This window comes from Macaca thibetana, chromosome 5, assembly GCF_024542745.1.
Source record: "Macaca thibetana thibetana isolate TM-01 chromosome 5, ASM2454274v1, whole genome shotgun sequence".
NCBI lineage: Eukaryota > Metazoa > Chordata > Mammalia > Primates > Cercopithecidae > Macaca > Macaca thibetana.
The window spans coordinates 74,964,583-75,208,375 of record NC_065582.1 but is presented as its reverse complement, the minus strand read 5'-3'; the positions used below and the strand labels follow the sequence as shown (position 1 = coordinate 75,208,375).

General features: G+C 36.5%; 1 protein-coding gene and 1 long non-coding RNA gene across 3 annotated transcripts; one reads left to right on the top strand and one right to left on the bottom strand.

Annotated features, from left to right (window-relative positions):
- The first annotated feature begins 1,991 nt into the window (after positions 1 to 1,991).
- LOC126955637 (uncharacterized) lies at positions 1,992 to 92,520 on the top strand. The gene is made up of 4 exons (XR_007726007.1): positions 1,992 to 2,424; positions 5,087 to 5,323; positions 66,293 to 66,520; positions 88,241 to 92,520. It is a non-coding gene; the product is annotated as an uncharacterized LOC126955637 (long non-coding RNA).
- ARSJ (arylsulfatase family member J) lies at positions 48,350 to 125,747 on the bottom strand. 2 transcript variants are annotated; one of them, XM_050792464.1, is made up of 3 exons: positions 125,556 to 125,747; positions 124,523 to 125,178; positions 48,350 to 50,888 (listed from the first exon to the last, which is right to left on the bottom strand). In XM_050792464.1, the coding sequence occupies exons 2-3, from the start codon at positions 124,918 to 124,920 to the stop codon at positions 49,487 to 49,489; spliced, it is 1,800 nt and encodes a 599-aa protein (XP_050648421.1). In that variant the 5' UTR covers positions 124,921 to 125,178; positions 125,556 to 125,747; the 3' UTR covers positions 48,350 to 49,486. The 2 variants fall into 2 exon arrangements, with proteins under 2 accessions (XP_050648421.1, XP_050648422.1); XM_050792465.1 differs by having other exon boundaries at positions 48,350 to 49,425; positions 49,522 to 50,888; positions 124,523 to 125,604.
- Between the last annotated feature and the right edge of the window lie 118,046 nt (positions 125,748 to 243,793).

Sequence of the window (243,793 nt, the reverse complement as noted above, 5' to 3'; positions counted from 1 at the left end):
CATGTGAAACTGTGAGTCCATTGAAACTTGGATATTTATTTATAGCATTGTGAAAACAGACTAATATAGGCTGGTTGTGTTTTGACTAGTAGACTGTGTTGAAGTGATATTGGTTGACGCCTGGACCTAGATCTTAAGACACTCTGCAACTTCTGTTTGTCACTCTCTTAGAAGCCACCCATCATGTAAAGAATTCCAGCTACTGGCTAGAAAAAAATCCATGGGGACAGAGACAAAAATCTTGGAGGAAGAAAAATCATAAAAAAAAAAAAATCATAAGGAGAGGTCCAGCCAACTCCCAGTCACTCTAGCCATCCCAGTTGAATGCCAGCTTTATAGATGAAGCCATCTTAGATCCTCTGGCCTTTCCTAGTGAAATGTATGCAAATGGAAGAATTGTCTGCTATTTTCTTGTTTTATAAAGATATTGATGATGAAATAAAACTAAATTCTGCCAAGATAGGTGTCAAGAGGCTTATTCTGAGCCAGTATAAGTGACCATGGTCTGGGGTTATACAACCTCAAGAGGTCCTGGGAAAGTGTATCTGAGATAGTCAGGTTATAGTTTGGGTTTATATGTGGAAGATTCTGCAGGGTGAGGTGGGACATCTCAATGTGGAGTTGGGGGTTGTGTAGTGGGGAACTTGTAAGTCATAGGTGGGTTTTAGGGATTCTTTAGTTGACAATTAATTGAGAGAGTTAAACTATTATCCAAAGACTTGGATTCAGTAGAAAGGAATGCTTGAGTTAAGGTTTTTGTTATGTAGATAAAGCTCTCAGGTAGCAGCCCTGGGTGAGAATAGATGGTAAATATCTCTTTTCAAGCCTTAAACGTGTAAGACTCACAGTTAACTTCTCCTAGATCCAGGAAAGGCCTAGAAAGGATAGACCTGTCGCATTAATGGAGATTCTCTACAGATGCAAATTTCTCCCACAAAATATGACTTTGCAGGGCCATTTCAACTTGTTGGCCCTGTGGTAGCTATTTCTAAATACATCAAATAAAAGTACTTTGGGGTGAAATGTTTTGATTTCCTTCAGGATTTGCTATCTATCATGTGATACTACACCAGAGTCAGGTTGGAAAGTAAGCCACATTATACTTGGTTAATAAACATCTAATGAGATTTTACGGTTTGTAGGGCAATACCTTCCAGGCCCCTTAGATGGGAATTTTGGCAAAAGAAGAAAAGGTCAGATTTTAGTCCTCACCATTAAGTATTGTGGTGTGTTGTTATAGAATAGGAGGTAACTGAAATGTTGTATGAACCAGATCTGGCTAATGAGGAGAGGAGCTTCTGAGGCACAGAGCTGATGGGCATGTACTTTTATTTTCTTTTTGCTCCTTTATTTCTCTCCTTCCTGAAACAGGATTGTTGCAAATGCAGCACAAGGATGAAGACCTATATGTTAAGGATAGCAGAGAAGAGAGAGAGAGAGCCAGAGCCATTGCTAGTGACATCCCTGAACTACTATGCTTTCCTCACTTCTCTCTATCCCTAGAATTCCTGTAGTTGAATAAGCACTTAAATGTTTACATGTTAAGTTTTTCTATTAGGGTTACTGTTCCTTGCCCTTGAATGTAATTTAAATGGACTCAGCAGATTTTAAAATTTTCATTCAAATTTTAAGACTTTACAAAATTTATGATATAAATTACATATAGCAGATTCAAGTTTCAAATTTAATGGTACTGAGGAAAGAGAGAGACCCTCTTATATTGTTTTACATTGTTTTGTACTCAGTACCTGTTTTAAGAAAAAACAATGAAGTAAAACCAAAAACAGGCAGCCTAGCGCCAGGCCCGGAACCAGGCCTGGGTCTCCCTGGCCTAAACCCAGTAGTTAAAAATCAACTCATGACTTAGAAACCGATGTTTCTGACATTGTATAGAACATTGTGAAACTCCCTGCCCTGTTCTGTTTCACTCTGACCACCGGTACATGCAGCCCCTGTCACATACCTGCTGCTTGCTCAAATCAAACACGACCCTTTCATGTGAAATCTTTAGTGTTGTGAGCCCTTAAAAGGGACAGAAACTGTGCACTCAGGGAGCTTGGATTTTAAGGCAGTAGCTTGCCGATGTTCCCAGCTGAATAAAAGCCCTTCCTTCTACAACTCGGTGTCTGAGAGGTTTTGTCTGCAGCTTGTCCTGCTGCATTTCTTGGTTCCCTGACCGGGAAGCAAGAACTGAGGGATGGCTGAGGCAGCCCTTTAGGCGGCTTAGGCCTGCCCTGTGGAGCATCCCCGTGGGGGGACTCTGACCAGCCTGAGTGATGTGATCCAAAGAGCACTCCTGGGTAGGCAGTTGTCCCGGTGGAACGCCTCACCAGAGCAGCGCCTAGCAGTCCCCCATGGAGGATTAACACAGTGGCTGAACACAGAGAAGGAACTGGCACCTGGAGTCCAGACATCTGAAACTTGGTAAGACTAGTCTTTGGAACTTGCCCCACTCCATCTGAGTGGAAGCGTGGCCTGATCACCCATGGTGTGCCTGTATTGGCACTTTTGTTCTGGTTTTGACTTGACTGGACTTGGTAAGGCTAGTCTTTGGAACTTGCCCCATTCCATCTGAGTGGAAGCGTGGCCTGATCACCCACCGTGTGCCTGTATCGGCACTTTTGTTCTGGTTTTGACTTGACTTGACTTGATGAGACTAGACTTTGGAACTTGTCCCACTCCATTTGAGTGGAAGCGTGGCCTGATCAACCACGGTGTGCCTGTATTGGCACTTTTGTTCTGGTTTTGACTTGACTTCAATTGCTGGATACTTTAGTTTTGGTTTTTGACTTGGCTTAAATTTCTCAGTACTTGAATTTTGGATTTCGTGGTATTCTGATTTTGGTTTGGTATAAATGACAAAAGTGTGTGTGTGCACTCTTTTTCTGTTCTTTGTTTTGCGGTGAGTGTATGTGGTGTGAGTGTTTTATTTTGTCTTGAGAAAACATGAGTCAGGTGCTAAATAAACCCACCCCACTAGGAACTATGTTGGAAAATTTCAAGAAAGGAAAAAAAGGGGAGAGGCAGAATTTATATTTAAAAAGTTATATGATAAATTCTTGTCCTGAAATAAATTAACTAGTTATTTTTTTAAAAAGTTTATAATAAGTCAAAAAGTTGAAACATGTCAAAAAATTGTCTGTGAAAGTCATAAAAAAGTTATAAAAAAATTTTTATGCAAAAAGTGTTATATAATTTAAAAGTAATAAGGCCTCCTGAGTAGTATTGAAAAAACAGTTTATGTGCAAGGTGTATAAAAAAAGTAAAATACACCTTTAGTAAAAAGATTATAAGGAGGCATAAGAATGTGGATTTTTACCTACATGAAAATGTTAAAAAATTATTGTTTTAAAAGTTTAAGCAAGTTTTAAAACGTTAATTGTAAAAAAATTTCTGTGTGTTAACATATTAGCTAAAGTTAGAAAGGTATCATCCAGTTTTTCTGTAAACTGGACATTAAAGTAAAAATGCAACATGTTTTTCTTAAAGCATCAACCTGCTCTTTAACAAAAATTATAAAAGGTTAAAAAGAGTCTATAAAATCTTACCTGATGGTGAAACATAAAAAATTGCATAAATATGTCTACGAGGTTTTTTTGAAATTAAGATTAACATTAATAACACACTAATATAAAGGTAAAATTTAACTTATCTGGTATAAAAATCATACAAAAAGCATGCTTAAATATAAAATGGTGTTTAGCTTTTTTTGGTCTAAAAACTAATAAAAATAGGTGCTAAAGGAAACATTCATTTTACTAGAGGATCATAGAAGTTAAAGACTTAAAACAAACTTTGCCAATTAAGACAGCATACCAAGATGCAAATGCCTGGTTGAAATGGATCAAATATTCCATCTGCACGTTAAACAAAAGCAATTGTTATGCTTGTGCACATGGCAGGCCAGAAGCCCTGATTGTCCCCCTTCCACAAAGGTGGTCCTCCAGTCGACCAGGCATGGGCTGCATGGTAGCTCTTTTCCAGGATTCTACAGCCTGGAGTAATAAGTCATGCCAAGCTCTCTCTGCTATATCCCAGAGTCCCTGTGGGTCAGCCCCCGAAGGCCATCCGGCTTCCGTCTCCCAACACTAAGTTCACTTCATGTCTCTCACGGCAAGGAGGAGACTTAGTATTCCTTGGAGACCTGAAGGGATGCAGTGAGCTTAAGAATTTTCAAGAGCTTATCAATCAGTCAGCCCTTGTTCATCCCCGAGCGGATGTGTGGTGGTATTGTCGTGGACCTTTACTGGGCACTCTGCCAAATAACTAGAGAGGCACTTGTGCTTTAGTCAATTTGGCTATCCCTTTCACCCTGGCATTTCATCAATCAGAAATAATAATAATAATAATAATAATAAGACATCATAAAGCGAGAGAAGCCCCTTATAGATCTTTCTACTCTCACATCTATTTAGATGCAATTAGAGCCCCACAAGAAATACCAGATCAATTTAAAGCTTGAAATCAAATAGTTACAAGATTTAAGTTAATATTTTGGTAGATGACAGTCAATAAAAATGTACATTAAATAAACTACATCTATTACAACCAACAGCAATGAGCTTTTCATGAGTTTAAAAGAAAAACTCATGTTGGCCCCAGCCTTGAGGCTACCTGACCTGACAAAACTCTTTACACTCTATGTGTCAAAAAAAAAAAAAAGGCAGTTGGAGTTTTAACCCAGACTGTAGGGCCCTGGCCAAGGCCAGTGGCCTATCTCTCAAAACAACTAGATGGGGTTTCCAAAGGCTGGCCCCCATGTCCAAGGGCCCTGGCAGCAATGGCCCTGTTAGCACAAGAAGCAGATAAGCTAACTCTTAGACAAAACCTAATCATAAAGTCCCCCCATGCTGTGGTGATTTCAATAAATACCAAAGGACACCATTAGCTAATAAATGCTAGACTAACTAGATACCAAAGCATGCTCTATAAAATTCTCCGCATAACCATTGAAGTTTGCAACACCCTAAACCTTCCCCCTTGCTCCTGGTATCAAAGAGCCCAGTTAAACATAACTGTGTAAAAGTATTGCACTCAGTTTATTCTAGTGGGCCTAACCTCTGAGACCATCCTTAAACATCTGTAGACTGGGAGCTGTACGTGGATGGGAGCAGCTTCACTAACCCCTGCAAAGTGACTCTGAAAAAGACGACAAGCCCTGCTCCAGTCACACCCGGAAGCTGACTGGTCCACGCATGGCCGAAGCATGAGGAAACTCATCACAGGACTCATTTTCCTTAAAATTTGGACTTGTGCAGTAAAGACTTCAACTGACCTTACTCAGACTGAGGGCTGCTCCCAGTGTATACATCAAGTCACTGAGGTAGGACAAAAGATTGCTACAGTCCTATTATTTTATGGTTATTATAAGTGTACCAGAACTCTAAAAAGAAACTTGTTTGTATAATGCTATTCTATCCAAGTTATATAGCCCAGGAAATAACCAACCTGATGCATGTTATGACCCATTTTAAGCCTCCCATGATCACAGTTTTTAAAATAAAATTAAGGACTGGTCCTTTTCTAAGTGACACAAGTAGGGTAATAGCTAAAACAGAAGAAAGAGGGGTCTGCAAAAATGTAACCTTAAAATCTGACACCTGTGCCGCTATTAATAGTAAGCAGCATGAGACGGAATGCGGTTCTCTAGATTGAGAAAAAAGTTACAAAGCAGAAAATAAGTATATCTGTCAAGAACCATATTTATGTGAAATGTGTCAATACTGGTCTTACATCATTTGGGCTACTTGAAAAAAACTAAAAAATAAAAAAGATCCTGTTTGGCTCCAAAAAGGAAAAGTCAGCCCCTCCTGCACAAGTGGGAGCTGCAACCCTTTAGAACTGGTTATCACAAGCCCCTCAGACCCAAAGTGGACTAAAAAAATATGTAACATTAGGCATTGATGGAAAATGACTAGATCCTAGCTTAAGCATCCTAATAAAAGGCAAGGTTCAAAGACACTCTCTAGAACCAGTATTTCAGACTTTCTATGATGAACTAAATGTGCCAGTGCCTGAGATTCCAGGAAAAACTAAAAATTTGTTTTTGCAATTAGCCGAACATGTAACCCAGTCTCTAAAAGTCACTTTGTGTTATGTTTGTGGAGGAACTGTAACAGGAGATCAATGGCCATGGGAAGCCCAAGAATTAGTTCCTACAGGCCCAGTTCCTGATGCATTCCTGGCCCAAAAGAACCACCCTGACAATTTTGGGGTTCTAAACGTCTCAATTATTAGACAGTATTGCATAGCTAAACAGTTCCACCCAGAATTCCACCAGGACTAGACTGCCCCCACCGGATTATACTGGATATGTAGACATAGAGCCTATGCTAAGCTGCCTGACCAGTAGACAGGCGGTTGTGTTGTTGGCACTATTAAACCATCTTTCTTCTTACTGCCCATGAAGACAGGTGAACTTCTGGGCTTCCCTGTCTATGCTTCCCACAGAAAACAAAGCATAGCCACAAGTAATTAAAAAGATAATAAATAACCTCCTAAAAATTTGTACAATACTATAGGCCTGCCACTTAGACACAAGATGGCTCATGGGAATACTGGACCCCCATTTACATGCTCAACTGTATCATACGGTTGCAAGCTGTTTTAAAAATCATCACTAATAAAACCAGTCAAGCCTTGACTATTCTGGCCCAGCAAGAAACTCAGATAAGAAATGCTATCTATCAAAATAGATTGGCTCTTGACTACTTGCTAGCTGCTGAAAGAGAGGTCTATAAGAAATTTAACCTTACTAATTACTGTCTACACGTAGATAATCAAAAGCAAGTAGTTAAAGACATAGTCACATGTGCCTGTACAAGTGTAGCATGAATTCAACCCTGAAGCCATGTTTAAAAATTAGTTCCCAGCACTAGGAGGATTTAAAACTCTTATAATAAAAGTTATAATGGTAATAAAAATCTGCTTACTGCTCCTATGTTTGCTACCTGTACTTCTTCAAATGATAAAAAAGCTTCATCGGTATCTTAGTTCACCAAAATGCTTCAGCACAAGTGTACTATATGAATCACTATCAATCTATTGCACAAAAAGACATAAGTAGCAAAAATAAGAATGAGAACGCCTACTAATAAAAAGTGAGAGTCTCAAAAGGGGGGAAATGAGGAAAGAGAGAGACCCTCTCATATTGTTTTATATTGTTTTATACTCAGTACCTGTTTTAAGAAAAAACAATGAAGTAAAACCAAAGACAGGCAGCCCAGCGCCAGGCCTGAAACCAGGCCTGGGTCTGCCTGGCTTAAACCCAGTAGTTAAAAATCAACTCATGACTTAGAAACCAATGTTCCTGACATTGTATAGAAGAACATTGTGAAACTCCCTGCCCTGTTCTGTTTGACTCTGACCACCGGTGCATGCAGCCCCTGTCACATACCTGCTGCTTGCTCAAATCAATCACAACCCTTTCATGTGAAATCTTTAGTGTTGTGGGCCCTTAAAAGGGACAGAAATTGTGCACTTGGGGAGTTCGGATTTTAAGACAGTAGGTTGCTGATGCTCCCAGCTGAATAAAGCCCTTCCTTCTACAATTTGGTGTCTGAGAGGTTTTGTCTGTGGCTCGTCCTGCTATAGTACTAACAGTAAGAAAAGTATCTCTGTCTATCTGTTTTAAAATCTATTGGAGATAGAATAGGATGGGATACTACTCATTCTTCATGTAGTTTTTTTTTTTTTTTCCTCTTCTCTTCAGAAAATCTGTACCCCTCCCTCACTGATGCTATCCCAATAACCCCAGGCTTTAGTCACACATAGGAAATAGTTGCCATTCTGTGCTTTCATAATGGTTAACCATGCCTTTCACTTAAAGAATTCCAGAAATTGACTTTAGGAGAACTAAACATTGAACGAATCTTGTGAAGTGTTCCACCTTGGGAAGGAATGCTAAACAATTGATTTACAGCCTTATTGCTACTGGCCAGACCACCAGGTGGCCCATTACTCAATATAACCATAGCAACAAGATGCACTGACCTGCATACCCTACGTCTCATGTGCTTTGCCCAGCTCGGCCTGCATACCTTACCCCTGATGTCAATTCCTGTGTTTTGCTTAACAAAAATAATAATAAAAAAAACCTGCTGCAGATTTTGGCTTTTTCAGAGAGCCAGCCAGAGGATCCTTACACCTCAGCTCTGCTGTCTCCCTTGTGCTCAAGCACAAGTCCCAAAATAAAAGCCTTGTCTGGGAAATCTTGTTGGCCCTTTGTTAACTTCTGTTACATGGGAGCCAAAGAGCCTGTGGTCTGTAACATGTTCTCTGGCAACCATGAAGTGATTATGGGATGTGGAGAGCATTTTTCTCCAAGGAGGAGGCTTGTGAGCCAGCAGGATGGTGGGGTGTGTGTGCCCCCTTCATGGGTGACAGGTGGTCACCTGAATCTTTGACTCAGCATTGCCACAACTGGTGAGTTTTCCTCCTGCCTCCCCGAGACTGCCAGACAATGCTTTCTCTCTCCGCCTGTCCCCTATTTGTTGTGTCTTTCTTTTTCCTTCTTCTTTCTTCCTACTTTTCATTAACTTCATCGGTTCAAATTGAATAGACACCTGTGCAGGACAGAGTGCAATGGCTGATTGGTTCAGCTGGTAGGACTGTCATCTTTAAGTCTGCTAAGTACTTTTCCTCCCTTTCCCACACCTGTGGGGAAGGGAAGCCTGTGGACTTTTCTGTTGTCTATCTTTTCGGGCATGTTATCCAATGGACTCTGGGTGCTGCCTTTTGAGGAGAGAATTGACAGCACATGGTTCCAGAGTTTCAGCTGCTCACGTCCTAATCCATTTTTCCATTTTGTGTGTTTGATGTGACAACATATTCCCCTATGCCTCCTATTGGGTAGCATCTTGTAAAAAATGAGAGACTTTTGCCTATGATTCCATAAAACAGAAAAAGATGTGTTTTTTGTGTTTGTTTTTTTGTAGCATGGCTTGTCCCCCACAGCTATGGCATAGTGAGCGGGGTCATCAAAAGCCACTCTGCTCTTCCAGAAGCTGCAGAGAGAGGAAATCCTAAAACCTGACATGCTGGAAAAAGGGTAAAAATTTCTTACCAGCCAAACTCCTGGCCTCTCTCTGTGTAAACCAGTTGATGAAATGGTAAAAATCACTGTTTGTCTCCCCTGCAAGGCTTTGATTAAAGGGAAAAGGGATTTGTGAGACTAGCCTTCATCTGTAGCAAATCTGGTGTACTTTGAGCTATATAAATTTGTCTTTCTGTGTTGTTCTGTCATAAAGTGTGGCCCCGCAGGATAAAATACGAGCCTAGGCCCTCTGTAAGCCTTCTTTTGCAAGCAAGCCTTGCAGACTGCTCAGCTACAAACTTTGCTGTGGGTCCCTGAAACAAAAGCCAGATGAGGTTTCCCTCTCATCTTGTTTTATGTCCTTGGGAGCTTGACCATGTGACCATGTGGAGGTACCTCTCTTGGTCTCTACCATCTGGAGGGCTGGAAATTTCAGGTTCGTGTCAGGCAGCTAGCCTGAAAGGACCTGGAGTCTGAGCTGCATCAGCACACTCTTTACCCTGAATATGTCATGCTCTTGAGTGAGTTTTGTCTTGAAAGATCCCATCTCTATTTGGCTTTAGTTGTCTTTTGCTATCTTAGGTCATTTCTGAGAATGAATTATTGGGGACCATGGAGATGCCTCCTCTACTCCCTCTAGATAATACCTTTTGCTTATATAGTAAAAACCTCTAAAATTACTATGTGAACTTCAAAAGGCTTTTGGATTCACTCACTGTTGGAACTAAGTACACCATCAAAAGAAAAGGACTTTAGAGATCTCTTATTCTCAACAATTAAAGAAAAAATGGTTTAAAATAAAAGAAGGATGCATAATAATGTCATAGCTAGCCTTTAAAATGATCTTGAGCATCCTGGTCAACAGAGTAAAATGCAAAATTTTTAAAAAATTAAGAAGTTATATTGAGCAGTTAAAAATATTTTACAACCTAAAACATGACTGCGCTAGGCTCCTTCTGGGAAGAGCAGTGGCAACTGCCATGTGTTGTAGCTCAGTAGCTATAGACCTCGCCCTTTCATGATGTGTGTGGCCTCCGTTCAATTCTCAGCTTAAGGAATAGGTTCTTTCTGGTTTGTGACCTTTAATACTTGTTGATTCTTTTCCCCTCCATGAACAACTTCTGAGCCTGTCTCTTGAATTTTTCTTTCTTTGAGTTATCTTTGGGGCAATTTGAGCTCTTGTAAAAACCACTTGCCGTCTTTTTGGAGACAACTTGTGATTCTGTGGTTAAATCATAACCTTACTTAAGGCTTATTGGTTTCAATCAGGAAAATACCTTTGGGAAAACAAAAGGCTTAAAAGCTAGAGGTGTCAGCTATTTGTCCCAGCTAGAGTCTGGTAATAAAAGATTTAAAAGAATTTTTAAATAAAAGAGCTCTATGCTTAGAAGTGAACTTAATTAAAAGGGGATATCCAAGATATACCTGTACTTAAAAGGCCATTATGTTTTTTTCTCTTCTTGGATCTTGTTTTTTGAAAAAAAATATATATATATTTATTTTTATATATAAAATATATATATTATATATTATAAAATGTATCATATATTTAATATACATAATATATAAGTATATATAATATATAAATATATACAATATTACATATTTTATATATTTATAAATATATACAATATTATATAATTTATTATACAAATTTTATAACATATAATTTATTAATTATATATTATATGTAATATATTAGATATAAAATATATATTATAAAATATATATATGTATTTTTTTCTTCTTAGTTGACTGAATTGTTTCTCCATTTATTTTTGTCTGTCCTCTTGCTACCCTCAAGTTCACGTAAGAGGACCTCAGGTAATTTGTGACAGCCTTGGGAAAAACAGAGGAGGTTCCGCAGGCCTCATTTTGGGAGAAAGCTCTGCTTTCCTCATGGAACCCAAATAATTGTAAGTGGGCAGATCCCTCTCAACTAAGGCTCTGCTCTGTTTTGCATTGTGTTACCTGACCTCTTTGACTTTTGTGGGCATCAGAAATTACTTTGCATTATTAAAAAACACCCTTAATTTGTAATAGCTAAATAAGAGATACACTTTTAAAAATGTCTAATGGCAATTGTTTATAGTGAGTGGCTACTACTACAAGCCGGTACTCCTTTCTTTGTGCATTTAGATAAGAAAAACATGCTCTTGAGCCCCTAGAAGGTATAGAATGGGGGATGGGCTGATTACAGAGTGGGCTGATTGGAGTCGGGTTGCCCACCAGCCTTGGAGAAATGTCCTTGCAATGAACTACACTGTGAAAGTGTTGCACTGTCCCATCCCATAGTATTTCTCTGTTTTTTGGGACCCAAGATTCAGTGTAAAAATGGGATTCTTGAAAACTCTCCATGCGCCAGAGTATCCGCTTTTCCTAGCTATCTCACCTGAACTTTTACTCAAACCATATTTTCTTGGTTTGATTAAAATAGAAATTCTCAATCTTATTTCACCTAAGAGTTGTCCCTTTAGAAATACAAATTAGAGTTGCCTTACTGACAATTGTTTAGGACCGGGAACAGGTACTTAAGAGACTAATCGTCTACAACGGAAAACAAAAGGTTTTTCTTTGCCTTTTAAATAACTACAGAAAAAAGAGGGAGGAGAAAATAGATTCAATTGGCCTCATGCTGTCTTTTTGTTTGGAAAGTGGAGTCTCCCCTCTATCAATGAGTAAAGGTTTTTGGCTTAAAAAGTCTTTAGAGGCCGGGCGCGGTGGCTCAAGCCTGTAATCCCAGCACTTTAGGAGGCCGAGACGTGCACGAGGTCAGGAGATCGAGACCATCCTGGCTAACCCGGTGAAACCCCGTCTCTACTAAAAAAATACAAAAAAAAAAAAAAAAATAGCCCTGTAGTCCCAGGTACTCCGGAGGCTGAGGCAGGAGAATGGCGTGAACCCGGGAGGCGGAGCTTGCAGTGAGCCGAGATCCGGCCACTGCACTCCAGCCTGGGCGACAGAGCAAGACTCCGTCTCAAAAAAAAAGAAGCTTTTAGAGTTATCACTTTGGCTAAACAAATGGCTTATAGTAGCCTGGGATTCTATTTTGCTTTATCAATCAAGTGTTTTAGACTTTTTGATATCTGACAAACTTTTCAAGATCGAATTAAGCATTAGGTCCTTTTAGGTCCAAAAGAGATATATTTGGCTCATTTGATATATTAAACCCATACAAGAAACATTGTTAAATTAAAAATGTTGTTTAGCCTTCATTAGATTATATTCCTATAAATGTGTTAATATGTATTTGAAAATTATATGAGATTCCTATAATTCTGATATTCCTCAGTATGTTATCAATAATTGTAATTGTTATGTTAAATTATTGTGTTCCACGGAGATTACCAGATTTCTTTTTTTTTTTTTTTTTTTTTTTTTTTTCTGAGATGGAGTTTTGCTCTTGTCACCCAAGCTGGAGTGCAATAGCAAAATCTCGGCTCACTGCAACCTCTGTCTCCTGGGTTCAAGTGATTCTCATGCCTCAGCCTCCCAAGTAGCTGGGGTTACGGGCATGCACCACCATGCCCCACTAAGTTTTGTATTTTTAGTAGAGATAGGGTTTCACCATGTTGGCCAGGCTGGTCTCGAACTCCTAACCTCAGGTGATCCACTTGCCTCGGCATTCCACAGTGCTGGGATTACAGGCGTGAGCCACCACACCCGGCCTGATTACCAGATTTTCTTGTTGATTGTGTCATTAGTTAGTCATGGCTATCCTAAGACTTTTCTCATGCACAGACAATCGTTATCTTGTTTTGATTCTTTTCTTTTTAAATTTTTATTATATTTTTATTATACTTAAAGTTCTAGGGTACATGTGCACAACGTGCAGGTTTGTTACATACGTATACATGTGCCATGTTGGTGTGCTGCACCCATTACCTCGACATTTACATTAGGTATATCTCCTAATGCTAGCCCTCACCACTCCCCCCACCCCACGACACGCCCTGGTGTGTGATGTTCCCCTTTCTGTGTCCAAGTGTTCTCATTGTTCAGTTCCCACCTATGAGTGAGAACATGCAGTGGTTGATTTTTTTGTCCTTGCAATAGTTTACTGAGAATGATGGCTTCCAGCTTCATCCATGTCCCTACAAAGGACATGAACTCATCCTTTTTTATGGCTGCATAATATTCCATGGTGTATATGTGCCACATTTTCTTAATCCAGTCTACCATTGATGGACATTTGGGTTGGTTCCAAGTCTTTGCTATTGTGAATAGTGCTGCAGTAAACATACTTGTGCATGTGTCTTTGTAGCAGCATGATTTATAATCCTTCGGGTATATACCCAGTAAGGGGATAGCTGGGTCAAATGGTATTTCTAGTTCTAGATCCTTGAGGAATCGCCACACTGTCTTCCACAACGGTTGAACTAGTTTACAGTCCTACCAACAGTGTAAAGGTGTTCCTATTTCTCCACATCCTCTCTAGCACCTGTTGTTTCCTGACTTTTTAATGATTGCCATTCTAACTGGTGTGAGATGGTATCTCATTGTGGTTTTGATTTGCATTTCTCTGATGGCCAGCAATGATGAGCATTTTTTCATGTGTCTGTTGGCTGCATAAATGTCTTCTTTGGGAATTGTCTGTTCATATACTTTGCCCACTTTTTGATGGGGTTGTTTGTTTTTTTCTTGTAAGTTTGTTTGAGTTATTTGTAGATTCTGGAAATTAGCCTTTTGTCAGATAGATAGGTTGCAAAAATTTTCTCCCATTCTGTAGGTTGCCTGTTCACTCCGATGGTAGTTTCTTTTACTAATGGTAGTTTCTTTTAGTTTAATTAGATCCCATTTGTCAATTTTGGCTTTTGTTGCCATTGCTTTTGGTATTTTAGACATGAAGTCCTTGCCCATGCCTATGTCCTGAATGGTATTGCCTAGGTTTTCTTCTAGGGTTTTTATGGTTTTAGGTCTAACATTTAAGTCTTTAAACCATCTTGAATTAATTTTTGTATAAGGTGTAAGGAAGGATCCAGTTTCAGCTTTCTACATATGGCTAGTCAGTTTTTCTAGCACCATTTATTAAATAGGGAATCCTTTCCCCATTTCTTGTTTTTGTCAGGTTTGACAAAGATCAGATGGTTGTAGGTGTGTGGTATTATTTCTGAGGGCTCTGTTCTGTTCCATTGGTCTATATCTCTGTTTTGGTACCAGTACCATGCTGTTTTGGTTACTGTAGCCCTGTAGGATAGTTTGAAGTCAGGTAGTGTGATGCCTCCAGCTTTATTCTTTTGGCTTAGGACTGACTTGGCAATGCAGGCTCTTTTTTGGTTCCATATGAACTTTAAAGTAGTTTTTTCCAATTCTGTGAAGAATGTCATTGGTAGCTTGATGGGGATGGCATTGAATCTATACATTACCTTGGGCAGTATGGCCATTTTCATGATACTGATTCTTCCTATCCATGAGCATGGAATATTCTTCCATTTGTTTGTTTCCTCTTTTATTTTGTTGAGCAGTGGTTTGTAGTTCTCCTTGAAGGGCTCCTTCACATCCCTTATAAGTTAGATTCCTAGGTATTTTATTCTATTTGAAGCAATTGTGAATGGGATTTCACTCATGGTTTGGGTCTCTGTCTGTTATTGGTGTATAAGAATGCTTGTGATTTCTGCACATTGATTTTGTATCCTGAGACTTTGCTGAAGTTGCTTATCAGCTTAAGGAGATTTTGGGCTGAGACTATGGGGTTTTGTAGATATACAATCATGTCATCTGCAAACAGGCACAATTTGACTTCCTCTTTTCCTAATTGAATACCCTTTATTTCTTTCTCCTGCCTGATTGCCCTGGCCAGAACTTCCAACACTATGTTGAATAGGAGTGGTGAGAGAGGGCATACTTGTCTTGTGTCAGTTTTCAAAGGGGACGCTTCCAGTTTTTGCCCATTCAGTATGGTATTGGCTGTAGGTTTGTCATAAATAGCTCTTATTATTTTGAGATACATCCCATCAATACCTAATTTATTGAGAGTTTTTACCATGAAGGGCTGTTGAATTTTGTCAAAGGCCTTTTCTGCATCTATTGAGATAATCATATGGTTTTTGTCTTTGGTTCTGTTTATATGATGGATTACATTTATTGATTTGCATATGTTGATCCAGCAATGCATCCCAGGGATGAAGCCCACTTGATCATGGTGGGTAAGCTTTTTGATGTGCTGCTGGATTCGGTTTGCCAGTATTTTACTGAGGATTTTTGCATCGATGTTAATCAGGGATATTGGTCTAAAATTCTCTTTTTTTGTTGTGTCTCTGCCAGGCTTTGGTATCAGGATGTTGCTGGCCTCATAAAATGAGTTAGGGAGGATTCCCTCTTTTTCTATTGATTGGAATAGTTTCAGAAGGAATGGTACCAGCTCCTCCTTGTACCTCTGGTAGAATTTGGCTGTGAATCCATCTGTTCCTGGATTTTTTTTGATTGGTAGGCTATTAATTATTGCCTCAATTTCAGAGCCTGTTATTCATCTATTCAGAGATTCAACTCCGTCCTGGATTGGTCTTGGGAGGGTGTATGTGTCCAGGAATGTATCTATTTCTTCCAGATTTTCTAGTTTATTTGCATAGAGGTGTATATAGTATTCTCTGATGGTAGTTTGTATTTCTGTGGGATCGGTGGTGATATCCCCTTTATCAATTTTTTTTTTTGCATCTATTTTATTCTTCTCTCTTTTCTTCTTTATTAGCCTTGCTGTAGTCTATCTATTTTGTTGATCTTTTGAAAAAACCAGCTCCTGGATTCACTGATTTTTTTTGTATTTTCTTTGTGTCCCTATCTTTTCAGTCTGCTCTGATCTTAGTCATTTCTTGCCTTCTGCTAGCTTTTGAATGTGTTTGCTCTTGCTTCTCTAGTTCTTTTAATTGTGATGTTAGGGTGTCACTTTTAGATCTTTCCTTCTTTCTCTTGTAGGCATTTAGTGCTATAAATTTCACTCTACACACTGCTTTAAATGTGTCCCAGAGATCCTTGTATGTTGTGCCTTTGTTCTCATTGGTTTCAAAGAACATCTTTATTTCTGCCTTCATTTTGTTATTTACCCAGCAGTCATTCAGGAGAAAGTTGTTCTGTTTCCAGGTAGTCGAGTGGTTTTGAGTGAGTTTCTTAATCCTGAGTTCTAGTTTGATTGAACTGTGGTCTGAGAGACAGTTTTTTATAATTTCTGTTCCTTTACATTTGCTGAGAAGTGCTTTACTTCCAACTATGTGGTCAATTTTGGAATAAGTGCGATGTGGTGCTGAGAAGAATGTATATTCTGTTGATTTGAGGTGGAGAGTTCTGTAGATGTCTATTAGGTCTGCTTGGTGCAGACTTGAGTTCAATTCCTGGATATCCTTGTTAACTCTCTGTCTCATTGATCTGTCTAATGTTGACAGTGGGGTGTTAAAGTCTCCCATGATTATTGTGTGGGAGTCTAAGTCTCTTTGTAGGTCTCTAAGGACTTGCTTTATGAATCTGGGTGCTCCTGTATTGGGTGCATATATATTTAGGATAGTTAGCTCTTCTTGTTGAATTGAGCCCTTTACCATTATGTAATGGCTTTCTTTGTCTCTTTTGATCTTTGTTGGTTTAAAGTCTGTTTTATCAGACACTAGGATTGCTACCCCTGTCTTTTTTTGTTTTCTATTTGCTTGGTAGATCTTCCTCCATCCCTTTATTTTGAGCCTATGTGTGTCTCTGCACGTGAGAAGGGTCTCCTGAGTACAGCACACTGATGGGTCTTGACTCTATCCAATTTGGCAGTCTGTGTCTTTCAATTGTGGCATTTAGCCCATTTACATTTAAGGTTAATATTGTTATGTGTGAATTTGATCCTGACATTATGATGTTAGCTGGTTATTTTGCCTGTTAGTTGATGCAGTTTCTTCCTAGCATCGATGGTCTTTACAATTTGGCCTGTTTTTTCAGTGGCTGGTACCAGTTGTTCCTTTCCATGTTTAGTGCTTCCTTTAGGAGCACTTGTAGGGCAGGCCTGGTGGTGACAAAATCTCTCAGCATTTTCTTGTCTGTAAAGGATTTTATTTCTCCTTTACTTATGAAGCTTAGTTTGACTGGACATGAAATTCCAGGTTGAAAATTCTTGTCTTTAAGAATGTTGAATATTGGCCCCCACTTGCTTCTGGCTTATAAAGTTTCTGCTGAGAGATCTGCTGTTAGTCTGAAGGGCTTCCCTTTGTGGGTAACCGACCTTTTTCTCTGGCTGCCCTTAACATTTTTCCTTTATTTCAACTTTGGTGAATCTGACAATTATGTGTCTCTTGGAGCTGCTCTTCTCAAGGAGTATCTCTGTGGTGTTCTCTGTATTTCCTGAATTTGAATGTTGGCCTGCCTCGTTAGGTTGGGAAAGTTCTCCTGGATAATATCCTGCAGAGTGTTTTCCAGCTGGGTTCCATTCTCCCCATCACTTTCAGGTACACCAATCAGATGTAGATGTGGTCTTTTCACATAGTCCCTTATTTCTTGGAGGCTTTATTCATTTCTCTTTACTCTTTTTTCTCTAAACTTCTCTTTCTCGCTTCATTTCATTCATTTGTTCTTCAATCACTGATACCCTTTCTTCCAGTTGATCAAATCGGCTGCTGAAGCTTGTGCATTCATCACGTAGTTCTTGTGCCATGGTTCTCAGCTCCATCAGGCCATTTAAGGACTTCTCTACATTGGTTATTCTAGTTAACCATTCGTATACTCTTTTTTCAAGGTTTTTAGCTTCTTTGTGATGGGTTTGAACTTCCTCCTTAAGCTCAGAAAAGTTGGATCGTCTGAAGCCTTCTTCTCTCAACTCGTCAAAGTCATTCTCCATCCAGCTTTGTCCCATTGCTTGCTAGGAGTTGCATTCCTTTGGAGGGGGAGAGGCACTCTGATTTTTAGAATTTTCCGCTTTTCTGCTTTATTTTTTCCCTATCTTTCTGGTTTTATCTACCTTTGATCTTTGGTGATGGTGACGTACAGATTGGGTTTTGGTGTGGATGTCCTTTCTGATTGTTAGTTTTCCTTCTAACACTCAGGACCCTCAGCTGCAGGTATGTTGGAGTTTACTGGAGGTCCACTCCAGGCCCTATTTTCCTGGGTATCATCAGTGGAGGCTACAGAACAGTGAATATTGCTGAACAGCAAATATTGCTGCCTGATCATTCCTCTGGAAGCTTCGTCTTAGAGGGGTACCCGGCCATGTGAGGTGTCAGTCTGCCCCTACTGGGGGGTGCCTCTCAGTTAGGCTACCTGGGGGTCAGGGACCCACTTGAGGTGGCAGTCTGTCTGTTCTCAGATCTCAAACTCTGTGCTGGGAGAACCACTACTCTCTTCAAAGCTGTCAGACAGGGACATGTATGTCTACAGAAGTTTCTACTGCCTTTTGTTTGGCTATGCCCTGCCCCCAGAGGTGGAGTCTACAGAGGCAGGCAGGCTTCCTTGAGCTTCGGTGGGCTCCACCCAGTTTGAGCTTCCTGGCTGCTTTGTTTACCTTCTCAAGCCTCAGCAATGGGAGGTGCCCCTCCCCCAGCCTCACTGCCACCTTGCAGTTCAATCTCAGACTGCTGTGCTAGCAATGAGCGAGGCTCCACGGGCATAGGACCCTCCAAGTCAGGCTCAGGATATAATTTCCTGGTGTGCTCTTTGCTAAGACCATTGGAAAAGTGCAGTATTAGGGTGGGAGTGACCCGATTTTCCAGGTGCCATCTCTCACAGCTTTCCTTGGCTAGGAAAGGGAATTCCCTGACCCTTTGCGCTTCCCAGGTGAGGCGATGCCTCACACTGCTTCGGCTCATGCTTGGTGGGCTGCACCCACTGTCCTGCACCCACTGTCTAGTAAGCCCCATTGAGATGAACCCAGTACCTCAGCTGGAAATGCAGAAACCCCCATCTTTTGCGTCACTCCTGCTGGGAGCTGTAGACTGGAGTTGTTCCTATTCAGCCATCTTGGAACCACCCCGATTATTTTCAAAAGGCACTTTATAACCAGCTATAGAACTCTGACAGGTGCTCTTGAAAGCAGGTCTCTGATAACTTTGGAGTTTGGACTATTAGAATAGAGGAAAAAACTTCTAAGACTTCCCTGGAGATGTTATGTGTTAATAAATATTGAGTGCAACAAGAGTTAATTGAATGGACTAAACTAATAGAAAATTGAAATAGTCTTTTTATAAATTTCTTGAAATTCTGCTGATCCTTTTTGTTTTGTTTTGCAGAGTCAAGAAAACTTTTTTCCTGTTGAACTAATTATAGCTTTTAACAATTGAATACAATATATTCCTATAAGCAAATTTGGAGCATTTTTCTTTTTACCTGATTTCTTCAGAATTTGGAAACTATTTGTGTCTATTCTTAACTTATGGTAATATAGTTATTTCCATAAGTTCAATAAGAATCTGTTTTCTTTTGTAACAGAACACAATTGGGGACACTGGGTATTTTACCAGGGGTTTGACTGAAATGGCATGCCACCAACTGCTTTTAAAATTTGAGGTTGACTTACAAAGCTGATAAAAAGCCCCTTGGAGAAACTTGCCTCATACCTTGTCTATGCAGTCCCTGTATAGAGTAAAAATGTCACCCTCTAACAGGTTCTGGAACTCCAAGTTATGTTGGGACCTTAAGAGGGGAGGAATTCACACAATTCATACAAGTATTTGTAGGGACAGATATATCAGTGGTTAGGTTCAAGGCTTTAAAAAGTCTAGGCTAAGATTCCTTATAGAACAAAGTTCTAGCACAATAAAAACAAATAAGACTCTATGTGACAAATAATTATTCTTGCTGTACTTTATGCAAAAAAATCAGGCCAAGTATAAGACTAAAACTTATTTGCAAACAAATCAGTACTACCGTGATTTGTCTTTGATTAAATGAAACTGGAGATAAAAAGACTGTAATATACATGTTGTTAGATTCTAGTCTTGTCCATTGTTATTGAGTTTTTAAATATTATTTTCCATGCAATGAGTATCCAAACTAACATTTTCAAAATTTTCTTCAATTTTTCTGACTTAAATGCAATAAAATTGCTAGTATCTCTTTTCTAAGGCCCTACAGACTAAAGCTTATTTCTTATAACACAGGCAAGAAAAATATGTCAGATTGTCAGCATCTTCCTCCTCTGTAACTAAAGATGCTTTGAGTCTAATGTCTGGGTAGATTATGCCCATGATTAATGTTTGTTTTTCTTCTCTTTCCATGTAAATGCCTCTTATTAAAAGTCTGTCTTATAGTTTGACAACAGGAGGTTGGTTCTCCAGCCTATTCACTTACATTTCAAATGGCATCTGATCTCTTGTTATAAGCATTGTTAAACTGGGCTTAAGAATTTTATTAATCCCTGGGTGCTATTTGATTTTTAAAATAATTATTTGTTATATTCAACAGCAGTACAGATAATTAAAGTTTATGTCTTCAGCCTTCAGCCATTCCAACTCATGCTACCGATGGCCCAAGGAGTCCAACCCTTACCATCACAGGAGGATCCTAGTTCCTACTAATCTTTAGAACAGTCAGTGAAAAATTTCCATGCCTTCCAAGGTTAGGCAGGGGTGACAATCCTATTCAGTAGGAAGTAGCTTCAGAAGATGAGATCTTTGACCCTCTCTAAGAATAAGGAGAATATAATCTCTCAGGGGGGAATTGAAATAGAATAGGAGTGGGATATGGCTCCCACTTCACGTATTTTTTCTTCTTTATTCTCTTCACAAAATCCACAGCACTATCTTGCTGATGCTATACCCACTAATCCTGAGGCTTTAGTCACACATAGAATACAGCCATTCTTCTGTGCTCTCATAATGTTTAACCACACCTTTTATTTACAATATTCTAAAAGTTGGCCTTAGGAAATCTTAACACTGAACCACAGTTGCAGAGTGTCCCACCTCGGGAAAGAATACTGAACAATTGATTTACAGCCTTGTTGTTGCTGGCCAGACCACCAGGTGGCCCATTACTCAAGATAACCATAGCAACAAGATGCACTGACCTGCACACCCTAGCCATCATGTGCTTTGCCCAGCTCAGCCTGCATACTTTACCCCTGATGTCAATTCCTGTGCTTTGCCTAATCAAGCAAACAAAAACCCTACTGGATATTTTCAAGGAGCCAGCCAGAGGATTTTTACACCTCACTTCTGCTGTCTCTCTTGGACTTCAGCACAAGCCCCAAAATAAAAGCTTTGTCTGGGAAATCTGCTAGACCTCATGTTAATTTCCATTACAGGGGAAGCCAAAGACCCTGTGATCTATAACTCTCTCTCTCTTTCTATCATAAATGAATAAATAAAAACTGAAATGCACCCAATGCCACTGAGAACTTTTATTAGTGATCATTTCACTTAATCATTTAATTAGTCTCACCACACCTTATTTCTTCAGCCATAAAATAGGGTTACATAATGTATCTACTTTGTAGGGCTGCTGGGAGGCAGAGAAAATATGTATAAGATGCCTAAATTTGTGCTCACACGCAGTAAATGCCTAATAAATGTTGGCATTAAACATTTATATGAAGAATGTTTTGATTTTTATTTTCTTTTTAAATACTTTTTACTTCTTCATTTTCTACAATGAGAAGAATTACTTTATAATCAGAAAGCAAAACAAAGCATGAAGGGCTTTAGAAAAATCTCTGGATGATATTAATACAATATTGAGCTCCAAATATAAAGTTCTATAGAGCAAGGTTGAGTTTTAAAATTTGTGGCTTATAAATAGCGCCTGTCAGGCCAGGCACAGGGGCTCATGCCTGTAATCTCAGCACTCTGGGAGGCCGAGGCAGGGGGATCACCTGACGTCAGGAGTTCGCGACTAGGCTGGCCAACATGGTGAAACCCCATCTCTCTCTATTAAAAATACAAAAAATTAGCTGGGTGTGGTGGCACGTGCCTGTGATCCCAGCTACTCAGGAGGCTGAGGCAGGAGAATCGCTTGAATCTGGGAGGTGGAGGTTGCAGTGAGCAGAGATTGTGCCACTGCCCTCCAGCCTGGGTGACAGAGTGAAACTCCATCTCAAATAAACAAACAAACAAACAAAAAAGAAATAAGGCCCATCAGAATAACTTTATATACAACTTGAAATATTTTATCAATATTATTTAAATATTTTAATATTAAATATTAATAGCAATAATGGATCTTCATGGTAAAATGTATCTTTGTGTTATGCTCATCTACATACACTTGACTAAATTTGTGTACCTTAAAGTTGCCACAAAACCCCACCTCCTAAAGGCTACAGTGTTTCTGGATGGGTGGTTCACAAAATATCCAGTTGAACTTGTCTAAGATTTTTCTGAGCATATGGTGAAGAGGTGGGAGATAATGCTTTCAGTTACTTATACTCACTGGCTTTGCCTGGGCTGATATATTTCTGGAACTTTAATATTATTCAAAATAAAGTAGAGAATTCAACACAATGTATTTGATTATTTCTGACTGTTGTTTTGTCTCCAGTGTTGATAGGAGTCTGGCAATAATAACAGAGCAATACAGTCTAATGACTTTGGATTCTTGAGTTTTAAGTCATTTTGTAACTCAAAGATGGATGTTCCAATTTTAGTTTCACTACTGACTGGCTGCCTATTATTATCACACTGTCCTGTTTTTCTTAAGCATAAAATGGGGTTATAATGCTGACCTTTGTTTCTCTTTCAGAGTATTTGTTTCAAAATTCTTTAACGTGTAGTATAACAATGCATATAATATGCCCCGATAAATTAAAAATATATAACTAGGAAAATATCTTGAAATGAGAAAAATAAAATAAACCTCGAAGTGAGTAGTAAATTGCTTGCCAAGAGATACTGTGTGCTTATTGGACATGGGCCATGATTTCAACTCAATGTGCTTTAGTAGCCAATTGAAAAGGAAAAAAAAATGGGTTATACAACTCAGAGAGTCAATAAGATAAAGTTTATCATGTCAATAAGCACAAAATCAAAACAAAGTAGTTGCTCCTGAGAAACTATGTTACTGGTAATTTCTCCACAGTAAATATATAGGCACTTTTCATAGGGCAATTTCTTATATGATTCTTTAAATTAGACCGGTAAATGAACACTAAAACATAATTTTATATAATTAATCTATGTGGGGTCAGAACACTATATATTCATGTACAAGCTTTTTGATAATCTGGCTTAACCTACGCACTCACGTTGAAGCTCCTAGAGAGACTTAGAAGGATTGCCTATCTTTTAGGCAGTTCTCAATTATGCATCTTTAAAGTGTACCTTTGTTAATAAATAGATTGCAGTTGTAACATGCTGCCAGTTAGATTTCAAGTTAATTCACAGTTAAGTTTCAACGGACTGAAAAGGAGAATTGACTTCTTGTGAAAATTGAGTTTAAGAAGAACAGAAAGCTAACCAACCTCTTCATTCAGATGGGTGTAGAAGTCATTGGTGGGCAGGGCCGGGCCAGGATTCTTGCCTTGAATATGAGTCATGGAATCAGGTTGTTCAACAGAAGAGCAAACTAAACATAATCATCTGGACACAGTGGCTCATGACTATAATCCCAGCACTATGGGAGGCCACAGTGGGAAGATAGCTTGAGGCCAGAAGCTCAAGACCAGCCTAGGAAACATAGTGAGATCCCTGTCTCCACAAAAAACAAAAAAGAAAAAAAAAAGAAAAAAGTTAGCTGGGTGTAGTTACTTTTGGGAGGCTGAGGTAGGAGGATCACTTGAGTTTGAGAAGTCAAGGGTAATAGAGCAAGAAACTGTCAAAAAATAATAATAGAACCAAACAGAAACTAAAAATAACAAATTGAAAACAGACAATTAAAGAGATTAGTCTAAACAAACAAAAAACAGAAATAAAATATAATTTTAAGGTAAAATTTATTCTAAAAATAAAATATTAATTTTAAAATATGGAAAAAGCGATTAAGTTTAAAACAATTAAGCTTGAAAATGAATATGTGCAATATAAAAAGCCAGATCTAAAAAGTAGAGTTAAGAATGAGATTATTAAGACTAAAAGTAGTTTCTAAGAATGTACAAATAAAGTCAAATTCTTTTTATTAAAAATGCAGTAGTCACCATTTAATTTAAAGAAAAATAAGAGAGAGGCAGAAAATCCAAAATATAAGAATAATGAAATTAGAATAAAACTTAGGAATAAATGTTATACACATTAATAATACATTTTAAGTCAATTTTGAGGTGCTGAACCATAGAAGTCAATGTTTAGTAAAGTCAGAAAACTCAACCACAGTGTAGGAAGGCTACTGGGAGTCCTTAGTAAGGAAAGGTTTTGCTTTGAGGTGGCTTGAAGGTGCATTCTTCCTTAAAGGAGCAGAACTATGCCAATTCTTTAGCCCATGTCTTTAGTAAAGGCCCTCACTCTTGTCAAAATTTTCACAATTATATGTAAAATTGTGATAAACATGTATATACCTACATCTTTGCACTTTTTTAAAGAAAAAAGTTCTGAAAGTTTAGTTGGCTAAAGTGTATATATATATATATAAGATTTTTGATGCTATGTAATGCCAATTCATCCTCCTATGACTGACAGTAGTTTATATTTAAACCAATAGTTCATGAAACATCTATTTCACTTCCCCCTTGTCTAAGGTTATTATGATACCATTTTCATTACTACTGATAATTGAAAAATATCTTATTTCAAATTGTGTTTCATTTTGATTGGTATTGAGATTGAACCAACACTCATTAAAGAAATGTTTGTTTATTCTGAGCTCTTCCTCTTTTCTCTGTTTGTCTTCATATAAACAGATGAGAATAATTCTCACAAGGCAGATAACTTAACTGGCAAATGACTTTGGTGTAGTCATTACATACAAAACATGTTTGTCCATATCTCTTTTGTTATGCAGGCCTTTACCAAGCTTCCTGATTACCAGCTAGCTCTCAAACCTGACTTGATTCCTAAGACAATAGAAATATGATGAATTAATGGTAGTTATTTAAATTCCCAAGTTTATTTGGTGACATAAAACATGCTAAGATGACTCATAAACTTCCAGTTTAACTAAAATTAAAATGAAACAATAAGTCAGACTCAAACTGATCTACTGAATAATCCAAAATAGATGTCAGCTGGGTGCAGTGGCTCACACCTGTAATTCCAGCACTTAGAGAGGCCAAGGTGGGAGGATTGCTTGAGCCCAGGAGTTTGAGACCAGTCTGGGCAACATAGAGAGACATTGTCTCTACAAAAAAAATTTTTAAAAATTAGCTAGACATGGTGGTGCGTGTCTGTGGTCCCAGGTACTCGGGACCCTGAGGTGGGAGGATTGCTTGAGCTTAGAAGGTTGAGGCTGCAGTGACCCATGATTGTACCACCCTGCATGGGTGACAAAGTAAGACTGTATTAAAAAAAAAAAAAAAAAAAAAAAAAAAAAAAAAAAGGCTACATATCAATGGTTGGTTTAGGATTATTGAATTATCTAATTATTTTGTTTCTCTTTGTGTATCAGATCTCAAAAATGAAAGCAAAGTGATATAAAATTAATATATTTTAATTGTAACATTCTATCCAATTCAAATTTTATTTTCTGATACAATTTATGGACTACACATTTATGTTCTTGTCTAATGCATAGTTAAGTCTTCTTTGGTTGGCCTTTAAAATGTTTTAGTACTGTCCATTTAGAGGATATTGCATATTCTGAAGATAGGGTCAATGGCTTCTATGCTCTAAATCAATGAACTAGAAAATAACATTTGTACATTAAGAAATATTCACATCCTTACAAAAATAGTTTAAATGGCAAAAAGGGAAGACTGACATTGTCACATTATAAAATTAGATTTCAGAGTGTAACAGGAAAGGTTTAAAATTTCTTAGAAAACATAAAAATTACAAAGTATTTAGTCAAAAATCTTAAGTAACTTTTACTTTAATGGCAATTATTCAAAATGTAGGAAACTGTCTGAAAGATAGAAAATCCAAGATTGACATTTCATTAGATACTATTTTAGGATTGTTTTTCTTGCTTTTAATAGAGTTCATTGTGAATAATTTTTTAACAAGCAAAGAGACATTAAACATGTAAATGTAAGACTTTTATTTTAGGAAAATGGTTGAGAAGCTGAGTAGATAAACCCGTCCCAGTATAGAATGTCTGCAGTAATAGATTAAAAGTGAAAATCTTTTCAAAAGTCATGGTAAAGATGATAAATTCAGAAAAACCATCAGAGGGCAGAACTGACAAGAAAACACAAATCCAAAATAGATGAGGTTGAAGTCAGTGTGTGCTGTTTACCTGGACGGCATCTGCCAGTAGTTGGTAACTTTGAGTCTGAATTTTAAGGTTGCCTGCATCCATGGAGGCTGGAAAGAAAGCACCAATAGTATGAACCTGAGCTTCATAGAAGGCTGGATCAGAGACAACCTCAATAATCTGAGACTGCTTTTCCCAGACAGCAACACCCTCAGTGACTGAACTTGAGGGAAAACCCCCTTGCAGAGGAAATGTTAATACTTGTCTGTCTTCTTGCAATATTAATTTTGCATTTATATATTTTATCATGCTTTGACATCTTGGGGTCTTGCTGATCTTAGAGAGACTGTCTCTTCCAAGGATAGCTAATTGCTAGAGATAGCAAACAACTTGCCTATGAGCATACCTTTCATATGCAAGCCAAACAATCCCGTCTCTACCTTCAGCCACCTCCTTTATTAACTCTCACACACCATATTGATGTTCTCCCTGCTCTAAATCACGAACCAGGTACTAGGTAACTAGAGACCACCACCACCTGCTCATTTCTGCTGTGGAAGGGGCATTCTATTACTTCGTGTTGAGAATTTTCTCTTCTAGTAGCTCTCTTGAGGTGAATTAATGTATCTTACTGATAAATTAATTTTTTTCTTTTCTTTTCTTTTCTTTTTTTTAAGACAGAGTCTTGTTCTGTCACCCAGGCTGGAGTGCAGTGCAGTGACATGATCTCGGCTCACTGCAACCTCCGCCTCCCAGGTTCAAGCAATTCTCTGCCTCAGCCTCCTGAGTAGCTGGGATTACAGGCACCTGCCACCATGCCCGGCTAAATTTTTTTTTGTATCTTTAGTAGAGATGAGGGTTCACCATCTTGGCCAGGCTGGTCTTGAACTCCTGACCTTGTGATCCAGCTGCCTCAGTCCACAAAAGTGCTGGAATTACATGCGTGAGCCACTGTGCCCGGCCTGATAAATTAATTTCTAACCAACACCTAAGGTGATTGTCAGAAATATCTGTATCCTTGCCATACAACAGAGCAGGCATATAGGTTACCTCCCCACCTTCTCCTTGCTGATTTCTCTTCTCATCATCTTTCTTGACTATCTTTTCTCTCATCAGCAGCTGTAAGTATAGGACACCAGATATCCTGCCGGCTCAGTAGTTAGGACATTTCACACAAGGGATGATCAGCAGTCACAACTTAGTGAAAGGGGTAGTGTTTTTGGCATCCTCCATCTTGTAGGATGAGAGAGAATATATTGGATGCTTCTCACCAATGGGAGGAGTAAGAGAAGCTGCTCCACAAATTCTCATTCCCATCAATAATGACTTCTAGTCTGCCTTCATTTTATGTAGTCCAGAGGAAGTAAGCAAGTAAAGGGTTGGAACGATGAAGAGCTCCAACTGTGCTGAAATAGTGCCCTGTAGCAAGCCTCTCTTGAATGTGATTGAGCCCACAGGTGGTAGTTTTTTGACTTTAGAATTTGATATTACTTGACTTTAGACTGTGGATTCTTTCATCAATTCTGGGAAAATAAGAAAATGCATTTGCATTATTTGACTTTAGACTGTAGATTCTAGGCTTTAATTCTGGGACAATAAGAAGTTTTTCTACCGGTATTCTACAACAGTGCAATAGTGACATAACTTATCATCAAAGAACAAAAATTTTCATTTGCATAAATATTAGCATATAACTAACATCACTGAATTCTCTGTATCATATTAAAACTAACGTTTGCAATGAAACAATTTAAGTTTTAAAAAATGGAAAACTGGTTGTTGGAGATAGTATAAAAATATAAATAATATTAGAAATAAACCATAAAGGTAAGGCTTGTGAAGTTAAATATAGGTGTATTAGTCTGTTCTCATTCTGCTAATAAAGACATACCCAAGACTGGATAATTTATGAAGGAAAGAGGTTTAATTGGCTCACAGTTTCCACATGGCTGAGGAAGCCTCATAATCATGGCAAAAGGAAAACAAGATACATCTTACATGGCAGCAGGCAAGGGAGCTTGTGCAGGGAAACTCTCCATTAAAAAACCATCAAATCTCATGAGACTTATTCACTACCACGAGAACAGAATGGAGGATACTGCCCTCATGATTCAATTATATCCACCTGGCCCTGCCCTTAACACATGAAAATTATTACAATTCAAGGTGAGATTTGGGTGGGGACACAGCCAAATCATATCAATGGGCAAGATCATTATTCTAGTTGCACAATTGTTCTGAATGAGTAGTGAAGAGAGCCATTCAAACTGAGAGATTCTGGGTTGTTAATTTCCTTTATAAATTCAATTTTGTGTTTCTGAGATGTATCCTATTCTACACTTCATTGAATTTAGAGGGAAAATTCTTTTTACATTTTCATTTCTAGTCTCTCTATTTCTTAACTAGATTAGTATAATGATAATATAAATTTTGGGTAGCTATGCAAAGTATTGTAATCCAGTCTTTCTATATGTTAGTATAAGAAAATGGCAAGTTACTTCCCCATAGAATATTGATCCAAAAGTATAATTAAGTAAAAAATCAATTTAAGTTCTTGTCTTCTCATCTGATGGCCAAAGTTTAATAAGATTTGTTTTTACTTAATGTTTATTTATTTATGAGTTCTTACTGATTTCATACTAATAGTTAATTTCAGACTTTTGTCTTTTAAGATTGATGTGTAGATGAACTACTAACATTAATGTCAAGTCCAGTATCTTTCAAAACCATTATATTTCTTTAGAAAAGAGAAAGAAATGGAGAAATTCCAATTTAAAATTATGACAACAGCCTTATCCATTGACAAAATTCTCAATTATTGGAAAGCAAACAGTAGTTAGAACAAAGTGAAGATTGACTTTGATGTAATGCTCAGTATATATCTATGGATGAATTTATTAAGCCTGTAGTTGCTGTAATTGGGAGAAACAATAGCTCTTGAAAACACAGCTAAAGTTTATGAATGACTCTTGCCTGGTGCAACAACTTAACGAGCTCTCTGGGGAGGGTTTATCACAAATATCTAAATCATATAAATTGCTTCCAGCTGGATTAGCAATAGTTGGTCTGTTCCTGAAGTTTCCAGATGAAGTTAAAACAAAAGGCAATACTTTTCACAATTCCGCAAAACCACACCCTGAAAAAGAGAAATCATTTTTAAAAGTTTTATTTTATGGAAGAAATGTGTCTTCAAGATACATTCCCAGAGCTTTGTTTTGAAATTACCTGTTACCTTGTGTATTATTCAGAAGCAAACATTTGTGAAACTCTTTTCAAATTACTTCGACTTTTTACTTTTCCACTGGCTATTTGGCCAGATAACTGATGTGACAGAGGCTTAGATTTTAACCATTGTGTGGTGATAAAAACACAAGGGTTGATTTATCTTTGTGGTGGGGTATTACTTATGACCACAGAATTTTAGATTGTCACCTGAGATTTTGGTTCCCTCAATTATTAATTTTGCATTTTTTTCTAAAGTAATTAATGATTAAAATGCATAGGACCTCTTTCCCAACCCACCTATTTAAAAACCCTATCATTCATGGAAAGAAACAAATCTTAATTTAAGTTCCTCAAGTTGCATTCTTCGGGTTTTAATATATAAAGGAAGAATGAAGAATTCTTTTTTGGCAAGCACTATTGTTAACTGATTTCCTATTCTTCTTTTCCAGAAAACTCTAGTGGATGTATATAATTTATTTCAATAGGCTAAAAAACATTACTGTCATAAAAGTTTACTTTTGTTCATTTTTTATGGTTTTGGAAAAGCTAAAATACTGTACATCATTATGTTATTTGTGAACATGCTTTCCTATTCCAATGTTCAACATGCTTTAATGATTCAAGCAGACACTCCTTGGGTCATCTGGTGTCCCTCTTCCTGCCACCTATAGTCTTGGAAGAGTTTAAAGTATGAGCCAATGTCAATATCATGGTTTCTCATACTCTTTATTCCTAAACACCAGGGCTTTTTGAAGTATAGCTGACTCAATGTTTTAAGATCAGATAAATAAGAATGGGCTTGAAATATCTTGATGTTATCAAAATCAAGAATACTTTCAGCAATATCAGAGGTGATATGGAAAAGGGCAAGGCTGGGGAGGAGGCCCTGGTCTGTGAGAAGGCTTCTCAGGACCCAGTGTATAAGGTAACATCAGAAAAGAAAATAAAAATGATCAAATTAAATTCAAAGAAGTTGTCTGTTAAAGCAGACATGATTCCATTGTAAAACTGTATCAGGCGGGGCACCAGGGCTCACACCTGTAATCCCAGCACTTTGGGAGGCTGAGGTGGGTGGATCACCTGAGGTCAGGAGTTTGAGACCAGCCTGGTCAACATGGTGAAACCCTGTCTCTACCAAAAATATAAAAATTAGCTGGGCATGGTGGTGGGTGCCTGCAATTCCAGCTACTTGGGAGACTGAGTCAGGAGAATCACTTAAACCTGGGAGGCAGAGGTTGCAGTGGCTGAGATTGTATCATTGCACTCTAGCCTGGGCAACAAAAGTGAAACTCTGTTAAAAAAAAAAGAAAAAAGAAAAAAAAAGAAAAACAACCCAAAAAACAGAAACTGTATTAGTTCATTCTTACACTCCTATGAAGAAATACCCTAAACTGGACAATTTATAAAGGATAGAGGTTTAATTGAGTCACAGTTCTGCAGGGCTGGGGAAGCCTCAGGAAACTTACAATCATGGCAGAAGGGGAAGCAAACATGTCCTTCTCCACATGGCAGCAGCAAGGAGAAGTACAGAGTAAAGTTGGGGGGAAAGACTTTTATAAAGCCATCAGATCTCATGAGAATTCACTCACTATCAGGAGAACAGCATGGTGGTAACTGCTCCCATGATTCAATTACCTCCCACCTGATCCCTTCCATGACACATGGGGATTATGGGAACTACAATTCAAGTTGAGATTTGGGTGGAGACACAGCCAAACCACATAAAAAACTGAAAAAGCTCAAATTAAAAAGTGGTTGGGGTTTCCAATATGGTCAAATAGGAACACCTCCAGTCTGCAGCTCCCAGCGAGATCCATGTACAAGATGGGTGATTTATGCATTTTCAACTGAGGTACCAGGTTCATCTCACTGAGACTGGTTGGACAGTGGGGGCAGCCCAGGGAGGGTGAGCTGAAGCAGGGCGGTGCATCGCGTCACCTGGGAAATGCAAGGGGTCAGGTGATTTCCCTTTCATAGCCAAGGGAAGAAATGAGTGACTGTACCTGCAACAACGGTACACTCCCATACTCCCACTGTACTTTTCCCAAGGTCTTAGCAACCAGCAGATCAGGAGTTTCCCTCCTGTACCCGGCTCAAAGGGTCCCATGCCCATGGAGCCTTGCTCACTGCTAGTGCAGCAGTCTGAGATCGACCTGCTAGGCTGCAGCCTGGTGGGGGGAGGGGCGTCCACCATTGCTGAGGCTTGAGTAGGTAAACAAAGGGGCCCAGAAGTTCAAACTGGGCAGAGCCCACCTCTCCGCATGGCCTACTGCCTCTACAGACTCCATCTCTGCGGGCAGGGCATAGCTGAACAAAAGGCAGCAGACAACTTCTGCAGACTTAAATGTCCTTGTCTGACAGCTCTAAAGAGAGCAGTGGTCCTCTCGGCACAACGTTCAAGCTCTGAGAATGGACAGACTGCCTCCTCAAGTGGGTCCCTGACCCCTGTGTAGCCTGACTGGGAGACACCTCCCAGTAGCAGCCGATAGGCACTTCATACATGTGGGTGCCCCTCTGGGACGAAGCTTCCAGAGGAAGGATCAGGCAGCAATATTTGCTGTTCTGCAATATTTGCTGTTCTGCGGCCTCTGCTGGTAATACCCAGGCAAACAGGGTCTGGAGTGGAACTCCAGCAAACTCCAACAGATCTGCAGTTGAGGGTCCTGACTGTTAGAAGGAAAACTAACAAACAGAAAGGAATAGCATCAACATCAACAAAAAAGACATCCACACCAAAATCCCATCTGTAGGTCACCAACATCAAAGACTAAAGGTAGATAAAACCATAAATACAGGGAGAAACAAGAGCAGAAAAGCTGAAAATTCCAAAATTCAGAGCACCTCTTTTCCAAAGGATAGCAGCTCCTCACTAGCAACCAAACAAAACTGGATGGAGAATGACTTTGACAAGTTGACAGAAGTAGGCTTCAGAAGGTCGGTAATAATAAACTTCTTCGAGCTAAAAGAATATGTTCTAACCCATTGCAAAGAAGCTAAAAACCTTGAAAAAAGGTTAGATGAATGACTAACTGGAATCAACAGCATAGAGAAGACCTTAAATGACCTGACGGAGCCAAAAACCACAGCATAAGAACTTTGTGACACATGCACAAACTTCAATAGCTGATTTGATCAAATGGAAGAAAAGATATCAGTGATTGAAGATCAAATTAATGAAATAAAGGGAGAAGACAAGATTAGAGAAAAAAGACTAAAAAGAAATGAACAAAGCCCTAAGAAATATGGGACTATGTGAAAAGATGAAATCTACGTTTGATTGGTGTACCTGAAAGTGATGGGGAGAATGGAACCCAGTTGGAAAACACTCTGCAGGATATTATCCAGGAGAACTTGCCCAACCTAACAAGGCAGGCCGACATTCAAATTCAGGAAATACAGAGAACACCACAAAGATACTCCTCGAGAAGAGCAACCCCAAACACATAATTGTCAGATTCACCAAAGTTGAAATGAAGGAAAAAATGTTAAAGGCAGTCAGAGAGAAATGTCAGGTTTCCCACAAAGGGAAGCCCATGAGACTAACAGCGGATCTCTTGGCAGACACCCTACAAGCCAGAAGAGAGTAGGGGACTAATATTCAACATTCTTAAAGAAAAGAATTTTCAACCCAGAATTTCATATCAAGCCAAACCAAGCTTCATAAGTGAAGGAGAAATAAAATCCTTCACAGACAAGCAAATGCTGAGAGATTTTGTCACCACCAGGCCTGCCTTACAAGAGGTCCTGAAGGAAGCACTAAATATGGAAAGGAAAAACCAGTACCAGCCACTGCAAAACATGCCAAATTGTAAAGATCGTTGATGCTAGGAAGAAACTGCATCAACTAACAGGCAAAATAACCAGTTAACATCATAATGATAGGATCAAATTCACACATAACAATATTCACCTTAAATATAAATAGGCTAAACACCAGAATTAAAACGCACAGACTGGCAAATTGGATAAAGAGTCAAGACCCGACAGTGTGCTATATTCAGGAGACCCAACTCACATGCAGAGACACAGATATGCTCAAAATAATCTCATGGGAGACTTTAACAACCCACTGTCAATATCAGACAGATCAACAAGACAGAAAGTTAACAAGGATATCTAGGACTTGAACTTAGCTCTGGCCCAAGCCGACCTAATAGACATCTACAGAACTCTCCGTCCCAAGTTAACAGAATATACACTCTTCTCAGCATCACATCACACTTACTCTAAAATTGACCATGTAATTGGAAGTAAAGCACTCCTCAGCAAAGGTAAAAGAACAGATATCACAACAAACTGTCTCTCAGACCACAGTGCAATCAAATTAGAACTCAGGATTAAGAAATTCACTCAAAACCACACACCTACATGGAAATTAACAACCTGCTCCTGAACGACTATTGGGTAAATAACAAAATGAAGGCAGAAATAAAGATGTTCTTTGAAACCAATGAAAACAAAGACACAATTTGTGAATTTGATTCACAGCCAAATTCTACGACAGGTAGAAAGAGGAGCTGGTACCTTTTTTTTCTGAAACAATTCCAATCAATAGAAAAAGAGGGAATCCTCCCTAACTCATTTTATAAGGCCAGCAACATCCTGATACCAAAGCCTGGCAGAGACACATACAAAAAAGAGGATTTTAGACCAATATCCCTGATGAACATCAATGCGAAAATCCTCAATAAAATACTGGTAAAACGAATCCAGCAGCACATTAAAAAGCTTATCCACCACGATCAAGTCTGTTTCATCCCTGGGATGCAAGGCTGGTTCAACATACACAAATCAATAAATATAATCCATCACATAAACAGAATCAATGACAAAAACCACATGATTATCTCAATAGATGCAGAAAAGGCCTTTGACAAAATCCAACAGCCCTACATGCTAAATAGTCTCAAAAAACTAGTTATTGATGGAATGTATCTCAAAATAATAAGAGCTATTTATGACAAACCCACAGCCAATATCATACTGAATGGGCAAAAACTGGAAGCATTCCCTTTGAAAACTGAAACAAGACAAGAACAGATGCAGAAGATGGGTGATTTCTGCATTTCCAACTGAGGTACCTGGTTCATCTAGTTGGGATTGGTTGGACAGTGGGTGCAGCCCATGGAAGGTGAGCCAAAACAGGCTGGGGTATCACCTCACCCAGGAAGCGCAAGGGGTCAGGGGATTTCCCTTTCAAGACAAGACAAGGATGCCCTCTATCAACACACCTATTCAACATAGAGTTGGAAGTTTTGGCCTGGGCAATCAGGCAAGATAAAGAAATAAAGAGTATTCAGTTAGGAAAAGAGGACGTCAAATTGTCCCTGTTTGAAGATGACATGATTGTATATTTAGAAAACCCCATAGTCTCAGCCCCAAATCTCCTTAAGCTGGTAAGCAACTTCAGCAAAGTCTCAGGATACAAAATCAATGTGCAGAAATCACAAGCATTCCTATACATCAATAACAGACAAACGGCCAAATCATGAGTGAACACCCATTCACAATTGCTACAAAGAGAATAAAATACCTAGGAATCCAACTTACAAGGGATTTGAAAGACCTCTTCAGAGAGAACTACAAACCACCGCTCAACGAAATAAAAGAGGACACAAACAAATGGAAGAACATTCCATGCTCATGGATAGGAAGAATCAATATCGTGAAAATGGCCATAATGCCTAAGGTAATTTCTAGATTCAATGCCATCCCCATCAAGCTACCAATGACGTTCTTCACAGAATTGGCAAAAACTACTTTAAAGTTCATACGGAACCAAAAGAGAGCCCACATAGATAAGACAATCCTAAGCAAAAAGAACAAAGCTGGAGGCATCACACTACCTGACTTCAAACTATAGTACAAGCCTACAGTAACCAAAACAGCATGGTACTGGTACCAAAACAGAGATATAGACCAATGGAACAGAACAGAGCCCTCAGAAATAATACCACACATCTACAACTATCTGATCTTTGACAAACCTGACAAAAACAAGAAAAGGGGAAAGGATTCCCTATTTAATAAATGGTGCTGGGAAAACTGGCCAGTTATATCTAGAAAGCTGAAAGTGGATCCCTTCCTTATACTTTATACAAAAATTAACAGATGGATTAAAGACTTAAATGTAAGACCTAAAACCATAAAAATCTAGAAGAAAACCTAGGCAATACCATTCAGGACATAGGCGTGGGCAAAGAAAGACTTCATGACTAAAACACCAAAAGCAATGGCAATAAAAGCCAAATTAGACAAATGGGATCTAATTAAACTAAAGAGCTTCTGCACAGCAAAAGAAACTACCATCAGAGTGAAGAGGCAACCTACAGAATGGGAGAACATTTTTTGCAATCTACCCACCTGACTAAGGGCTAATATTCAGAATCTACAAAGAACTTAAATAAATTTACAAGAAAAAAAAAAAAACCCCATCAAAAGCTGGTGAAGGATATGAACAGACACTTCTCAAAAGAAGACATCTGGCTGGGTGCGGTGGCTCATACCTGTAATCCCAGCACTTTGGGAGGCTGAGGCAGGTGGATCACGAGGTCAGGAGATCGAGACCATCCTGATTAATACTGTGAAACCCCATCTCTACCAAAAATACAAAAAGTTAGCCAGGCATGGTGGTGGGTGCCTATAGTCCCTGCTACTAGGGAGGCTGAGGCAGGAGAATGGTGTGAACTTGGGAGGCGGAGCTTGCAGTGAGCTGCGATCACGCCACTGCACTCCAGCCTGGGCGACAGAGCAAGACTCCATCTCAAAAAAAAAAAAAAAAAAAAAAAAGAAGACATCTATGCAGCCAAGAGACACATGAAAAAATGCTCACCATCACTGGTCATCAGAGAAATGCAAATCAAAACCTCAATGAGATACCATCTCATGCCAGTTAGAATGGCAATCATTAAAAAGTCAGGAAACAACAGATGCTGGAGAGGATGTGGAGAAATAGGAACACTTTTACACTGTTGGTGGGAGTGTAAATTGGTTCAACCATTGTGGAAGACAGTGTGGCAATTCCTCAAGGATCTAGACCTAGAATTACCATTTGACCCAGCAATCCTATTACCGGGCATATACCCAAAGGATTATAAATTATGCTGCCATAAAGACACATGCACACTTATGTTTATTGTGGCATTATTCACAATAGCAAAGACTTGGAACCAACCCAAATGTCCATCAATGATAGATTGGGTTAAGAAAATGTGGCACATATACACCATGGAATACTATGCAGCTATAAAAAATGATGAGTTCATGTCCTTTGCAGGGACATGGATGAAGCTGGAAACCATCATTCTCAGAAACTATTACAAAGACAGAAAACCAAACACCATATGTTGTCACTCATAGGTGGGAACTGAATAATGAGAACACGTGGACACAGGGCGGGGAATATCACACACTGGGTCCTGTCATGGAGTTGGGGGCTGGAGGAGGGATAGCATTAGGAGAAATACCTAATGTAAATGACGAGTTGATGGGTGCAGCAAACCAACATGGCACATGTGTACATATGTAACAAACCTGCACATGGTGCACATGTATCCTAGAACTTAAAGTATAAATAAAAAAAAAAAAAGAAATTCCAAGCAAAAAAAAAAAAAAGAAAAAATTCACACACACACACACACACACACAGACACACACACACACACACACACACACTGGTTAGAATGCTCATGTATGTTTCCAGTGTTTATATAAATATGCAATATATTGAACAATCTAAATTATTTGAGACATACACTAAAGTTTTGATCAATTATAGATACTTTATAGAAGTCAATTTCTCTTTTTTAATGGAGATGATAATTTTGACACAGACATATGTAAACGATGAGAAAAATACCTGACTTTCAAGGTGAGAGTTATATTTGAATTAGTTAAGAAAAATAAAATGTCAGCAAACTGAAGGAAAAGAGGATAGATTTACAACACCTTGTAAAAAATAGGCAAAATAAGATGATGGAAGCTTCAGAATGCTTATATTTTATAAGCACAAAATCTCACAAAAGTGAGATTATCTGAGAATATAGAGTTAATTTGACCAGGTAGAGTTAGGTTTTGAGGAAGTGAATTGTACATTTAGGTTGCCCTGGCAACAGGGGTATCTTCTTATGCTGACATTATAATTGGAAAAACCATTTGAAAATTAAGTAAACTGTAATTAGAGGTGGCCCGATCTCCCTTGGAGGTACAATTGGAAAAGGGTTTGGGGCAGGTTTATGCCATCCACAAAAATGAAGTCATGAGAGAGAACAGTTGAGTTGTGCTTAGAAGAGAGAAATTGGGCCTTATACTCAAGAGTATCTGAGTATGGCACAAATCTTTTGCTTTTTTCCCACTGATTTCAGTTGAAGTTGGGGAAAATAAATAGATTGCATAGATGTATGTTTACATTGTCTCAACTGCTGTATATTAGTTAGAATCACTGCTGGAATGGAACTTTGGACTTGGAAACAGTGGGAACTCATTGTTTTCTGGATGCTTGTGAAAGGCGACTTTTGACTCAAGGTCTCACAGCAGTCTGTGCTCTGGATGCTTCTCTAGCTCTTATTAGCACGTGGAGACTGGATATATTCCAGGCTTACAATGATTCTACTTCTATTACATTTCTTTCAGTATGAGGAAACACATTGTCTTCAGAGGCCACAACATTCCACTAAAAGCTGCACTTTTGCTAGAAAGTTCTTTCTTATTCTGAGGTGAAATTTACCTCCCAGTAACTTTAATTGATTAGAGTCACCTATAGCAGTTTTAAAAACATTTTAATCTACTCTTGAGCTTTAATGACTTTAAGCGAATGCCTCTTATACAGTAATGTGTTTAACATGATATGTTTAAATATGTCTGTTAGCAATTGTGCTTTTATTAACTATTATAAATGAGAATAATATATTCCTATTATTAGCAATAATATTCTATCATTACTTGCACTTATGTATTTATCACTTTATATTTTTATAAACACATAGGTACAGCAATTTCCCTGCCTACGAGTCTCTCCAGGCTGGAGAATAAGTGTGAGGTACTGAGAGGAGAGGAGAAGTAAGGTTGAACTCATCATTTGATTGATTTCAGGCTTTTTATTCTTTGTTGCTCTGTTAACCACCTACAGCCAAAGAATGAGGTTAGTCTCAGATGGTACTCAGATGGGATGCATCAAGCTTGAGGGGATCAGTGACATCTATTTTTAAACATTATGATTTGTGAAAAATCAATTTTGCCTTTTGCTCCCCTGTTTTGATTTAGTCCAATTCTCTCTTTTTGTAGAAAACTAAGCCTCTGTACAAATGGCTGGTCTAAGAGCATCACAGCTTTCCTACAAAGTTGTCGTTTTTCTCATCTTAAAAAAACCCCGAAAAATCTGGTCTGACTAGTAAAACATTGGTGTTTTGTTGTTGTTGTTTTTCTCTGTAGAGGATATACACCAGCAACGTGAAGCCTCTAGCTACCTATTTTGGTTTCTCTTATATATCAAGATTGCCTGTTTGATCCAGAGAAAGGGAGCAAAATAAATGAAATGAAGTCATTGATGTTTTTATGTAATTGGCATTTTCTCTCTTTTCACACACAATTAGATGGAGTTCATTCTGTAATACTGGCTTAATCCCTGCTACTAGAGAATTTCAAAGACAACTCATGCTGTGAATGTGAGGTGAGAGCTAGGTGAATGATTAAAATAGGGCAAATTTGACCCTATTGCTATTATTTCTAAGAGCTATGGTAGAATCGTATCTTGAAGGATACTTCAAAGTTCTCTAAAGAAAAAATAAATAATAATAGGAACACTACTAACAGTACATTTTCTAGGATAAAGGCACGTTAGATCATTTGAGAATAGTTAATTGAAATGACAGACTTTAGAGTCAGGTTTCAGAAATGTATATTTTGCATGCAAATAGTATAGACAATACTTTTTAGCGTAAGAGAAAACACAGCAACTACCGGGTAAATTTTCAAGGATTTATTTGGCAGTATTTCATGAGCATGTACAGCATCCAAATAAGCTAATAAAATGCTTCAACTCAGTAAACAGCTGCTTACAAAAGGATTTTAAAGATAAATATCAAAAGAGAAAGATGCTTTAAAGGTTAAATAAATTATGGAGTAAATTAGCATTAATAACAAGTTATAAGGAAATTAGAATATTTTTCATAATGTTCACTGTTCCATAATGAATTGTTCACAACAAATAAATCTTGATTAAAGCAAGATTTGTTTATGAATTGTAAAGAAAATGAAATAATTTATAGTAGAAATAATGGTCAAAAGGTGGTTAGAGGGAAAAGGAGAAATACAGTATATTAATAACCTGAAGTTTATTAAAATTTTTATTTGTTTTTAGTAAGAATGAGTAGGTGAAATTTACAAGTGAAGTTAGATAACAAAATAGCTATTGTTTCTTCAAATTCAGTTATCTTAAGACAATTGAAAGTAATTCAAAATATATGCCACAAAAATTCTCCCATAACACAGTGTTAATTAGGTAATATGACAAACGCATCAACACCTTAAAATTAATGGAATATGATTTAATAAACTACTTTTTGCTTGAGAGGATTAGTGTAGTTTAATTGAAAACAATGCTACATCTCTTTATTCACAAGTATTCAAATTAAATTTTATATTAATTTTACTTACAAAAATAATCATGTATATAAAATAGGAAAAATGCAGGCAATCAGAAAATGATATTCACTAATGTAACTCACAATTCACAAAGCACAGCCTTGTATATTATTTTATTGTGCAGGGTAGTAACATGAATTCACTTAAACTGACATCCTGTCAGTATTTGTCTTTTTCCACTAGGAAACATAACAAGACAAATGTTTGAGCTGCAAACACATTTTCTCATTTAATAGCCACTAACAGCCATAATTAATTCTTGGAAACTGTAATTCAATCAAGTGTGATTATAATTAAACATATACACACAAAGATGATTATGAGTCTTTCTGGCAATAGTAAATAAAGTTATCTGTTGTTGAAATATGATCACTATTTTTGACTATCGGTAAAAGTATTAATTTCTGGTCAACAGTCATTTTCACTCTTAGATTAGGCTGGAATATAAGTGGCTATGTGGAAATATGCATCCTAGTATAAAAGTTTGCCCAAAGATTTTTTTAAAGATAGGTACACAGACTCTAATTTATTAAATTTCAACATATGAGTTTGGTTAGTTTTTAAAAATATTAAAGAGATTATAATTACAAAGAGGGAGAAGGGAAAATAAAGATGACAAAGAGAAAAGAGCTAGAGAAGGAGGGAGAGATGAATAGGCAGAGGAAATAGTGGTGGGGTGGAGTGGAGCAATGCAGAGAAATACAAGGATAGTCACTACAAAGATAAGAACAATAGAGAAGAATTCAAGGGGAATCATGTTACCTCAGTAGAAGACTCTATAATCAGAAAGCCATAAATATGGGACCCACTATTTTTTAACTTAAATTATTTGATAGGAATTGAGGTTAGACTGTAATATTGGACACGACTCAATTGTGAATTCAACGCATATGTAGATTTTATTGCACTTACCATTCAATATGATTATTCACATCACCTGTTTCATAATTTAATTTTAAAAAACTGGATTTAAACTATTAAAAATTATAAAATTAATTACATTCAGCCTCAACCTGTTGAAACAAACCTGCTAGCATGACCCCTGGTGGTAGTCATCTATAATATGTATTAGGGCTGGATATTTAGGTCCCAGAAATTTCTGCATGCTGGTTAATATGATTAAAAAAAATAGGGTGGGTAAATTAGGCCTTTCTGTTCTGTGTTTCATGTTAATTGAATATTACAGTGTGCAAGACACTCTGCTAGGCATGTATTAGTTTTATTCCTGGATTTGGGCAAATATCTGGGAATGGAATTGCTATGATATATATATATATATATATATCTCATATAAATATATATATATCGTAGACTCCGGTAGTGGTGAGAAGTATAACAAACACAGAGAAGTACATAAACTCTAGTTATATAGATAATGAAGTTTAGAAAACTGAACATATAACCACAAGCAGCACAGAGACAAAAATATTAGCAGAACCCCAGAAGTCCCTCTTGTGCCCCTTCTAGTAACCCCTCAACACGTCCCCCTCAATAGAATAACATTCCATTATATGAGAATATCACAATTTGTTTACTCATTCTCTTGCTGATGAATAATTAAGTGTGCTTTTCAGTGTTAGGATACTATAAATAGTGCTTCTATGAATTATATCTTTACATGATTTTTGGTGAATATCTATACACGCATTTCTCCAGGGTATATTCCTAGGAATAAAATTGCTGAGTTATAGGGATATAAATGTTAAACTTTCATTGATACAGCCAAAACGTTTTCTGATGTGGTTATATTAGTTTACACTCTCACCAACACTTCCACTCAGTTGTTCCACATACTTACCAACACCTGGTACTATCTTTTTCATTTTAGCCTTTCTGATACAAATGTACTGGCATAGCATTATGATTTTAATTTACACTTCTCTAATGCCTAATGATTTTTAGCACATTTTCATATATTGACTGTGCATTTGTGTGTCATCTTTTGTGAGGACTCTTTCCATTATTTTCTCTTATTGATTTGTAGGAGTTCATTATATATTCTGGAGACTTTTTGTTGTTATATTTATTGTGAATAATTATTCTAGCTCCTGGCTTGCATTTAGCAGCTTTTTTGAGGAATAATTTACATGTCATACAGTTGCCCATTGTAACTATACAGTTCAGTGATTTTTTTTTAGTACATCATGCAGATGTACAATCATCCCTACGATTCAGTTTTAAGGTACCTCCTTCACCCTGAAGTTTCCCTCATACCTGTTTTCTGTCAGTCCCTGCTTCAACTTCCATCTGCAACCACTGATCTATGTCAGAAAGTGAATATTCTCATGTTTCTGCATAGTTAGGACTTTCTGACAAATGTTACTGGCACCTGGGTCAAAGGAAAAGCTCGGACGTTGAAGTGTCTTACACGGGGAATTATCTGCTCTTAAAGAGTAATAAAACTTATTTCTGTCAGAGCCAACTGTTTGCATTTTGGGGTACTTTCCCCTCTCTTTTCTTCAGAACATTTATTTACAGTCCAAAGGACTCTAAAAGACCAGGGAGCAAATGTTTCTCTCTCAGGAAGGGAGGAGAGGGGGGGCATTTTATTTATATTTTTATATGTATACACACACACACACATATGTGTGTGTATATATATATATTTCCAGATTCATAATTTTAGGCTTCCTCTCCTATGATGCGACTCCTGTACATGTAGTGCTAAACATGTGGCTTTCCTTGCATCACCTATGTGACACTGCTGCCGTTGCTGTAATGAACAATGATGACTCTGAGTTCCAGAAACTTCATGGTTGCATTCAGGATAACAAGGAATAAATACAGATCATAAAAACTTACCAAGTTTACTGACAAGAATGGGATCCTGTTTGAAACGTGGTTTTCTGAAAGAGATAGAGGATGGCCCCCAGGCTAACTAACAGGATTTGAAAGAAGACAGCAAGAGCCAATAGCAGACAGATTGAAAGGATTGGAAGACAACTGTTGGTTGAAGGCTGGGGGTAGGTTGGAACAAGCAGCCCAAATGGTTTTAGGTTTTAGAGAAGGCTTTTAGTTTTTGCCTTCTCCTAGCAAGAGAAGAAAGGGTCCAGGAATTCCCAACGTTGGGCTTTTGGTGGGTGGGTAGAGAATGTTAGAAATCTATGTTGTTCACTCCTCTATGTAAGAAGAGAAGAAATACCCAAGGTAGGCTTTGGATAGGTTCCAAATAGAAGTTAGAAGTTACCTTATTCACTGCTCTCTCTTCTGGGCAGAAAGAGAAAGCATTAATTAGTTCCCAAAGCTGAAGCGGCTTTGGACATTGCAGCTGCTAAACTGCTTGGACCTGAAGGGAGAGGTCGCTCACTTACTCAGGTGGGAACAATTTGTTGGCTTCCTGATTGCTCACTCCCACTCTGATCTCAGCTCCTTGAAGATTTAGGGGTGGGGCTCAGGTCTTCTCGTCACCAGAAGGCTGAGATAGCTCTACACATTCATCCCTTTATGCTGGGAGAACTTTGGAAGGGAGGAATTCACTTGTTGATACCTCTGTTGTGTTGGACATAGCTATAATGTGCCTAGTTCTGTGGCAGAAACGGATGTGGGACTTGGGTATGGAGAAGGGTGCCAAGAAAGGAAAATGTGGAGTTATGGTTGCATGTGAGTTCAGAAAGAAATAGCCCTAGCACAGCCGGGATGCTGAGAAGTGCAGAGGCAAGGGGCCAAATAAAAAGGTAAGGGGAAAAACCTCTCCACCCACCTCACCTAGTCTCCACTGCCACTGCAGCCGCCATGGCTCCCAGCTGGGAGAGAGCACGATTCCTCAGAAGCTGTTTACCTTAATCTCTGAAACACTATGTTAACTGTTAGGATCTTGAGCAAAACTTGAAGAAAAGAAAAAAAAAGTTTAATAAAACACTGTATTGTTTTGTTGCTATTATGTCTGACTGTATAGTAGAAATAATTGCAGGACTTTTTATGCTTGTAATTCCCCACCTCATAGGTGGTAGAGGGGATTATTTAATCAGGAATAACTAAAAATAGAGAAGTTTTAGTGGGATCTGCCTTAGAGACAGAATAACTCGCTGACTGAGGACTTAACGCTGTTTGCCCAAAGGAAGCCTCTGGAAATTCTGGTGATGATGACATAAAAAATATGATTTCAGATACTAAATTAAATCAAGACTTTTTAAAAACCTTGGTTATAAAAAGTTTTTTTTCTCACAGTTGTTTAGGATTTAGAAGGTCAGCTGAAGGTATTCCCTCTTCATCCTCCATGTTCAACCCTGGAGTTGAAGGACTTTAATTCTTAAAGCATTGTTTCTAGAAAGATTAATATGATGGAAGTGATATTAAAAATTATTTTTGGATTTTTATACTGAAAGACAAATTTTACTTTTGTTTGATTGTGCAATAAGATGCTCTCTATTTACAATTATCAGCTGAATAATTTCTACAAAGAGTGGATGGGTAGACATTTCTAATATGCCTTTGCTATTCTGTTGTTTGTTTTTCAATTATTGGGATTGATTTTACCTGAAATTGCATAAACCAACTGGCAAAAAATGTTACAGGATTGCAGTAAATTTGAATATAAGGAAATTTCAAATCATAGATATGAAATTGAAAGTTAGGTAAATACGTTCAAATCTACCTAATCCCCAAAGGCAACATTCAGGTTCTGTGCTTTAAATAATACCATGTTTAACCAATGAATCAACCAAATTCATAGAGATGCTATGACTAGTAAAATATTTAAGAAAAATATATCTTTAAAAAAGCAGAATTTCTGCTTTGCCATATTGGAGAGGTTTGTAATAGAATACCCAAGGATGTGAGGTATATTCCATTTGGCTTTATAATTCTATGAAGACATAGAGGTTTATTTGCTAATTATATTTTTTTCCTTTCATGATTTGGTACAAAAAGTTATTGACAATTTAAGCCCTCATCTCTTCTTTCTGGGAACTCATTTAAGCTAATGTATTCTGTAATATTCCAAGTAGCGTTAGAATAATCATGTTCTATCCTGTTATGTAATAAAGATGATAGATAAAATTTGCTCTCAATTTTGTATAATTTTTGCTTTGCTTTTGCTGTAACAGCATGTTCCTATAACTATACAATATTAGAGTTAGTTTTTTATAGTGTTAGAAATTTCTGCATTTCATATCATTGCTGCTAAAGGTATTAAGGATGATTAGTTCTATTTTTCAACAATGAAATCCCTGTACCAGAAATAAAAAGTGGAAACTTAGGCAAATGTGGCTGAACATATGGATAAATGTGATTATCTTATTTATTCACTCAAAAACATTGAGTGCTAAGTATGAGTAGGACACCATTTTATATACTGGCCATGCACATGTAAACAGAACTTATAGAAATCACTTTTCTTAAGAAGCTTATATTCTAGGGGAATGAAACAGACAATAAGGAAAACTTGTGAGTAAAATCTGAAGCATATTAAATGCTAACGAGGAAGATCAAGCTGGAAAGTGGGATAGCCATGGTGGGAGGATGGCAGGGATGAGGTGTTTGGTTATTGGGTTCATGGCTGCATCTTCTAGGAGAATGTACACTAAAAAGGCAGGGGCACACCCGAAGGCAAGGACTCTGCCTGATGTCACTTGCCATCACATCCCATGCACACCATTACACGAGGCACTTGACAAATGCTGAATGAATGGATGGATAAACTTGGTGTAGAGTGAATCCTCCCGTTATCCTGATCTACTCTTTTTTCACACTACTTTATATAGTATATAATGTTATAATTAGTTGTGTTTATTATTTATTGTCTGCTTCACTCAGCTGGAAGATAACCTGCCCAAGGGTAAGAATTTTTATTCATTTCATACACTTCTATATCCCAAGATCCTACAACATTGCCTGAGAGAGTAACATTCAGCATGCATTTATTGAATGAGTGAATGGATTCTATGAAGTCATTGCATGAGGAAATAAAGTAGCTATCAGTTTACCATAGAGGAATTGTGCTGCTTTTGGCAAGGAAACTTTTTCCTGCCAACATCACACATTCTGCTACTGACAAATTCACAATTTGTATGTTCAAAAATGGTATGAATAAAATGCTTAGGAAGCTAATCCTGACGCGAAATTCATGTGCCTTAGAAAATCAAGAAACACCTGCACATGAAAATACATAGCATTTTTAGTTATATTAGCCTTAAGCTGGAAACAACCCAAGTGTCCATTAACATGTGAAAGGATAAAAAATGGCATATCTATATAATAAAATACTGTTCAGTAATATAAAGAAATAATGTGGAGACATGCACGCTAATATGGTATATTCTCACAGAGGAATGTTGAAAGTACAAAAAAGTATAATTATTCAACTATCAATGACAGTGATCCTCTGTGCTTAAAAATTTTAAAAGGGGCCTGGTCAAGAAAACAAAACTATCCATTCAATTTTTAGAAAAATGAAGAAAGAGTATGTAAAAACAGATGAAACAAGTTCTTTAGTTAGACCTGACAGTTGACAGACCTGGGGTAGATGTTTTCACTGGCTGAAAGGTACTACAAATATTTTCGTTGTTGATGTTCTCATTGGAAGAAAATGTTTTTATATCCGTTCTCAACCCAGAAACACAGCCATATTCAAAAATTATTTTCTGACAAAGCTAATGAAGTTTCTTTTGAAGCCCTAAGAAAGATCAGAGGTTTGAAAGAGGTGCAGTTTACACTTGAAAGAACCACAGGCAGCCTAGAAACGCATCTTGAAGATCACAGTTTAGGAAACTAACACCTGAGAATGAATTCCCCATATTAACATGGCATCAGTGATTAGGGCACAAAACTCAAGGACACAGTGTTTTCCTTCCTGTCCATCTTGAAATTCCTAGTGATTTGCCAACAGCATTTTTAGAAACATTTTTGTTCATGACTTATATATGACTATTAGAAAGGATTTTAATTTCTTGAGGGCAAGACACTGAGACTTCTCGTAAACCACATCCTGCCTAGAGCCCTGGGCAGGTGGCAGGTACTCTTTAAAACAGCAATCAACATCCATGAAGCCATTTCCAGTAGAACACTGTGGGCTAAATTATTTTCACTGAGAAGATTATAATCATTTATAGAGAACTTAGAATTACACCACAATAGGTGATACCTACTGGTATTTCATAATCCTAATTTGCCTCTTTGCTTCTTTTTTTGTCTTTCTAGGAACTTCTAGAAGATTCTATTTTTACACTGTGTTTCCAATAACAGTATAGTTCCTCAGAATGCTAGTCCTGTGCATTGTGCCACAGAGAACAGTTTTATGGTGAAATTATGAAATACTGTATAACATTTTCCTTCTGTCAGGGTTACAATGCAAGCTAAGATTTTAAAAATTCTAACAAACATCTGCATTAAAGTGACTCCTTTGACTTTCTTTAACCCAACATCTCCCAAACTTACTTTCTTCAGAATTCTTTTTTAGTGTAAAGATGTCTATTTTTTAAAAGTGTATAAGATACTATCTATTTTAAGACATGTTATTTATGTGCCACTGGGAAAGGAAAACATGAACAATATGCCTTTATTTTTAAGACTCATTTAAAGGATACCGTCGACAAAACACAAACTTTAGGAAATACAACTTTATACTATAAAATAAACTGGAGCCATATATTCTAGAAATAAAACATTAAAATTAAAATCCTTTAAATCATCTTATCCAATTTAGTAATTTCAGTGCTAGATTACAGATTCTTTAATACATTTTCAGAAATTGTGAGCTGTGATATAAATGTATTATATCAGTCCTTTGAGCTGTGATATAAATGTGTTTAATGGTATGCTGTCATACCACCACACACATTTTCTTATCACAGTTATAACTTCAAAGATCACAATTCTAGCTATCTGTGACTTTTCAAGTGTATACCGCGAGGCTTCGAGGCCTCTGTATTAGGAGAGGGCACTTCAAAGAACACACCAGGGTCTACAGGAACCACACCAATCTATGCTCATTGGTGACCCATGATAAACTTCGTTACTGATAATACTCCTTTAATTATCCTCATGACGTTTGCATGTGTGGTTTCCAAACAAGATAACTTACTCCAGGCAGGATCCATATATTCCATTTCTCTGTATCTCCCCACAGTGTCCACTTTGTATAAGAGTAAGGTTATTACTCTTAATGGCAAAAACTGCAACTACTTTTGCACCAACCTAATATAAATGTTAGGTTTTTATATTTTATAATAATTAATAATATTATTAATATGGGAACATCTTTCTCCATGTCATAGCCAAGTGGAAGCATCTATCTGTAAAATCATATTACTGTGGTTGTTAGCAAACCATTCCTTCAACTGCCTATTAGTAAAGATCTTTATTTTTTAGGATGAGTGATACAATTTTATCTAGAAGTTAGATTAGAAAAGCCACAGTAAATTTTCTAGTGCCATAAAATAAATCATTTTAATAATTAAGATACATAAATAGTTTATGATAGAAACAATAAAGTTGTCTCAACTCTGCACAAACATTGAATTTCCAAGTAATTTGTAAGGAATATATTCATCTTATTACATTCAAAATCATGGTTGAACAATGATGATTATAATGTTTTCTGAATGACGTTTTTATAGTCTATGAATTCGCACAGTATTACAGTAATTCATAGTATTACAGTGCTTGGTAATTTGAAGAAATGAAATAAAATTCTTCTAATGGTATGCAGGAAATAAAAATAAAATAATTAAAGTCATTTGCATAACTTTTTATGACAACAAAATAGTATTTTTCTGTAAAAATAAATTAGGTTTTTTTATACTGAAATGTTCTTCTATTAAAGTGTTTAGAAAATAGTTACATTCATTGTGGGCAGTGTGCTCAAACATTCTTATTTGCCATTCCCTCATGCATGATAAAATGAGGTGCAAGCTGTTCACATGTGAGAAAAACAGCTTTTCACAGGAAAAGAAACATATATATATATATGAAATAGAATTAATTTAGAAACCCAAGTGTCATACGACAGAGATACAAAAATTCACAAAGAAAATATATTATTCAAGGCCTTTGAGGTGACACATCTTTGACTATAATTTATCAAAGGTAGTTTTAATCATGCTACCCTGTAACTTCCATCAAATTAGCATGCTTGTGGATGGTAGGTTATTGTACTCCTCCTATAATTTAAAGCAGTGTTTGGTCAGTTGACTGAAGCACAGCAGTCGAACTCAGGACTCACCACGTTTTCTAAAGGAGCAAGAGAAACAAACATCTCCACTCTAAGCGTGGTTTGCAAGAGTAGCACCTTTGGCACTGAGCAGAACAGTTTTCGGTGTGGCGGCCAGGTGACAGAAGTCTCTGGAGTGGCACAGCATGAAAACAAGCCTGACGCTTAGGGCAGCGATATTATCGAGCCAAATTTGCTGGTTTACCTAGGAAACAGATGAAAGATAAGAACTGATTAAAGTTTAACCAAACAGGAAATATTTGCGCTTATCCACAAGTAACACCTGAATGGCAAGTTGAACCTGAGACTGTTTTCTGTTGTTTCTTCTTCTTTATTTTGCTTTTCTTTTGCTTTTTCTCAGCCCGATTTTTGTTTGGCTTCTTTTTCTTGGTTTCCTCTTTATACCATGGCCCCCAGACCCCTCCATTGAGCCGAGGGTTACTTCTGGGGTCTTTGGGGGGATACCTGACCGGCACTGCAGTTTTGTTGAACTGTGAGAGCCTCCGTAGGAGCTTCTTCACGATTCCTGGATACCTGTTAGATAGGTCCACCCTCTCATATGGGTCGGCTGTGATGTTGAAAAGCCATACACTTTTGCCAGTTGACAAGGTAATCCGTTCATTGTGCCACCGGTTCGGTCCCAGGTTGCTGAAAGACTGAGGGGGCACCCAGTCGCTGTAGCCAGGATTTCCTGTGAGCAATTTCCAGTGCTGCACTCTGATGGCTGACTGGATTGCAGTGTTCCAGATCCCATAGCCTGCTGCCCAGGAGCCATTTTTTGCCTTGGTGTATATGGGGTCAATGTTATGCAAAATATCTACTCGGGGTGAGCGAAGACCCTCACTTATGGTCTCCCAGATATCATAGCCATCTAGTTGAATATCCTCATCAATCTGTCCTTCAGCCAGTGAAATCAGAGTAGGGTACCAGTCAGTGATGTGCACAAGTTCCTTACACACTGTTCCCTTGTTTTTCAGAAGTGGGCTATGCACAAAGCCTACAGCCCGGATCCCTCCTTCCCAATATGTTCCTTTGCTACCTCTGAGAGGCCAGTTACTCCCTCCTGCTGTAGGCTGGCCACCATTATCTGAAGAGTAAATGATGATGCTGTTGTTATAGAAACCATAAGTCTTTAGAGCCAATGTCACGTTGTTGATTGCTTCATCTAAGCAGGAAAGCATGGCAGCATATCTCCTCCTGTTTATGTTGATAATGGATCGGTAGTGTTCAAAATACCTGCCAGGAGCTTGCAGTGGTGAATGAACAGCTTGATAGGCAATATATAAAAATATAGGCTTTGTGGGGTTATGGGAAGCTAAGATTTGCTGTACTCTCTGAGTGTACATCTGTGTGGAGTATATGCCATTGTCATAGTCCCAGGCAGCATTGTCGTTTTCATACAAGTCATAGCCACACATCCCAGGACTGTCACATTTGTAGTGTGTATAGTAATCCCCACTTCCCAAAAGGGAACCAAAAAAGGTATCAAATCCTCTTTTGGTGGGCATGCATTCTTTTCTGTAAAAACCCAAGTGCCATTTTCCGACCATATGCGTTGAATATCCAACCTCCTTCAGTTTCTGAGGTAGGGTGGCATTGTCCAGAGGTAAACAGTTGGGTTGAGTAGGTCTTATGATAGAATGTTGAAGTCCGGTGTGTATCTGATACCTTAAGAAAAGAGAAAAATTTTATCAGGGCAGGATAAAAGAGATATTGTACATAAAACAGTGATCCCTAAATTAAATAATGTTTCTATGGGGATCATTGTGAAATTATAATTGACCCCAATGATAAATGACCAATTCAGCGTTTCTACTCTTTAGTCACAACTCGTACTCTAATTAACTTCCTATTTAACATTTGAAATACATTTCAATCTAAACCAGTACTTTTGAAACTAAGTTTTTGCCACTTATCTCAGTCTTTTTGAGACGGAATCTTGGTTTTCACCTAGGGTGGAGTGCAGTGGCGTGATCTCGGCTCACTGCAACCTTCACCTCCCAGGTTCAAGCAATTCTCCTGCCTCAGTCTCCCCAGTAGCTGGGATTACAGGCATGCACCGCCACACCCAGGTAACTTTTTTGTGTGTTTAGTAGAGACGGGGTTTTACCATGTTGGCCAGTCTGGTCTCAAACTCCTGACCTCAGGTGATCTACCTGCCTTGGCCTCCCAAAGTGCTGGGATTACAGGCGCAAAGCCACGGTGCCCAGCCTCAAAGTCTTTTAAAGTTCTTATAATGGAATTAATTTGAATAAACTTTAATCTCTTAATTATATGACTGAAAACTGACAAGATAGGAGAAAAGATATATAGAATCAGAGTATTATTATTATTATTGCTTTTAACCTAGGAGCCTTCTAAATCATTAGCTCCTAGTTTCCTGAAATCATTTATTTCAAGCTAACTATGAATTACTAAAAATACATGGAAAAATTGTAGAAAAATCTCCTGTTTGATTGTCAAACAATAGTTCATTCTTAATAGCTAATTTGTTAGATCTGTGAAATGAGAAAGAGGTTTTTGACTACACAATACATTATTGTTTAAAAATCATTTTAGAATAAATGTTTTAGCTAGTGCTACAAATTATATTTTTCAAAAAATAACAGGTAATAAGTCCTTATGTATGTTTCCCACAGTGTCTCTTTTTAAAAAATTATAATCACTTATAGTCTAAGAAAGCGTAACACTTTCTAATATGTTAAAAATTAAGTGAATGTTAATTTCTTGCATTTTTCTCTTTCCAGTGGTATTTTGCAAAGGGGGTTTTCCAAGAAGGGGTTATTATTACACAAGTGTATGAATTTTCACTTGGGCCAAGACATACCAGTTCGTTTCTGACATTTTGAAACTGATTGATTCTATAGTTATAAGTACAAGAACACTTTTAAAATAGAATATATAAAAATGAAAATAAAATTAAGGTTGTAGAAAATTGTCAGGGTAAATATGTAGATATTCTTGGAATCAAATTAAAAAAAAAAATTGAGGTAAAAAGCGACCTTTTTCACAGGTATTTCACCTGAAAGGCCAACATGTTATACATGCCTTGGATGAATAGTTCGATTTATTTTTAATGTTTTAATAATAGCATGATGAAACTATGAGCTTTTTGAAGTGTTAATTGCAACACACACTGATGTTTCTGTGGGTGCCGGAGTGATATCTGATCACTACTGCAAAGCAGCATTCACGTGGACCCTATTTACTCTGCTGATCATTTAGCTGTCAGTTTTGCAATAGTCATGGTCATGGTAATTTAAAATGTAAGAAACTCCCAAAGAAATAGTCATTTCATAAACATCATAAGTACCAAGTTTAGAAGGCATTGTTACTGTTCTTGATTTTTTTTTTTTTTTTTTTTCCCAGACAGAGTCTCGCTCTATCACCCAGGCTGGAGTGCAGTGGCATGGTCTTGGCTCACTGCAACCTCCGCTTCCCGGGTTCAAACGATTCTCCTGCCTCAGCTACTCGAGTAGCTGGGATTACAGGTGTACACCACCACACCTGGCTAATTTTTGTAGTTTTAGTAGAGATACTGTTTCACTATGTTGGCCAGGCTGGTTTCAAACTTCTGACCTCAGGTGATCCACCTGCCCCGGCCTCCCAAAGTACTGCCACTGCACCTGGCCTGTTCTTGAAAATTTTTAGTCCAGTCCAGGATCCAAAACATTCACTTGTGAAAAAACTAATTTTAGACACAAGTGGATGTTTTCTAAAATTAGAAAAGACTAATTTTTCACACAAGTACATGATAAATTAGTAAATACCCATTAATGGAAACTTGGAGAAAATTAAAAAGGAAGACATCTATATGGGTAAAATTTTTGGGAATCATTTATGGGGATGAGTTATTAACAAAATAATTATGTTATGCAGAAAATGGATTTGACTGGGATGGCTATTCAATTCATCAAATGGTAAACCAATTAAGCATTTCTAATTAAATTGGTCATTGTCTCACCTATTCACAAAGGCAACAGGAAAAGAGCTTATGAAAAACATAAAATACAGGAAACGTTTGCAGAAAATAAAAGAGAAGGCAAGAAGAGGTTTGCTGCTTTCAGAAAATGGTGTAGCCTTCGCAGATAAATAGGAGTTCAGAGCTATTAATCAACTATGAGTTTTCTGTCTTCTGTAGAAAGTAGAATGGTTTTTAAATTGGAAAATGTGGAACCAGCAACATAAAAGTTTGACAGCAGCTTATAACAGGGAAGAGGTTTTCAGGGCAGCTCCTGTTTCAATGAGTTCCAGCCTCTATGGTGGAATAGGAGGAAGTTTCACGTTATTTGGGGTGTGAGTTAAGGGTGTAGGTTTTGGAATCAAACAGACCTGGGTTTGAATTTGCTCCATTGCTTATTATCTTTGTGGTTTTGGGAAGTACTTAATCCCTCTGATCCTCAGTTTCCTCATCTGTAAAACAGGGATAATAATACATATTGGGTTGCTGCAAGCATTGGAAGGGAGCAGAGTCTAGTAAGGAGGGTACATTTCATCAGTGATAGCTTTAACAATTATCCCAGAGTGCTGAATTGGGTGTCACTAACATTTGCATAATGCTTTTTTAATTTATAGATGTTTATTCATATGCATTATTGCATTTCAGTTTCATTACAACAGTGAGAAGTCAGATTACTTAAGTTCATTTTATAGATGGGAAAATAGAGATGTAGAGAAGTTGTGGTTTTCTCCCCAACACCCTCAACCTGCCCCACCCAGTTGTGAAACTGATTCTTGATCAGCAGTGGCAAAGTCCGATGTTCTCTCTGTTCTTGTTAAGAGTTAATATCAGTACTTTTTGAAAAATCAAGGAGCAGAGGAAAGATGCCAGGAGTCTTGAGAAGCAAATCTGTTCTAACTTTCCAATTAAAGAAAGGAAGGATTTGTAAACTGGATAGTGAGACTTATGTTGATCCCAGAAAAATTTGAGAATGATTTTTTTTTAAGTACATGATTTGTGAGCACTTCAAAAATAACAAATGAGACAAGCCAAAAAAGAATAGTCCTGCCAAGTTAGCTTCATTGTCTTTTTAAAAAAAGATCAGCATTAGGTAAATAGCTTAGGAATGATTTAGCATTTGAAAGGGCTGCCCATTATTCTTTTTTTAAATAAAATAATGAAAAATCAACGGTATGTTAGCACTTTAGTTGGAGATAAGAATGATAATCTTACACTTTAATGAAAGTCAATGTAATATGAATTTTTTTTACTGATATGCTCTTCTCTGGCCTCCACAACTCTGTGGAGCAGGTAGGAGTGTTTCATTTAACAGAAAAAAAGAAAAGAAAGAAAAACAACTCAGAAAATAAGCCCTCACAGCACTACTCAAAATAGCAAGACTTGAAATCAACCTAAATCCCCATAAATAGGAGATTGGATAAAGAAAATATGGTACTTATAACCGACAGAATACTATGCAGCCATAACAAAGAAAAAAATCATGTCCTTTGCAGTAACATGGATGTAGCTGGAGGCCATTATCCTAAGTGAATTAACACAGGAACATAAAGCTAAATACCACATGTTCTCACTTGTAAGTGAGTACTAAACTTTGATTGCACATGAACACAAAAAAGGGAACAAAAGACACCAGGACTCACTTGACGATGGAGGGTAGGAGACAGGTGAGGATTGGAAAACTACCCATTGGGTACTATGCTCACTACCTGGGTGATGAAATAATCCGTACACCAAACCTCCGTGACATGCAATTTACCCATGTAACAAAACTGCACGTGAACCCCTAGAACCTAAAATAAAAACTGTAAGGAATTAAAAGAATGAGACTAAAGAGACCTGACAATTAAATGCAATATGTGGTTTTGAATTGGAATAGTTTCAATAAAGAACATATTTAGAGAACTGGCAAAACTTAAATGGGGTCTTGGGATTAAAGTGGAATAACAATGTTTTCTGATTTTGATGGTTTTGTGGCTAACATAGGAGAATACTCTTGTTTGTAGGAAATACTAAAGTATTGAAGGTGATAGGACATCATGTTGGCTCTTAACTCTCAATTCAGGAAAAATGCTATTTGTGCTGTACTTGCAATTTTTCTATAAGATTGTCTCAAAATTTAAAACAAGTTGTAAGAAAATCTAACAGGGATAAATAAAAGATATTTTATTTAAAAATCAATTTTTACATGTTAGCTGTGTAAGACTATATCAATGGATCTGAGAAGTTAAATATATCAGACTACAAATTTAATAAAAAGCAAAAGAGAAAAATGAGAGCTATAATTATAATTAATCTTTACATTATATAAAGGCAGTGTGTAAATTCCGATGAGTAATAATCCCATTATGTTAATTAGAACACATCTGAAAAATAGTATTCAATATTTAAGCATGTACCCCAATATATGTACATTTACTTATTTATAAATTACACTCAAGCATATTGTATTAATTTAGGAACATTGTAAAACTTACACAGGATAGAAATTAAAAGGGATGAGATAAAAATAAATGTAAGTAGAATTTCTTATATTTCTTTTTGCATCCTAATGAATCATCTTGCATTACCCTTTGGTGTATGTACTCCAATTTGGAGACCACTGGTATAAAAAGTAGATTTTAGAAAGATGAGAGTTGAAACACAGATGGTTTAGAGAAGAATTTTTCTAAACAATTCTTCTAATTGTTTAGAAGAGATTGTTTAGAGATTGTTTAGATTTGTCTAGATCAAAGATGATGGTGGCTTGGACTACCATCTAGTGGCAGTAAAAATGGAAAGAGGTGGATGGATGAAATGTATATTTGGATTTAGAACTGATAGGACTAAATCAGTGAGAGAAGGATAGAAGGAGTGGAAAAGAAAAGAATTAGGAATGATTTCTAGATTTGTTTTTATAACCTGGAGAGTGGTAGATAGTTCAACTCCTCTCTGTTTTATTTCAAAGTATAGAATTAGGACTAATGGTCAATATTATAAAGAAGCTGATTTCAACTCAATGTGAAAAATAACATTCTAAAAAAGAAAATAAACAAAAAAATTGTAAACAGGCTAGATAAGCATTTGCCAAGGATTCTGTAAAAGAGATTCCTCAATTAGAAATGAAGTCCTAGATGACCTCTGATATGGTTTGGCTGTGCCCCCACCCAAATCTCATTTGAACTGTAGTTCCCATAATCCTCACATGTCGTGAGAGGGACGTGGTGAGAGGTAATTGAATCATGGGAGCAGTTTTCCTCATGCTATTCTCGTGATAGTGCATAACTTCTCAGGAGATCCTATGGTTTCATAAGGAGCTTCCCCCTTCACTTGGATCTCATTTCTGTCTCCTACCGCCATGTGAAGAAGGGTGTGTTTGCTTTCCCTTCTGCCATGTTTGTAAGTTTCCTCAGGCCTCCTCAGCATTGTGAAACTGTGAGTCAATTAAACATCTTTTCTTTATAAATTACCCAGCCTCAGGTATATCCTTATAGCAGCATGAGAACAGAGTACTACACCTCTAAGTTTCTTTCTAACTATAAGAATCCATGAGTCAAAGACTATTGCTCAATGTGTCAATAAAGGGTCTCCATTTAACATCAGAACAGCTTCACAATACCAAGTTTATAATATAATTTACAGATATTTCATAGGGAAGATTCCACAAATATCAATGATATATTTAACATTTATTTGTATAAGATGAAATTAGTTTAAAAATAGAATTTTTATATAATACATTTCAAATGCTTGCATTACCTTTGCTAAAAAATAAAATAATTTTGAAATTTAGTAGATTTTTTTACAGTCTGTCTACCTTGTGAAGAAAATTCCATATGAATAATAGTAAACCTAGAGTTGTTGCCAAATCTGTTAAAAGCAATCGCCATCATTCTAACTTTACTGCCAACTTAAAAGAAAAATGCTAAGTAAACATTTCAGCTTGGCATTAGAATATGTGAAGGTTTATAATTTTTTATATTAATTTGTATTACTGGGTGCTGGATACTATAGTCTATGAATTCTCCTTTGACTGAAAATATTGTCTAAGGTAATGCTATTGTTCTAATTACATATTTAATGTACTCTTGTAAGTGGGATAAAATATGAATACTAATAGTTTTATGCAGACTTTAAAGTCCAGAATGGTTAGCAAGTAAAAAATAGCCCAATAGTGGAGTAGAAATTCGTATTTTGAAGGGAAGGAAATAAGTGCAAGAGACTGTACTTTACAAATCAAATATCATGCAGATATTTATGTAGGAAGAATATAACTAATTTTCCGTATTCTGAAAGGTGTTTGCTTATGACTGCCTTCCAAAAGACTCTCTTGTCTATAAATACATTCTATTTATGGGCCTTAATTTTATCTTTCAGTTAATTATATCATCTGGAAAGGGGTGAAAGAGGGGCAGGCTGTGGCAACAAATCTATGCCTAGTTGTTTAATCTCATGAATGAGTGAATTAATTGCTTGTTTAACACTCCTTCTATACTGTGCTAGCTTTGGGGATTATAACAGGTGAATAGGATGGTCTCTGCTCTCAAGGAACTCAGTGTAATTGGAACAGACAAACCATTAGGGCATTATTATGATAGGACTAAGTGTTACAGTAGAGAACCACAGCATTTTATGGGTGCTCATAGTAGAGTCAGGAAACCTCTCAGAAGAGGCCATGTTTCATTTGAGTTTTAGTGCATTCAGGAGTATTTGGGTGAGTGTGGAATGAAAGCAGGTAGTGCGAGCAGCTGAAACCACTTGGACAAAAGAGCATTCACAAGGGAAGGTAAATCTGATATGATTTTTGCAGGAGGAGCCATCCAGGTGAAGAGTTGAAGGGAAGACAAAGAAAGTGTTTCAGTAAGTGTAGAATGTTTGAATGCAAAAAGTGAGAGAGAATTTGGGTCTCTGTAGATCAACAATTTATAATATTAGAATATAAGGGTAGAGATTCAGACATCTTGATGGGAGACTAGTCTATAGAGGTAAGTAGGTGTTCAATGACAGGGTGCTGCATTAGAGGATAGAGCTGTACTAAGGTTTTCTTACTTAATGTGAAGGTCACAGGAAGTCACAGAATACTTTTGAAATGAGAATGACACAATTGAAGCTTTGCTTTGGAAAAATCAACTCTGGTTGTAGTGTGAAGAATGGATTGGAGTGGAACAAGACCTAGACAGGAAGATATGCCCTGATCTAAGAGATAAAGGGTGACATCCAAGACTGAGATTCGTTACAGTGAGGATGCAGTAAAGGGAAGATTAGATATTATAAAGAGAGACATTTGATAGGGTTACAGACCATATATGGGAAGTGTGGGAGAAGGAAATATTAAAGATGAGTCCAAACTGTCTGGTCTGGGTGGCCGGGTAAAAGGAAATCTTTGCATTGAGTTAAGAAATCCAGAAAAAAGGGACAGGAATAAATAGGAAGACAATGATTCCTGCCCTGCATTTAGCTAGAGGTACCTGTCAGATATCCACTTGGAGATGTATAGGATAAAGTAAAATAAATAATTAATGAATACATTTTAGCTGCTCCTGCCACACACATGCACAAAAGGGTAACTATGTGAGATGATGAATGTGTTAATTTGCTTCGCCATAGTAACTAATTTAGTAGTTATGGATAGCCCATTATATCATACTGTATACATTAAATATACACAATAAAATTTATTTAAAAGAAAATAGTGATATGCTACCCAAATTAGGTACCATAATATTTTTCACCTGCATTAAAGTTAAGATGATATGTATTTCTTAATGGAAAATAGTGGAAAGCAATGTTACAATAAAAATGCAGTTAATTTAATTATGAAATAGAGATCTGAGACTCATTAACTTTTAGGTGGTAGGTGAATTCATGGGAACTCATGTCATCATCTAAAGACAAAATGCAGAAGGCCATACATTGAGCCCAGGCGATACCATCATTTAGAAGAAAAGCAAGGAGCAACATTAAAAGAGTCTGAGGTAAATCAGCTACCCTGTGAGCTAGAGCAGTGGAGAAGAGTTTTAGAGTCAACTGCATCACTTACTATAGAGAAGCCAGGGAAAGTGAGAATTGCACATCATCAACTGGATTTGGCAATAAGCATGCAGACCTTATAAGCTATTCTCTAGTAGAATGGTGTGGGAAGAAACTGGATTATAGTGGATTGAGACATGAATGGAAAGTGAAAACGTATAGATGGTAAGCATACACTATTTCAAGATACGTAGATGAAAAAATAAAAGAATATGGTGAGACGATAAGTGCTGATGTAGAAAAGTGTTTATGATGTATTATTAAGTAAAAGACCATCTGGCTATGGCAGAATATCTATTGTATTATTACATTTTTACAATAATGTATACATTTTTAAAAATGTATAGGTTCCATGAGGGCAGGAAGTTTGTTCACTGGTATATCCATATCACCTGAAACAGTACATGGCTCATAACAACACATCAATTGTTGAATGAATAAATGAGAATGTGTATGTGTGTGTTCATAAAGAGATAAAGATGAAGAAAAATGTAAACATATATAGCAAACTGTTGAACATGATTATTTCTGGGAACATAATAATTGTGGGAGGAGAGAAGCTTTCAACTTGTTATGTAAATTTATAAATAAATAAAATTTAGATGATTAGGTTTCAAAAACAATAGCTTATTATACTCAGATGAATTGTATCAAGGCAACTAATTAATTTGAAATAAAAAAGATTAAATCTAAATGCCAAATGAATGGATACACTCACTCATCTCCTGTTCTGCCTAGCAGGGACATCGGCTCAGGAGATTACCTTCGATCTAGACAAAAAGGGATGGAATGAGCTAAATAAATTCTGTAATTACCCCTGAAATCTAGAAAAAAATGTCTCCTTTCACTACACAAGCAGATGAGGAAACGTGTCAAGTAACTTTTAAAATTTCTGCCTTTGGATAATCTTTCCTAGTCTCTGCTATTTGTCCTTGCAATTGCCTTACTCATCCATTGTCGGTGAACCTTCAGGACACCAAAGCTTTTTCTACATTGATTACAATTTTCCTGGTCTCTTTGGAAACATAGCTACAAATAACACGCTATGTGATTGTTTTCTGGAAATAGTTTTCATCCAAAAATAAGTTTCTTTCCTACTAGATGGTCTTTTCTTTGACTCTTATTATCTCATGTTCTTTTCTCTTTTTTGGAATTATTTATTTGAAGACCCATGCTTCAAAAATTAAGATTTAATATATAAGTTACAGATTACCAAATACCTATTGACATGAATATTCACTTATGTAATTAATGAATCTCTCATTTATAAAATTACTTACAGAATAAAATTTAAGAGTGAACTCCGGCCGGGCGCGGTGGCTCAAGCCTGTAATCCCAGCACTTTGGGAGGCCGAGGCGGGCGGATCACAAGGTCAGGAGATCGAGACCACAGTGAAACCCCGTCTCTACTAAAAATACAAAAAAAATTAGCCGGGCGCGGTGGCGGGCGCCTGTAGTCCCAGCTACTCAGGAGGCTGAGGCAGGAGAATGGCAGGAACCCGGGAGGCGGAGCTTGCAGTGAGCCGAGATCGCGCCACTGCACTCCAGCCTGGGCAACAGCGTGAGACTCCGTCTCAAAAAAAAAAAAAAAAAAAAAAAAAAAAGAGTGAACTCCAGGGGTACATTTTAAAATTATCTAATTTACAGAGACTGTTTCAAGGATACATACACTCCATAAAGCAAGTGGACCCACACTGTCAAAATAATATTTATATTTTTCTTGCTATTTTCAATATGTTCACAGAATAATATAAAATTAATTTTTAAAGAAATGTACTAGTTTTTATCTCCTGTATTGTAAGCAGAAATTGCACTTAGATGAACAGACTGGGGAGTAACTTAAATACAAAACTATTCCTGATACTACTAACTTTGCCCTATAGACAGAATGTGTTAAGGAAGATATCCTTAAGAAATATCATAGTAATATTGGTTAGAATCCTCAATGTAAGGTATAGATTGCTTAAAGATAATTTAAAATCCTTTAATTTTTAAATATTTATTTAGTTTTTGAGATGGAGTCTTGCTCTCTTGCCTAGGCTGGAGTGCAATGGTGTGGTCTCAGCTCACTGCAACCTCCACCTCCCAGGTTCAAGTGATTCTCTTGCCTCAGCCTCCCGAGTAGCTAGGACTACAGGTGCCCGCCACCATGCCTGGCTAATTTTTGTATTTTTAGTAGAGATGGGGTTTCACCATGTTGGCCAGGCTGGTCTCAAACTCCTGACCTCGTAATCCACCAGCCTTAGCCTCCTAAAGTGCTGGGACTACAGGTGTGAGCCACTGCACCCGGCCTAAAACCTTTCAAATATTTTGAAAATATGATCTCTCACTCTGCTTTATATGAATTGGTCCATTAATATTTAGTTATTCTCATATGGGCAGGACTGCCATATTTAAGAAGTTTAACATTTTCTTTGTGCCTTTGACTTTGAAGAAAGAAACATTATCAAAATTTTCGTATTTATGTTCACCAGGTGGCTTTTCCAGAAAACAGCCCAGCAAAAAAGTGATAATGTTCTTCCATTCTTGAGGAGAATTGCTTTCTTTTAGCCATGGTTAGGAAATATCTGGCAAATAACTGAGTGTCTTTGCACCTGCAGTTAGCCACACATAGATGAAAGTATTTAATGTCAAACTCATATGGACATATCAGTGTCTTAGTTGCAAGCCATGTGACAACAAACTGAAATTCAGCATAACTTAGTAGAGAAAATGGGGTAGTCTCCAGAAAAAAAATCACAAATATTATTAAGTACCCACACTATTCCAGGCACTGTATTGTGGAGAAACATAAAGAATAGTGAGAGTTTATGAGAAATAACTCTGTAAGAAACATTGTGACATATTATATATCCAAAGTAGACAATAAATTTTATGATTTAGAGAAAGTTGAGAAGATAATACATTGGCTTATTCTTCAAAACAGTTGAGTTTGTTGTACTGTCCATTGATTATTTATGAAGGACATTTATAATTCTGTGTTATAAAGCAGTTTCAGCTGAAAATAAAGAGAATTATTGAGTAAACACTGCATTAATTTGGTATGACCAGACTCTCAAGGCTAGAGGCATCTGGGTATCATTGTAGGCTACAGTGATACCTGATTAATACTATCAATGTAGGCTACAGGTATCATTAAAAATAGTATATATGCTTAATTAACAGATATTAGATATTTTCCCTAAAATATAAATCTCTGAACTTGTAATCTATCTGTGACTTTGCCCTTTTATTAGCATCTTTTCTAAATTCAATAGTAATGGTTATTGGCTCTGTCTCTAATACAGATATTGAGCTATTTTGAGTAGTTGAGGATTTATTATTATGGCAGTATTATTAAGCAATTAGTCCTGGCAGATCAAGATATGGAATTAACATTTTATATTCTGAAGTGAACTTTATAAGTAGCTTTAAATGAGAGTAAGAAAATTAGCAAATTAAAATGGACTCCTTGCCCTGATATTTATTATAGATCATCTTTCCTCCTCTATTACATGCACAGTAGCATGGTTATAGCTGACTTAATTTTATATAATTCTTTTCATTTAATTTTCTCCTTTATGTAGAAAACTATGCAGAGTTTTTGTTTGAAATATATTGTAGGGATAATAATTTTTAAAACCAGAAATAAAAAGAAAAAATAAATACACCCTGAAGATCTCTAATAAATAAAACTCGTTGCCTCCAGGATGAAATTCTCCCCACTCTACCTCTGGATCAGAACATCTTTATCATAGTTATCCTTCATCTGCTGCAGGTAAAATACTTGCCTCATTCCTGTCATCACTGAATATGAAAAGCAGATGGTCTGCACTCTTTCTACAACAATAGAGATCATATTTTTGTTCCCAGAAAAGACAGCCCAAAGTTACAAGTGAGAAGTGATCACTGCCTAGGCAGACCGTTTTCCTCCAGTGAGGGTTCACTGCTTATAGACTGGAAAGGACACTAATTGGAAAACTCGCAGTTTTAATCTCACATGCCCTCTGGCAACTCTCTTATTTTCTGCCAAAAGTGTGCCCCTCATGGTCAGGGTTGAATCCATAGCCCAATGTCTCCCAGGGTATTTCCTGGGTGGTATGTGAGAAAATGAATATTCTATATTTATTATAAATCTGGTGGGTGGAGAGATTGTTAGAGGGCTCACTTTATCTCTGGACATCTGCTTAATGACTTGACATCATAGGAATTTCTCCAGCATGTATTGTGGAAACAATCCGGCCTACCTTTTCTATTGAGAGAACCCACAATATTAGAAATCAGAATGCCTGGATTTGAATTCTGCCCTACAGGCTGTGTAACCTTGAGCATGTCGTTCAACCTGAACCTCAGTTTTCTCATCTATAAGGGAGATATTAATGACAGCAGCACACCAATGCCACAGGATTTTCTTTTTCTTTTATTTTTGGTTGGTGAGGTATATAATAAAATGAAATAAAATATATTAAACATATTGCAAATTGCAAAATTTTATAAAAATGCTAGTTATAACTAATTGTTACTACATGTTCTCTCTTTTTTTTTTTTTTTTTGTCCTCTGGTCCATCATCTCTTCAACTCCATGTCTTCCTCCCCCTTCTGCTCTATTGTGTGCAAGTGGTGAAACCAAAACTAAACCAAAGCAAAACATGATACCATTGCTTGGGTCTCATGAAATACTATCTTGCCCACTCTCTTTCTTTTTCCTGGTAGTCAGATTGGAATTTCCAATTGTCAAACTGAAGTTCAACGCATGAAGGTGCTTTCTGTTTTTCCTTTTATTTGACTAATGTGTCAGTCCTTTCAATATCTATGGAGGAATGCAAATAAATAATTCACAGTGCTCTAGAGGGAGACACAAGTTAACTTGCCAATTAACTTTATTTTTACAAAATAATAAATATGTGGAACAGAAACATTTTGTAATAAGGAGGATAGGTGCTGAACCTAAAGGAATATTCATGGTATGCTGAGTTGTAATTACTTATACTGAAAAACCAACTGACGGATACATCTCAGCTGGGATACTCCATTCAATTTTTTTCTTATTCTTTACTCATATCGTAACAGATACGTTTCCAAAACATTATCCAAATACTGCATCTATTACCCTGGGAAAGCCTCCCCATTTTTGACCACAGGTTTCTCAGCTAATTGTATTCTGGGAAGCACCCAGAAAGAACCATTAAAATTCACTGCAGTCAAAGCTGTTTTTTACAGTGTTGCTTCTCTTAGTGCCCATTGCCCCCTTTCCTGTACCAGTGAGAGGAATCATGTGTCCTCATGCTCTGCCTTGCCTGCCACCTCCTTTCAAAATTTGTGTTATAACATCCAAAACTATCACCTTCATATTATTGAGCTTTTGCAATCCTGGAAAGCAAAATGTTGTTTTAGCTGTCTTTTTATCAAGATACGAGACACAGATTCTCAAAGTTAATTAAAGGGTATTTTATAATAATATAAGTGAAAATGCATGTAAAAGTGCAATGATTAGCGAAAAATTATGTTCAGAAGCCGTATTAATGAAGTTCTTATATGTCACATTCAGAAAAAAATTGTATTAGAACACAAGCTAAAAATAAATCATTCATCACAATATAGTTAGAGGAATATTAAGAGAATAATAAGTGATTTGACCTACTAAAAGAGAATTACATTATTTCCCTTTGAAATTTACCAGCATATTATTAGAATCTTCAATATGATTCTTATGAATCTTCAGTATGATTCTTCAATATGAATACTTACCAATAACTCTGAAGTTCTATTATGCATCCTTTATATTAGGTTTATTTTACTTTGAATTGTTATCCTGTAAAACAATATAACTGCAAATCAAAATGGCAAAACCATTTCAAAGAATTTCTATGTCTCAGTTTCCTAATTTGCATGAAATGGGATTAATAATAACACTTTTCTCACTGAGTTACCATGAGGATTAAATGAGCTGATAAATGTGAGGTATGCAGAATAATGCCTAACACATAGAAACACAATATTTAAAAAATTACAGAGTTCCATATGGTTATTAGAATTTTATCAACCTTACATTTCCCAACCTATTGGTTATTATCTACTCTCACCTAACCAATGAGTAATAAGAATCTCTAATAAACCACCACTTGTCAACTTTCGGTGCAGTAACAAAGAAGAATATCACAATTATCAGAAAACATGACTCAGACACACCTTCCTTTTCCAACTACATATCTCCACAAGGCTGAATTGTCCTCATATACTTCAACAGAAACAACAAATAGCAATGAGAAATCCAGCTTCTTCTATTAGAGTAGACATTAAAGAGATTTGAAAAAATGACAAATAATGCTACTTTTCAGTACTCATCTTTTATAGAATATCTTTATATTATAAAATATTTATATTATGTATAAAAGACTTGTTATTACTTTTGAATGAATAAATAATTTTCAAAATTTTTCAGTTTTAGTTTATATTATGGTAAAAATCAATAGATGTAACTCAGATAAATGAAAGTTGTTTGGGGTCTTTAGTGATTTGTAAGAATACAAATGGGTCCTAATGCCAAAAAGTTTGAGAACTGCTAACGTCTAAAATTTCTTTAAATTATTTTATGGTTAAAAATTTCTGAATAGATATATTAATGCCAATTTATGTCAAACATTCTTTCTTTAGATTTTAAAAATCTCACATTATAAAACCTAAATAACATGATTTTATGATACAGTGTTTTGCAGTAAAAAGAATTTGAGATTTGGATTTTCAATTCTAATACTGAATCCATTACTAATGCTGTAGTAAGATAAAAAATATTATTATTATTTTGAGACAGGGTCTCATTCTGTCACCCAGGCTGGAGTGCAGTGGCATGATCACAGTTCAGTGCAACCTCAACCTCCCAGGTTTAAGTGATCCTCCCACCTCTGCCTCCTGAGTAGCTGGTACTACAGGCACATGTCACCATGCCTAGAACATTTTTTCTTTAAATTATCTTTAATGTCAAAATATTAGGCTGATCCTGGTATCATTCATGTCAGTGGTGAAATTTTTCCATATTGCTTTCTTCAACTTTTAGAGTATATGGCTCTGGTTTTTACAAAAAGTTAAAAATAAATAACTATATTAATACCATTTTTTTCCTATCTAGGTTGCCCTGAAGCTGAGATATGTGTAGTCCTAGACTAGAAGATGAGATTCAGCTGAGACCAAGGGCTCAGTTGCAGAAATAAGTGATCATGAGGCTGTGAAATCCTAATAACAAACTGAAATCCTTGAAAGACTACTGGACTACTAGAAATAGAAACCAGTCTTACATAGTGAAATCTCAAAGAAAAGGCCAAACCAAGGTGACAGCAAAGTTACACCATAGACTTAGGTAAGTCACTTCTCTATGTATTCACATCTGATTCTGTAAAGTGGATCAATACTATTTATCTCACAGGCTTGTTTTAAAAGATTACATGTGTTAATGTAAATGAAATATCTACATAAATTACAACGTGCTCAACAAACTGTTATTGTTGATATTGTGAAAGTAACCAAAGGAGCCCCGAATGTAGTCAGACCACATGACTTTCAGGTCACGTTCCATCATTTGGCTCTTTCGCTTATCCTTTCTAAACCTAGATTTCTCTATCCATATTAAGTAGAAGGGACATGTGTGATGGTGTGGGCTTTGGGAAGGGGCAGTGTGTGAGGTGGGGAGCCAAAGAGATGGCAGAAGCTTGTTGCTATGCAACACAACCCCATGTTTTTAGAAAAATTAGTAATGCCTTAGAAAAGCACTGCGAATCTTGTGGAGAAAGAAGGAGCTCATGACTCAGCATGACAAGGAGAGGAACCTGAAAGATAGGTAAATGCAGGAGGGCAGCCTGAAAAAGGATAAGAAATGTTGGGTGTTGAAGTAGTTTTGTACCTAGCAGGAACCCTGCTTGTAAAGTGAGTATGGTCAAGTTTTATTAAAGATTTTTTTTTTTTTTTGGCAGGAGCTAGAAACAAGCTGCTTCTATAGAAATAAAGCACTTCCTTCTTGTGTATTGTATACCATGCTGTCTACCCCTTCACATTTTAATGAAAGAGAGGACCAATTAATATTCTTTCATATATTTGTTGGAGTAAGAACTTAGAGCTGACAGTTACAGTTTCTGAGAGTTAAAAAAATTAAAAACACTGTTTTGCCAAAGATCATAATTGTTTTCTAACTCTTATACAAGATGATTTTGGTGAGGATAAAAAGGTTTCCACAGAGTATTCATGTTTGCATGAGTGTTCAGGTGTAAAATATTCTATAGAAAAGCATCAATAGGTAATAGATGCAGATGAGCAGACTCAAAACACACATTCATAAAACACAATAAAAATCATCCAGATCACTTTGCAACATCCCTGTACATTGCGGACAATAATATGTTTTCAGAAACAAGTCCAAATAACTATTGGTGATACCCTAAAGAAGCATCCTAGTCGACATTAAGAAAACTCTTCAAAACACTAACAAAATTTCTTCTATCAAATAAGGAGTCTGAAATTAGGGAGCCTCAAGGGGGTTTCAGTTCTAACATTCTGTAAGTCAATGGCTTTTATTAGCCACTAAAAGCTGAAATATAGACTAAATTCTCCTAAAATTAAACATTTGTTTAAAAAGACAAATCATAAAGAATTCAGAAGGCTGTAAGTCTCTTTGGAGGCTGACAGAAGTGTGGCATGTAGTTATTATCGAAGTCCATGAGGGGACAAGAGTTCTGAGCATTGTCTATTTTGAGTGCCAACTATGAGAAAGTCAATCTGGCAAGCATTTTATATACATCATCCTATTTTAGAGTAAAAATGAAGTTTTAGAAGTTTTAAGTATCAGTGAGGCCCAGGAAACCACAAATGTCACATTCATATTCTCGAACAATTTAATCTGAAGCACTGACAAGCATTAGAAGACATTAAATAAAGAGAAGTGGCATTAATAATAAGAGCCTGGAATATTAAAGCTGAGCTTGCTACATGACCTGAGATAGCTGGACTGTATAGGTGCTGCATGGAGTTGATTTAGATTCATCCAACAAAGAGAGAGTGAAGTATATTGTTTGTAATTCCCTGAAACACACACACACACACACACATACACACACTTCAAATAATTGTAATTGTGAAACCAAAACAAAGAACTAAAAATCATAAGCTCAAACTTAAATAAAACCATGGGCCATAAAAAATTGATTACAAGCCTTGAGAGAAAAGAATCTTGCTGACATATGTGCTTTGTAACTTCCATAAACTGTGCTGAGTATTACTCATTTCAGTAACAGAAGGAAGTGTACAAAGAACAGGTCTGTTAGGACTTTGGGGTGGGATGTGTGTTAGTAAAAGACTTAGTTAAGATTCCTTAGTTAAGATTCTTTTTGCTTATATAAGCTCTTTTTCTTATTATCTTGGATGATAGCTTTTCCGTTTTAACGTTGACTGAGAAGGGGCAAAGGCTCTCAAAGTTATTCACCTGAAACTACAAAATGTATTTAAAAGCATAAGGAATGTAACTTTTAACCAAGGCTCTGGGCTCTAGATATCACAAAGCCAGTTAGATTCAATGGCTTGTTATGGTGAATTTTATCTACCCAGGCTGGAAACAAAGCCACCAGGTTAGTGAATATTAATCCATTACTTTAGGAATAATCTCGCTAGCCTTGTGTTAATTCAACTTGTCACATAGCCTAGTTTCTCTTCTTAGTCAGATTGCTACTGCATTTTGAGGTCAGCTTTTTAAATTTTTATTTATTTTTTTATTTTTTGCAAACTACTGAAATAAAGACTACATCTAGCAGTTTCTCAGCCAAATATGACATACAATTTCATCTTTCACAATAGCCACATGCAGGCAACCTGGGTACAACAACCAAGAATGGAATACCTTGGTGAAAACTTCAGGTGGCCAGTGAGTCTAAATAAATGGGCAAATAGTTTAGACTATATGTAAGGAATTCTCAAATAGTTCTAAGAAGAAATCAAATAATAGCCATCATGCTTGAATGACATGGGCAGGGCAGTTGTTTCTTTCTCTTGTGATCCAGCTTCCCCATACGAATGTGAAAGAAAGCAGTATCAACATCATAGTTTGTGAGGAAGGTGAAGTAATATCTACTACAAGAAAGAACATTTTAAAAATCAAGGAAGTATCTCTGTCTCTAATTCTTTTCCCAAGGGACATTTTCTGATTAAGTAAAATCTCATGCCTTAGTCAAAGATAATATGTTAGAAAAGTACTGTGCTGAAATTCATGGTGTGAAATTACAGACCAGCCCAAATCAAATATTGTTATTCAATTTTAAATAGCTTCAATTACTAAGAGTTTGTAATCAACAAAGAAATATAATTTAACACTTAATTTTCATATTTGATATGTAAATAGGAGGATTACTAACAAATATTCTAATTATTCTTTATGATTTACTATTGGTCCATGTTTAATTATGAAATGTGTAACAAGATATCATCCCATCAGCTCTATTGCTATGCACTATATTTCCTGCAAATATATTAGACATGTTCTATAGTTGATGGACATAATGGTAGATTCAACTCTGATCAATCACTGTTATATTTTCACTACCTGGAAAATGACAATATTTACAGCTGTCTTCATGCTTTTACTTATACATTATAGAAAACAAGAAAGTGCTATTTGATAATAATTAGATAGCATCAAACAGATTTTAGAGTAATATGAAACAGTGTAACAATTTAGAATGCTCTATCTGGTGATTTGTTAAACATGCCAATTTTGCTTGGTTATATGAAAGCAATTTTCTTTAGTATGAGTCAGATTCTTTCCAGGGTACTCCATGGAACAGTGCAATTTGTTGTACTACATACAGAAATGTTAAATGACCTATGTAAAGTTTAATTTTGTATGTCAACTTGGCTAGGATATGGTAACCAGATAGTGTTCTAGATGTTTCTGTAAAAGTATATTTAAAGATGAGATTATAATTTAAGTCAGTTGACTTTGAGTAAAACAGATTACCCTCATAATGTGGATGGGCCTCTCTGAATTAGTGGAAAGCCTTAATAAAAAAAGACTGATGTCTCCTGAAGAAGATGGAATTCTGCCGGCAGGTTGCCTTAGGACTTGAACTGCTGCATTGGGTCTTCCTCCCCTGGGTCTCCAGCCTGCTGGCCTATCCTGTAGATTTTGGGCTTGCTAGTCTCCATGGCTGCATGGGCCAATTCCTTAAAATAAATTTATTTCTGTCTGTTTATATACATCCTACTGTTCTCTTTCTCTATAGAAGGCTAATGCAAACTATTTCTTGGAATAATAAAAGATACCTTTAAAGTGTCTTAGAAATACATTATTCTTGAATGCCTTTGATATTTCTTGAACTTTCAGGGAATAAAAAATAATATAGAAGCAAAATTTTGAGGAAAATAGCTCTTAGATTTCAGCATATGTAGATCAGAGTAAACTGAATTCTACTTGTTCTTCAGAAGAAAATATGAGACAAAAATTAAGAAAGAGGAAAAAAATTTTATTTCACACTGAAAATTGTAAACAAGTTTCTCTAAATTAGCATTAGATTTTCTCTATTGCTCAATAAAATGGTAAACAGGAAAGTTTTTGTTCTTTAGTTTCTTTTAAAATTTTCTTAGTAAACAAATATTGTCAATGGTGTATACATTTCCAGCATCCTTTCCAGCATCCTATTTGCACTGCCATTGTCCATGTTTAAAATTAAGGGAGGTGGTAGAATGCAGTGATTTAGAATTAGGCTGCAGATCTGCACTGTTGAACACGGGAGGCACTACCTACAAGCAGCTATTTACATTAAAAGTAATTTAACTAAATAAAATGAAAATTCAGTTTCTTAGTTATATTAGCCATATTTCAGATGTTCAATAGCCATTTGTGGCTAGTGGGTACTGTATTGAAGAGTGAAAATGTAGAACATTCCTACAAAAATAAAATGATCCTTTAAAATAAAATTTCCATAAAAATAAAATTGCTATAAAATAAAAGTTCTATTGGATCACATTTCTCTAGTGTAAGACTGCATAGGTTCAAGTTTAGTTCTGGAGCTAATTATCAAAGTGAATTTGTCTTCTCTGTGCTTTGTTTTCTCATAGATAATATACTAATAATAGAACCTATTACCTTGGATTATCTTGAGAATTAAATATTATAATGTTTGTAATGCACTTGACATTTTATAAGTGTATTAGAGTTTTCTAGTGGGACAGAGCTAATAGGAGATATATATATATATATATATGTATATGTGTATACATATATACATGTTAAGTATTAACTTACACAATCACAAGGTTCCACAATAGGCTGTCTGCGAGCTGAGGAGCAGGGAGAGCCAGTCAGAGTCCCAAAACTGAAGAACTTGGAGTCCAATGTTCAAGGGCAGGAAGCATCCAGCATGGAAGAAAGATTTAGGCTGGGAGGCTAGGCCAGTCTCTCCTTTTCACGTTTTTCTGCCTGCTTTGTATTCACTGGCAAGTGATTAGATGGTGCCCACCAGATTAAGGGTGGGTCCGTCTTTCCCAGCCCACTGACTGAAATGTTAATCTCTTTAGGCAACACCCTCACAGATACACCCAGGATCAATACTTTGTATCCTTCAATCCAATCAAGTTGACACTCAGTATTAACCATCACAAGTCTACCCCTTGTCAACTTGAACCCATACACATCTCCTGATAATCTTCAAATAAGACAATAATAAGGTCATAATTACACCTAACATAATACAACTATCCTTCATACAACCAGAAGTGCACCAATCCCCACTCAAACACTATTACATAAAGTTTACTTAAAAGTCAATAAATCTTATGAAAATAAAGCTTAAAAAACAATACTTAAAAACTCGTCAAAAAAATAAAAAAACTCTTGTAGTCCCAGCTACTCGGGAGGCTGAGGGGAGAGAATGGCGTGACACATGATAAAGGAAAAGAAAATAAAATGAAGATATTTTCTTAGCATAAGTGTTATACATGCACAAACATGTTCTTAACAAAAGAGGGAGGAAGTACTCATGACAGTTACAGTCCTTGTTTCTGCAGCTGGTCACGTGGTCCTAGCTGATATTGACTACCTTCTTCTACTACACATTCTGTATTACCTTTGCCCTCTGCAAGCACTTCAGCAGGTTGTGTTTTTTTTTTTTTTTTTCTTCTGGTGGACTGACCCAAACCTTCATTCCTGAGGGGTCTGGAACATTTGTAGTTCTGACTGGATTGGGCTGTTATAGTTTCCCATTGACCTTAATCACAGGGCGTGGTAATACTAAGAGACAACCTAATGGACCTCCTGTATCCATGCATACTCTTCCTTACCTCCATTATGGAGTAGTAGACTAATTTCATCTTGATAGTCCGGGTCAATCACCCCAGCCAACACTAACTCCTTTCTTAGCCTGTTGACTTAAAGGTAGGAGGAACCCAAAGTGTCCAGGTGACACTCTTAACTTCCAGTTTAATAGAATCTTTAAGTCTCCTGGTGGCAGTGTTCCTCCCTCTAGAAGTAAGATCTCTAGGCCAGCAGAAGGTAATGTCGCAGGAACAGGGAGCAAAAATTTTGCTAGTGGATCACTAGGGGTGATGGCGAATGGTACCTATTCCACTCCCACCCCTTGATTCCTGGACCCGTGAATCCTGGCTATGGGAGACACAGTACCATATATTGGACACTGATTCAGAGCATACATGGCCTTCTGGAGAACTTTGCCCCAGCCCTGCAAAGTATTGTCACCTAGTTAGCGTTGTAATTGTGATTTCAAAAGGCCATTCCACCATTCTATCAATCTAGCTGCTTCAGGATGATAGGGAACAGGGTGAGACCAATGAATTCCATGAGCGTGAGTCCACTGCCACACTGCTTTAGCTGTAAAGTGAGTGCCTTTGTCAGAGGCAATACTGTATGGAATACCATGATGGTGGATGAGGCATCCCACGAACCCACAGATGGTAGTCTTGGCAGAAGCATTGTGTGCAGGATAGGCAAAGCCATATCTGGAATAAATGTCTATTCCAGTGAGGACAAACCTCTGCCCTTTACATGATGCAAGAGGTCCAATATAATCAACCTGCCACCATGTAGCTGGCTGATCAGCATATCCAGGGCTCAGTGTTGGTCTCTGCTGCTGGCAAATTGGGCACTTAACAGTAGCTGTAGCCAGGTCAGCCTTGGTGCATGGAAGTCCATGTTGCTGAGCCCATGCATAACCTCCATCCCTGCCACCATGGCCACTTTGTTCATGGGCCCATTCGGCAATGACAGGGATGGCTGGGGAAAGAGGCTGAGTGGTGTCTACAGAATGGGTTACCCTATCCACTTGATTATTAAAATCCTCCTCTGCTGAGGTCACCTGTTGGTGAGCACTCACATGGGATACAAATATCTTCACAGTTTTTGACCACTCAGAGAGGTCCATCCGCAAACCTATTCCCCAAATTTCTGTGTCACCAATTTTCCAGTCATGCTTCTTCCAAGTCCCTGACCATCCATCCAAACCATTGGCGACAACCCATGAAACAGTATATAATTACACATCCAGCCATTTCTCCTTCCATGCAAAGTGCACAACCAGGTGCACTCCTCAAATTTCTGCCCACTAGAAGATTTCCCTTCACCTCTGTCCTTTGGGGATGTCCTAGAAAGGAGCTAGAGTGCTGCAGCTGTCCACTTTTGGGTGGTTTCTGCATATTGTGCAGAACTACTATGAACCAGACCCTAGTCTTCTCTTCCTTTATCAACTGATCATAGGGAACTCCCCATAAGGCCATTGGTGCATGCTGGGGAGAGAAGGCAGGGTGGCAGGATTGGAGACCATTGGTATTTGAGCCACTTCCTCATGTAACTTACTTGTGCCTTCAGGACCTACTAGAGCTAGATCATGTACATACCACTTCCATTCGATGATGGAATGCTGCTGTGCACAACCCACTTTATGGGTAGATGGGTCAGAAAGCACCCAGTTCATGACAGGCACTTCAGGTCACATGGTGACTTGATGACCCATAGTCAAATGTTCAGTTTCCACCAAAGCCAAGTAACAGGTCAAGAGCTGTCTCTCAAAACGAGAGTAGTTATCTGCAGAAGATGGCAGGGTCCTGCTCCAAAATCTTAGAGGCTTCTGCTGTGATTCACTTACGGGAGCCTGACAAAGGCTCCAAACAGCATCCCTATCTGCCACTGCCACCTCAAACTCCATTGAATCTGCTGGGTCATATGGTCCAAGTGGCAGAGCAGCTTGCACAGCAGCCTGGACCTGTTGCAGAGAGTTCTCTTGTTCTGGACCCCACTCAAAACTCGTAGCCTTTTGGGTCATTCAATAAAAGGGTCAGAGTAACACACCTAAATGAGGAATGTGTTGCCTCAAAAATCCATTAGCCGTGGTTGTAGGAGGGGCCAAATGCGGCAACTTATCCTTCACCTTAGAAGGAATATCATGACAGACCTCACTCCACTGGCGCCCACACCACTGGACTCATAGAAATTTTACTGAGGTAGAAGGTCCCTGAATTTTAGTTGGATTTATTTCCCATCGTCTGACACACAACTGTCTCACCAATAAGTTTAGTGTGTTTGCTACTTCTTGTTCACTGAATCCAATCAGCATAATGTCATCAATGTAATGGACCAGGGTGATATCTTGCAGAAACAAGAAGTGATCAAGTTCTCTCTGAATAAGATTATCACACAAAGCTGGAGAGTTGATATACCCCTGACATAGGACAGTAAAGATATATTGTTGGCCTTACAAGCTGAAGGAAAATTGCTTCTGGGGGACCTTATGGACAGGAATGGAGAAAAGGGCATTTGGCAAGTCAGTGGTTGCATACCAGGTACCAGGAGATGTATTAATTTTGTCAAGCAATGAAACCACATCTGGTACAGCAGCTACAGTTGGAATCAGCTACCTGCTTATGCTTAGGAGAATCCATTGTCATTCTCCAAGATCCATCTGTCTTCTACACAGGCCAAATGGAAGAGTTCAATGGGGATGTGGTGGGAATCACCACCCCTGCATCTTTCAAGTCCTTGATGGTGACACTAATCTCTGCAATCCATCCAGGGACACAATATTATTTTTGACTCACTATTTTTCTAGGTAGAGGCAGCTTTAATGGATCCCATTTGGCCTTTCCCACCATAATAGCCCTTACCCTACCAGTCAGGAAGCCAATGTGTGGGTTCTGACAGCTGCTAAGTATGTCTATGCCAGTTATGCATTCTGGTACTGGGGAAATGACCACAGAATGAGTCTGGGGACACATTGTACCTGCTGTGAGTCAGACCTGAGCTAAATTCCCATTAATTACCTGACCTTCATAAGCCCCTACTTTAACTGGAGGACCACAGGATGTTTTGGGTTCCCCGGAATTAATGTCAGCTCAGAGCCAGTGTCCAGTAGTCCCAGAAATGTCTGATTATTTCCCTTTCCTCAATGCTCAGTTACCCTTGTAAAAGGCCGGAAGTCTCCTTAGGGAAGGATGGGAGAAAGATTCTGTAATGTAGTGGGGTCCTTGCTCAAGAGGAACCAGCCTCCCCTTCATTCAAGGGGTTTGGGATGTGTAAACTGGATAAAGTCTGGAAATTGATTGAGGAGCTGTGATTCTCTGTTTTTAGAATTCAAAATAGTCTTTTGTCCATTCGACCCAGAAGTTTTCTCATTATATAAATTAAGTAGGAATGCAGTAGGCTTCCTATCAATTTCACTTCTAGGAACACTGTGATTAATTAGCCAGTGCTAGAGGTCTACACGAGTCAGGCCATTCTGATTGCAGCTTTGTCTCTGCTGTCCATTATGGTGGCTACACCCACCTTGCCTTTGATGGTTGAGTGCTGCCAGTTGGCCCCTGCCACCTCAGGATCCAATTATTCCCATTGTGTTTACATTTTGTAGTTGAGTGACTGTGGTTCCCACTGTTAGATCTGACATACAGCGAAGAGAAATTACAGGGCTCTTCAAAGATGCAGGTACTGCCCTCACAAATCTGTTTTGCAAGGCACTGATCAAGGGTATGTCTTCTAGACCCTCCCAGCTGGGATGAATAGGTTTAAAGTGACAGATCCACTCCACCATCCCAATCTCCCTAAGCCTTTGGATCCCTTCCTCTACATTAAACCAGGGGAGATCAGGCATTCCACTTCGCTCACAGTGGACCATCTTTAAATTCATATTTAGCTAACCAAACAAATAAACAATTAAAACCTGTTTTGACTCCTCGAGCTGTAATATTCAAAGCAGAGTCCCTACTTAGTGGGCCCAAATCAAGAAATTTAGCCTGATCCAACTCTGTTTCTTCTACCATTATCCAGTACCCTTAATATCCATTCCCATGCCTCTTCTCCAGATTGCTGTTTATATAAATTAGAGAATTCAAAACATACTTTTCGAGTGTAGCACATCTCCTCATGGGTTACTCTCTGAAACTCACCTCTAGGGGCCCACTGGGACTTTAGTCTAGTTATAGGTCTAGAAAGAAACAGGGGTGTTGGGGTGGCTCTTGAGGAGAATCATTATCTTGCCCGGCAACTGCCTCAGAGGAGAACATCACTGTTGCCTCAGGCAGCACAGGGTTTATCTCCTCAGACAAAGGTGGAAAGGCTGATGGCAGCATGGGTTGGGGCGGGCGGGATGTTGCCACTACTGGGGATGGGGAAGTTGTCCCTTTCGGCAAAAAAGGTTCATCAGAGTTTACAAACTCAGTGTCCCCAGCTTTATCAGGGTCCACACACACGTCCCCATTCCAAGTTGTAGGGTCCCATTCTTTTCCAATCAATGCCCTCACTTTAACAGTAGACACCTGGTGAGGCTCTGCATGCACCTTTTTTGGCATGTCAGCCACTCTCATGATAAGAGTTTGTGTCTGTTTTTCCACAATTTCAGCTCTTTCTCTACAGGAGATAAGACTCTCACTCAGGGCAATCTTAGCAGAGTTGAGGCTCAGTATCAACTTCTGAAGCCATGGGACAGAATCTCTTAGTTCATCATTTTCTTTCATCAGTTTGTCAACTGAACTTAGGAACAACCAACCAGCTTAATTATGTTCCTTGGTTCTCCACATATGGTCAAAGGTATTATGTATAAAGTCACTAAACTCCTTGCCTCTCACAAGTAGTGAGTGAATCAGGAGTGTCAAATGCATTGATTTTGCACAACTGTCTAAACAGTTCATGTCAAGGGCTATCAGTGTTCTCTATGCTATTAGAAGTAGAGTCCTTAGCATTTTGGGGTCTAATCAAATTAAGGAGCCAACTCCAGAAACCCCAAAACCAATGAAAGAACTCTATCCTTAATATTCTATTCCTCTAGAGACATCCCTGGTACACAAATCTGTATTAGTCAGGGTTCTCTAGAGGGACAGAACTAATAGAAATGGGAGTTTAGTAAGTATTAACTTACCCAATCACAAGGTCCCACAATAGGCTGTCTGCAAGCTAAGGAGCAAGGAGAGTCAGTCAGAGTCCCAAAACTGAAGGACTTGGAGTCTGATATTTGAGCACAGGAAGTATGCAGCATGGGAGAATGATGTAGGCTTGGAGGCTAGGCCAGTCTCACCTTTCCATGTTTTTCTGCCTGCTTTATATTCGCTGCCAGCTGATTAGATTGTGCCCACCAGATTAAGGGTGGGTTGCCAGACTCAAATGTTAATCTCCTTTAGCAACGCCCTCACAGACATACTCAGGATTAATATTTTGTATCCTTCAATCCAATCAAATTGACATCCCATATTAACCATCACAATAACCATTCAATAATTGGTAGTTTTTATTATTAGTAAATTATTACAGCCCCCAGTTTGAAAGTGAACTTTTTTTTTTATAACTTAATTCTAAAATTTTGAAGTATAAATAAATGTACATAAAAGGCTATCCTTTTACTTTGGTTGACATTCTACATTTTAAGCAAGAAGAAAAACAAGAATAGAATATTCCTCTTCATTAACAACTTTACTCTCCTCTTGGACCTACTGTGATCCAAGATTAAGTGAAAAGAAGAAGGAAAAGGAATTAATGAGATAACCACAACATAAAGGGTACAGAAGAAGGAGGCTATTTGAGCTATGAAAGGAGCAGCCATTGTTTCCATCTGCTTACAGTAGAGTAATGCCACCCTTAACAAAGAAGATGTAATCTCCCATACTCCATGCCTCATTTTATGTTACTAGTATTTCTATAAAAGTGAATGTCTTCAGTAAACTAATTTTACCAGTTATGATTAAAAATACATTTTAAATTATTTTGGAATCTGGAGAGGTTAAATATGTTTCTTCTCTGAGCAAGCAAGCCTTACATGCAGGCAGGACCTCATGTCAAGGGGCTCAGGGTATTTGCAAGAAAAAGGTAATAATTGCAAGACCAAATAAATAATAGATATAAAAAATAATAATAACAATTAGAATCGAATGGAAACACAAGGATTAGCTCGATCCAGGAGACACTAAAATGTAATTTTAATACCTGAATCAAAATAAACCAAAATGTAAACACAGGTGTCATGAAATAATTAATCCCAATCAGTAGAGAATGATGAGAATTCATAACAAATAAACAAACTATGGCTGGAACTGTATACTTCCATGCTGCTTGCAAGAAACCAAGACTTCAACTATAATGACCCACATAAACTGAAAGCAAAGGAATGGAAAAAGATAGTCCATGCAACTAGAAACTTAAAAAGACCAGGAGTAGCTATACTTTCTACACTTATATCAGATAAAAATAGACTACAAATCAGAGACAGTAAAAACTGACAAAAAAGGTCACCGTGTAATGATAAAGTGGCCAATTTAGCAAGAGACTACAACTGTAAATATCTATGCACTGAACACCAGAGCTCCCATGTATATAAAGCAAATATTAGTAGATCTAAAGGTAGTGATGAACTGTAATGTAATCACAGTAGGGAACTTCAACACCCCGCTCTCAGTAATAGACAAATTATCCAGATAGAAAATCAACAACAACAAAAAAGTTAAACTAGACATTAGACTAAGAGCCCTAATTGACATATACAAAATGTTTAACCCAGAATACATATTATTTTCATCAGCAAATGGAACATTTTCCGGAATAGGCCATATCTTAGGCAACAAAACAAGTCTCGAAAAATCCAATACAGTAGAAATCATATCAAATATCTTTTTTGACCAATATGGAATAAAACCAGAAATCAACTGCAAGGGGAACCTTGGAAACTGCACAAACACATGCTCCTGAATGACCAGTGGGTCAAAGAATAAATTAAGAAGAGAAATTTAAATTTTCTCCAAACAAATTAAAATTGATATATAACATACCCAAATCTATGGAACACAGCAAAAACAGTATGAAGAGGAAAGTTTATAGCAATAAATGCCTATGTAAAAAAAGTAGAAAAACTTCAGATAAACAATCTAATGATGCACCTTAAGAAATAGAAAAGCAAGAGCAAATTAAACTCAACCTTAGTAGAAGAAAAGAAATACTAAAGGTCAGATTGTAAATAAGTAAAATTGAGCTAACAAAACAATACAGAAGATCACTTAAGTGAAAAGTTGGTATTTTGAAGAGATAAACAGAATTGACAAACTTTAAACTAGACTAAAAAGAAAACAGAGAAGACCTAAATAAATAAAATCAGAAACAAAAAAGGAGACATAACAAATGAGACCACAGTAATATAAAGAATCTTTAGAGACTATTACAAACAACTTTATGCCAACAAGTTAGAAAACCTAGAATACATGGATAAATTGGTAGATGCATACAGCCTGCCAAAATAGAACCATGAAGAAACAGAAAATCTCAGCAAACCTATAGGTAATGAGATCGAAACTGTAATAAAATGTCTCTCATCTAAGAAAAACCCTCATGGCTTCACTGGTGAATTTTATCAAACATTTAAAGAGAAACCATTACTAATTCTACTAAAAATCTTCAAAAAAAAAAAAAAAAATAGAAGAAAAGAGAATGCATTAAAGCTCATGCTACCAGGCCAGTGTTGCTCTGATACCAAAACCAGACAGACATACAACAAAAAAGGAAAACTACAGGCCAATATCAGTGATGAACAGGGATGCAAAAATTATCAACAAATCCTGGCAAACTCAATTCAACTCCTCATTAAAAAGGTTTTCACAATCATCAAGTGGGATTTCATCCTAGGGATGCAAGGATGGCTCAAAATAAGTAAATGAATGAATTACTTATATTAACAGAATAATTATCACAATAAATTATATCACATTAACAGAAGCAAGGAAAAAACCCATATTATGATTTTAATAGATGCTGAAAAAACTTCCGATAAAATTCAACATATGACAAACCTTCACTAAACTGGGTATGAAGGAACATACTTTAAAATAATAAAAGCCATATATATGATAAACCCATAGTCAACATCATACTGAACAAGGAAAAATTAAAAGCTTTTCCTCTAAGATCTGAAACAGCACAAGGATTCCTGTTTTTAGCATTTTTGCAGAATTATGTTTATTAAACATAATAGTGGAAGTCCTGGCCAGAGCAATTAGACAAGAGAAAGAAAGAAAATGCATCCAAATTGGCAAAAAAGAAGTCAAATTTACCTTGCATGCAGACAACATGGTCTTGTATTTAGAAATGCCTGAAGACTACCAAAAAACTGTTGGAATTGATAAAGGAATTCAGTAAAGTTGCAGGACACAAAATTAAGATACACCCCAATTAAAATGACTTATATCAAAAAGACATTAAATAACGGATGCTGGCAAGGATGTGGAGAAAGGGAACTTTGTACACTGCTGGTGGAAATATACACTAGTACACCCACTATGGAAAACAGTATGGAGGTTTCCCAAACAACTAAAACTAGAGCTACCATGTAATCCAGCAAATTCCACGGCTGGGTGTATACTCAATATATTGAAGTTACATCTGCACTCCCATGTTTATTGCAGCAATATTTGTAATAATCAAAATATGAAATCAACCTAAATGTTCATTAATAGATAAAAAATGTGGTATATAGGTATACACAAGAGAATTATTCATCAATAAAAAAGAATTAACTCCTGTCATTTCCAGCAACATGGATGGAATTGTAGGTCTTTATATTAAGTAAAAGAGGTCAGGCACAGAAAGATAAATTTTGCATGTTTCCACTCATATATGGGAGCTAAAAAATATCATGTCTTTGAGATTGAAGTAGATTGAGAGTAGATTGGTGATCACCAGTAAAGTCAGTAAGGTGACTATAGTCAATATTAATTAATTGTACATTTCCAAATAGCTAGAAGAGAATAATTTGAATGTTCCTATTATGAAGATGAATATTTAAGATGAATATCCCATTTACCTTGACTGGATTATATGAGTGTATTTTATTGATACCTATTAGATGTGCATATTTTCAGGCTACATGAGATAATTTAATATAAATATAATATAAACATAAATGTGATACTTTAATATAATTTCACATGCACCCTGAAAATATATATGTCTAGTAGGTATCAACAAAAAATTTCTTAATTAATAATTTTAAATTGTGTATTCTAAACCTTGGGATTTATCTTTTACTACACTGGAATATGAATTGACCCAAGAAATAAGAGCAAACTAAGCCACTTTTCCAGTACAAATCTGAATTAGAAATTAATCTATTTTCTTAATTTGATGGATTGGTCAATTATTTCTCTACTTTCCCATTTAGCCTAAGTATATACTATGATTCTCAAACTTTCCCTAAAATGGGAATTAACAATGTCTGGATTTCAAATTACTTTCCTTCTGAAAGTCTGTATAAAACTTTAAAATGTATTTTAAACATTCTTTCAACACTGAGGTAATTAACTAAGGATAGCTAGTCAGGAAATTAAATGTCAAAACCAAATAATTGGAGAAGGTACTGTCTGTTATATCCTCGTGATAATTTGCAATGTAAATAAATGCAAAATATGATGTTTTCACCTACAAAAAGCACTGTGATCATTTGGACAACAGCTCTGACTTAGTTTGATCTTTTCCTCATTCATATAGTAAATATTTATGGAGCAGCTTCGGTGAGTAAGGCACAGTTTTTGCTGCCGTGAGGAATGTCAAGCAAGATATATAAAAAGGAGCTAAATAAGAAGGACAAGACATAGAAATGTACACGAGACAGAAAACCCTTTGGGTGTTCTAAAGAGGAGGAAGCTAGTTCTGGCTGACTAGACAGAAAAATAAGGAAAGGGTTCACGTCATGTGGCTTATAAGCTAGTAAAGAGTAGTATCTGAGTCTTACCATTGTGGCTGTCCCCTTTGTACATACATTCTGAAATAAAATTATCACTTAAAAGGTCATTGAATGAATGAGTAAATAAGTAGATGAATGCATTTTCTGTGTATATATGTCCATGGAACAGGCTGCCATTCAAAAGAAAAAGGATGTATCTGCTATCCCCCCAAAAAAGACATTTGCACGTTGTGGTAACCAGAAGTGGGTCAGATGTATTCCAAGGGAGAATCTGATTTAGCAGTAAAATATGAAATGAAGACTACTTGAAAAACACATGTATGACTTCCATTAGGTAGGTGCTTCCCACACTTCATATATAAACACTTGAATTTGTAATTTCTGGTGTACATAATAGCTATTCAACAAATAAATGTATAAATACATGAAGAAGTGAATGTTGAATGTTAAATAGTATTTACTATCAAATCAGCTTGTTCATTTCCATTTTAGCATATTCTAAAATGATCATACTGTTGTTACTTGCCCCTCATTCACTGCCCACTAGGATGTCAGGCTCCATGCAGCCAGGGCCTTTTCTGGCATCTTTATCACTGTGTTGATGTATTGTACAGTGCCTGATGCACATGTAACCCAAATGGTGCAACATTAGTAAAAGCATTAATGTAGAAGCATGGCAGAGTGGATAAGACAGTAAAATTAACTATTATAAACAAGTAAATTTGCCTTGAAAAATAGACTCATCACTGATAAGTGATATTTGTTGAATTTTTATGTTTTATGTGTCATTGGGCAGGATACTATATGGGATTTAAGTACTAAAAACCAGAAAAATAATACAAAAAATTACAGATTTTGTTTATAATTCATGTTCATAAAATGAAGACAACATAATCTTCTCCACTATAACCCATCAAGACATTAAACATTTTGATTTGACTAGAGAATGTTGCTATGTAAAGAAGACAAACTTTTAACAGCTAGAATGAAAATGAACTAAGTTTAAAAAAAAATTCAGTTCTACTTTTTTACTACACTAAAATAATCTAACCACAAAATTAGTTATTAAAAATATTTTAAAAGGCAGCATGCCTCCCTGTCAAATCAGAATCAGATTCATTGTAGGCTTTCCTTAATCTAAAAATAATTAGAAGGGCACTGTCATTAATCATAAAGGTGATGCTACTTTATTATAGCTCAAATACCAAAGTATTTTTATTTTGGAACTCATAAAAGCAGAATAATAATGAAGCAAAATGTTAAAAAAAATCACCTTTGAGAATACAATAAACATTTCGTTATTTCAGATAAAATATTAATGTGTCTTTAACATCTGTTCATATGTTCACGTCCTTGCTTTTCATTATACTGTACTGAGTCTGAGAACACAAGAACATTACTGCAGCTAAGAGCACGCAATCTTGTAAAATTCAACACATACACAAAACTATTTTCAAAGAAAATTAACCAATATAGAAAAGCATATACTATCATTTATTAATAAATGTGTTCACTCAATAAGTAATATTCACTGATTATGAACATATTCTGGTTATAATTTCAGTGGTACTGGGAAGATTCATTTCCTTCAATATCTGCTCTATGCAAGGGCCAGAGATTCTCAATGTTCACACATTATTTATGTTATACTTTTTCCACCACTTTTGACCACGAATAATTGTTCAAATCATGCTAATGAGCCTGTAGTGACACACAAGAACACGAACCCTTAGGAAGAATTAGATCCTGCTGAATCAAAGCCACAGAAAAGCTCCAGATGCCTAGAAAATATGGATAATAAAGTAGGTATTGATGGAGCATACCTCAAAATAATGAGAGCCATTTATGACAAACCCACAGTCAATATCATACTGAATTAGCAAAAGCTGGAAGCATTCTCCTTAAAATGGCCACAAGAAAAGGATGCCCTTTCTCACCACTCCTATTCAACATAGTATTGGAAGTTCTGACCAGGGCAATCAGGCAAGAGAAAGAAAGAAAGTGTATTCATATAGAAACAGAGGAGGTCAAATTGTCTGTGTTTGCAAATGACATGATCCTATATCTAGAAAATCCCATCATCTCAGCCTAAAAGTTACTTAAGCTGATAAGTAACTTAAGCAAAGTCTCAGGATACAAAATCAATGTGCAAAAATCACAGGCATTCCTATACACCAGCAGCAGAGAAGCAGAGAACCAAATCATGAATGAACTCCCATTCACAATTGCTACAAAGAGAATAAAATATCTAAGGATACAGCTAATAAGGGAAGGGAAAGACCTCTTCAAGGAGAAATACAAACCACTGCTCAAGGAAATCAGAGAGGACAAAAACAAATTGAAAAACATTCCATGCTCATGGATAGGAAGAATCAATATGAACATGGACATATTGACTAAAGTAATTTGCAGATTCAATTGTATTCCCATTAAATTACCATTGACATTCTTCAGAGAATTAGAAAAACTACTTTAAAATTCATATTGAACCAAAGAAGAGCTGGTATACCCAGAATAATCTTAAGTAAAAAGAACAAACCTGGAAGTATCATGCTATGACTTCAAACTATACTGTGAGGATACAGTAACCAAAACAGCATGGTACTAGTACAAAAACAGACACAGACCGATGGAACAGAATAGATAACTCAGAAATAAGATCACACATCTACAACCATCTGATCTTCAAAAAACCTGACAAAAACAAGCAATGGGGAAAGGATTCCCTATGTAATAAATGGTGCTGGGAGAACTGGCTAGCCACATGCAGAAAATTGAAACTGGACCCCTTCCTTAGGACATTTTATACAAAAATTAACTCAAGACCAATTAAAGACTTAAGTGTAAAACCCCAAACCATAAAAACCCTAGAAGAAAATCTAGGCAATACCATTTAGGACATAGGCATGGGCAAAGATTTCATGATGAAAACATCAAAAACAATTGCAGCAAAAGCAAAAATTGACAAATGGAATCTAATTAAACTAAAGAGCTTCTCTACAGCAAAAGAAACTATCATCAGAGTGTACAGGCAACCTACAGAATATGAGAAAATTTTTGCAATCTGTCCATCTGTAATGATGTAATATCCAGAATCTACAAAGGTAGATTACAGAGGTATCCAGAATCTACAAAGAATTTAAACAAATTTACAAGGAAAAAAAAAAAAAAAAAAACTACCCCATTAAAAATGGGGTAAAGTAGATGAACAAACATTCCTCAAAAGAAGACGTTTATGTGGCCAACAAACATATGAAAAGAGCTCAACATCACTGATCATTAGAGAAATGCAAATCAAAACCACAATGAGATACCATCTCATGCCAGTCAGAATGGCAATTATTAAAACATCAAGAAACAAGAGATGCTGGCGAGGCTGTGGAGAAATAAGAACACTTTTACACTGCTGGTGGAAATGTAAATTAGTTCAACCATTGTGGAAGATAGGGTGGTGATTCCTCAAAGACCTCGAACCAAAAATACTACTTGCCCCAGCAATCTCATTGCTGGGCTTATACTCAAAAGAATATAAATCATTCTGTTATAAAGATACATGCATGCATATGTTCATTGCAGCACTATTCACAATAGCAAACACATGGAATCAACCCAAATGACCATCATTGATAGACTGGATAAAGAAAATGTGGTACATATACACCATGGAATACTATGCAGCCTTAAAAAGGAATGAGATCATGTCCTTTGCAGGGACATGGATGGAGCTGGAAACCATTATCCTCAGCAAACTAATGCAGGAACAGAAAACCAAACAGTGCATGTTCTTCCTTACAAGTGGAAGTTGAACAATAGGAACACATGCCTAAGGAGGGGAACAACACACACTGGGGCCTGTAGAGGGTAGGGGTTGTGGGGAGGGAGAGCAACAGGAAAAAATAGCTAATGCATGCTGTGCTTAATATTTAGGTGATGTTTTGACAGGTGCAGCAAACCACCATGGCACACCTTTAACTATGTAACAAATCTGCACATCCTGCACATGTACCCCGGAACTTACAAAAAAAAAATGTGGATAAAGACAGAGTATCCAAAGAAGGAGGTGGAACTACCAAAGTCGGATTTCTCCCACTCTAAAACTATGTGTAGAACTGGCTCTAAGAAGAGTTACATTAAAGAGTAAATTCAAAATGGGTTAAAATTTTAAAATAAGATAATTTTTTTTCATCTTGAATTCAAATTTTTTTTACAGGCAACATGCATACTTGTGGAGTCTGGGCATATGTGTTAAGGCAAATTACTCTTAGAGTAAGGTCTTAGAGGTCCTTTACACAACTGATTTCTTTATTCTCTTCCATTTTCTTCAATGTCCTCTCTGAAGTAAACCTCCAGGTTACAGAGAAAAAGAAGGTGGTCTGGTAGCTAAGTAGCCTTCAAAGAGTTATGACAGAGAGCAAATAGATCTTGTGATTTGGTTCTATATCTAAACTTCTGCACTCCTCACAGACCTGGGAACATTGTAGAAGCTACAAATGTATTTCTACAGAAGGTGAATGAATTATTTCTAGATATAAATGTGATATATGAAGCAACATGAGAATACACTCCATATTCTGAAAATACAATGCACTTTTCAGTTTCTAAAGACATTGCAAAGTTGCAAAACAAAACAAACACTTTGCAGTTACATACTTGAACAATCCAAAGTGTAGTTTTTTTGTACCTCCAGTAATTTTAAAGCATACAAGAGTCACTTCTTTGTGTTCATGTTTTGATTCAGAAAATGTTTATTTGGTTTCTACCACATGGAAGAAAATTTACTAGGAATTTAATAGGATAATGCAAAGACGAGAAGGCATGGCTATATGCCCTCAAACAACTTGTGTCTAGTATCAGTGTATTGCCAAGAAGCCCCCAAAAATCATAATTTAATAACATTGTAGAACATTTAAGAACATTATCAAAATAATAATTTAAGATAGATGTGCTGTTACAAATTAGAAAATGTCATTAAATTCAAAATCAAAACAGGAATTAAATATATAATGTATAAGGCACCAAACTAAACTCTGCAGTAGAAACGAAATAAACACATAATTTCCAATGTTAATTAAATTATGATCTAGATAAATCACTAATTTATATATGCAAATTACTGTCAGCAAGGCAAAATGTTAAATTAATATTGCCAAGTTAAGATGCAACAATTCAAAACAAGAATGCTTAAAAATCTTTTCATTCATTATCTACTTTAGCAGAATTCTGAGGAAGATAACATTAATTATTACAGATTAGAAATTGGAGATTTAGAAAGTGAAAACATGTAAGAAGGACATGTTTCCAGAAAGCAGAGGTTCAGGGGTAGAGGGTGGAGGAGGTAACAGAAGTATCAACAACTTGAAATCCTTGAAGTATGACTAGACTGTTTAGAATGTTAAGATACCTAGGAAGGCAGACTGGATTCCAGTTACAAAGAATCTTCTTAAGTAAATGAGGTGAATTTGAAGAGTGCAAGAACAGCCAAGTTTAACTGGAATGTAAAGAATGAGTAGTGAGTGATAAAGGTTGGAAAAGCAACGGAAGGTCAGATTGTGGCAGAACTTAATAGTCTCTAAATTTATGTTTCCATTCCTACTTCTCATTTCCCATGTACTTCTGCTCAAATTAATTTAACAAACAGCTTCCAGATCAATATTGTATAAGTAAAGCCCAATGATGTAATCCTACTGCTAAATAAAACCAGTTAACCTATAAAGTACTCAAAATATAGATATCTAAGAATACTAGACTCTTGAAATTATGGCTGCAACCTTTTGCAAACCCAAGTCACAAATGCCCATTTCCTCTCTGTTCCAAATAAACCCCAAACAATATAACTCCTAGGACTTTAGTTGGACTAAATCTTTGATCTGGAACCATTTTCACATTTACAGGCCACTTCGAATGCCATCTCTGTCATGGACTTTCGTCTCCCCTTTAAGCACAAGGTAGAATACAATCAACAAGAACTTGGAATGTTCTTCAATTTCAGCATGCAGTGGTTCTGAGTGATCTTTCCAGATTTCCTTTTTAACTTGGCGTATGTACAACAAACAGTGCTGCTAGAATTTCAGAGGTTTTTCTTAAAATGGAAAAGTGATTTTAAAAAATATGAAGAAAATTTACCACGTTTCTTTTAAAATTACTAAATAGGATGCATGATGTATGTTCTATCATAACTAAGATAATTGTTATCCCTTTGGTGCAGCTAATAGATATATGTGAAGAAAATATCTTGCCTTATGAGACAGAAATTTACCTAGCTATTAAAAAAAAGTAACAACGTGCAGTGCAAAACATCTTTCTACTAAGAATTCCAAGATATTAATTCATAAAGGTAGATTTTGAATCTCTTTGGTGGATCCCAATACAGCTCAAACCCAATCAGTGTCAGGGTTTATATGGAAGCCACTAACCTCCTTTTGGCCAAAGTGCATCACTGTGGGCTGAAACTTGCTTAGACAACTTTAAAAGTTAAGAGTAGCCAGCATGTGCCATAGCCTCCAATTTCAACCCTCTTTGCTCTTGTTTTTTCTCTTGGGAATCATATGCTCTTGAATCAGTGCTTCATATCTTAGCTCATATCTTAAGATCTGACTTGTGTCTCCTACTCCTACATTATCTGCCACAGCCCTGTGCAGGAATCCTTGCCACACTTCTTGCTCTCCTGCGACACAGGGCCCTAGGATCATGACTGCCCTGAGTACCATTCTGTGATGTTCCGTCACATGACAGGAAGCAGTTTGGATTCCCCAACTTAGCAGAATTCCTCTGTAAATATCTCAAATACATTTTCCTGGGATTGACCTCTCCTTTCTTTTAAAAACTATTAAGTGAACACTACTTTGTGCCAGGTACTAGTATAGATGAGACAGGGCTTCTCACTTCCCACAGGGGGAGCCAGATGATAAAAAAAATTAAACCACTTTGCAACCAAGAAAATTCAGCTAGTGATAACTGCTATGGGAAAAAGCAAAATAAGCTAATGGCAGAGAGTGACAGAAGGCAGTTATATTAAAAAAGGTGGGAAGGGAGACTTCTTTGAGGGTGTAGCTTTTGAGCTGACACCTGAATAATGAGATGGAGTCAGTCAAGGGCAGATATGGGAAAAGTCATTCAAGCAGAAGGAATGGTAGACATAAGGATCCTGAGCTGGGAATCAGATCAGTATGTTCATGAACAGAGAGAAAGACAGGCTGGAGAACAGAATTAGGGAAGATGGCAGGCAACAAGGCCAGGGAGGTAGGCAGGGATTAGAGTAAGTCATGCCTTGTAGGCCAAGTCATGCAATTTGTATTTTATTCTCATTGAAATGGCAAAGACATTAAAAATTTGGGGAGAAATGTGATCTAATTTAAGTTTTACAAATCTCTCTGGTTGACTTAGAGAGAATGGAATTTTGGTAGCAAAGAGGAAACAATATGAATGCTGCTGCAAAAGCAAGTGATGTTTGTGGTTTGGGCTGTGGCTTCGAACCAGGAGACTCTGAGAAGTGATCTTTAGGAAATAATTTGCAGGTAGATGTGACAGGGCCAAATAAGGGATGCATGTATATATGTGTGTGTTTATTTATGAATCTGTATGGATCTATGTGTTTGGGATGCGGAAGATGAATATACAAGAGGCAGGATGACATGTGGGATTCCAATTTGAACAACTCAGCCAATGATGAAAAAAAAAAAAGAGAGAAATGAATAGCTCTCTTAAAAGTTTGAGAATACTACATTAATCTCATAGTTCCCTGTCAGGTAGGCAGGTATCTTAGTTTTCCTCAAGAAAAATGATCTCATAATTTTAGACTCATCTAGTTACCAAAAGAGATCCATTAACTAAAATAAGATTAGTTAAAACAACATGTCCAATAAAATTACATGCAGTGTTGAGAACATATTGTCCAAGATCTAGAAACAGGCCAAAGAGATACCTGGGTTTCCTTTTAGGAAAATGCCAAGAGGTAGAGTGTTCTAACAGCTCTCAGGGGATCATCAACTCTATAAGGGTGTGAGTCTTATGATTGACTAGATTGTTTTACAGCTTAATAGGTGTAGAAGTTAAGTGGTAGAAGATTGAGAGTAATACCAATGATTTTTGCCATAGCAATGGAAATGAATTTTGTTCAGGAGAGGTACAACTGATTTCTACCCTCTAGAAAAGATGAATCCTAACATTATATTTTGTTGCTTATGATTATTAACATTTTATAATTATTAACAAATTCATTTTAACATTCCTGATTGCATATATATATGTGTGTGTGTGTATATATATATATCTGTATATCTATATCTGTATGTCTATCTACCTGTCTTCAAATTCTCATTTGAATTTGTACTGGCATCTTAATTGTTCTGTCCTTAATTAATGACTTAAATAAATAAAATATTTGACATGTTTATATATGAATAAGAATAATTTATTTACCTTTTGAAGTTACATTTTAACAAGAGTAAAAATAGTGCAGATATTTTTGAAGTCCAAGTAGAAACTCGTATGCTCTTTGTTGGTGTCTCTTTTTAAAAATATGTAGACATATTTTAAGAGACAGGGTCTCTGTCACCCAGGGTGGAGTGCAATGGTGAAATCATAGCTCACTGACCTTCTGGGTTCAAGCAATCCTCCCACCTCAGCCTTCCTAGAAGCTGGGACTATAGGTGTGTGCCACCACACCCAACTAATTGTATTTTTTGCAACAAGGGGGTCTCACTATGTTGCCTAGACTAGTATCAAACTCCTGGGCTCAAGTGATCCTCCCACATCAGCCTCCTAAAGTGCTAGAATTACAAGTAAGAGCCACCATTCCTGGCCCTTTTGTGGTGTCTCTTCAAATGCTAATTCCTGACAATGACACAAGAGATGACAGAAGTAAGTAAACTTTTAATAGTTAGGATCAACATTGATTGGTAGAGTTATGAATAATATTAGAGTACAAATAGAATTGATCCTAAGACATTCATGCTATAGGGGAATTTTTTTTTGAGGGAGCTCATTATTTCAAAAAAGGCATTATAAACAACTCTGAGAAAACCAGCTTAACTGCTATCATAAATTCCATTGCTACATTTACATGTTAAAATTCTCAATGCAGTTTACTTTTATGTATCTGACATTTATATAAATAGATATAACAACCATTGTTTAGAAATATGCTGTATACTTGTATTTTGTCTGTCCTTTGATTTCTTCTCACTTGCTTCCTGATGAAAAGAAAAATAATTCTCCCAAGTAATTCCACACAACTTATTTTCTGATTTGAACCAACAGTCTTGGTGGTTGACAGGATTCTTGGGGGCTTACAAATGTCAGTTTGTTCATAGTTTCAGGCAGAGTGATCTAGGAAAGCAATTTCTCATAAAATACTTTCCTTCTCTTTAAACATTTTTTTTTCCCTCTTAAGAATTGCTTTTTCTTCTTGGTATAAAAATAATTTGCTTTGTGGTTATTTGGATGTGAGTCACTTCTGTAAGTCACTTTTAGCTATGTTCCCCTGGCTGGGTGAAACAAAGTAAAAAGAAAGCCAGAGTTTATCCCTCCACCGTTTTCTAGCTGTCTTTTGCATCACTTTTTCATCTGCCTGCTTTATGCTTTTCTTTAACTGTTGACAATAGGGGCTGTGCTTTCTCTCCAAAATTAAAATGAAAAGAAATCCTAAATGTAGCTACCATTTTTTAATGACTGGCAAATCACCATGCATGAAAACAATGATGCAGGCACACATTGAAATTTCACACCAAGAAGACTCCTTTGCACATCAAATGGCATTTTTAGGTGCATAAAAAAATGTGCCTAAAAGAAAAGAATGTTAAGATCTTAAAGATAATTTTAAAACATCATGTTTTACAGTGGACTAGGAGCCCTAATTTTGCACATTATCTCCAATGAGAATTTCAAAGTAAAAAAAAAAAAAAATCAATAAAAGTGGTTTTACATACACACCATACACACACACACACACATCAGTAAATATGATTTATATATTTGATATGCCAAACTCTCCAAGTTCTATTTTAATTTACATAAATCTACATTTCTCCTTGACCTCAATAATAGTAATAACGCACCCATAACATTTTGCATAAATTGTACAATTTATTTTCACACATGTTATTATAACTGAGCTCAGTAGCTGTTCCATGAGGAAACAAAGGCAATATTAAAATTATTTTGGTGACTTGAATTACAGCTGTTTTGTTTTTCTCTATAGTGATTTCTAATTCCTTATTTTCTCTTCTAAGATTTGTTTACTTTATCAATTATAAAAATGTTAAGGATATTGTAATAGTTCAGCTTATGTATATAATTTGGAAGTTATGATGTTTAAACCTTCATACATTGGAGAAGAGGCATCAGCAAAATGAAGTGGTATCCAATATATCCAACCTTTGATGATTCACTAAAAAATAATTGTAAGTATTACCTCTCATCAATTCCATAAACTAGGTAAAAACCATTATTTTAAGTTTTTGTCAATAAGATATTTTGTAATATAGACATATATATTCAGATATTTTAAATTGTGATATTTAGGTCCTCCAATAGGGATTTAAAATTGAAAAATAGGCCAGATGTGGCGGCTGAGACTTGTAATCCCAGCAGTTTGGGAAGCCAAGGGAGGAGGATAACTTCAACCCAGGAGCTGGAGATCAGTCTGGGCAACATGGCAAACCCCGTTTCTACTAAAAATACAGAAATTAGCTGGGTGTCTTGGCATGCATCTGTGATCCCAGCTGCTTGGGTGGTTGAAGCATGAGAATCATTTGAATTTGGCAGTTGGAGGTTGCAGCGAGCTGAGATTGTGCAGCTGGACTCCAGCCTGGGCAACAGAATGAGATTCTGTTTCAAAAGACAGAAAGAGGGAGGAAGGGAAGGGAAGGGAAGGGAAAAGGGAAGGGAAAAGGGAAGGGAAAAGGGAAGGGAAAGGAAGGGAAGGGAAGGGAAGGAAAGGAAAGGAAAGAGGGGTGGAGGGGAGGGGAGGAAAGAAGCCTGAAGGAAGGAAAGAAGGAAGGAAGGAAGGAAGGAAGGAAGGAAGGAAGGAAGGAAGGAAGGAAAAAATTGAAAAATTGAAAACATTGAAAAATAACTTTTATCTTTATTGGGTAGAGAATAATCTACCTGAGCAATTAAATTTTAAAAAGTATATGGACTATGTTTTATAAGTTATTTCATAAGTTTTACCCTTTTTTGTTCATTAAGCTTACTAAGTGTAGTATGGTAAAACATATTATCCAATTTGTCTGAATATGGATATTTTATTTAATTATGGCATTTTCAAAAGTAAGTCTTTAAACGTTTAATCAAAATACATTGGCTGGGCATGGTGGCTCATGCCTATAATCTCAGCACTTTGGGAGGCCAAGGCGGGTGGATCACTTGAGGCCAGGAGTTCAAGACCAGCCTGGGCAACATGGTGAAACCCCATCTCTAACAAAAATACAAAAATTGGCAGAGTGTGGTGGTGCACACATGTAGTCCCAGCTACTTGGGAGGCTGAGGCACAAGAACCGCTTGAATCCAGGAGGTGGAGGTTGCAGTGAGGCAAGATTGTGCCACTGCACTCCAGCCTGGGTGACAGAGCAAGATTCTGCCTTAAAAAAAATTAACATAGTATTTTCTTTATTATATTAGGAAGTAATGGGCTTATGAGTTATTTATAGCTTCAACCCACTGTCTTATTTATATTAGCCTGAGTAGAAATTACCTGTTGAAATTTATATTGACTCATAACTATGGATCAGTAAATCCAAATGGTTTACTGACATCAACAGGAAATTTGAATCAGGAAAAACTTTAAAATTGTTATTCTTTTCTTCAGAAATTTCCTTAGAGTTAACAAAGATTTGAGTATTCTCTGGATCCCTAAAGGTATATTAAGTGCCATATTTTATAGTATCTAGGCAACTTTATTTTAAAACTAAATCACTTATCCTTTATTATGCTATAATAATAGTTGCAAGCATGCTATATTCTAGAATTTTTTCCAGACATATTGTTAACGTTATCATTAGTCTCGAGTTATTTATTATGCTTCACTGATTTTAGCTATATGTATATGTCTAAGTGATCATACTTTAGAACCAAGTTTCATAGCACATGTTGGAAAACCTAACAATTATATTAGTGCAGGAGCTTAAAGGAAACAATCCAGCACCGTGACATGGAGGAGTTGGCTGTAGCCATTCCACATCCTCTTCTAGGCCTCTTGGTATTTGGCTTTGTTTTCAGAATTTTCTGTATCTCTTCATTGCAACAGATGCTCAAAGAGTTTCTTAAAGTTCACCTCTAAGAAATGTACTACATCCTTTTCACAATAGCAAAGACTGGGAACCAACCCAAATGCACATCAATGATAGACTGGATAAAGAAAATATGTCACATATACACCATGGAATACTATGCAGCTATAAAAAAGAATGAGTTCATGTCCTTTGCAGGGATAGGGATGAAGCTGGAGACTATCATTCTCAGCAAACTAACGCAGGAACAGAAAATCAAACACCACATGTTCTCACCCATAAGTGGGAGTTGAACAATGAGAACATATGGGCACAGGGAGGGGAACATCATTGAGGCCTGCGGGGGCTGGGGGTGAGGGGCTAGGGGAGGGATAGCATTAGGAGAAATACCTAATGTAGATGACGGTTTGATGGGTGCAGCAAACCACCATGGCACATGTATACCTAATGTAACAAACCTGAACATTCTGCACATGTACCCCAGAACTTAAAGTATAGTAATAATAATAAAACAGCAATAACAAAATGAAATATGCTATATCTTCCCTAGCACTTTCTTCTGGCTAGAATTGAAGATCTGGTGAGTACCAGAGACCATCTCTTTCCTCTATGCTTGACTTTCATCAAAGGACGTAAAAAAGCCTCATGGACACAACTTGAGATGGTGGACACTGAACCTTGCCATTTCCGAAAGAAGTTAAAGAAACTGCACCCAGTGAACAAGAACTAGCCTTTCATCATTCCGTAGGTATTTACTGATGGCTCCCTTAAGGCCCAACTGAAACGTAGACGGAGACGATGTTACTAGCTGAGCGTTATTGAAGATTTAGTCCATGCCAGTCTCTGTACTAAGGACTTAACCTCCCTTTCCTTATTTGCTCCTCATTGCCCCATGGAATAGATATATTAGTGTTGTTTAGATATGAAGAAACAAAGGCAGAAAGAGTGAAAACTGATGATCTCTTCACTGTTAACTCATTTTTGCGATCTGTACTCCACTCCAAGTATATTTTATTAGATCCTTACATCTTCCAACACCCTCGGGAAGTAGAAGACCATTGCTATGGCACACAGTTTGTCTTCTCCTTACTTTTAAAAGCTCTTTGGTGGACATAAAAGAGGTGTGGGAGATGTTATTTCCTCTAGTTTCGCCCCACTTTTAATCTGGAAATGGAGGCAGACACTGGAGAAGCCCAGGCTCTGTGGGTTCATAGAAATGGATGCTATTCAGATGTAAGCTATATGGTTTCTCAGGAAATAAAATGAAGTTCTAATAAAATGTACTGAAAAGTGATTATATGGCACTAATAATGTGGGACTGTCTGAAAGGAGAAACCTGCTTCTGAAAGAACGGCTTCTCCCTTTCCCTCCCTTTGAAGTGATTTCAGCTGTCCAGAGCTGCCTGAAGGAAATCCATCATAGAAAAGAAAGAATAGTCCTATAGTCCTATTCTGACCCTCCCCCTTCGTTTTATGTTCCCCTAATACTTGCCCCTCCTGCAACCTCATCATTGCTTTATGGCTGACTGGTGAAGGGAAAAGCTATTCCTAGCACAGCAGATGTAGGAAGCCCCAGCCAGATGAGCCCTGGAACTGGCAGTAAGTTTGGTTTGGTAATAAGGAAACAGCTCAAGAGAAGCATGGGAAAGGGGCATTGAATTGTTCACTGAGAAACATTATCCATCAGTTGTGAGATAAATCTTGAAAGAGAGAAAGAGGGAAAAAGGGTGAATATGAGATGAAGGAAAGGGAAGAAAGAGAGGGAGAGGAAGAGGGGAGACAAAGTAATTTTGCTTCAAAAGGCCTGCAAATTCTGGAGGTATATAAATCCTATTTGGTTCTGTAATATGAATATGAAAATGTTACACATCAGCCCCTTAAATTTATGCTAAAATGACTGTATTCTTTTTATTTTTATAGCTATTAAGTCTTGCACATTAAGAGGGTATGCTTTCCTGATTATACCGTGACTAGGCATAAGAATGGGAATTATTTTCTCTGGAGTTTGTTATGAGACAGCACCCTATTCTTAAAGAAATTTGCATACATTTGAAGCACTGGTATACTGGTGTGGTGTCCTGTCTTTCTGTTTATGGCACCAAACACTGCCAACTCTGTCCAAGACTAAGAATGGGAGAAAGGATTGGAAATAAAAGGAAATAAATGGAAGTTTTAAAAATGCTTGAAGAAACAAATATAAAAGAGAAAAAGAAACCAGAATCATAAAAGATAAAGATTTACGAGAAGGCATTAGAAACCCAGAGTAGTACAGCTATAAAGGCCCATGCTTGTTACTTAGTACTATAGCTGTCAAAAATGCTTCCAGTAGGGGGAAGTTCAGCATATCACCAGACAGCTCATTTTATTTCTGAAGCGTTTACTAATAGAAGGTTCTCATTTGGATTAATTCAGGTTCTTCTTGTCTGGAATCTTAATAAATCTGGAATCTCTTCTATGTTAATGTTCTTCAAATATGTGAAGACAGTTACCACGTTTCCGAGTCGTCTCAGTTATTTCAGCCAATCCTCATGCTCTCTGGTTGCCAGATCTCCTTGGCACACACTTCAGTGTGTCAGTGTCCCTCTTACAATCTGGCACTTTGAATTGAACATAATCCTTCAGATGTGGTCTGGACAGTGTAAAGTTCAATGGGACTACTCCCTTTCTTGATTTGAAGTCAACACTTTATTAAGACTCACACGAGCTTATTTGGCAGCACATCATACTGTTGGCACACGGTGAACTTGTAGGCAGCTAAAACCCCAAGTTATTTTTTTTTCCATATTCACTATTCTTAAGCCAGTTGTCCTCTGTCTTGTAGAAGAGGAGTTTACTTTATGAATCTACAGACAGAATGTTTTGTTTCTTGATGCTTTCTCTCATTGTTCCTGCTCTTTAAAGATCTAGAAGATATTTAATTTTGTCCTTCAATATGTTAGCTATCCCTCCTGTTAATTTTGGTGAATAATGTGTCGTCATCTGAATCATGTGTTCAAGAGTTTGAGGAGACAGAAATAACTTAGAACAAAGCCTTATCAATTGTTATTGAATAACTGACCTTAGGTTAACTTTGATTTGTTACTCAATTCACTTTGAATGGCACGTTCAACATTTTACTTACCATTCAGTTTATTTTTTTCTGATTAAAAGGATTGTCTTTTCTACAAGCCTTGTTGAAACTGAGATATAGTATATGTATAACCTCCCCAGATTTTGCATGCTGGAAGAAAATCACTTTTCTTTTTCATTTTTTAAGAGATAGGGTCTCACTATATTGCCCAAGCTGGAGTGCAGTGACCATTCACAGGTGCATTCAGAGTGTATGGCAGCCTTAACTCCTGGCCTCAAGCAATCCTCTCGTCTCAGCCTCTCGAGTAGCTGGGACATAGGCATGCACCACTGCAAGAAATTTAAGTGATATATTTTGGGCATGAATTATTTTCAAACAATTTAAGGCCACTTCTAATAATCACCAATTCCTGTAGTAACTTACTGAATAAAAATCAACTTCCCAGCCAACTTGATTTTTTAAAATCAGGGAACCATAATCAACCTATTAATTAGTTTTATTTCTAAAATCCAGACTTCTCTCTTTTTTGACATTGAGATACTACATGTTTTCAGTATTCTGATGTCTTCAATGCATGCTTTAAAATATTTTCATACACATATCAATATTTAAAATATGGCATATAATGTAATGCACTCTGGGTTCTCAATTTAGCTAACTGTTCTTACAGTCTGTTAACCCATGAAACCAAGCACTTCCATACACCCTCCCTGGGTGAGGTAATGCTGAAAGCAGTCACTAGAGGGAAATAGAGGGCTGAAAACTAGGTACAGGAATGGTCCACCCCTGGTTAGGAGGACCAAGAGAAGGATAGGCTGGAGAAGGCTAGACCTCTGTAGAAGAGGCTACTCTCCGAAATTCCGCTTTAGATATGGTTCACATAAGGACAGAGATAGAACTGGAATGCAATCAAGACAGATCAGCCAGTCAGCACTCAGTTGGAAGACACATCAATGACAACGTTTTTTGGAAGTTTGATATCAATGCCAGAAAATGACCTTGAAGCAGGAGTCTTGGTGTCATGGTTGAAATCTGTAGTCAAAGCTAAGATCAAAATTGCATCAGTTCAGCAACAATCGTTACAATTTATTGACTGTCTACTGTATGTCTAGCAATGAACCAATATTATGTCCCATTCTTGGAATAAGCTTTGGAAAGTAATATTTTCCCCATTTCACAAAAAGAAAACTGAAGAACAGGATTTAAGAAATTTAAGTGGCAGAACTGGGATCTCAACAGAGATTAGTTGAGCTGCAAGGCATGTACTCACTATGCTGAAAGGCTGGACAATACCGTATTCTGATTCAATAATTAGAATTCTGGGAAGAGAGCTCTATAAAAGCTTGAAACAATTTTCTCCTCAACTCTAGGGCCTTCTCTCTTAGAATTTGTGGAGAGTGGACACATCTTCTCACTTATCATAGGCTTCTATTTTCTGTAATTAAATTTCATCAGTCCTTCACAGATTTGAAGTTCATTCTGCTTTTTTAGGATCATGCAAACAAAATATATCCTATTAATACATTTTATTTTCTTTCAAGTCAAGGCAAATGAAAACTTCATAAACATAATGTATGGCTTTTTAGAAGTTATATGTAATGAATACAAACTTAGTACAGTGAAAATTCTCAGTGACAATTTGAATTTCCAATAGGATCTGCACCTCTTGGCCCAAATATTGGCCACATAAACATGGCACCAGGTCTATCTGGTAAAAATGCATATTAAGTAGTTAAGGGAGCAAATGTTTATAGGGGGTAAAATAATTTTCAGTTTTAGTATCTGTAAAGCCAAATATTAGATGAACAGGTCAATGAATTCGGGGATAAAATGATCAGTAGCAACATAATAAAAGGATTTTAAAAGCACTGAACCTTAAATAACTTAATGGAAGTAAAGAGAAAGTTCAAAAAATGATTCACAAGATAGCTCAGGCAATAAGGTCCCTGATTTCAAAGATGTATACAGATGTTTGAAAAAAATTGTCTCAAGAAATCTGAGTTTCAAAAGGCAGTATTTCTAAACATACTGGAAGCATTCTAAAACAAGCTAGAGTACTATACTAATAAGCATGGTTCTTTATCGTTTTCCTGTTCGGGGTTTCTAATGCTTTTCTCAAGACAGAGGTAATTAAAGTAATATATTACCATCCAAATCCATGTTAGGTCTTCCGATGGGACTTCCTGTGGTTTCCTCAAGTCACCAACATCTCACCACATGTTTGAATATAGCCATTACATATTTCAGTGTGTTTAAACCTATTAACAATGATCTCCCTCCTGTTTGTCTTCTTCCTCCAGAACATATACAAATAAAATTTGTATAAAATTTCTTCCTTGAACTTAATAGATAATGTTTTCTTAGCAGATTTCTCTGGTCGAAAAAACGTAATTTGTGAGGAATATGAAATAGAAAACAACTTCAGGTTTATAGACTAGAGACCCATAATTCATATTATTTGTTTGAGTTTTCACCTTTTCTGAAAATACAGATTTTAAATACTTGAAAAAATAAATGGGATGTTTGTTTTAAATTCTGCCTCAATCCAAATACTTGGAAAGCCCTGTATTTAAAAAACTTGAAATTTCATTCTAATTTTATTTAAGGTTAAACATAGAAGTGTCCTTTGAAAGTTCACATCTGGGCCGGGCGCGGTGGCTCAAGCCTGTAATCCCAGCACTTTGGGAGGCCGAGGCGGGCGGATCACAAGGTCAGGAGATCGAGACCATCCTGGCTAACACGGTGAAACCCCGTCTCTACTAAAAAATACAAAAACCTAGCCGGGCGAGGTGGCGGGCGTCTGTAGTCCCAGCTACTCGGGAGGCTGAGGCAGGAGAATGGCGTGAACCCGGGAGGCGGAGCTTGCAGTGAGCTGAGATCCGTCCACTGCACTCCAGTCTGGGCGACAAAGCGAGACTCTGTCTCAACAAAAAAAAAAAAAAAAAAAAAAAAAAAAAAAAGTTCACATCTATCTCCCTTAACTTGGGCTGCACAAATTGTCCCAAAGATGTACATAGTTATTATGGCATGTTTTGATGCACAAGTAACCAATTGGTGATAATTTATCTCATAGCAGCAGGATAGATGAGCCCAGCTCACACTGGGCATTAACTGAACAACGTCCTACTTGCTGAAAATGGAAACTTATAGAAGTTAGGCTGTTTCTAAAATGTCCATGGGCATTCTAAACCTATAGTCTGAGCCAGATGTCTGGAAGCTCTTAGAGATATTTATTTTTTCTAATATAGTCATATCTTTCCCTTTGCTGTTTTCTTTGCACTTATCTCTCTTGTCTTATTTTGGTTCCTTCTGTCCCTGCCGTAAACAGAAGTATGTTCTTTGTTCTCCCTCTCAATTTCTTGACTTTACTTTTCTTTTTTTTTTTTTTTTTTTTTTTTTGAGCATATGTGAGCATACAGCATCTGTTTCCAAGCCTACGCCAGATGGATGAAAATAATTATTGGAGAAATCTGAGAAAAGGAAGATCAAGGCACTTTTAACATCAGCAGAAGATAATGAAAGGGTAGAACAAAAACTGAAAACCAGAGACACTGTCAGGAGTAAAGTAAAGTCACTTCTCAGAGTTTCCATAGATCCAATGGCACTGCCATAAATCTAGATTGAGGAAGTCCATTAGCAGTTATTGCAGATACACTTACCTTCTCCTCACCCCAAATTCTAAATAAAATATATCAAAATGAATGGACAGATTGGTTATTATTTAAATATTAACCCTGTTTGCCAGCTTCTTTTAGGTCATAAATTTACATGGACTCATGGTAATCCAAATGACTGTATAATCAGGATATTTAGGAAAAAAAAAAGAATCAGTGGCAATACTCAAGCCCAGGTTCCATGCCATCTGCAGGGGCTGTGCCATAGTTTTTATTATAAAAGCAGCTACTATTAGGATGCTGTCGGACTGGTTTTTCCAAGCACCAAATCCATATGGGTAGAACTCAATAAATACCATGCAAATAATAATTACTAACATCTGTAGAGTGCTTTCCGGTCTACATGTTGCTTTGTTTAACCTTCATAACTGTTATAATCCTCATTTATAGCTCAGGAAACCGAGGCTTAGGGAGGTAAAGTGATCTAGTTAAGAGCATACAGCATAAAACAGTGTTTTAAACCATAAATTTCAACTCTAAAATGAAGTTTTTTGATTCCAAATCCAGAGCTTCTGCTACCTTGTGGTGCCTCTCTGAAAATGTTTTAACAACAATAATGTTATGATTATACCTTTTAATGTAATTTTTAGAAAATGTTGCCCTTCAGTATCTTCCAGCCACAGTAGCTAATATTTTATGAGATCATAGTTCTGAGTTATTTGTAATATGGAAACTGAACATTGGAAAACATTATTGAAATCTATTTAAAAACTGTTATTTGGTTCATTTGTGAACCTCAACCTCCTTGGCTCAAGTGATCCTTCCATCTCAGCCTCCTGAGTAGCTGGGACTAAAGACATGCACCACCATGCCTGGCTAGTTTTTGTAGAGACAGGGTTTTGTCATGTTGCCCAGGCTGGTTTCAGAGAGTTTGTAGTGATTTGGAAAGCAAGCTAGATAAAGCCTACTTTATGAAACATGTGCTTAGAATAAAATAGATTAGGATTTAAATCCATAAGGATAAAGAGCCACTTCTCCTTATAGGGAATATTTAATATATTCCCCTAGAACATAAAGAGTAAATTGTTAATCACTTAACAGGAAGAATAGAAGAAGGGGTTCTAAGACATTAAAAACAAAAATGGGAAGAAATGTTTTAAATAAACTAGAAATCAGTGGGACCACACTGTCACTTAATAAATCTTTACTGGCCATTTACTATATATCATATAATGCCAAATACTTGGGGAAATTTAAATTTTATAAGACAAAGCCTATCCTTTTGAAGAGCTCACAGTGCAATGGAGAAGAAAGCAATGAATAAAATGTTTGAATTAAGAAGGAGAAACTTGTCTGCAGGAATAAGCAAGGGAAGTAAAATTAGATTTGAGTTCTGAAGGATAAATTGTATCTTCACAGGATGAGAAATGGGCAAAATGCATTTGGAAAGGAGCAGCTCATGCAATGGCATGAAAGTATGAGAAAGAGATGAAGTTCATGAAATGGTGACATGATCAGTGCAAGTAGATCACTGGGTACTTGAAGGAGTGGTGAGAAACGAGTCTGAAAGACTGCAGGGGCCGGTTTGTGAGGGGTCTTTGATGACACAACGAAGTGTAGTGACTTTACAGGCTCCAGGGTGCTAATAGCCTTATGCTTTTCAGGCAGGCAGTAGCACCATGGAATGTGCAATTTAGAAAGACAATTCCAGCGGCTTAATGTGGGAAGAGACTGGTGACAATGCAGCATTTTACAGGCAGTTGCAATTGTAGCAGCAAGCTGGGCCTATAGAATTATAGGTCCTAAATTAGAGGGTGTATTTTACTTTAGAATAATCAATGCCATTAATAATTGCAGGCAGTTCATAATATAAAATGTTTTCAAGCAAGGATAGGTTTGGGGAGGAAGGCCTTGAGGCAGATTCATCATATAGTAAGCTAATAGGAAGGAAGGCTTCAATATGATGTCCGACGTCTTAGGATGGGTACAGTTCTTTTAGTTTTAGCTCTCCAAAAAGTATTTCCACCATTTTATTTAAATATCTCTATTAGCATCCTTAAATATTAGGGATTTCTTCTTCTTTTAAAAAAGTTAATTTCAGAGACCTCTCCTGAGAAAAAATAGAAAGATAAACTATGCTTGCAAAATTAATAAGCAATACATTGTATTGGGAAAAAATATAAAAATAAGTAGAGAATTGTTTACTTAAAAATGGAAGTGAGTCTTTAAAGTCATTTTTCTGCAACAAATATGGTCTTTTGTTACATTGAGTGGGAAAATCTTCAATCAAACTTTCCAGGATAGAACATTAAAAAACAAAACCCATCAACTCTGAGCTCTCTCTCTACTGTTGAGCACAAAAACCAAAATTACAAATGTACAACATTTATTTTCAAAGTTCACGGTGACTGATTTGTGTATTGAACACAACGATTTGCTTCCTTTGTGCTTCTTTAAAAAAAAGTAACATTAACTTGCAAAAAAGACTACAAATTGCTTATGTGGGAACAAACTTAAAAGTGAGACAGAATTTCATCTACAAGACTTAAAAACGTCTCTTAATTGTTATGATGTAATGGCAGTCTAAAAATTTTCATCAATAAACAAAAAATCAGTCAAGCACACAGACCGTCTGAGACCATCTTGTCTGGATAACATCTTCAAAGTTAGGACTCAGTGATTACTAGTCTGAGTTCTATGCTAAGGTGCTCAAGAAAAACAACTTCATATTGAGTGACATATACAAGTGCAGCAAATCTTTTTAAATTTGCATGTTGTTTTGGGAGGCTTTTTAAAAGAAACTGTAAGCCAGCATATGGAAAGTTATAAATGCAGCCCAAGTTTGCTTGGAATCTAATTAGAGAAGCCTTCCAGCTGTTGCCACTGCCTGGAGCCTCTATTTCCTCTTACTCTCTCCTTCCAAACAAACCACGGAAAAGCAAGCTGAACACCAGTTCTCCTGCCTGATGCAACATGAACTGAATTAGGCAGTCTGGCAAAAAGGAGATGAAAAAATCAGCCTCCTTATTAAATGTTGCTGTACATAAAGTGTACAATGAAAATTCAGCTGAATTAAGGACAGAGGTATAGAAACAAAATTAATGTTAAAAAATTTAAGTGCGTTACCAACAGCACAAAAGACATTATCAATATTATGACTAAAGACAGCATGATGTCTAGTGTTCACCTATTTGTAGAAAAATGAAAGAATCTGTTAATTATTTTTCTATTTGCACTATGTTCTCCAAACTAGACAACTATGATAACCAAAGGCCTTTGAACCCCTAACTTTGATAAAGATCAGGTTCCTACATCATAGATTGGTTATTTTTCCTACATCATAGATTGGTTATTTCTCTGAAATTATTCTCTATGGATATTAACCTGCATATTTTGACTTTAGCTGATACATATATACAAATAGATATATAACAGAGCTTAAGGCATGGAAGGTTGGGAGAAGGATGTATCATTGATGTACCTCTTTGAAGAGAAATAAAATTTCAATATTTCAATATTTCAATATAAAATTTCAAATAGGCTGAGAAGAGAGTGATTGTGGTATAAATTTACCTCTCCTATTTCTTTAATCTTCTACTTTCCACTAATTTCCCTACATTTTATCCTCAGCCTTTACCTTCAAGCATATGTCTCTCTCTATCTTGAAAATATCCTCTCTTTGAACCTGCCAGTTTTTAAATTGCCACAACATTTCTCTCTCCTTTGTTGCAAGGTTAAACCCCGCACACAGGCTACACCCACTCTTGCCATTTCTACTCCACCAATCCTTCTAATAAGCTCTCCAGAATCAAACCATTTGTGTTTTAGGAGCGGGATGGGGGTGGTAAGATAGAAATGATGACTTTCTTCTTAAAATAGCAATTTAAAAGCATGATAAAATTTAAATAATAACTAGAGCTGTCTGAAGAGAACATTTCTTTTCAGGCAAATGTGAAATTAAGTAATCTGTTTCATGTTGCGGTAGACATTTTTCTGAATGGCTCACACAGAACATAAACCTCAAAAGCCAACAGCATACTGGGGGGGGATAATTTCTGTTTGCCCTCAGTTCAGTGTTCTGTCCCGTTAACAGCTCTGCCTCTAAATATGCATGACATTTCCTTTCAAAAATTTTCTGTTTAATGTTTCAAATGCACACACTAGAGCTGACTTAGTAAACCAATTCCCTAATAATGAGTCATCTGGCCAAACATGAGTCAGAGTAATAAAGCTCTGGAGACACTTCACTGTTTGAACTTTAGGGACATATATAAACCTGTGAACAATTTCACAGCCTCAAGAAAGAATTTTTAACTGTTATGAGAGACTGGGTAAGAGAGAACCAGCACTTCCCTGTTTTCATGTCTTATCTTTTCTGAATTTGTAACATTGATTAGGATAACCTCTGTTCTATCATTTTTTATTTACAGAGATTGCAATGATCATGTGTAGCACTAAAATACAAATTTCATAGACAGTCAGTATGTTTTACTTTATGTATATTAAACATGTTTTTTTCTTGAACATTTGGCAACTATAATCAACATGAGATTAACTGTTTCATCAGAATGTGTTTACATAGTTGCATATTATCAAATGGAATTTGGTTTCTGAAAAATGGAATGAAAGTATGGAACCAAATGGCACAGCTAGAAGTTAGAATATTACCCACCTCGTATTTTAGTTAATTTTACTGTGATCTATCGGCCACCCAAATAGATTTTTTTTTTTTTTTTTTTTTTTTTCCTGAAAGTCTTCTAGTTTCTCTTGTCTTCAAGCCTATGTTCATTGGGGCATTAAGTAATGTACCTTCTATCATTGCTTCTCTCTTGAATTATTGTTCTCTTTCCATTCTTAGTGTTATCATTATGTTTTTTTTAAGTATTTTGTTTCTCATCCAGACAGCTTCCTACTGGTTTCCCTGTTTTAGAGTTAGAGATATAATAATGAGATATTGATAAAATAACAATTAGGCAATGATAAAATGATAAGAAAATGAGGCATTGACAATGAGTTGTAGTGGGTGTTTTACAAAATACACATTGATGGAGAATAAATTCTATGTGTGGTTCCCTACACCTGTTCTGGTATGCCTAACTACAACTTAGTTATTGAACAATAGTTTCCTTATATGCTTTTCTCACTACGGGTCTATTGAATTTGATGACAAGTGAAAATTTTGAGAGTTCAAGATCATCTGGAAAAGCTTCTCTACTTTACAAACATTGCTGTTTTATAATTATTTTCTGTGTACCTCCAGTATCGTGGTTTGGATGTTAAAGTATTTCACGCTCACCTCCATGGTAGTGTTATAATGCCGCAGGATTATTAGTGAACTGCCTCAACTTTAGTAGCTATAATTGATTCTGGTGTATTCATCAGAATGACAGCCACAGTTTGTAGAAAAGAAAGAATCAAATAATTTTCTTATAAAAGATGTGTTTAATAGATCTGTAGCTTTTTATTGTTGCTGCTGCTGAGTCATTATTTTTACATTTTATAACTTGATGTTGGTACTTCTTGAGAATGATTGCCTTATTAACATATTGCTTATTTGTAACATTACGTCAGTAACTTATTTTCTTGATATGTTAAGAAAATTCCCTCAGAGTAGATTGAATAGACCAGTGTATTTCAAACAATGACCCAGGAGCCCTGGAGATTGGCAGAAGTGTCCCGAGCCTGCCTTAGAACGAAGGGGTTGAGGCTGGAACCTGCACTAGCAGCTCTACTTTCTTTTGTTTTATATGCTGGGCTTCTTTTCCATCAAGAAATTCATTTGACTGAATAGTGCCACAGTGAAAAATGTCTGAAAAATTATAGAATAAGTTGCAAGTCCAACAAGGAAATACACCAATTTACCTATGGCAAACACAGGTAATGTGAAATGGGCAGCTCCTCTAGGTGAAAAATAAGGAACGGGAGAGACAGACTACAGTGCAGATCCTGAGCAGACACCATGGAGATGTGACATGCACACTCTGATCATACCTGGAGGAGACATCCAGCAGGTGGGAAGTGAAATAGCACTTACCCGATAACACAACCTGGCTTGCCTAAAGTTTTACACTTTAAAATTTAAAATAAAGGGACTTAGAGGAGGGATTTGAACTTGTAAAAGATTACTAGACTCTGCATTCTTTAAAAAATAAACAAGCACAAATGTTCTTTTGCAGGATATGTTCTGTAGTGCTTGTTCTTAAAATCTAAGAAAGGGGATGTTTGGGCTAACATGTTACATCAGATGGAGGTTGGACGTTTTGATTTCAATACTATGTGTGGTAACTAAGGTGAATGCATTAAAACAAACATTCCTCTCAATGAAATCTTTCTCAGTGTCTGCACAGCTGTTAACTCTTTGGCCCAGAAAACTGCAGCAAAAGCCAGCAGTAATACAACTTATTCAGGCTGGCCCATAAACTGTTTAGTGAGTACTTTGCTTTTGGAGAACAAAAAGAAGAGATCACCAATGTGGAAAAGTTGTAATAAATGACTATGTTCTATAAATTAAAGTAAATGACCTATTTTTAGCCAGTTTAAAATAAGAAGCAAAATAGGTGGACTTTAAATTTTAACAAAAATCTTGCCAGATGTAAATCCTTAAAAATTATAATTCTAAAAATGTAAGTGCAGGACCACCAACTGCTGCTCAGACTCTTTTGTCTTGACATTAATCCAAGAGAAAGGGAAAAACATGTATGTGTGGCTGTGTTTCTCTCTCTCTCTCTCTTTCTCTCTGTGTGTGTGTGTGTGTAAACACTTGATATTTGATGCAATCAATAGTCTGGAGTAGGAACATTTTCATTTTGATGAAAATAGAGAGGGAAGTTGAGTTCATACATTGGCTCTTTGTGTTGATTTCTTTTTATCACCAACCATCTGACCATATGGATGCACTAATAATGTGCAGAGTTTTGGCTACAAGTCCAAAGTAATGAAGTAAGGGAGAATGGTGAATTCACCCAGTTCATTCTACTCTGGGACAGAGGTAAGGCCAGACAAGCATGCTTGCCCTAATGCAGCACCCTTCCCCCACATTCACCTGTGCTGCTTTTTCTTTCTTTTGAAATGTTAGTAAGTGGCTGAGCCAGAACTCAGATGCAGACCGTCTGATACCACTTACTATGATAAATGAAAAAAAAAAAAAATCTATAACTGCAATCCTTCAAAATATAAAACCTAAGGGAGTCAGAAAGAGAAGGGAGAAACAAAGACTATTACTTATTGTTAGGCTTTGAAATGTGAAATGTAATTCTCAAAGAGATTCCTGTAACTTGTGATACATGCCTGCTTGAGCAAACACCTTTTTTTTTTTCTTTTGCTAATAGTTGAATGAATAAACTTGAATTTGTCCTTGACTCCTCCTTTTCTTCCTGTTGCATTTGTAGTTCATCAAAAAATCTTGTCTGCTCTATCTGCAGAATATACTCAGGATCCATCACTTTCTATCACCTTTCCCTCCATCCCACTATCTGTCACACAGGTTTATGCTATGGTCTCTTTAACAGATCCACCTGCTCTCCATCCAACCTGCATGATCTATCCTCAACACAGCCACTAAAGCAGTTCTGTTGAAAACGAAGTTAGATCAGGTTCCCCTTCTGCTCCAAGCCTCCCAATGGCTCCCACTTTAGTCAAGTGAAAGTCAGTGCCCCTGCCTGGGCCTACATTACACTATAGGATCAGGGTTCTTTAACTGCTTTGAACTCATTTCCCCTTACTCTCTCCTGGTCTGTCTCTGAACTAGCTTAGTGGGGCTGTCCTGTAATGGTAGTTGAACATACCAAGGGGGTTCCTGTTGTAACACTCATGCATTCACTCTACTTTCTGCCTGGAAAAGCTACATACAATGACCCCTTCCTCGCCTCCCTTCTTATCAAGGCCTTCTGTGACCTTTGTAATATTCTCCTCTCAATTTCTGTGACTCCCAATCCTCTTTCCTGCCTTATCTTCTTTCTTAGAGCCTGTCACCCTCTAGCATACTATATAGTTTTCTTATTTGTGTCTTCTTGCACTAGAATATGAACAACATGAAAACAGGGATTTTTATAGGTTTGTCAACTTATATGGTTCCCAGTGTATTAGTCCATCCTCATGTTGCTATAAAGGACTGTCTAAGACTGGGTAATTTATAAAGGAAAGAGGTTTAATTGACTCACAGTTCCACCTGGCTGGGGAGGCCTCAGGAAACTTACAATCATGGGGAAAGGGGAAGCAAACATGTCCTTCTTCACATGATGGCAGGAAGGAGAAGTGCCAAGCAAAAGGGGGAAAAGTCCTTTATAAAACCGTCAGATCTTGTGAGAACTCACTCACTATCATGAGAACAGCAGGATGGGGTTAACACCACCGTGATTCAATTACCTCCTGCGGGGTCCCTCCCAGGACATTTAGGGATTATGAGAACTACAATTCAAGATGAGATTTGGGTAGGAACAAAGCCAAACCATAATCACTGAGTGTCTAGAACAGCACCTGGCAAAGAGTAGGTTCTCAGTGTTGAATGAATGGATGAATGAATGATGGATGAATTTCAGGGAAATAAAAACGACACCACTTAAATCAAAGGCCATTACTTAATGAACCATTAGCTGGTAATGGAGTGTCACAAGGGTTACAAATTAGTCGATGAGTAGTTTTCTTCCTTTCAGAATTTCTAAAGGTATACATTTAACCTTGGGAGTTTCCTTTATGTAATTAAGAAATAATCATGCTCAGCTACATCATAGGTTTGAGGTGAGGATTAAACAACATAATCCAGTGTATTAACATAGATCTTGAAACACTATTTTAAATTACTTATGTTTTTTGTTTTATTATTTTGACATCTGGAATCATTCAGAGACACAGTGGAAAAGAAAACGGATCTAAAAAGCTCTATTCTTGGAAACGAACCACTGAATTATTTTAATTGTAGCAAATCTCAGACTATTGATCCAATTGACCCAATTTTCTTTTAGAGATAATGACAGTGAATTCCCTAGCTAAGATAGCTATAACGCTTTAGAAAATTATGATATACGGTATATGCACATACTCTGAAACTGATGAAAACCAGATAAAATTCATAGCTTCCGGATTTAAACAACACACTGAAATAAGCATTTGTTTTCTTCAAGTTCACACTGTGGTAGGAAAGGAGCACATAAAAAAGAACTATACTCCAAAAGGTTTACATCTCCTAGTACCTTTACTTCCATGATTCAGTTCTCAGAAACTCATTATTCAGTTATCAGTTGCTTTTTGATCTTGAACCAATTACTAAGCCTAAAATAAGAATATATCACTTATTTTATGGGAGAACAGACACACATTAATAGGGATGTTTCTTCCAAGAGTCAACTCTATGAGACTTTAAACAAGCTTTCAATTGCAGACTTTAGGAGGAAAAACACAAGTTAATTGACTTGATTCTAAGACAGTACTTAAATTAAGTAGTCATATGCATATAGCAAGTGTTAAATAAATGGTGGGGAGAAAAATAAAAAGAGACAAAGGTGGCAATAAATCACCATGGAGCATTAAAAATCAAAACTCTACCACAGTGTTATTCAGTACGGTTCCCAGACCAGCAACTTCACCTTCACCAGGGAGCTTATTGGAAATGCAGAACCAATACCTCCACCCTAGCCCTTCTGAAATATTAGGGTAGGACCAGAGGCATACGCATACAGTTTTAACAAGTTCTTGGAGTAATTCTTATACATTGCTCTATTATATACATCTTACAGTCCTAAATATCTAATTGTTAATATTTGAGAGGTTGTTAGGATCAACAATATATGTGGAAAATATTATAAAAACTTTTCACAGTCAAATTTAAACAAAATATTGTATAGGAACTAGGCATTACTTCAAAACACAGTAACAAAAATAGAACTGGAATTATATTATGTCTTGTGGCATCTACAGTTATCAAATATTTAAGTTCTTCATTTCATCTCTCAATAAGAAAAAGCATAGTTTGATTAATAGGTTAAGTATTCTTAGAAATTCTGAAAGGTAATATTGACATCATTAATTTATACATGAAACAAATAAAAAACAAGAACTTCTTGCAACTTCCCAAAACAGTATGGGAAATAATTTTGAATAAGAGTTTCTGGTTTTTAGAATAACTGTATCTACTTAGCCTGCTGTTGCTTTACTTTAATAATGAAAGATATTTATTGTTTTCTGCTCTAAAGAAAGCTGTGCAGGGATAACAAACCCATCCTGTCAGCCATCTGAATAATGTCATGGAAAAATCATAGTGTTGGAGTTGGAATCCTAGCTTCATTACTTACATGGGACCTTGGTCAAGATACCTTACTTCTCTGAGCTTGATTTCTTCAAGTGTGAAATGTGGATAATAATAATTACTCTAGAGTTATGAGACTTGGAGAATATATAAAAGAGATACAGATATAGATATACACATATATAGAGAGATAAATATATTTTTTAGAGATAGATGTACTAAGAATATATATTAGAGGGTAATGTACATAAGGTATATTTCTTAGCACATACATGCCAAATAAATGTTAAATTGCTATTAACAAGATTTTATGCTCAACTAAATCTTTTAGTTAGGAAAAATGTACGACTAAACTACAGAGTTACAAAGATAGCCAAACTAGGAACAAAGTAAAAAATTGATTTCAAATGTTTGAGTTTATTTGATTATTATTGGAGATTATTTTCAAAATAATCTTCAAAATAATTTTCAAAATTATTTAAAAAATATCTAAACCAAATTAAATTTTAATTTGAGTCCAAATCACTCCGTTCACATACATTCGTTATGACCTTATCCTGTGCAAGAACCTGGTGTGTTCAAAGGATATAACAGTCTTTAACCTCATAATGTTCAACTCCAAAGGTAATTTTTAAAAATCTGATAAAACAATGTAAAAATTCTTTGGTTTCAGATTGAAGATTAGGGATAATGTTTTAAATAAATTTCTAATACATTATAAATTTATTTTAAAATTTTCAATTATAGTATAGATTATAGTAGAGATGAATTAATATTATAATACAGGTATGCTATCAAATTTACAGTATGTATTAATATATTATAGGTTAATAATTGAAATGGAGTTAGTATATATATAATTCATGAATTTTTGCTAGGTACAAGTGCAGAAAAATTGAATCAAGTAAATTGTGCACTTTGTTTTAGTTTATTTTTAGATAGAAGGAACTTAAACTAATTTATGTGATGGTAGAAGTGCTTTACTAGAGATAGAAAATGACAAAGAAAGAATGTAAAATTGTAAAAACTAAGTCCTTCAGGAGGAAAAAAGTGGCTTGGGGAGGCATGGGTCTTTGACTGATGCATGTACCTTAATGCCTACTTGAAGAGGAAGGCTGCACATATGCTGTCAATGCTGGTAAGTTGGTAAACTTGGTGTTGGTAATGAAAGGGCTAATTTATTATTGCTTCTAATTCTCAATGGAATTTTGAAGTAAGGCAATGAGCTGATGAAAGGATATTAGCAGTTTGAGGAGATGAGAAATTTGGAAATAGTAGTTCTGAAGAATGGGACACATAAAATAAGAAGGTAAAAAAACTGCTGGCATATTTTAGTGCCTATTTTAGATTTGTGGTTATGAATTTAATTTAATCAAGGGTTGGTTGCCACCCAAATTTTTGCTGCTGTGTCCAACTGCTGGCTGGACCTTCTTGGGCACTGAATGTTGCCAAACCATGCCTATCAAGCCCATCTAGGCTTTGTGCATGGAACAATTCAGCACTCTGACAGGGTCCAGTCAGTTGCCACATCCTCTTTCTCATCTATGGCTGGTCCTTACCCTCTCTACTAAGCTTGAGAATAACCAAGTTTTAAGAAAAGCATATCATGGTATCTCCTCAGGAAGGGGACAATGACCTAGTGATTATTTTCTGGCATGTCTCCCTAAGAGGCCCAGTTGGTTGGTAGATTTGGTGTTGGTGATAGGATAGAGAAATTTTATTATTGATTATATTCAGTCAGTGGAGAGAGAATTCATTGTTATAAAATGAAGGTTTTGGGAAAAATAATATTCAACATCTCTTTGAACTCTAAAAATTCTATCACTCTTTGTTGGCTGCCACATCTTATTACACCCAAGAAAAAGTGTGTAAAGCTTACATAAGGTAAACCTAAAAGGTTTGTAAGTATGCTGTCATTTCTGATATGGATTCTACATATGCCCATTTGGAACAAAATTTATTAGAGTAGTTGAGACTTTGAAAATACTTTTCCCTTTCTATTCAAAATAAGTTCCCTGAAAGTTCAGTTAAATCTAAAACTTAGAATGTATCGAGCATTTATTATATGCCAGGTAATGCTCTATATATTTTCTCCCTTATGGTCTTATTTAATAAGATAAATATACCAGAATGAATGGTCTGTTAAGTTCCTACTACTCTCATTTGATGAGGAGATCTACAGGCTTTAAGTAACCTAAGGTTTCACTTGAAGTGTGGAGCTGGGGTTAGACATAGGTATCCAATCCTATGCCTCCTGCTTCTCAGATAACTTCCACTTAAAATAACTGCTCTCTCTGAATATGATATAACTTAAAATTATGCTTGAACAATTACTAAAGTTTGCTACTAATCTGAATATCTATGTTCATCCAACTCTATCAAATATGGCATCATATCTCAATTGATGAGAAATGGTAATATGATGTTAACAATTTTTAAATGAAAACGTTCCCTTAGATTTTAAGCTATTGTACTAACAGATGAAAAATATGAAAGCTCCTAAAATTCAGAATGAATATAAAATGTTATTCTGACATATTCAATGTCAGTCATAAAACATTTAACATAGTTTTTGAATATTTTCTGATTCAGAGCTTTTCACTTGGTTTAATTATTGCATAAATGTTTATTGAGAGTCTGCTTATCAGCAAACATTGATTAACTATTTATGGGTTAACTTAAAGTTTCCCAGCCTGGAGGTAACCAAGATTATCAAGTTATATGGGTTTCTATGTGGCAGGCTCTGTTCTAAATGCTTTAGGTACACAATTCTACTTAATCCTCATAATAAACCCCATGAGGTACTATAATGATCATCCCCATTTTCCCATGAAAAAACTGAAGGATAGCTAGTTGAAGTTATATGGATGATGTCACATAAGTTCTTTGCTTTTAATCACTGTGATATATGTATATATACACACACACATGTATACATATATATACATATATGTATATATACACACACATATATACATATATGTGAGAGAGATTTGTATATACATATAATATTTATGTGTTTTTTTAATTAGACTATGTGAAGTTTATAATTTAGTGTATTCTTGTACACTTAGGGATTAAGAGGAAAGAGGTAACTAAGTATAAAAACTGAAACAGAGGAATGCAGAAAAGACTATAGGAACAGAGCAGAATGCACTTGACTCTGCCTGAGGTGGGGTGAGAAAATGATCAGAAAAGCATTGGTGAGGAGATGAGGGTAGTAGAGGGTCTAGAAAGATGCAATGATGTTTTCCCAGAGGTGAATGAAGAACGTTCTACCAAAGGAAGCCCTGCTTAGAAGGAAACAGGGTGGTATGAGGATGCAGCCCTCGTGGGAAAGTACAAGTACTCTGGCACTGATAATCCAAAGAAGGTATAAATGGAAAATTGTTGGGAGATTGCAGCAGAACCTTAGCAGAGGCCAGATTTTGAAGGCCCTTATATGGAATGCTTAGAAATTATGCTTTAGTCTCCAAGTAGTGGAAACTTCTAAAAATTTTAAGCGGGGAAGTGTCATGATTTCGACTATTGTAGGAATTTTACTTAGGTCTTATTGTAGAGGTGGATTCAGATGCTGTAAGCAATATAATAATTTAGGAGGTTATTGAAACAGTGATCATAAAGCACAGATGTTTCAATCCCTATGAAAACTAAAACAATATATTAATTCAAAACCATTGTGTACCTTCTGACTAGTAGTCCCAGGGTGAACTGGAGTTCAAAGCTGGACAAGATATATTAATAATATTCAATAACATGTTTTGACATTTTTCATTGAAGGAATTTGAAGTAATTAATTACTGGCCTTTCCATTACCCTATTTTCAATGCCTCATTTAGTGTTATACTTTTGACATCACTGTTTAAATATACATTTGCTCTCACTTGTCACAGGCTTAGCAGGGTTCCAGTAGATTCTGCCAAGCATGACAACCAACAACTAAAACAGTTTGCAAGTGCAGAGACCTTAAAAAATACACCCCAGTCACCTTTTTTGGACATCTCAGAACCAACAATATCATGCAGAATACCATGCCAGATAAAACATATTAAAATTAAAACATATGGGGTTTAATTTTAACCCTTTTTTAAATCAACAGATTAAAGTTGGATGAGAGCTATGACTATACTTACAGAAAGCTTTAAAAAAGAATAAAAGCCACTTCTTGTAAGGTTTGTATATGATTACAATTATGGAGACATAACTCTAAATTTAAAAGAATGCTTACTTTAAAATTACATAATATGTAAAATTCTCTAAGTACCTTCACATATGTTATGTCAGTTGATGAGTGGAATAACTTTTAAGATTGGTAAGTAAATAATATCATTGCTATGATTCTATAGATGAAAACAATGCATCTCAGAAATATCAAAAAATGTATTCAAGGTCAAAGTCAGTAATTTGTTGAATCAGCACTGTACCATAACTCAGATTTCCTTAATATAAATTATATGCTACTTCTTCTTGATCATATTGACTGCCAGGGGTAAATAAATAATCATTTATTCATCTATTCATTCATTCATTCATTCATTCTTCACACATTTACTTAGTGCCTATTAGTACAAAACACTGTATTGGGTGCTGTGAGATTTATGGAGATTATAAATCAGCTTTGTTGCTTAGGGGACCAGCAAGGGAAATAAGAGGTTCAGTAATAGCTGTGAAGGAGTGGAAAATCATGCCTAATGAGACAGTTACAGAAAGGAATACGAAAGCTCATCATTGAAATAAATGATTTCTGGCTAAGGAATCATGGAAAGCTGTATAAGCAAAGTGGTATTTTAGGTGAGTCCTAATGAGTGGTTGGGATTTGGGCAAAGAGAGATAGGGTGTAAATTCCAAGGAGTGAAAACAGAATGAGCCGAAGAAGAGAGGAAATCGAGATGTTCTTGAGAAACTGTGAATCATCCATTTCTCTGGTGTAGAGTTTGAAGGTAGAAGGAGAAAGATAAGGCTAAAAATATTGTTTAATAACTGGACTGAGGTGTTCATAATTTTCATAGGAGGCAGAATGGGGTGATGAAAAATAATAAAGTCACACAAGTTAAGGTTCAAATAGCTCTGCTGCTTAAGAAACTGTGTGACCATGATCAATTTATGTAATTTCTCTATATGCCATCCATAAAATGTGGACATTTGTAAAATATTTGAGAAATATTTTTCAAATAAAAAATTTTTACCTTCAGTGTGAATGTGAAGATCAAATAACAGGATGTCTGAAAAACAAATGGCACAAGAAGGCCTTCAGTATAAAATTATTTATTTTCCTATTCTTTGGAGTCAGTGGGGGAACAGGGAGCGTGTTTGCTGAGGATGGTGATGTCATGAGAGTCAGTTTTAGTAAATCAAATGTGTTGGGTAAATTAGAGGAGACAGGGGCTGGGCAAGGTGGCTCATTCCTGTAGTTCCAGCACTTTGGGAGGGCAAGGTGGGTGGATCACTTAAGCCCAGGAGTTAGAGACCAGCTTGGGCAACATGCTGAAACCCTGTCTCTACAAAAAATGCAAAAATTAGCCAGGCATGATGGTGCACACCTGTAGTCCTCCAGGTACTTGGGAGGCTGAAGCAGGAGGATGACTTGAGCCTGGGAGGTTGAGGCTGCAGTGAGCCATGATTATGACACTGCACTCCAGCCTAGGTGACACAGCAGGACCCTATCTCAAAAAACACTAAAAATAAATAAATAAATAAATAAATAAAATAGAAGAGAGATTAAAAGATGAGAAGCAGAAAGTCTTTCATTATTATTATTATTTTTTTTACAGTAAGGCATGGAAAAAAATGCCTCAATGAGGTAACACTACTGGGAATATATCTAGAATTATAAAAGAACACTGAAACAAACTCTAATTACATCAAGGTAAAGTACTTACAGGAAAAGAAGAAATCAAAATTAATTTTAGAATATTGCCATAGGAAAAAACTGAATGAAACCAAACTTTGAAATAAAAAGACTTTTATACTGAGCTCATATTCAAAACAGGGGCTCTAGGTCTTTTGGTCCTCTTATCTTTGATTTCTAAGACAGGTCATTTGCATGACACAAGATATTGTCAGCCTTCTGCAACTGGATAATGTCCACCTTTAAGTACAGCTATTTAGGAAACTCAACAGAATTACCGAACAGGGATTCACTTCAATGGCTTTTTAAAAAGACTCTTGAAAATTATGGACTTTGAACTTAAGAGTGTGCCAATAGTTTACTTGACCACAATTCTAGTATCCGAAAACCCATATGGTCAAATAGGAATTGGCAGCTCTTTGTCAAATGGTTTGACTATTGAGCCATTCTTTTTAAAATGGATGTGTGAGGTGTCAAAGCCACCCTCTCCATTTGTTATATTCATTTTACAGAGTCAAAGTAAGGCTTGAAGGAAACTCTTGTTTTTCCTGAACTTCTAACAGTAAACATGTAAATTTTTCTAAATGTTTAAGTATCAACTAAATATTTATGAAAGTAATGACTGAACTCATATAACCAATATAATTGATATTTATTGAGTATTGTCTGGGTGTAACATGCTGCTTAAAACTACGCCTTGAATAAAAGAAGTGGATGGAAGAGGAAGCATGCGTGACTGTGATGTTTACAATAAGCTGATGGGAAATGAGTGTGTGTGTACACACATGCCTATGAAATGAAATAATCAAACTCTATTCCCCTAAGCTTACTTGACTCTTTCTCCTATCAGAGTGGCTGAAAGAATTCAGTTACTTTTTCAGGGTTTCCTACACTAGGACAATTCTAACTTGAAAATTTAATATCTAAAAGCAATATTTTGTAAACTAGAAGACACGTTCCCCCCCCTTGACAGGCCACTGCCATGCACAGAGGAGGCCTATCTGGACCCTATCTTCCTAGACCAAACTAGGCCACCAGAGCTCCCAACTGAGTGGCTGCCTATACAGTGTGGCTATAGCTGGCAAGGCCCAGCTGAGTCAATCTCCAGAAAGAGGCTATAATTAAAACCAGAAACGTACCACTTTCTAAGAGATTATCTGGAAAAAAAAAAAATCCCACCATGCTTTTCATCCCCGTTTATTTAAGTCTTTACCAAAACTCCAAACTTTCCAATATATTTGCTTTCATTCAGATTCTAATATCTATATGTATATGTCCCTCCTGTACTCTCACTCAGTCCTTTCCCCATCCCAACTCCCTAACACTTTCCAATATCCCCACTGTTACTTAGCAAAATCCTCCTTAAAACTTCTGTTTTCTAAGAGATGGGGTCTTGCTCTGTTACCCAGGCTAGAGTGCAGTGGCCCAATCATAGCTCTTTGCAGCCTCAAATTCCTGTGCCCAAGGGATCCTCCCACCTCAGCCTCCCTAGTAGCTGGGACTACAGGTGCATGCCACCACACATAGCTAATTATTTTTAATTTTTAGAGACAGGGTCTCACTATGTTGTGCAGTCTGGTCTCAAAGCAAAATCCTCTTTAACTTCATCTCTTCCCTGGACAGCCCCTGTACCTTTTTGCTGTAATTAATTGCTGGCTGTCCCTGCCATATTTTCAAGTTGGGGCTGGGTTTTTACTCACATCCCAATATTCACAGAACCTGGAGCAGGTATGCATGCCATCTTAGTTTCTCACTGGCACTCATTCATAGATGATCCCAGCACTGGCTCGCTGTCCTCTTTGCTACTGTTTCTCTTTTTGTTCTCAGTGATTTCTCAATGGATATCCATGGGAGTGATTATTCAACACTCTGTACTTCAAATACTTTGCCTTCCTTACTTCCAAAGATGTTTTCCCTCATCCAACCTTAGCACTCATTACCCTGTAATTTTCAAAACCTGTACTACATAACTAAATTTTGATCCCATGCATATACTTTCTCAATCACTATTATCTGTTTTCAACTTTGTAAGTTTACTGTAGTGTTCTCATTTCAACGACATACAGACAGTTAATTTATTGACCCCAGCACTTTTTAAGAGAACATAAGCCCCTATAGTATTCCCCCTTTCTTTGCAAAGAGTCCACGATCCACCATGCTATTTATTTGGCAAATCTCAAAAACTAGTTAATTCCACCTCTTCAACTGTACTTCTGCACACAAGCACCAAGAAGGGTGGGAGAAAAACAAACAAAAAATGCCTGATGTCTGTTAAAATTTATGACCACAAATCTCAAGTGGGCTCTCATTACAGCCCAGTATTTTTACTGCATTTCTTTACCCAATTCACTTTCTCACTCTCCTAGCAGATATTTTGTATCTCTCTCTGTCACTCGTTAAACCTTCAGATCTTCATTCTCAGCTAATTACCTCATTTATTATTTTACTTAGAAAGTAGGATAATTCAGAAGAGAACTACTTCAGAGTCCCAAAACCAAATCTTCCAAGCTATTTGCATCTGTACATCTATATTCTCTTTTCTTTCCTAGGAAAATTAATGAACTGGTAAAAAATAGCCAAGGCAATTTTGAAGAACAGGCAGGAGGATTTACATTCAAGATATTAAAATTTATTAGAAAGCTATAGTAGTTAAGAGAACATACCATTGACACAACAAATAGCTAAACAGTGAAAACAATGAGAATTGGAATGGAAAAGTGCAGAAACAGACCAAACATGTGCATTCATCTGACTTATGAAAAAGTGATGCTGCAGTGTAATGGAGACGGTATGGTCTTTTTAATAAACAGTGTAGGTCAAATGGGTATAAACATGGAAAAACTAATCTTGAACTCTCATTTACACCATACTAAAAACTAATTTCAGATGAATCGTAATCTAAATATAAAAACAAAACAATAAAACTCTTAGGGATAAAAGACCATGGTCATGATCTTGGGGTAGAGAGAATATCTTCAATAGGACATAAAAAGAAAAAGATTATAACATGGATTACAAGAAAATTAAAACCTCCTGTTAATTAAAAAAAAGAAAAAGAAAAACAACTAAAGAAACCAAACACACCACAACCACTAAAAAAATACACTAAAAAACCAAAACACTGTTGAGGAGAATGAAGAAGCAAGCCACAGCATGGGCAAAGAGACTTGCAATACAAATCTCTAACAAAGGAATAGAATATATAAATAACTACCACAAATTAATAAGGCAGAAACAATCATCTAAAGAGAAAATAGGCAAAATATTTGAATAAATACTTCTTTAAAGGGGATATAAAATTGATTCATAAAAATGTGAAAAGATGCTCAACTTTATTAATTGTCAGGAAAATGCAAATTTAAACCATAATGATGTAGCAGTGAATAATGACCAGAGTGGCTAAAATGAAAAAAAGATAATAATAAATGTTGACAAAGATATGAAGCAAGTAGAACTTTCTATACAATTACTGGTGAGAGTATAAACTGGTAGAATCACTTTGGGAAACTTGAGCAGTATCTACCAAAACTGAATATACACATCCCTTTAACCCAGGATTTCCACTTCTTGATAGATATCTAAAAGAAATGCATACCTATGTTCACAAAGAAACATACACAAGTATTTTTATGGTAGCACTGTTTATAATAACCCAACTATGGAAACAACCCAAATGTCTATTAACAGTAGAATGGGTAAATAAATTGTAATATGCTTATGCAAAGGAATACTATTCAATGATAGTGAATAAATTATATATACAGGAAACAACATTGAAAAATTTTACAAACATAATGCTAAAAGAAACCAGACATAGAAGAGTATCCTCTCTGTAACTCAATTTGTATAAAGTTCAAAACCAGGCAAAATTAATTTAAGGTGTGAGAAATTGGGAAAGTGATTATCCATGGTGAGGGGTACCAGTTGGGTAGGGGGTTGTTTTAAGCACAGCGAATTTATCAAATATCCTATTAGAAATAAACATTATTTGAGTCACCTTTGCATTTGTTAACAGTGATCATCATGGTATTTCAAGTGGGATAAATGAGTAACAAAATAGTAAAAACACAAAATTACTATCAAAGATATGAATTCAATTCAGATTGTCAACCTTTCCTTCTCTAAAGTCTGCATAAAACAAGTCTAGGTTTTGCAAAACTTATAATTCTCTTTATGAAGCCTTCACTATATTCTCTTTTAAGAAAAGAAAGATATTTTTAATCCATATCTTTATTTGCAAAACTGTAAAAACAAAAGTGAGTAAATTACTTTGAAATAAATCAATCACTTTCCCAATCAACCTTTTATCTCATCAGGACAACTGTGAACACCTAGAATGCTGTTTCTCAAAGCCCAGTGCATAGAATCCCTACATTACTACCCCTCTTGGAATCTGTTGCTACATCAATATAAAATGGGCATAACAATAGCAACTATCTAAAGTTGTTAGAAGGATTAAATGAGACAATGCACATAAAATTCATTAACACAGTGACTGCTCAGCAGATGGTAACATTTAATACTAACAATCTTAATTTATTTTTGATAATGTCATCATCATAATAACCTGACATGCTCACTAAATCACTATTGATTTCTAGACCCAACCCTGGACCTAACCAAAGCTGAAGGGCCCAGAAATCTGCATTTTAACTAGCATTTGGACTGATTCTTTTTGCACACTACAGCTTGAGAACTACTATCCAGAGATTAGGGCTTACTTCTTGTTTCTTCTTCATAGCTCCATTGCAGGGGTCTGTACACATGAATGCTTATTGACAGGCTGGCTGATATTCAATATTGCCAGACTAGTATGATGTAAATTATTAAGGGAATCTGCAATTTGTTATAGATTTGTGTAGTAAAAGAAAATAGATTTTTAATTTTTGACTCCAGAAAAATATAAAGGGAAGGCTGTTTTGTTAACAGTATCAAAAGTAACTTCAGCTTCAATTATGTAAACTCTTTGTCATGTGAAGATATTTGAATCATGTCACACTTCTCATAACCCATTTTATTTCCCTTAAAATAGTTTAGTTCGTTTCAGTTTTTTTATTGCTTCCTTTTTTTTTGGAAGATTCACAAGGCATAGACATGTGTTCACAGAGAGAACAAATGACCATATTCTCTGGGACCTGCATTATTAACTCATTTATGCCTAGTGTTCCATTATTGGAATTCTAAGCATGTGGGATTTATTTATATACTACTGCTCAAGATCATTACCAGAGTCTGATTGCAAAAATTCAAAAAATTGCAACCTCAGGCATAAATGGGTTAATGAGTCCAGAACTGGGCTTCCATAACCGCTTTATTTCTTACATCTGTGCTCATTTAAAGGAAGGTTCCAGTAATTTGTCTAAAAGGAGAAATTGCAAGTGAAAAGGTATACAAATGTTTAATTCAAATAGAAATTTAAATCAAATCACAGTAGCTATTTGTACTTTTTGCCTATAAAAGTTATACAACCTGTTGCACTGAATGAAAATTTTTAATGAGAAAAGAAATCTCATCAGATGTTTGATTGCATTGAAATTACAGAGAAGTTAATCTTTCACCAAAGAGAAAAAATTAGGAAATATTTTCAGCTTAGTTCCTGTTTCGTTTTATTAAGTAAACATAATGGTTAAAAGATAAAACCTACATATTGTTTCAATGCAAGATAATGTTTAAGAACAAATTTTCTTGTTTGGTGAAAAGTCTTGAACATACGCTTTATTGTGAAAAATAAATTCATATAGTTCAGTTACATATTTTCAACCACTGTTGGCTATCTGTGTAAATCTAAATTCTATAAGTTACTTGAAGAGGTCCAGTGAAGCTTTGTGAGACATTTATTTCATGAGCCAAATATAAGCGTGTTTGGGGTTAAACATGAAGAACTTGACCTCTAGGCCACCAGATGGACTTATTATTTTCCAGCCAATAATCTATTCCTTTATAAATATCAAATACCCTTGATTTTCTGATGCCACAATTAACCTTTAAAATGACTCTGAAGTACAGTGAGACTTTTCTCATTCTCAGGAGAGGGAAGGATAATAATTTTTTTCTTTTCTGGCAATGATGTTAAGTTCTGACAGTTTGCTAAGCAGTGGAAATCATGCTGTAAGCAAAAGTCTCTGCAAGACAGAGATTCTTACAAAATAGTCTTTATTTTTCCAATGGATACTGGCTACTTTTATAGGATCCAATTCCAAGAACAACTTCACAGAAGCAAGGGTTCCCTGTCCTGCAACTGAAATCACAAGACATAGATTGAAATGGCTAAGGCTTTTCTTCTACCTCTGTCCAGCTTAACCCCTGCCCTTCCTAGTTTATCTTTGTTCCACAGGCTGAATTTGTACATCCAAATCAATTACAGTAGCCTATGTTCTGATAGGATAGAGTAAAAATAAGAAAATGCGTGAACATTTTAAGTAGAAGATTTAGCTATTTAGCAAAACAGCAACAATATGAAAAGCACTTTACTTAAGCATACAAATAGTCTGATTTCTGTTGGTTACTCAGAAAATTCCAGACCTGTGAAGAGCAGCAGAAAACTGCAGATGAAGTTTGACTCCTCTTGAGCACTTACCATTGTATTTCCTTGCCTTTTGAGAATTGCTTTGGTAATTAAATATGGCCTTCATTACAGGGTCTCATAAGAGAAAATGGCCCATCAAAGACCAAAGCAGAGTCGTACATAAACTGGTCATATTTTACATTATATCTGTTTCATTGGCTCATTTTCTCTGATAATTCAATTCTAGATTTAAAAATGCACCAAGAGTAAAATAAAATTTTGATCTTTCTTATCAGTGATGGTGAGTGTGAATTCTAGTATGACATCTGAAACAAAATCTGAGCATGCTCAAAAGTAGAATAGATTTGGAATAGGAGACCATTTCTGGAAATCTCTGGTTGGTGGGTATTTATACATTCTCATCTCATTTAAAAACTTACAATTGACTCTGTAAACAGGAAAACTAGACTACACTCGTGACTAGAAAATTAAGATCATTAACATTGTATCCATTTTAACACGGTACCCCAATAACATATATCATTCATTCATTCTTCATTCATTCAGTTGTTCCCCATATTTTCTGTTACTCCCTTAAGTTTGGAGCTGGATCTTAATTAAATGCTTAAGATTTCTCCAAAAAATAAATATAAGAAGTAGGAACACTTACTTTCCAGTAATAAACTGACTCCTGGATGGTGTGCAAATAGGCTGGACATAGTAGTTCTCCAGTTTAACTCCTTCGGCAGCGAGCTTGTCAAGAGTGGGCGTTTTAATCTCAGATCCGTGGTAACCCACATCTCTAAATCCCTGATCATCCGCTAGGATGAAAATGAGATGGGGCTGGGAGGTGGAAGTTGTGCTGGGCTCTAGTCTGTCTCCAGCTTGAGCTAGTAAGGCCCCTTCTTCCTCCTCTTCTAAACCCTGGCCCCAGGACAGGTAACCGTAAGTGAGGAGGCAGAGGATCCAGAATCCTGCCAGCGCCCCCATTGCTAGCATCTTTCCAGGACAGACCCAGGCCTGTGGAGAAGGCGGAGGCGGATGCCCCGCACAGCCCCTGGGAGCCATTCACTCGGGTCCCAGGTGAGACTCCACGCGGAGAACCACGCGCCCCGCGCCGCTGCGGGCGCACACATGCACCCAACAGACGGTGGAGACTCTCCACCTGGCAAGAAATCCTCCTCTCCTCTCAGCTGTCACCATGTCCGACAACTTTAATCTTCCATAAGAGATGGCTTAATGGATGGGACTCTGGAAGAACAAGGAGGGCTCGCTCTTCTCCAGCATATTTCACTTTCTCCTCCTCCTCCCCACTGCCTAGAGCAGCTTCCACATAAGAAAAAAAAAAAAAAAAAAAAAAAAAAAAGTTAATATCTCCCCCCAAAAGTTCTCTGGAGAAAAAAAACAAGCAAAGAATTGAGAATCACACTGGACAGGAACTTTTCGTGGCCAGAGCGCCCTCGACGTTGGGGAGCAAAGCTGACTGTCCTGGCAGTGCTGGTACGGAGGGCAGTGGGAACGGCTGTCTGTCCTGCGGTCCCCACACCTGGAAAGAACTGCGAAGTGGACGCGTCGCGTCGGGCTCTCATCGGACAGATAAACTGCCGTAGTGGACGGCCTCCTGATCACCTTCTCCACTTTCCCAGGGCTCTCTGTTTTCCCCAGTCCTTTCCTAGGCGTTTGCCAATCTCCCCAACACTCACCAGGCGGCGAAGTGAGGAAAAAGCCGTTTCCTGATCTCCCTCCACCTCTGCAGAAACTCCCGGCAGCAATTCCTTTTCCCGGCTGCTGGGGAGCCTGAAGGCCAAACCCAGGTCCCTAGCCCCGTGGCCGGCCAGCGCGGAGCCCGTTTGGCCTTTGCGGAGCTGGCGCACCCGGCGCAGGCGCTACAAGCTGCGTGCGTTTTCTCAGCTAACTTATTTAGCTTTGGCACTCCGAGTTCTTTTGCCTCCTCCCTCTTTTCTCTCCAGTGAATCACAGAACGGTACTTTCTTCCTTAGCTCCCCCGGGAAGAGGGGGAGGGGGAAAGGACGGTTTAGAGGCTCGATCTTTCCTTTTTCTTTTCCGGGAGGTGGATGTCCAAGGCAGAGGAGGCTTTGCCAGAAGGAGAGCTGCGTGCTGCTCGAGCCTGACGGGATTCCGGGGTATCCGGCTGAGCTACCGCGTCCCAAGAATGTTGCCTCCTGCCCATCACCCCGCGAGAGGGAAAGGACGGCGGCGGCGCGAATGGGGAATGGTGAAGGCGCTTCTTTTCGTGGGTCTGTTGGTGAAGAGCCCTGTCTCCCATCCCTAAAGTTGCGCTTGCAAACTTTTTCTGGCTTCTGGAGGGAGTCAGAGAGAAGGAGCAGGAGTAAAAACAAAATGCGTAGGACACTCTTTCCTCTCTTCAACTTCCTTTTCAGGTTTTCCTTTATTAGTTCCCCCACCCCCATCATTTTCTTACTCCTTTTGTCCCTACCTCCTTTTTTTTTTTTTTCCACTAATGATGACAAATTTTAAGTTTTATTTCCTCTCCCAATAGTTGGCTTTTACAGCCTGATTCTTCGTTACCTCTTCCCTATGTGAAGATACTGGAATTGCCCGCTCCCTCTTACCTCTACCCTAACTTACCCACAGGGTGTCTCCAGCCAAGAGCATGGAGAGGAAGAGTTATGCGTTTCTCCTTCAAGAACCGCGAAGCCAGTCTGCTTTCCTGCATTAAAGAAGCCAGTGTTTCCCATCCAGTAATTCAGGGAGCTTCATAATTTCTTTCTTTCTTTTTTACTCTGTGGAGTAAAACCATTGTAAAAACTTGTCTTGGTTGTGAAAATACTCTTGATTTTACTAGAGTCATAGTTTTAAAGCCCTGCTCAAAGGCAGGAGAGGAATGTATAGTACAATCTCTCTTTATAGAAGAGGCAATGGATGCCAAGAGCCACTGAGACATTTTTTCTAGCACCAAATTTATTCAAGTTACTTACTGAACACCTACTGTGGGCTGGCACATTGCCATGTCAGATTCTCTCAATTGACTGAAACATAAATCTAGGTTTCATTTAGTCATTTATTTTTAATTCTCTCCCGTTCCTGCTGAGTTCCCAGGCAAAACTTTGTGAAATAGGAACTTTGAAAGGCGCGATGGTGCTCCCTGAAGTTAAGTTTGCTAGCTGCTGTAGGCCTTCTAGTCTCTGCTCTTCCCTGTAGCCTTTCTGGCTAATCTGGGGAGAGACAGTGAGTCTTAGAAGACATGTTCAGAAAGGTGAGTTTAGCAGTTCTGTAAATTAAGTCACTAAATATGTACTGAGAGTACTGAGTGTCAGGGGATTGAAAGGCACTGAGAGGTAGGGCTCTAGGCCTAATGGGGCTAGCCAGGTGCTTGAATGGGAAAGATGCAAACACTCTGATCAATCTAGCCTTTTATTTGGGGAGATAGTGACTTCTTGTGACATAGCACAAGAAGTATCCATGTTCTGTATGAGAAGGAGGCACACTTTCAGTTGAGGTTCCAAGCCATAATAATAATAAAAAATCAAAATGTTTGGAATACTTACCATGTACTAACCATAGTACTCTATATACTGATACATACACACATATACAGTTGTATCTATTAGGGATTAGTTTCAGAACCCTGAGGGATACCAAAATTCATGGATGTTCAAGTCGCTTATGTAAAATGGTACAGTATGTGTATATAACCTACATACTAATATATCTTCTATGCTTTAAAACATCTCTAGATTACTTATGATACCTAATACAATGTAAATGCTATGCAAACAGTTTTTAGAGTATATTATTTTTATTGTTGTATTGTTATTTTTTATTGTTTTCTTCTTTTCTCAAATGTTTCCAGTCTATAGTTGGTTGAGTCCCATAATGTAGAACCTGGGAATATGGAGGGCTGACTGGGTATGTTTGTTTATATAGTGCTGTATACAGTTTATTTCTTTTCCTTCTATATCAACCTTATGAGGCATTCTTCCATTCAACAAGTATTTGGGGAGCTGGGCCAATGCTAGAGGATGGGAAGGTAATGATGAAATAAATCAGTCTCTGCTCTGTTGAAATATACACCAGAGTGGAGAAGAAATACATTCATCAATGAATCACTCTACAACTCCAATAGTTAGTTACTATATTACTTACTATACAAATGTTCTGAAAAAAAGGAACATTTTCAAAGAAATTTTAAAACACAAAAAACAATATAGACTGGGTACAACTACTGGGTGGGGTGGTTCAGGGGAGTCATCTTTAAACTGAGGACGTGTTATTTTGTTTGTCATTGTCTTTCTACAGAAAACTTAGACTTAGAAATCTGACTTCAAAGCCGATGGTTTACAAAAGATATTCTTCCTACAAATGGGCTTTAAAGTATTTGCCAGCCACATAGCACAGAGATAAAACAGCTGCCAGAGTTAGAATTCTAATCCCCACATGAGGCATGCAGACACTCTATGCTCAGGATAGAAGGACAGAATTCAGGTCCTAAAAGGCCATTTCTGGATTAAATAGCACTAACACTAAGAAAGACTAAGAACTACTTACAATTACTAATAACAGCAAAGAAACAAGAATGGCCATGCCACAGTAGGCCAAATGAGACGTGACTCAAAGAGGAAAATCAAAGGCAGCTGAGTGCCCTACCCACAGTAGGTAAGACTGATTTCACATCCCTAAGGAAGACATGGAGAATGGCATCAGAGGCTATTGAATGCCCTAAGCTTTATAGTGCACATACTGGTATTATAAGTACATATGCTTTGCATTTCTCATTATAGGATTGGGTTTCATGTGCTCTAAGCAACAGTTTTAGCATTCTCATGAAGTCTCCAGTTAAAGACCCTCTGTAACTTACTAGTTCTTTCCTGATTTTAGAATCAGCATTTTAGTATTCAGGCATCAGCTGCCCTTACAGACGTCCATCTTAGGTTTATTTCAGCTTGAATATGCCTATATTACACACAAACTCTGGTTGTGGAGTGGTTATATAAAAATTTAAGCTGTTATTTGAGTCACAAAAAAAAAAAAAAGAAAAGAAAAATAGAACTGCCTAGAAACGAAATCTATATGGACTGAGTCTTCAAGTGAGGGTTAATCAGGAGGTGAGATGAAGCTATGCCTTAAAGTATGATAAAAATTTGGAAGTAGGAGAGAAAGTTAAAGGAAGGACATTTCAAGTTAAAGAAAAGAGAAAGTCAGTTTTGCTGAACACGTTTGGATTGGAAGATTATGGGAAAAAATGTTAGGAAGTTCAGGTGACACCAGATTTGAGAGACTTTGGAAAAGTATGAAGAGCTGGAACTTGATTCTGAGGGCATTAGGAGGAATGAAATCCTTTGAGTAGAACATAACATGATAAACTATTTTAGTGAGGTGATTTCTGGGATAGATTTATAGGGATAGAAGTTACAAATGAGCTGCTTCAGTTCATCAAAGTTTGAAGAGTTGTAACTTTACTCTGAGGGTACTGAACCTATTGACTTCTTAGTGGGTTTTTGTTTTGTTTTGTTTTGTTTTTATCTTGATTAGAGTAAGACATGATGAAAAATATAGGAAAAGAATTCCCAGGGCATTTTCAGGGAGAGACTTGAGGGAGTAAAGACTAGAATCACACAACTGCCACTGTGTGTAAAAATTGTGCAGCAAAATATTCCTTAGGTTAAAAAACTATGCTTTGGTTTTGTTACCTGATGGGAGAAGAGCATTTATTAAATCAACTAAGAGGGGGGCAAAATGGACAAAAGAATAAGGGACCCAAGATAGGACCTTGTTTGACTGGATAATAGAAAAGAATGAGTAGGTTAAATTGGGAGAATGGCCGCCAACAAAAAGGGATGGTATGATTAAGGTACCACAGGGTGCCTGGGGTTCCTCAAGGGGCAGACGAAGGGTACTGGATGCCCAGAGGTTGGAGAGTGGAGTGAAGGATTGGGTATAGGGAGCCTGTCAGTCAACATAAAAGCTAAGAAAATCACAAGCAAGCAGTAAAATAGGTAGCTAAACACTATTTCTTTGAAACATCCATGTTAAATATCACCATTAAAATGACATTTCCCACAGGCTCCCAGTATGCGTGGACTGAATAGCTTATGAATTTCATACACCTAAAAAAATATTTGAAGGGATGCCTAGTAGGACAGCACGCCTGCCACACCATTTCTGTTTCTTCTGTAGGTACTTATTTTCAACTAAACATATACTCAAATTTCAAAAAGAATCAGCTAAGTGTAGGTTTAAAAATAGTGAAAACCGCCAATCCAGAGATTTACGGACTATTAAAAAAATTTAAAACCCAGTTGCTGCTTGGTTGCATTTATAAGTACATTAACTACTCAAAATGAAGGAATGTCACTGTGTTTAAATTAATACACAAATAGTCTAAAACAGATGTTTACCCTAATATGATTGTTTTGACATGGATGACATATAATAAACTCCTTATTAAGTATTATTAACTCTTTACTAGGCTATGGAACTTAGGCTGCTTTGAGCCATTAAGTTATCACAAGCAACATTCACTTTCTGACCAAGACCAAGTAGGATGGTTAACTTTCTGGTTTAGTAAATATTAAGTTGAGTTTGCTTCTGATATGGTTAGACAGTGTGCCCACCCAAATCTCATCTTGAATTGTAGCTCCCATAATTCCCATGTGTCATGGGAGGGACCTGGTGGGAGATAATTGAATCATGGAAGAGGGTCTTTCCCGTGCTGTTCTCATGACAGTGAATAAGTCTCACAAGATCTAATGGTTTTATAAGGGGGAGTTCCCCTGCATATTCTGTCTCTCTTGCAGTCATGTAAGACATGACTTTACTCCTCCTTGGTCTTCCACCATGACTGTGAGGCCTCCCCAGCCATGTGGAACTTTGAATCAATTAAACCTCTTTCATTTATAAATTACCCAGTCTCAGGTATGTCTTTATTAGCAACATGAGAACAGACTAATATAGTAAATTGACACCAGAAAAGTTGGATGTTGCTGTAAAGATACCTGAAAATGTGGAAGCAACTATGGAACTAGGTAACAGGAAGAGGTTGGAACAGTTTGGAGGACTCAGAAGAAGACATGAAAATGTGGAAAAGTTTGGAACTTCCTAGAGACTTGTTGTATGGTTTTGACCAAAATGCTGATAGTGATATAGACAATGAAGTCCAGATTGAGGTGGTCTCAGATGGAGATGAGGAACTTGTTGGGAACAGAGTAAAGGTCACTCTTGCTATGCAAAGAGACTGGCGGCATTTTGCCCCTACCCTAGAGATCTGCAGATCTTTGAACTTGAGAAAAGTGATTTAGGGTATCTGGGGGAAGAAATTTCCAAGCCACAAAGCATTCAAGAGGAAGCAGAGCATTAAAGTTTGGAAAATCTGCAGTCTATGCAATAGAAAAGTAAAACCCATTTTCTGGGGAGAAATTCAAGCCTGCTGTAGAAATTTGCACAAGTAACAAGGAGTAGAATGTAAATCACCAAGACAATGGGGGAAATGTCTCCAGGGCATGTCAGAGACCTCTGCGGCAGCCCCTCCCATCACAGGCCTGGAGGCCTAGGAGTAAAACATGGTTTCCTGGGCTGGGCCCAAGGACCCCGTTTCTGTGTGCAGCCTCAGGACGTGGTGCCCTGTGTCCCAGCTGCATCAGCTCCAGCTGTGGCTAAAAGGGGCCAACATACAGCTCAGGCTGTTGCTACAGACAGTGCAAGCCCCAAGCCTTCATGGCTTACACATGATGTTGGGTCTGTGGGTGCACAGAAGTCAAGAATTGAGCTTTAGGAACCTCCATCTAGATTTCAGAGGATGTATGGAAACGCCTCAATGTCCAGGCAGAAGTTTGCTGCTGGCATAGAGCCCTCACGGAGAACCTTTGCTAGGGCAGTGTGGAAGGGAAATGTAGGGTTTGAGCCCCCACACAGAGTCCCCACTGGGGCACTGCCTACAGCAGCTGTAAGAAGAGGACCACCGTCCTCCAGACCCCAGAATGGTAAATCCACCAAGAGCTTGCACCATGTGCCTGGAAAAGCTGCAGACACTTGATACCAACCTGTGAAAGCAGCCAGGAGTGGGGCTGTACCCTGCAAAGCCACAGGGGTGGAGTCACCCAAGGGCATGGGAGCCCATCTCTTACATAAATGTGCTCTGGATGTGAGACATGGAGTCAAATGAGATCATTTTGGAACTTTAAGATGGAATAACTGCCCTGTTGGAATTTGGACTTGCATGGGGCCTAGAGCCTCTTTGTTTTGGCCAATTTCTTCCATTTGGAACTGTTATATTTATCCAATGCCTGTACCCCCATTGAATGTTGGAAGTAACTAACTTGCTTTCGATTTTACAGGCTCATAGGCAGAAGGGACTTGCCTTGTCTCAGTTGAGAGTTTGAACTGTGAACTTTTGAGTTAATGCTGAAATGAGTTAAGACTTTTGGGGGCTGTTGGGAGGAATGATTGGTTTTAAAATGTGAGGACATGAGATTTGGGAGGGGCCAGGGTTGGAATGATATGATTTGGCTGTGTCCACACCCAAATCTTATGTTAAATTGTAGGTCCCATAATTCCCATGTTTCACGGGAGGGTCCTGGTGGGAGGTAATTGAATCATGGGGGCAAGTCTTTCCTGTGCCGCTATCTCATGACAGTAAATAATTAGTCTCCTGATCTCTGATGGTTTTACAAAGGGCAGTTCCTCTGGATACACTCTCTTGCCTGCTGTCATGTAAGACATAACTTTGCTCCTCATTCACCTTCTGCCATGATTGTGAGGCCTCCCCAGCCATGTGAAACTGAGTCCATTAAACCCATTTCCTTTATGAATTACGCAGCCTAAGGTATGTTTTTATTAGCAGCATGAGAACAGACTAATACAGCTTCCTTCTTTTGGAAAGTCTCTGTTGAATAGTAACAGTAATAATTTGTCAAGAAAAGATGAATGCTGTGGTAGAATTAAAGTTCCAACCATGTATAAATGTAGTTACTCAAAAGTAGCAAGGTATTTGACATCAGAAACTCAGAAAATTTAAACTGTCAAAAAGATCTTTCTTTCATTCAACAAATGTCTTTACCCAAAAGCAGACTTTTAAACAAAATTTTTATAAGAAAATCCTAAAATTTCTACATTTTAAAAATCCACTCCTATTACTTAAATTGTAAATAAAATTCTATATTCTTTACGTAGAAATTTTCTGTTTAGACTATCAATTCCTGAAGTTACCTGGCCATTAGAATCCATTAAGGATTTTTTTTTTTTTTTTTTTTTTTGAGACAGAGTTATGCTCTTGTTGCCCAGACTGGAGTGCAATGGTGCGATCTCAGCTCACTGAAACCTCCAACTCCTGGGTTCATGTGATTCTCCTGCCTCAGGCTCCCCAGCAGCTGGGATTACAGGTGCCCACCACCATGCTCAGCTAACTTTTTATTTTTAATAGAGACAGGGTTTCACCATGTTGGCCAGGCTGGTCTCAAACTCCTGACCTCAGGTGATCTGCCCACCTCAGCTTCCCAAAGTGTTAGGATTACAGGAGTGAGCCACCATGCCTGGCCTAAGGATCTTTTTTTAATAAAGAAAATTCCCAGACCTAAGACCGAAATCAAAACACCCACAGTCTGCAACTATTTATGTTACAGATAGTGCTGCATATGATCCCGTGTGTGTTGAGTTTTGAAAACCACTGATTTACAATCTAAATCATGAAAAAGTTTTAATGGGACTGCTTACTCGGTAAAGTTGGAGTCATTTACCAAATGCAATATGGTAAACAGCTGAAAAACAAATGGGCAAGTCTAGAGTTGGAACATCTGAGGGCTGAGCACCTAATTTCTGTCAGATGGCAGGAAGAAGCAAGGTTGAGATATGGCCAAGTCACCAGGATCAAGAAAAGAAGGGAGAGGCATTAAAGCCTAAGTGGGTGGATGCCAGAGGCAACAGTCCATGCAGGCATTGCTGGATTCAGAGTACATTCAAACAAAAGACCAGGTAACAAGCTAAATTATAAATCCAGCTCCTCCAAAGTGAAGTCTTTAGGCAAGATTCCTGGCATTCTCCTTGTGGCATGGGCCAGAGGTGGGAGATACTGACCTCTTGAGATTGAAGTGGGCTGCTGTCTAGTTTCAATGGGTCTAGACAGATGTGGAATCCAGGGTTAGGCTAATCAACAAGAGTAAGTGCCTGATGTGGCATCCAGGAAGCAGTAAAAAATAATGTGAATTAATAAGATACCCAGTGATAAAATCAATAGAATTTGGTGATTGGAGAATAAAAATGAGGGAGGAATAGATGATTATACTTAGTTTCTGGTTTGGGTAACTATAAATAGTGGTGCCATTTATAATGGTAGAAATCCTGAAGGAATTTAGCAGATTTGGTGAATAGGTGGAAAAAAATTACTTTGATTTTGAGGTCTATGAAGCATCCCAATAGAGGGGTGCAGTAGGGAAGTGCATATATGGGCCTTCACCTCAGGAAAGAGGGCAGGATGAGAAATTCCACTGGCCTCTAGATAGTTTAGACAAAATTTCCAGGGAAAGGTGGAGAATAAGTAGTGAGGACGGGGTCTGGGAGATAACTCTTTAAGGATAGGGAAGATGACATGTTGTCCATAAGGAGACAAGAAGTCATGAGAGAAACGTAACTGTAAAGATAGCATTTATTGAACTTTACTTAGTAATGGTATGGTTTCAAACTATGCTAAGTGGTTTTATGCGAACTATCCCCACACTCTTTGTAACCACCCTGTGAAGGTAGGGACATATGAGGAAACCAAGGTTGAGTTACACCAGGTGACTGTACAAAAAGTAGGAGGCAGAACATCATAAGAGAGCAGGATATCATATAGCCAAGGGCTAGTAAGCCGGCACACCAGGGACTGGAAGAGGTTGACAGAGTCAAGAGTAATCAAGAAGACCAGTGTCATAAGGCACATATTCTAGCAAGTTTTACTTTCCAAAGATATGGTCTCTGTGAATAGCTAACTAATGCCTTTTTCTTGTGTGGGAGTTCACTGGTATTGACACAGATAGAGTTCTAAAGTGTTAAAGTATTGATACATGAAATTAGCTTGAAAAGAAGACAAGGTTTTACCCTGAAATCTGTATAAAAGAACTGATAACCACAAAAAAATATAAACATTAAAATAAACAAGATGAGACATGTGGTTGCATGGCGTGGCTCTTCCTTTTATGTCTTTGAGATATATGGCAATTCACTTAACTTTTCTGAGCTTCAGTGACCTCAAATTTAATATGTACTTCATAAGAGTATATGTTTATATGGGGAGATGAGAGAATTTTAATAAACTTGTTTGAATAAACTTTTTTCAAAACTAAGAACTAAATATTATAAAGATAGTTAAGAGCATAGACTCTAAAGCCATCCTCTGCACTTGCTAGCTAAATGATTTAGCCTCTCTTTGCCTCATTTGTCTCATCTCTAAAATAGGGATAATAATAGTATCTACTTCATAGCATGTCACGCTCATTAGCTATTGCCAAATAATGCTGCTTAGCAAATCATCCCAAAACTCAAAGCAACAATAATTTATTCTTGCAAATCTAAGCATTGGGCCACCTTGGCCCCAAGTGTTTCCCATGTCCTCCTGAGATTAGTGATGTAGACACATGTTCTTTCATGGCAATGGCTGAAGTATACGAGAGCAAGCCCCATCAAGGAAGCACATATCAGACTCAGAGTATCTGCTTATATCCCATTGGCCAATGCAAAACACATGACCAAGCCCAGTGTCAAGAGATGGGAAATACATACGTCCCAGATGATGTTATAACTAAGCTATGGACATACAAAACAGGGAAGAATTGGGACTGATAATTACATCTACCATGGTTGTTTTGAGAATTATATGAGTTAATATGTGAAAACACAGAAGAACAGTGCTAGGTCTATTGTAAGCACGATTAATGTTTGTTTTAATTTGCTATTCCTATTATAATTCTTCATAAATTAATTTATAGCTTAACGTCATGTACATCAAAACCTCAATCTGATGAAAATAATTTGGAACCTAACACATGGTAATCTCAAAGCAGTAACAAGAAGGTCCCAACCTTATTATACAGTAGAACATAATATTATACAAGAATAAAAATTACTGGTTAATGAAAGAAAGGAGAGACAAAAAAATAAATCTCATGCTGTAAGAAAATAATACGTGAACATAAACTTTTCAAAATGAAATAAAGGGTAAGCATTCTGAGGAATAAACACAACATCTGAATAAATGTGTTGATATGTGTTGCATAATTGTGTAGATTTCAGGGTAAAACCCTGTTTTCTTTTCAAGCTTATTTGTACTTATCAATACTTTGACACTTTGGGTCTGTATCTTTGTTAATGCCAGTGAATTCATGGATAAGAAAAAACCATTAGTTAGCTATTCCCAGACACCTTATCCTAAAAATATTGATCCACATCTTATAGCACATGCCAAAAGAAAAACATATCTAGCTGAAATTGGAAATCTAAATGAAAAAATATTAAATTAAAGAAACCCAACAGAAAACTTAATTGAAAGATATGTGGGTAAACTGTTCTATTTTCAGTTTCTAAATGATACAGAAATTTCAATAGCACATGATTGATTATAGAATACATTAAACGGACTATTAAATCAGAAGTCTTAACTGAGGTGCCAAGATTCAGTGCTGTGATTTTCCAAAGAAGTGTGCCAGAACAAGGTGCCAATATTCAAAGATTATTAAAAACCAGTTGGACAACTCTTAAAATTCCTACCCATATCAAGGTAATAAAAGGGTCATATCACAGAAGATTTATGAGACATTTTTTAAAAGTTGATGTGCCCTGAATACACCTACACCTGCCTACATAGTCCAAGATGGAAGGTGCTGACCTGACCCATGAAATTCAAGTGGCATCTGGCTTCTGCCTAGGAAAGCCTCAGGACAGGAAGGGAGGAGGTTATAGAAGCTGGCTAGCTCTCCGCGAGTTTGTTGGGGTGAAGGATACTTGAGTATTTCCTGGAAACCAGGTATGGGCCACATATGAAAAAAGCTGGCCTGGGGTTGCCCTCGGTCCTGTGCAGGAGGGCTTCTTGTAGTCATGAACAACCCTCTATAAAGAGAATCAAGGGTAGTTCTCCACTCTAAGGGGTTGACTCCACAGAATATGCTTGGAGATACCTTGTCCCATTTCAAGGGAACTGTAGATAGGAGATGCTCAGAGGTTGGTGGGGAGCCTATATTCAAAAGATCACATTTGTACACCTACCAGCCCCAGACTGCACCATATTGGTCACTTAAGAACTTTTATCTCTGTCTGCACATTGATCCTGGAGGAGGAGAAGTTCAAGTTAACAAGCTAGGAAATACTAGGAAAGCCTCAGGACTGGCTGCTGATGAACCAGAGGAAGAGAGGCAGTTACAGAAGCTGGCTGGTTCCTCATGAGGCTGTCAAGCTAGGGAATAAGGAGGAGCAATACTAGGCAGAGAAAGGGAGACATACTCTAGTTGTCCACATTGAAGTAGTGCTGACCTAGGATAAGGACAAAAGATTAACTTTAGCCAAACTCTACAGTTTTTACAAAATGTCTTTTTCGACATCTGAATTCTAAGTTGAGATCAGGTTTTGTGATGTTCAGCACTCATGAGATCATTTGTTGGGTAAGAGTGACTCCAGAAGTCTCAGAGGTCAGAGAAGTCAGGCCCACAGAATTTAGTGTGACATTGAGAAATAAAAGCACAGTTGCTTGAGTAACTGGTTGTGCTTGTTCAATGTAACAATTAGATATAAAATTTTTAGTTGTATGAAAATTAATTTAAAAACTAAACCTAAAAAAGAAAATAAACTAGAAAAATATTTCCAGGAAATTAACAGAGTTTAATATGTATTTCATTAAAAATTCATTTAAATTTATAAGAAAAATAACCACCAATAATAAATATGTAAAGAGCTTGAGCAAACAATTAATGCAAATAGAAATGAATAAAAAAGTAAAAATATGTATCTTATTATAATTAAAGAAATATAAAATAAGCAAATTTATGGCATATACTTATATCTACTAAGTTAGTAGAAATAATGGTGTGTGATATGTAATACTGGTAATATTGGAGTGAAACTGATAATTTACTGAGAACATTGGTTTGATACAGTCCTTTTAAAAATAACATAGCAATAATCACAAATAATACAAACATCTCTACACATTAGCTTAGTAATAACATCCTTTGACATTTACCTCAAGAAAGTGATTCAGCAGAATTCAAAGGTATATTCATGAATGTGGTCGTGATTGTACCATCTATAACAGAAACTACAGAAATAACCTTAATATTTGGTAAACATTAAGAGGGGGGGAAAAAAAAGAAGTAACCTTAATATTAAATAATAGGAAATGAATGAATTTGATGTGATGGTATGACCATTAGAAGTGATCATTTTGAATAAATAAACCTAAAATATGCTTATAATGTAATACATGTGGAAACTGAAAAAGACATTTTGTATATCAGAACTATAACATATATTAAATATATACTAACTATATAAGACATATGTATTTATTTCTACATAAGATATATATAGTTTCAAATTGGTAATTTTGGATAATTGACAGAGACAGTGTTCAACAGAATAGTGGATGGTATAAAAGTAAGGAAACGATAATAAAATTCACTGGGTGGGTAAAGTGTTTCACAGGACACAGAGAAAAGGGAAACCTGAGAATTCTAAATCTGATGTGGTTTCATGGCCCAGCTCTCTATTTTATGTCTTTGAGATACACGGCGATTCACTTTACTTTTCTGAACTTCAGTGACCTCAAGTAAATATAAAGAGTTACTGAATTCCAGCCCTAAAGTTATATTCTTTGATTTGATTTCCTTTTATATTCCTTTCTCTCTCCTTAATAAAGCAAAGTGCAGGATTTCTAGGGCAGAAGCCAGTTGGACTCCAGTTACATTGATGAAGTCAGAGAGATTTCAAACAGAAGCCAACTGAGAAATTGATCTTTTGAAAGACTGACACACCATAGTCTCATGGTAAAAGGACATATATGTATTCACTTACATTTACATACCTTGTTTTGTTAACAGAAACCTTCACATTTTGTAAAGCTATTACTTATTTCCCTAATTGAAAAATAAAAGGGTTGTTGAAGACCAGGTTCAAATTCTAGTTCGAATTAGATAGTATGTTTAGAAGAAAGGGAAGGTGTATTTCCCTTCAGAATGATCTGGAGGCCTGGTTCAAGATTCAAATTCCTGGACTTGCTGGAGTTCCACATCATGAGTTGGTGGTACAGGTGGTTGGGTCAACAGCCCAAGCTCACTTCCTTCTCTTTCCGTCCCTGCTCTGCATCTCCTGAGGCCTTCGGATCCAAAGGAATACATAACCTAACCACATGTCCAAACTTTCCTACCACTCCACCATCCCTGCCCCAGACAGTCCTTTATTGTTCTCTTCTTGATCCAGGGAGCAGACAATAGCTGTGTGGTCCCTCTCAGGGGGACAGACCTGGAAAAGGGAACTGTGTATAAAATATTGGAGTCTCAGATATTGAAAATGTGATCTAGAAGAGGGCATGTTTACTCTGTGCTCTTTGTTCTCTGTGGAGAAACAGGACTGGAGGAGGGACAGAAAGAAGCCCCTGTAAACGGTGGGACATGGGGCGAGTGTCTCTCTTGCCCAAGTCTAAAGTCCTGTTCCTGGATCCTTAATTGATTAACCTCTTTAATTGCTTAACCTCCTACTTAGCTCTACTTTAACCACCCTTAGGCTCAGTTTCACTTTGGGCCTCCTAATCTCTCAAAATGAAAACTCTTTGCTCATGCCTTTCCTCTACTTTCATTCCTGTCAGAACAGTGGATGATCATTTCCTTTATTAACTTATGCAGGCAGGCCTTTCTGCTACGCGTTCACCCAACGCAGCCACACCCTCCCCAAACTCTCTCAATCAATTTCTGAGATACCCTCCTGTCTTCACTTTGTTCTTTTCTTCCTCCTACCTTGCCCCTCATTCTACTGTTTCCATTTAAGGTCCACCATGAGTCAGTCATTGGAGATAAATACAGCAGGACAGAAGACAGACATGGCTCATGCCTTCATGGAGATTACAGTTTACTGGGGGTAAATTGTACACCAATACTGGATATTGGGTGATTAGATACAATTCTGATGAGTGCTGTGAAGGTGACGTATATAGTTCTATGAGAGTCTAAAACAGGATCCTAATGTAATGTGGGAGCAATTGCACCTCAAGTTTAGGTAAACAACTCTATTTCCTTTACTTTGGTTTCCATGCTGCTGCGTGTTCCTTGATTTAATGCTAGTTAATCACAGCTGGGTCTTCCTTGCTACTTAATGATTTTGAAGGTTCGCTCTCATAGCTTTTGAAAGAACTAAAGAAAGGCTAAGGCCGGGGGCAGGGGCTCACCCCTGTAATTGCAGCACTTTGGAAGGCCAAGGTGGGCGCATCACCTGAGGTCAGGAGTTCGAGACCAGCCTGACCAACATGGAGAAACCCTGCCTCTACTAAAAATACAAAATTAGCTGGGTGTGGTGGTGCATGCCTGTAATCCCAGCTACTCAGGAGGCTGAGGCAGGAGAATCGCTTGAACCTGGGAGACAGAGGTTGCATTGAGCCGAGATCACACCATTGCACTCCAGCCTGAGCACCAAGAGCTAAACTTCATCTTTAAAAAAAAAAAAAAGAAGAAAGGCTAAAATGTAATCAACGTAAGATAGGCTGTGATGTAATTCATGCTTATATGCATGTGCTAATCTCATACCAAAAGGATATAGCTAAATTTAATAAAGAAAACACATAGATTTGTTTTTCTCTTCATTTTGGAGCCTTGCTACTCTGAGCTTCTATGTATGCTTAGTGAAATATCTCCTAAGAATCATCACATCTACTCGTCTTGATTTATTTCATACATATTGACCTTTTGTTAGTATTCATAGTACAAGGAAAATAAAAAGCGGTTACCTTCAATAGTGTATTAGTCTGTTCTCACGCTGCTATAAAGAAATACCCAAGACTGGGTAATTTATAAAGGAAAGAGGTTTAATTGACTCACAGTTCCACATGGATGGGGAGGCCTCAGGAAACTTACAATCATGGTGGAACACAAAGGAGAAGCAAGGACCTTCTTCACTTGGCGGCAAGAGAGAGAAGAGTGAAGAATGAAGGGGAAAGAGCCCTTGATTAAACCATCAGATCTCATGAGAACTCACTCCCTATCACGAGAACAGCATGGGGAAACCGCTCCCATGATCCAGTCACCTCCCACCAGGCTCTCTCCCTAGACACATGGGGATTATGGGGATTACAATTCAAGATGAGATTTGTGTGGGGACACAGCCAAACCGTATCAAATAGAAAGTGCAATCTGTCTGGCTACTGAAAAGATATATCCATTACCAAATAATAAATTGGCATTCTGATTTGCTTTTGTTTTTTAGAGACAGGGTCTCACTCTGTCACTTAGGCTGGAAAGCAATGGCACAATCATAGCTCACTGAAACCTGGAAATCCTGAGCTCGAGTGATCCTCCCACCTTGGCCTCCTGAAGAACTGAGATTATAGGCGTGAGCCACCACACCTGGCCCCATTCTGATTTTTAAAATCACTTTCTTATAGTTTTAGTTAGTGTAAATTGCTTACACATACATTTTTTTACCCACTCGTGCTTATATGAAATAATACAATAGAGCTAGAGCTTCTGACCCTAAAATACTAAGAACGTATCATGAATCCATGTTAATATTACTGACCTGTAAAATTAGCATGAGCTATTAAGTTTTAGGTTTACTCTGAAATTGCTTCTTCTAAAACTGTAACAACTATGGATACTAAGAAAGAAGAGAATAAGGAGTGGGGAGGAGGAAGAAGAGGGAAAAAAGGAAGAGGGAGGAGGAGGGAGAAGAGGAGGAGGATAACTAAGGAGAGTTTCTAAGTAATGAAAAGAAGTTGTGCCTAACTTTGCTCCACATATAATTTAAAACATCAAGATACTGTGCCATCATAAGTATAAGGAAATTCAACTAAGTGCAGATTTTTCCATTATAACCACTTTAATGCTTTTTTGAAATATCAAATATTTAATTTTCCCTTCAAGATTTGTAACATCTTGTCTTTTTTTTTTTTGGCTTTGTCTCCCATGCAAACTGGTTATAAATTCTTCCCATCTCTGTGTGCAGCCCCTTTGCAAAACTCCTCCCGTCAGGAGATGGCATTTATTTTTCCATTTCTTGAATCTGAGCTTGACCATTTGACTCATTTTGGCTGATGGGACATGAGTAAACTTGCAAGTAGAGGCTTAAAACGTGCTTGTACTTTGAGATTTGGCTTCTCTGTTTTTGTGTTTCAGAATCTGGAGACAACTGTGGGTAGAAACCAGGACTAGCCTGTGGGAGGATGAGAGACAACATGAGGCATAGATGAGCTGCCCCTTGTCTCAGAGATGAGGCTCATTAGGCCTAGCCAGCATGCTAATGGCTATGAATGAAGCCACCGCAGATCACCATCCCAGCTGAGTCACTAGGTGACCAGAGAGATTCAGCAAGTTGGCCCAGGGTAGAAGAATTGCCCTGCTTACTCACAGAATCACCATTTAAACTGGTAGTTGTTTTATGCTACCCAGCTTGGGTGGGGTTGTTACTCAGTACCCGTCCTCCTGCTGAGTAGGAAGTTTGGCTCTGGCTGTGCCCAGGTTACAACACTGACATCATACCTGACAGCAAAGGGTCAGCATCGGTGGAGGCTCGTCCTAAAGGAGGAGCCTCCTGAGGTGAGAATGGGAAGACCAGTGAGAACTGATTCCAGGGACCAGAGTGAGGAGAAAATAGAGTGGAATAGTTTCTTTGAAAGTAGATGCAAAACTCCTTTGAAAGAAGATGCAAAAAGAAGAACTTGTAAGACAAATGAAAAATCACATCCAGAGAAAAGGCTTCTGGGAATGGAAGTAATAACATACTGAACTGCAAAGAAAGTTTGTTCTGATCTTTGTAAAATAATAAAATGGTCCTTTTAGAAAGAGATTCCTTTAATATGATATATACAGAGTTTCAGCCCACATCTGCCACATGGTGGCTATTTAGTAAATATTTGTGGAAAAGAAGTGAATTCAGTGGACATGTTTCTACTGGGATACTCCAAGATTAGTAATAGTATGTTGTGCAATAGTCTCCATTTAAAAATATTGTGTATCATATTTATTTGAGTTGGAAACACTATGCAGTCTTCGTAATATCTTGCTTTGAGAGAGTTCAAATTACCATATCACCTTTTTTTCCCCCAGAGAACACTAATTGGGCATAGGGAATGAGATGCCGTTGTAAAAGCATCATTCACAGTACCTGGCAAGATGTGATGTGTTCATTGTACCTCTAACAAGTATTGAATGGCTTGTTGGTGCCAGGGACTGTTTTCTTTGTGTTATGTATATATTAACACATTTAATCCTTGCATTAGCCCTAGGAGTAGGTAATATCTTTACCTCCAGTTTATAATGAAGGGATCTCAGCCAGAGGGAAGTTAGTTACACAGCTAATGTATTGGAATAGGGATTTGAACCCAGTCAGTGTGGCTTCCAAGCCACTCCTCAAAAACCAACAATTTTTTAGTACTTCTTATTTCAGGAATTTGCTAGAGTTTTAATGAGTAAAAGTCAAATCATTCAATTCTCGTAATTTCTCTCTAAGGTACTATTGCTATTTGCATGTTACAGCAGATGCTGAAAATGTGCTGGTTGTGTGCCTTGCTTTTTTCTTTTTGTCCCTTGCCCATATTTGCCCTCTCTGTTCATGATTCTGCGGTGACTGAAAGAGAGTCTGTCTCCCCGGATTCCCAGCCTCGATCTTTGCATATTTGCCCTCTCTGTTCATGATTCTGCGGTGACTGAAAGAGAGTCTGTCTCCCCGGATTCCCAGCCTCGATCTTTGCACACTCTCACCTGAGCTGCCTGGCGCCATCCTGTGTGGTTTCCGGCTTGGGCCCAATGCTCTGTGGTGATCGAGCCTATCCCTTTTTGCTACATACAGGCCCGGCCAGGCCTAGCGGTAGGAGTGTATTTATGTAACATAGGAAGACCCCACCCAGACTCATTAAACCTGGAAACAGCTGGTAACTATTTCCATATATCTGCTTCAGGATAAGCAAAGGCAGGCTAGGAATTGTTATGTGACTTTCTCGAAGTACATAGCAAATCATTGCCTAAGTGATAATAAAAGTCTGGGCCTCTTGCCTTGGCTTTCATGCTTGCTTTTTCATTATGTCATAGTCTTGATTATTATTATTTTAATGTATGTGTCTTCCTCCTTGTTTTATAAATTAACTAGAAGAGTTTAATCTAGAAAAATTTTTAAAACACAACATTTTATAGGTAAATTATTAGGTCAGTTCTTACACTTAGTTCAGAAGGAATTTAATTTTCAAAAAGCAAGTTGAATTGTCAAGGAATATTCTTTCTATGATGATGAAAGTCTTGGGGGGTACCCCTCCTTCCCTTCTCTGTTCCTTCCCTCACCCCAGCCTCTTAGGAAGCATTTAATCTTAAATCACTGGGTCAACTGAACCAATAAGACTGTGGTTTGGCAATACTAAAACAAAAGCAGATGTTTTAGAACATTTCTTGTCCAAAATAGGGAATTCTTATTTCGTCGATAAAGTTTTAGAAATACTTTTTAAAACAGCATTTCATATTTTAAAATGTGGCTTGTCAAATTTTTATATTAAAATAATCTCATGAGAAATATGTTGATTACTTCATTGATTTAAACATTATTGCAATTGATATAATTTCCTTTTAATATCAAAGATCTGGCTCATAGAAATAAATTTATGGGAAATGTTTCCCCTTGTGATTATCTTGTGTTTTCTTGCCACAATAAAAAAGAAAACAGATTTTCTGCAGATGTTTCTATCAGCATATTTAGTATTCTGAGCCATAAAGTTTGACTTAAGTTTAATTAAAAATATCCACCTTAAAAACCCTTGGGAATAAACTGAAAGTATTTCTTCTGTTTCTTTCAGTTTAATGCCACACAGAAACTAGTTTTGTAACTTTCATGAATTTCTTTTTGTGTGAAATCATTTAAGAAACCTGTACTTTCTGTACAAGGGTATATTAATAGTTTTAGCAAAAAAAATTACATGTAAATATACATTTAAATATATAGTCTCTCCATGGGGAATCATCCAATTACGTGTATTTGAATTTAAAATAAAATAATCAATAATTATATGTGTATTGCTAGTGGGATGGGAGCTTTTCAATTTCATAAACTATTAAGTGGAAAATTTTGATTTTGGTGAATTACTCTTTTTTTTTGCACTGCTCTCAACTTTGATGATGTTTGAAATGAAAGAATTTTTTTGCTCAAACCTTGTGAAACAGTAAAAGACCAAAGTGCTAGGAAAATAAATACTTTGTGATGCTTGAAGCCTTCTTAATTCAAGACTGGATAGGGAATGGTAAGCAAAGGTTTTAAATAATTCTAGGTTATATAGGAAAAGATAAAATTGAAAGAATACTGTAGATGGAAAGATAAAAATGTGATAGCTGTCTTATTATACATTTTGAAACATGTTTTATTTAAATAACTTTCAATAAAAGCATAACATTTTCATATACTATTTTAGTTTTGACATTTCTACATCATGTCTATCAGTTGCATTTTGTAAACCAATGTTATTTTCAGGAAATAGCTAGAAGAATCTATTTTATAGAGGTATATATTGTATTGCAATTTCTTTTAAGGATTCATGTTGTTGACCTAATTCTTTGATTCAGAAGTAACAAACAACTAGTTGAATCTGGTCTCACTGGGAACTATATTTAGGAGCAAATAATTAGAACAAGTTTTAACAAAGGATATTTGCCTACCACCCACTCAGTCCCTATTCCAGTTAAGACATGCATGAAAAGATTATATAATAACACATCAAAAGCACTAAGAACATAGGAAAACTCTGCATCAACATTGCCCAATTTACTGCTTTCCCACATAGGATATAGTTTGTCTTACAAAGTTTCAGACAAGTGCACGAGTTTTCTTCTATGTATATTTTTATTAACCTAATATAAAAGTCAATCCTCTTGCAAAATGACATCAGAACATTTTACTACTTACTGAGGTCTGTAATTATTTGACTTTCCTCCAATCCATTTTCTATAATCAGCAATTACGTTTTTAAAAAAATCATATATTTGACCATGCATCAGCTCTGCCCTTTATTTTCTCCATGTTTCTTTTCTTCACAATGTTTACTTCAGTTTATAAAGATAGTGTAGGTATTTGATTAATTTCTGTCCTTACTCATCCCTGCCAGCACACACACTAGAGTAAGGACTAGGTCAGTTTTTGTTCACCATTCTAGTCCCAGGGCCTAACACCATGCTTGTTCAATAGCAAGTGCTTCATAAATATTAGCTGAATCAAAAGGGACCATGGAAATTGATGTTGCGTGAAACAGAGTCCTTCCTACATTGTCTAAGTATCTTCAGCAAATATGAAAGTTCTGGCATGTTTCTTATTGCTTCTTAGCTTCTAAAAATGCCTCATTGAATAACCCCACTCTCCCACTTTTGGAAATGAAAGCTTGGTTGGGAAAGTCTTGTTGCTATTTCTTGCTGCTAAATTCTACCAAATGTCTGGCTGAAAAATGATTGCTGTTGCCTTTCACAAGAACACAAAAATAACATAACTCTTGTATTCATTATTTTTTCTTCTATTTCTATTCGACAAACATTTAAGAAGTATGTCACACCAGCCACTAGAATAAAGGATAATAGAGTTTTGACCATTTAGCCAAGTCCGCTTTCACTAATGGCAATATTGTAGCAAAATGCAATTACACTTTGGCCCACAGGCCACCTTCCCTGATCAGAGGTTGTCCTGCCTTGGAGGACTGTTTTTCCTTTCCAGAAAGGGTGGTTTTAAGAGTGAATGTGCAATTTTCCTGGTACAGCAGATGTTCTTTTCTCTTTAGGAATGTGGGGCCCATGTGGAAAAATAAAACAAAACCTACCACACACATGGCGGAATTTCCATCTCCCTCTGGAAGCTTACAGTGAAGTTCTGTTCAAACCAGCTTCAGTGGAAGACAATGCATTTGCTTCCTATTGCACACCTTACCAAGCAAGTTGCTAAGGGTTAACCCCAAGAGACAAGGTTTTCATTAGGAATGTCAACCCTAACAAAGAGGATGGAAGCTGGAAGCCCGCTTGGGTGACTGGCGGAAGAGTGCTCCTTCCTGCCAAAGGTGAATATCAGCATCATAAACAGACCTGAGAGAACGTTTGAGAAGGGGAAAGGGCTTAAGGAGCACTTCTCCACACATCGCACAGCTCTAGAGATTGGAGAGTTGTTGGACTTAATGGAGGAAGTAAAACCGAAAAACAAACAAACAAACAAACAAAAACAGAATGTGAAAACTTCAATAACATGAAAGGAATGCAAATCTGGTAAGAGCAGATTTTAAAGAAGAGAGGTGTGAATGCCCACACAACCACAGCAAACACCTTTGGCCTCATGTCAAAGTATGGTCAGATCCTGGGCATGAGTGGATTTCTCGCTCTTCTCGTATTTTTGCTTCATATCTGAGAAAAGTTTGGAGCATCGGTGGGTTTTGTTTCTGTCTCCCAGCAGCAGAACCTGAAGTTTGGATGGGCTTCTCTAGGTATTCCTGTTCTTCCCTCAGTCTTTGGCAGGTACTAAAACTTCGCTACCAAGGAGAGGATCTCTCAGGTCTCCTGCCCTGTCCCCAGTCTTCCTTCTGAGCACCTAAAGGAGGTTTGTGGAGCTAATGAATGGATAGGGACTCTCCTTGTGTTTGGGGCTCCCAGAGATTCTAAATGCTCATGCTAGCCAACCCTCAGTTTTTAATAATTTGTTACAATTTTTGCAGAGTTTTTCTTAACTGCTTTTGTGACTGTCACCTCTTCTTTCCATACTCTGCCAAAGGTAAACAGTTCATGTGTCCTATTTCTCCTGAGTGGCTTGGCACGCTTAGGAATGGAGTTCACCTGATTGCCTTGAGATGTAAGCTCTCAATTAAAATGACTATTTTACATAATAGATTATCCAGGTTTTTCTCATTGTTATATTGACAGTGATGTTCTTTTTGCATATTTATACATCCTAAGTGGAAGTGTGGCCCTCTTCCTTCACTTCCATTTGATATTATCTTGCTCTCTGGGGAAACACACTAATTTGATTCTTCCTAAACTGTACTCAATCTCCAACTAAAAGTGATCATCCCATCAGAAGATACTGATCTCCACAGCCCAAGATTTTCCACTTTGCATTTATTTTAAAGAAAGCACAGATGATATAGATTAATGTGTTTGTTTTTTTGTTTATTTCTTGTGTTAAGTAAAGTTTATGGCCCACTGGTAGGCAGTCAGTGTCAGCCAAGAGATCAAGAACTGATTCAGAAATTCGCATCCCCTCTTCATTTCTTATGGAAAAAATGGCTTGGGAATTCTACAAACTCATGGTTTAATACAACTAAGGATGATTTAGTACAGCAAAATGAGTTACTAGGAATAATAAAATTTTGTTTTTCATGAGCCAAACTGGCATGGTTCCACTACAGTTAACTGAAGAATCTAATTTAGTGTTTTATAATGATGTCTGGTGAATATTTCCTGTAGCTGTAATAGCTATCTATTGCTGCATAACAAATTACTCTAACACTTAGTGTTTTAAAACACTTTCTGAGTACAAAACCCCAGCATGCCTTGGCTGGTTGCCTGTAGGTCAAGGTCTCTCAAGAAATTATGGTCTTTTGATTTTTTTATTTTGATTTTTTAATGTTGTTTCAAGACTTGCCTGAGGTGGAAGTTGGGAGAGATTGGAGCATGGGAACATTTTTTGCTGTTCCCTTGAGATTTTAAGACTGCATCCTGGAATGACATTCCATCACTTCTGACATGTTCTGTTTGTTAGAAGAGAGTCAATAAGTATAGCCCTTATTCAACGGTGTAAATGAGAAGAGGTAGGATCATTAGGGGCCATCTTAGGGGCTGCCTGCTACACTAGCTGAATTCCTACTTTCAGCATTCCCATGTAGGTGGCTGCAATTGCCACTATTTTCAGGACGAATCCTGTATTATCATTGCAAATGCAGTATTGTCTTGAGCTAATTATGGTTTAGATGTTCTGAGATATATGCACCATTAATGAATGCATTTGTAGACTTGACCTTAAAATTTACTTATTGATCTTTTATTTGTGTGTATTTACTACCTTTTAACTATTTTTTAAAGGCATTTTCTTTTAAAAAATTCTTTGGTATAACTGGGGTTCTCCCACTGATATGGTTTCGCTGTGTCTCCAATCAAATCTCACCTTGAATTGTAATAATCCCCACATGTCAATGGTGGGGCCAGGTGGAGGTAGTTGAATCACTGGGGCAGTTTCCCCCATGCTTTTCTTGTGATAGTGAGTAAGTCTCACGAGGTCTGATGGTTTTATAAATGGAAGTTCCCTTGAACAAGTTCTCTTGCCTTCCACTATGTAAGACGTGTCTTTGCTCATTTGCCTCCTGCCATGATTGTGAGGCTTCCCCAGTCATGTGAAATAGTCAACTAAACCTTTTTCCTTTATAAACTACCCAGTCTCAGGTGTGTCTTTATTAGCAGTGTGAGAGCAAACTAATATACCCACACTTCCTTTGAAAAAGAGACCTGTAATGATTAAGAACAGGTGGCAAATAAATCAGGGAATTTAATGCCGTATTCAGTTTAGAGACAAGAACAATAAACTATAGTTGACAGTTTGCACCCCAAACATCTTTTCCTCTAACTTAGCAAATATTCTTCATCAATATTAGCATGAAGTTCCTTCTTTTTCAGTTCTAAAATTTTCTGGTTATAATCAGGCAATGTATCCCAGTTTCTTCTATGAATAAGAATTAAAGGAGACAGAATAAAGCCAAAGTGGATAGCAAAAAGAAGTATCTAAAAGCTGATTTATTCACTTTCTCATTTTATAGATACAGAAAGTGAATCCTGAATGTCTCAGTTTCAAAGATATTCAAAGATATTTAAAGTGTTAATAGTCTAAACCCAAATCCATGATATTCCCTTACAAAGATGTTCCTCATTTCGGTTAATGGCAAGATGCAGGTCTCAGCTGACACTCTCATTAACTACATATAATCCATCATGAAATCCTAAAGGACCACAGGCTAATTCTGAAATCCTCAAAGTCTCTTTGCTGCTTCTGCTCTTGCACCTTTCTAATTTATTCTCCACAGAATGGGCACAAGAATTTTTCAAAATGAAAATCTAATCATATCAATTCAATTCCTCTGAAATACTGCTGGCTTTATGACCAAAATAACTAAGAAGTCCTATTAAGTCCTGCAAGCTCTGACTTCTCCTGTCCCTTCTGGAACCTCTATTCCACTTACCTACTATAAACCACTCTCATCCTCACTTTAAACCACTCCGCTGGCTCAGGGCCTTTCCTTAAACTCTTCCCTCTGCCTGGACCAGCCTTCCCTGCTCCCTACCCCACCTTATATCTCATATCTCTGGTTAGATAACACTTCCTCCAGGAAGCGCTCTTTAACCTCTCTCAAGTTCTTCTGCGTTATAATGCCCTTATCAGATTTTTTAGTTACATTTTTATTTTGTGATTATGTGATTACCTCTTGCCTTCCCCATCAGACTGTTAGTGTTATGAGGGCAGGGATCATGAAAGCACTGCGCACAATTATTGTTGCCAGTATCTGGCACAGAATTTGAGATATAGAAACAATTATGGAATATCTGAATGAATGAGTGTGCTTTAGACTCAGGTTCCTTACCCTCTTGTCCGCTACTACTTCTACCGCATTTTGCTGCCTTTTCCTCTCTTCTAAACACTTCTATCTTTTAATTAAAAATTAAAGAAACAAAATAATTTTAACTTCACATTTAAAAATTTGGGGTGGATAATAACTGAATTGACAACAACTAAATTGTTCAAAATGAATTGTGTAAATAGAAAAACTAAGAACATGCATCTCAGTGCTAAAACATGCAAATGAACATAGAAGCACTGAGGGGAAAATTAAGGAATTTTCACCATTATCATGGTAAAATAAAAGTAGAGACTATATATTTACCTATGTTGTGAGTTGGTTCAGTGAAGAGAGCAAGTTACGGGAAGACAGGAGCTAGAAAAAGAGCCCTAAGTCACACTACTGTTGGCAGCATACCTTGAAAGGGATGGGCAAATGGGGGCTTCTTTTTTCGCAGACTGTAACTCTTTCCTAGCTAATTATGAAAAATGAATCATGTTGACATTTGATTATGGCATTTCCCCCCACCCCGCACCACCAAAAAGATCAGCTTCAAGTGAAGGAAAAAACATTTCAACGACCTACTAACCTAGTTAGATTGTTAGAGTCAGCCTTTGGCCACAAAATGACTTCCTGTGATTCACAGTTGGCTCTTAAGTAAATGTTCTAAAACTCTTGGCAGTAGCTTTTTAAAAATCACCTTTTTTTTTTTTTTTTTGCAAATGGTAAGCAGACCTACCTGAAAGTTATGAGTGAGATGCATGGAATTCTGCTGTTCCCTCTAGAAGAGGCAAATAGAAAAGACTGCCAGAAAACACTGAAGTACCGGCAAAGAATGATCTAAAGCCCTCTTTCAGGAAATCTCCACACCTGAGTGGAGATGTGTGCTTTCACTAACATCCTGAGTAGGACTCTGTTCTTTTAAGTCTGATGAGTGAAAAGCTTGCCTAAACCTTATCTGATTGTGTAATACTTATTAAGCATGATCACTCTAACAAGAAATTGCCTTATACAATTATTCACAGGTACTAGTTCAATATCTTTTGGATTTTTTTTTTTTTTACATGAACTGCCTTTATGTGAAATACTCTATTTGTAAGAAGTCCTTACAAAGTATAAACAACCATTTGTAGTTACAAAAATTATGTGCATGGACTTGAACAGTTCCCACCAGCATAAAACAATAGGGACCAGATTTATCATTTTAAGCAACAATTAGAAAAACAAAGTATGTAAAACACTGGTTTTCGGATTTTGAACACCAGGCAGCACAGGACAGTGATTCCTGAGAGAAAAGAAAGGAATGTGGCAAATGAAAAGATGCCTTTCTATTTACATAGATGAAAAGAGTATCGCTGAGAGAGAATATAGCATCGGAGCAGGGGCCAGAGGGTGTGAAGGATGCAGCATGGTACAGGAGAAAGGGCAATCCTTAAACTCCAGCATCAGCAAGACTTGTCCTTCAAGCTCAGCTCTTCCATTTACTCAATACACACAGCAGGCATTCAAAAATAGAAGAGAATGTTTACCAGATAACACACTTGAGGCAAAAATTGTCATTGAAGGATAGAATAATGAATTCAGAAATAAAGAGAAAAGGTTGTGGAATAGGCTATTTTTCCTTAAGTATTGCTTCGGCCCTATTCTCTCCTTTCCTTCCAGTACTCCAATTAAACAGATTTATACATTTTGACCGTGCTTTCTGTATCTCTTACTTTATGTTCTATTAATTCTATTTTTGTTTCTCTCTTTTTTTAAAGTTATACTTTAAGTTCTGGGGTACATGTGCAGGACGTCTAGGTTTGTTACATAGGTATATGTGTGCCATGTTGGTTTGACCCATCAGCTCGTCATCTACATTAGGTATTTCTCCTAATGCTATCCCCTTGCCCCACACCCCCAGCGAGACACCAGTGTGTGATGTTCCCCTCCCTGTGTCCATATATTCTCGTTGTTCAATTCCCACTTATGAGTGAGAACATGCGGTGTTTGGTTTTCTGTTCCTGTGTTAGTTTGCTGAGAATGATGGTTTCCAGCTTCATCCATGTCCCTGCAAAGGACATGAACTCATTGATTTTTTTTATGGCTGCATGGTATTCCATGGTGTGTATGTGCCACATTTTCTTTATGCAGTTTATCATTGATGGGCTCCAATTCTTTGCTATTATAAATGGTGCTGTAATAAACATACAGGTGCATATGGTCTTTATAGTAGAATGATTTATAATCCTTTGGGTGTATACCCAGTAATGGAATTGCTGGGTCAAATGGTATTTCTAGTTCTAGATCCTTGAGAAATTGCCACACTGTCTTCCACAATGGTTGAACTAATTTACACTCCCACCAACAGTGTAAAAGCATTCCTATTCCTCCACATCCTCTCTGGCATCTGTTGTTTCCTGACTTTTTAATGATTGCCATTCTAACTGGCGTGAGATGGTATCTCACAGTGGTTTTGATTTGCATTTCTCTAATGATCAGTGATGATGAGTTTTTTTTCATATGTTTCTTGGCCACATAAATGTCTTCTTTTGAGAAGTGTCTGTTCATATACTTCGCCCACTTTTTAATGGGATTTTTTTTTTTCTTAAAATTTGCTTAAGTTCCTTGTAGATTCTGAATATTAGCCCTTTGTCACATAGATAGATTGAAAAAATTTTCTCCCATTCTGTAGGGTGCCTGTTCACTCTGATGATAGTTTCTTTTGCTGTGCAGAAGCTTGATTTGATTAGATCCCATTTGTCCATTGTGGCTTCTGTTGCAATTGTTTTTGGTGTTTTAGTGATGAAGTCTTTGCCCAAGCCAATGTCTTGCATGGTATTGCCTAGGTTTTCTTCAGGGTTTTTATGGTTTTAGGTCTTACATTTAAGTCTTTAATTTATCTTCAGTTAATTTTTGTATAAGGTGTAAGGAAGGGGTCCAGTTTCAGTTTTCTGCATATGGGTAGTCAGTTTTCCCAACACCATTTATTAAATAGGAAATCCTTTCCCCAATGCTTGTTTTTGTTAGGTTTGTCAAAGATCAGATGGTTGTAGATGTGTGGCATTACTTCTGAGGCCTCTGTTCTGTTCTGTTGGGTTATATATCTGTTTTGGTACCAGTACCACGCTGTTTTGGTTACTGTGGCCTTGTAGTATAGTTTGAAGTCAGGTAGTGTGATGCCTCCAGCCTTTTTTTTTTTTTTTTTTTTTTTTTGCTTAGGATTGTCTTAGCTATATGGGCTTTTTTTTGGTTCCATATGAAGTTTAAAGCATTTTTTAATTCTGTGAAGAAAGCCAATGGTAGTTTGATAGTAATAGCATTGAATCTATAAATTACTTTGGGCTGTATGGCCATTTTCACACTCTTGATTCTTTCTATCCATGAGCATGTAACGTTTTTTCATTTTGTTGCATCCTCTCTTATTTCCTTGAGCAGTGGTTTATAGTTCTCCTTGAAGAGGCCCTTCACATCCCTTGTAAGTTGTATTCTTAGGTATTTTATTCTCTTTGTAGCAATTGTGAATGGGAGTTCACTCATGATTTGGCTTTTTGTTTGTCTATTATTAGTGTATACGAATGCTTGTGATTTTTGCACATTGATTTTGTGTCCTGAGACTTTGCTTAAGTTGCTTATCAGCTTAAAGAATTTTTGGGCTGAGATGATGGAGTTTTCTAAATATACAATTATGTCATCTGCAAACAGAGACAATTTGGCTTCCTCTCTTCCTATGTGAATACCCTTTATTTCTTTCTCTTGCCTGCTTGCTCTGGCCAGAACTTCCAATACTATGTTGAATAGGAGTGGTGAGGGAAGGCATTCTTGTCTTGTGCCGGTTTTCAAAAGGAATGCTTCCAGCTTTTGTCCATTCAGTATGCTATTGGCTGTGGGTTTGTCATAAATAGCTCTTATCATTTTGAGATATGTTCCATCAATACGTAGTTTATTGAGTGCTTTTAGCATGAAGGTTTTTGAATTTTTTTGAAGACCTCTTCTGCATCTATTGAGATGATGATGTGATTTTTGTCATTGGTTCTGTTTATGTGATGGATTATGTTTATTGATTTGTGTATCAACTGGCCTTACATCTCAGGGATGAAGCTGACTTAATCCTGGTGGATAAGCTTTTTAATGTGCCAGTATTTGGTTTGCCAGTATTTTATTGAGGATTTTTGCATCTATGTTCATCAGGGATATTGGCCTGAAATTTTCTTTTTTTATTGTGTCTCTGCCATGTTTTGGTATCAGGATGATGCCGGCCTCATAAAACAAGTTAGAGAGGAGTCTCTCTTTTTCTACTGTTTGGAATAGTTTCAGAAGGAATGGTACCAGCTCCTCTTTGTACCTCTGGTAGAATTCAGCTGTGAATCTGTCTGGTCCTGGGCTTTTTTTGGTTGGTAGGCTATTAATTACTGCCTCAATTTCAGAACTTGTAACTGGCCTATTCAGGGATTCGACTTCTTTCTGGTTTAGTCTTAGGAGGGTTTATGTGTCCAGGAATTTATCCATTTCTTCTAGATTTTCTAGTTTATTTGTGTAGAGGTGTTGATAGTATTCTCTGATGGTAGTTTGTATTTCTGTGGTATCAGTGGTGATATCTCCTTTATCATTTTTTATTGTGTTTATTTGATTCTTCTCTCTTCTTTATTAGTCTGGCTAGTCATCTATTTTGTTAATCTTTTCAAAAAACTGGCTCCTGTATTCATTGATTTTTTTCAAGGGTTTTTCATGTGTCTCTCTCCTTCAGTTCTGCTCTGATCTTAGTTATTTCTTGTCCTCTGCTAGCTTTTGAATTTATTTGCCCTTGCTTTTCTATTTCTTTTAATTGTGATGTTAGCGTGTCGATTTTAGATCTTTTCAGCTTTCTCCCGTAGGCATTTAGTGCTATAAATTTCCCTCTAAACACTGCTTTAAATGTGTCCCAGAGATTCTGGTTAGTTGTGTCTTTGTTCTCATTGGTTTCAAAGGACTTATTTATTTCTCCTTAATTTCATTATTTACCCAGTAGTCATTCAGGAGCAGGTTGTTCAGTTTCCATGTAGTTGTGTGGTTTTGAGTGAATTTCTTCATCCTGAGTTCTAATTTGATTGCACTGTGGTATGAGAGACTGTTTGTTATGATTTCTGTTGTTTTGCATTTGCTGAGGAGTGTTTTGCTTCCAATTATGCAGTCAATTTTGGAATAAGTGCTATGTGGTGCTGAGAAGAATGTATATTCTGTTGATTTAGGGTGGAGAGTTCTGTAGAACTCTATTATGTCTATTAGGTCCATTTGGTTCAGAGCTGAGTTCAAGTCCTGAATAGCCTTGTAAATTTTCTGTCTCATTGATCTGTCTAATATTGACAGTGGGGTGTTAAAGTGTGTCACTATTATTGTGTGGGAGTCTAAGTCTCTTTGTAGGCCTCTAAGGACTTGCTTTATAAATCTGGGTGCTCCTGTATTGGGTGCATATGTATTTAGGATAGTTATCTCTTCTTGCTGCATTGATCCCTTTACCACTATGTAATGCACTTCTTTGTCTTTTTTGATCTTTGTTGGTTTAAAGTCTGTTTTATCAGAGACTAGGATTGCAACCCTTGCTTTTTTATGCTTTCCATTTGCTTGGTGAATATTCCTCCATCCCTTTATTTTGAGCCTATGTGTGTCTTTGCACATGAGATTGGTCTTGTGAATACAGCACACTGATGGGTCTTGACTCTTTATCCAATTTGCCAGTCTGTGTCTTTTAATTGGGGCATTTTATTCCATTTACATTTAAGGTTAACATTGTTATGTGTGAATTTGATCCTGTCATTATAATGCTAGCTGGTTATTTTGGACATTAGCTGATACAGTTTCTTCATAATGTCGATGGTCTTTACATTTTTGTATGTTTTTGCAGTGACTGGTACTGGTTGTTCCTTTCCATATTTAGTGCTTCCTTCAGGAGCTCTTGTAAGGGAGGCCTAGTGTTGACAAAATCCCTCAGCATTTGCTTGACTGTAAAGGATTTTATGTCTCCTTCGCTTATGAAGCTTAGTTTGGCTGGATATGAAATTCTGGGTTGAAAATTCTCTTCTTTAAAAATGTTGAATATTGGCTCCCACTCTCTTCTGGCTTGTAGGGTTTCTGCAATGAGATCCGCTGTTAGTCTGATGGACTTCCCTTTATGGGTAACTCAGCCTTTGTCTCTGGCTGCCCTTAATGTTTTTTCCTTCATTTCACCCTTGGTGAATCTGATGATGGTATGTCTTGGGGTTGCTCTTCTCAAGTAGTATCTTTGTCGGGTTCTCTGTATTTCCTGAATTTGAATATCGTCTTGTCTTCCTAGGTTGGGGAAGTTCTCCTGCATAACATCCTTAAGTTTGTTTTCCAACTTGGTTCCATTCTCCCCATCACTTTCAGGTACACCAATCAAACATAGATTTGGTCTCTTCACATAGTCCCATATTTCTTGGAGGATTTGTTCATTCCCTATAATTCTTTTTTCTCTAATCATGTCTTCACACTTTATTTCATTAAGTTGATCTTCTATCTCTGATATCCTTTCTTCCTCTGATATACTTGATCAATTCAGCTATTGATACTTGTGTATGCTTTGCAAAGTTCTTATGCTGTGTTTTTCAGCTCCATCAGGTCATTTATATTCTTCTCTAAACTGGTTATTTGAGTTAGCAGTTCCTGTAACCTTCTATCAAGGTTCTTAGCTTCCGTGGAATTGGGTTAGAACATGCTCCTTTAGTTTGGAGGAGTTTGTTATTACCAACCTTTTGAAACCTAATTCTGTCTATTTGTCAAACGCATTCTCCGTCCAGTTTTGTTCCCTTGCTGGTGAGGACTGGTGATCCTTTAGAGAAGAGGCATTCTCGTTTTCGGAATTTTCAGCCTTTTTGCACTGGTTTTTCCTCATTTTCATGGATTAATTCACCTATGGTCTTTGGTGTTGGCGGCTTTCAGATGGGGTTTTTGCCTAGGTGTCCTTTTTGTTAATGTTGATGCTATTGCTTTCTGTTTGTTAGTTTTCCTTCTAACAGTCAGGCCCCTCTTTGGTAGGTCTGTTGGAGTTTGCTGGAGGTCCACTCCAGACCCTGTTTGCCTGAGTATCACCAGTGGAAGCTGCAGAACAGCAAAGATTGCTGCCTGCTCATTCCTCTGGAAGCTTCGTCCCAGAGGGGCACTTGCCAGATGCCAGCCAGAGCTCTCCTGTATAAGGCATCTGTGGAACCCTGCTGGGAGGTGTATCCCAGTCAGGAGACATGGGGTCAGGGACCCACTTGAGGAGACAGTCTGTCCCTTAGCAGAGCTCAAGCGCTGTGCTGGGAAATCCTCTGCTCTCTTCAGAGCCTGCAGGCAGGAACCTTTAAGCCTGCTGAAGCTGTGCCCGCAGCTGTTCCTTCCCCCCAGTGCTCTGTCCCAGGGTGATGGGAGTTTGATCTGTAAGCCCCTGACTGGGGCTTCTGCCTTTCTTTCAGAGATGCCCTGTCTGGAGAGGAATCTAGAGAGCCAGTCTGGCTACTGAGGCTTTGCCAAGCTGCAGTGGGTTCAGCACCCAGTTTGAACTTCCCTGCGGCTTTGTTTACACTGTTTGGGGAAAATCGCCTACTCTAGCTTCAGTAATGGCAGACGCCCCTCCCCCACCAAGCTCAAGCATCCCATCCCAGGTCGACTTCAGACTTCTGTGTTGGCAGTGAGAATTTCAAGCTGGTGGATCTTAGCTTGCTGGGCTCTGTGGGGGTGGGATCTGCTGAGCAAGATCACTCCGCTCCCTGGCTTCAGCCCCCTTTCCAAGGGAGTGAATAGTTCTGTCTCACTGGCATTCCAGATACCACCAGGGTACGAAGAAAAACCGCTGCAGCTAGCTTGGTGTCTGCCCAAACGGCTGCCCAGTTTTGTGCTTGAAACCCAGGGCCCTGGTGGTGTAGGCACCAGAGGGAATCTCCTGGTCTGTGGTTTGAAAAGACCGTGGGAAAAGCACAGTATCTGGGCCGGAGTGCGCCGTCCTTCAAGACACAGTTGCTCAAGGCTTCCCCTGGCTGAGGGAGGGAGTTTCCTGACCCCGTGCACTTCCCAGGTGCACTTCCCAGGTGAGAGGATGCCCCACCCTACTTCCGCTCACCCTCTGTGGGCTGAACCCACTGTCTTACTAGTTCCAATGAGATGAACTGGGTACCTCAGTTGGAAATGCAGAAATCACCCGCCTTCTGCACTGGTCTCACTGGGAGCTGCAGACCTGCAGACCTGAGCTGTTTCTATTTGGGTATCTTTCCACCATGCCCCTCCCCACGCTTTGGATTTGATACAGAAGTAAAATCAGCGATTATAAACAAATATAATTTTTAAAGATACTAATGTTTGGAAAAAAGAAAAATCAATATCTAGAGGGAAAGAAAAAGAAAGATAGTTAATGTATCTATTTACTTCATTTAAAAATCTTTTCTATTTATAGCGGGGAAATTTTTTAAAATAATGACTTATATTTGTATATGTTAATTTCCATGAAAATGCCTAGCTTGAATTCAGTCCTAAACTCAAATACACATTGGCTGTCTAACTTCAAGAAAGACAAATAAATTAATTCAGGAATTACATTTTAACTTAAATGTATCTTAAAAATCAACAATTGAAAGGAGAATTTCCTTGCCTGTTATTTTTATATTACATGAAAATCCTTCAAGGAATAGTTTACTTGTGATACTTGAACAGCAAATTTCAGTGATATTGTTGAAATATAAAATGAGAATGTTCAGAACAAGTTATTTACATATTTTTGTGCTTCAGTTCCTCAATTCACTAAATAAGGATAATAATTTATTATCTCATAGGGTTGTCGTGAGTATTTAATGACATGTATATAATTTAAAAATATCTATATGTCTTTTCTAAGTACTTTATATAACTTAGTATTTTAATAAGCAGCAAAATTAAATTATAAAAGAAAACTAAATAAGCAGGAAATTAAATACACTCAAAACACACACATAAACATATAAAGAAGCTAACTTTTCAAGTTCCCTCACCTTTTTGTTACAGAAAAAGTAAACACATGTTTAGTTTTCAAAGGTCCATTTAAAAGGTATTTCTTTATCAATGATTATACATTAAATAAGAAGAAGCAATAATAAACCTCTCAATGCTAGGATTTAATTAGGCTTGAATTTTACAATTATCTCAATTGAATGTTTTTCCATCTGTAAGACCACCTTTTCTAATGCTTTAGGAAGCAGACATGGACATCTTCTGTCTCGTTTCCTTCAGGACCAAGAAAAGTGGTAAAAAGTCTGTAGTTTTTACTACAATCCACAGCTGTACCATATAACAGATAAAATAGTGCTTTTTATAACTGGAAAAATTTTATAGTGTTCAGAAATAGTATTATGAAGGACAGCAAGGATTTGATTCTAACTCCTGATTTGAAGAGAAAGCTTAAGCAAGTCACTAAATGTAATTTTACAGTCAATAAAATAATTGATAAGAATCCTAAAATGCCACTTAGAAATGCCTTGTCAAAACTTCAAATTATAAATGTGAGATTTATAAAACTATCTACTATGTTATGGTTATTATGCAAAAGGACGGTCTTTTGATTGGAGTTTATTCAAGCAAAGCAAATTAGAAGCATTCTCATTTTGCTTAGTTCTCCAAGGCATAAATAGATTATCTAATTGGTCTTTCTTTTGTTTCTCAGATTTATATCTAATAGCTTGCTCTGAGCAATAATAATTTAACTGGAGAACTTCTTGTTCCCCTTAAATTCACATTACTAAATCTTAAGGCCATGGCCATTTAGTAATATACTCAGTCTCTAGCTCCTAACACCATCCTGTCTTGAGTATAATAGAAAGTATGGTTGTTGAATACATGAATGAATATTTGTCAGGAATTTAACACTAGCTTCCATGTTAAATTTTCATCCTTGAAAAAAGATGCCACTTATACTAAAGCTTAAGATCTTCCTCTTAGATTATTTTTGGAGTTCACGAAAAGTGCAATACCAAACAATAGGTCAGCATTTAGAAAATATGATTACTCCATTTAATGAACACAACAACCTAAAATGAATAGATCTTTCTTGCTTTATGGAAATTACACTGAACCATTATGTCATACATAAAAAGAACAATGGAGTGAATGAATAAACCATCAGCTCTTCTGGCTGGAATCTCATTTGTAATGAGCATTTGCCAAAGCTGGCTGCATGTTTTGGTTTCTCATCTGCCTGGCCCTCCTGATTTAGTGATGTGTTTGACTTTCTCCATTCACAACCATCCTGATTCATTTCCTGGCTTTTAAAATCTTTCCTGGCATAATGCCTTCATAGGCTTCCATCTCAGAAGTAGAACCTTCTTCTCTCTTTGGACTTATCCCAAAATCAACTATATTCAACTGAAACTTTTAAAGTGAAGTCCTCACCAACCAAGGCCCTGATCTGTTTACTTTTAGCTCTACCACAGATGAGACAGCCAGGCAGAGGCAACATTCCTCCTTTGGCCTTCTTTATATTGGGCTGAAAAGTTCAGTTTTTGGGCCATTCATGGTGGCTCATGCCTTTAATCCCAGCACTGGGAGGCCGAGGCAGGCAGATTTCTTGAGACCAGCCTAGGCAATATGGCAAAACCCCATCTCTTAAAAAAAAATTAAATTTTAATTATTGACTTACAGGATAAACACAATTGAGAGTGTTGACTAAGAGGATTCTGTATCCATGAGAAAGCATTGTAGAAACATTAATGACAGCATCATGAGGTACTACTGAATCCAAAAAACAGTCTTCAGTCATAAATCCTGTGTTTTCTCTGTGTATCTCTGGTGAATCCTTAATTGATTTAGAAGATTACTGGATATCTCTATACCTCATTTCCTTGCCTGTATAAATGTGGAAAAATTATGGTCACTACCATGATTGGTAAATAGCGGTCTAGATGCTTTGATCTTATTTTTTAAATCCATCAGTCTGAAGATTTCCTCACTGTTCTAAAGCTTTTGAGTGTTTTGACATACGTTTGATGTGGAAAGCACAGAAGCAAAAAAACAAAATAATCATATATATATATAACTATTCTATGTATCTCATTTTGCATTTTTAAAATATGTGACTTTAGGTTGCAAACCTAGAAGGTCTGAGAGGAAAGAATAGAATTTTTTCTCATTTTTGTTGGAATATAGCAATATAATAAAGTATATCCTCAAGTCAAGAAAAATATTCATGACTATATTCCAAGAGAAATATTTATTTAGAATACTTATGTTAAAATTTGATCTCCTTATATAAGCAATACAATTACATACACTTTTCAATGCCAATTATGATAGAAGACCAGGCTGGTACTTCATTCTTATTTCTTCCCAATACACAATGCAACTTAGAGATGGCTATATGATTATGACCTCATGGACAGGGTTTTGGTCCTTATATAGGTCTGCGAGGCCTACAGAGAAAAATTCTCATTCCAAGACTTAAACTGAAGTACTGGTGTTAACTGACTGTCATTCAAATGGGTCTGGGTAAGAAGACAGAGCAGGAGAAAGAACGGGTCTAGCAAATAATCTAGACCATATAATATATTCTTCATATGAGCAGACTAGTATGTGAAACACCTGTGAACAAAATATGTCTCATGAATTTGTAAGAACACACTGTGGTTTTAAAAATGATTCCGGTTTAATTTCAAAGGTGGATTGCATCATACTGGAGGTTACAGTAGGATGGTGGCAATATGTGCAGTACATCGGTTCCCAAAACTGCATCACTGTTGGAGTCATTTGGAGTGGCCCCTGCAACCTCTGGAATCAGAAGTTCCAAGATATGTCCTGAGAATCTTATTTTTAGAATCTCTCTAATATGGGAGCTACTATTGTAATGACCAGAAAGCAGACTTGAAGTCAGAGAGACCAAGATCTAAGTTTGCTGAGTCTAACTTTTTTTATAGTAATGAGGGAAAAATGATAACCGGCTTCGTAAAGTGCTGCCAGATTAAACAATATGGAAAAACCTATCAAAATATTGTTACTCAGGATAAACATTATTTAAAAAATCTATTAGCATGTTTCACAAGATATATAGTGTGTCGCAATGTATGCAATGACGACGATGTCTCACAATGTATACACTTATCAAAACATCAAGCTGTATACTTTTATATATATAATTATATATATAAAAATATATATTATTTTTATTTGTCAATTTTACCTTAATAAACCTGGGGAAAAATAAAATTGTTTTAAAAACAATAATAAATGTTATAATGTAGTATGTATAACTTCAACCAGGAGAACAAGATTGGTTAAGTAAGATTAGAGAAGAATTCAGAAGCTGAGAGTTAAGAAATAATATAAGAAGAAAGGAAAATGGTGAATGAGGCCATGGATGAGCAATTCAGAGTGATGGAGAAGGCCTTAAAGTGGGAAAGCATAAAAAGTGAAGATGAGAAACATAAAGAGAGCAATAACCAAATTGTCAATAGTGTTGAAGCATAGGCCAGAGAGGGAACAGATCCAGAACTTAGTGAGAATGTCCCGGAACCCCTGATCAAGAACCAAGGCAGAACCTGGGCAAGAGAGATCAGAGCTCAGCGAAGGAGGATCATTCACCAGTGACAGTGTGTATAGTCCAACTCCAGGTTACTGTTGAGGGAGCCCTCTTGGATTCAGGGGATAGGAATAGGCAATGGGGAGCACACAATTATGGGTCTTGTGTGAGCACAGGCGGTTCTGGACCATCATGTCTGAGGTGATATTGCGGTTCTCCCCATTTAGCTCCCATTCTGTGGATACAAAGAAACAGATAAAAAAGACTAAGGCAGTTAAAATTCTTCTCAAAATTGAAGAAAAAAATGTAAAGAAATAGGTGTGTCTTTTGTGACCAGTAACAGTAAGACATCACATCTTTGTTAATTCACATAAAATGTTTTTCTCTCAATGCAAAGTTTGAAAAGATAGGTAGATTTGGATCTGGGAAGAGAAAGGCAAAGAGTTTGCCCAAGAGGGAAACATGAACTGAGCCTTGGAGGCAAGAACAACAATTTTTTTCAGAGAGAAAATTCATCTGCCAACAAAGTTAGCAGTAGTGGGGGGAATGATTGAAAATGGAACAATTAGAATGTCACTGCTGTGATTTGGGTGTTACATTTACTAAAATTTTACTACATAGTTCAGATCAGAGGACGATTATACCTTTTATATTCTTTTTTTATTTTAGTAAAGACATTCTATTTCCTTTGAGTTTTGTGGAATTATTCATATGCTTTTAATTCTGCTATCTAATTATGTAAGTACTAGACCAAACTAAAGATTAATTTCTGGTTTGAGTGTTGTTTACTTGAAATGTTTAACAATATCATTTGATAGAACTAAAAATTGATTTCTTGTTTAAAAATGTTGTTTACTCAAATTACTTAACAGTGTCATGTGACTGCTTTGCTGGGAACATGACCATTCAAAAGCCTTCATAGACTCTAGACTCTCTTAGAGGTTGGACTGTGTTAGTCAAATATATTAAGATGGTCCCACATCTTACATTCAACATCATTTATATGTAATTAGATAAACTGTGTTTCAGTGTAATTGAATAGTTGGTATAACATACTATTTTGAAAACACCTTATTAATCAGTTAATAATTTTAATTTATAATTTTATTTTCATAGTTTTGAGCCAATAATTTTTTTATAGTCTTGAAAATCTGGCAAGCTCAGGATGCCGTCCTTTTAAAGATTTATGAAAAAAATAATTGGCCTTGTGGGTGAAGGTTATTTTACATATAGAAGATAACCTTTTAGAGAAAACATGTCTTAAGACTCATTAAGGACTGTGAGAGAATGTTTGTTCATCCACTGAATATCCTATTTCTCATAATCATAGGATATGGTGACCAGTTTCTTGAGTTGGTATATTTTGTGTTTATGTATTTTTTTAAAAGTATCTTGTAAACTTCTTAAAGGCACAGCCTTTCTTTTTAGGCCTTGTTTTATACTCAGGATCAGCCCAGTTACCTCTGCTTAGTCAGAGTTTATATACTAATTGTTGCTTCAAATTCCGACCACTTCATTTAAGAAAACAATAAGTTTCTTAAACTTACTTTGTGAGTGAAGTTCCTATGCTTGTGCCAGCTGGCAGAAATCATGAGAACGTGTTACCAATAGGTTGATTGCACAATATTTAAGAATTTATTCCCAACTTCCTATGTTGTGACTAACATCAACTTTTTAAAAGGTCAGCATATAGGCTTTTGTATTGAAACTAACCTTCTCAAAGTTTGTATCTCTGCATGTTATTGAGTTTAATGCCAGCACTGAACTTAACACATAAATAGAAAAAGGACATCTGCCATTTCATAGACTTACCAATAAAATTATGTTACAAATTAACTGGTTCCTTTGTTAAGTATTTTCTAGTATAAAGAAAACTTATCTTATACCTAACAAAACCCAACCCATGTATATCTCATGTACTTTTCCTTTCCAACTGGCAAAATAAACTATTAAAATCAATTGGTTTTGAAAGGCATTGTGACACTTCTTAGCCTGAGAACTGCCTTATCATAGCTACTAGGGTGGAGGCACAAAAACTCAACTGGTTCACAGGAAGTTGATTTTGAAAAGGCCATAGGGAGTACTCACATCAGTGATGCAGGGCAGATTCAGAAAGTCACCAAAGGCTAAAGTATTTCCCTCTTTTTTATAGTAGAATAAAACAGTATGATTATAAAAGGGTGGAATAATGGAATGAATAAAGAGGACATAAACATTCTAAGTTATTTTTATATTGCACAGAAAATTTCCTTTTGGAAATGGAATTTTTTTAAAAAATCAGTAGTCATTGTTATATTGTTTAAAAGGAAATGCTGTCACCTGTTAAAATGTCATTTGGAAAAACATAGAAAAAATATATAATATATATTTATATATAATAAAAATATATATTATATATAAATATATATGTTATATATAATGTTTATATATAATATATTATATATTTTATATATATTATAAATATATATTTATATTTTTATATATTATATATATTATATATAAATAATACATAATACATATATGTTTTTTCTGTTTTATACATAATATATAATCTGTATAAACTAGCAAGAATAATTAACTCAAAATATTACCTATTATGTGGCATTTAGGAGTAAGAGAACAATAAAATTATTTAACAGTTTCGAATTTGGAAAATATAATGTGACAAAACAAGCAAATATATCCTGCCAGCTTAAATCATTAGAGATTCTTATAGCATATCTTTATTCCTAACTATGAACATAAACAAATGAAAATTATAGAGGATAAAATCTACCATTTTAGTCATAGCTTTGAATATTATTTCCCTAACAATTTCTCTTTGTTACATCTAAATGCTTCTAAATCAGAATAAAATAACACATTAGATTTTTGCTGGAGCTTGTGTTGGAAAGTACCTTTTTTTCAGTTATTTTATTCCTTAGAAAAAAGAGAAAAGAATGAATAAGGAGTGAAAGAAAAACAAGAATAAAGACATCTGTGTGGTCTGATAGAATAACGTGGTGTGGAGGCCTGCAGAGTGATCTCTATGGACTGGAGAAAGTACCGAAACTTCTGAAAAGAGCTTAGTCTTAGTGAAATAAAGACCTTCCCAAACGTAGAGTCCACAGAGGAGGGTTCCAGAGCATGTCTGTTGAGCTCAGTTGAATAGCTTTTAGTATATAGTATATAGTCACTTAATGATGGGAGTACTTTCTGAGAAATGCATCGTTAGGTGATTTCGTCATTGTGTGAACATCATAGAGTGTCCTTACACAAACCTAGATGGTATAGCCTGCTACACACCTACGTTATATGGCATAGCTTATTGCTCCCAGGGTACAATCCTGCACAGCATATTACTGTACTGAGCACTGTAGGCAATTTTAATACAATGGCAAGTATTTTTGTATCTAAACATATTTAAATATAGAAAAAGTACAGTAAAAATGTGATATTATAATCTTACGGGACCACCATTGTACATGTGGTCTATCATTGATGGAAATGTTGTTTTGTGGCACATGACTATTTGAATACCTGGTATATTATATGTATATAATATATAGACTAAAAGAATCTGTAGCTGCTGCTATCTGCTGTCTGTCACCAAAGCTGCTGCCATGGTAACCATACTATGCTCCAAAGCAAGTATGAGTGTTTCAGTCTCATGTTTTTAGATATTCTCTTTTGGCCATTTTCATGATGCTGGTTTTTCATTTCCAAACATTAAAGCTGGAACCCTGATGCAAGAAGACTTGTGATGAAGGATAAATGCTCATCAACTCTTTGGGACTGAAGCTTTGAATCCTGACCAGTGAGAAAGAATTTGCAACTAAGAATTGAAGAACTTTTGCTGGGCCAGCAATTTGTAGTGTTAATTTGTGTGTGGCTGCAGTGCCTGTCTAAAGGGAGCATGTTTTTAAGCTACAAGTTGGACTTTCCTAGCAGCAGGTTGGAAAGAGTGATGATATGGAAAAATGTCCACATTGGAACTTTTCTTGGTTACACACTTTCCAGAAGAAACTTAATTTCACAGAAGGCATTCTTGTTTCATCACTTCTTGTTTAAGAAGCTTGATGGAGATACTTGAGGTCTTGGAATCTTTTGTTAAATGGAGATTTAAAAAAACATACCTTTTAGTGTAGCTATGAAGATTGAATAAGACAATATTTTTAAATGAATTAATGTAATAAACATGATGACACAAATAATAACTGTTATAGGCTAAATTGTATCCCCTCCAACTTCATATGTTGAAATCCTAACCCACAGTTCCTCAGAATGAAGCTGTTTTGGAGATAAGGCTTTTACAGAGGTGATTACATTAAAATGGGAATGGTGATGTGGGCCTTAATCCAAGTGACTCGGTTTTTGGTATTTTGTTATGGCTACCTTAGCAAACTAATGCAATAACTAACAGAGATGGAGAGCTTACTCTTGGCTTTGTAATTAGTACTATTTCATAGAAGAGTTGTTGAATTAATTTAGAAAGCATAGATGAAGATGCTGAAGGAAACATTCTTCCACCTTTGCCTTTAACTTCCCAATAGAACAGCTGTGACTTAGGCAATTTATTGTATCTGTATTATTGCAAGAACAAAGTAACTGAAACGGTCCTGCACAATTTCTTTGTTATGTAACTTAGTTTTAAATGAACCTATTTAATTTTCAAATAAAATCCAGATTTTAAATTAAATTTGTATTTACTTTCTACCCATGAAAATGTTCCTTACAAATATTGTGATGTTTGAGTGAGTGGAAATGTAAACCCATTTCAAAGAAGGTATTTGTTTACTGTATTCTTGCAAAGCATACTTCATATTGGCCCAACCTGAAAGATCTACTGGCCTTTGCTTCCTCTTCAAACAAGTATAGTCAGTTTTACTTCCTCTCGTTTTAATATGTTTCTCTTTTTTGGTGAATATGGATAAGTCTTTTCTTTCTTTTATCGTAAGTAGGAAGAAGGCTGAATCACAATTCAAAGTTGAATTTAGTCTAAGTCAAAAATAGAAGGGGCACTAAATAAATAGGCATTTTATGATGTTCTAAGAATGCCATCAAAATTTCTTTTTAAGATTTCTGTGCGTATATGTTATATATGTATATGCATGTGATTAAGAATATAACAGAAATAACCTATATTGTATGTTGTCCGTCTATCTGTCTATCTATCTATCTATCTATCTATCTATCTATCTATCTATCTATCTATCATCTATCATCTTTTTTTAATCACATACATTTTAGCTTGGGACATAAATACAGGTTAGGTAATTAACTCTTAGCAAATTAATTAAAATGGGAATTCTTTTATTGAGGTCACATATATTTAAAGTTTTGAAAACCACCTACCTGTTACTATCAGTGTTGGTTTTCCTCCTTTAAAGATCAAATGTAATTACTATTTGTAAATTAGTTCTTAGGTAATTATTTGAGTAGTAACTTGACTCTCTTACCTCGAAGAAAAAGGAGCAAAATTCAGAAGACTCATTGAATATTGACTACAAACTGTGGTAATGCTAGATTTCCCCACAGAAATCAACTATGTAAGATTTGGTTATATAGGTTAGTAATGCCTAGGGACAGATTAAATTTGTAGTATGTGTACATTAGTTTATCTGAACTTTAATTAAATAAGGCGTACTTTGTATCTTGCTTGTTTTGGTTTCTGTTAGTTTATTCATGACCATTCTAGGTTTTTTTTATCTCCATGGTCTACTAGTTTTTTAAAAAAAAGCTTGTTGAAACACGTTTAATCTCAAAATTATATCATTTAAACCAAAGGACAACAATCTTTTATAGAATATTCCAGTATTATATAAATTATTATGATTCTGTCACCTTTGCTGTATATTTTATAAATAATTATGAGCACTTAATAAACTTATTTTTTCTACCTCTGCATATTTGCTATATTAAAGTCAAATACTTTTGCTTATACACCTGGGTGGGAGAAAAACTTTTCTGTGTTAAAAAACAGAAGAAACATTGAAATATTTTGTTTTCAGATTATAAAAAATACTGATTGGAAATATAAATCAATATAAACAAATATTGTAAGATCTTCTAGGTGATTAATGCACAGTAAAAGTGTAATATTTTCTTTTGGGGACATAAATGAATGATAATCATTTTTCAATGTAACTATCATAAATTAGACAATGCCTAAATTTTTGGTTTACCATTTTTAAAGGATCACGTGTGGGGTCTGCCACTTATACACATGCCTTACCTGGCAGATGCCTTTTTCAATTAATAGCTCATTTACAATATCATAAATGCAGTAGTTTATTGATAAAAAGTTTTAATAACCCCTTAATGGTAGTTGAGTCACACACTGGGACTTGCACTCCACAGGAAGACAGACTACCTTCACTGTTATTGAAAATATCTGACCTTAGAGTGTAAAAACATAAGATCTGCTCCTCTGATCTGTTTATTTTGAGGCGGGCTGTTAGATACTGACAGTGGTTGTGGTGGTCCTGTGGAAGAGGTGGTTTTTCTTTCTTGACATCATCCTCAAAAGTTGAGGACTTGCATCAAATCCCCTTCTCCTTTCCTTTCTTTCTTATTCACTCCATCCTGTCTTTGTAAATAGTGTATACTGATGTCATTTTATAGATCCATCATAGCTATATATATATATATATACCACGTAGTTATGGGAAATAATTTATATTTATATTAATATGTTCCAAGTTTTCTGAGACAAGCAACTGTGTCCGATTAACTTTTGTCTCCTACCTATGTCTCTTGTGTCTAATGTAAGCTTTGGTACCAATAGCAGATACTAAATATCTGTTGAGTGAATGACTGGCCTAAATATTCTTCTGAGATAAAGTGTTCCATCATGAGCTGTATGAAGTAATGATTAATTTGTTTTAAATTTATTCTTTTGAGTTTTAAAGTATAGCTTTTAACCCAATATGCCAGCATAGATGAACATATCTTATAGATACCATTTATATGTTCTTGGGAAACCCATAAATGTAAGAATATGTTTGAAATCGATCTGATTAAGTTTCTCCCATCAAGAAGAATGGGCAAACACTGAGTTTAGTTGTGGAAAAAATTCAGTTGGCTATTAGCAGATCTGAACTTGTGATTTGAGAAATGTGTGCCTTTACCTGAGGATAAAATATAATATCTGCATTTTGTAGACTTACTAGGTACTTGTAACAATGAGTTAAGTATGTATGAAATACTTTCTAGCAAAGTTGCTATGTAGTTAAATAACAAGAATGGTGCAGACGGTAAGTTTAATACGAATTCAGTTCAAGCACTGTGGTCTAGAAAGGTGAGTAAAGTTTCACTTCAGGAAGTGAAATCTGAGAAAGGCTGTGAAAATGCTTGCCAGCTGATGGGACATGATATGGTTCAAAGTCCTGGGAAGCTGCTAGCAGCCTGTGAGTGCTAGCACCCTGCCCCTCGCCTTGGGGAGTTGTTCAGATTGCATAGTCACATTAGTCCAAGTCTTGTGGAGCTTCTCTCTAATAAGCTTCTATACCATCAAGGATAATATTTTTGTACAAGATTAATAGTTCTAGATGCTCTACTTTCTCTGAGAGATGGATCAATAGCCCTGCATTGCTTAGTCATGGCTAGACATTTGACTACAAGAACATCTATCTTCACAGAACTCATGCCTATACTCTTCTGCCAAGCCCTTAATTTGATCCTCTGACTCCCATCCCATTTCTCTTGTTCTTCATGACAAAACTACCTCAAATGTGTCATCTTTTCTAGGAACATTCCTTTTATTCTTGCTTTATTAAAAAACTGTCTGTCCCTTTTTATTGTCAGCTTTACTTGGCCCTCTCAAAAGAAAGTTTTTCTTTCTCGTAGTGATTACATGAGGTATGACAGGGTTGGCTGGGGTCCTCTTTGATTTTGGTTTGCAGTATTAGCTCTTTATCCATCTCCCTCCTGCAAATGCCTACCACTGTTCTTGAAGCGCATGCCTCCTTTATCTTTTTGTTACTGTTGTCTATTTACCTATGTATTAAGGCCCTTTTATTCAAGCATATAGATTCCTAAATTGTGTACAGTATATTTATTTGTGACTTCAGCATCCACATAAAAAAAAACATGTAAAATGGAGGCTTTTTGGTTCTTTCATCTTCTCATCTCCAAATTTCTTTTCCTTCTTGGCTAACCACTTTCACTTAATGTCTTTTCAGCCCCAGAAAACTTACCACTCCTGAAATCTTGGTTTTAAATATTCCATTGTCCAATAATGATCATTTATTTATCTGGAGCATTTATTCAGGTATCTCTACTGCCACAATTCTTCAAATACATCAAGTCTGCAACCCTGAGCCACACCTGTTATCAGTCCACTCCAAGCTTCATTTTTACCCTGATGTTTGTGATCTCTGTACATCATGAGATTACTCCATGGCAAATATCCTTCAATCCCTTAGCCCTCTCTCCTTCCATTTTAGTTACTCTGCAAAACTTGGCCATGTGGCATTTTATGATTTAATTTGAGTGGGGAAAATTTGCTGGAGAAAGATCACACGACTCTGTGATCTCAAATTTCAAACTTCCGCTCCATACCACTCATTTATCCTTTCATTTTCTTCTAATAGGATCATGTTTCCACTTTGAAAATGAGAACTTTATACCTTCTGTTTTTTCTTCAAACCACCCATAGCTTCTTTCTGCTCACAGCTGCTGATTGTGCTGTCTCACTTCTTCCCCTTCCATTTATACCACAACCCTCTGTGATCAGGCGTCTCTGCCTAATTCCCTGAGCCCCGCATTCCACTGAAAAACCTCGTAACTGGGTCAATATTAACATTTCATCGTCTACATCTTGCTCGATTTCTCACCATTATGTGAGACAGTAAATACTAATTTTTTTCCCACTTACTTTTCTCCTTTGGCTTCTGTTCCACCACCCTACTGATTCTTTTTAAACTTAATGCTGGCATCTTCTTAATTTTCTTAGCTGGTTACCCTTCCTTTAAATATCTGGGCTTCTTAATTTTAGGTTCTAGATCTTCTTTGCTTCTTCAACAAACATTTTCTAGGTGATCTCATCAATTGACATAAATGTGAACCCAGTATTTATTCTGATGGCTCCCAAATGTTTATATTTATCCCCAAGCTCTTGAATTTCATTTCAGAATGTTTATCTGACAATACAGCTGGGTGTTACATATACCTTACAAACGCAATCTATCCAAAAACAGAAACTCATGATGTTCTATTCTAAATCTCTCCAAAGTCTCCTTTCTCTTTGCCACCTTAGTAAACATCGTCAAAATCCACTTAGTTGTTTCTTCTAAAAGCAAAAGAGAAATGTATTTATTTCTCCCTTTCTGTACTCATCCATCAATACATTCTGTTGTATTGTATGAGCAATACAATAGAATCTTGTATTCTCTTGTATCTTGTATTCCCAAATTATTCTTCAAATCTATCTACTTTTCTCCATCTCTACTTTCCTGTCTCAGTTCAGATTACTATCCTTTCTTGCCTGGAAGATAGTTTACTAACTTGTTTCCTTTGTCTATTATTGTTCCCTTCAAACTATTCTCCACAAAGTAGCAAGTGTGATCTAAAAGGTAAGTCAAATTTTATTATTCCTCTGCATAAAACTTATCAATGGCTTCTAATTTTACTAAGAATAAAATGCAGACTTCTTTCCATGAATTACAGAACCACCCATGTTACGGTTTCTATTCACTTCTTCAAATCCGTTGCAGACCACTCTGCCAGTTGTTCACTGTTAATGACATTCTAGCCTTTCAGAAGTTTAATGAAGCCATCAAAGGCTTTTCCTGTCCAGGGTATTTGAAGTCATTGTTGCATCAACATGTAAGATTTCCTTGCAGACTTCAATGTCAATGACATGAAAGTCACATCTTTTACTTGTGACTTTCTTGTGACAATCTTGTTGATTTCTCGGCATCTGGAATGGTTCCTGTCACAGAGTAGGTGCTCAATATGTATTTGCTGAGTTAAGTAAATGCATAAATTTCATCCTTGATCCTAGCTGAAATATCCCCTCTTAAGGTGGGCTTTTTCTAACCACTGTTTCTGAAACAGCTTCCACCCTAGATTAAATTACACTGTATCCCATACCATTTTAATTCCCTTCATTGTAGTTTTTAGTCTGCACTTACTTATCTTGCTTGCTTACTTGTTTACTTGATTATTGCCTATATTCTCTATGGGCAATAATTGCTGATATTCTATTAATGTTCGTATTCTCTATGGGCAATAATCAAGAATACAAATTCAGTGAGGTCATCTTTTGGCTTATTTACCACTGAAATTCCAGTGCCTGGCACAATGCCTATATGCAATAATTCCCAGTTAATATTTATGAAACAAATGAACAACTGAGTAATTCAACAATAAGAGTAATACAAAAAGATTTCAGAGGGAAAGAAGAGGGAATATCAAGAAGGCAGACTTTTATCCTTTATCAAAATTTGGCCAAAGTAAGCATAAAGAGGCTATTGTTTACCCATTAAGATTATTATTATTATTATTAATTTTTTTTTTTTTGAGACGAAGTCTCGCTCTGTCACCCAGGCTGGAGTGCAGTGGCGCAATCTCGGCTCACTGCAAGCTCCGCCTCCCGGGTTCACGCCATTCTCCGGCCTCAGCCTCCCGAGTAGCTGGGACTACAGGCGCCCGCCACTGCGCCCGGCTAATTTTTTTCTATTTTTAGTAGAGACGGGGTTTCACCATGGTCTCGATCTCCTGACCTTGTGATCCGCCCGCCTCGGCCTTCCAAAGTGCTGGGATTACAGGCGTGAGCCACCGCGCCCGGCCCATTAAGATTATTTATAAAAATGTCAAATTGTACATGTTCTTATATTAACTCATATTCTCATGCATTTTAATACGGAGAGTACAATTTTTGTTTGTTTGTTTGTTTTAAATTTCTTTTCCCCTATTAACCAATTTCTCATCGATGACTAATGCTCCTCCAACCCATGGCCATGTTGATAGAATCCTGTTTTCAGTCTTTGATGTGGAAACTTTCCACTGGAAATTTAAATCATTTAAGACTAGTCAAACATAGTTTTTTTTTTTTTTTCTCTGCTATAAACCATGAACATTTTTCTCTTCAGTGAGAATGTCATCTAAATGCTTAGTAATTCTACCTTTGATGCATGCCTAGCTGTTCCTGTGGTATCTTATGGCTGTTAAACTTTTCTCGGAAAAAATATGATCTATTATGCTTTTGAATTTATTTAAAATATCATCTGCTTATCAAAAAGTACATAAAATAAGAATGTAAACATCAACAAATTATCCACCTTTCAAATCAAGAAATAGAAAATTACCAGTGCTACAGAAGACCTATCCCCTCATACACTCCCAATCTCTATCCTCTTCTTCCTCACTACAGTTTAATTTGGGCTGACTTGAAATGTATGTAAAGGGGATCATAAAATATGTATTTTTTGTGCCTGGCTTCCTTCTTAAAACATTATGCCTGTAAGAGGTATCTATGTGGTTATGAGCAGCAGTGTTTCATTCTCTGTCATTGCTATTTATTGTCCCACTAGACAGAGGTTCCGCAATTTTTCTATCCATTTCACTGTTGATGGAAATTAGGGTTATTTCCAGTTTTGGACTTTTATGACTAGTGCTACTATGAAAATTCTTTTGTATGCCTCTTGAAATACATGTACAAGCGTTTTTGTTAGAAACAATCCTAGTAGTGGAATTGTCATGTTATAGGGTGTGTATATGTTCAACTTTAGTGAATAATGTCAAATAGATTTCCCAATTCCTTGTATCAATTAAAACACTAACCCACAGTGCATGAATATTTCAGCTGCTCCATATCCTTGCCATCTTTTGGTACTGAAAGGCCTTTTATTTTAGCCATTCTAATGGGTATGCAGTATTATCTCATTGTGATTTTAATTTTCCTAATTACTGGTACTATTCCATACTTTTGTATATGTTGGTGAAATGTTTTATAGGTCTTGTGCTCATTTTTCTCTGAGGTTGTGTTTTTTTCTATATTGATTTTTGTACTTGTGTTTCATTTATCTTGCATGTAAGCCCCTTGCCTGGTATATGTGCAGCAAATATATTTGCTCATTTCTCATTCTATGACTTGTTTTTTAACTTTCTTAATGCCATATTTTGATAAACACCATTTCTATGTATTAAAGTGGTTTAATTGATCATTTTTATTCTTATTCTTATTTTGCTTCATATTTAAGAAAACTTTACTTAAGGTTGTGAATATATGCTCTTATATTTTCTTATCAAATTGTATTACTTGTGAATACATGCTCTTGTATTTTCTTATCAAATTGTATTACTTTGCTTTTACATTTATATCCATGGCATGTGGAATTGTCTTTTGTGTGTGGTGTGAGGTACAACTCATATGGGTGTTCAGTTAAACCAACTCCATTTATCAAGAGATCCATTTCTTCCTCATTGTGCTAAAGGGCACCTTTGGCAAAAATTAGGTAGAAATATTTATTACCTCCTTTTTCTGTTACATTTTACTCTTTTTCTATTCTTGTACCAATACCACACTGCCTTAATTATTGCAGCTTTATAATAAGTCTTGATATTCAGTAAAACAAACCCCACCTTATTTTGCTTCAAGTGTGCATTGCTATTCTTGGTCCTTTGTTATTCCTCAGAAATCTTAGAATCAGTTATCTAGCTCTACAAAAAGCAAACATAAACACCAATTTGAGAAAAATTAATGTTTTTAATAATATTGATTCCTTTAATATATGATCACATCATTTTCCTTCATTTATGTATGTCTTTTAACATTTCTATCCATCAAGATTTACAATGTTCTGTGTAGAGACGCTAAATGTATTTTGTACACTTATTGTAAGAATTTGGTAGTTTTTACTATTGTAAGCGCTATTGCATTTGGCATTTTATATTTTTAAATAATGTGCATGTTATTGTAAATTGTATCTTATGCTTTAAAAAATTTACTGGTTGCTCTCATTTAAAAGTAAATACAACTATTTCCTGATGGATAAAATGCCCCTTTATTGGAAAATTTAATAATAGGCAACTGTGGGACTATGTATGGAATAGAAGTGATATTGAATATTTTAAAAATAAAATTCATATAATTAGGGAACTTGTTTGTGAATAATCCATTAATTAACTTTAATGAATGTTTTCCCTTTACCAGATATCATGAGAGACACTGAGGACATACAGTGGTCCCAAAATACAATGTAACAATTTTATGATAATATCTATCATATGAATACATAAAGCAAGCATACATAGCTCTAAATCATTTATATATACACACACATACACATAACTATATACAACTTACAAATTTGTAAATTATTTTTTTCCATATCATCTAATTTAATCCCTAGGACAACTTGTGAGTTCAGTCTTGTTAATGCTTTGTAGTGGCAATGGAGATTCTGCTGGGATAGAAAAATCTCTATCAGGAGATTTTTTTGAATTAGGAACCTGTTGCACTATATCATAAACTTGCCGTGGCACTGAAGACCCTTCAGTCGATAGGGTACTGATGGCTTTCTCATGAATAAAGGTCACTGATAAGATGAGCATTTATTCCCCTGGGAAGTGAACTCTATGAAGGCAAGGATTTTAATTTGCTTTGCTCACTTCTCTGTCCCCATTATGTAGAATGATGCCTGTGATATATTTAGCAATCGGCAATTATTTATTGTATAAATAAAAATGAAGAAGTAAAGTTTACTCTGAAGTGGACAAAGATGAAGAGAGACTTTGGCATCACTGGTTTATAGATTTAATCTAAACAATTAAATTAGGTGCCACAATTAGAAAGACATGTGCATAGTAGGTGATTTGACAAGAGAATAGCTTGCACAAATGAGATCACTCCAGGCATTTCATTGCTCTATAATGGTAAATTTTGCTTTTCTAAGTTGTTTTTCTCTTGCTTCCAAGCTAGGATCTAATTCTGCCCGCAATAAAGCAATGGAATTACATTTTAGCACAGAGATAAAGATCCTGAAAATAATCATAACAATCTTCAAAGCAATGAATGAATCTTTTTGGATTAGCAACTTATTTGGGCCATTTTCTATAATTCCGTTGTCATAGATAATTGACAGCTAACTGACTCGTCAACTTATCTCTCTGACCCTCAATAAATTTAGGAAACATATATAAATATATAATTCTCATTTGAAAGACATATGGGACTATGTTCTCATGATTATCTCATTAGGACTTTGTCAAAGTCTTGAGGAAGTGGATTATTCTGTTTCAAATCAATGGTGTAATTTTATAAATAAATTACTTCTGTTATTCACATATGACAACAGTAACTGTAAATTTAATTCAGAATTTAAATTTAATTTACAAGCATAACACATAATCATAGAAATAAATATTTTTTCATAAACATATGAATTTTCCAGGTTTTCTATTTTCTTATTGGGTTGTTTATTTCTCCTCCAGTGATACCAAACTTCCTAATATTACAATGATTTTTCTTTTCAAAAATTGAGGGCTGGGCATGGTGGTGTAATCCCAGCACTTTGGGAGGCCAAAGCGGGCGGATTATCTGAGGTCAGGAGTTTGAGACCAGCCTGGCCAACACTGTGAAACCCCATCTCTACTAAAAATACAAAAATTAGCTGGGCGGGTGGCACACACCTGTAATCCCAGCTACTCGGGAGGCTGAGGCAGGAGATTTGCTTTAGCCTGGGAGGCGGAGTTTGCAGTGAGCTGAGATCCTGCCATTGCACTCCAGCCTGGCTGACAGAGCAAGACTCTGTCTCAAAAAACAAAAACAAACAAACAAACAAACAAACAAAAGTGAGGTGAAATTTACATAGAGCACAATCCAGTGGCATTTAGTACACTTGCAATGCTGTGCAGCCACCACCTCTATTGAGCTTCAAAACATTTTCATTATTCCAAAGAAAGCTCCACACCCATTTAGCAGTCAGTTCCCACTCCTCCCTCTCCTCAAAACCTGGGAACCACCAATTTTCTTTCTCTTTTCTTTTTTCTTTTTTTTTTTTTTTTTTTTTTTTTTTTTTTTTTTGAGACGGAGTCTTGCTGTGTAGCCCGGGCTGGAGTGCAGTGGCCGGATCTCAGCTCACTGCAAGCTCCGCCTCCCGGGTTTAGGCCATTCTCCTGCCTCAGCCTCCGGAGTAGCTGGGACTACAGGCGCCCGCCACCTCGCCCGGCTAGTTTTTTGTATTTTTAGTAGAGATGGGGTTTCACGGTGTTAGCCAGGATGGTCTCGATCTCCTGACCTCGTGATCCGCCCGTCTCGGCCTCCCAAAGTGCTGGGATTACAGGCTTGAGCCACCGCGCCCGGCCTTCTTTTTTCTTTTCTTTTCTTTTCTTTTCTTTCTTTCTTTCTTTCTCTCTTTTTTTTTTTTTGAGACAGCGTTTCGATCTTGTTGCCCAGGCTGGAGTGCGATGGCCCGATCTCTGCTCACCAAAACCTCCGCCTCCTGGATTCAAGCGATTTCCTGTCTCAGCCTCCCGAGTAGCTGGGATTATAGGCATGTGCCACCATGCCTGACTAATTTTGTATTTTCAGTAGAGATGGTTTCTCCACATTGGACAGGCTGGTCTCAAACTTCCAACCTCAGGTAATCCGCCTGCCTCGGTCTCCCAAAGTGCTGGGATTACAGGTGTGAGTCACAGTGCCCAGTCCACCAATTTTCTTTCTCTCCCTATGGGTTTATCTATTCTTGATGTTTTATATAAATAGAATCATACAATGTGTGGCTTTTTTGTATCTGGCCTCTTTCACTTAGCATATTGTTTTCAAGGTTTATCCATTGCAGCATGTGTCAATACTTCCTTTGTGATGGTTGAATAAGATTCCATTTTAGGTATATACCACATTTTGTTTATCCATTCATCTGTTGATAGACACTTGTGTTATTTCCACCTTTTGGCTGCTGTAAAGTGCTGTGGAGTGTTCTTTAAACCATTGGAAAAAAATGTGAAGATTATGTCTAATATCTTACCAACTGCAGCATTCCCAACAATGATTAAATATACTTTATAAGAGTCTCATGATGTTACCTCATAAAAGAAGCTACTCCAATGTTAGTCAGCATTAATACTTTTGGACAATCCTCTATTTCAAACCCCAAATTTGTGTTTTTAATTCTATTAAAATCACTTTAGAATATATTCACATATAAATCTCTGAAGGAAGAAACCGAAAAAAAATGCTTAAGATTTTTATTGTACATGTCATTTTTTAAAAAATAATTGATTTATCTGATATTTTTAACTAACTAAAAAAGCACTTCAACTTGTAACTTTCATAAGAAATCATTCATATATTCTACTCTATGAACTTGGATTTTTTTCTCATCTGGTAACTCCTGAATGTTTCTCCTCCTTACAGTGTTTCTTGCAATCACATAGGCAAGAATTATTGAAAGATTTATTTACTTATACTTGAGAATTCTTAACTCTTTCTTTTTCAAGATTAAAATTTTATATGGACAAAGAAGAAGCAGGAAAGAAGGAACTAATTCTAATTCCACTGCAGAAGGGCTAATATTTAATCCACCTCTCTTCTAAAAATAAATGCAAGTCCCAGCCTGGGCAACATAGTGAGACCTCATCTCTACTAAAAATAAAAAGTAAAAAAGTTAACTGAGTATGATGGCATGCCTGTAGTCCCAGCTACTTAGGAGGCTGAGGTGGGAGGATCACCTGAGCCCAGGAGTTCAAGGTTGCAGTGAGCCATGATCGTGCCACTGTACTCCAGCCAGTGCAAAACAAAACAAAACAAAACAAAACAAAACAAAACAAAAGCCTGTCTCAAAACAAACAAGTAGAAAAACCACAATAAGCATAAATCCCCAAGCTAGCATTGTTTTTCCACTTTGACCTTGCATGCTTTACATTTTATCAGTAACTAATTAACCTTATTTGTCATCATAGGATATTTGACAATAACATTTATGTCTAAGCTAGTTCTCCTTATAAAGGTTTTAGATGGACATGGATGTGCAACAAAAGTAAGTTCTATTCTCAGGTGAACTTACATTTTTCTCAGCTGTAGATAAGCAGTAATTGAAGTGAAAAACTGTCTCCTCTCTCCTGCCTTTGGGATGTAATGGCCATGCAGGTGTCTTTTTGCCAACTCTGTGCTCTTGACAATGTTATTAGCTCAAAATCACCAGGAGCAAAACATTTTATACAAGAAACAGAGATGCTTTTATACTACTAAATGAGTTTTCTGGGATTTCTAACACTGCCAGTTTTGTATAAAGGTGGATGCCTACCCTGTGGAGGAACATTAATAGCAGTGAATTCAAAGCAACCATTGTTAGAAGCTTGTATTTTAGAGGATGCCTTTATTTTCTTTTGCTAGACTTCATTACAAAAGTCTCTTGTTTTATTGCCATTACCTTTCTAGGCCAGTCTATATTCGGGTTCTGGCCAAAGATGAAAGTTGTATGCAAACATCCAATGGGCAATACAAAAACCATTTTCAAGATAGCCTTTTGGGAAATGTTATTTGCTTTCCAATTAGAGTCTGTTATTTCATGACTATCGTCACTGAAACAAAAAGAATATTCTTAATCATTCAGTGCATTTGAAGAGCAGTATTATTTATGTTTTTTAATTTTTCTCAAGTCTGAAATATTCTTACATGTTTTTTGGTCAACATAAATCAAGTCAGTGTTCTGTGGCCTGGGCATAGGTATGGTAGGCATGAATAGGCGTGCTGTACACCTACCCAGAGAAACACAGGAGAAGGGTCTGGTACATGATGTAGGTTTCTAGAAAGGGAAGAGTCACAATGGATGAGTCCCTCCATCTTCGAGCTACAGATATGAAGTGAAGTGAAATTACTTGCCCGAGGTCATAAGTATACTCAATGACAATATTGGCAGAAGCATCACGTCTACAGATCCCAAAGTAGTGTTTCTTCAAACAGTATCCTGGTGTGACACTGGAAAGAATTGCAAGGAAAATGGCACAGGTGGATTACATCAGTCTTGACTTGAGTCTCTACTTACCTGATAGTTGGCTCCACTATGAAATACAAAAAGAGTGGTACTTGTTTTAGTATAAAAATAGTATGACGTGAAATTACTAAATGGGCTAATTTTTTCTCATTACCAAGGTTCTTTACTATTTAAGAATCACAGGAAGAAGGAAAAATGTACATGAACATTTACCAAATGACAGTGGTAGTAACTTGTCAAAAAGCTACTTCATTAGTACTTCATTAAGTAGAATACTTCATTTAGCATTACTCCATTAGATAATATATAAAAAACAAGGCAAGCGGAGTAAACCATCTGGGTTGAAAGTTGTAAGAGAAAGAGACTTGGTTGGAAACTTGAATAAATGAAAATATTTGTACTACAAGCATCTGATTTCTGTATGCATGGTGGCAGGCAAGTAATTTCTTGGCTGATGCCTAAATCATGTTTTTGAATTGAAAACTAAATATCTGGCATTTAAAAGAAGTCTTAAAAATGGAACACACAGATAAGTCTACTTAAAATACAGAACTGAGAACATTAGTTGAGTTATGAAAAATCTATGGTTGGAGACTACCATGATCCATGTCTCTGCCTGGAACCCTCTCCTCACCCGTAATGTATTTCTCTAGGAGACTTCTTTTTAAGTGAATGTTCCAGGTATTATACTAGGTGATTTACACTGATTATTACATTTAAATCTCAAAACAACCCTGTGAGGAAAGGTTAAGTAATCCAGTAGAAAGTCCCCCAGCTAGTAAGTGGCTAGCCGAAGATTTGAGGAGTTATGACTTAAATGCAGGCCTTCTTATCTCAGGTCTGAGTTGATATAATAATAATGCCTTCCATGGTGGGATGGAGAGTTAGGAACTTTACCCACCTTTGGACAAATAGGATGCCATGTCTTAAGGAAGGGATTTCTATTCTGGAGAGAAGACAATCTGGGAGCTCCCAACTGGACTACAAATTCCTTAAAGGTAGAAATATACTCACTATTATATTCTGAGCATCAGGTAGGCACACAATAAATACTTGTTGAATTTATGAGAGCCTGGCAAATTTGCCACCCTTTTAAAAAGAATAGTCTATAACAGAAGTTTAATTCCAAGGAATTTCCAATAGGGGCAAAAAAGTGGAGTGGAGGGGAGTTGTCACGTAATTATAAGGAAACATAATTATCCCATATTTGAGTGTGCCTACATATGAAAGACTGATCAATCATAAGCAGATGGGTTAAATCTTAAAAAGAATATAGGATATGACACAGAACATTAAAGCATTATTACAATAGCCGTAAACATTGGAAGAGATTCCCTAATCAGCCTACCTTAATATGGTGGTTTGGAAGAAATGTTATCTCAGGGAAAAAAGAGAAAGACCATCAGAAAACAGTGTGGTTGGTGACAGAAGCACAGTGCCCTCACCAGAGGTGCTATGAAAATGATTAAGGCTGTGTAAAGTAGATCATTCAAAAACTAGGTGCCACTGAAGAACAGTTGCTATGGCAACTGAAGTAATATAGAAGGGAGAGGCGAGGCCAAGGAAGAAGGAATGACATAAATTGAAAACCTAGTAAGTGCCAGGCACTGAACAATGAGTTTCACAGTTAATACCTCAATTTATCTTTACAGCTCTATTTTACCTTCCTGTGATTGTGCTACTGCTAAATATCCACAGGCTTCCTGTCTGTTCTGTAGAATGGGATCCTAGTTCATCAGATTCTCTATTTTCTTGCTGAAAACAAGCAGTCATAAGAAAGAGATGTCACTTTGAAACAGAAGAGGTTAATAAAGTGACTACAAAAGGGTAGACAAACATCATCAAATAATTGTGCAGTCCTATGGGCTTGGCCACAGCCAGGAGCCACTGTCACTCCTAGGCCTAAAGAGGCAAGGAAAGGAGCAGTTACAAGAAGGTAGAGAGACGCTCTGTGGGGAAGGATGCCTGGGAAGAACAAGGTCTTTCAGTGGAGATAGCCAAAACAGGCAGAAGGTAGCTGAGGGAATAGGAGCCTGCACCTCCCTCTCCTCCAGCCTTCCAGACCTCCTCCCTGTGCCATTCTTTATATAGCAGAATTTCTACCTCCACAGGCTTTTCTGGGTTAAAATGTCCAAGTGTCTGCAGGGTTTTTATTACAGCCTGGACTTGCTGCCAAGCCTTTTCTTGAAGTGGAACCCACTCCACATTGACAATTTAAACCTGCTATATTTTGCCCCAAAATTCAAAAATGTCTTCCAAGCATTGTGCCTTTATTTGTGGTAGGTGAGCAGATATCTCACTTTCAAAACAATATCCTGATATTTCCAAAATCACTGGATTTTTAGGAATCTATACCAATGTGGCAAACCTCTGAAACTTCACAGGGTTTTGTTGCTATCGTCTTATGTACATGGGTCTTACTAGTCCTGATCCCCAGACTCATTGGTATAACATGATCAGTATAATAAACAAGCCTGTGTGATGTTGTGTGGTATATAAAGACTATAAAGGACTAAATGATGACATTGGGCAGGAGAGTTGACTGTCCTGAAGCAAAGTGGTAAAGATATACTTTTGTATCTATGAAACTGCTTCTAATTTTCCTTGACAGATTTTTTCTAATTGGCTAAGACAACAGCTGTATTCTAGCTGCTGAAGACTGTAGTGATTTTTCCTCATCTGGAGCTGCAGATTAAAACATAACTCAGTCATTATCCAAGACCTATCAAGCTTATGCACCAGCCAAACAAGCTATTTAGATGAACACGTGGTATGAATCAACTTCCCTGCATTTACAAGATTGTTTGTTGTGGAATTAATTTTTTCCATTCACCCAGGCATGTGGTGTTACTTTTGGGTTGCTATATTTTGCAGGGTATAAGGGAGAAGGCATAAGAAGAGGAGAAGCTTTACTAAAACCAAGGAGAATGGATTTATGGAGAGGGCCATCTGGCAAAAGCTGGGACCTTCAGGAAAGATGAAACCAACTCCCAGCAACCCAGCAGGGAGGGTCCTAAGGGAATCCATAAATACCCTAAACTCATCCTTTTCTATCATCTCAACATCTGCTTGTGTTTCTCATTGGCCAAACCAACCAGAAGCCAGAGGATGTGGCAGCTATTGGTGCATGCCATACAGATCAACCTCCCAGATGGAGCATAAGCAAAGTGAAGAAGGATGGAGAGTATGGTGGGTAAGGTGGGAGGTTTTTTAATAAAAATAGCCAAAATATAAGCCTTTCACAATTTTAGTACATTATCACTAGTCTTTAGAGGGAAGCGATCAAAAGTGGTAAAATTATGAAGTTTATGGCGTTTTACAAATTTATTTCAAACATGAGTCTTGGGCTACATTTACTGACGCCATTTTTACATATAACTGGAAACTAAGTTGAACTTCTAGCCCCAGTTTTTAATTCCTGTATTTGGAATCAACTCTTCCATCCCTCTAACTCTTCATTTAGAGCTGGTCATTTGAACCTCTTCATACAGAATGGATACTTTTTACGTCATGTGGGACTGAACGTGCAAAAGGAAAAAGAATGAATTATAAAAAGGCTCTGATCTCCAAGGTCCTGTTGTCTCAATAAACTCTATTTCATTGAGCCTCTTTCCCATTACAAAACTGCTCATATCTGTGATTTTTCTCTCAAGCATTCACTAAGAATTGTTTCTGTTCTTTCTTTTGGTGGGATGAGAATATTTGGAAATGCTGCTTGGAAGTACCATATGCCCATCTCTGCCCTTTCTTTAAAGGACTATGTTTGCTTAGTATTTTCTGTGTCACAGAATCAAATATTTACCCTCCCTGCAGCAGTAACAGCTGTTCTTAAAACCATTTATTTGCTTCTACAATAGAGTACTTCTGACTAATTTTCTCATGTCCAAAGATTCGTGCTTTACATTTATGTGCTGGAGGATGCTGGTACCAACCAAGTGGTTATGTGATGAATGTGTTGGTCTTTGGTCTCTTTGTTTAATCTCATGTTTCTGGGTGGGCCAGAATTGAATTTTGAACTAATGAATTTTGAAATATCAAACTCATACATCTGGACTCTAACATGCAGTTATTTCACAGTCATGAACAATCTGTAAATTCTAAACTGGCTTGAGATTCCAAGCATTGTAAGACACAATAAAGAGGTACCTCTTTAATTCCACATTTCAAATAGGGCCTCTCACCAATCAAATGTTGTATGCCTCACACTGAATTTTGAAGAGTACAGAGGAATTGCCATTCCAGAAAAACAGATAGTCCTATGATAGGTAAGAATTCCCATTCTTTTCTGAACTTATAGGAGATTAAGTTTAGTAACTAAATAAAAATTTAAAGGAAACATTTTAAATCTTACATTAGTTATTTCCTCCTCAATTGGTTCAGGGAATTTGAGCTATAAAAAAAAATAGAAAAAAAATCACCGATGATAAACATCTGGTTGAGTTTTGCTAGTTATTTATATTTTAAGCATTCCTGCTTTCACTATTTGAATGAATGAAATTGAAGTGGGATAATTGTTACTGTTCATAACTCTGAACTTTCAAAAGAGAACATGGCATTGTTTTTGAAACCTTAGTAATGTGGGAAATTGTTTGTCATTCAATTAACTTGCTCATTTTTGGTGAACATCGCATACCCCAGCAGAAATGGTGTGGTTTAAGGGGTGGATTTTCTAGCAGCCAGGGTCTCTTAACTCTCTACTCAATGATCTCTAGGGTGAAAGTGTCTGTTAGAACACAAGTCTCTTGTCCAACTAGCGACCCTTTAAAGAAAGGAATCTGGGGAAAGTCTGGCAGAATTGTAAATAAAGCATATGGTTCAGTTATACCAGAGTGGGTGCCCACAGAAACGAAATGCTTGATTCAAGGCTATTTTTAAGTGGAGAAGAATATTCTTGTTTGATTTTATTACATAAGGATTTTGTTTTAGCAAAATATGGAACAGATAGAAAAATTCAATTGCCACTGGTAGCAGTTTTTGCCTATTTCGTGTGTAAAATAAATATGAAGATAATTAAGATAATTTCTAAATTACCACTAATTTACATGTTTTAGTGAAAATGGGCTGGTGTATTGTTCCTTAGATAATAGAGATTTAAAAAATGTTTCTTATGGCAAACTTTAATTGTATAACACAGTGAAGAGAATAGTATAATGAAATCCCATTACCCACTATCACATTTAAACAATCTTAATCACAGAAGTAACTTTTTTCTATCATAATTTCAGAAAACTTGAGAGACATTGGGCCTCAAAGATATCAGTCTGACAACAATAACCGTATTTGGCAGATGTGGCAGTTGAGGGCGAACAAAATTGAGGGAGTTGACCAAAGTCCTCAGTGGCAGAGCCGGAAGTAGAAACCCTGTCATCCAGTTGACAGCTTAGCAGCATAAAATATGCAAACTTTATTTTTGATTTTCAGTTTTTTAAACTGGAAAGTGAAACTAATAACCATAATTTACAGTGTTGATGTGAGTGGAAGCCATGTAAAGAGGCTAGGTCCTTTCCTGGAAGGTAATGGGTCATCCAAAACATAGATCCCTCTCTCTCCTTCCTCACTTATCTCTAGCATCTGTAGCCACACATGGTAAAAATCACTCTATTCAGCCTGGGAGGCTACTGTGAAACAGAAACTTCAGCCTGGGGTGAAAAGCCTCTATCAGAAACCACAGCGGTTAGGGGAAAGGAGGGAAAGCACAAATACCCAAGCTCAGAAAAGAAGGCGAAAATGTTAACAGTTGGCCATCTGTCCAGAGAGGCAATCTGGAGTGGACAGTGTACAGCGAAATCCCCAAATCAAACAGCTATTAATATATGAGCTAGACATCCCACAAGGTCACACTTAGGACTGGGACACTGTTCTGGTTTATCTTAGGGATCTGGCTCTCCGGATTATGAGTAGAGCAGAACTGATGACGTGATTGACAAATACTGAAAGAGAATGCATATGTAAGCACATTAAGAGGAGAAAAGAGAGGCAGAGGCTAAGATCAATATCAGAGATCAATTTTGCCCTCATGTTTGTTTCTTAAATGCCAACTAAAATAATTTTGGACTTTAATTTATTGCCTCTTTGTTTATGACATCTGTAGATGTCAGGTAATAGTGTAACATCTTAGCAATTTGTGAACATGTGGAAACCAGGACTCTGTGTTCTTGGAATCTTTGCTGAGATTTTTATCTTATAGCATGGACAAAGATCCCAATCAATGGGAATTGCCTGAAGTTGTTACATGCATGTAACAATCTACTTTTATTCAAGTGTACTGGAATTATTTGTCCACTGACTTCCTTCGAAGAGTGAAATGAAATAATAAGTTACAGTTAATGTTTCTGTTATAAAAAGCCCTGCCTTTTAATGTATTACTTTTTTTCTTATTAAAGTGCTCATTAAGTAATAATTTCTTTGGCCTGGCTTACATGGTCAAATTGTCTGATATTATGAGCTTTGGTCACTTTCAAATTCCACAAATAAATACCATAACATTTTTGTACAATATCACTTAATAAAGCAAAATAACTTAAAATCTAGCCAATTCTTTTTGCTGTTTTTTTCCTTCTTAACACATGTGTGTTTTATCAAATCTCAAATCCTGTTATAGATAAAGAATGCTGGCCAGGCACAGTGGCTCACGCCTGTAATCCCAGCACTTTGGGAGGATGAGGCGGGCAGATAACCTGAGGTCAAGAGTTCAAGACCAGCCTGGTCAACATGGCGAAACCCCGTCTCTACTAAAAAGTACAAAAATTAGCCAGGTGTGGTGGTGGGTTAGTAGCACCTGTAATCCCAGCTACTCAGGAGGCTGAGGCAGGATAATAGCTTGAACCTGGGAGGCTGAGGTTGCAGTGAGCTGAAATGGCACCACTGCACTCCAGCCTGGGAAACAAGAGTGAGACTCCATCTCAAAAAAAAAAAAAAAAAAAAAAAAAAAAAAAAAAACAAAACAAAACAAAAAAAACTGCTGAATTTAGGCTTCTCTTTTGTCAATTGGCAGAAAACATCTTACTATTAATATAATTTGTTATTTAGAAATTCAAACTGGCATATAAGAAACATCTCACTTAAAATTGAGTCTTCAGGAGTTTAGAAATAATTTAAATGAGGCAACAATATTTTATAACAAAGTACCTAAAGTAAGACTTGAACATTTACCAAAGAAAATAAGTTTTTTTGTCTTTCTATAGTTCAATAGTTCAAAAAACAGATAAAGCAAGCAGCAATCATTAACGTATATTGTTTTTGTGATTAGCCCACTTTAACAGTAACTTTAGGGAATGGCTAACAGTAACTTTAGTGAATGGCTCCCGAGGTGTTAAGTTTGATTGAGAAACAGCAATGCATGGATGAGGAGATGTGGATTCTATCAGGGTAGGTTGGTTGTATACATTGCTTGGTGAGATCTGATAGAGGAGTGGGGACGCCATGGAGAAACATAAGTGGGCAGAGGTAGGAAGTTAAGATCTAGAATAGGAAGTGCATGTATGGTGCACAGATAGACTTCACTTACCTCACATTTTTGCCTTTGGCTGATCTCATTAGGATCATAAAATTTTACAAAACAAGCTCCATGACTTCCTCTGTATCAAGACATTATTTTAATGCCTAATCAGAACTCATTCTTCCGTAAACTTAAATACTTTGCCATTTGCCCTAACCTTAGAGGAACTGACGAGGCACACATTGTTACACTTAAAAACTTGGCTTTGTATTTGTTTGATCAAATAGGTCTGTTTTCTTATTTAAATTCATACCAAGATTAAATTAAATAAATATTTTTTTGGCTACTGAGTGTTTTCAGATCCTAGTAAGTATTGGTGTCCATTCTCATGCTGCTTTAAGGACATACCCAAGATGGGGTAATTTATAAAGGAAAGAGGTTTAATTGACTCACAGTTCTGCAGGGCTTGGGAGGCCTCAGGAAACTTACAATCATGGTGAAAGGGGAAGCAAACATGTCCTTCTTCACATGATGTCAGGAAGAAGAAGAATGAGCAAAAGGGGGAAAGCCCCTTATAAAACTATCAAATGTTATGAGAATTAACTCATTATCATAAGAACAGGCTGGCATAAACTGTCCACATGATTCACATCTCCACCTGTTCCCTTCAGTAAACACATAGGGATTATGGGAACTACAACTCAAGATGAGATTTGGGTGGGGGCACAGCCAAACCATATCAGGTGTTAAGGGCAGAAGGCTAATTACATCACTATTTCTATTTATTTTACAGCTTTGCTTCCAAGACAGGATGCTTATTCATTCAAGTGTAGTACACCAAAAAGGAAGGGTGGTTCCATCTGTGAAAATATGATAATATGAGCTTTTACTGGGCTAGGACTGATGAGTGAATAGAGATAATTATATGTGTTACTTATAAATACTATATACTCTAGATTTTGATTTTTTTCTGACTTAACTCTTTGCAGATAACCAAGTAATCATTTGATGAGTTAAAGCATTTTCAAAAAGAATACAGTTTTTAAAAAATCACACTGTACTCCACTCCTATATGTCATCCCTTTGTTTTTGTTTTTGTTTTGTTTTGTTTTTTAAACAGGTCCCAAATACTTACCAGCCATTTCTACATTCCCCAATTTTGCACTGATGCATTTGACCTATTGAGAATTGGTACACTGAAATATACAATGGTAGACTGCTTATTATGTTAAAATATCTTGATTATTTAAAAACCTAGCTTTGCAAATATGCTTAACAAAACTACTTTATTTTTACATTAATGCATTTCTAAATGTGTAATATTTCTAGAGAACAATTAATAGACTTGTAAAGATACCATTATTATCTACATCTGTCTCTTACTTTCTCTTTGTGTGTGCAAAATCTATAAAAAAATATGTAATAAAACATGCTAAAACAGCATTCTAAATATATTATTATATAGAAAAAGACAGTATGTATTATACAAAATGTATGAAATGTTTGAAATGCATTTTAATCTACATGTGAATTTAGTAAACTCAAAGCTTAAAGGAACTTCACAGCTTAGTAGAGTCAATTCTGGTCTTTTTTCGCCTAATAAGTAAAGAGTATTGTTTCTATGGAAACCGCATTTAGAAAAAATAATAACTATTATTCCAAGTATTTAAATATCCATGGTAAAGTCAGTAGAATAATTTACTCTTTAGTGATAGAAATGCTTAAACATTTAGAATATATTGTACATTCTGATCACAGTACATATTTTACAGTTTAAAACTAAATTTCAAGAAGTTTCTTTTGTTATTAAAATGAATGGTAAGCCCAGTACTCCTCCAAAGATTGATATATTAGTTTTTTAAAAAAATATTTGAACAACTATATAAAACATTTGGTAGTGCCTTTTGGAAGTAAAGAGTACCATTCATCAAAATTGGCTGTGTGGTAACACCATAAGAGAAACAAAACTATATTACCACAAAAATAGTGGTAATAATGGATAAAACAATGTATTGTTAGAATAATTTCTACATGTAATTTTTAACAGATTAGATATTACATATTTGTTTTTTATGTAATTAAATATTCTAAAATTTGATTTTTATTTAGTCAGACATTATTTACCTGGCTACTGAACTGCTAAATTAATATGATGCATTACTCCATGATATATCACAGGAAATATTGACTCAATTTTAGCATCTTCTATGGCACTTAATGGAAAATACTGTAACTGTCTCCTTCAAGGTCAGTGAAATGCATCTTTGCAGCCCTGCCCAGAGCTTTTTATAGATCAGTTTTCTCTCTTACATAGTAGAATGATTATGTTCTCATGTACTTGGATTCCCCATGGCTGTGCACCACCCTTGTAGAGAGAGGCTCTGGAGGGCGGCAATGGCAGTATTTTCTTCGGAAGGTAATTCTTGATCTCCAAGCCACCTGTAGATATTACAGAGTCAAGGAGAGGGGGTTGGTTGACTGACAAACAAGAAGAGGCTCATTAACCAAAAGTGGAAGGAGACTTTCTTGCTTGCGTTTTCCACCAGCTTTGACTTTTAAGAAGCCACTTTCATATTACTTTGGTTCAAAGCCTTGAAGATATATAAACAATAAATATATCTGGCATCCCTATTACCACCTTATCCACTTTCTACTTTTTTATTCCTTTTTCTCATTTATTAATAATGGGTTGGGAGGAGGGGCTGTGCCAAATTCTGTGAAGTATTATCCTACTTAAAACTGACATGGAGTGGGATCAGTGGAGCTTATGAGTTAAAAGACTTCAAGCAAACCTCTACATTGAGGCAAGAGATTCAATGTGAAAGCTTAAAATTTGCATAGGGCAACAATCCTTTGACCTAAAATGTATCATCTATTTTTGCTGAAATAATTCTTAATGAACCACACAATTTAGCAAGGTTCTCTACCAAAACAAAAATAAACAACAACAACAAAAGTTTTTTAACCACTTTATTTCAAGACTTACACTGTAAAATATTTAAGAGAAATTTAAAGGTTCACTTAATTTAAAAGTGGCCCACTAAATTTAAAGTGGGATAGTTAGGTCCTGTCTGTTGCTATTTGCACTTCTACTGTCAAAATAGATATGATATAAAAATGTATTTCTGATACTTTAATTTACTCAAAGAAAGTAAATTTAAAATACTGTATTAAAAAGACATGTTTGTATTAAAAGATATTGAAAAACATTGACATTCTTCACAGAACTAAAGAAAACTATTTTAAAAGTCATATGGAACCAAAAAAGAGCCTAAATAGCCAAGGCAATGCTAAGCAAAAAGAACAAAGCTGGAGGAATCACACAACCTAACTTCAAGCTACACTATAGGGCTACAGTAACCAAAACAGCATGGTATTGGTACAAACACAGACACATAGGCCAATGGAACAGAATAGAGAACCCAGAAATAAGACTAAACACCTACAATTATCTGATCTTTGACAAAGGTGACAAAAGCAAGCAATGGGGGAAGTATTCCCTGTTCAATACATAGTGCTGGGATAATTGGCTAGCCATATGCCGAAGATTGAAACTGGACCCCTTCCCCTACATCATATACAAAAGTTAACTCACGATGTATTAAACACTTAAATGTAAAACCCCAAACTGTAAAAACTCTGGAAGATAACTCTGGCAATACCATTCAGTACATAGGCATGGGCAAAGATTTCCCAATTATGACACCAAAAGTAATTGCAACAAAAGCAAAAATTGATGAAGGGGATCTAAATTAACTACAGAGCTTTTGCACAGCAAAAGAAACAGACAGCCTACAAAATGGGAGAAAATATTTGCAAATTGTGCATCTGACAAAGGTCTAATATTCAGAATCTCTAAGGAACAAATTTACAAGAAAAATACAAACAGCCCTATAAAAAGATGGGCAAAAAACATAAACAGACACTTTTTAAAAGATATGCATGAGGCCAACAATTATATAAAAAACAAAGCTCAATATCACTGTTCATTAGAGAAAAAAAATCAAAACCACAATGAGATACCATCTCACAGCAGTTAGAAAGGATGTTATTAAAAAGTCAAAAAACATGCTGGCTAATCTTGTGGAGAAAAAGGAACACCTATACATTGTTGGTGGGAATATAAATTAGTTCAACTATTGTGAAAGACAGAGTAGCAATTTCTCAAAGACGTGAAAAACAAAATACTGTTTGACCCAGCAATTCTATTACTGAATATATACCTGAAGGGATACAAAGCATTCTATTATAAAGACATATTCACACGTATGTTCATTGCAGCACTATTCACAATAGCAAAGACATAGAATCAACCTAAGTGCCCATCAATGATAGACTGGATAAAGAAAACGTGTTACATATACACTATGGAATACTATGCAGCCATAAAAAAGAATGAGATCATGTCCTTTGTGGGGACATGAATGGAGATGGAGGCCATCATCCTCAGCAAACTAACAGGAACAGAAAACCAAATACTGCATATTTCCCCTTATTAAATAGAAGCTAAATGATGAAATCACATGGACTCATAGAGGGGAATAACAGACATTGGGGCTTTTTGGAAGGTGGAGGATGGGAGGAGGGAGAGGATCAGGAAAAATAACTAATGGATACTAGACTTAATACCTGTGTGATGAAATGATCTGTGTAACAACCTCCCATGACACAAGTTTACCTATGTAACAAATCTGCACTTGTACCTCTGAACTTAAGTTTTAAAAAAGAGAAAAATATACACAAAATTGCACTAATTGTCCAGGGTGTCTCAATCCAGGGGCAAAAACCACTATTTTTTTGTTGTTGAAATTACGCTTTATGTGTCCTTCTGCATCCTGCTTTTTCTATTTAACCTTATATTGTAAGAATTTTTCTTATGCCATAATTTTCAAGTGTACATAAAAGCTTAATAGTATTTCAATATATGTATGTTACCTTAATTCACTGAACCAATAACATATTATTGAGCATTTAGATTGCTTCTGATTTGCTGGGAGTAGGGACTTACTACTATAAAAAATACACAAGAATGTAAAAACACACACGAAGCTGGATCTGTACTTTTGATCCTTCTTTGAACTTAGAACACAGAGCAGGGACTCAATGTCTACTTGTTAAATTGAAGAAGAATGAACACAAACTTGATTATTTCTAGATCTTGGTGGAATAAGATTTCTTCCTGTCACAATAAAATGAAAGAAGATAACATGAATTCATAGCAGCATTGGCAACTCGAAGGTGGTATTACTAATAGATCACAATAGTGTAGAATTTCTGTATAACAAAAGGTTGATGGTAACCAACTGATGCTAGGACTCAATAAGGTTGAGAACACTTTGTATCTATGTTCGTCAGGGATACTGGGCTGTAGTCTGTTTTTGTTTTTTTGTCATGTACTTGTCTAGTTTTGGTGTCAGGATAGTGCTCACTTTGTAGAATGAATTAGAATTGTCTGATTTTCAAATTTTTGGAGTAGTTTGAAGTGAATTGTTATTAGTTCTTCATAAGTTTGGTAGAATTTGGCAGTGAAGCCATTCGGTCCTGGGCTTTCCTTTGTTGGGAGACTTTTTGTTGCTTATTCATCAATCTTATTACTCATTATTGGTCTGTTTGGGTTTATACTTTTTCCTGAATGAGTCTTGGTAGGTTGTATGTGTTCAGGAATTTATCCATTTCCTCTAGGTTTTCCAGTTTGTTAGTATACAGTTGCTCATAATAGTCTCTGGTCACCTTATACATTTCTGTGGTATCTGTTGTTATGTCTCTTTTTTGTTTCTGATTTTGTTTATTTGATCTTCTTTCTTTTTTTCTTGGTTTATCTGGCTAGTTGTTTATTAATTTTGTTTGTCTTTTCAAAAAACTTTATATTTGTTGATGCCTTGTATTTTTCATTCTCTATTTCATTTAGTTCTGTTCTGATTTTTATTATTTCTTTTCTTCTACTTAATTTTGGGCTTAGCTTGTTCTTGCTTTTCTAGTTCCTTGAGGTGCATCATTAGATTGTTTATTTAAAATCTGTGTACTTTCTTTGATGTAGGCGTTTATCGCTATAATCCTCTCTCTTCACACTGCTTTTTCTGTATCCCATAGGTTTTAGTATTTTGTGTTTCCATATTCATTTTTTTCAAGAATTTTTTTTTGATTTGCTTTCGAATTTCTTCTGTGATCCAGTGGTTGTTCAGGAACATGTTGTTTAATTTCCATGCATTGGTACAGCTTCTAAAGTTCATCTTGTTATTGATTTCTAGTTTTATTTCATTGTGGTCTGAGAAGATACTTGGTATGACTTTGTTTTTCAAACATTTGTTGAGACTTGTTTTGTGCCCTAACATATGGTTTATTCTGGAGAATGTTCCATGTGCTGATAAGAACATGTATTCTGCAGCTGTTGGATAAAATGTTCTGCAGAGATGTCTGTTAGGTCCATATGGTCTAAAGTGAAGTTTTAATCCAATGTTTCTTTGTCGGTTTTCTGATTAGATGATCTGTCTAATGCTGAGAGTGGAGTGTTGAAATCTCTAATCACAGATAGCAACAAAACATAGGAGATTTCCCAGCAGACTTTTGAGACAATTCCAAAGTTAGAGACCATAAAACTGGAAAAAAAGTAACTAAATATGATGAAAGAGGCTAGTCAGTTTACTCTCTGAAGATGTCTGATACCTGCATTGGCACAAAGCTAAGAATAGCATATCGAAAGGATAGGTCTGGCAGGAGGGTTTCTGCAGCACGTGTGGCACTGGAAAAATAGAAGTGCTCTAATGAGTGGTTCTCATACTTGGCCACACATTGGAATAAATCGTGGAATTTGAAAAAAATTAACTCTACATCCCACCTTTCAAAATTCTGATTTAGTAATTTGAGGATGGTCTGAGCATTGAAATTTTTTTTTTTTTTTTTTCGACAGAGTCTTGCTCTGTCACCAGGCTGGAGTGCAGTGGTGTGATCTTTGCTCACTGCAACCTCCACCTCCCGGGTTCAAGATTTTCTCCTGCCTCAGCCTCCCGAGTAGCTGGGACTACAGGTGCATGCCACTACACCTAGCTAATTTTTTGTATTTTTAATAGAGACAGGGTTTCACCACGTTAGCCAGGATAGTCTCGATCTTCTGACCTTGTGATCTGTCCACCTCAGCCTCCCAAAGTGCAGAGATTACCCATATGAGCCACTATGCCCAGGTAATCTTTTTGTATTTTTAGTAGAGACTGGATTTCACTATGTTGACCAGGATGGTCTCTATCTCTTGACCTCGGGATCTGCCGTGAAACTTTTAAGTTTGAGAATTACTGCTCTAAATAACTACTTTTGGTTTACCAAGAGGCCACCCTCAGAAACAACATGTTCATTTGGACTTAAGTGCAATCACTGGAGGACTTCTATAATTAGATCTGTATTCATTTCCAGTCTAATACACCTGGGGTTATGAATTTAAGAAATACATCTTAACCACAAAAGTATTCAAGTGTAGACCTTATTTATTTAACTGTTTTATAAAAACAAATAGAAAATTAAGAATTGATAATGCTGACAGAGAACATATTTCAATGAACAGAGTTAATAAAGGAAACAGAACATATTAAAATAAATCAAATTAGCATCAGTAGAGAGGCATAACAGAATATCACATTCATAAAACAAGAAAAGTTTGCTTTGAGGAAAGAATACTAAAATTTAAAATGTGATTGCTTCAATTAAAAATAAATCATCATTAGATAGATTTAGTACTAGGAGAGTAAGCACAGGGAAAGACTGAATTAGTGACTCAGAAAAGCAAGCCTGGGCAAGTTACTAGTCTACTGCGCCACGTGATAAAAAAGCGCAAAGTCTGGCAAAAGTACTCAGAAATGTGAAGAATTGATCCAGAAGTTCCAGTGTTCATCTGGGAAAGGTTCCCAAGGGTCCACCTGGTGTCAGGCAGGGTTAATAACAAGCCCCACACACAAAGCTTGGTGAAGTTTCAGAATTCCAAATGAAGAGAAAATACAAAAAGTAGTGAAAGAAGTATAGGTAACTTACAAAGAAGTATAGGTAACTTACAAAGAAATGAAAGCCAGATTAATATAAAGTGGCCTCCAAGTTCTAAATAAAAATTATTTTAAATGTGAAGTTTTTTATTTTGCCAAAAAATTCAAATGTGATTTCAAAATAAAGATATTTTCATATGAAGGATACATTTGAATGGAAAGAAGAAATTTTCTATATTGGAAAATACAGCATATTACAAGAAAATATAAAAGATTTATCTTTATGCCTTTATCATAATTTTAAACTTTATATACTATAAGAAATTCAGGAATTGGACAAATCCACAATTGCATCAGAAGCTCTGAGCATATTCCCCTGGGCTGTGGTGTCCGTCCAATGCTTTTATCTGCTTTCTGAATTTTAAAATTGATTTAATATAGCTTATATATTTATTACCCTACTCGTCTTCAATTATCTTTACTGTTACTGATGGTTTCTCATTTGAAAATTATTTTTCTGCCATATAATATATTTTCAAGAGGGATTAAATCTGTTATCTTGACTCCAAACTCACAATCTTTAGACTCTTTAATAAAAACGCCTGCATTTAACTCAAGTTGATCTGTGATTACTATCTACCCAGGGCCCATATTCTCACCCGCTCCTTGTATTTTTAAGCCACTGAACTGCCTGATTTCAATTTTTTGCTCTCAGAAGATGGTGATTATCTTTCTGCATAGTACAGCTCTCAGCACTCACTGTGTTGATTTTTATCTTGGTAAATATTTTTTGATATTTATTTTTGGTATCTCTTTTTAAATAGATAACAGTGCCTTTCTCTTACTCAAAATGGAATTTTGCAATATAAAAAGTAGATCCCATAGATTATTACCACACATCTTTCTATAAAACTGAGCATGTGTTAATGCTATTGGCATTTCTTAGTGTAGAAGATATTGAATATCACAGTGAATGGGTAATGCTAGCTGTCACAAATATTTCTCTGCACTAAACTTTCTTTCACTTAAATGACCTAAGGAAATTCTAAGTTATATAACAAATTCTTTCATCTCTATTTTTATGTGAGGTGGAAGAATATTGGATTTTACAAATAAAATGAAAGATCAAATGTTATTTGGTTTTTATTTCATTCCATCAAAAATAAAACAAAGCCTTATGCAAGCACTGGTTCACTAGGTTATTACAGAAATTGTTAATAAGATGTATATTATGAGAGCTTCCTCGTCAGTAGTAGGAATTGTCTCAGAAAGTCTTTAAGTTGTTCAAGTCTCTATACACATACTAGCTATTATACAAATATAGAATGTTTATTGAAATTATCATGTGAGGTGGTTTACCTAAAGCTTCACAACAGCCTTGTAATGATGGTACAATGATTAACCTTATCTTTCAGTGGAGGAAATTGAAGATTAGAGATATTAGGTAACAGAGATACAATTTTAAACCCAGGGCTAGATGTCTTTGTTGCTAGTATGTTCTTCTGCCTCTTTTCAACTGAGGGTATTGCCTGTTTTACATGTTTGATTAGAAACCCATCTCAGTGGGATCATTGTTGAAGAGCTTCTCATCCATAAAGAAGTTTCTAAGAACTTTCATAGGTGTCCTATGTAAATTTCACTTCGTATACAACTATGTTCATGAACTACCACCAAAGTTCCAATCACATTTTGAAATCCCCTCTCTTTATTGCCTTACATCAGAAAACCAATTGCCAGTCACTCAGTATCTGTCTTCTATATAAGACCATACATTTTGTGAAAGCAGGCACCATTTTGGTCTAACTGGATCTCTTATGTCTAAGAAACTGCTTTGCCTAGAGGAGTTACTTGATAAACACTTGTTCATGCAATAATGTTTTTTTTTTAACGTCATTTCTTCTTGTCTCTTCTTTTCAATTCCTGTTTACACCAAAATAGGTAGTATCTTCTATACTTTTCACCTGGGCTATTAGGTTCGCCTTTTGGACTTCAGACTCCTCTCATTTCTTCAACCTGCCAACCACATTGCTGCCCCAGAGTTTGTGCACTCACTGTTCCCTTAGCGGAAACATCTTTGTCCCAGAGAGCCACATGATCATTCTTTCACCGCCCTTGGGTCTCTGCTCAAATGTTCTCCTACTGGTGAGAATACCTGTTTAAAATGGCAGCCTCTCCTTTCCCTACTTGATCATCGAAATTTCACTCTTCCTTTTAAGGTCCAGCTTAATTGCTGCTGGGAGAACTCAGGATGAACCACTGGGATTGTAGTGCATGTGATCACAGAGGTCGGGGACCAAATCATGAAAAGCCCAGTAGACAATCTGGATAATTCTTTAACTATGAACGAGACAAGAAGCCATTGGATGAGAGAAGTGACCAGGAAAATCAGTTAGAAGAATATTTAATATTCCCTATATGAGAGAGAGAGAGAGAGAGAGATTAGATAGATGATAAATAAATAGATAGATAGATAGATAGATAGATAGAGAAAGGTATCTTGAAAGTGAGTATTAATAATGGAGAATATGCATAAAATTTGCCAATGAAATAAAAGTAGGATGTGAAAGAGAAGAGTCAAGGATTACTTTAAGGATTAAGGTCTGAGAAACTGGAACAGTGGAATTTTCATTTACTAATTTGAGGAAACTTTGGAGGAATAGTTTTTTGTTTGTTTGTTTGTTTGTTTTTTGTTGTTTTTTGAGATGGGAGTCTCGCACTGTCACCCAGCCTGGAGTGCAGGGAGTGGCACGTTCTCAGCTCACTGCAACCTCTGCCTCTCCGGTTCAAGCGATTCTCCTTCTTCAGCTTCCCAAGTTTACAAATTCCCTGGGATTACAGGCGCCTGCCACCACGCCCAGCTAATTTTTTTGTATTTTTAGTAGAGACGGGGTTTCACTATGTTGGCCAGGCTGGTTCCAAACTCCTGACCTCGTCATCTGCCCACCTTGGCCTGCCAAAGTGTTGGGATTATAGGCATGAGCAACCACCCCCGGCCAGGAATAGTTTTTAAAGCAACTATCAAGCTTTCAATTTAGGACACGTTAAGTTTGGAAATCTATTTAACATCCAAGTACAAGGTGATAAAGTACAGGATCAAGTAGGCAGTTGCATGTAAGATTCCAGCATTGAGGTGATAAATCCAGGCTTAGGATATGTACATATAAGTTCTCAGTAGATATGTGGTGTGTAAAGTCATGAAGCTGGATGAGATCACTGAAGAGTAAGGATAAATAGAGAAGAGGTTCAGGACTGAGTTCTGGGACACCTCAACATGTAGAGACTGGGGAGATGAGGAGAAGCCAGCAAAGGAGACTCAGAACAAGTTATGTAATAGGAAAAGACCAGAATAGTGAGTTGTCTCAGAAGACACAGAAGATGTTTCAAGGAGAAAGGAGTGATCAATTGTGTCAGTGTTTCTGATGACTTCAATAAGGTAAAGATTGTTAAATAACTATTGGGACTAGAAACATAGAGGCCATTTCCATCCTTCCAAAGAGCAGTTTTGGTAGAGGTGACAAAAACCTTGGTTCAAATAAGAAGGTGATAGGAGTCTACTGTGGGAGAAAAAAAGTGGGATGTGCAAAGTGTGGGAGGCAGGATTAGGGGCTTCTTCCCTTTGTGAGAAAAATGGCTAGTTTCTGGCCATTGAAAACTTTCATTTCCTGGCTTACACAGGGTGTGTCTAAATAGACCATTCAAAGTTTAAGAACAAGGCAGAGATATGTCCAAAACAATGCTTTATTATTATTATTGTTATTGTGATATTTTCCCTATATCCTCTATTTTTTTCTTTTTCTTCCTATTATGTTTTTGAGATATATTTATATTGGTATTTACAGATCTAGTTCAACCTTTTTAACTATAGTTAACTTGTTTCTAGGTTGTTTTTTTTTTCTCTTAAACAATCACATAATTTATTCATTTTTAATCTATGAATTAAAGTTTGTGTTTTTTAAACATTTCTAAACTAAAAGTTGATCAAAGCCTTACATGTGCTCTTCTAGAATTTTCCTTTCTAATAAGGCTTCTCATTCTCATGGTTAATTTAAAATGCCTTCTAGGCCTTAAAAAAAAACCCCACAGTTTCTTTTTTCTTTAATTCAACTTTTATTTTAGATTCAGGGGTACATATGCAGATTTGCTACATGGGTATATTGCGTGATGCTGAGGATTGGGGAATGAATGATCCTGCCACCCAGGTAGTGAGCATAGCACCCAATAAGGTAGTTTTTCAGCCCTTTCTCTCCTTTCCCTCTCCCCGACTAGTAGCTCCAATGTCTATTGTCCCCATCTTTATGTCCATATGTGCCCAGGACAAAAGAATGCTTTAAAGAAATTAAGGTGACATCAGCTTCATTAATGACTTTAGGAGAGAGCATTTTAAGGCAATAGGGATTTTAATTTAAAAAACATCAAAAGCAAATTCAGCTTACTTGAACAATTAAATTTTTTTCTTTGGATTTTTACCCAAATGAACAGAGTTGCCGTGAAATAGTCATGAAAAATTTGGGTAGTGAAACAACAATTTTAAAGTTGTTTTTAAAGTAAATATTTTAAGCATGGAATTCTCAGACTTAGAATTTGTAGGTTTTATAAAATCTCAAAAATATATAGAAAACATTCATTTTTAAATTCTTGAGGAAAATATAGTTTTCTATTTATGATTTATGACAAAGATGTTTGCAAGTTCATGTAATATAAAAGTATATGTTTAACTACAGAAAAATGTTTCATGTGTGGTCTGGTGAAATTGCTGTGAATTGTTCAACATTTAAAATATATTTGTGTCGTTATTTTCATGGTTCATAAAGCACTAATGTAAAACAGATTTTTACACAGTCCTTGTACATTTGACACAGCTGTCATGGAACTAATGCAAAAATTATGCATAAGTATATGATCAATGATGTAATTATTTAATATACACATTAGTATATAATAATTCACTGCCAGAAACTGGTGAGATTATAAAACTGATTTTCCAGGATCATAATTTAGTGATTGGAATATTAGATTGCAGTCAGAAAAATCAGTCTTGGTTGGCATCTTTGATCTCAGTTTCATTGTGTCAGGAAAATAGTATTCACTCTCTTTTATAAGGTGGAAGGAAGGATCAAAGGCAAAAAATGATAGGTCTTCTTTTAATGTGTCATTAATATTCATTAATATACGTATATTATTTTAATTTACATTTTATATAGATAAAATATTAACTAATTTTATTGATTTTCCCAATAAAATTATTTGTACAAAGAACCCATATAAAAATGTGAGTATGTGTGTTTCTTTTGGTTTGTTTTGTTTTTTGTGAGACGAAGTCTCACTGTCACCAGACTGGAGTGCAGTGGCGTGGTCTCAGCTCACTGCAACCTCCGCTTCCTGGATTCAAGTGATTCTCCTGCCTCAGCCTACTGAGTAGCTGGGACTACAGGTGTGCACCACCACACCCAGCTAATTTTTGTATTTTCAGTAGAGACGGAGTTTCACCATGTTGGCCAGGATGGTCTCGATCTCTTGACCTCATGATCTGCCCGCCTTGGCCTCCCAAAGTGCTGGGATTACAGGCGTGAGCCACCGAACCCGGCCAAGTGTGTGTGTTTTAAAGAAACCTTGAAAGGCCAGGTGTGGTCCTTTTGAGTTTGAAACTCAAACTATTGAGTTTCATATTATTATTTGAAATTCGTAGTATTATAGGAGGTGAGATTGAGCTGCTGAAGTGTTTCATAAATGATCTGATTACTACCAAATTCAGAGGTCAAGTGTCATTGAGCTATAGATAGCAAGCTTCATTTTTATTAAAAAAAGAGAAACAATTGATCTTTTTTCAAGTGACTAAGAATAACTACATGTTATTTCCCTTATGTCTTGGCTGGAGCATTTTCTCCACCCTATATGTCTCGGCTTATATTCAGTAATTTTTGCCACATTTGGGCCCAGGTCTTTACCTCCGCACAAAGCTATAGTGTCTATGACTAGCTTGCTAATTCAGCACCCACATGCCTCACCTTCCCTGTGCTTGAACCCCATTCACTTGTTCTTGTTTCAGATTATCTAATTAAAAAATCAGTTTCCAATTTGCCCTGTTACACTTCTCAATACCCTTCATGTAATCTGTAGACACATTGGAAGATAATCTATCATTTTGCCCAATATAGGTGCTATTTCCCAAGAAGACTTGCATATACATCTGCTTAAAAAGTTAGGAAAAAAAATTCAACCTTTGGGAAGAAATAAAGTATAGATGGAGTGTTGGTATTAAAAGACAATTCTCTATGAGTCACTCACATTTTCTGCATGTCTTGCAAGTCTTAGAAGATAGAGGTAGCGTCTCCCTCGGTATCAAAGAGCAGATGTGTTTATTGCTCACTGTAAAAGATTCAGGTCCCTGAACTGAAGGATTCTCTCCTATAGTGCATACCACTGCATATGTAGCGGTCATCTGACTCTATTCTAATCACCCTGTGGAAATTGGGGTTCAAAGAACTTGCAAAACTTGTTGATATGTTGGCTACTTGCTGTGCCAAGTTCTTTTTTTCTCAAACTGTGGCAACGTCACTTGTTAGCTTGCATGAAGGATAAAATCTCATGTCCTTCAGAGTTTTTGACAGTTTGTAATGAAGGGATGTTGATAGAGACATTGCTTTCTGCCAAGGAAGAATGGCAAGAATTGTACTGTGCCATGCTGCAGTCTATCATGCCAAATTTAGAGTCATTCAGAGATGACGGCAGAAGTTCAAGATTTCCCTTAGATAGGCAAACTCCCCTGGGAAATCATTAAATAAGGTTTTAACTAGTGTTTGGGATCTTACTGCCCTGGATTAGGCTCATAATGCTGATGAAAGTGAAATACTGTAAAATAAGACATTGACACAAAAGGACCTGGATAAATTCTTGTGTTCAGACCTGCTGTCCTACAAACTGCCCCTATCCCTTATGGTAAAATTGGTGAAAATTTGAGAGATGTTATCATGACAACATAGCAACAAAAGACTTGGATTAAGATGCACATTTTTATTTTTATATTTATTTATTTTTATTTTTCTATGTGCTTATTAGTTCCCTTTTAAACTTTTATTTTAAGTTCAAGGGTACATGTGCAGTTTTGTTGCATAGGTAAACTTGTGTCATGGGGTTTGTTGTACAGATTATTTCATCACACAGGTATTAAGCCTAGGACCCATTAATTTTTCCTGCTCCTCTCCTTCCTCTCACCCTCCACCCTCCAAAAGGCCTCAATGTGTGTTGTTCCCCTCTAGGTGTCCATGTGATCTCATCATTTAGCTCCCACTTCTAAGTGAGAGCGTGCAGTATTTAGTTTTCTGTTCCTGTGTTAGTTTGCTAAGGATGATGGTCTCCAGCTCCATCCATGTCCCTCATGATCTCATTCTTTTTCATGACTGCGTAGTATTCCATGGCATATATGTACCATGCTTTCCTTATCCAGTCTATTATTGATGGGCATTTAGGATGATTCCATGTCTTTGCTATTGTGAATAGTGCTGCAATGGACATATATGTACATGTGTCTTTATGATAGAACAATTTATATTCCTTTGGATATATACCCAGTAATGGGATTGCTGGTTCAAATGGTATTTCTGTTTTGGTCTTTGAGGAATTGCCATGCTGTCTTCCACAATGGTTGTAGTAATTTACACTCCCACCAACAGTGTATAAGTGTTCCTTTTTCTCCATAACCTAACCAATATCACTTTTTTTTTTTTTTTTTTTTTTTTGAGATGGAGTCTTGCTCTGTCACCCAGGCTGGAGTGCAGTGGCATGATCTTGGCTACTGCAAGCTCCACCTCCCGGGTTCACACCATTCTCCTGTCTCAGCCTGCCAAGTAGCTGGGACTACCAGCACCTGCCACCACGCCTGGCTAATTTTTTGTATTTTTAGTAGAGACGGGTTTCAACGTGTTAGCCAGGATGGTCTCAATCTCCTGACCTCGTGATCCATCCGCCTCAGCTTCCCAAAGTGCGGGGATTACAGGTGTGAGCCACCATGCCCAGCCACCAGCGTTACCTTTAAGAGTTACTGCTATTCAAGTCAATCCCAAGTTAAATGATGGGCATAAACCTGTAGCTCTAGACAGAAGACCATGTGGGCTATGTCTACTTAGGGAAAGCATTCTCCAAGCTGAATAAATGGAATCAGTAATGACAATCTTGCTACCTCTTATAGGGCTTTTGGTGAAATGGAAACATTACAAGTTTGGTTCATCTGTTAGCAGCCTCTATACTGCTTGAAACTGAATACAAATATGCCTTACTCACTTGTGTGGAGCCTCTTTCTCCCTCCACATCTCCTGATCTCTCACTTCTCCTTTTACCTAATCTCAGCTGCTTTAAGTAGAAATATGATTAGTGGAGACACCAATATCTTCGCATCTCTAAAGGGATTTTTAGACAATGTGCACTTGTCTGAGTATGCTGGGGAACTTCAGAAATGAGAAGGACTCAAATTTTTATGGATTTTTTTGAGAAAGACATTCAAATCTTTATCCTAGGCTGTCCCACATGGGGAGAGGAACCCAAATTTAACTAATGGGGCCTGAGAATGTTCTACAGTAGTGATTGGAAGCTAATGTGACATTGTATGACTTATCATTTGAGGCCAAGTCAATGTTCTATTGCTTTAGATTTAAATCTGAATGTGTAGTAGTTATAGGCTTGTATATTGATTCCTGTTCTATAAATACCACAGAGCGTCCCTCAATCAAGAAGAAGAACCTTTGGGACTCCACAACTTAGTGACATATTGAGCTACAAGTTTCTCTGACATTATTTTAAGGACTGTAGCATCTGGCCTTGGGAGGCAGCCTTCATCCTTTGGTGTTAAAGTATACCCCTTGGGGTTTTGTATTTCTCTCCTCCATGTCACATGCTCTCAGGTAATCTCCTTTTGACAAACAGCTATTAGCTTGCCATGGAATCTGACTGAAATTGAATGCCTGGCCAGTGAAGGCCTTGTGACTTTAATCTAATAGTCTTTACTTTGGGATGGGTCAACTTGGACTCTGCCTGTAGGAAAAGCCCAGCCCATTTCTCTTGTAAAATGCAGTGAAAATAAAATAGCTAGGAACACAGCTGGCCTGGCTCCAGTATCATCTCAGCTTTATATTAAAAAGTGACAACTATTCTTTTGACAGAAGCTTTATCACTTATTCAGACTTCTAAAGTAAAGTAACCGGCTCAACAGGGCTCTCAGTTCACAGAGGTTCCCCTAAATGCCTGAGCCTCACTGACTGTTGGTTAAGCCAAACTAATACTGTTGAGTGTTTAACTGGCCTCCTCAAAAATCAACTGAAATAATTTCTGATTTTACCCTCTGTCACTTCTTCTGGTTCACATATCTTGTAAGATTGGTCACTGAATGTGACTGTCACCTGATAGTAGTTATTTTCCCTTAATCATTATTTGGGTATATAGTAGGTTGAATTGTGCTCCCCCAAAATTCATGTCTACCTGGGACCTCAGAATGTAATCTTATTAAGAAAAACAATCTCTGCTGATGTACTTAGCTATGGATCTTGGGGTGAATTCATCCTGGATTTGGGATTGGCCCTAAATTCAATGACTGATGTTTTCAAAAGAGAAAACACAGGAAGATTTGGACATAGAGAGACACACAGAAGTCCATGTGAATATGAAGGCAGAAATTGGACTTACGCTGCCATAAGTCAAAGAATTCCAGGAGCCACCAGAAACTTGAAGAGTCAAGGAAAGATTCTTCCTTAATACTTCAGAGAGAGCATGTCCCTGTCTAGACCTTGATTTTCTACTTCTGGCCTTCAGATCAAAGAAAGAATAAATTTCTGCTACTTTAAGCCACCAAGTGTGTGATCATTTGTTATAGCAGTCTTAGGAAACAAATACACTGGGTAATAATAAAGATGAAGGAAAGTAGTGTTCTATAGATGAATTTTGAAAATTTCGTATTTCAACCTGAGTTTTCCAGGGTGTGATGCATCTTTCTTTCCCCTAATTGCAACCCAAATTGGCCTGATTATGTACCTTTCAGGTACAACTTGGCCTGGCCAAAAGTGGGGGCATAGGGTATTCAAATTCAGTTCTGGCTCAGCCATCTGGAGTTTGCTGTTGGATTGACATGGTACTAGATCTTACAAATAATGACCACTTGGTCGAATATACCTGCTGGTAGAGTTCTATATAGAGACTCATGAGGGCCAAAGCAGGAAGCCTAATATCTCTCTGTGAATTTTATAAAAATATTCTTTGTGGCACCAGCTGCTGAAGGTGGTATCATCAAAGCCTAGGAATGGATGTGGAGAAGTGGTCATCTCTACTCAGTGCACCAATGTGGATTTGGCAGCAGATCCTCCCATCAGGACTGAGAAGCATGAGCTGGAAGTGACCTCTTCTCAGGCTTCTCCAGCAGCTCCACCCTCACTGAAGGTGAATGTGTGCTGGGGGAGGGTTTTTTAAATGCTTCTCCATTGCCTCTTCCCCTGCCCCTACATACTATTTCTTACTCCTAAGTGCCACCTACTGGGCTAAACCCGGAATTACATCACCATACAAGGTTAGATTGCTACAATATGAAATACCTGAGAAAACCACAGCACAAACCTATTTGCAACCAAGGAACATGTACAGAGCCTTGACACCCTGAAAGCACCCAGAAATGAAGTCAATCAATTATACACAGTACACCACCACAGTAATACCCTCAAAGGAAAAAAATCAAGAAGTTCCTTACAAACAATAGCAAAAAAACAAAACAAAACAAAACAAAACAAAAAAATCACCTCTCTCAAATGAGAAGGAACCAGTGCAAGAATTCCAGCAACACAAAAAGCCAGAGTGTTTCATCATCTCCAAAGGATAGTTCCCAAGCAATTCATCCTAACTGGAATGAAATGTATGAAATGACTGGTATAAAATTCACAATATGGATGGCAAATAAACTCAATGAGATCTAAGAGAAAATTAAAATCCATCACAAAGAAGGAAGATCCGAAATTTGAAAGACAACATAGCAATATTAAGAAAGAATGGAACAGAACTTACAGAATTGAAAAATTCACTACAGAAATTTCAAAATACAATTGGAAGCTTTAACAACACACTAAACCAAACAGAAGAAAGCATTTCAGACATTGAAGGCAGATCCTTCAAATCAACCCAATCAGGCAAAACTAAAGGATGAAGAATTTAAAATTATGAACAAAGCCTTAAAGGAATATGGGATTATGTAAAGTGACCAAATCTATAACTTATTGGGATTCCTGAGAGAGAAGAGGAAAGTAAGCAATTTGAAAACATATTTGAGGATATAATTCATGACAATTTCCCCAATCTTGCTAGAGGTTGACATATAGATACAAGAAATCCAGGAAACTCCTGTGAGATACTGTACAAAATGACTATCCCTAAGGCACATACTCATCAGACTATCAAAGGTCAATGAGAAAGAAAAAAATCTTAAAGGCAGCTAGAGAAAAGGGTCATATTACCTATAAAGAGAAACCCATCAGATTAACAGCAGATTTCTCAGTAGAACTCTTAGAAGTCAAAAGAGATAGGGGTACCATTTTTAGCAATCTTAAAAAAGGAAATTCCAACCAGGAATTTTCTATCCTTTCAAACCAAACTTCATAAACGAAGGAAAAATAAAGTCTTTTGTAGTCAATTAATCACTAAGGGAATTCATTGCCACCAGGCCCTTTAAGAGGTTTTTAAGGGAGTTCTAAACATGGAAATGAAAGAACAATATATGCTACCACAAAAGCACACACAAAAACCTAGCCTACAGACTCTATAAAACAGCTACACAATAAAAACTCAAAGCAACTAGTAAAAAATACAAGAACAAAAGCTCACATATCACTATTAACCTTGAACATGAATTACCTAAATGGTCCACTTAAATGACATAGAGTGGCAAATTGGATAAAAAAAACAACATCCATCCATCTCTTGTGTTCAAGAGACCCATTTTGCATGTAATGACAACCACAGGCTCAAAGCAAAGGGATAGAGATAGATCTATCACACACATGGAAAACAGAAAAGAGCAGTGTCCACTTTTCTTGTATTAGATAAAATAGACTTTAAACCAACAACAGTAAAAAAGAACACAATAAGGCATTACATAATGATAAAATGTTCAATTCAACAAGAAGACTTAATTATCCTAAATATATATACACCCAAATTTGGAGGGCCTAGACTTCTAAGACAATGACTTCCAGACCTAAGGAAAGACTTAGACAGCTACACAATAATAGTGGGGAACTTCAAAACCTCACTGACAGCATTAGACAGATCATTGAGGCAGAAAACTAACAAAGAAATTCTGAACTTAAATTCAAGACTTGACCAATTGGATCTAATAGAAATCTACAGAATATCCCACCCAACAACCACAGAATACCTATTATTCTTATCCGCACATGGAACATACGTTAAGATTACCACCTGGTCAGTCATAAAAAGCAAGTCTTAATAAATTTTAAAATACTGAAATCATAACAACCATCTTGTAAGACCACAGGGAATCAAGATAGAAATCAAGACCAAGAGTAGCTCTGCAGCCACACAAATACATGGAAACTAAACAGGTTGTTTCTGAGTGACTTTTTGGTAAACAACAAAATTAAGGCAGAAATATAAAAATTCTTTGAATCTAATAAAAATAGAGACAAAACATACCAACAGTCCCTGGAATGCAGCAAAAGCAGTGGTAAGAGGAAAGCTTATAGTGCTAAAATGCCTACATCAAAAGATAGAAAGATCTCAAATTAACAAGCTAACCTCACATCTAAAGAAAGTAGGAAAACAAGAGCAAACTAACCCCAAAGCTAGCAGAAGAAAAGAAATAACTAAAGTCAGAGCAGAACTAAATGCAATTCAGACCAATAGAATCATACAAAGATTCAATAAAATAAAAAGTTGGTTTTTCGAAAGGATAAACAAGATTGATAGACCACCAGCTGGATTTACAAAGAAAAAAAGATAGGAGATTCAAATCAGCACAATCAGAAATGACAAATGTGATATCACAACCAATCACATAGAAATACAAAAGATCCTCAGAGACTACTATGAACATGTTTATGCACACAAACTAGAAATTCTAGAGGAAATGGATAAATTCCTGGAAACATACCACTTTGTAAGATAAAACCAAGAAGAAAATTAAATTCTGAACAGACTAATAACTATTAATGAAGTTGAATTGGTAATAAGTAACCTACCTACCAAAATAGCCCTGGACCATGTGGATTAACGGCCAAATTCTACCAGATATACAAGGGAGAACTGTAACCAGTCCTACTGAAACTAGGATAAAGGGGAAGGAACTTCACCCAAACTCATTCTGTGAAACCAGTATCATCCTGATACCAAAATCTGGCAGAGACACAACAAAAAGGAAAACTATAGGCCAATCCCCTGATGAACACAGATGCAAATATCCTCAACAAAATACTAGCAAACTTAATCTAGCAACACATCAAAAACTTAAATCACCACAAGCCAGCTTTATTTCTGGGATGCAGAATCTAATAGTCTTTACTTTGGGTAAAGCCTTTGGGTAAAGACTAGAGTTCAACATAGGCAAATCAGTAAATGTGATTCACCATATAAATCAAATTAAAAACTAAAACCATGTAATCATTCAATAGATGCAAAAAAGCATTTGACAAAGCCAAAATCCTTTCATAATAAAAACCTTCAACAAACTAGGCATTGAAGAAAGAAATCTAAAAATAATAAGAACCGTCTATGAAAAACCCGCAGCCAACATCACACTGAATGGACAAAACCTGGCAGCATTCTCCATAAGTACTAGAACAAGACAAGATTTTCCACTCTCATTACATAATGCTATTGAACTTAGTACTGAAGAGCTAAGCCAAAACAATCAGGCAGGCAATACAAATAAAAGGCATCTACATACAAAAAGAGGAAATCAAATTATCTCTCTCGCTGACAGTATGATTCTTTATCCATAAAACCCTAAAGATTCTGCCAAAAGACTCCCAGCTCTGATAAATGAATTCAGCAATGTCTCAGGATACAAACTCAATGGATGAAAATCAGTAGCATCTCTATACAACAATAATGTTCAAGCTGAGAACCAAATCAAGAGCACAAACCCACTTATAATAGCCACAAACAAAAATAAAATACCTAGGATTACATTTAACCCAGGAGGTGAAAGACTTCTACAATGAGGAGTAGAACATACTGGTGAATATATTATAGATTATACAAACAAATGGAAAAGCATTCTATGCTTATGGATTGGATGATTCAATATTGTTAAAATGTCCAAACTGCTCAAAGCAAGCTACAGATTCAATGCTTTTCCTGTACCTAGCACAAAAATAGACACAACAGAGACCATTGAAGTAAAGCTACATGTTGACCCGGAATGGTGGCTCACGCCTGTAATCCCGGCACTTTGAGAGGCCAAGGCGAGAAGATCACGTGAGGTCAGGAGTATGAGACTAGCCTGGCCAACATAGTGAAACCCTGTCTCCACTAAAAATATAAAAATTAGCCAGACATGGTGGTGAGTGCCTGTAATCTCTGCTGCTCAGGAGGCTGAGGTAGGAGAATTGCTTGAACCTGGGAGGTGGAGGTTGCAATGAGCCAAGATCGTGCCATTGCACTCCAGTTTGGGAGAGAAGAGTAAAACTCCATCTCAAAATAAAATAAAATAAAATAAAGCCACACATCTACAACCAACTGATCACCAACACAGTTGACAAGAATAAACAATGGGCAAATAAATGGTACTGGGAAATCTGACTAACCATATGCAGAGAATAAAACCAGACCCTTACCTCTCATTATATATACAACAATTAGCTCAAGATGAATTGAAGACTTAAATGTAAGACCTCAACCTACAAATTCCTAGAAGAAAACCTAGGAAATACTCTTTTAGACATTGAACTAGGCAAAGAATTTATAACTAAGACCTCAAAAGCAAACGCAACAAATAAAAAAATTGACAGGACCTAATTTAACTAAAGAGCTTCTGCATAGCGAAATAAACTATCAATGGAATAAACAGACCACCTACAGTATGGGAGAAAATATTTGCAAAATATGCATCCAACAAATGATTAATATACAGAATATATGGGGAACTGAAAAAAAAATCAGCAAGAAAAGACAAATAACCCCTCTAAAAAGTCGGCAAAGGACATAAACAGACACTTCTCAAAAGAAGACATACAAGTAGGCAATAAATAAAAGAAAAAATGCTCAAAATCATTAATCATCAGAGTACAAATCAAAACCATAATAAGATACCATATCACAATAGTAAAAATGGCTGTTATTAAAAAGTAAAAAAATAACTGATGGCAAGGTTGTGGAGAAAAGGGAATGCTTATAAAAGTTGGTGGGAATGCAAGTTATTTTGGCGTCTGTGAAAAGGAGTTTGGAGATTTATCATTCAGCTCAATAACCCTATTACTGTATTGAACTACCATTCAACCCAACAATCCCATTACTGGATATATACTGAAGGGAAAATAAGTCATCCTTCCAAAAAGACATCTGCACTTGTATGTTTATGACACCACTATTTATAACAACAAAGACATAAAATTAACCCAGGGGTCCATCAACAGTTGATTGGATAAAGAAAATATGGTACATATGCACCATGGAATACTATGCAGCCATAATAATGAATGAAATCTTGTCCTCTGTAGTAACATGGATGCAACTGGAGGTGATTATCCTAGGTGAGTTAATGAAAAAACAGAAAATCAAATACCATATGTTCTCACTTATAAATGGAAGCTAAACATTGGGTTCTCATGGAGACAAAGATAGAAACAATGAACACTGGGTATTCTAAAATGGGGAAAGGGGAGAAGGAAATAAGAGTTGAAAAACTACCTATCAGGTACTTTGTTCACTACTTGGCTGATGGGATTACTAGAAGCCAAAACCTCAGCATCATGCAATATACTCATATAACAAATCTGCACATGTACCTCCTAAATCTAAAATTAAATTAAAAATAAAAAAAAGAATTGTGACAATATATACCCAAAGCATAATACTGAAAACAGTCCAGTCTGTATTTTATCAGTGACTTGTACTAAACTTAAAACTGTAAACTTTTGTATGAATACAACTGATTAAGAAAATAAAATTTTAAAAAATGCTGTTGCCTTTCGTGTACCAGACTCTCATAGATGAAAGGCCTAGGTGTGATTAAAAAATGTTTTTTTAAAAAAGGTAAAGTTATAGCGACTGGAATGAGACACATCAATTTTGTAGCAGTGAAGGGAAAACAATGACTTTGGCATGGGAAAGAAATTACTCAGACCACAGAAAATACTGGAAAGGGAAGGATATTAATGATCTTTTTTTCTTTCAGAATCTTCCCTATGGCCTTTCTCATGAATGAGAAATAACTTGGGTGGCTTTTCCAAACTGTTGCAATTAAATTTAGCATATTGGTGAATCTTCTGTCCCCTGCTACACAGCTTTGACTACAATTTGACAATCATTCCCCTTAATATTACTAAGAAATTTATTGGAAATAACAGAGGATGATCTGAGCTCCTGCATCTTCCAAGCAAAACATCTGTCACCACCTCCAGATGTCTGTATCAACTCCACTCCTGGAGCTGCTGCTCGTTCTATGGAGCACACAAATCCCACCCAGCTGTGGTATGAGGCAAGACACCAAGGACTTACTTCCCTCACTTAGTGTCTCCAAAACCAAAGGACTCAACTCAGTTTTTGAACTGAACTGGGAACCCTAAGATCCATTATGTGGATATGAGAACAATTTGGAAGCACTATTAACATGTGCTACCCCAACTGAGGGCTCAATTATTGCAAACAAGCTTTTCTTTCTAGGGTCACCACATGTGTCTCTGGGACTGAACATTTTGTGTGGATTCTGGGCATTTATTTGCTTCCCTCCTGAAAACACAGCTACTTGTTCCTCTGAGGCAGACATCTGAGACTGTCTGGGGTTTAAGGAATACCATCAGTAGATCATGTAGTTCTCAGATGATGTGGAGTTCTTTCCAATATGAAGCTACTGTTGCTTGCTCTGGGGAGCTTCCTGGATGAATCACTGAGTCATTAATTACATGGCCCCTGTTGGCAGTTATCCCTGTGATACACATAATTCATATAGGAAAGCATTGTGAGAAAGTTTTCCCTAACATTAGCTAAAGCCCTGGAAGGCATACAGTTTAGCCTCCTCTCACTGTCCAGGATTGCTATAGATGATAGAACTATCCTTACATGCCATTGTGGAGTCTACAATCACCAAGTGGAAAGGTCAATACAGAAAGTTAAAGAGAAAGCCAGCTCGCTTTCTATTTTGGGATGAATTATGTTTCCCTAAAATCCATATGTTGAAGTCCTAACACCTAGTGCCTCAGAATGTACCTGTATTTGGAGATGAGGTCTTTAAAGAGGCGATTAAGTTAAATAAGATCATTATGGTGCACCTTAATGCAGTATGACTGTGGTCTTTATAAATCAAGGCGATTAGGACACAAACATACACAGAAGAAAGACCATGTGAAGATAGCCATCTATAAGCTAAGGAGAAAGGTTCTCAGAAGAAACTAACCTTTTTGACATTTTGATCTTGAACTTAAGTTAAAGTGATGCTATTAGGGTGTGGCCCTGATCCTATATGACTGGTGTCCTTATAAGAAGACGAAGAAACACAAAGGCTGCATGAGCATAGAGGAAAGACTATGTGAAAATACAGTAAGAAAACAGCCATCTGGGAGAAAAAGAGTGAGGCCCCAGAAGAAACAAAACCTGCTGACACTTTGGTCTTCAACTTTCAGCCTCCAGAACTGTGAGAAAAATATATTTCTGTTGTTGAAGCCACCTAGTATGTGGTTACTTTGTTATGGCAGCCCTAGCAGTGTAAAACACTTTCTAAGGTAGACCTGAAGCATTTGTGGCATCTATGAAGCTATTTGAGTCCAGAACTCTAGGGGCCTGGTTGAGGTCAGTACTGCTAGTTGCTCTCATCCTGTGATAGTAATGTTAATTAAATGTTGCATGGGACAAATTGAATGGATTTGGTTTGAGGCTCTGTGAGTCAAGTTAATCAAAGTGGCTGATGGAATCGTGAAATGGTGTACTCATGAAAAAATTCACCAGAAGTCAAGATGATGTAAAAGTGAGGAGTGAATTTTGTTGGGACACAATAAGGTTGCCTCATGTTTTTTGGCATCTTGTGAGCAAACAGTGACTGGCTATTCTGAATTATCTTTACAAGGATGTTTGTATAGGAATAGCCTTGGGAGATAGAAAGATTATCTCCCTTTGGAGCAAAGGGCCGGCATACTTATTGCTCATAATAAAAGATTTGAGTTCCCTAAGCTCAGGGTCTCTCTCCTGTATTGTAACCCACATTGCATGTAGATGTTATTCAGCAATCATGTGGCGGTCTGGCAAGTGGAACTCCAGGAACTATGACAAAATATGACACAATTTCTTATTGAAAAGAAAAATAGAAAATAACTGAAATCTATTTCAAATAACCCATTGATCAGCTGGGGGCCACACTCTGTTTTAATATCTGAGTGTATTAGACTGTTTTTACACTGCTGTAAAGAATACCCGAGACTGGGTAATTTATAAAATAAAAAGGGGTTTATAATTCACTCACAGTTCTGCTTGGCTGGGGAGGCCTTAGGAAACTTACAATAATGGCGAAAGGGGAAGCAAGGCACCTTCTTCACAAAACAGCAGGAGAGAGGGAGAGCATGTAGGGGGAAGAGTCCCTTATAAAACCATTAGATCTCGTGAAAACTCACTCACTGTCATGAGAACAGCATGAGGGAACCGCCCCTATGATCTAATCACTTCCTACCATGTCCCTCCCTCAACACATGGAGATTACAATTCAAGATGAGATTTGGGTGGGGACATAAAGCCAAACCATATCACTGAGAAAATTTGTTATAAATATCCTTAATTCTACCTTCCCTTTCTGCATATTTCTAGGTCAATTGACATGGATGCCTTGTGACTCCTGCATAACTAGATTCATTCTCTGAATGTGTACTTTATTTTGATTATGAAGTGGTTTTTCAGGAATAAACAAGTTTCCCAAGCTCAAAAAATATGTATATTTTACCTACATGCAGTTTTTTTATGTCAGTTAATACCTCAATAAAACTGTGTAAGGAAAAGGAACACACATAATTTTGGATTTATGACTACCTTGTTGGACCACACATTGAAAAACCTACTCACCGGTCCCTAGGTCTTCAATGAAGTCGAATATATAAAAATAATCTATATAAAGAAATGCTTTTTCCCTTCTTTGTAATTTTTTGACTAAAGGATGGGATAAATATGACATATAGAAGAGCACAGCAGACTCAGAATGAACGAGGTCACCCAGAGTCCAGAAGATCACACTTGACTTTGTAGCCATTTTTATAATACTGTGTATGTTATATCTACATGTGGTTAAGAACCCCTAAATACATTGTTATTATTTTTGCTTTGAGTATTTGATTATCTTTTTAGAAAAGACTAAAAAGAAATGAAAATTATTTTATATTTTCCCACATTTTTACCATTTCTAGTGGTCTGTATTCCTCTCTGTACATCCAGATTTTTATCTGTTATCATCCTACTTTTGCATGAAGCCCTCATACACGTATGTGTAAAATGTTGCAGTGAAAGTCCACTGTTGAGCTTTTGTATATCTGGGAAAGTCTTTATTTCATAATTTTTGAAAATTATTTTCACTAAGTAGAGAATTCTAGTTACCTTAAAAAAAGAAAAACTTTCAGGGCTTTAACGAAATTGCTCTACTGTTTTCTGGCTTGCCTTGTTCCGACATGAAATCTTTGGTTATTTGTTCCTCTGTAAATCTCATATATATATTTTTCCCTCTGGCTGCTCTTTAAGATTTCATTTTAGATGTTTATAAGCAATTTGATTTTGATGTGCCTTGGGGTAGTTTTTTTAAATTTTGTACTTGAGATGTATTGGGCTTCTCAAGATCTATGGATTTATTGCTTTTATTTAATTTCAAAAATTTTAGGCCATTACCTCTTCATATATATATATATTTTCTGTTCTATCTCCCCCCTCCCTGCCTTCTTTTGGGGACTTAAATTACATGTAAATTAGGCTACTTGATGTTATCCTGCAGTTTACTGGCTCTTTGCATTTTTTTCTTCAGTCCTTTTTTCTCTCTGTTTTTCATTTTGGATAGTACATATTGCTATTTTTTAAAATTCACTAATTATTTTTTCTGTGGTGTCTGATCTGCAGTTCACCCAATGCAGTGTATTTTTTCTTTTAGATATTATCTTTCTTTCTTTATAAGTTTGATTTTTGTATTTTTAGAAAAACATCTTCTCATATCTCTACTCAACATACTCTAGCTTTACTTTTTCTCTATGGAAAAGATTCAATAACTGTTTTAATGTCCTAATCTATCATCTATGTATCATCTCTGTTATTTTTGAGTGTGCGTTTATTGACAGATTTTTTTTTCCTCATTAAGTGTTGTATTTTACTGATTCTTTGCATAGCTGGTAATTTTCAGTTGGATAGCAGACACTTGAGAATTTTACCTTGTTGGATGTTTTGAGCTTTGATCTGGGATGTAGCTAAGTCACATAGAAAAAGTTTAATCTTTTTGAGGCTTGTTTTCCTCCTCCTCCTTCTCCTCTTCCTTTTCTTTTTCTTTCAGGTGGGACACGGAGCAACCTTTAGTCTAAAGCTAATTTTACTGCACCATGTAGATGATCTACCTGACACCTTGTGAATTACAAGTTTTTTCCACTCTGACTACAGGCAGTCCCTGACTTACCATAGTTCAGCTTTACGATGGCGTGAAACTGGCACAACTCCAATGTAATGTCCAGTACTCAACAAATTACATAAAATATTCAAAACTTCGCTATAAAATAGGTTCTGTGTTAGATGATTTGCTCAACTGTAAGCCAATGTAAGTGTTTTCAGTACATGTAAGGTAGGTTAGGCTAAGCTATAATGTTTGATCGGTTAGGTATATTAAATGCATTTCTAATCAAAATATTTTCTGGCTTGCAATTGGTTTATCAGACATAACCCTATTGTAAATCAAGGAGAATTTGTAGTGATAATGCGATAATATAATCATTCCCGGACCTGTTTGAGGTCTAGGAATTGTTTCTTTTAGTGTTTCTTTGCCTGGCCTTGGGTGGTTTTCGTATGCAAATATGCTCATCAGAGAGTCATTGGAGATCTCTCTCTGTGCAGCTCTCTCTTCTTCTGTCCTCTACCTTATAAATGGTGGCTTGGATTTGCTGGTCTTCCACCTTTGTCTCTTCCTCCTAGGGTTACCTTTGGGATCTACCAAGATGCCCCCTGCCTAGGCTGCCACGCTCTCTGGAGGTAATAGCTAGGGTAATCACAGGAATGATTCAATCACTTCTTTTTTAGGAATCACTGTCCTGCACTGCATTTTTTTTTTTTTTTTTTTTTTTTTTGTAAAAATATTTTGTCGGTCCGGGCGCGTGGACTCACGCCTGTAATCCCAGCACTTTGAGAAGCCGAGGTGGGCGGATGATGAGGAGATCGAGACGATTCTGGCTAACACGGTGAAACCCCGTCTCTATTAAAAATTCAAAAACTTATCCAGGCTTGGTGGCGGGCGCCTGTAGTCCCAGCTACTCTGCAGGCTGATGCATGAGAATCACTTGAACCCGGGAGGCAGAGGTTGCAGTGAGACGAGATCGTGCCACTGCACTCCAGGCTGGGCAACAGATCGAGACTCCGCCTTAAAAAAAAAAAAAAAAAAAAAAAGTTGTCCAGTTTTTTAGTTGTTGCTGGCAGGAGGAGGGTAAATCTGGTTCCTATTAATCTATTTTGGCCACAGGAAGTAATTAAACCACTTAAAAACTTGTATTACACATTTTTTTTTCTTCAAAAGTTGCTTTCTGGCTCTCTTGCCACTGAAGGTCCTTTACCCTCCCCCACTTCTCTCAGTGCAGCCCGTTTCTGCTCTTCTCTTTCTTTCCAAAGCCCTTCCCTTTAGCTTTGACACAGCAATTGCTCCTTTTCTCTAAATCCTCCATTCTAACTGATCTTCAAATTTCCTGCTCTACTCCCGCCAACAGGTAGTTTCCAAAGATAGCTCTTTTTCTAAGAATTATTGGGATAACTATTTTTAAAAAGTTCCAATTCATAAGCCTTAAACATTTAACCACCCTCCCATTCTCTCTTGCTTTTTTAAAAAATGTGGGAGTAGGAAATAGAGATGCATTTAAACAGATGGAGAAGCCCAAGAATGAAGGTACAGTGGAGTTGCTTGACCATGTTCCTGTTTAAATAGAACCTCTTCATGAATGCATAAATACCATCTCTATTTTGTGTTAAAAAAGACCTTTTCCCTACAACTACCACTTTTCTCCGTGGGAACAGAAACTCGCTATGCAATCTCTCAGCTTAAAAAGGGCCCTCCCTTTTGCCACATGCTTTCTCAGGTTACTGCTCCATTTTGCTGCTCCTTTTTATATCAAAACTCCATGCAACAATACTCCCCCAAACTCACTCCTCGAAACTCGCCGTCCCACTTCTCCTTCCGTTGTCTTTTTTGGCTTACCCTAATCACTCAAAAACAAAAACAAAAGGCAAAACCAACACACACACATAAAACAAGAACCACAAATTAAATAAGCAACTGTTCTTTTTCACCATCTCTCCCTCTGTTATGGGTTGAATTGTGCCTGTCAAAATTCACATGTCAAAGTCCTACTCCTGGTACCTCAGAATGTGACTGTATATTTGGACATTGTAATGAAATTAAAGAGAATTGTGAGGCTGGGCCGTAATTCAATCTGACTGATGTTTTTATAAGAATAGGAGATTCGTACCCAGACACACACAGAGGAAGCACCATAGGAAAATGTGTACCTACAAGCCCAGGAGAGAGGCCTCTGAAGAAACCAACACTGCTGACACATTGATCTCGAGATTGTAGCCTAAGGAATTGTGAGAAAGCAAATTTCTGTTGTTTAAGCCACCCAGTTTGTGGTACATTGTTACGGCAGCCCTAGCAACAAATACTTTCTCCCTCACACTGCTCAAACGACACTGCCTTCTGGGAACATACCAACCACATTTCTGCCCAGGTCCTTACTATTCCCTTTCCCTGGAATGTTCTGCTTTCAGATACCCATGTAACTTACTCATTTTATTCAGGTTCCTTCTCGAGTGTCACCTGTCAGAGAGGACTCCCTTAACCCTCACACCACAAACACTCTTTGTGTCTTTGTATTTTCTCTCCCTTTTAATTTTCTCCTACCACACACACACAGATACATATGTGTGTTTATATGTGTGTATATCACACGTATACACACATGTGTGTATATCACATATATACACATATATATGTAATACAATATATGTGTCTCTGTATTTTTTCCCTTTTTTCCTCTATTTCTTTTCCCTAGAATGTAATTTCCACTACAACAGGGACTCCCTCTTGCTCACAGTTGTTCATCTGGTGCCTAGAAGAGTTCCTTGCTTATAGTTGATAGCCAATAACATTTACTGAGTGTTGAATGAATGAATGAATGAATATGCTAGGCATGACATTTGTCTTACATAAAGGAAACTGAGATATATAAGGATAATACTGATACTTTCCCTCACCACTCACATATGTATGTCAGAAAGTTGATTGTAATCAATATTCTGATATTTCATCTGGTTAAGATGAAAATGCTATGTGTTATTTGGTTCTACTCTTTTATGATTTGGAGGAATTATTAATAATATCAGTGTGTCTGGTCAAAAAAAGAGGGAACACATGAAAAGAAAGCAAGCAAGAGAAATATTTAGATTCTAAACTCACTCTGTTATTTTCTTTGTTTCTTCAATCATTATGCCCCTTGTCCAATCTCACCTACAATAAATCTGGAAAATCACAGTTTTCATAAAGAAACTCATAGAAGCAGATGATTTATGAATGTGAATTAGATTAAAAATGTTTAATACTTCTGAGGAAATGACCAAACCATTAGATGGTTATTAATATTACTATAGTTCAAACTTACATTAATGACCAATTTTTAGAACCTTAAAATCTCAGATTCTATGTTCTTTCAACTCAACAAAGTCATGTAGTTTAGAATCATTCATCTTAAATTACTTTAAACCATATTCAATAAGAATATGTGTTTCATAGCACTGATATCGCTCATTTAGAGTTTATTAATTCCCCTCCTCTTTTTATAATTGCTCATTTAAAAACTCTTCTTATAACAGAAAACCAAACACTGCATGTTCTTACTCATAGGTGGGAGTGGATCAACGAGAACACATGGACGCAGGGCGGGGAACATCACACACTGGGGCCTGTCGTGGGGTGAGCGGCTGGGGGAAGGATAGCATTAGGAGAAAATGCCTAATGTAAGTGATGAGTTGATGGGTGCAGCACACCAACATGGCATATATATATATATATATACCTGTGTAACAAAGGCTGCATGTTGTGCCCATGTACCCTAGAACTCAAAGTATGATAATAATAATAATAAAACTCTTCATATAAACCCCGGAGTCAATAAAGACTCTTTAGGGGCAATGCAACAGTACTTTGCCCAGAGTTGACAGGCAAAGAGACATAATCTTATCAAACTTAATATGTGTGGAGCACTTACACAGGCTGTCACCCTTAATCTTCATGAAAACAGGTAAAATAAATATGACCACCCCTATTTTACTGATAAGAAATGGATATTAATTGGATTTACTGAGTTGCACAGAGTCACACAGCTAGATAAAACAAGCCCTATTTTTCTATACAGAATTCATAAACAAGTACTGCTTTTATTTTGCAATGGGTGCTATAAAAATATTTTTCTAAGGGTACAAAGTTTCAGTTGGACAAAAGAAATATGTTTTCTGAGATCTATGACACAGCATGGTGACTATAGCTAATAATAATGTATACTTCAAAATTGCTTAGAACAGATTTCAAATGGTTTTAACATGCAAAATAATTATTCTTAAAATGCAGCTTTTGCTCATGGCCATCTACACTTTATTTTTTCAGAAATAATGGTGAAAAACAAATCTGCATATAATAATTATTTTATATTATCTGTGTTTCTTTTCCCACTAAATTACAACTCAAAGATTTTTGTTAAACACACTGAACCAAGAACAAAGCATAATTAATAAAATAACAGAAAAAGGAGTTTTTAAATGTAAAATAACATTTTAGAGTTGATAAGAAAAGGCTTATTAGACTAAATGGCGGTTCTCATAATTCACTTATTAAATAATTTATTTGAACTTAAAGCTGTTGGATACATCTTCTGCAATGTCCCTTGGAGATCATCTAATTTTTCAATACTTGACATTTGAGAGTTGCAGTCTGCTGCAGATAGTCTTGTCATTTAACCACTTTCACACATCTTACTGTGTTCTCTTCTCTATAACTCTCTCACAGGGCTCTTCCCCAGCATTGTCTGTTATCCTAGAGCTCACAGCAAGCTCAACAGCTACCTGAGGTCATGTTCAATCATTAAGCAGGGTTTGCAATGTTATCTTTTTGTTGTTTTATAAATGAAAGTATAAGAAAAAAAAAACCCTTTGTAAAAAATACATTCTCTTTTCTGCAGTGGTCTAAATTCTATAGAGTATCACTCAATTTTGTCATAAACCACTTGTTTCATATTGTACTATGTAATATTTTATTAATATTATATAATCCACTGGAGTGCACTTATTTTTAAAATATCGTTTGTATTCTTTTAGGTGTCGCCCTCCAATTTTTATTTTTTTGTGTGTCTCCAGGGCTCTGCAGACATTTTCACCTTTCATTAGTAGTTAATTTCAAAATGCAATTAAAAAGAATTCCATTGAGAATAGCAGGCAATAACTGGCTTCTCTGCTTCTCTGTGTTCAATCCTTATTAAAGAGCAGGAAAGATGATTTTTAACTAAGAATGTTTAGAATAGAGGACAAAGAGAGAATCTTTGGGTACATTTTTGAATATTTTGGCATGAATATAGTATATGAATGGATAAATAAATTATGCCTCTGCATTTGTCTTTTAAGTTGTTTTGAGCAATAATTATTAATGCAATCAAAATGAAAATTTTGATCCCTGGATTCTTTAAAAATAAAAACATATATCATACTTTGTGTTCTCCTAGTTAACAAAATACTAGATTATTTTACTCTGTGTTTAAACCTGAGCATTGAGTGGGGTGCATAGAACCTGGCTCCATTAGATTAAGTATCCTGTACACCAAAGGATTCAGGAGGCTTTGACAAAAAATGCAGGACACTTCTTTAAAGCACTCCACAAACTATACATGAGAGTTATTTCTGCAACTTCAGAATGTTTATGGCATAGTCCAGAGTATCAATATATGGCAACTTCTAATTACAGGATCTGATTAAAAACTGACACAGGCCATAGGCATTTGATGGTTGGCAATCACACTGCTCTTAATTTTGTTTCTCCCTGAAGAATGTATGAGGAGGAAACCTTGTTGAATGAAATCTAGGCCAAGCAAACATATGGCAGTGGGATTTCTTTTGGATGAGGTAATTTTAAACTGAGATTTCTCAGGGAAGAATTTTTTCCTGCAGACTTTTATAACAGTATCCTTTAAATCTGGTCATGAAAAACTGGAGAAAATTATCCTGTAAAACCTGAGAATATGCTCAATTCTGTTCTCTGAAATCAATTCTGGGAAGATATTCATATCATTTTGGAATAGCAAACAGATTTGTCTGGTGGAATTTTGCCAGGAAAACAAAGTAATGTAGACATGTTGTGCCTTATTGTAGAAACACAAAGCATTCCTCTCTGCTAATGATTTACAAACAGGAAAATGAGACATCTTTGCAATGATCACCTTCCCTTTATGCTGAAGTATCATTTTGTTTACATCACTGCATATGTGTTCACATCAGTTCAAATGTTGTCATTGTATATTAGTAGGCATGTGGTTATAATCCTATTTGAAAAAATAAAATGCCAATATATCACATAGCAATAAGCATTTTAGCTATTACTTAAATCTAACCAAAATCTCACATTAATATTAGTTTGATAAAATGAATAGGTTAAATTTCATTAAACGAACAAGACTGTTTCAATTGCTTAATTCTCTATCTATTTAATACTTAGACATTGTTATCATAGTAGGTAACTTTAGCGATAACAAGGACCAGACAACGGCCCCTTTCACGAAGATAGCCATTGTGTTCACTTTATATTATTAAATATAAAATTGCTTCCATTATGTTATTTATTCTTTAAAGGAGTCCCATAATGTATGCGTTATACCATTTTACATATGAGGACACTGAAGTATAGAGAGGTTAAGCAATGTGCCCAGAGTCACACAGAAGACAATCAGCAGAGGTAGGATTCAAACTCAAACTTTAAATATGTTAAAGCAATAGGAGAAGACTTGTTGAAGAAAGTGATGTATGTTTTGCAAACTACTTAGTTATGATTCAATGGGAAGAATTTCTGATATGTGGAATAATGTGGGCAAAGAGCAACAATAGAGCTGAAGATGTGCAGGAAACAAATGTGTATGGGCAGCCTGAAATGATAAAACATAAAGGGTGTAAAAAAATCTACATAACCCAAGCAATAAAAATATTGTCTTATAACAAAAAATTAATTAGTATCAAACTGCAGCACAGTTCCTTGGAAAAAATATCTCTAAAGTTTTGAGGGAAATATATTACATGAGAGGATGACCAAGCTATTATTTATGTGTGAAGGCAATTGAAAGACAGTCTTAGGACTATGAGAAATGAGAAAAAAATTACAACTCCCATAATCATCCTGGAAAAAAAAAAAAAAAAAAAAAAACCTTGAAAAATTATGCCAACTGAGAAATAAATCAGAACACTCAAGATTGAAGAAGGGGAAGTATAATAAAAAGAAATGGGCAATAAAATCAGTGAAACTTAAAGTTATTGTCTAAAAGTTGTGGCTACTATTACTAAATAATGCAGCTGTTGATATAGTTTTGCTGTGTCCCCACCCAAATCTCATCTTGAATTGTAGCTCCCATAATCCTCAAGTGTTGTGGAAGGGACCCGGTGGGAGGTAACTGAATCATGGGAGCAGGTTTTTCCCACGCTGTTTTCATGATAGTAAGTCTCACAAGATCTGATGGTTTTATAAAGGGATATTCCCTTATACACATTTTCTTGCTGTCACCATGTAAGATGTGACTTTGCTCCTCCTTTATCTTCCACCATGATTGTGAGGCATCCTCAGTCATGGGGTACTGTGAGTCTATTAAACCTCTTTTTCTTTATAAATTACCCAGTCTCAGGTGTTTCTCATGGGAGTATGAAAATAGACCAATACAGCTGTCAAATGGTTCATAAAAGTAACGGCACATATTGTAAAGTAGTAGCAAAATATGGAAAGTTTTGGATTTTTCCAACAACAACAGCAAAAAGAAAGTATGAGAGAGGCAACTGGGTATAAAATGAAGTTTTTATGTTAAAATGAGGGAATGAGTAGTTATTGTTTTTTGATTTATAATGCTCGAAAAGTATATGTTCACATTTTAGAAAGTGTGTAGATAACTATTAATAGAGTTAAAAAGAAGATATAGAACAACTGAGTCTTTAGAAAAAAAACCATGAGCTAAGAAACCATGCTCAATACATGAAAACAAAAACAAAAAGAGAAATATAAGAAAATATACAATAATATTACAAATAAAGTTTTCAGTTTTTATTATAAATATGATTGAGTTCAAAGTCTTATTAAAAGAAGAGACTCAGTTTAAAGAAATAAATTATAAAATAATTCAATGACATTCTGCTTATGATACACACGATAAAATATTAAACTAAGAAGAAGGCTAAAATAAACATTGCAAATATTATCCAGGCATTGAAAGCACACACAAAAAAATCAAGAACAACAATATTAATAACAGATGATATAAAAATTCAAGACAAAAAGGCTTAAAATAGCAAAAATAATTGCTTATATTTGCAATGTCCAACTTACAGTTAAAATACATAGATAATGAATATTCATGCTCTAAATAACATAATTTCAAAATCTGCAAAGCAAAAATTGTTAGAAGTATGGAATAGTAAAGGAGGATATGTTACAAGCAAGAAAAGGTTTTTAATCTGATCATTTTCATGTCAAGTAGACAAAATACGTATGTAAATAGTTTAAATAAACCTGCAAATAAATTTCATATTGAAATTATTCTTCCCCAAGAGTCTCCTCAGCTACTGATTACCAACTGTTTTTTCCTCCAACACCGTCTCCTGCTTGTCCTCTGAATCTCATTTTCTTGACGTCTAGACCACCCTAACATAATACAGAGTTATATCCAGGCTTCTGTATTTGTCCAGGACTTCCACATCCAGCACCTAAGACTATCTTTAAATATGAGAAAGGCCAGTGAACAGAAGATCCACTGGTAATTAATATTTTCATCATCTTAAAGAGTGGAAGAGATTAGGTGTGATAGAAAAAATATAAAAAGCAAATATATTTTTCAGTTACAAAGATGTTTTGTGTTAATTTGTAGTGGGACAAAGTATAGTGTAAATCAAATGTTATTAAGCATGAAGTAATTCACTTCTGTAAAACTTTCAGATGCTATTCTGGGTGACCTGTGGAGAATGTAAATAGTATTTACTGTAGCAAAAGGAATATCATTGTATTCTTTTTTCAAACTAATATTTTATGTATTTTAAGATTCCTTTCCTATTGTGGATGGAATGTTTTTTCAAAAAATAAACAATGTAACACCCATTTCCCATAATCTTTGACTGTTGGATGTTGAACAAGTGTAGAAATATCAACAGCAGTCAGACACAGAGGATTCAAGTTAAATTGTCTGATTAATGAACCTAGAACAAGAGCATTTTGGACAGTACCAGGAGTGTTGTAAGACAAGCAGACAAAGAAACAGACCAGTTTAGAACAGTCTAAAGTTACCCCTGGATCCTAAGCGAGGAGAGGCTATAATCAGCTATCAGAATTGTATCTTGTATATTCCTTATAGTTACTATGTTACTTTGTATATAATCATGGGTAGTAACATATTTAATTCTTGCAGTTTTCTGTTTTGTTTCATTTTGTTTTGTTTTTGAGTAACAATCTGGCTCTGTTGCCCAGGCTTCAGTGCAGCGGTATGATCTTAGCTGACTGCAACCTCCATCTCCTGGGCTCAAGCCCTCTTCCCACCTCAGCCTCCCAAGTAGATGAAAGTACAGGCGCATGCTACCATACCCAGCTAATTTTTGTATTTTTTGTAGAGGCATGGTTTTGTCATGTTGCCCAGGCTGGTCTTGAACTCCCAAGTTCAAGCAATCTGCACACCTTGGCCTCCCAAAGTGCTGGAATTACAGACATGAGCCACTGCACTCGGGCTTTAATTCTTAGCTAGAGTGTAGTGAAGTCAGAATTAAAATATTTGTTTTTAAGTAGGGAGATGCACCAAGAGGACCTTTCCTGACTAATAGGGCATCAATTCTACTGCCAAGAATAAAGAAAAACTAGGTTTACAGCATTCTTTAAAAGACAGTCTAAATGAAGCTTTTTTTCCTTAAGGTTTTCATTTTTTGCCTCATTTCATAAAGACAAAGAAGAAAGTTCCAAGATCAATTATTTCACATTCAAGAACTGATTAGACAGTAATATCTGTGGAGGAAAATAGTCTCTTCTGGTATGTAGAACCTGGTTGCTTGTTGGGTCTGGCAATTAACTGAATTATGTGAACATCATTCTTTTAAGTTATAAAACCTTAATCCATTCATTCTCCCTGAGACTGGTGCTGCCACATTGAGAATATTCTAGAAAGATGTATTCTCTAAGGCTCTGATTAGAAACGTAAAGCAAAGAAATCACAACAAAATTTTAAAGTCTGACCTTAATATTTCTCACTGTATAAAGAGAATTAATTTTAGAGCAATTTTAGGAAATGCTAAAGCAAATGGTTTGTTTATCATATACTGGGATAGAAATAGGGTATCTTATACAGTTTAAAGTCATCCTCTTGCAGAATTTCAAGTTATAGCATTTAAAAGCTGTAACCTTCTTCACTTGGAAAAGGTTGGTAATTATTCCCATATAAAGAAAAGCATGGGATTTGGAAGAAAAATGATTCTTCATTCTGAAAAAAGTTTGATTTTTGCTTAATAGGTAAAATCTATATTATCCTATACAGATAGCATATTGTATACATGTGGTATACTTATATTACATGATAGTAAAGAAATGACAGAAAAGGTCTGCCTGTACCGGGTATACATTTCAACTTAGTTTTATATAAAATATTTGGTTCTGTAAGAGAATATGAAATTGAATTTATCAATACAATAAATTATATTCTGAAATCTTTTATTCCAATTTATCTCTACAAATATATTTTTATATTGTAAGGTCAACTGAAAAAATGTAAGTGAATTTGTAATTAATAAGGTACATTTTCAATGATACATTTACTTTTTATTTATTTTTTATTTATTTTTTTTTTGAGACAGAGTCTCATTCTGTAACCCAGGCTGGAGCACAGTGGCATGATCTCAGCTCACAGCAACCTCCTAGGTTCAAGTGGCTCTCCTGTTTCAGCCTCCGAGTGGCTGGGATTACAGGCACGTGCCACCATACCTGGCTAATGTCTGTATTTTTAGTAGAGATGAGGTTACACCATGTTGGTCAGGCTGGTCTCAAACTGCACCCAGCTGACACATTTATTCTTGAGGATATTTGTTTCACTATGTATATACGGTGAAAAGTAATTACACTATTTCTGTTTCTGGTTGTTATATTGGCATTCTCTAATTACTCTCTTCCAAATCCGCCATTAAATAAAAGAAAACTTTGCATGTATAGATGTCTTGTAACTTTTTCAAAATTACTAGTTATTTCTAGCATTAATTCCTTTGTTAGATTAAAACCATCTTATATATAACCATCCAACCCATGCTTCCTTCACAATTTAAAAAGTAGCATTTACACTGGCAAATCTTTCAACTACCATCTATTAAATTTAATGTGGCCATCAATGACTGTACAATGGTGTAACCATTTTCTAATATGTGCTTTACTAGCATGCCATAATTATAATCCCAGGGGACTAAGAGGAGTTTATGGCAAAATGGCATGAAATTAACTTGATAAGGCTTTCCATTCATCTTCAATATATGTATTTTTTTTCTATTTAAACACTGGTAACCTTGTTTCTAAAGTGTGGAAAAGAGAAGTGTTTTTTCACTGTAGTTAAATAATGTCCTCATATTGTAGATTCTTCTACGAAACTGTACACCTCTGTGTTTGACTCTGTTTAATGTCCTCAGGAAATGTTGAAGGAAAAAATACTTTCCTTGTATTATTGACCACAACTTACATATTTCACGTTAACTATTACACAGGACTTTAAGGAATGGATTGTGGTTTTTTGTTGTTGTTGTTTTTTCTCCTTTAGAGAAGACTATTGAGACTAGAGAAAAATATCTTTAATAATTTTTTAAACTGATTTTAAAGTGTTCCAGTATTTAAATTCTAATTCTTTTAAGAAAATAATAGAGGACTAATTTTATTCTCAAGGTAAACACCTGTATACATGCAAAACTGTTAACAAGGCATATATAACTTTAAATACAGGATAATTTTTCTTTAAATAATATACACTCTTTTCTTCTATTTCTTTAATCATTTTAAACAGAAAGAGAACTAGAGTTCAGAACGAGGGTTTAATTTAATGAGAGGAAATAGAATATTATCAGGGGTGAGGTAACTTGTAGATTCATTTCATAGTGCTACATAATAAAAATAAAACTTACGAATATATTATTTAATTTTGCAAAATATTTATTGCTTATATGCTTCTTTGTTTACATTTCTTCCTTAACTCCGCAGTAAGGTCAACAAACAACGATTAACAACAGTGACAAAAATACTGCAAGCTGAGATGGAACTGAAAAAACTGAAGGACACAGACATTTTAGTATATAATTTAACAAATTTGTGAAGGCAAGAAGAATTTAAAATATTCAGCCAAAATATAATCTTATTCAGTAGTTTATTCACAGTGGATTGTCATTTGGGGAGCATACACGTTAGGTCCTCCTTCCCCTTTTCATATATATGGGCCAAATTTCAGATTTTACCTAAAATTGTCAGCTGATTTTGTGTCAACTTGAAGGTATTAATATAATTATTTTTAAAATGTGCTCATGCCTTAGGAAATTAAATGTTTCACTTTAAATTTACGTATTTTGTAAAGAGCCTTACTATGTATTTTTAGTATTGTGTTTTCTTTGATCATTACCTTGCCTTCAAACTTTAAAGTTAGTTTAGTTAAAAGTTTAAAGGCCAGGTAATGATCAAAGAAAACACAATCTTACCCAAACTTACATGGGTAAGATTGCTCAAGGTCTTATTTGTTTCAAGTCAAGCATTATGACTTAGTAAATGTCCTGAAATTTGGAACCAGAAGACTTGAATGGACTAAATTATTCACTAACCAAATGTAAGGTTTTACTGCTTCTGTTTCTCCTATTCCAATTTTAAACTCTGCCAATAGAGATGCTTCTTGACTTATGATGAGGTTGCCCCAATAAACACATCATAAGTTGAAAGTATTATTGAGTAAAAAATACAGTTAATTCATCTAACCTGCCAAACATCATAGCTCAACCTAGCCTACCTTAAATGTGCTCAGTATACTTACATTAGCCTACAGTTGGGGAAACTCATTTAACACAAAGCCTATTTTATAATAAACTGTTGAATATTTCACATAATTTACTGAATTCTGTACGAAAGTGAAAAACAATAGCTTTGCACCATTGTATAGCTGAAACATGGTAAGTCGAAGCAATATAAATTGGGGATCATCTGCACTTCTGCCCTATAGGGGACAGGTTGTAGAGTACTTTTGCCCTTTTTTCCATGCCACATTTACTCTTTCCTATGGAGTGAGTAGTGGGCACTTCCTGTGGAGAGCAAGTAGAAAATAAGTCAATTTTAGGGGTCATGTATGATCCTATCTTTTGGCCTCCAGCAAGTGTACTGGCCTTCGGAGGAGTACTGTCCTCTGACCCCATGCCACGTGCTAACCAATGCAGGATCTGTCGACTCCCCAAGGGAGCCCTGCAGTTCTCCAGCTTCTGTGAGTGGGTGTGTTCAGGGCACACAGGGAAGGAGTAGGATGTTTGTGTCCAGCTGCCCACTCCAGTTCAGGTAAACCAGCAATAATACCTTAACCCTCACCAGAAATCTTGAAGAGCATGAAGGTTTTGATCAATTGGACCCTCTGACTCTGACATTAACAAGTGACATAATCTTTTGAAGACCAAATTTCTCAACCATAAACTATAAATTTTAATGGGCAACTTCACAAGTTGTCGTTAGGATTAATTGTAGTACTAAATCACTTTTCTATTATAATTGAGGAATTATACTCAGTTTTATATTGTTATCTCATTAATCCCTGGTAACAGCTCCCTGGATTAGGAATTATTGTAACTATTTTAAAAATGAAAGACCCAATTACTAGAGAGTTTAAGTAACTTGAAAAGAATACTAGTTAGAAACAGATTCAAAGTCATGTATCAGGTATTTAGGTTGTTTTAGAATTGTAAACAATATAAAGATACATTTTTTTATAGAGTATATAGATTTTTGCCCACTTTACTGATGTTTCTGTTGGATTAATTTGTAGAAAAATATTTTCTAAGTTAAAAGGTAAGAATACTTTAAAGTTTTTTAAAAATATATCTCTGCCAAGTTGTTTGATGAAACTGTTGAAAGAATTTCTTCTTCCACCCCTTGCTCCTTGACAGTGTATAAAGGTGCCAACAGTTTGATAGATTAAAACATTTTATCTGATTTAATTCATTTATTTATTAAATTTTTTAATTTTATTATTATAGATGTTTACTGACTAGTTTTTCTTTTTTATGAATTATATATTAACCATCTTTTCCCATTAGCATATTCATCAATTTATATTGATTTGTGAAATACAGTAAGGTTTATGTGACTAATATTTTTAGTTGGATCTTTAATTTTTATTTGTGGTCATTTTGGAGGTACAAATGTTTTAAGTTTTAATGTTGTTAAATTTATAATGTTTCCCTTCAATGGTCTCTGACCTTACTGTTTTGTCTCAAAACTCCTATTCCACTCCGTAATTATATAAATACTCACCTACAGTTTCTTTCAGTTCTTTGCTTGCTTCATTTCTTCATTGCCTTAGTCCATTTTTGTTGCTATAACTGAATACCTGAGGCTGGGTAATTTATAATGAACAGAAATTTATTTGCTCACAGTTCTGGAGGCTACAAAGTCCAGGACTGGGGAACTGGCATCTGGTGAGGGCCTTCTTGCTGCTTCATTCTATAGTGGAAGGTGGAAGGGCAAGAGAGGACATGAAAGTGAACTTGCAGCCTTAAGTCCTTTTTATAATTGGCATTAATCCATTTAGGAAGACAAAGCCCTTATGACATGAATGCCACTCCTTAGACCCCAACTCCCAACATTGCTGTGTTGGGGATTAGTTAAACATGGTATTTGGGGAACATATTCAAACCATAGCATTCATTAAGCTTTTTATTTTACACATGTTTTACTGGAAATAGCAAATTGATCTATTCATAAATCTCTGTTTTATAGATTCTGAATCAGCCACATATTTTAATTGGATCTCATGGTGACTAGTTCGGTGAAGACAAGCTTCATGTTGTTTATAGTCTCCCCAAATTTCCAGGAATGTTAGCATATTAATGGAAAAGCCAGTCTTATCCACCTCTCTAAAAAGAATATTTGCTGAGTTATAGAAATAAAATTAATAATGAGATATATAACAATAGTTTACTATGTTTCATCATTAATACTACGTGTGTTTCATCATTAATACTACGTATATCATAAAGTCCTTATTCTCCTGGTGTCTGCTTATCTTTATAAAACTCATACTCCGTATCATTTGAGCACAGAAGAGATGAGAATTGGTTGAGCTCTGATGCAATAGAAGCCACAACCTCTGTGCCATTGCTCCCCTCAAGCTCATGTGTCTTTTAATTCTTTGACATTTATTGACTTCCTCCATTATACAATGCACATTTCAAAAAATATTGCTTAAGTTTTTTTATGGTGACTATTAGTTTTCTTCTGCTAGCATCCTGGGTCCTTCTTTTCACCTTTTTGTCTTGATAGAATGGATTTACAATTATCTAAAGAACAAGTCATAACCTGGTTGCATCTTTTGAGAAGTTATCAGCCGTGGTCCATTTAGAAAACAGAAATGACATTATATATTTAAAAAGAGAAAATTTAATATGAAGAATTGTTAATGATGGATACAATTGTTACTTAAGTAATTGAAAAGGTAAAAAGAGAACTATAAGCTTTTGCAGAGGGAGCAACTGCAAGAAATAGCTACCACCCTTGGTGAAGAGATAGATATTATTAAAACTTAGAAGCTTAAATGAGAGCTCCCAGGGCTTGGGAACCAGACTTTGAAAACAGGAGCATGAGCCAGCTGAAGCTAGTGCATCCAAAGAGCAGTGCATGATGAAGCTGGTTCTGCAAGTTTTGGAAAAATTGAAACCAGGATTTAGTATTTTCTATGAGAAGGAACTGTCCTTGTTTGGGTAAAAAAAAAAAAAAAAAAAAAAAAAATTAAAAAAAAAAAAATGTATTGGTAGGGTGATAGAAGTAAGGAAGTCAGGAAGACCACAGGAAACAAATAGGAAGGAGCAAGTCCGTCTTCCCTCTTCCAAGCTCTCAATTTCCTTCAGTACCTCCGGTTGATAAAGTCTAACATTGATCCGTCTGGCAAAGCAGAAATGTAGGTTGAAGTCTGAGATTCAAGATCAGAATGCAGAGAAGAAAAAGGTAGATTTGGAACATGTCTTACTCCATTTGGGCTGCTATAGCAAAATATAAAATTATAAATGGGTAATTTATAAACCACAGAAATTTATTGCTCATAGTTCTGGAGGCTAGTAAGTCCAAAATCAAGATGCTAGCAAATTAAGTGTCTGATAAGGGCCTGATGCTTATAGATGGTGCCTTCTATATATCTTCTCATGGCAGAAGAGGCAAACAGGCTTCTTGATGCGTCTTTTATAAGGGCACCATTCCCATTCACAAGGGCTCGACCCTCATGACTGACTTACCTTCTAAAGCCTCACTCTTAATATTAGTACTTTAGGGATTAAGTTTCAACATATGAATTTTGGAGAGAAAAACCTTTCAGACCATAGCAGAGCCCTAAGACAATAGCTTAATAATTGGCATAGGGAAGCCTTCCCTGTACTACTTACTAATTTTTCTTCATTCACTGTTTATACTTTTAGAATCCTTAACACTGACCTCTCACACTCCCATCCATACCAACATATCATGCCCATCTCCTGCTTTGCAGACTTCCTGATTACAATGCTACTTGTGACTTATAGTTACTTCTTTGTGATATTTTTTGTTAAAATGTTTCATAATCACATGTATTACTATATAGGAAAGTTACTTTAATCTCCAGTATGGGAATAAAATTGGGCTAACTTAGGGTTGACTTTTTTCTGAGGTTCTTAGATGATTGATGATAACGTAGAATAGAGTATTGAGTAATGTCATAGGGCAGCAGGCAAACAAATCTATCAGGAATTTCCTGGTGTTAATTATCTGGACAAAACATGTGCTTCTGTGTGAATAAAAATATGGATCATGCAAAGTATGTATGTAATTTTCTCACTGTGTCAGGGCGTCAATTTGTTCTATCTATGGAGTTCTAGCTAGAGAAAAAGACAGTAAGCTACAGAGTGAATGGTTTCCATAGAGGAACATGATATGTAGGTAAGAGCAGAGAGTGTCTCATGGAAAAAAATTCCAAGACTCACACAAAGTAAATAACCAAAGCCATTATCAGCTGAACTCATAAACTGTAATAAAGAGATAAATTATAACAAAGCTGTCACAATTATCAGATCAATTTACCCAATAACTTTCCTAATCCTTTTCACATACATTATTCTAGCAAAATACCCAGATGTAATGATTACAGGAAATTTTCAAGTCTATTGGCAAAGGCTCAGAAGACTTTGGCCCACTGAAAACCTTAGTGTATTAGCAGAAGCTGTGTACATGGGCCATTCTGTACTTATAAGGAAACACCTATTGGCTTCAGTTCAGTTTTTAAGTGACTCTAAGGAAAATTTCTTACTGGTTTTTATCGACTATGAATTGCTCTTCCTGCTTAATCAGAGCACATGATTTGTAAAATACAATGCTTAAGGGTATATAGCTAACTATTTCTCAACTACAAAATGGGGGTTGATACTATTACTAAAGATGGAGATAAAATCTGACACTTTTTCAATTAAGAGACTATTTTATTTTTATAAAAAAAGGGAAAATATGCAATTTATATCACATAAAAATATTTTGTTGCTGAGAAAATAAATACCACATCATTTAATATTTTAAAATTATTTGAAATAATAGCATTCAGCTATTGGTTAATTGGCACATAATTAATTGATGCCTTAAGATTCTGTAACTAAATCAGGTTGAGATACTTACTTGCCCAGTTTTGATACACAGTTAAATACAAGAAAACAGAAAGAAAAGTCTACGTTTTACAAAAACTACTCTATATAAAGCAAAAGTTATGAAAGTATTATTTCACCTGCCATTGCTGTCAGATAGCTCTTTAAAAATTTAAACTCCTTTATAGGAAACTTTTTTTTTTTTTTTTTTTTAGATTTGAGGAGGAATCTGAGAAAGGTGCTTAAAATATGCATTTATTTGTATATAATCCTAATCATCAATAGGATTAAATGAATACTGACAACATAGCAGTAAAGTGAACCAGCATAGTTCACTAATTTGGACATAAATTTGAGATAGCTATGTGTAGTAATAAAGTGACTTTGGTGTATGTCCGAGTATAAATAGGAAAACGCTAAGAACTTGAAACAGAAGAAATTTAATGTAGGAAATCAGTTACAGATGTGATAAAAGAATTAAGATGCCCTCAGGCTGACAAGGCAACCCAGAATTTAACTGCAGGAAGCCACCAATCCTATAATGAAGAACAAGGAATAGAAGTAGTTTTCAACCAAAGTCCAGAGCACAGGATCAACCGGGAGATGCAATTATAATGGGTCTAGCAGGAGGGATCCGGAGAAAGAGTAACAAAGTATTGAAAATGCTGACTGAGGCCCAGAGGCAGGAGTATGCTGGCTGCCTCTCCCTTCTTCCACTCTCCAATGTCCCACCAGTGCCATCCTGTGCGAGAAACAGCCAGAAGCCAAGACACGTGAAAATCTGGAAAGTGCAGCAGCACAGACTCAGTATCTCACATCCCTACAGCCTCCTCTTACCAGGATACAAAGATGAGCAAAGGAAATGGCAGAGAGGCTGCCAGTGCAAACACATCCAGGAAAAGCCAAGATTATTTAGTAAACTGTATAACTTGTGAGCCAAAGGCAAGTGTTTCATGTATCCCCCATATATTAACTCTGTTTTAGTAATTGAAGAGTCGGAATATGGTAATAAAGTTTCTAGGAAGTTTAACCTTTTCCTTATAGATTATTTAGATTTTTTAAAGGAGTAAATATTGATTTCACAAAATATGGTGAGAAAAAATTGCACTTTCATCTTCTTTAAATTTTTATGCCATTGTCTAAACTTTTTAATGCCAATGCACTCTATTTCTTTTTGGTTGAAGAGGGAAAAATTCCATAAAATGGAAGGGCAAGAGAAGGCCATAGACCTGAGGACAGACATATATTTTCACTACTGTCCACTGCAGAAATCTACTAGGGTGAGACAGTTTCCCTGTGATCTGCCTAGTAGTATAACTAGAAAGGAGAGCAAGTAGAATTACATCTCATACTTGCCATAGAAGGCTAGACAACAAAATAGTTGGAAATCAGACTTAGACATTAGTGCTACAGTTTCACTAAAAAGAAGAGTATGCCTAGAGAGACTGAGTTCTCCTTCAAAACCTCCAGCTTCTTTGCAATTCTCCCTAGGATTCCTGAATTGGGGAAGTGAAATTTTATCAAACAGCCTTCCACCAAAACTTCATATCTGAGAATAGAGTTTTAATAGTAGCCAGGTGGTCAGTGACCACTGTCCTGTAGACATTTGTCCTACATAAATCTCTCTCTTTTCTAGAATGAGTCAACTGATGAAAAAAAAATCCAATGAACTAAGGTCTATAGACATATCTTCAACAGTAAAAATAATATAAAAGTATAGTTGTGAAAAAAATGTATACTTGAAAAAGCTTTACTACAGGAAAACTGAAATATATTTTCAAAACTTTCTGCATTGAGTTAGTAAAAAATTCAAGGAATCATAGACCTTACAAAAAGAATGAGTGACTATTTCATAGAAAAGATGGAAATAAAAAGGAAGTTTGGGGACATGAGAAAATAATGTCATTTTTAATAGGAAACTAGAAATTCAGTGGAAGAATAGAAATCTGCATAAGATACTGAGGAATAGAAAATCAAATCAGTGATGTAGTAAAACAAACAATAGATCTAAAATGAAATGGAATATGATAGTAGGACAATTATAAGAGACATTATAATAAATAGAATTTAAGTTAGTAATCTACTATAAGAAAACATTGTATTTCTGAATGAGAAAATGAAACAAATAAAACATTTAAAAATGCAATATTGTAAAAGGAATGAATATATTCTTCAATAAGGGACATCCGAATGGGATTTTTAAAAATTTCCTAAATATTTACTAAGAAAAAGTAATGCAAAAAATTATTAGATATATCTTGTACATTTTTTTATTTCTAAAATATAAATAATTAACCCAACAGCCGAGAAATTTAGGTACAAGAGTTTAGCCTTCATATGTCTTTGTGTCACTAGTGCCTCAAACTGAACCTGCCTTTTTATTCCCATCTTATAGATGGAGATACTGCGATTTGGAAATATTTAAGTAACTTTTTCAAAGTCATGCAATCCTTGCCCCATAAATGTTCACTTGGCAAAGCTGGGAGGATCTATCATGTTAAATAAGTTAAGGGCTAGATTGTTGTCAAGATATTTCATGTATGTATTGGGCACATGAAGTAATCAGAGCATGGAAGCAGCATCTCCAAATGTATGAAGGAAAATGATCGCAAAAATAAAACAAAGAAATGGGTGTTTGTGTTCAACTGAAGTGCCAGCACGTTCCACCCAAAGAAGCTCACTTTGAGAGTCAATAGCAAGGAGACTGAGCTGCTGGAAATTATTCCTTATGAATTCTTGGCATAATGAGTGTAAATAACTAAAAACTTGTGGTTTGTAAAATAATATGTTAAATAGTACACGAGGACTTATAATAAAAAACAATCATCCCATGCTCTTGCCCTCCTAATGTCTAATTACCTTAGCAGGGCTTTTAGCAGTTTTGTTTCAATTCTTTTGGCACACGACATTTTTTTCTCCAAATGTACAGTTATGTAACTATAATAGAGTTACCACTCTTTTTACATCTCTGTTGGTTAAATTTAGCTTTTAATAGCTAGTCAAGATATTTGGAAGCCATTGAACTAATGTATTTCTTGTTCCTCCTTTCTCCTATAGCAATTTAATCACCATAGATTAAAGAAGAGGGGTTATCAAATGGGATATAGAAAATAAGATGCCGACGGTGTCTTTGCCAGACAAGAAGGGGAGTAAATGAAAGTCCTTTCTAGCCAGTAGATTTTGGACAACAGTAGAGAGAGAAGCAGTAGAAACACCCATTTCCACACTTTCCCCTAGCTTCCCACCACTGGGGATGCAGGGTGGACAACTGTGGGAAAACCAATGACAGGGAGTCTGTAGAAATGTGTTCTTGAACAAGCACAGCCAGATAGGCATGGAGGCACAGTGTGGTTAGGAGAGAAAGTGTGTAATTTATGACGTCTGTGTCTCTCTAGACTACTTTGTAATAAAGAATTGATTCACAAGTTCCTGCATGTCCTGTGGAGGACAGTGAAGTAGTTAAGATGAAAACCAGCTGGCCTGGCATGGGGGCTTCAGTGGGGAGGCTTGAGATGTCTGGATGTGTGAACTGAGCCAGAGGCTGGAGGAGGACGTTGCTGAGACCTGGAGGGATGGCAGCGCAAACAGCACCGAAGCGGGCTTCAGTCAGAAGGAGAGAAATTCAACAGGCCTGTCAGAGCTAAAAGAACAAAACACAATTCTTCAAGGCAGACACTGGCAGGGGAAGAGAGTAGCGTACCCAGCACATAAGGAACAATCCTGAGGAGCCCCAGGGACCCAGAGAACGCGGCACAGGAGCTCACATAGCCCTCTCCTGCTGAGAATCTGTATCAATTTGGTGTTGGATAAAGAAAAGTATTTGAGGGAAAGGAAATCTTGAAGACAAGGCATTTCTGTGGAATAAATTGAGTTACTGAAAAGAAACAGTTTAAATTGGAAACAATAGATGTAATACGAGCTTTGCTAAAAAGATTAAATCAATTTTAGAAGCAAATAACTACATGGTTTTTGTACTGCTGTTAAGTGGCAGCATGGTAATATTTTCATACAAATTATATGTTTAAACTTCTAATTATTGCTCAATCAATATCTTGTACTTCCTCAATTTGAAAGATAAATATATTTTCTCATTTGCGTTTTCTTCCACCTTTTTCTTCCTTTCCTCCTCCCAACAGCTGTCTGTGTACTTTTCCAAATATACAAAGTAGATAATAATTGCAATATATTTTTAACCATAATTAAATCTTTATAACTTTTCCTAAAAAAACTGATTCTAAAGGTAGAAACTTTGGGAGTCCTCTTCCTGTTTGATCTGTGTATCACTTGGAGTATATCTGATCCCCTGAATGGAGGGCCATTGAATTCCTTTTCCAATTTGGAGAGCATCTTTATGTTTCAAGTCCAGAGATCTTGCATTGCTTTTAACTGTCCTGGAGTTTTCCCTGGTTGCTCTGTAGACCTGCTGGACAGTTGTACAGCTAGGAACTCCCTTCATTACTCTTCTTGGTTAAATCCAGTGTCTCTATTTTATGTTTACACCCTCACTTTTTTTTTTTTTTCCGGAGTAAAATCCTTAAATAAATTACTCAGATAAAATATGTGGGAGATAAATACTCTAATGCTTTGTACATGTCTGTTGGTATCTTTATTTTACCTACAGAATTATTAATGAGGTAGATGGATATGGATTTCTGGGCAAAAATACATTTCCTACATGTTTGAAAGCATCGTTTCATTGTGTTTTACCTGTAGTATGTTAGGTGGAAAGTGAAATGCCAATGCGATTTTCGTTGCTTTGAATATAACTTGTTTTCTCCCTCTTTCTGAATGACGTTTTTCTTGCCATACTGATGTTTCACATTGATATGTCTAATGATAGGTCTGCTTTCATTTGTCCTGCTATAGCTTGGTGGTCCCTTTCCATCTGAAGGCTTGTTTTGTTTTCAACCGGGGGAAATTTGCTTATTTTATTTATGTTTAAAATGACTTCATCTGCTCAATTTACTAGTTATTTTTCTGTTTGTTACATCTCTCAGATTTTCTAGTCCCAAACTGAAAACTACCCAAATACCTATCACAAGTGAGGTTAGTACCACACAGAGGAAATACAGGGGAATTCAGTGGAATGAATGCAATGCTCTGAAAAAATTTCAGAAATATAATGTTGAGCGAGAGAAAGCAGGCATGAAAGAATACATAAAATATGCTTTCAAATATATGAGGTTACACAAACAAACATAAAACTAACTTATGCTGTTAGAATACTGATAATCTTTACTGGGAAAATAAAGACTAGAAGTAGCAGAAAGGTCTCTGGATGTCATGTTGCCCTGTTTCCATATGTGGGTGCTAATACACAGGTGTGTTATTTGCAAAAGTTCTTCAAGCTGTATACTTTATAAATATACTTTTTCTGTAATTATACTTGAATACAGAGTTTAAAAGAGTAACAGTAAACTTGTAAACTTGTAAAACTAATGTTTGCAATATATTTGACACAAAATACTCATTCTTTAATAGTTCAAAGAGAGCTCTTAAAAATGAAGAAGTAAAAGATAACACTCCTTAAAAACGTATAAAGGACAATAATTTTTTTTAAAATCACCAATGAATACATAGAAGTGACAAATAAACACTTCAAAAAGGTTAAAACTCACTAGTAAATAAATAAATGCAAAGTAAAATTGGTATGGTATATACTTTAAGTTGGTCAAACGAGAGAAATTCTCACGTTGGTGAGGTTTTGGAAATGTGAACACTGACAATTGCGGAGGAGATTAATGCTGATAGAGACTTTTGGGAGGATGAATTGGCTGTGACAGCCAAAATCCAATCCCAAAAGTGGATACTCTGTGGTCTGCAATTAAACTCTAGAAGCTTATCCTTAAGGATTCATTGTGGATATTTATAAATATTCTACTACATCAATCATTTATCAAAGCCAATTTATCAGAGTTAATTTTTTTTAACAAGCTAGCCCAGCAATGAGTGATGGGTTAATCAATTCGTGTTAAAGTTTTACAATAGAATCTTGTGTGGGCTTTAAAAATGATGCTGCATATGAATATTTCATTACATTGAAAGATGTTCAGAATATATTATTAAGGAAAAATTCCAAATATGCATTTTTTGACACTTCTCCCCCTCTCCCCGATATGGAAATGAAGTAGAATAGAACAAGTGAAAATGCTAGGTTTATCTCTCACAGGTGGATTATCCATAATTTTATTTCAGTTTTTGATACAGGGTCTCACTCTGTTGCCCAGGCTGGAGTGCAGTGGCATGATCATGGCTTACTGCAGCCTCAACCTCCTAGGCTCATGAAATCCTCCCACCTCAGCCTCCCAAGTAGCGGGGACTATAAACATATGCCACCACATACGAATTATTTTGTTTTGCTTTACTTTTTGTAGAGGCAGGGTATCACTATGTTGCCTAGACTTGCCTTAGTTTTCTTAATTTATGTTGCTTTCTGAATTTTCAAATGTTTCTAGAATGAACAAAAAAGTATTTATTATATTTAAAAGATAAAGGATCTTCTGAAAATACTAATGCTTTGCTTTAAAAGACACATTATTCAGATTCACAGAACTTTTTTTGCCTTTCTATGAGAAAGTGTTTTCATTATTTTCATTCATAAAGTTTCTGATGCCAACTAAAATCATTTTAATTTACATATGTTAAAGAGTTGTTTTTATTCCATTCAAATTTAAGTAATTATGTTTTGAGAAAGAGTAAGAAACAAGTAAAGAAAGAAATTCTTGTCTAATTTACTGAGAAAAAGTCAAATTATATAATCTCAGCACAGAAGCAATGAGCAGACAGATTAATTTTGGGTTTCTCTGCCAATTAACCATGAATACTCCATTCAGTTCCTGAGTTAGGTGCAGAGATCAGACACGACACTGACTAATTATATGCAGGCTGAAGAAAAGCAGGACTGAGACTTACCAGGCTTTGGAGCCTCTCTAACTTCCTTAGATGGTTTAAGATTTAATCAATGGCATACGTCAGGCCCTAGAGGGAATGAGGTTCCTAACTAAAAGCTAAAAATTCAGTTATACAATCTTGGTAACAGTAGAAAGTGTGATATTGAAAGTTAAGTATTATAATTGGAAGTCTAATTTTCTTTAGACTTTTTGCAGCATATACATTTCACTTAATTTTCCATTCATGTGCAATAAAACTACTGATGTAAAACAGTTGTGCTATTGCATGGATGCTTTTAAAAGTGTATTCTACATGTGCATGAAAACCGAGATAGTCTCCTGGGAGAGGCAAGAGGGAAAGTGCAAGAAGCACTATCCATGAAGGCAGTTCTTAGAAATCTATATATTCCAAAATAGTAGTTAACAGTGCTGTCAGCCAATTATATGGTGTTTCCCCTGAATTATCTTTTTTTACCCTCTGATTCTGTAAAGTGTCCTAATTATGTAAATATAATCTAATTTACTCCAACTTTCAAATAGTTAACCTAACATTTAATCTCAATCTATGTTTGGGTAGCAGGTATGAATCTCGGTCTATGTAATGTTTCACTTTCAATATTACTTAAGATTCATTTTTATCTCCCATTTTGTCAGCTGAAAGAAGTTTAATCTCAGTTAGTTCAGGGTTTACCTACTCCTGGGCCTAGGCTCTCATTAAGCTCCCAGAGGCTGACAGAGTGCCAAGTCACAGGATGGGAGGGCATCTGTTACTCAGTGTCTCCCTCTGTCCAGATGGCACTGCTGGGATGTGTTTATTCCCATCTGGTCTTTAGTCATTGGTCTCTGTAGGTAGATGCTGAGTCATCCTTTGTCCTAAGCAGTAGGCCTTTTCAGTTTTTCATCTACTTTCCTACCCTTCCCACATACTCTTTTGGGTTTTAGTAAACTGTGAATCTGACTAGGGTCATTATCACTTTGGTACTACTCTGGGATGTACAGAATCATACTGTCCCCTTGGTGTGGAAATCTCTGTCACTTCGTATGGAAAACTCTGTCTTCTGTATCTCCATATTTTTGCATGTAGGGATCAAGCTGACTCTAATCTGTACAACTACCACATAGAGATTTTGTGCATATTAAAAAATGGAGCCCCCTCTGGGCAGATCAGCCCTGAGAGCAGAAATGCCCTTCTGTGGATGTGCTTCCTCCAGGTGGTATAGCATCACTCCAGGCACATGCACGTGGCTTGCTGAGTGGAAACGCAAGCGGGATTGCTTTTTTCTTTTCTTTTCTTTCCTTCTTTTCTTTTCTTTTTTTTCTTTTCTTTCTTTTTTTTTTTTTTTTGAATACAGGGCCTCACTCTGTCACCCAGGCTGGAGTGCGGTGGTGTGAGGCATGGTCATGGCTCACTGCAGCCTCAACTTCCCAGGCTCAAGTGATTCTCCCACCTCAGCCTCCAGAGTAGCTGGGACTACAGGGATGCTCCACTACACATCTGGCTATTTTTTGTACTTTTTTGTAAAGGTGGGGTTTCATCTGGGTGCCATTTTGCCCAGGCTGGTCTTGAACTCCTGGCTCAAGAAATCCGCCTCCCTTGGCCTCCTAAAATGCTGGGATTACAGGCGAGCTCCATCATGCCCAGCCACACGCTGGATTGCAATCTCCTTACTCATCAGGTCCCATGACTCAAAGTACATTTCTTTTTTTTTCTAATACCCCAAGTCTGCCTCTTTATTCAATACATAGTTGTTTAGAACACAGGTGTTTAGGCAGCTGTCAGTATACCCAGCAGTATAATAAACATATTTATCAATTATATCCAAAAGGCAATTGATATGTTTTTGTTAAATGCCTTGCTGAAGTCAAAATGCACAATGTCCTTGATATGAACTTCATTTCAAGTCTAATACTCTATTTTTAAAGTGAGACTAGATTTCCATAACTTTTGATAGTCCTTATTATTTCTTTT

Coding starts and splice junctions, on each gene's coding strand:
- ARSJ (XM_050792464.1), bottom strand. CDS start 124,920: ATGGCTCCCAGGGGCTGTGCGGGGCATCCGCCTCCGCCTTCTCCACAG. Junction 50,889..124,522: donor AGTCAGTTTATTACTGGAAA/GTAAGTGTTCCT, acceptor TCTTTTCTTAAG/GTATCAGATACACACCGGAC.